Raw genomic sequence first — 238526 nt, 5'->3', positions numbered from 1 at the left:
AGATATATGATTGTTTTTGCATTGTGAAAGTGATGCTTTTGTGTTGTTCGTTTTTTAGACAATGCTCTGTATCTGTGCCCAACATGAAACTGCACAGTTTCCATATAGGGCTCTATGTTCGGCTGCCGCTATGGAGGCACAATTGTCCAACGCACGTTAGTTTGCAACTTTGTCATGTAAAAACTGTCACACTGGCATTTTCCCAGCCCTAACGCCAGATTCTTCAATTTACCTGTCAAAATCACCTCGCATGCGCTGAGGTGGGAGGGGTGGCTCTATTTGAGGTCTGTCCATTTTGCACTTGCTTTTAAGGACAATTTCATGCAGCAATAATAGGATATTTTAAGACTCTCAAAATGACATGGATTTTCAGAGCGGAAGCGCAGCCTAACCATCCATGGCACACAGTGCCCATGGAGGTTTTTGCCCTCGTGCCTTTTCATTATTCACAATTCACATACCTGCATTTTGCTTGTTCAAGCAAGCTATCCATCCCCATTTTCAAACAGTGCCCTTCATCTGATTACCAAAGACCTGCTCATCCAAACTATAATAAAATATAAATATAAACTACAGTCCTCTTATAATGCCGTATCAACATCAGATTATTATGAGAATCTGCCTTGCATATAGGCAACAATACAATTGACAGGAGCCTAGTATTTTGTATAGATGTGCAAATGTTATGTATAAATACATTTAGGCCATAGAATGAGAGGTGATTTATGATCTCATGCTTCAAACCCGATCCTACTTAGAAATATTGTTGTTAGTTTAAAAAACAGTAACTGTTTTTCATTTAATTTGATTAAAAAAGCCAATGTATTACAAAGATTCACCATCCATGGGTTTATGGTAAGAACGTACATGGCTCGAATGTAATTACATTTTGTCTGTTATTTCTGGAGAAGGGAAAATATGATCTGTAAGACGGTTCCATGATGTTTGTAAAACATTATATTTGCAAGCAGTATAATGGTGAGTGGACATTCCCCCTTTTTCTTTATATTGGATCTTTATCCAGTTCCTGTGAGAAGTTTGGACGTACGTAAAACCCTCCATTGTATACAGTTGAAGTCGGAAGTTTATATACACCTTAGCCAAATACATTTAAACTCAGTTTTTCACAATTCCTGACATTTCATCCTAGTAAAAATTCCCTGTCTTGGGTCAGTTAGGATCACCACTTTATTTTAAGAATGTGAAATCTCAGAATAATAGTAGGGAGAATGATTTATTTCAGTTTTTATTTCTTTCATCACATTCCCAGTGGGTCAGAAGTTTACATACACTCAATCAGTATTTGGTAGCATTGTTTAACTTGGGTCTAACATTTCGGGTAGCCTTCCACACGCTTCCCACAATAGGTTGTGTCAATTTTGGCCCATTCCTCCTGACAGAGCTGGTGTAACTGAGTCAGGTTTGTAGGCCTCCTTGCGCGCACACACTTTTTCAGTTCTGCTCACAAATGTTCTATGGGATTGAGGTCAGGGCTTTGTGATGGCCACTCCAATACCTTGACCTCGTTGTCCTTAAGCCATTTTGGTACAACAGCGGAAGTATGCTTGGGGTCATTGTCCATTTGGAAAACACATTTGTGACCAAGCTTTAACTTCCTGACTGATGTCTTCAGATATTGCTTCAATATATTCACATAACCTCATGATGCCATCTATTTTGTGAAGTGCACCAGTCCCTCCTGCAGCAAAGCACCCCCACAGCATGATGCTGCCATCCCAGTGCTTCACGGTTGGGATGGTGTTCTTTGGTATTTTCTTCCCCCTTTTTCCTCCAAACATAACGATGGTCATTACGGCCAAACAGTTCTATTTTTGTTTCATCAGACCAGAGGACATTTCTCCAAAAGTACGATTTTGGAGCAGTTGCAAACCGTAGTCTGTCTTTTTTATGGCGGTTTTGGAGCAGTGGCTTCTTCCTTGCTGAGCGGCTTTTCAGGGTATGTCAATATAGGACTCGTTTTACTTTTCTACCTGTTTCCTCCAGCATCTTCACAAGGTCCTTTGCTGATGTTCTGGGATTGATTTGTACTTTTCGCACCAAAGTTTGATCATCTCTAGGAGTCGGAAAGCGTCTCCTTCCTGAGCGGTATGACGAATGCGAAGTCCCATGGTGTTTATGCATGTGTACTATTGTTTGTACACATGAACGTGGTACCTTCAGGCTTTTGGAAATTGTTCCCAAGGATGAACCAGACTTGTGGCGGTCTACAATTTTTTTTTCTGAGGTCTTGGCTGATTTCAATTGATTTTCCCATGATGTCAAGCAAAGAGGCACTGAGTTTGAAGGTAGGCCATGAAAAACATACACAGGTACACCTCCAATTGACTCAAATGATGTCAATTAGCCTATCAGAAGCTTTTAAAGCCATGACATCATTTTCTGGAATTTTCAAACTGTTTAAAGGCACAGTCAACTTAGTGTATGTAAACTTCTGACCCCACTGGAATTGTGATACAGTGAGTTGTAAGTGAAATAATCTGTCTGTAAACAATTGTTGAAAACATGACTTGTGTCATGCATAAAGTAGATGTCCTAACCGACTTGCCAAAACTATAGTTTGTTAACAAGAATTGTGGAGTGGATGAAAAACAAGTTTTAATGAGTCCAACCTAAGTGTATGTAAACTTCTGACTTCAACTGTATGTTGCCCTACTTGTATTATACGGCCACTGGGAGCAATTATGGTGTCTGTCTGTAACTGTATTTAGACCTAGCCTATTTAAATCAAGTTGTTGTTTTGAACTAGGCTTTAACGGACTAACAATCAAAATGGAGTTGATGACAGCGGTATGCATAAAAGACCGTAAATACACAACTTGAAGCAACCACATATTTAGCAATGGAGCATGTTCTGATCGGCCAGTGAGGGGCCAAGTCTCGACACACCTACAACTTGTTTATAATTCCACATGCTGCTCCTACCAGGTGACAAGGATCTGTGTCTGCACCACGTGTCTTCACTACTGGTGTCCCCCAGTGCTCGGCTCTAGACTCTCTCCTCTTCTCTCTATACACCAAGTCACTCGACTCCGTCATATCCTCACATGGTCTCTCCTTGGTATGCGGATGACACTCAACTACTTTTCTCCTTCCCCCTTCTGACACCCAGATGGTGACACGCATCTCTGCGAGCCTGACTTGGATGTCGGCCCAGTAACTCAAGCTCACCTTCGACAAGACAGAGCTGCTCTTCCTCCTGGGAAAGGCCTGCCCGCTCAAAGACGTCTCCATCACGGCTGACAACTCCACAGTGTTGCCCTCCCAGAGTGCAAATTAATCTTGGGGTGACCCTGGACAACACCCTGTCATTCTCTGCAAACAACAAAGCAGTGACTAGCTCCTGCAGGTGCTGACCTTAATCCAGGCACTTGTCGTCTCCCATCTGGACTACTGCAACTCGCTGCAACCCGCTTGTGCCATCAAACCCCTGCAACTTATCTAGAATGCTGCAGCCTGCCTGGTTTCAACCTTACCAAGTTCTGCCATGTCACCCCGCTCCTCTGCACACTCCACTGGCTTCGGGTCGAAGCTTGCATCCACTACAAGACCATGGTGATTTTTCATTATGCTCCCCTACCTTCAGGCTATGCTCAAATCTACACCTCAACCTGGGCACTCCGCTCTGTCACTTCTGGTCTTTTGTCCCTCCCACCCCTACAGGAGGGCAGCTCCCGCTCATCCCAGTCCAAGCTCTTATTTGTCCTGGCACTTCAATGGTGGAACCAGCTTCCCCCTGAAGCTAGGACAGCAGAGTCCCTGCCTGTGTTCCGAAAGCACCTGAAACCCTACCTCTTCAAAGAGTATCTTTAACATGTAAATCAATAAATTAGCATAAGGGGGTGGAACAGGGCTGCAACCACCAAAAACTTGGTCTGTCTACCCTACCTGTACTCACCTGCACTGTCTACCCTACCTGTACTCACCTGCACTGTCTACCCTACCTGTACTCACCTGCACTTCTACCCTACCTGTACTCACCTGCACTTCTACCCTACCTGTACTCACCTGCACTTCTACCCTACCTGTACTCACCTGCACTGTCTAACCTACCTGTACTGTCTACCCTACCTGCACTCATCTGCACTGTCTACCCTACCTGTAATCTACCTGCTCTGTCTACCCTACCTGTACTCACCTGCACTGTCTACCCTACCTGTACTCACCTGCACTGTCTACCCTACCTGTACTCACCTGCACTGTCTACCCTACCTGTACTCGCCTGCACTGTCTAACCTACCTGTACTCACCTGCTCTGTCTACCCAACCTGTACTCACCTGCACTTCTACCCTACCTCTACTCACCTGCACTGTCTACCTACCTGTACTCACCTGCACTGTCTACCCTACCTCTACTCACCTGCACTGTCTAACCTACCTGTACTGTCTACCCTACCTGCACTCATCTGCACTGTCTACCCTACCTGTAATCTACCTGCTCTGTCTACCCTACCTGTACTCACCTGCACTGTCTACCCTACCTGTACTCACCTGCAATGTCTACCCTACCTGTACTCACCTGCACTGTCTAACCTACCTGTACTCACCTGCACTGTCTAACCTATCTGTACTCACCTGCACTTCTACCCTTCCTGCACTCACCTGCACTGTCTACCCTACCTGTACTCACCTGCACTGTCTACCCTACCTGTACTCACCTGCACTTCTACCCTACCTGCACTCATCTGTAATGTCTACCCTACCTGTACTCACCTGCACTGTCTAGACTGCCTCATTAATTACTGTTGTTGTCATGTTCTGTTGCATAATTCAACAAGTGTGTCAATAGCAGTATACCCCTGGATAAAAAATCAACACGTTTATCTACAGTAGATTACTCCTATCTTTACATACTTTACATTGTTTGCGAGGTCAGACATAATACCACTATAACCTGAATGTTAAGTTTCAGGAAGTTGCTTTTAGTCAGCGCATCTAATTTGTAAACATTTCAAACTGTATTAAATTTCAACTGTATGAAAAACAATGTATTCCACTGAGCCCATTTCAGCCATTACCGGGGTGTGTTTGACAGGTCATTACAAACATTTCCACGGTCGTAACGTCAACCCGGAAAAAACATAAGCCACAAGCAAGAGTATGAAAGAGTCGCAGGTAAAATGAAAGCAATCAATCTAGCGAGATTTAAGCAGAGGAAGAGGAAGAGGAAGAGAGAGGCCTAACTCTGGAAAATCTGTTTCCAGCAAGTGGCTTTTATTTTCTGTTTCGCCCACCAGCAGGGAGTTTTTGTCAAATTTGTCAAATAAAAACATTTATGGCATATTTGCTATGTGAGGTTTATTTGATCAAATATAAGTTTCGCAATGCTTAAGATGTTACGAGTGTACTGATGATATATGTAGGAGGTGACATCTCGGCAACTTTGAGAAAAAAACACTATATATCGGAGTTGTCTCAAGATGGCTATGCATATTCATGGCATGAGGCTAGTAGCATAGCATCTCCCTCCATTGAATACAGGCGGTTGACGTCAACAACCCTCATCGAATATTCATGAAAGGATTACAATAATGAGATGTATCCACCAATCAAAAGAAAGGATACGAGGGAGCTAGTCAGCCTGCCGTGCCGCTTTGTGGACAACGACTCCCATTGTTAGGGCGAAGAGACATATATCTTGTCAATATATCCATAATATTTTATTTAACTGACAAGTGGATTTTGCACCCCTTAAACACAGGAAATAGATGTCTGTAAAAGTCAGATCCTCATGTGGGCGGGGCATGCACATTGCTAGTGAAAATAACGAACTGCCGCTACTGTTCTACTATCTGTCACTTTATTCCTAGTTATATGTACATGCCTACCTCAATTACCTCGTACCCCTGCACATTGACTTGGTGCTGGTACCCCTTGTATATATGAGTTATCATTACTCATTACTACTTTTATTATTACGTGTTTTACTTTTCTATTATTTCTCTATTTTCTTTCTCCCTGCATTGTTGGGACGGGAGCACTTCACTGTTAGTCTACACCTGTTGTTTACGAAGCATGAGACAAATAACATTTTATTTGATTTGAATAGCAAACATATTTCTGACACACCCCCGAACCTATAATGATACTGACAGCACTAAGATTTACCATTGAGTTAGGTTTGTTCAAATTACAGCCTATAGTGTCTAATCAATGTTCTGTAATACTAGCTATCTTGCCACAGTCCCAAGTCCTCACATGTCCATTCTCCAGCCCGTCCAATTCCCTTCATTTTATGGTAATTTCTTTATGCAGAAATCTATTGGTCCATATGAGATGGTCTGGATGGAATATGGTTATTTCAAGGTTTTATGGCACACCTTACGATACACAAGTGGTTATTGGGATTCACCCTCAAATCTCACTGTCTTGGCCTAGAAGTTTGCTTTGAACTGACACTTCTCCTTCCTTTGCAGTGTAGACACTAGTGAAAGCCCATATTGTTTAACTAGTCTTTGGCTGCATTATTATACAGTGATCGACGGCAGGGGCTGTTAATTTTAACTGCCATGCATAGAGGGAGAGAGGTCAGCACTAATGAGACTGCCTCAATGAAGCAAAGCGACAAACCAGGCAGTTAAAGTGGAGACGGGTTAGAGACCCAGGATGTGAGATCACAGGGTAGGGTGAGAGGTGTGTGTGTGTGTGTGTGTGTGTGTGTGTGTGTGTGTGTGTGTGTGTGTGTGTGTGTGTGTGTGTGTGTGTGTGTGTGTGTGTGTGTGTGTGTGTGTGTGTGTGTGTGTGTGTATGTATGGTAAGGGAGGGTCACTGAGGTCTAGCCCGGACCTTCACACCACCATTAGCCTGATTGGCCAAAGAGGTCAACAGGGGTCAATCAAGGGGTCAACCACATTGTTGATTGGGTGATCCGCCCCATTGCAGTAGTGCACGGAAGGTCGGTCCTTTAGTTCCTTTAGCTCCCTTAGCCTGAGTTATTTGCCAAGACCGGGCTACATTAACACAGAAAAATCTATCAGGTCACTTATTGTGATTTACGCCTGGGCTACTGAGCCCCACAAGCCTCTTGACCAGCTCAAGTGAACGTTTTAAATGCATGCAGATTTATATCTTAGTTACTTGACTGTAGTTAGACATGGGGGAGTGTTTTGATATCTGAACAATGCATGTTTTTGATGATAGTTGACTGCCTCTAAAAAGAAGACTGAATGAAATGGTTGTTTGTCAAAAAATGATAAGTGGCAAGTAACAATTTATAACCTCTAACTTTGTCAAATCTGTCATTAGTTTTCTAAAATCGGCATAATGTTATGTTCTAATAGAATAAACCCAGTGAATGCTGTTGTGAATCTTCCTTACACCCTAACCAAGCTCAGAAGTTCACCCATGAATAATAAACTAATCAAACCCACATGAGATATGAACCTAAACATGACCTGGCTAGATATAGAAAGCATCGGTTTTTGAACAGAGCAACGAAATCCATCGCCCATGCTATGGGATCAATTTTCATCAGGGCCCATTAAAGTTACAGCAGGTACAAAAGTATCGCGGCTCGGATACCACTCTTCCTTTAACCCATTCAAACCGGATCTCCTACAGCCACCGGAAAAAAATAAACTCCACACTCCTCTATGACTAAGGGACATGAAGTCAGAGGTCAGCAGGTTAAGGGTGGGGAAACGGCCTAACGGGTGACCTAACCCTGTGGTTACATCATCCTGAATGGAAGGATGAAGGAATGAGGGGACAAATGAGTGGAAGTTGAGGGGAATGGGGACTGGTCTTTCTCTCTATTCCTTTCTTTCTCTCATTCTGTCTAATTCTCATTTCATGCTTTACTCATCTCTTTCTCCTTCACTCCTTATAAGACTAATCACTCTGCCTACAGTATGCCTCCTTTCCCTCCGTCTTCTCCCTTCCTCCCTAACTATCTTGCTCCCTTTCCAGCACCTGACTGAGATTTTACCACCTCTCCCACCTCCTTCTCTCCTCCTCCACCCTCCCTCGTTTCAGACGTCAGCGCGGAGCTCTAAGTATCTGATTGATCACTCTCTGTGGTCATATTTCTCCACTCCGTGGCAGGAGATTACCAACGGCAATTTGTGTTTATGGGATTCCCGAAATTCGCTTAACAACTGGCCTCTTATTAAAAGGTCAGGCTGCGAGGTGGGAGGGAGATGTTTTCCCCTCCTGTTTTCTCTCTGTTTCTCTCTGTTTCTCTATGTCTCTGTCTGCCATTCCAGTCTGCAGATAGATATGGCTCATAAATGGGAGGATTGGTTCTGTCTGACCTCCAGAGTTAGGGCAGGGAAGATACCAACCACAGGGGCAGTCTGTGAGTATAGGTCCTTCTGGAGGTGAACCACCTGTGAGTGTGTCTCATCACTGGCTTATTGGAGAGATTTTCTCAAGTCATAAATTCTTTAGGACTTTGACTGGAGCTAGCTGAAAAACTATAACCTCCAGAACCTGTAAATGGTACGCTGAAGCTATGCATGCTTCATGTTAATGTGCAGTAGCATCTGGAACACCTGTCTTGTGGTATAGTAATGCCACTCTGTATTAATACAGTAATCTAATCCCAGTAATTGGAGGAACTATTTCTAATGCATTCAGGTATATGAGAAAACAAATATTGTAAGTGTATACAAATAAAACCAAAATCAGGTTAAAGATATTATTCCTGTTTTTCGCTGTGTTTAAAATGGCTGCAGGTCTGGTTTCAGGCTTCACACGTGGTGCCCCCAGGTTGGCAGGTTTGCGGTTACCTCAGCTCTTCTAATATTAATCACCCCCTTATTATCTCCTTCTGGGCTCCCTTTACACAGGCAGGGGCGAGGTGCTCTTTAACACACACACACGCACGCACACACACACACACACACACACACACACACACACACACACACACACACACACACACACATACACACACACACCCTGTCCAGCCCCACAAGTGTGTGTGAACCTAGGAAGATGGACAGGCCGAAGATGAAATATTTATAAAAGCACAGATAAAGAAGAGTGAGTGGAGTTATACCCTGACATGCACAGTGAAACCCCTTGATGTGTGCGCTCAGTGTCAGTGTCGCTGATGCATGTACAGTGTTCAAATAAGCATTTCCTTGGTTTCTCCAATGTACAGTAGAGCTAAAACAGCATCTGCACGGTATGGCTGTGGGCTTGCAGCTGAGCTCCTGTGGCTTAGTGGGCCTGCAGCTAGTTATGTCCCAGTCAGCTTGATACAAAGAGCGTTTAGCCATTTCTGAATAGTCCAGACGGCCAGAGTGAGCCTGCCGGCCGGCAGATGGGGTTCTGGGATTGGTTGAAACAGGAGAGCAGAGGGACACCTGAGGAGGGACACAGGAGAGACTGGCTGGTCCTTGGGTGTGGTTGCCCAGCGTGTCACCTGATCCCATGCATCCCCCTTCTGCTTCCCCTGCCTTCCTCTCTTCCTCTCCCAGGACCACTGTAAGGAAGAGAGAGACAGAGGATCGTAACTGGGTTAAATGCACCCATCCACCTGGCTATGTGAACAGTGTCTGGTTGCAGTTGGTCGTCTTGGGATGCTTGTTGTGCCAACTGTGTGGTGGTGGTCTTTTACATGTGTATATGTGTTGAAGGCTTGGTGGTGTTTTTTGTGTTATTAAAATACCAAAAAGGTACTCAACATGTCTCAGGTATATTGTGTATTATGGTTTGTAACTTATTCTGAGGTGCATTACTTCTAATTTTTGGAAGAAAACTATTTTTGAGGACTATTGATGACAATGCAAGGTTGTTCTCTGCATCTTTTAAGGGTGCTTCCCACCAAACGGACCATGTGTTCTAAGCTGTCAAGCCATCACATTTACTGTATCCGCCATAGCCTGACTGCAACGACCCACCCGCGCTGAAGGCACAGCCCAGCTCAGTAACTTATCCCCATGTCCCTAACCTTTCTGTGCAGGAGGGGTATCCATCATCTTAAAGTGCGATCCATTCGAGCCCAACTTCAGCCGGTGGAAAGGCCTTAGCCAGCGTGTGTGTGGGTACAACTTATGAGCTGTCACTGCAAAGTGCAGAGCCTTGCTGGAAAATGACGACCAGCGAATGACTGACACTGACATTGCAGCTAGAATAAGTGTGTGCGTTTGTGCGTGCATGTGTGAAGGCCACGTGCTCGCTTTTCTCTCTTTCTCCTCTTTTACATTTCCCCCCTCTTCCCCCTCCCCTCTTCTCTCATCACTACTTGCAATGCTGTGCACAAAAGTCCCACTTATCACAGAGACTGCTTAATCAGTGTCACCTCCTGAACTCCCACTGAACTGGGGCTAGGGAGGGCAGCAACACACCCACTTCTACCAGCTTTCACGGTCTCACGTCAGAATTAGACTTTCATCCATGTTTCTCAAACGTCAAATTTCTAAGTTGTTCCAAATGTCAAGTGTTTAAGGGTAAGTTTAGATATTAACTTAAAATTCTTAAGGTTAGGCATTAATTGCAAATGGTTAAGGTTTGGGATAGTATGCCAAAACTATAAAAACAACTTTCTATCACTGGATTTGAACTTGCAACCTTTCAAATCAGAGGCAGATGCCCATCTCCCATCCCCCATCCACAACACCAGCAAAACTGAAACCTACTTGAGGGTAACAGCTCTCACTGTTACCGCTAGTGGCTGTTTTCCACGTCTTCTCCCGACGTCCTCAGACATGGATGGATGTTGAAAAATGACTTGTATCACTGGTGACCCGGCTGCCCACTGAACTGGGGCTAGTGAAGGCAGCAACGTTCACACTGAACTGGGGCTAGTGAGGGCAGCAATGTTCACACTGAACTGGGGCTAGTGAGGGCAACAACACTCCCACTGATCTAGTGCTTAGGAGGGCAACAACATTCTCACTGAACTAGTGCTTAGGAGGGCAACAACACTCCCACTGAACTAGTGCTTAGGAGGGCAACAACACTCCCACTGATCCAGTGCTTAGGAGGGCAACAACACTCCCGCTGAACTAGTGCTTAGGAGGGCAACAACACTCCCACTGAACTAGTGCTTAGGGGGGGCAGGAACACTCTCACTGAACTGGGGCTAGTGAGGGCAGGAACACTCTCACTGAACTGGGGCTAGTGAGGGCAGCAACATTCACACTGAACTGGGGCTAGTGAGGGCAGCAACATTCACACTGAACTGGGGCTAGTGAGGGCAGCAACATTCACAATGAACTGGTTCTAGTGAGGGCAGCAACACTCCCACTGAACTAGGGGCTAGGGCTCAAACTCCTCAACATTCATGTATCAGATAATGGGTGCGCTGTTGTTACCTTTCTTTTGTTTAGTTTCAGATAAATTAACAAATATACAGTTGAAGTCGGAAGTTTACATACACTTGTTGGAGTCATTAAAACTAGTTTTTCAACCACTCCACAAATTTCTTGTTACAAACTATAGTTTTGGCAAGTCGGTGCATGACACAAGTATTTTTTCCAACAATTGTTTACAGACAGATTATTTCACTTATAATTCACTGTATCACAATTCCAGTGGGTCAGAAGATTATATACACTAAGTTGACTGTGCCTTTAAACAGCTTGGAGAATTCCAGAAAACTATGTCATTGCTTTAGATGCTTCTGATAGGCTAATTGACATCATTTGAGTCATTTGGAGTTGTACCTGTGGATGTATTTCAAGGCCTACCTTCAAACTCAGTGCCTCTTCACTTGACATCATGGGAAAATCAATTGAAATCAGCCAAGACCTCAGAAAAAAAATTGTAGACCTCAACAAGTCTCGTTCATCCTTGGGAGCAATTTCCAAATGCCTGAAGGTACCCCGTTCATCTGTACAAACAATAGTATGCAAGTTTAAACACCATGGGACCACTCAGATGTCATACCGCTCAGAAAGGAGACGCGTTCTGTCTCCTAGGGATGAACGTACTTTGGTGAACAAAGTGCAAATCAATCCTAGAACAACAGCAAAGGACCTTGTGAAGAATCCGGTAGGAAACAGATAAGCACTGGGTTAGGGCACTGGGGTGGCAGCATCATGTTGTGGGGGTGCTTTGCTGCAGGAGGGACTGGTGCACTTCACAAAATAGACGGCATCATGAGGAACATGATGTGGATATATTGAAGCAACATCTCAAGACATCAGTCAGGAAGTTAAAGCTTAGTTGCAAATGGGTCTTCCAAATGGACAATGACCCCAAGCATACTTCCAAAGTTGTGCCAAAATGGCTTAAGGACAACAAAGTCAAGGTATTGGAATGGCCATCACAAAGCCCTGACCTTGTGGGCAGAAATTTGTGAGCAGAACTGAAAAAGGGTATGCGAGCAAGGAGGCCTGCAAACCTGACTCTGGCTCTGTCAGGAGGAATGGGCCAAAATTCACCCAACTTATTGTGGGAAGCTTGTGGGAGGCTACCCGAAACGTTTGACCCAAGTTAAACAATTTAAAGGCAATGCTACCAAATACCAATTGAGTGTATGTAAACTTGTCACCCAACGGGAATGTGATGAAAGAAATAAAAGCTGAAATCAATAATTCTCTGTACTTTTACTCTGAGATTTCACATTCTTAAAATAAAATGGCGATCCTAACTGACCTAAAACAGGGAATTTTTACTAGGATTAAATGTCAGGAATTGTGAAAAACTGAGTCTAAATGTAGTTGGCTAAGGTGTATGTAAACTTCCGACTTCAACTGTAATTCCTATCTTGTCTAACGTTTATCCTGCCATCACCTGTGGAAAGAGAGGAGAACCTCTTTAAGCTACTGATGCATCTATCTTTGCTTCTTAGTGCCTTCTTGTTCCGCCCTTTTCCTTTCTGCTTTTCTCTATTTTCTGCCTTTTCCCTGTTATTCCCCTGTTCATGATTCTGCCCGACTCAGCCCCCTCAGAATCACCCCCCAAACCACGTGATCCCCCCACGCCTCCTCTCCCCCTTCACCCCCTCCCCTTCACCCATCCCTCTTCCCATCAGCACCAGGGGCTGATGAATGCATGGCCTCCTATTGATCGCGATGGGTGATGGATGATGGGCCTGAGATGAGTGATGGGGTGCAGTGGAAGGTGCCGATAAGGGAGCTGTGAGGGGGTGGGGCCTCCCCCGCCGAGCTTAATGCCACGAGACTGGGGGCCACGACCGCTGTGGAAACCGCTCTGCCCCACCCCTTAACCCCCCACCCTCACACACATGCACACTCATCCGTTTGCGTTTCTTCCCACACATCAACCCTAATTTCTTCCTCCACTCTTTCCCTTTCAGCTCTGTGCTATCTGGATCTATTGGGGAGGGAAGGGTGCGAGGGGGAGGTGGGGAGAGGTGGAACATGGTGTGGGTGAGGGGGGATGAAGAGTAGGGGGGGAGTAGTGGAGTGGTGGGCTCACGAAAATATGATGGATGATGGGGCAGGGGGGGAAGACTGCTTCTCCGCTCCAAATTGATATCCAAGCAAATGTTTTTGTCTGCTGTGAAAAATGGTGCCGCAACTCTCATCTCTACTACCCCCTCCTCCTCCCTCTCTTCTCTCCTCTTACTCCTCTCTCCTCCCCCTCTCCTCACCTCCCTGCTCCCCCTTCCCTCTGTAGCCTTCCCTGACTGCAGTGAATCAAATGCAGCAATCCATTCCCGGCCTCTTGCGTTCCGATAGTGCCAGATCATTGCTCTGGCTTCCCGACTTTCTGCAGCTATTCCTCACCTGCTTTTATTTCCTTGTCGTCATGGAAACCTACCCGGATTATTGCCCAGCGCTCTTCGTTCCTCATCCTCTCCCCATGTAGCTGTCTTGATGTATCATTTACAGACAAATACCTTGCAAAGCATGCTATCAATTGTGGGAAGAGAGGTGGCTATTGAGGGCCAGACCAGAGTAATGCTAAAAGGCCACTTGGGGATAGAGTTGTTAATTTGCAATGTTTTCTATTTCCCTACTAATAGTGGCAGATGAACGGAAAGTTTGGTTAAACTTTTCAAAGCTTTATAAAGGTACATATTTAGAATACAGCCTTTTAGGTGATCAACATTTATTGTGGTTTGGAGGTTGCCTCATTAAAATCATGTAGTTCGTCAGTTGTTTGACTGTAGGTAGGTTTTGGGCTAGATTGGCATGGAGAGGCCTGATGCTCCCACCTCTTGACATCAGGGATCAGGGAAGAGAGGGGGAGGGAGAGAGAAAGCAAAAGAGGATAAAAATACAGTGAGCTCCAAAAGTATTGGGATATTGACACATTTTTTGTTGTTTTGTCTCTGTACTCTAGCACTTTGGATTTGAAATGATACAACTGAATGGTAAAATAATGTATTCTGTCCTTTTGGAGACACTTTTCTTTTAAGTAAGAATATGTTTCTAAACACTTCTACATTAATATGGATGCTACCATGATTACGGATAGTCCTGAATGAATCGTCCAATTCGCATACCGCCCCAACAGATCCACAGATGACGCAATCTCAGTCGCACTGCACACTGCCCTTTAACCTGGACATAATATGTGAGAATGCTGTTCATTGACTTTAACACCATAGTAGCCACAAAGCTCATCACTAAGCTAAGGACCCTGGGACTAAACACCTCCCTTTGCAACTGGATCCTGGACTTCCTGACGGGCTGCCCCCAGGTGGTAAGTGTAGGCAACAACACATCTCCCACGCTGATCCTCAACGCTGGGGCCTCTCAGGGTTGTGTACATAGTCCCCTCCTGTACTCCCTGTTCACCCACGACTGCGTGGCAAACACGACTCCAACATCATCATTACGTTTGCTGATGACCCAACAGTGGTAGGCCTGATTATCGACAATGATGAGACAGCCTATAGGAGGAGGTCTGAGACCTGGCAGTGTGGTGCCAGGACAACTACCTCTCCCTCAATGTGAGCAAGACAAAGGATATGATTGTGGACTACAGGAAAAGGCGGAACAGGCCCCCATTAACATCGACGGGGCTGTAGTGGAGTGGGTAGAGAGCTTCAAGTTCCTTGGTTTCCACATCAGCAACGAACTATCATGGTCCAAACACACCAAGACAGTTGTGAAGAGGGCACAACAAAACCTTTTCCATCTCAGGAGACTGAAAAGATTTAGCATGAGTCCCCAAGTCCTCAAAAAGTTCTATAGCTGCACCATTGAGAGCATCCTGACCGGTTGCATCACCGCCTGGTATGGCAACTGCTTGGCATCTGACTATAAGGTGCTACAGAGGGTAGTGCGTACAGTGCAGTACATCACTGGGGCCAAGCTTCCTGCCATCCAGGACCTATATAATAGGCGGTGTCAGAGGAAAGCCCACAAAATTGTCAGAGACCCCAGTCACTCCAGTCACCCAAGTCTTGGACCAAAAGGCTCCTTAGCTGCTTCTACCCCCAAGTCACAAGACTGCTGAACAATTAATCAAATGGCCACTGGACTATTTACATTGACCACCCCCACCATCCGTTTGTTTTGTACACTGTTGCTACTTGCTGTTTATTATCTATACATCGTCACGTCACCCCTACCTACATGTACAAATTACCTCAACTAACCTGTACCCACACTGACTCGGCACCGGTACCCCCTCAATATAGCCTCGTTATTATTATTTTATTGTGTAACTTTTTATCATTTTTTACTTTAGTTTATTTGGTAAATATTTTCTTAACTCTTCTTTATCTGCACTGTTGGTTAAGGGCTTGTAAGTAAGCATTTCACGGTATACACTTGTTGTATTCGGCTCATGTGACAAATAAAGTTTGATTCGAATAATAATGAGAGAGAAAGTATTAATATAACAGGGGAGGTTAGCATTTGTTTGGGGGGGGGGATATTTATGCCTCTGCAACTTTCTGACTCATCATTATATATATTATTAACAATACACAATACATTATTTACCATTCATTTCTATTGGGCACAAAATAATCTGAAACACAACCAAAACAAACAGCAAATGCATCCAACAAATTTGTAGAGTCACAAGCTTGATGTATTCATTGCATGCTATGAATATGAGACCAAATACAAAACTTTTGACTACTTTAATACTCATATAAGTGAATTTGTCCCTATAATTTGGGGAATTTGTACAATAAGTGCTGTAATTTCTAAACGGTTCACCCGATATGGATGAAAATACCCTAAAATTAAAGGTTACAGTCTGCACTTTAACCTCATAGTCATTGTATAATTTCAAATCAAAACATTTGTCACTGTCCCAACACTTTTGGAGCTCACTGTAGAGCGAGAGAGAGGTATGAGCTCAGTGCAGTGCTTCAGGAGGGAACCATCTGCAGGAGAGATTCAGGGTTAGATTAGGAGAGAGGCTCCAGCGCCAGGATTACGGGTGCGAGACAGCAACAACACGATTAGGAGACAATCCAGCTGCATGGAACAAGCTCTGCCACCCATCCACCCGGGAACACGTACACACGCATGCACACACACACTCTCACACACACATATACACACACACACACACACACACACACACACACACACACACACACACACACACACACACACACACACACACACAGATTGACTTCAATGGATTTGGCGAGCAGTGTGTGTCTGTGGCATCAGCAGCAGTGTGGCCATGGTCCAGGGGTCACATCTGGGTGATAAATATTTATTAATAAGCAGAGACGTCATAAAACAACCTCATAATGCCTCACCTTCATTATTATAAAACTGAGATGACGTGCTAATTGTTATTTATATCTTGGACTTTGCCCTTATAATAGGATTATCGAACGTTCATTGTTCTACATTATATATTAGTGTAAAGACTATCAGAGACAGGGTCAAATGAATGAACGTAGTAAAATCCACATTTATAATAATATTAAACAACTTGCAAATACAAATTGGTCGCCTTGTGAAATATGTCAAGTGTAAACGGTATAGTTTTATGCATCTTAATGCATGATCAGATATGGAGGCAGGGTACCAGTTGTGCCGGGGCACCAGATGTACTGTAACCATAATCTCAGTTCACCCACTGGGCAGCCCATTGAAGTAAGGGACCATACAGGAACAGGATGCCACCATGCTACTCTCATAAAACAAATCTTCCTGACATCTGGGCCTCAGCCTTTCTCCTGACTTCAGACAGATGTTAGCCTCTGATGCTGCATCCTTTTTAAGCTCAGCCTCTTAGGGTGCATAAAGACTTTACTGTTCTTTACCATGAGGTTTACCATGAGGTTTACCATGCTTTAAACTCCAGCAACCTATAGGGTCAAGGTCAAAAGGGTACAGGAGGGATTTAAAATAAACGGTGACATTTGGTGTCAGCGGTTGATCCCTTTTTACTGCTTCCAGAAGGTTCCTTAAAGACATGGGTGGATGCAAAGTACAGTAGGTGGATGTGTTCTAGGTCTTTGTGTTTTCTCTGCTATAGTTTAGTGTTTATATGCTGTGTGTATTATGTACAGGTATTATAGAGAATTAGGGCAGATGTAGCAGAGGTCGGATAGTCGTGGCTAGCTTAGCTTGGTGCAGTGACGTCACCATCCCCAAGTAACGGTTGCCCCAAAGTGAATAGTTTTCACGGTTTAAACTTTAGGGGTACTGTTGATTGACTTTGGAATATGCAGTGCTTGTATTGAATATAAGAAGGTTTGGTACATACATAGTACACAAAGTTGATTGTTTTAACCTATCACATATAAAATACCATAATGAAAACAGAATGACCTTTCCCAAAATCAAACATTTTAACATTGGTAAAAAAAAAAAGTATTAGATCCGTATCCCTCCCTTCAGCAACTATTTCAGCCCCAAGCTAGATTTACAGTTGGGGGTCAAATCCCTTGTTATACCCAGTCTCAGTGAATTTATAGAGTTTTGTCCAGTCTGTTTGGTTGGCCACCACAGTAAAAATTAAAGGGATGATTTGTTGAGCTGAACTTAGGGGTCAGTTATCACTATAAATCTTGCTTATGTAATTAATAATGAATGCAACCATCCAGGACACACACACACACACACACACAATACACACACATTCAGATGCAGTTTTTATCCATTTTGGCCATGCTGTGGTGCTCATTGCTATGAATTGCGGCAATGTGGGTGGAACTATCAATATATTTGTTTTGTGTGTGAAATAGTTAATTAAAGGGATACTTCAGGATACTTCGGGATTTTGGCAAACTCCTTCCCCAGAGTCCGATGAACTCATGGATTACATTTTTATGTCTCTGCATTCAGTATGAAGGAAGTTAGAGGTAGTTTCGGGAGCCAATGATAACTAGCGTTAGTGTAATGACTGGCAGTCTATGGTATATATTAGCATGCTAACAGTTACCATAGACTTCCAGTCTTTGTGCTAACGTTAGTTAGCAATTGAGCTACTGGTACTATAGTTAACCACTTCCTTCAAACTGCACACAGAGATATACAGCAGTGGAGGCTCCTATGAGGAGGAAGGGGAGGACCATCCTTCTCAGAGAATTTCATAAAAATATATATTTTTATACATTTCAAAAGTTATTATTTTTAGATAAAACTGTACTGAATATATTCACATCACCAAATCATTTATTAAAACACACTGTTTTGCAATGAAGGTCTTCAGTAGCCTCAACAGCACTCTGTAGGGTAGCACAAAGGTGTATCTGGAGGACAGCAAGCTTCCGTCCTCCTCTGCGCACATTGACTTCAATATAAAACCCAGGAAGCTCATGGTTCTCGCCCCATTCCATAGACTTACACAGGAATTATGACAACTTCCGGAGGATGTCCTCCAACATATCAGGGCTCTTGCAACATGAACTGACATGTTGCCCACCCAATCAAAGGATCAGATAATGGATCTAGTACTGAAAGCATAAGCTACAGATAGCTAGCACTGCAGTGCATAAAATGTGGTGAGTAGTTGACTCACAGAAAGACAATAGTTAAACCGTTTTGAACAAATTCATTTCTTCCAAAAACAAAGGAGACGCAAGAGAGAGAGATTGTCATTTGTTTCAGTCACTTAGCGTGCAAATACAGCCAGCTAGTTTAGCCTACACAAAAAGAGGGATGCTATGTTAGCTTGCTGGCTATGACTATCCAACACAACACTGGAGCTCTTCCAAGTCAAGGTAAGCATTTGGATTTACTAATTTATTGCCACCGGGGCCTGCCGGTAAGTGCTAAACTGCTTACACTGTACACTGTACCGTTACTGCATGATTGTTGCGGGTTTACTAATGCAGTAGTTCTATTAGCTATGATGTTACTTTAGCTAATATGGTGACAACGATGTAGGCTGTGTGTAGCGGTTATGATATGGTTTGGTTTGGAAAGGTTTAGCCGCCTGGTCACATACAGCTGATGTGTTGTGCATTGAAGTACACAAGTGAATGGAAAAGCCGAGAGGAGGAGAGCACATAGATTTGAGAAGGAATACAACGTGGCTGTTTTTGCAGTACATGTGATCAGGGATGTATTCTTTCCTCCAATTCTGTTAAAAACATTTCTTAAACGGAAGAAAATGAAACGAAACAGTGATAAACATACCTGAATTTGTCCAATAGAAACTCCCGTTTGCAAGTGTTGGACTAATGATTACACACTAGATCAGCTAGATGGAGGCAAGAGTGCGCAAAGCAGTATTGAAAGTGTCACTGTCTCTCCATCTGTCACTGTTTGTCACCTCAAATCTTTCTCTCGACTTGTGCACACACGTTATAAACTTGAATTCATTGGCTAGGTTGTAGAAACTTCATGATGTGTATGAAGAAAATCTGAGTATCATGTAGTAGCTTTAACCTATCGCTGTTACATTGAACTGGGTGAATGGAATATGAATGACAGTCATCCAATATGCTGTGATAAAGACAAGCTCATTAAAAAACGAAAAAACATTCTCCCTCATCTTAAACGGCACTGACCGCCACTGATATACAGTAAAAATGGTATTCACAAGTTCATCTGCCTCCGCGGAAGTAAATAAAGTGCTGAATTTACACATTATGAGGTTGGAATAATACTGTGAAATTGTGAAAATTATGATAATGCCTTTTCCAACAAGCTCTCACAGTCTCATGTCAGAATTAGATGTTCATCCATGTTTTTAAAACGTCAAATTTTAAAGTTGTTCCAAATGTCAAATTTCTAAGTAAGGTTACGTTTAGGCATTAACCATGAATGGTTAAGGTAAGGGTTAAGATTTGGGATAGGCTTAAAACTAAAATATCAAAAAACAACTTTCTATCGCTGGATTTGAACATACAACCTGACTCTTTGCCCCTTTGGAACCAGAGGCAGATGATAACGCTCATCCATCATCCCCACCACAATGCTTCAGCAAAATCTAAGCCTACTTGAAATTTCTGCCTGTTTTGGTGGGAAGGAGTTCAAATCAAATCAAATTTTATTGGTCACATACACATATCTAGTAAAAGTTGTTGCGGGTGTAGCGAAATGCTTGTGTTCCTAACGCCAACAGAGCAGTAGTATCTAACAAGTCACAACAATACACAAATCTAAAAGTAAAAGAATGGAATGAAGAAATATATAAAAATTAGGACGAACAGTGGCATTGACTAAATACAGTATATACATATGAGATGAGTAAAGCAGTATGGAAACATTATTAAAGTGACTAGTGCTCCATTGTTAAAGTGGCCAGTGTTTTGGCCAAATTGGTTAAATGGTGAATAGAGTTCCAAACCTCTCTGACAATAACAGCTAGTTTTCCGTTTCCCCCTCCACATTCAGACCACTCCCAGAAAGTCTTCTCAAAATTCTTGCTTGTGCAATTGCTGTCAACTAAGAAGCTATTTTTGTTTCTTTTTGAACAGTTTAATTGAAAACGATCTTAATGGTTTCCAAGAAATTATTTGATATTGAGATTTTTTTTTTGAAAGGCTGCATGGGACCTTTAAAGCCAGACTCAGTAAGTCCCAAATAAAATATATATTTTTTATTGTTTAATATATCTCAAAATGGATATATGAAAGCTTCATTTGCCATTTGGGTCACTTCAAAGTGATACAAAATACGTTTTCACGAGTTATAAATACAGCAGCTTTATTTACAAATTGCAGGTCCGATTTCTCTAGATTATTATGACGCATTTTTGTCACGTTCTATCTGTTGCTCTGATGCATCCAGTACTAAAGCAACACATCAACAATTCAAATAGGCCTCTCTATATCCCTCTCATTATAAACAAGACTCATTATAAATGATAGTTGAGTGGTACAGAATAAAAGTGTCATTTAGCTGACAAATTTAGCTAACGGTTTATTTATGGGCTCCTGGCTGTCAGTCCGTCTGTCTACACCTTTTTAGGATGTAGTATGCCATAAAACCCACAGAAGAAGAAGTCCGATGATGCATAGCAGAGGTTTTTTGAAAACACCGACCGGCGCATCTGTAACAAAGTTGCTCTGATGTTGCTAGCTTGATTTACTGAATAAAACTGGAAACTGGAATTGTGAGCGATTTACATTCAATAAGACAGGGATTCCTCACTCACGACTAGTGCCAGGGTCATGCTGCTGTGGACACTGCCAATAATAATCACGAAAGCCTGAGCTAGCTGGTAAGTGAAACTACAGTACAGTAGTTACACAGCAAATTAGCGAGATAATTTAGCTGGCTAGCAAACAGCTGTCGATATATTAAAGCATTTCTAAATGTGCAAATTGGTGGTGTAGCCTATAATAGTAAAACCAAACGTTTGTGCACTTACTTGCAAACTTTGCTGGAGTTGTTAGCTGGCTAATTGTTTTCCTCTTGGGTGTTTTGTTTACTATTGCAACCTTTTGATGGCTTATTTATTTTATAATTCAACATAGGCTACCTAGTTGCTAAGGGTCGACTTTTCCACGCAAGTTTTTGCACTGCAAGACTGAGATTGAGCAGATAACGGCACTACTGCATTATATTGTTGTCTAGCTATGCACATTTGAATTTCATTTGACTGCTATTACGTTCGTGGCTGACTTGTTATTTTATAATACAGCAGCCTTAGGCTTGTTGTAACTCGAAGAGGCCCGGTTGATATGGATCAAAGGGTGGCTGGCCCAGCAGCTGCTTAAAATAACTCTCAGGTAGCCTAGACTCTAGAGCATGTTATGACGTATTTGTTTTATTGACCTGACAAAACAAAATATAAAATGTAAACAAAATGAGGAAACTGACTTACCAATTCTGGCTTTAAGTGTTTCATACACACAGTAGACAAACACAAGTCAATTTTAGATACCTCACATCACATCAAAACATTTAGTCACTGTATACAAAGAGTACCTATTTTCAGCACTGGACAGCTCCTGTTGAAGTACAGCCTGATACAAAAACAGCATGCAGGGTGATAATATATTATCATATATTATGTGGAGTGGGTCATGTTATGAGAGTGAGATAATGGAGGCTACTGTAGATGAAATGGAAATGGATAGGTGTTATGCAATAAGAAAGGAGACACCATCAACCGGTGGTAAAATAATAGCTGGACGGGGTACTGCTTACCGTTACTCAAATCCTCCCTGACACACACTCCCGCACACAGTCTCTCTCTCTCTCTCTCTCTCTCTCTCTCTCTCCCTCTCTTACTCTCTCTCTCTCTCTCTCACACACACACACACACACACACACACACACCACACACAAATGTAGTGATCCACTCAATTCCCCTATTGTCCATCTGAAATCTACCACCAGCCTGGCAGACATTGCCTGCAGGGCATATCTCTCTTCACAATGACCAATCTCTCTGCCTGTAGCTAAAGAAAACCAGTTGATCTATCCATCCCCAGGGTCATCTAGGGTAGTCCCAGCCTCAGACACAATCTCCAAATCATCCGCTGCTGAAATCTATGCTGCTGTAAAGTAAGGGATTACACTGGTACTGGTTATAGGAGATCCCTCAGTACTTACTCCCTGCTCTTATATTCAGAGATGGAACAGAAATCTTTGGGAGGAGAAGATTCTTCAAAACACATGTTCATAGATGGGATTATGTGGCTAAGTTCTGTCATGTGTAGTTCTTTAAGTTTTCATCTTACACTGATCTCTGTATTGCTTTTCTGGATGTCATATCTTATCCTGGGCATATCTTCTTTGTAGACATAGGTACAATATAAATATGCCATTTAGCAGACGCTTTTATCAAAATGGACTTACAGTCATTCGTGTATACATTTTACATATGGTGGTCCCAGGAATTGAACCCACTATCCTGCTGTTGCAAGCACCATGCTCTACAAACTGAGCCAAATAGGACTACATGAGTACTCAAAAGTCAACTTCAGACTTGTCACTCACAGGAACCTATTGTGCCAACCCTTCTACAGATAATACAGATGATACAGTTTGATTGGCGAATTAAATGACAACTCCTCCTTCAAGTCCGCCTCATCGATTCCCTCCCACCGCCTACCTGACCCCCTTTTTAAAGGTGAGGTAGAAGCTCACTCTGATAAATGGCCTAGGATTGATTTGTATTTAATTAACAATTTGCCCGAGACGTTTGAAAACTCTCCCTCTCTCTCTGTGTTATTGGCCTGGTCTCTGAGGGTTGGCGAGGCACGGACAGGGAGGAGAGGGGATGCATGGGTAATTTATGGTGTGATCGATAAGTCCTGGTCTAACATCCAAGGGCTGGGATAAGAGGGCCGGGAGGACTGTCAGGGCTTACACACTGAAGGGAGTGTGAATGGAGAGATGAGAGAGGGAGAGGAAAAGGGATGGAGGGCATGTATATTTGGGATGAAGAAAGTGTACATTAAAATGGAACAGGAAGAGGGACAAAGGGGAACTAGGGGAAAGAGGAGAGATGGGAGAAAGAACGAATTGTGTGAATGGAGGATAGGGAGAGTTTGAGGAAGGTAAAGGGGGATGGAGAAAGTGAGGAATGAAGAAAACAGCCATTCTGATGATGTGAGAGGCAAGGAGAGGGATGAGTGGGAGACAGAGAAAGAGGGAATTTACATCAGAGGAAGCGGGAGATACCAGATGAGGATGGTGGGAAAGGAAATGAGAAGAGAAGAATAAATTATGAATGGGACTGGGAGAAAAAGAGAGTTGAGAGAATAATACTGTTGTAATCTAGGAAACCGTATGCTTACCAAATATCATGCTTATCAGCATACACAGCACAAGAGAGCCTCACTCACACTGCCATTGAAGACAAGTCAGGTGACTGCAAAGCATGTAGACCTGGCTATCTGATAACACTCTAAAATCAATGACTACTTGTGTATCCAGTCTAGCAAGTTAATCTCTGAGAGACTGAGAACCATTTGTGTTCAATCCAAATACAAAGATGTCAACAAGCTAGCGTAGTTGAAGCATGCATACATATTTATCTACTATATGATTTACCTGCCATCATCCCTCCTGTTATACAGTGTTATTCTGTGACGTCCCCAATAGGGGGCAATAGTGGGTTTGGGTACTAGTATCCCCATCCCCATTACTGCACTCCTCCAGAGAGCATCCTCTGTGCAAAGATGGATGGCACAACCGTCTCCCTCCAAATGGACAAACTAAACACCTTTAGGGGCCAACCTGTACAAACCTATATATTGCCTGCTGCGCGCTGTAAAATGAACGTCTCATTATGGTAAAATCTCCTTAAGAGAGAAGAGACGCCTGTAAAATTAATGCACTTCAAGACACAGACACACAGTGACATATCCTCCATCGAAGAGGCCCATAACAGGTTTACGCACACGCCGAGTAATAAGGCAAACCGTTTATGCGGCAGAACTTGGGCCAAGGTGAGAACAAAAACATTAGTCATAGGCAGCACTCACCCCGTAGATCGCCGGTCGCTGGTTCCTGACCCATTTTGCGGATGCGGCCTTCAAATGGGGCCCTGAGCAGGCACGGTTTGGGACGACACCGCACCTTTTACTACCAGCCCATAAAAGTGTTTTATATCATACCTTGTAATGTAGCACATTAAGGTTGCTGTTGTTCTTGCAAGGTCATTTTTCTTCCCTTCCTCCCTCCCTCGAACAAACCCCCCTCTCGTCTTGCTGGATGGGACATACTTAGAATGCTGTGACACTGTGATGTTATTACTTATAAAGAGATGAGCATGGAGAAAATATACACACGTATGAATAACTATGAGGACTATCTATAGTATCAGACGCAGATGTCCTGTGTTGAACAGCCACATAGTAGCCATTGGTTAGTGGATCTGTGTGTGTGTGCTTATGTCTTTGGTTTTACTTCTAGCTAACCTCCACCATTCGAGTTTAGTTAAAGATTAGCACTCTATCCACAGTAGACCTAGTTCTCCTACCTTTTTTTATTCATAGCTTTTCATAATTCATATTTCTGCTTTTCTCGTCTTCATACTTTTTTTTTTATTATTCCTCTCTTCAATATTAAATCCCAGGGTTTTTCTCCTAATCCCGTCAGTCAATCCAGCCCCCCACCCCACCGTTCTGCCGAGCAGTAATAAAAGAAATACATAATCCAGTGTTGAAAAATATGAGATTTGCTTGTTGGAATGCAGCGGCGCAGATTGGATTACGGGTGGCCTTGGCCTGGTCTGGTTTGTCTGGTGAGGCGGTGGGCAGGGGATTTACCGTTATTTATGACTGCCCGGATCTGAGATGATGGGACTGGAAAACCTGACGTTTTTTTTCTCCCTTTTTCCCCTCCTTTTTATTTTTACTGCGCCACACTCATTTCTTTAATACCTTCTAAAATGTAAATCCGTAGCAGACACATACATCCCGGACAATGCGGCCGATATGAATTTTATGTAAAACGTACCCATAACTCTAGCCCATGATGGAACATATGACTCCTTGAAATTTCATTAAGTAAAAGGGTTGCGTGTTTGTGGGAGAGAGTGGGAGGGGGGTGGGGGTTGTTGGGAAGACAGAGGGAGGTCTTATTAGCAAAGGTTTGTGTATGCATGCGTGTTTGTTGGGGGGAAGTCTGCATGCGACTGTGCATGTGCGTGTGTGTCTGTGTCAAGAATGAAGTAAGGAGGGGGATAGCATCAAGATCAGTGAAATACAAAGAGGACCATTATATTAACTAAAGGGGAGAGCCTTTTACCAACATTAGAATAATCCAAGCAAGGGTAGTAGCCTAGCATAGGGGGCTCGGCTTAGATTTAACATGCACTAATGCAGGTGACCAATCTGAATACAGGACTGAATAAATAAGGACAATCTCAATAATTATAATATTTTAAGAAAAGCAGAAAGGGGACTGAGTGACCTTGGTCTGATCCTCAATCAACCTTAATAATAAAACACACAGAGAGTGGATGGGTGGAATGTATACTCCTGTGTGTTAGGCTGTGGGCTGTACTGTATTTGTTGTTCATGTTCAGTGTCTTATTGATACCCACTACCCAGTCATGTGAATTCCCCATGTAAGGTTGAAAGCCATATGTTCCTCCATGAAGGTGTGTGTGCATATGTGTGTGTATAGCACTGTGCGTGTGTGTATCAATGTGAGAGAGTGTATACTGTGTGTTTTATACAGTATGTGTGTTGCTGTGAGCATGTGAACATGTGTGTATGTCTCTGTGTGTGTCTGACACCATGTTGGGGTGGTTGCCTCTCATTCTATTAGTAGACGAGTGGGACTGTGCCTCTCTGTCCCCTCCTCCCTCCAAGGCCCTGCATGCATTTGACTTAAAGCTGCTGTTTGATGATGTCCACTGAGCCGTCCATTGGGCCATCTGCCCATTGAACTTGGAAGTGGCCCAGAAGAATTAGTCTTTGAAAGGCTGCTTGGATTGGAAGATCAAATAGCCTCTCCAGTCCAGTGACAGACAGGTCCACTGTCATCACACAGAGTAGAACAAACACATGTAAGTCCTGAAATAGTTTAGTTCGATGTTCTGGCCAATACTATTTATATGTAGATTTCTGAACTGAGCATGAAACTTTTTTAATTACCTTTTGAAATGATCCCAATCCACTTTTGGAATTCACATTTTTGCTACATGTTATATGAATATTAGTGAGAGGTGTAAAAATGTCAAGATCATGAGACAATATGCAGCACGTAGGATTCAAGGATTTGTCTTGAATAAATACTGTAAATGTTGGAATGTGCACAGGATAATGGGCATAATTGAATGCAGAATATGAAGTAAAGATATGGGCGCACACACACACACACACACACACACACACACACACACACACACACACACACACACACACACACACACACACACACACACACACACACCTATTCTATTAATAAGGAGGCTGCCAATCCATAATGTGGAAATCATGCTCCAGTGGGCGAGGAGGGAGTGTGTATGTGTGATGGTGGTGGGGGAGGCAAGGAGCCCAGACACTCCAGTCTATTGGATTGAGATTCATTCGCTATTTAAGGGTCAGAGATCGGGCCATGGGCGCTGTGGAGCCTCTCTGATCAATACCAACGCCACACACCCTGCCTGATCTGGGCATTTCGTCACCGTAAATCCACTGCTTGCTTTTTCTCCTCCTCCTCCGCCTACTCTTTTTTTCTCTAAACTCAGTCATTTATAAGAAGAGATGGAGTCAACTGGGACCATTTTGTAAGATCTCAATACATTAAAAAAAATCAAATCAAATCAAATTGTATTAGTCACGTGCGCCGAATACAACAGGTGTAGACTTTAGAGTGAAATACTTACTTACGAGCCCCTAACCAACAATGCAGTTTTAAAAAATACGGATAAGAATAGGAAATAAAAGTAACAAGTAATTAAAGAGCAGCAGTAAAATAACAATAGCGAGACTATATACAGGGGGGTACCGGTACAGGATCAGTGTGCGGGGGCACCGGTTAGTTGATGGAATATGTACATGTGGGTAGAGTTATTAAAGTGACTATGCATAGATGATAACAACAGAGAGTAGCAGCAGTGTAAAAGAGGGGAAGGGGGTGCAGTGGAAATAGTCTGGGTAGCCATTTTATTAGGTTTTCAGGAGTTATGGCTTGGGGGTAGAAGCTGTTTAGAAGCTGCAGGGGCAGTATTGAGTAGCTTAGATGAAAGGTGCCCAGAGGTGCCCAGAGTAAACGGCCTGCTCCTCAGTCCCAGTTGCTAATATATGCATATTATTATTATTGGATAGAAAACACTGAAGTTTCTAAAACTGTTTGAATGATGTATGTGAGTATAACAGAACTCATATGGCAGGCAAAAACCTGAGAAGAAATCCAAACAGGAAGTGGGAAATCTGAGGTTGGTTGATTTTCAACCCAGCCCCTATTGAATACACAGTGGGAAATTGGTTATGCTGCACTTCCTAAGGCTTCCACTAGATGTCAACCGTCTTTAGAAACTTGTTTCAGGCTTCTACTGTGAAGTGGGACCGGATGAGAGAGGAATGAGTCAGGTGTCTGGCAGAGTGCCACAGGCTCTGAGGCGCGGTCACGAGAGAGTTAGCTCTCGTTCCATTGCTGTTCTACAGACATAGGAATTCTCCGGTTGGAACATTATTGATGTTTTATCCTAAAGATTGATTCCATACATCGTTTGACATGTGTCAACGGACAGGAACGGAACTTTTTGACATTTCGTCTGCAACTAGGGAACGCGCTTCATGACTTTGGATTTGTTTACCAAACGCCTAACAAAATTAGCTCTTTGGACATAGATGATGGACATTATCGAACTAAATCAAACATTTAATGTGAACTGGGATTCCTGGGAGTGCATTCTGATGAAGATCATCAAAGGTAAGTTAATATTTATAATGCTATTTCTGACTTCTGTTGACTACCCAATATGGCAGATATCTTTTTGGCTGCTTTGTTGTCTGAAAGCTGTACTCAGATGGTTTGCTTTTTTGCTTTTTTCGTAATTTAAAAAAAAAATCTGACACAGCGGTTGCATTAAGGAGAAGTGTATCTATATTTCCATGTCTAACAATTGTATTTTCACCTACATTTATAATGAATGTTTCTGTAAAATGATGTGGCTCTCTGCAATATCACTGGATGTTTTTGGAACTAGTGAACGTAACGCGCCAATGTATACTGAGATTTTCTTATATAAATATGCACTTTATCGAACAAAACATTTATGTATTGTGTAACATGAAGTCCTATGAGTGTCATCTGATGAAGATCATCAAAGGTTAGTGATTCATTTTATCTCTATTTGTGTTTTTTGTGACTCCTCTCTTTGGCTGGAAAAATGGCTGAATTTTTCTGTGACTTGGTGGTGACCTAACATAATCGTTTGTGGTGCTTTCGTTGTAAAGCCTATTTGAAATCGGACACTTTGGTGGGATTAACAACAAGATTACCTTTAAAATGGTTTGACATGTATGTTTGAGGAATTGTAATTATGAGATTTCTGTTGTTTGAATTTGGCACTCTGCACTTTCACTGGCTGTTGTCATATCAATCCCGTTAATGATATTGCAGCCGTAAGAAGTTTTAACATGCTGATAGAAATTTGGGAAAACGGATTTAAGTTTCCCTACATTAAAGTACCCGGCTACTAGGAGAGCCGCCTCTGGATGAGCGTTTTCTTGTTTACTTATGGCAGAATACAGCTCATTCAATGCTATCTTAGTGCCAGTCTCTGACTGTGGTGGTATGTAAAAAGTTAAGAAAAATACAGATGAAAACTCTCTATAGGTAGATAATGTGGTCTACAGCTTATAATGAGATACTCCTCCTCAGGCGAGCAATAATTAGAGACTTCCTTAGATATCGTGCACTTATTTACAAAAATACTTAGCCCGGCGCCCCTTGTCTTACCAGACGCCGTTGTTCTATCCTGCTGGTACAGCGTATAACCAGCCAGCTGTATGTTGATAGTGTCGTCATTCAGCCACGACTCCGTGAAGCATAAGATATTGCAGTTTTGAATGTCCCATCGGTAGTTTAATCTTGCGTCATCTATTTTCTTCTCCAAAGATTGCACCTTTGCTAGAAGAATGGAAGAAAGTGGGGGTTTATTCGATTGCCTATGAATTCTCAGAAGGCAGCCCGCCTGTTGGCCCCTTTTTCTCTGCCTCCTCTTCATGTAAATCACGGGGATCTGGGCCTGTTCCCGAGAAAGTAGTATATCGTTCGTATCAGGGGTTGTCAGACTCGTTAAAGGTGAATTTTTTTTTCTGCCAGTCTGTGGTGAGTAATCGCTGTCCTTATGTCCAGAGGTTCTTTTCGGTCATAAGAGACGATAGCTGCAACATTATGTACAAAAATAAGTCACAAAAAACGCAAATAAACGAACAAAAAAACACAATCCGTTGGGGACCCGTAAAATGTCTGCCTTCTTCCCCTGGCGTCATCTTTCACCCATTTAATATATCTGAGGACAGCTGTTGAATGTTGGATGGCCAGTGCTGGGCTTATCTTGGAGCAACAAGATCTCATAGTTTCCCTTCGAAATGTGAAGTATTAAGGATGAACGTCAATTTTTTGCGCATTCATTCTGCGTGGTTACAGGGTTAAAACAGAACCCACTCAAAGGTTAACAGTTTAAGCATTCATTCTGAGTGGTTAAGGTTAGGGCTATGGTTTGGGGAAAGCTTTGCAATACTACAGACCTCATACCATGAAGTACCATCAAGAATTCTCACGGCTTGCTAGAGCATTGTGAACTGCCGTAGTGCAGTGTTTTGAGCAGCGTCTTTCTATTTTTGTGTCGGCGCCGAGGAAGGCCTTCAGAAAGTATTCATACCCCTTGATTTATTCCACATTGTATTAAGATACAGCCTGACTAAAAATTGTATTCAATTGTTTTGTTTTTCTCTCACCCATCTCCACCCAATACCCCATAATGACAAAGTGAAAACATGTTTTAAAAAATCTTTCCAAATGTATTGAAAAAGAAATACAGAAATAGCTAATTTACTTAAGTATTCACACCCCTGCGTCAATGCTTTGTAGAAGCACCTTTGGCAGCACTTACAGCTGTGAGTCTTTCTGGGTAAGTCTCTAAGAGCTTTCCACACCTGAATTGTGCCACACTTGCACATTATTCTTTTAAAAATTCTTCAAGCTCTGTCAAAATGGTTGTTGATCATTGATAGACAACCATTTTCAGGTCTTGCCATAGATTTTCTAATAGATAGTATTTAATTTAAGTCAAAACATGGCCACTCAGAAACATTCACTGTCTTCTTGGTAAGGAACTCCTGTGTAGATTTGGCATTGTGTTTTAGGTTATTTTCCTGCTGAAAGGTGAATTCATCTCCCAGTGGAAAGCTGACAGAACCAGGTTTTCCTCTAGGATTTTGTCTGTGCTTTGCTCCACTCCGTTTATTCTTTTATCCTGGAAAACTCTCCAGTCCTTTTTTACCCATCCACCAATAGGTTCCTTTCTTTGCGAGGCATTGGAAAACTTCCCTGGTCTTTGTGGTTGAATCTGGGTTTGAAATTCAATACTCGACTGAGGGAGCTCACAGATAATTGTATGTGTGGGGTACAGAGATGAGGTAGTCATTAAAAAATCATTTAAAACCCTATTATTGCACACAGAGTGAGTCCCTGGAACTTGTTAAAGGGAAATGTCCAAATGTTCGACTTCAAAGTCATCATCTCCAGAAACCACCCCAACATCAATTTATGTAAAAATTGCACGTTTCTATGTTTTGTAGTAAAACATATTGAGGAAGATGAGTGCTTCCAATGACGACATCGGATTGCATCGTGTAATTTTAACCAATTATGAGTTGGCATGCTAATTGCCTACAAATTGATTGATGATGTCATTGGAAACACTTATCTTACTCTATATTATTTACTACAATACATAGCAACGTGCCATTTTGGCATATGTTGATGTTGGGGTGGTGCGGGAGATGACGAATTGGAACTTGAACATTTGAAACATTTGAAAAAGTTTTTACTCCTGAACTTATTTAGGCTTGCCGTAAAAAAGAAGTTGAATACTTATTGACTCGAGACATTTCAGCTTTTCATTTTTTATTCATTAGAAAAAATGAAGAAAAACATAATAACCCATATTGTCAAAGGGGAATTATGTGTGTAGGCCAGTGACAAAAAAATCAAAATGTAATCCGTTTAAAATTCAGGCTGTAACACAATAACATTTTGAAAAAGTCAACATGTGAGAATACTTTCTGAAGGCACTGTACTGTATAAAACTTAATTAGGACATTTTCACAAGTCTATTTCTTGTGATCAGGCTGCTTGGAGACCTTGCCTTGGAACGTTTGAGCATGAAGGAATATGTCATTTTATTCCTATTACATTTATTTATTTTTTATTCTTGACACCAGATATCATTGTATATTTTTTGACATGTGGATACATATGTATCCTCAAAGATATCTGACTGTGTGTTTTGAATTAGGAGATGTTGCTTGCTTCTCTCAAACCCTTCTCTTACTCTTAGGATCAGAGGTGTGTTTTTGTCCCCTTCACATGAATATATATCTCTATCTCTGTAGTGGCCTCCCCCTCACCCTCTCTTTGGCACGCACGCACGCACGCACACACCCACACACACACACACACACACACACACACACACACACACACACACACACACACACACACACACACACACACACCCACACACACACACACACACACACACACACACACACACACACACACACACACACACACACACACATACACACACACACACACACACCTTCCTCATTGTCCTTCACATACCCTTCAGCTCCTCCTCATTTCCATACGGAATGCAAACAAGGTGTCCCCGCCACCACGCTCCCCCCACCTCTCCTCCTCTACATGCTCCCTCCATCCCTCCTTCCCTCCCTCCTTCCTTCCCTTCATCCCCCCATCTTCAGCTTGACAGTGGCAGGCAACAGACAGCACAGGTTTCCTCTGACTGCTTGCCTGTCTGCCTGCCTGACCTGATATATTGTAGTAGGATGAGATTTCGATGAACACCAAGGTCTGGGACGACGCATTCATTCAATCCACTCACTTATTAGGGATATAAATTATTTGGATTGGGACTGAACCTTGAACCTTGAACCCTTACCCTGAAAGAGAATGTATATGTTTTCAATTTTTTTCTCTACTACCCCTCGATCTTCATCCCTTGCTCCCTGGCCTGGCGTGCATGCCGCTGATCCATTAGGCGGATGAGATGGACACCGTCACTCTGCATATGCAATATTCACAGACACAATTTCAATATGGCGAGAAAATAAAATATTTTCTTCTCCATGCACCGTTCCTGGACAAGTGGGTTAATATGGGACTATTTATGTTGCTGTGTTTATGGGGTGAATGACCTTTTCTAGAAGTCCCAAATATAGGAGAAGGGGGGGGGGGTTAAGTAACGTAACACCTCTAAAGGGGAACATTTATGGTCTGTGACAGGATGAACACAAACAATGGTGTCCCACTGCTCCCTATGTGTTAAGTTTCAAAGTGTCAAGTGAGAAGTTTTACTTGGGACTTGGGGCTTTACAGATATTAATTTCACCACAAGGATAACGGCCTGTTGAAATATGCATATGTCCTTAGAGATATAACATCCTATTGTTAAGAAAGGTCAGGCTCGTTTTTTACTTTCAGTATGTTGTATTATCAGAGGGGGGGGGGGGGGGGGGGTGATAGTCAATAGTTACACGTCATGTCCCGTAAGGCCACATAAACCTCTCTCTGTACCTTTTCAGATATTAATTTTGTTCCCTAAAGCTGAAAATCTTCCTCTTTGCCCACTGATCCTCCACGGAACAAAATGATAAAATCATAGAGAGCATGATGAGATTGCTGCTCTATTATTAATCTTCAATAAATACATCTTGACCCAGGGATTAACTCCGCCCCCTCCTCCTCCATCCTCCCCCCATTCCTCTGGAGATAACGCAATCTGATCATGCTGACATGAATTATGAAAAAACAATGGATTGGGGGAACAAATGTTCCAACCTGGATTGAGTGTTGGGACTAGTGGTGTCTTTGAAACCTTGGTGTGTCTAATATTTCTGCTCTGGAAAAAATGTCATCAAGGGAATACTAGTACTTTGGCGTCTTTGACTTGTGTGGGTGTTGATACAGTATTAATAGCACTTTTATTGCATACATTTTTTCCCACCAAAACCCCAAATATAAACAACAGTCAAGGATGCTAGTGAAATGGAATAAGACAACATTTTGCATGACGTAATTAACTCCAAGGTAAAAAAAAAAAAAAAAGGGAAATGGTTTACCAGATACGTTGTAGATACAGGTAGTTACAAAATCTACCAAACGTTTATTCATGTTTCTTACAATTCCGAAAATGTATACATACAGTATTACTCCTCCAGAAACGATTCAAATCTCAATGAATTCAAATAGCATTCGGAAATGATCAGTCACCTCGCCATGTCGCCTATGTATCCATCTAGCATGTTAATGATGTCCCCCTGTCTCCTCTAGCCTAATGAGAGAAGACCTGGGTCCTGCCTGCTGCCGCTGGCCTCATCGATTACCTGTCCCCCCGCCACAACATGCTACTAATGAATATGCTGCAAGTTGGAAACACAGACAATGGCTTTGCTGAAAAACTATTTGCTTATGTTCACTAGGCAAGCTCTGATGACTGTGATGGAATATACTGTAAATGGATTATGAACATGTATTTTGTTGCTCGGCTTGAGTATCTATACAAATGAAAGGACTTCCATAGTTTGGTTGGAGAGTTCAGTGGTGTGGTATTGCACTTACATTCCACTCTAGCCAAGATGTGTGGTTATAACTGCCAAAACTCATTGAATGGAAACTTGAAAATTAAATATAAAACAAAAATTCCTGTTTCTAGAACAAGCTGCTCAGAAATATTATTTGAGCTATTTAACTTCTAAAAATATATATATACAGTATGTGAAAAATTATGAAAAAAATCACACAAGAGAGGCCTGGGTGGTAGAGACCTAATCCTTCACAATGCATAAGGGATGGACAATAACCATTCTCAGAAAAAAAGATTCACGTAATCTTGTTTTCATTTCAATGCTGGCACCTATCCTCACTGTCTTCCAGGATAACACTGTGTTTATCACCTTCAACAGCCTGCGGTCAACAAGAAACTGGCCTCTAAGGAGAGGGAGGGTCGGGTTATGGTGGAATGGGGGGCTGAAAAATAAGAGTCTTAAACTGCTTTAACAGTCCCAAGCCCTGTAAAGCCATATTTAAATGAAATACTAACGAGCGTACACAGGGGTGTCAGCTGAGCCCATGCCCCTTGGGCCCCACCCCGGCACCCCAACTTGCTTTCTCTGCCTCGGAGGACACATGCGTGGGCAGGAGTGCTCAGACCTCCCCTTCCCTTCTCCCCTCCTCTTCTCCGGAACAACAATCCCACTAAGTGATTTATTACCTCCTTCAGTCAGATATCAGGCTGATACTAGGCTTGGAAGGCCTCTTTTGTTCCTGGACTGAGACACTCTACCACCCACCAAAGACATGCTGCTGCTCACTTATACCAAACAATGTGATTCCCCTGTTGTCAACATGTCGCTGCTTCAGTCCCTCTGCTACAGGAGGAATGTGTAATCTATGCAGATCAATATACTGTCAGCTGTGTGCTGGGCGACGTGCTCTCTTTTTCTCTTTCTCTCTCTCTTGTTCTCTTTCTCCCTCACCTCCTTTTTTTCTGCATATACTCTATCTCCCTTTTTCCTGCCCCCATTTTCCTCTCTCGTCTCTCTTCAACCATTCCTTTCCCTCCCCTCTCCCTCCCTGTACTGTCACAGAGTGGTGTCTGGTGAGGAATAGCCTCTGCCGGGGGGTGGTAATTGAAAAGTGTGGTGGATGGAGGGCGGCTGTTGGGCCCATCTGTGTCTGAGCTGTGGGGTCTGGGCCAGACAGGGCCCCCCTGGGAGCTGTTAACACCTCATAGATGCCAGGGGCCCCCAGGGACCCGAAGAGCAGCACTGGGGCCTTAATGAGAAAGCCGTTCTGGTGGCATGCATTGAAACACGTCCCCTTATCTTGGCTATCTTTTGAAAATTACTATGGATTAACAGACTTATTTCCTAAAACCTGTCAATACTAAATATCATATTAAGGTGCAGGGCATTATTAATTGTGTGACAAGAAATAACTAACAGGTCTATTTTGCTTCAGTGGACAGAATTTGTCCGTTCACAATTCAATTGTGGGAACATGGCGGCTCTCAACACTAGACAACAGAAAGAGCTGGCCAGTACTATATGAGAGGTTGTTCGTAAGATTTTTTTTTGTACATATTTTTGGGGCAAATTACCCTAAACATTGCACACCACACAGGTCAACTCCGCAACGGATCTCGCTGTATGATTGTAAGGATCCACAGCTTTGAAGTCAAGCTTGCAGTGAAATCCGGGGGTCAGACCTGCGTGCCGAACTGCTGAAGCAGGGAGACGAGACCCAGCTAGTCAAGCTAAACCTGAGATGCATCTTCATCCACCTGGTAAAACTCATCTTGACCTTCCAGAATTCAACACACACGTTTTCCACTACCAGGGAGGCTCAAGGCTTCCCGGAGAAGCACATCAAACCCAACACACAAGGGGACAAGCCGACAGATGGAACCCCATGACTAGCTCATTATTCAGGTATGCTATCCATGCACAATCAAACAGCCTAGCCTATGGCTATGATGTTACCCTCAGCATAAGACAATGATGAGGACATCCCCTCATGTTTGGGTACAAGCAACAATATGACTATTATTGCTGAGTATTGAACTTTTTATAATTATATTGCCTATGGTCCAAGACACTTACACAGTGATGACGCCGCACCAATAAATAAACGATGGACAATATATGGAGGTGTCATAAATACTGAGACTGCTTTCTAGTGTGGCTACAGCGCATTGAATCCATTTGGGCTAAATATGGCAATGTAAGTTGGTTGGTGGTGGTGGTGGTGGGGGGTGGGTTTCCCTCCAGGTCCTGCTTCTTATTTTACATACATGGGCTAATCAACATTAATAATCAACATTAAAGTCAACAATTACATTAAAGTCAACAATTACATTTTAGAAAAACGATGACAGCACAAGCTATTCTCTCATGGATTTGAAAGGCCTTAATAGTCCTATCAAATGTTCCAGCTATCTTGATATTCTAGCAAGAAGAACCATATTGATATAGCAATGCTCCAAGAAACACACCTCCAAAACTACGTACATAAAATAGAAAAACATTTGTGCAAACTGTACAAAGCTTGTTCATCAGCCCCAAACAAAACTAAGGGTGCAATCATAATGATACATAATAAACCACAACAATCACCATCCTTGGTAAAAGCAAAGGTAAAGACCAAGAAGGCACAATCACTTTCCTTAAATGTATCCATAATGGAAAAGAAATTGCCTTTGTTAATGTGTATACTTCAAATTCATATGATTCTAAGTTTTTAGTTCTCTGAACAGCATATTGTTAGTATTAACTGAATTCCATCTGGTTATTGGGACAGACATGAAGCCATTCTGGACATGTGGGACAAATCTAATTACACCAACTACTATCCATAGGCAACTAAGGCTCTCCAACATATACTCTCTGATTACAACCATATTGATGCCTGGCGAGCTCATAACCCTAAAGCAAAAGTGTACACTTTCTATTCAAAGAGGCACAAACATTCTCCCGAATCGATTTCCTACTATTCTCTACTCCTCTATTTTCTTGATTAAAGAACGAGAGGATAATAGTAGGAAATCAATTTGACATGTGAGACATCTGATCATCATGCCAGTTAAACATTCCATAATTTTCTAAAAGAGCCATAAGATGGAGCTTTAATATTTTCTTACTATAAAATCCTATTTTCTGTGAACAATTTTAAACTGAATTGAATTCATTCATAGGGATGAACAAACGTTCAGTTGATGACCCCCAGATTTTATGGGATGCCACCTACGTCTTTATAAAAAATAATGCAACTGCATTTGCATGGAAGAAGACATCAGAATTGGAAATGTTAACTGTGTTAGAGCGTTCTCAACAAATACTCTTTCAGACCAGGTATATTCAGACCGGGTAGCTATTACTCTTTCCAAAGTCAACACATAATTTATTGATAAGACAGAGAGCAGAATTTGCCATCCATCAAGTTAGACTCAACAATTACTTATTTGGCAATCGTCTTAGTTGGCCAACAAGCTATGCAGTAATGATCAATTAGCTGATATAACAATTATTGAATCTGAAACAAGGGAATTACTATCACAACCAACAATAATCAATCAAAGATTCTCCAGGTTCTATAAAGAACTGTACACCTCTGATTGTAAATCCATACCAAGGCAGACAAAGTCCTTTCTAGAAGAATTAAGAACTCCTCTTTCACAAGGAAGCCACCTCGCTGGCTTCCTTGTTGAAAGACACAGTTAACATTTCCAAGCTTAGAAGAAATCCCGCTATGCCCTGCGACGAACCATCAAACAGGCAAAGCATCAATACAGGACTAAGATTGAATCATACTACACCGGCTCCGACGCTCATCGGATGTGGCAGGGCTTGCAAACTATTACAGACAACCTGCCTAAATGACTACAGACCCGTAGCACTCGTGTCCGTAGCCATGAAGTGCTTTGAAAGGCTGGTAATGGCTCACATTAACACCATTATCCCAGAAACTCTAGACCCACTTCAATTTGCATACCGCCCAAACAGATCCACAGATGAGGCAATCGCTATTGCACTCCACACTGCCCTTTCCCACCTAGACAAAAGGAACACCTATGTGAGAATGCATTGACTACAGCTCAGCGTTCAACACTATAGTACCCTCAAAGCTCATCAATAAGCTAAGGACCGTGGGACTAAACACCTCCCTCTGCAACTGGATCCTGGACTTCCTGTCAGGCCGCCCCCAGGTGGTGAGGTAGCAACACATCTGCCATGCTGATCCCCAACACTGGAGCTCCCCAGGGGTGCGTGCTCAGTCCCCTCCTGTACTCCCTGTTCACCCACGACTGCATGTCCAGGTACGATTCCAACACCATCATTAAGTTTGCTGACGACACAACAGTGGTAGGCTTGATCACCGACAACGATGAGACAGCCTATAGGGAGGAGGTCAGAGACCTGGCCGGGTGGTGCCAGAATAACAACCTATCCCTCAACGTAATCAAGTCTAAGGAGATGATTGTGGACTACAGGAAAAGGAGCACTGAGCACGTCCCCATTCTCATCGATGGGGCTGTAGTGGAGCAGGTTGAGAGCTTCAAATTCCTTGGTGTCCACATCAACAACAAACTAGATTGGTCCAAACACACCATGATAGTCGTGAAGAGGGCACGACAAAGCCTATTCCCCCTCAGGAAACTAAAAAGATTTGGCATGGGTTCTGAGATCCTCAAAAGGTTCTACAACTGCAACATTGAGAGCATCCTGATCGGTTGCATCACTGCCTGGTGCAGCAATTGCTGGGCCTCCGATCGCAAGGCACTTCAGAGGGGAGTGCGTATGGCCCAGTACATCACTGGGGCAAAGCTGCCTGCCATCCAGGACCTCTACACCAGGCGGTGTCAGAGGAAGGCCCTAAAAATTGTCAAAGACCCCAGCCACCCCAGTCATAGACTGTTCTCTCTACTACCGCATGACAAGTGGTACCGGAGTGCCAAGTCTAGTACAAAAGGGCTTCTCAACAGTTTTTATCCCCTAGCCATAAGACTCCTGAACAGGTAACCAAATGGTTACCCGGACTATTTGCATTGTGTGCCCTCCCCTACCCCTCTTTTACGCTGCTGCTACTCTCTACTTCAATAAGCCTGAGTAACAGGTGTCTGTATATAACCTTTTCAAATGTCTTTTTACTTTTGTTTTATTTCTTTACTTACCTACACACACACATACCTTTTTTTTCTCGCACCATTGGTTAGAGCCTGCAAATAAGCATTTCACTGTAAGGTCTACAACTGTTGTATTCTGCGCATGTGACAAATAAACTTTGATTTGAGCCCACATCTCTCTCAAAAACTCAAAAAGGCATTGGCTAGCATTAATAAAGGCAAATCACCTGGATGGGATGGTATTCCTCCTGGTATTCCTCCTATTTAAAATATTGAATCCAATTAGGTCCACTATTGCTCGAAATTATTAACACAGTCGTTCACAATGGTTCATTTGGGAGAGATGTGAATACAGCACTAATTTCGCTTTTATAGAAAAAAGGTGAGGATGACACCCAGTGTTCTCACTATTAAACTGTTTTCCAAAATGTTGTCATACCGTCTCGAGACTTACACCAATTGGTCCATACAGACCAAAGCAGGTTTGTTAAAAATAATTTATCATCGGATAATCTCTGTCGACTATTGCATATGCTTCAACAGAAACAACAGTTACTTGGGCTGTATTATCTCGATGCATAAAAAGCTTTTGATAGACTAAAATGGTCATATGTCTGGTCTGCCTTGGAACATATAGGAATTGGCTCCAATTTCATTAATATGAATAAAATGCTATATGCCTATCCCTCAGCCATAGTTTATAAGAGGCAATATCTGCTCTATTCAGAATTTTTTAAACCTTTTTTTTAGCTAGGCAAGTCAGTTAAGAACAAATTCTTATTTACAATGACAACCTAGGAACAGTGGGTTAACTGCCTTGTTCAGGGGCAGAATGACAGATTTTTACCTTGTCAGCCCGGGGATTCGATCTAGCATTTGGTTACTGGCCCAATGCTCTAACCACAAGGCTACCTGCCGCCCCTTCTAGAATCACTAGAAGAAGCAGAAAAGGCGATCCAATTTTAACTTAGCTATTTTTGTTGTCTATGGAACCCCTGGCCCAGGCAATTCATCAATAGAAGGAAATAACATGAATATTCCTCAAATCTACTGAGCATTTTATCTCATTATAAGTAGACAATATTTTACTATATCTAGACAATATATCTCAATTTCTCTCAAATATATTGAAGATCATACTGTAGATAAATTCAGCTTCATCTCAAGTTATAAAATGTATCTAACCAAATCAGCCCTACTGCCTCTCAAGACCCTGATAGAGGACTCCATCTCTACTCATAAAATGTGAAATATCAGAATAATAGTAGAAAGATTTTTTTTATTTCATCACATTCCCAGTGGGTCAGAAGTTTACATTCACTCAGTTAGTATTTGGTTGCATTGCCTTTAAATTGTTTATCTTGGGTCAAACGTTTCAGGTAGCCTTCCACAAGCTTCCCACAATAATTTGGGTGAATTGTGGCCCATTCCTCCTGACAGAGCTGGTGTAACTGATTCAGGTTTGTAGGCCTCCTTGCTCGCACACGCCTTTTCAGTTGTGCCCACAGATTTTCTGTAGGATTGAGGTCAAGACTTTGTGATTGCCACTCCAATACCTTGACTTTGTTGTCCTTAAGCCATTTTGGCACAACTTTGGAAGTATGCTTGGGGTCATTGTCCATTTGGAAGACCCATTTGCAACTAAGCTTTAACTTCCTGACTGATGTCTTCAGATGTTGCTTCAATATTTCCACACAATTTTCCTCTCTCATGATGCTATCTATTTTGTGAAGTGCACCAGTCCTTCCTGCAGCAAAGAACCCTCACAACATGATGCTGCCACCCCCGTGCTTCACGGTTGGGATGGGGTTCTTAGGCTTGCAAGCCTCCCCCTTTTCCCTCCAAACATAACAATGGTCAAAATAGCCAAACAGTTTTATTTTTCTTTCATCAGACCAAAGGATATTTCTCCAAAAAGTACAATCTTTGTCCCCATGTGCAGTTGCAAACCGTAGCCTGGCTTTTTTTATGGTGGTTTTGGAGCAGTTGCTTAATCCTTGCTGAGCAGCCTTTCAGGTTATGTCGATATAGAACTCATTTTTACTGTGGATATAGATACTTTTGTACAGCAAAGAACCCCCACAACATGATGCTGCCACCCCCGTGCTTCACGGTTGGGATGGGGTTCTTCGGCTTGCAAGCCTCCCCCTTTTTCCTTCAAACATAACGATGGTCATTATGGCCAAACAGTTCTATTTTTGTTTCATCAGACCAGAGGACATTTCTCCAAAAAATACAATCTTTGTCCCCATGTGCAGTTTGGAGCAATGGCTTCTTCCTTCCTGAGCGGCCTTTCAGGCTATGTCGATATAGGACTCGTTTTACTGTGGATATAGATACTTTTGTACCTGTTTCCTCCAGCATCTTCACAAGGTCTTGGAAGGCTTGGAAACTAAACATATATAATTATATAATACAATTATAAATTGTGATGACAACTCCGAGGAGCTACTCTGTCAACTGCAGCATGCAGCCACAGGGTTATGAGCTGTGTGTTGTGGCAATAGGACCCATGTTGTAATGAGTGCACCAGTATGATACAAGTTCACTCCTGATAGATAGTTAGTAAATCTCAGTCAAATAATGATCAAATAAAAACATTATATTAACAGTTTACATTACACAAGCCTTATACCAGAGTCAAGACAAGAATAAACTGTTATCCTGTAACAAGCTGGTAAGTACATGGAATAATGCTCCACATTTTCTTGGAAAACCATTTTAACAATGGTAAGGGTTTTATTTTTTTTTATTTAACTAGGCAAGTCAATTAAGAACACATTTACAGTGACAGCATATCCTGGACGAATTTGGCACTGCGCTATGCGATTCCCAATCACAGTCAGATGTGCTTCAGCCTGGATTTGAATCAGGGACTGTAGTGACATCTCTTGCACTGCAAGACTTGGGAGCCCAAGTGTTACATACACACAGTCACTAACATACTTGTTGCATGTTAATTATTTACGTTGTTCACTTATAGTTGCCCTGGTATTATCCTGTGTAATATATGATGTGCTTCCCAGTGATCTGACATCAATGAAAAATGGCCGACATCTGAGTGCCAGCTTGAGGACAAGGGATCAGATGATACATAGATTACACATTTGCAATATGACTGGTCCTGAATGTATTTCAGTCAACCATTCTAGACAGATTAACAAATATTGCATTCCAGTAAAAGTATGAAATGAAGAGATAATTATGCTGAGAGCGGATGATTGAGAGGCACGCCCGTAATGGATTTGATTAAAGTCGTCAGTAAAAACATGCTAATGGTGGTGTTGATTAGTTGGATCACTCTAACGATGCTGTGAACATTCATCTGCAGTATAAACAAAAGTGTTGATGCTGTATTCACAGTTTTTACACGTTTGTGTGTGCACGTGTCTGTGTGTGTACGTGTGTATTTGGCATGAACTTGCCAGAATGTTCGAGCATGCATGAAAGATATTGTGCATACATGTAAGATACAAGATACTGTGCATGCATGTAAGATACAAGATACTGTGCATGTATGCAAGATACAAGATACTGTGCATGCATGTAAGATACAAGATACTGTGCATGTATGTAAGATACAAGATACTGTGCATGCATGTAAGATACAAGATACTGTGCATGTATGTAGGACACAAGATACTGTGCAAATTGTTTACATTTGCAATCATTTGATTATCATGATGAGGAACAAAACTTCATCCAAACATCCAAACTCGGCAAAACTGTATTTTCTAAAACTACAACATGCTTTAAAATGATGATGCCTGCAAAATTGTTAAGCAGCAACATTCCTGTCAAACTGTCAAACCACTTTCAAACCATTTCTAGAAACCAAAACTCATAACCCCAGTTCTCTGATAATATGAGTGAGATGTTTCACATATGAGGTATTCGATCCAGGCGGATCACTAACGAAGAACCAATCACACAATGTTTGTCGGAGACAGACAGGTAGAGTGGCAAATGAGGTGAGACCCTCCTTTTTTACAAGGTGCTACTCGCCCATCATCTGGTCATTCTCAAGCATGCCTCTTATTCCTTGCGCTCTTACGAGCTGGGAAATGTGGTGATACATCTCACTCAAATTATCACAGAACTGGGGTTTACGAAAGTAAGTAACTTGTGCTTAGCCGTGAGGCTTTTGTATTCGCTAGCTAGTGTTCACCCATAGGGCTTATAGCTTTGCTAGTGTTCACCCAGAGGGCTTATAGCCAGAGGGCTTATAGCCTTGGCCAGCAAACTAGCCAAGTTAGCTTAAGCCTTGCAGCGTGAGCTAACCAAGTCTTGATAGTTAGCCGTAAGCTAGCTAGTGTTCGCCTCATGGGCTAATAGCCTAGCTAGTAAGCACAAAGCTAGCCGGAGAAAGAGCGTGCTTTCTTGGTCTCTCAACTAACAAAATTGTTTATTTCGACCGTCGAGCTGTGAAGCTAGGGCAGTCGGTCAGTCTAGTCAACACAACACGAGAGAACGTGTGCTGAACTAAATGAGAGAGGAGAGCTTGCAAATCTACCTTTCCAGGTAGAACATTTAGCTAGTACAGTGCTAGCCAAAGGGAACCGTGTGGGGGCAGGGTTCGACTTCTGGTTAGTACCTCCCACAACTGTGGAGCCGTGAGGCTATACCAGTCTATCTAGTTAACACAAACGAGTGAACGCATGATAAACTAAACAAGAAAAGCTAGGAATGTGGTTTGCTTGCTTTCCAGCGAGCTAGCCAAGTTAGCTTAAGCCTTGCAGCGTGGGCTAACAAAGTCTCGATAGGTAGCCGTGTGAAGCTAGCTACCACAGGAGACTGAGAGGTAGAAAATAACTTCTACTCTAAGCAAAACTTTCCTTTTGGTCAGTACTCAACACTATTGTCAGGAGCAGATGTGCCGTAGTGATTATTCCGCAAGGAAGAGAAGCGAGAATGACTAGATGACGGGCGAGTTGCGCATTATGAAGAGGGAGGGGCTCACCTCATTAGCCACACGACCAGTCTGTCTCTGATAGACGTTGTGTGATTGGTTCTTTGTTAGTGATCCGCCTGCAGCGAATCCCCCATACAGTATGTGATACATTGAAACTAGTATTTGAAAGAGATATTCAGTATATCCTTGAAGCCTGTGATTACACCTCTACCATACGCCGGCACAGCACCATAACCTATCTCAGCAGTCTCCCCCTCCTCAACCAACCACTAAACCACTGCATCTGTGCTGCTACAGGACCACAGAGACACCACCACCACACCACAGGATCCTATTTTGGGTTAATTGATTGTTTAGTTATATCAGCGCCTGGGGTAATCCTCTGAGCCCCTCATTACCTCCTCCCTTTCCCTCCTCCCCATCTCCCTCCAACCTTCCTCCTCCCTACCCAATGCAACATGACTGGCTGGTGGCCCTCCCCCTTACGGTGCACACCCCCACCCACCACAGAGCTGCTCCATTAGGCCTGAATTGTTGTTGTGACGTGTGGGACCCAGGGGAGGTGTTACTGTCAGGCCTGATTTACTTCCAACCATCTGACACGAGGTGGCCGCTCGCTGGGGGCGTGGAGGGAAGGAGAGAGAGGAGAAAGCCAGCAGCCAGGCCTCAAGCTGCCTATGGCAGGGATAGCTCAATGCAACAGCCTGAATCAACAGTACAATGCAACAACCTATTATAGCAACACCAAAATGCAAGAGCCTAAAGCAACAGTCCAATATAATAGTAGGCTAAAGTGCAACAGCCTACAGCAAGAACCTCATGCAAAAAAACAATGTAACAGTCAACTAATGTAACAACCAAGAAACAGCTGACATCAAAGTCAAACTGACATTATATCCTTTAACCACTGACTGTGACTGCCCTTTTTGCTAATGATTATCTTGTCAAAAATATGTGGGGGTGAAATTAAGAATGACTATATAAGTGTGTGGGATGTCAGTTGTATTTAATTCATGTTTTTTACATAGTTAGTTTTTACTTATTTGTGCATATCTGCATTGTGGATTATATATCTTTACTCTACTTTATTACGTTTATTTTTACAGGGAAAGTGCACATTAATCAGCATTTCTGTTGCCGATTTTAGCCAGCCGACACGACAAATTTTCGTCCACGGTCCTTGGGCAGGTTATTAAAAACACTTAAAAGGACATACAGTTAGACAGTAAGCTCATAAAGAACAACATATGACAAGCAACACTAATCAGTGCAGACAGACAGAGCAATAACACAAAAAGCAAGCAAACAACATTTTTAAAACAAAATAGAAAAAAACTAAATGTCTGACAGGCAACATGGAAAACGGCTATACACAGCTAGAGAATGTGTTCACACACCTGATTTTTCTTATATGTCGCATATCTGGTTGAGTAGCCTTCAATCACAGGCTGCTACTGCCAACAGCAATTTAGACCTCCTGGGAAGTGGTCTACAGGATCCAGCTATTGTCTGCTGAAGAATATGTGCCAGTCACCTGTCATGTCAAACATGGAACACAGACACATACACATCGAGGCCTTGAACCATACAATTAATGATTATACCCTAAATACTTACAACGTACACCTGATATCATCACACATTCACTGTCCTCAAAAGATAACACACATTTGTCTAATTCCTTTCTCACCATTTCCTCCATCCACTTAAAACTACCCAGCTACATTCAAACCCCCACATTCACTTATACACACAAAGCCACTGGGGAAACTCAAATTAATCTGAAAGAGTGGAGGGGATAATCTCACTTGTTTACATTAAGAGTTCATCCCGAGGTCATCCTGATCGCACCTTTTGTTCTCTCAGGGTTCCTCACACCTGTCGTGGGAGAGGAGGGAAGGGAAGGGGCTGCGACATGTTAAACCAGGAAGCTGGTAGGATTTAGCGAGTCTGTTGTGGAGGCTTCAGACTTCCTGATGTGTTGTGTTCCTCTGTCTCATTGACAAATCCTCCTGGCTCAGCCCAAATGGAAACTGCCCAGTAAACTGACCATGGCAGGGATCGAGGGAGATTAGTGAGGCCTTTGACACTTCACTCTCACCCGCACTGACTTTGCAGGGCACCCTGGGATAGGGTTACGCACCTGTTGCCTTAGTACAGCAATACTGACAGCCGCCACTCAGGTGGAAGGATTCGATTTTAAGTCGAAGTGTTGTGTCCTTGTTCTGGCAACCTGAGAACAAGAGCCAGCAGTCCAACCCTAAAATGAAGAAGTAAAGAACCTGTATCAAAATTCTAAAATACCTGTGTGAAAAAATTCTATTATAAGGCCATTTTTATTTTCGAACTTATTGTATGTGTCTGTCAAAACACACACAATTCACAGTCTGAGAAACTTTCTTCAGCCAGTGTTTCTAAAAGCACCAATCTTCCAACCCCTGGATTTGTTTTTGGAGTAATTATAGTAAGTGCTTGGGTTAAATCTGACAATCCACAGTTATTCAAACACAGCGCCTATTGTTAATCAGTGGTCTTGGTATACTACTCTCATATCAGGGTGAGGGTGGGGTGGATCCTCCTGTTGTTTTGTTGCCATAGGCAGATCATTTTTATAAGACTAGGGAGGTGTCTTTTAGACAAACCTCTGTTTTTGCAGATTTTATTTTATTTTTTCACAAATTTTTAGGAGGTTATAAAACTATAGTTTAACTAGAGTCCAGAGTTGTTCATAGTCAGGTCTCCCGGTTCTATAGAATCCAGATTTTTCCAATTATGCCTGTTTATTTGCATTGTCAGTACTGTAGTTCCTGTTGGAACTACATATTGCTGGAAGATGGTGAAAGGATCCATCTATAAAGAATGTGCAGATTGATGGTCTTTGTCAGAGTGAGGATTGTTTTAAATGTACTGTATGTGATGCTATTCCCAGATGAAACTGCAATGCAAGTCTTTCTGTCACTGGTAGAAAAAAATGAAAGACATTGACGGTCACTTACACAGTCCGAGCACACACACACATGCGCGCACCAAGCACACACCAACGCACACACGCATGCACACACTACACACTGTTTAATCTATTTAATTGAACCTGACTTTGAATAAGTAAACAAATTAGGAAATTCACAAGAGGCATTCGATCCCTCATAAGCTAATGGATTGAAGATTTCTATCCCGTAGGGGCATTTGGGCAAACAAGGCACAGTTATCTCCAAATCGACATGTTGACTCTCAGTCTGCATCAAATTTCTGCACTAAAGAGCCGTTGAACTCTTGATACAGCTTTGGTAATTAGCCAGACGGCCAATCTGCAGATTCAGCCATGTCTCTGGATCGCTCCGGTTCCCCTCCATTATCTGTATTCTGATGTAAGATCAATGTGATTAATACTTCAGGAAAATAAGGGATGATATCGAAGATTAGCCACCACCCCAATTACCCTAGCTTCTGTCTGTGTTTTGAGAAATTAAGATGTGCATATACTGTATAGAAAAACTCCATTTTCTGTTATGTCTAACGTAGATAGTGTCCCACCCTGATCTGTTTCACCCACCAGGTGTCTCCCATTTTGTCCCCGTTATCTCCTGTGTATTTATACCTGCGTTTTCTGTTTGTCTGTTGCTAGTTCATCAAATCCTACCAGCATGTTCCCGTGTTTCCTGTGCTCTGGTTTTAGTTTTTCCTAGTCTTCCCAGTTCTGACCTTTCTGCCTGCCCTGACCCTGATCCTGCCTGCCGTCCTGCACCTGCCAGACTCTGATTTGTATTACGACTCTTTGCCTGCCTTGACTTACCTTTTGCCTGCCCCTTGTACTGTTTTTAACTCTGAGACTCGTACTATCTGCCTTCTGTGTCTGCATCTGGGTTTTAGCCTGAGCCTTGATAAATAGAAGAGAGCCCAAGACAATGTCTATAGTCAACATAATAAAGATCTGATACAAGAGTCAGTGGTCAGTTTGGATTTAGCTGACAAATTTATTAAAGACCTGTATCACTTAATCATAATCATCATCAGAGAGAATAAATAAGACATAAAACATCTTCCACATAAACAAACACGTACACCAGCCTGGGTTTCAGCATGCCCAGGAAATTTCAATAGAATGAAACAAACAAGATACATCTGAGAACACACAAATGCATAGAAGTAACTGGACCTCTACTTATCGGTGGGAGGCGACATCTACAACCTGTCTAGATCCCTAGCCGTCAATGTACAAAGTCCTAATATCTGTGGTATTCATGTTGTCGTAGGGGTTGTATAAAAATAAATTCTCCACAATGATAAACCTTAATATACACAGACATTTGGCAACAACCAGACACATAAAAACTCTGACTTGAACCACAACCTGCATCGGTACACTTTCTTTTTCTTTTTTTTAAACAGAGAGAAGAATAAGGTGGAAAGGATTGGAGTCTATTGAAATCCAATTGGGCAAAAGTCTGAATTTGCTAAGTTGTCACAACGATATCACAGCTGGAAATGGTGTGTATCTGTGAGCTTCCTCTGGTGTAATATTGATGACACCATAGGGATCGAAAGCATGATGGTGGAAAGTCGCTGTACACATAGTTCAATGGTGGAGGGCTGTTTGATGAGTGCTGTGAAGACTTCAGGCTGAGAGAGGGAGTATGTCTGTCTGACCGTTACAAGTTCAGATTGTAGAAGTGAGATTGCTTTCCTTTCAGACCCTACTCTTGACGATATTTGAGCAACGTATCAACACTTCGTCAGTAGCTAAATGATCATTCAGAACAGGCCAGCACTCCATTCTTCTCAGTCTTGTTATCTTTAAGGAATGGTGTGTGAGTTCCAAGTGCTACTATTCATATTTTTTGAGGCCCAATCCTTCCTTTCAGTTCACTCAGATCAGGAGAAATTAAAAATATTAATTGACAGTTCATTGACAGAGAGAGAGTGATCCAAGGAGGGTGAAAGACAGCAACCGTCTGACCCGGTCTCTCTGTTTTACAGGTCTTGCGTGACTGTCTCTTTCCAGTTTTTGACACCCGCAGGAGAAGACACAGAAAAAACACCTTTGAGTCCTTAGACAACGTTGACCAATCAACCCAGCTCATCAAAACTGTCCGTGGTCCACTTCATCCAACCAGGAAGCTGGACTCGCTGGGAAGTCTGGGTAGCCCCCACTGCTGCCAGTGGACAGATCTGAGCTAGGGCCGTTAGTGCCCCCCAACACTCCTCTCATGCCTGGGTTTAGCCCCGGGGCCCCACCTTGGGTCATGATTGACAGGCCGGAGTCAGGGTAGACCAGGCTGGAGATGAGGGGCTGGTGCCTGGGCAGTGCCTGAAGCGAACCTGGGGACTGGGGTAGGCCGTAGGGGCTGCTGGAGCGGATGTCACGGTACTGGTCCTGAGAGGGGAGGACTCCATGCTCCAGGGGGAAGGGGCCGTGGCTGCCCCCCATGGCTGGAGACGACTCGCTCAGGCCGCTGTAGATGCCATTGGAGTGACTGAGCTCCGACATGGGTGGCTCGTCTGGAACAAAAGGGAGGACACTTGGTCAGGGTGTGGCATTATAGAAGCCTTATGGAATATAGTGCTGATATTATTAGTTTGATTCTGGTCATTCATATAAAATTTGATTTATAAGATTTTCCCTCGTTGGAATTATTTGGGTTTCATTCACATTTGAGTGGGTATAAACCAAAATGTGTGGTTTACAAATGTGCTATGTCCATTTCCACTATGCACTTCACGGGCTAATAAATCATATAAAAAGAGTTGGTATTATAATTGTGATAACAACTCATTTTTTATCATCTCTCATAATTCCTCAAACAGGAACTTAAAGGCGCCCTCTGTATCCCATTCCCTTTAATTTGGTTATTGTGAATACATCATCTCAGATATGTCTGTTTGTTTTCTCATCCTACCTGTAAAGGAGACCTCAGCGTCGCTGTCCATGCCCTCCTCCTGGATGCTGTCCTTGTCTGATTTGGAACTACCTCGCGACCTCTTCATGTTGCGGAAGTACTGTCCCCACCTCTGTCTGCCTGCATCCTTCTTCAGCCTCTTCTCTTTTGCTCGCCTGTTCTGAAACCAGACCTGGAGGACAGAGGTGTTGTATGGTTCGTTACATATGTTTTGTTCTATTTATTTTAGGTATACAATTGGAGAGTTGGGAATTTCCTGTTGAAGGCAGCTCCTCCAATAAATATCCTATTTTTCTAAGTTGAAGCCTTTTTCTACAATCAAATCAAATCAAATGTATTTAAATAGCCCTTCTTACATCAGCTGATATCTCAAAGTGCTGTACAGAAACCCAGCCTAAAACCCCAAACAGCAAGCAATGCAGGTGTAGAAGCACGGTGGAATTATGAGTAAAGTGAAACTGATTTCTTCAAATGAGAAATCTATAATGTACTGTTACATTTGCAGAGGACACAAGTCGTCTGTTTTATAACATTATCAAATGTTTTATCTTTTGAACTGAATGTTTCATTCATAACCTATTGTCGGACATGCAAAATGGCTTTCCTAACCACTCCAGACATCATTTTTCTCTACTCTTTCTTCAGTGCCCCTGCTATGCTTTTAAGTGGTCAGGTACATTAAAATGAAAACAAAATCATTTTCAAGGACTGTCTGGGGACTGGGCCATGTCTTCTTTAACGCAAGTGGGAGATTGAAACAGTGGGACAGAACACTAATCTCAGGACCACCATGGCCTGTACAAGATTTATCACGCGCTTAATTAACTTCATGACAGCTATAAGTTGTCCTTAACCCTGAGAGCAGACAAGTTACCATGCATGTTACCCTCTCACTGGGATTTAATACCTGGAGTTGATGTTAATTATTTAAATCTCACTTTGTCCACGTTCTAAATTGTAGCTGTAAATTTGGTGATTAAATTGGAAACATTTGTATTTTTTTTTTAAGAGACAGTTATGATTGACATACCATTCACTTTGTTTAAATCTACATCATGCAAAGCATACTTGAATTAAAACAGGTAAAAATGTTCTCCTTTCTAACCCATATTTAGGAAAGGTCTACATTCATTAATGATATGGAGCCAAAGTGAACCCTCTTCACCCCCATTTCCCCTTCAGTGAATAGTGAATAATGAAGGATAGTGGCTTCCTGCCTACTTTAAGTGTCCTTGCAAATAAAACGATATATACAGAATGACTAATTGACCATATTCATCCACAGTAGGGCTCTTTCACAGACAATATGCGAGGCTCTCAGCGTTGTTAACGAGCTCTCTCTTACCATTCTGACTTTCAAGTGTGTAGACTTTTAAAAATTTTTTTTACTCCATTTCACTGTAAATTCTAACCATCAAACCCCAACTCTTCTGTACCTGGGAAGCCATTTCAAGCACTATTTCAAAAGGAAACCCATGCATGACCTTAGATAATAATACAATAAGGACGCTAATGAAATGGTATATAATGGAGGGGAATGGATAGTTACCTGAACAACCCGCATATCTAGGCCAGTTTCTGACGATAGCTGTTCTCGTACGTGTCGGGCCGGTTTGGGAGAGTTGTTGTAAGCGTTTTTCAGGGTCTCGAGCTGTTTCGCTGTGATGGTCGTTCGTGGCCTTTTCGCTGTTGAGTCAGCTTCTAAAAAGAAAATACAAGACACACAATGTAAGCCATAACGTAAACAAAAATTTACCCCAATACTTTATGATCATAGGCCTAATATTCGATTCAAAGTTGTATCCAAATATTGATAGATATTCAGTTAGATCCACCGAAAAATTGTAAGCCTGTTAAAAAATAGCTTTTGGCGTGCCCAAAAAATGTATCTATAAAGAAATATATATCTGGAAATATAATTTACAGTGCAATGCTTATTAAACAAATTATTGAATTATATTAATTTGATTATTCAGCATCCTTTGCGAGTTAGAGGTTGTAATTAAACTATTAATGAGTCGGATTACTCGTACATTTGATGATTTGTTATTATGTGCGTAATTGATCCCAAATATATGCTAACTCATAAGCAAATAAATAGTATACAGACAAAATAAAATGCGAGACCATTCTCCAATGCCCAAGTAATGGCGCCCATTCATTAACCAATAACGTGTGTTTGTCTATGAAAACTCACGTTAACTCAATATGTAAATCAGCAGTAGATACAGGCAGTAAATTCCGACAAACAGATGGGGCAGATAACACTTGAGTAATGTATTAACTATTCACAAAGAAAATACCCTGCGTGAATATCGTTTTGTTTATACAGAGCTTCTGTGAGAGGTCAGTTGTAATTCATTTTTCATGCAATAAATATGCATTTACATGAAATAAGTTATTTTAATCCGAGGCTTTAGGGTAGCCTATGAGTTACTTTAGCATAACATGGTAACCAGCGCTTTTAACACCCTTGAAACAAAACTAATATGTTGTGCAGATGAGGCTGAATTGAATCTTCTTAGTCACTGTCGGTCTGCTAATAAAATAAAACAAAATTAACTACGTTTTCTCTCTTCAATGCAATTGGACAGGCTTTCGGCCTATCTATACATAGGCTATTGCTATCTATTGGGACGCGGACTACGACGCAACTAGCGCAGATGGGGCAAGTGTTTATGGGTGACCTCAGTCTTGGAGATCAAGTTCACAGCTCCAAACAATACATAACGTATTGGGCGATGCGGTGATTGATAACATATTATAGGCATGCTCCTTTTTTTACGTTGTAGTTTAGCAGACAGAATGGAATGAAGATGTGGGCCTTGTAGGATTTCCACATTATTGGATATCGCTGAAATATCAACGACTGTGGAGGCATGCGCAATTAGGCGTTAGAATCTAGGAACTCTGATCTTGGGGACCCTAAATCGGTGTGATAAGGTATTTTTTAATGTTTTACTTAACCTTGATTTAACTAGTCAAGTCAGTTAAGAACAAATTATTATTAACAATGACGGCCTGCCCCGGACAAACCTGGACGACGCTGGGCCAATTGTACGCCACCCTATGGGACTCCCAATCACGGCCGGATGTGATACAGTCTGAATTCGAACCAGGGACTGTAGTGACGCCTCTTGCATTGAGATGCAGTGCCTTAGATCACTGCGCCATACAGTGATCTCTCACCTCGCTGTTTGGCGGTCTCGTAGTCAGCCTTGCACACGAGCCTGCTGTCCTCCATCAGGTAGTACTCGTCACCTGTCGCGAGCTGCCTCTTGCACACGATGCACGCGAAGCAGTGCAGGTGGTATACGAAATCCTGTGCCCTTCTCACCACCTGCGTTGGAGGAATACCTTGCTGACACGCGGCGCATTTGGTCCCAAATCTCCTTTTTGGAAATAAGAAGGTTATCATCAATAAATTGACAAGAGTTTAATCACGTTCACAACCTGTGATTCTATAAAAGATTTTCAATAATTCGTCGTTCATGAAAGAATAAGTATTTCATGAGACGGCCTATTTCTTGCACTCACTTAAAAAAGTCTTCTTTGCAGTAAACGCTATCTCCCCGGCTGAAGCACTTGTCTGCTAGTTGGGATTGGCAGTCGCTGCATTTCAGGCACTTGCTGTGCCAATGGCGGTCCAGCACTTTGAGGATGAAGCGGTCCACGATGTGTTGATTACAGCCAGCGCATACAGGAATTTCTGTAGAAGACAGGATAACCATGAAGCCATCGTGAATTGAAACACTGCTTAAGAAATGACGTTGCACCGAGACAAATTATACTGTGATCAAATTGTTTTACGACACAAAATAGCAATTCATACAATTGCAAAATGTAGACATTTGTTAATGCATTTGATTTAGAATAGGCTTATTTGGGATAATATCTAAATAAGGACACTAATTCGATACACATTATCAAAAAAATTGTGATAAATCATACTTCATATTCTGCATATTATAAATATGTATATTATATATACCTTAATCACATATTTATGCCATTTGTTTTTCAATTGATACTACTAAAACCTCAGATATATAAATTCGCATCGAAAGTGATGAGTAAATAGAAATGAATGGAAAATCCCCAAGGCAGTCTATTTCAGGGCAAATATGAGACAATTTTGTCACTGAGTTAGTATCTAGAATATTGTATTTTTTTTTTTCTTCGATGTATATTGATTGCCATGTAATTGAGAATTGCTATAATTCAATTAAAATGTTGTAGGCCTAATGAACAAATCTGGTTGAATGAAAAGTATAGTTGAAACTATCCCCAAAAGTCAGATTTCGAGGAGTGCATTTTGCATGGGCTGTATTTCTGTATTTGTAAAGTTATATACCTTGAAAACTTGATTTCTGACAAGTAAAACATTTTGGGACTATCAACAATGAGCGAATGAAACAAATAACAAAATACAGTTTTGTGTGGAATTTTCCATTAAGTTGACTAAGGTGTTGTGGACTCTTATCAATAAATGTAGGGGCATAATTATTTCAATAGTCTCAGATGTAAATACACTGCTGCCTGTAAATTACAGCCATTCATTCGTTTGTCAGCACCATCATCATCATCATTGTCGTCGTCATCATCACCATCGTCATTTTTTTCACAACCCATAAATTCGAGTAAAGGCCTGTTTTTTGTGTGATTATCGAAACCTGGCAACATCCGTTAACATTTTCCAAGTGTGGGTGCCAGATGCAATACAAAAGAACACAGCGAAAATCCAACTAATAGCATCAAATATTACAAAGACCACAGCCAACACATATTGACTGTTGGCTGATTGAGTTATCATGCTGGAACCATGACGTTTGATCTGCGGAATGAATGAAGAAGACATAGGCCTATAAAAAAAAAAAAAAAAACCTTCTACTATCACTCCTCGAAAAAGCGCATGCCATTAATTAAAACACTTACTTTGCATGGTAACCAAGTGATCCAAGTCCCCCAGACCATCTATAAACGTCAGTGGGTACCGAAAAACTCTCTCTCTAAGCCTTTCCCTCTCTATCTCTCCCCGTTTCCCTTACTGATTCAACATATACAGTATGTATGTATCTCTTCTCTCGTTCCTGCGACCATGCATTGGCTATCCTATCCTCATGTTTGAGGTTACCCACTGGGCACACACTGGTTGCATCAACGTTGTTTCCACCATATTTCAATAAAATGTACGTTGCACTAAAGTGGAATAGACGTTGAATTTACGTCTGTGCCCAGTGGGTACAACAGGCTCATGGGTCCCTCTCTCTTTAAGACACTGGTCCATTGTTTCCCATTTAATAATCACTAGTGATAATAAAAAGGGAAGAAAAAACAAGCCTTCTGTATCGACACAGCCAATCCCCATGTCCAAGCTCAGACGCAGTTTGAGGTTTTACTTTGCATCTGGTTTCCAAATCATGCAGAAGCAGACCCGCTTCGGAGTGTGGGCAAGGAGGGTTTCGTTCATGTAAACGAGACCACAGCAACATTTGATCGAAGGTTCGGACATTGAATGTGCTGCCAATGTTCCTGCAGTCAAATGGTCAAAACACCATCCAAGCCTTTCCCACTATAACGCATGAAATTACGCTAAAAAGTGCACACTAGAGTGCATGAGGTGAAATGTGTTTCGATGTCATCAAATGTAGCTTCAGTCACATAACTAATTGTTACACGTTGTGTGTTAACATGAGTTTATTGACAATTTAGATATGCTGATGATACCGTGCACATTAGGCTACTAGAAATTGTTTTGGTGTTGGGATGATGAACCCGACCGCCCATATGGCCAAATTTGCATAATTGTATCTTGACTAATTTACACGTGACATTTGACAATATCCCTCTGATACCCAATCGTTCCGACGTAGTTTACAGATAATAGTAAGCCAATGTCTTCATCAAGTTCAGGATTTGCTATAATTCATATAATTAACTGAACATCAATAGACATAATGTCACAATTTGCAGGCCATTGAACTTTTAGGAATAATCCACTCAAACATACCCGCATGGCCAATTTTTAAGCATGCCTTCATCAAGACAAGACAATACACGAAAACAAAATGGCCATCTTTCAGCAAACAAATAACTTTTCATTGCAAGTTATTATTAAACTATCAACAAACCCGTATCGAGTGAGCTGCATCACTGGCAACTTAAATGAGGCTTGAAATGTTAGCACTTTTACTTATTCAAGTCGAACCACGTTTCATTCGTCGAAGGAATCGCATTCCTATTGTTAATTTGTGGCAATTTATGAAAAATGTATGGAACATTGTTTTCTGGGACCAAGAGCAAGCAACGCACAACAGCGAGGGAGCCACGTCACCAACAGGTGCATCAAACTCATTATTAATTCAATAGGTTCAGTAAAAGTAGAATACAACGGTCTAGTCTCACGTCACAATCCAGCGATTTGATCACCTTATAAAAATATTACCAGTATAGATATACGCCCGTGAAAGCCAAATCAATCCCTAGAAATTGCAGTAATGTTGATAGAAACCTCGTTAAAACAAATACTTTTGTCCCATTTAGGGCAGGTTGTTACATAGTTGTTACAATCCACACCATCCTAAATAAAGAATTCACACTTATCTTATCACACTTAAGACAATAACGTCTACTGAATCCTTAACCCTCGAATGCAACGAATGGAAAAATTGCGACAAGATTAAAACTGCATAAAAGTGTAAAAAATTGCTTTGGAGCAAACAGATAAGACATATGTTATTTCGTAGATTCGCCGTCTTTAGCCTTAATCCTTCGCCATACAGATTTAGCCATAAGCCATTGTAATACAAGGGACAGGAGTGAAAAGTGGAAAAAACTGATAAGGTTAGTGTCCACTGTTTCGGCTAACCACTGACTAGTCTAAAACTGATGGTGTATGAGCGAATTATGCATGCAAGAATAGCGTTCATTTGTAACATATCCATGTAGGAAATATAAGCATTTCATTGCATTATAAAAATGTTCAGAAATACAAAAGATTATTATTCTATTCGAATAAAGTTATATGGTGTTCTTCATACAGCATGAGATACATGAAGGTGTTGGAATGAAATAAATCACTTATTCTGACAAGTATAAACAGCGACAACAAAGTACTGATTAAATATCTGACCATTGTAATGTGCGTAACCAATATCAAATTAGATTAAAACACAAATTGAATCATGCGTTGCGCTGTTGTATACCTTTACGTAATTCCTCGCTCTGGGCCAGCAAGGCAAACAGCATCTCCGTGTTATTCGGTGCTCCATTTGGAGAGTTCTGTTCATTATGTCCATCCATTGCTCATGTTTTCCTCACACGATAACGAAAAACGACTGTATTTCTGTGTTCTAGCTGCGCACCTATCACTCACAACGCCATATTATGCAGTATATCAAGGGAAGAATACCACAATTCCACGCACGGTGTGACTGCATACGCTTGAGTTTGCTGTGTCCCAGTGTGATGTGCACTGCGCAGGATTACAACGCGTGGTTACCCTAGCGACTGGCCTGTTAAAGCAGGGAGATAGATTATCATCAACGATCAGAAACTTGGAAACGGTGCGGGTACCAAGTGCTCTTCGGAGGGAGGAAAAATGGAACAAGATAACATTTGACTATGGTTTCGGCCATGTGTGTTTAGTTGATGCATAGGCTATGCTATTAAATGTAATTTTATTGCAAGAAGCTCCTATTTGACCTTTAGCTGGTTTATTTACACTAACATATTTTGCATGATGTTATGAAAATATATTTTCACAGCACGAAAAGTCGCCTAAGTTGTTTTAAATGGAACTTTGCATGCACGTTTCTCTAAAACAGTGTGTAGGCCTATTTCAAATCGAATCACGACCATAATATAGCCGAAGCTACACAAATAATCAAACGCAAACGAAAATGGAACCTGGCACATATTTTCTTAAATGAAGTGCTGAAACGGTCGAGTTCGAAAATTCAGTAAGTGAAATAAGTTCAAGTTAAGTTAAATAAAGTGACATTCCAAATATTTGCCGGTAATGGACAGTTTATGTTATGGATACGCAACACATGGCCTGATATCGAAGATTCAAATAGGCCTGTACATAATTTTATTTAGGTAGCTATTGTACAATTTATTCTGGCCTTGATTGTTGTATTTCTGTGGTTGATGTGCAGTTTACAAGGCAGAATGCAACTCTAATATTTGTAAAACATTCCACCATAACATAGGCCTAGGTACTTATTACAGTATAGTATAGTTTTAAATATGTTTAATTCGTTTTTTACCTTTTCGAAAATGCACAATAACAGAACGACGTGAGGTGACCCCTATTTACAAAAATATATATATATCGAATACTAGGAGGCATATGTCACAAGAACCATTAGCCTACATAGGATCATAATAGGATCCCCATTTAATAATAAATAGCTTGATGAAATTAACACATTTCTTTTGAAACATCTGGATCAGATGACAAATATTCCTTTACAAACGTTACTGTTATATTTGACAGGTATGATTTAATTACATGCACTATTCTATATTGGATATTTTGAATGTTTCACATATTATATCAGCCATAGTACTCATGGTATCTTATTAACTCAAAAGCTAAAGAGAACATCTCCTTAACTTGACGTTGTAACTTAACTTGTCGCTGTGTTCTTCTACCGGGTCACGGTAGATAACACTACATTCGTAATAAACCAAATCTACAATTTCCATCACGTAACGAGAACATATAAACCTGGCGTGCGATTGACGCACACGCGCACACGCACACGCACACGCACACACACACACACACACACACACACACACACACACACCATATTGTAGAACTATAGCCTATGCTGACTTCACAAAGACAACTGTTTACTTAGGGGAGAGATTGGCCGTTCAATAACATGTTGATCGAAGCAACACCACGATGAATTTTATCGACACTGATCTCAGGCGCAAAAGGGCGCCTTGGGAAATCACGAGTAGTGCCATGGCTGCGTGGACCCCTGATGAATCTAAAATCAATGCCCCATTTGCCAGTATTTTCTGAGTATATGAAATACATTTTGGTGAAAGGTGTGGGATGCTTCAGTGCTCCCTTTTACATTTCAGCTATATTTTTATGTCCTATTGATCGCTCCCTTTTGAGGGGCGAGGAGACAGTAATGGGGTAAGATGAGAAATGCTCTATGATCAACAAAACAGAAAAGTGATCCGTGAGAAAGAGGCGGACATGGGCTAGTGGTTTAGTAAAGAGATCGTTATTGCTTTTATTTCTAAAACCATTGCTAATCTATTGGTTTTTGATTTGGCCATGGAATAGCTTACAAGCCTTATTCATTTCCCCGATATGTAAGGCAACACAATATATTCTGTGTCATGGATATACTTTATTACATTCATAATTTAGAAAAATGAAGTAAGACTACTATTGCTACAAACATGCTGCACATTTTCGAACAATAATGTGTGCCTGGGATGAGAAGGCTATATTAATAACTCCTCACATAATGAATAGCCTATAGGCCTAGATGTAATGGAATAATTCACAAACCACATGCCTACTGGTCTACATGGTTTACAGTGTGTTCAAATAAGCAAAGTTATGCCAGGCCTTTTCAAACAGACATTTTCTGTTTGCAAACTTTTTACGCATAGGCCTATCATTTCAAGCGTTTTTGTGTGTAACAGACCTCAGGTGCCGCACCTGTCGAAGAGAACCTGACACTTGTTAAGCATTTTAGCACAGGCTGTTGACTAGAGAGGGCGGGGAGCGGCCTGTGTGCAGCCGAGCTGTTGCCTTGTTTCGTACACAAGTGGTTGGTGCAAAAGCGCTCTGGTGGTCTCGTGACTCGCGTGACAGCCAAGAGAGATTGCGTGAAATAACAGCACACGCATAACATCTGTTCATATAATTTCCAACAATGCAGCTCATTACGTATTCATAACGTCTCCCGCACGCAGGGAAACATAAATTCAAGCTTTAATGTCCCACCTCGAAACAGTATGAATACCCTGTTAAATTGTGTTAAACTGGACACACATTTAAGTGCTATTCGCCAATATCATGAAATCCATTCCATTCGATGTGTAGCCTATCAATGTTTCTCTTTTCACAACTTCTCCCGTCTTGAAAGGGAAAGCACAACTCACTGTAACTTCTTTCAGCTTATAATGGTGATATGTCAAACTCATATTTCAGAAGTCTAACTGATGATGATAGGGTGTGCTGTGAGATACAATGGGCTATTTCATGCATGTTGGATCCTGTCGGTAAAACTTTGAGCTGCAGGCGGAGCCCCCGCTGTGCTGATTTGCTCTATAGCTAGATATTTCATAGCTAATTATGAGCCATTAACAGATTACAGGGGACTAAACGGCGTCAAATAGACTCGATGGTAGGCTGGCTACATTTCCATATAAAGTTAATTTAAAATCTCGATTAGAAGTGCAAATGACTCCAAACAAACAAGAAAGCCGGCTTCTTACCTTGACCTGCACTGTATCGGGAGAAATTCACGGGATTTTGACAACTTGATCCAGGATGTTCAAGCAACATTCTGAGCAGTGATGCTTTTCAGCTCAGAAGAACATACAATCAATCGGAGGTTGAGATAGGCCTGCCTATACAGAGGAAATGAAAGCAAGATGCGCGCCTACTGAGCTTAGGCTAATGATAAGTGATTATTAGGAAAAAATAAAAACGCATGATCCTATTTCTTTATCCTTTGAGAGTCACAAAAACAACGTGTTTGTAAGAGGCTAAAGTACGCCTGTCGACCTGGTCTCTGCGTCGGTCACCCTGCAAGGAAACTTTGAGAATGCAGCGACTTGCTGTTTGAGTCCGTGTGTTGGTCCAGAGGAGGTAGAGAGGGGGGGGGGGGGGGATAATGCCTGACCATTACCAGCGTCAGCTGACCTCAGGATGGGAAGGGTGTTCGTTTTTAACGTAACAAAAGTAACAGCTGAAGTCGAGATGCCGGGTGTGGCGCGTGGAGGACTATGCCCTGTCCACCGTGCTGAAAAGGGGAGTTTCTGTATGTGCGCGAGGCCGGAGGCGTGTGTTGCGTGTAAACCCCCCCCCCCCCCCCCCCCCCCACCTCCACTCCACTGTCTTCAAACCTCCTCTCCTCCTCCCTTCCCTCCACTGTCTTCAACCCTCCCCTCCTCCTCCCTTTCCTCCTTATCCATTTAGAGGTACACGTGTCCATCTTTCATCGTACACAATAGGGTAATGGGCGATTCGTCCGGACATTGTTGTCATGCGTTTTTATTCTCGTGTCTGTCTTTTGTTCGGCCAAGAATAGACCAACAAAGACAAGTGGATGGAGCGTCATTGTTTGTCCCCCACGATGAAAACGGGAGGGGACTGTGGAACTGTCTCCTTCCGTTTGTTTGTACGTTAGTCACACGCGATATCTCAGTCTCAGACAGCACTGTGCCGATTTTAACGGAACTTGGGTGAATGACACGTCTTGCCAAAGAGATCCGGCATGTACAAAATTTAAGGCGGGAGCTATAGTAATTAACTGAAACGTGGTAAAGCTTCAGCCAGCATGCATCATTCGTGGGGGAGGACATGTTTACGGTTGGCTAGTTCCATTTTGCCGTTGTGTTTTTATTCAGACTGTCCATGCTATCTGTGGCGAGCTACCAGCATATATTCTCCTTATTATGCCCCGAAGAGGACGCCAATGGTATTCCAACACTAGTTAGCAAATTCTGACATTTCCATACAGATTTTTGACAAGGGCGTTTCGTTTGAATTTGATTGTAATAGCGTACAGGCCTACATACATTTTTTAGGAGTTCCACAGCATTGTTGAAAATTGCATTTTAATTCTAGCCTAATAGGAAATGTTTTATTCAAGCCTAATAGAATAGCAATTGTAACTCATTTCAATAATGACAAAAGCTTTGTTACAGGGAAACTTTTTTTTACAATCACTAAAACTTGTGTGATGACAGTTTCAGAATTTAAAAACATGTTTTACAAATGTGTAATAATTTGGAGATTCTTTGTCTTTCTTTCTTTCTTTCTTTCTTTCTTTCTTTCTTTCTTTCTTTCTTTCTTTCTTTCTTTCTTTCTTTCTTTCTTTCTCTCTGAAACTCGCTGCAATAGTTTAGTCTGACATAGTGGTGACGTTGTCCCACAGCTTTGATTTCAGCCGTGCAGCATGCTTACTCACCAGTGGGTCTAAGCCAATTACTTAATTACTTAATTCATTAGGCTATTCCTTACAGGGCAATTATAAACTTCAAAAAACATCACATAATATCATAAGCCTCCCCATTCATCCAAGGTCATTATCGATCTATCATCTCATCTCCTCGCCCATGAACTATCCACCCTCTAAGTCTGGCTGTAAATATAGCTTTTCTTACTGTATATACTTTTTCTATAGGATAAACGCGCTTGTTTTCATCGCTCCAGACGAGTTTTTGTGTTCCGCAGTATTCCCCAGTCAACAAGTCAGTCTAATGTCTTTATGGCGATTAAGAAGAAACGCCAGTAAATCTGGAAGGAGCCATATACTGTAACTAGGATCCGAATGCAATTACTGCCTCAAAGGAGCTCATAGGAAAACAACATAACAACAGAGAAGAACATTCATGCATTACTGTTTATCTTCTCTTTTTCTCTGCCTGACTTTTAGATAGCTGAATGTGTTTTTTGTTTTTATTCAATGATTTTTACAATAGGCCTGCTATGGAGTCACACTTCAAGTTAGATTGAAGCACTAGTCACCTGTCGGATAAAACCATGCCCTATGCCTGACACTGCTCATCAGAGGGCCATATCCGGACCAAGGTCTCGGTCTGCAATTCCTCTCTGTTAGACGAAAAATAAGCAGAAAACAGGACTACTGTGTAGCCTGCTGAATTATGCAGCGGATGATGATTGCAACAATGTAATAACAAAAATATCTATGATAGCAACAACAACTATAATAAGAATAATGAAGGTTTTAGTTTTCATAATAATCCTGAAATGATCTTTTTAATAGGGATGTTTTGTCTTTGTGCAGTGTGTACAGTATAGCTGTTATCTACTCTATCTCTGTAGGATCACATATACTGGAATGTTGGACCACTCTATACTTTTCTGTTGTAAAAGTAGAAAAACAGTGCCAGCGGCTTCCTTGGTCTTGGTCTTAGCCCCCACATAAGGCCCCAGACATGATTTCATTAAAGGGGCCACCTTAAAAGGATGATGCTCTTATTCCACCACTCTGTGCACTGGGGAGTATCATTACAGGAGATTGGTAAAGTGTTAATGCACCTGGGACCCACTTGAGAGAGCGCCCGCAATCAGGTTTTAATGGCCCTCCACCAAAGGCTCCAGCGTTTACACCCCTACATACACCTGCCCTCAAAGTCTAGAGGTCTGGCCTGGCTGACTGTCGGGGGATACATGGGAGATATGGAGACATGACACATGCCCGTCTTCTGAAAGCATGAGAGTCTCTCAAAGACTCTCTCATCTTCCATCTCAGTGTTTGGTATGTGATGTTTCCCAAACAGATCAGTCCTCTGTATCACCCTCAAGTACTGTTGAGCCAATTGGGTTTGGAGAGTTGGTTTTGGATGTACTTGGATTGAAGCATCCCCAAAAGCCAGAGTGTATTTGGATGAGTTTGTCTTATTATAAGAACACAGTGTCCCATTAAAACAACGCCCCTAGGGCCAATTGTAACATGTGGGTTCCTATTGTATCAGCAATGTGAATGGATTGATATTTGGAGTTAAAACAGATAGTAACATGCCTTTTGGATCTGTAACTCTCTAGTAGAGCAACCCACTTGTCATGAGAAATGTCAGTATGTCTTACAAGTCTGTCTCAGAATTTACAGTAAGAATTGTTCATGATGGCATATGTTTTCATGGAGGCAAATTCATTCCAAAACAAATACAAATAAAACAATTCTATAAATCAAGCATATGTGCGCACCCCCCCCCCCCCCCCCCCACACAAAAAATAAGAACGAAATTAAATACAGGTAGTACGTTTGGTTTATTCACATTTTGAATACCAATCTTCAAACTGCACCATTGTGAAGGTTTATTTTACCTCTAGGCCTGTCAGGATGGAATACGATGTAAAAATATAACAGCTCAAGCATGGCGCACTCACCACAAATCAGTTTAACAATCTGTAACGATGACTTGCAAGTATTGAAAGGTAAATATGAAATATGATGATTTCTCATTTCTTCTTGCACTAATGTATGTGTGTTGCTAAATATTGCTTGCATGATTAATTTGAGCGGGGAGAAAAGTTTTATACATTCCGTAAATCTTCCTCTCTCCCCCTGTCAATACCAAGCAGTGAACTTCTTTGCATATGCAACCGGCTTATTACGCCATGGTAATATTGATTGCGGAGTTATTCTGAATTTATGGCTCACTCAAACTTGATATATAAAGCAATACATAATAACAAAGTGTAAGTGGCGGGGAAAATGTCACATTCAGCCAACTGCACTTGGGAAGGCACAAACACAAAAATTGAAACACAAATGCTTTGTTTGTAAATTATGTCTGAGTGTTGGAGTGTGTCCCTGGCTATCTGCAAATAAAAAAAAAAAGCTTAATATAAGGAATTTGAAACGATGTACACTTGTACTTTTGATATTTAAGTATATTTAAAACCAAATACTTTTAGACTTTTACTCAAGTAGTATTTTACTGGGTGAATTTCACTTTTACTTGAGTCATTTTCTATTAAGGAATTTTTACTTTTACTCAAGTATGACAATTGGGTAGTATTTCCACCACTGCTAACCCTCGCCACATGACTCGGTGCTCCTATGCCACCCCTCTGACACCAGGTCTCGATTGTGTGCCTGTCATGATCAATCATGTCCTCCAATGACTGGCCTTGTGCGGGAGGGTGGGCACCAATCACACGCCTCATTACCCTGGCTGGTTACCCTGAGCCCTAGTGGTCACTCTAGTGGTCCTGGGACACTCAGCCTGTTGAGCCTGTTGCTGTCTGAGGCGTTTGGCCTTCACGGAGAGAGAATTTGTTTCATTAATTCATTGTTGATATAGACCCACAATTTGATTGCTGACATGCAAAACATTTAGGGCCTATATCAACAATGGACCATTGAAACAAATACCAAAAGATAGCTTTTGGGTGGAGGTTTCCTTTAACATAAGACCACATTTCTGTTCTTGACTTTGCAATGATTACTATTACCACAAGAGCTCCTAAGGTCAAGGTTATAGAAGCAGCCCGAGAGAAGAAATAAACTTGCTTCTATCAGCAGAAACAGCCCAAGTTTAGCTCTAAATGGGAGCAAAAACATTTTCAGATGCAGCAACTGTATTTTGTGGAGTCAGCTTAACTGGGCTATATTGGCAGCCGGGTCCACACACACACGGTGCCACTAAATGCCTGAAGTCAGACTATTGAGGGGTAGAGTGAATCATCTGTGGAAAAACTAGTCCATTTCACAGCTGCAACACTCTCTAGGGAAACACTGTAATGTAAAGAAAGCCATGTATCCTGCTTCCCCCATGGAAGAATATTGGCTTCTCTCCATGTTGCCAGGTTGGCACTTTTTAGCCAAGAAATTGTGTTTAATAATGTCACAGTATCACTTACCTACAGAGGCAGAACTTCTGAGGAGAAATGTGCCTGTCAGGAAGTCACATAAAACTCTGTAGAAATGTCAAGTCAGTGCAACTAAATTGGAAGGAAGGATGTTGTGCTTGTGTGTGTCAGTTTGTGTATTTGTAGGCCAGTGAGTGTTTGAGTATGGAATGTGGAAGAATTTTTGTCTTTGCATTTGCAAGCTTATGTGTTCTCTGCCCATGTGTGTGTCCATCCACACATGCTGTATTTACAAGTGTGTCCTCTCAAACATATTAGTGTATTTGAATATGTGTGCACACACAGGGTTTTCATACATATAACTGCTGAGTTTGGGGGAGCTCACCCCCAGTGGTGTAAAGTATTTAAGTAAAAATACTTAAAGTGCTACTTAAGTTGTTTTTTGGGGTCTCTGTACTTTAATTTCCTATTAATATTTTATTTGTACTTTAATTTCCCTACATTCCTTAAGAAAATTATGTATTTTTTACTCCATACATTTTCCCGGACACCCAAAAGTACTCGTTATATTTTTTAATACTTAGCATGACAGGAAAATGGTCCAATTCACGCACTAATCAAAAGAATATCCTTCGTAATCCCTACTGCCTCTGATCTGGAGGACTCACAAAACACAAATGCTTTGTTTGTAAATTATGTCTGAGTGTTGTAGTGTGTCCCTGGCTATCTGTACATTAAAAATATTTGCTTAATATAAGGAATTTGAAACAGTTTATACTTGTACTTTTGATACTTAAGTATATTTTAGCAATTACATTAGACTTTTGATACTTAAGTATATTTAAAATCAAATACTTTTAGACTTTTACTCAAGTAGTATTTTACTGGGCGATTTCACATTTACTTGAGTCATTTTCTATTAAGGGATTTTTACTTTTACTCAAGAATGACAATTGGGTAGTATTTCCACCACTGCTAACCCCGCCACATGACTCGGTGAGCCTATGCCACCCCTCTGACACCAGGTCTCGATTGTGTGCCTGTCATGATCAATCATGTCCTCCAATGACTGGCCTTGTGCGGGAGGGAGGGCACCAATCACACGCCTCGTTACCCTGGCTTGGTTACCCCGAGCCCTAGTGGTCACTCTAGTGGTCCCGAGACACTCAACCTGTTGAGCATGTTGCTGTCTGAGGCGTTTGGCCTTCACGGAGAGAGAAAGGCTAGAAAGATGACTGGGGCTCATAGCTGTATGTTGTGCTTTGGTCACATAGACACTGCTGAAAGGAGGAAGGAGAAACAACACTTGCATGTAATATATGATGGGCTCTAGTTTTTTTTGCAGCATTGGAGTGAATATATCAAAGAGTTGTTGGTGTGACATGGGGAGGATCACAAACAGCATTCAGACATTGACTTGTCTGAAACAGCTGCTGTTGTTTGTTAAGAGAGGTGACCTAGGGTAAGGGTGGGAAGTTTTTTTAAACTTAGGCTGGGAGGTGGTTAATTTAGGACAGAGGATCTTAGGCTTAAGGACACACTACCGTCCTAAGTAGCTGGACTTGCTAAACGAGTGTACAGCCAAAAACTATCACTGCTCAAATCTTAATGGTCTAGCAGTCAGTACGTACTGTATAACTAGCCAGATAATGATCATAACATATTCTATCACCATCTACTGTAAGTTAGCATAGTAGCATACATGTGCCAGAAACTCCTAGCTTTAACCAAAGCGAACATCTCTCATTGTTTTGAAGTGCCTCCATCTGGCAGGTTTCACTGGCCGGCAACAAGGCAAGGCTCCCCCAGCAGCTGGCGAAACTGCCCAACCGCTTTTCGGCTTGGCCTCAGTGTAACCGCCTTGCTCCCTCCGATCGGCCCACACCGCTACACTAACTGCCCCCAAGCCCAAGCACTTGGCTTGTCAGTCAGGGGGTCAGCCAGCCAGCCAGAGAAGGGGGAGGTGGATGGGAGAGGGATTGGAGGGGACGGGTGATACCATTGAGCCCTTTGTTACTCATCCCTGGGCAGGGAGTGGGTGAGGGCAGAGTGGGGGAGTGGAGGGACTAACTCCCTGGTTAATATTTTAGACTGAAGAAAGTTTTTTTCAACAATTTAATGACATGATGAGCAGAGATAGTAAAATATTTTCAATGTTGTTGAAGAGGTAGTTGGCATTGTAGAGATACAATAATATTGAACGTTCTATTGTAGCTAACTAAAACTTTTCACTCATATGACGATATACTGTGAATTCGGAAAGTATTCAGACCCCTTGAATTTTTCCACATTTTGTTATGTTACAGCCTTATTCTAAAATTAATTCAATTGTTTTTTCCACCTCATCAATCTACACACAATACCACATAATGACAAAGCAAGAACAGGTTTTTAGAAATGTTTGCAAAAGTATTTAAAGTAAAAAACCTAAATATCACATTTACATATAAATATTCAGAACCTTTACTCAGTACTTTGTTGAAGCACCTTTGGCAGCGATTACAGCCTCAAGTCATCTTGGGTATGACGCTACAAGCTTGGCACACCTGTATTTGGGAAGTTTCTCCCATTCTTCTCTTGAGATCCTCTCAATCTCTGTCAGGTTGGATCGGGTGCGTCACTGTACATCTATTTTCAGGTCTCTCCAGAGATGTTCGATCGGGTTCAACTCCGGGCTCTGGCTGCACCACTCAAGGATATTCAGAGACTTGTCACGAAGCCACTCCTGCGTTGTCTTGGCTGTGTGCTTAGGGTCGTTGTCCTGTTGGAAGGTGAACCTACGCCCCAGTCTGAGGTCCTGAGCGCTTTGGGGCAGCTTTTCATCAATGATCTCTCTGTACTTTGCTCTGTTCATCTTTCCCTCAGTATTGACTTGTCTCCCAGTCCCTGCCTCTGAAAAACATCACCACAGCATGATGCTGCCACTGTAAAGATGGTGCCAGGTTTCCTCCAGGCGTGACATTTGGCATTCAGGCCAAAGATTTCAATCTTGGTTTCATCAGACCAGAGAATCTTGTTTCTAATGGACTGAGAGTCCTTTAGGTGATTTTTGGCAAACTCCAAGTGGGCTGTCATGTGCCTTTTACAGAGGAGTGGCTTCTGTCTGGCCACTCTACCATAAAGGCCTGATTGGTGGAGTGCTGCAGAGATGGTTGGCCTTCTGGAAGATTCTCCCATCTTCACAGAGGAATTCTGGAGCTCTGTCAGTCACCATTGGGTTCTTGGTCACCTCCCTGACCAAGGCCTTCTCCCCCGATTGCTTAGTTTGGCTGGGCGGCCAGCTCTAGGAAGAGTCTTGGTGGTTCCAAACTTCTTCAATTTAAGAATGATGGAGGCCACTGTGTTCTTGGGGACCTTAAATGCTGCAGAAATGTTTTGGAAGCCTTCCCCATATTTGTGCCTCGACACAATCCTGTCTTGGAGTACTACGGACAATTCCTTCAACCTCTGCTGTGACATGCACTGTCAACTGTGGGACCTTATATAGACAGGTGTTGCCTTTCAAAATTGAATTTACCATAGGTGGACTCCAATCAACTTGTAGAAACATCTCAAGGATGATCAACGGAATAGGATGTACCTGAGCTCAATTTCGAATCTCAAAGCAAAGGGTCTGAATACTTATGTAAATAAGGTATTTGAAGCGGCGCTCCTAGTGGCCGGGCTATAATGCACGCAAACTTAAATCCATTTGACCTAATTTCTACCAGCATGAGGAACCAGAGAAAATAAAACCCTAGACCACCTTTACTCCACGCACAGAGGCGCATACAAAGCTCTCGTATCCCCCACAGTGACTGTGCATACATATCCAAACCAGAAGCCATGAATTACAGGCAACATCCGCAACGAGCTAAAGGCTAGAGCTGCCACTTTCAAAGAGTGGGACACTAATCCGGATGCATATAAGAAATCCCACTATGCCCTCAGATGAACCATCAAACTGGCAAAGCGTAAATACAGGACTAAGATTCAACCCGACTACATCTATCTATCTATCTATCTATCTATCTATCTATCTATCTATCTATCTATATATATATATATATATATATATATATATATATATATATATATATATGTAACATCCTGTCTTTATGAGTCCGCCATGGCCTCTTCCACAGTTGTGTCTTATCAATGATCTCCACAAGTGTTTAACTCAATAGCAGTTCCTCAGTGTCTGTGTGAGAGAGTGTGCTCAGCTCGGTCTAAAGAGGCTGCCACCTCTACCCGACATCAACCTCAAATGAATATTGAGATGCTAATGACGTACAACAGTGGACAAAGGCCCAACGCTACAGGGGACGAAGGCCCAATGCTACCACTGGACACCAATACAATGGTCCTTAACTCAGGCCCTGACACCTTTACAACCCAACATGTGTCACTTGTTTCAGGCTCAGACAATGAAGGGACCAACAACGGTTCATCCTTTGCAGAATCTTGCATGCTCACTTTTCCTTTTTTTGTCTCATTTATGTCGGCTCTCCATGGCTGGACGAGGCTAATTTAACCTTCTGTGGACTCTTGGGTTTTGTTGTGTTTTGCGTGGCTTTGTCTCGTGTGGAGTATCTGTCTCTTTAGTGCAACGTCAACCTACCCCAGGGCAGACATAATGCTGTGAGGTCAGGGTTCAAAACTCTTAGGCAGAGTTAAGGCTCTTCGCAGCTTTGGATTGGGGATGCTGACCGGTTGAGGATATGTCTGTCTGGTTTGTAGGTGGTTGTTGTGGGGTCTTCTGAGGGGCAACTAGGGACACAGGCAGACATACATACAGATGAACGGATGGACAGACAGCTAGACAGATGGACAAACAGACTGACAGACAGAAATAGGGTTTGTTTAGCTTTAAGTCAATTTAACAATTTAATGTGTTTAGATCAATTCATAATGGACATGGATCAGATTGTGAAAAACATGTCCCATAACCCCCATATTTCTGTGGCTAACTTAAATAGACCTAGAATTGCTAACCTTCATCCTAACCTGGGCAAAGATATTTGCAGATCAGGGTAGCCCATAATCTTTGGCCAATTATATTCCACGTTGTCCTACAAGAGCTTTGAGATTCTTTCTGTAATGAAAAGCACTATAGAAGTTGAATAACTTATTATTATTAATATTATATTACTCATGTATTACTCAATGATGACAGACTAAAATAATAAGAAAGGCCGATAGGAGACAGGGATGTTGGTCCTTGGTACCAAAAATATTTCAAAACACTCCAACCTCAACTATTGTACACAAAATAACAAACAACCCTTTATCATTCCATACAACAAGAGTTGAAAATACAGTGCATTCGGAAAGTATTCATACCCCTTCCCCTTTTCCACATTTTGTTACGTTACAGCCTTATTCTTAATGTATTAAATGTTTTTTTTCTCATCAGTCTACACACAATACCCCATAATGACAAAGCGGATATAGGTTTTTAGATATTTTAGAAAATTTATAAAAAAACAAAAACAGAAATACCTTATTTACATAAGAATTCAGGCCCTTTGCTATTAGACTCGAAATTGAGTTCAGGTGCATCCTGTTTCCATTGATCATCCTTGAGATGTTTCTAAAACTTCATTGGAGTCCACCTGTGGTAAATTAAATTGATTTGACATGATTTGGAACGGCACACACCTGGGACTGGGAGACTAGTCAGGATTGAGGAAAAGATAAGCGGAGCAAAGTACAAAGAGATCCTTGATGAAAACCTGCTTCGGAGTGCTCAGGACCTCACATTTAGGACAACAACCCTAAGCACACAGCCAAAACAACGCAGGAGTGGCTTCGAGGACAAGTCTCTGAATGTCCTTGAGTGGCTCAGCCAGAGCCCGGACTTGAACCCGATCGAACATCTCTGTAGAGACCTAAAAATAGCTGCGCAGCGACGCTCCCCATCCAACCTGACAGAGCATGAGAGGATCTGCAGAGAAGACTGGGAGAATCTCCCTAAATACAGGTGTGCCAAGCTTGTAGAGTCATACCCAAGAAGAATCGAGGCTGTAATCACTGCCCAAGGTGCTTCAACAAAGTTTTGAGTAAAGGCTGAATACTTATGTAAATATCATATTTCAGATTAAAAAAAATAAAAAAAAATGCAATAATTTCTAAAAACCTGTTTTTGCTTTGTCATTATGGGGTGGATTGACAAGGACGAAAAATATCAGTTGAATCAGCTTTAGAATAAGGATGTAATGTAACACAATGTGGAAAAAAATCAAGGAATCTGAATACACAATTTAACAGACACTTTTATCCAAAGCAACTTACAGTAATGCGTGTGTATATACATTTAACGAACAGTTGGTCCCCAGGAATCAAACCCACAACCCTGGCGCTGCAAGTGCCATGTTCTACCAACTGAGTTACAGAGGAACACATTTGTCCTTGACATTCTCGACCTAACCTGTTTTATGTTCCATTCTGAACATTCTGGTACCCTACATGTTCTAGGTTCCTATCTGGAAACACTGGAATTATACATGTTCTAGGTTCTGTACTGAACATTCTCAAACCGTACCGGTTCTAGGTTCATATTCCTGGACATTCTGGAGTTACACATGTTCTAGGTTCCTAACTGGACATTCCGGAACCAACCCTGTTCTAGGTTCTGTATTGAACATTCTGTTACTTGAACAATGAGTGTTCAAGATTTAACTTTTGTATAAACAATTATTGATCAAAGTCATCATTTGTCTTTTACAGGTGTTTATCACCCACCCATAACTCCTAAACAAACACCTGGATAACAGAGTTATAATGACTTTCCATTGTAATTGAGGAGAGACAGGAGAGGAGAGACACTCAAGGTTGTGAATCTGCTCAGGGACACTTCAGCAGCTCATCTGTGCCACTGGTGGCTCTTAATTGGATTCTAATTGAAATCTCTGTCCTGCCCCTCCCCCCCAGACTCCACACTCCCTTCTGCACACCCAAAGATGAGATGAGGGCAATGAGTTATAGCTCTCTGTCTACAGAATTACAGGGCTCCCATCCCCAAACACAAAGCCGCTCCATGTCCTCACACCTCTAGCCTTGCTCGTTTTCACCTTTCTCTCTCGCTCTCCGTCTGTTCTCTCTCTCTCCTTCCTGTTTTTAGAACCACTCTTTCTCCTTATTTTTTTCCTGTCTTTTTCCCAATCTGCTTGAATAGTCACTTTTATATTGTCTTCTTCACCTTCTTTTTTCCTTCTGTCACTTCCTCTCTCTTTCCATCTCTCCATCTCTCACCCTCTCCCTCTGACCATCAGCAGCGACATCGCTGCGCGGACACTCCTCTCCCCTTATGATGGATGTAATCATTCCGCTCCAAAATGAATGTATTTATTATTAGTAATTTATTTGCTGATTAATCATACTCAGTGTCAGAGCATGCTGGAAAAACGGCCTGCCGCAAGGATCAGAGGGGTCAGGTGTTTAAAAGCTCGAATTTATCATGGTGTCACTATTAGATGTCATTATTGCTGAGCTGTTCTTGATTCAGTAAATTAGAAACCGATTTATCGGAACACTGCAAATCACACACATCAGACCCTGGGCTTAAAAAGCAAGTTGCTTGTCTTAGTGTGGTTGACATTTATATTTGTTCCTCTTTCCTTGAACCTCCTCTAAATGGTTTCTTGTTGTTAATTGGGCTATGTTTATCCATTTTCCCTGCCATGACAGGCTAACCCAAACAGGGGGAAGTTAAGGTTGTGGAGGGAGGAGAGCGGGAAGGGGGCAGTTGTGGCAGTCTGGGGCATGCAATAGTGTGTGTTTGACTATGGGGGAGGCATGTTGTTTTTTCTTTCTTTTTCCTACGGCAGGGGATTTAAAAATCACGGATAAGAGACACCCGACGAACAACACACAACAGTAATCCCATAGTCTTAGACTCGTGACCCACTTTCTTGGAGGAGCGGGACGAAGCAGGCCCTTGCCCAGCCCAGGAGCCTCCAGAAGGCAGGGTGGAGGGGTTGGAGTAGTGGAGGGACCCCCAGACAAAGGGATGAACAGACTCCTGGTCCTTGGGGGCCTCTTGCGGCCACAGCCCTGTCCTAGTTCTTTTCCTAATCTCAAAGTTTGATATACGTACTATATGCTAGTTTTACGATAATTTTCAACATCCATCCATAAATGGACTTTTAGGAAGTTGTCCTTCCCTACAGGGACTTTTATCAAGGTGCTGAACAAGGAAGGCTACTGATGCTGCTTCTAGTTCACCACTAATTACTCCTTACATAGCTTTTGTCAGCTCTTACCCATCAAGGAAACAGATATTTGCAGGTGCTTCAGATTTTGTGATGCATAATGGACAAAGTATAGTGTTTAATCATTTGTAAAGCAGACTGACCGTGCTAGCTAGTCAAGAACAACCCTTAGAGGCTTGTGGCATCTGGTATTACCGTTACCATCTTACCAGACAGCTCAAGATGCATGTTTGGAAATGGCTGTTTTCACATTTTGAGCTTAAATATTTGAACATGTTTTCCATTTAGAATTCACATGTTAACACCACCCTTTCATGTGATTAGAATAACATGTTCACCTTACATGTGAATTACAGTTTCAGATGACAAAAAATGTCACGGGAAAATTGAAAATACAGTTTCACGTGAAAAATGTATGCGAAAAAGCCATGTGGAACTTCACGTGTCTGACTCAAACAAATTGAAAAAGTCACATTCGATTTCTTCGTACATGATTTTTTCACAAATTTGCATTCACACGTGTCCGAAAACCATTTTTTTTCACAGGATTTCTTTTTTATTGGAGAATGCCATATAGGAGAAACTCCCAGATCATGGGGAAAAGAAAATGGCGGCCAAATAGAAATCCAAGCCATTTCCTAATTAAACCAGTGAATTTATCACAGATCATCCACTCATACAAGACTAAAGAAAAGAACAGCTTTTCCTTTATTTTATCTTACCCATTGTTAACATAATGATTTAAGACATGACGCGTGCCTGATGTAAAACGGGTCAACAAAGCAGAGTCTAAGCATTAGATGTTACTCGCTGTATCTTGTTTTTTTGTTTTCCTTTTTCCCACTCCCCTGTCCATTTCTTTCAGAAAACATCTCCCTACGTGCAACACAACCCACACCGGTCTTATGTCTCTCTTTATCTTAATCTCTGGCAGACTTTAAGTGTTTGGCATCGGGGCAAAATCCCAAACTGGAGAGGAGCGCGTTTGGACTTAATCCCCTTACCCCTAGACTTGAGCTGCCCTCAATTCACCTCTCCCAAAGTAGGCCAAGAACCAGGATCCTCCACAGGGGAGGCAAGCAGCTTCACCACCACCAAGTTCTTAGGCTCAGCGTCAACATGATGCCAGCATGGACTCACGCATTCACACTCACGTACAAGCAGCTGAAACACACACACACACGCACACACACACACAGGGCTTGGCAAGCCTAGGCCCACATGGCTGCAAGTCGCTGGGCTGACTGACTGGCCCAGTAGGAGGCAAAGCTCTGCTCTGGCGCCTTTTCCAGGCTCAAGGCCTGCTCCCCCAGATTAGACAGGGCACTTTCTTTGAGTGCAGCGGGGCCTTAAAAAAGGGATAAGACCTACGGAGGTGTTGGTGAAGGAGTGAGAGGGAGTTATCTTAAAAATCAATCAATAATATCAGATTTAGGACCATTTGTTCATACTTTTATTTGGCAATTTCATTTGTGCTGATATTGTGAGGTAAGATTCTTTCATTTTCAATTGTGTGTGAATTATGTGCAGCACCCATTCCCTACTGGTTTTAATGAGAATGATTGTAAAAAGAGTATCCAAGAACCCATACTAGTACTAGCTTAATTTTACAGCGCAAACCAGTGCAAACAGTGCAAACTCATGAATAAATTCATTGATTATTTATTGTCATGAGGTGCCAACTTCACAGAGCTGTGAGCGGGCTACTATGGGCTTGTCACCAGGGAAACCAGTGTTTGTGATTGGCTGCCTTGACGACAGGTAACTAAAACCACGACAGGCCTGTGACAGTGTTCCCTCAGCATCTGGTCAGTGGTCAGGTCTCCCCTCTAAAAGGTAATGTAATACAAACTCTGGGGCTTGCATGATGCACTCAGGACACACACGCACGCACACACTCACGCACTCCCATATGCACACAAACACAAACACACTTCCTGATATATCCTCAATCAATTGGCAGCATGACAATGAAGGACAATGTGCACACACATGATCATTATGCTTACTCAGCTATAAATAGTCTCACGATAATGACATCAAAACTACAAAGACATCACTGCTACACAAATATCTATGAAAATATCAATAAACTCTTGAGTGAATTATCTAGAGTCTGTAACCTACCTGTAATCCTTAAAAAAACATTTGTGTAATTCAATTCAAGCATCCAATGACTTTAGTTGTAACGATCAGTATTTGGGTGGCAGGTAGCCTAGTGGTTGAGAGAGTTGGGCCAGTAACAGAACGGTCACTAGTTCGAATCCCCAAGCCAACTAGGGGAAAAAGCTGTCAATATGCCCTTGAGCAAGGTACTTAACCCAACTTGCTCCTGTAAGTCACTCTGGATAAGAGTTTCTGCTTAATGACTAAAATGTATTTGTGGGGTTCTGTGGCAGAAAAGGATGACTGAACAATACTGCCACACACTGGCAGCCAGGCCAAACTACATGAATGTTCTGAAAACATGATGAAATACATACCACAAAAATGGATCCCATTATATGTGCATTTGGAAAGTATTCAGACCCCTTCGTCCACATTTTGTTACATTACAGCCTTATTCTAAAATGGATTATTTATTTTTCTCATCAATCTACACACAATAGCCCATAATGACAAAGTGAAAACAGATTTTTAGAAATCTTTGTAAATGTATAAACAAATCTAAAACAGAAATACCTTATTTACATAACTATTCAGACTCTTGAGCTCAGGGGCATCCTGTTTCCATTGATTGCTGGCTTGCTTCTGAAGCTAAGCAGGGTTGGACCCAAGATGGGAGACCAGATGCTGCTGGAAGTGGTGTTGGAGGGCCAGTTGGAGGCACCCTTTCCTCTGGTCTAATAAAATATATATCCCAATGTCCCAGGGCAGTGATTGGGGACATTTTGCTATGTAGGGTGCTGTCTTTTGGATGGGATGTTAAACGGGTGTCCTCTGTGGTCACTAAAGATCACATGGCACTCATTGTAAGAGTAGGGGTGTTCAACCAGGACACTGGGGTTAATTCCCAATTTGGCCTTCATACCATCATGGCAACCTAATCATTCCCAGCTTACAATTGGCTCATTCATCCCACCTCTTCTCCCCTGTAACTATTTCCCAGGTCATTGCTGAAAATGAGAATGTGTTCTCAGTCAACTTACTGGTAAAAAAAATAAAAAATAAAATAATGTTTCTACAACTTGATTGTGGTCCACCTGTGGTGAAATCAATTTATTGGACATGAATTGGAAAAGCACACACCTGTCTTTTCAAGGTCCCCCCAGTTGACCAAGCTATGAGGTCAAAGGAATTGTCCGTAGTGCTCAGAGACAGGATTGTGTCGAGGAACAGATCTGGGGAAGGGTACCAAAAAATATCTGCAGCATTGACGGTCCCCAAGAACAGAGTGGCCTCTATCATTTTTAAATGGAAGAAGTTTGGAACCACCAAGTCTCTTCCTAGAGCTGTCTGCCCGGCCAAACTGAGCAATCAGGAGAGAAGGACCTTGGTCAGGGAGGTGACCAAGAACCTGATGGTTACTCTGACAGAGCTCCAGAGTTCCTCTGTGGAGATGGTTATCCTTCTAGAAGGTTGTCCCATCTCTGCAGCACTCCTCCAATCAGGCCTTTATGGTAGAGCGGACAGAGGGAAGCCACTCCTCAGTAAAAGGCACATGACAGCCCGCTTGGAGTTTGCCAAAGGGCACCTAAAGGACTCTCAGACCATGAGAAACAAGATTCTCTGGTCTGATTAAACCAATATTGAACTCTTTGGCCTGAATGCCAAGCGCCACATCTGGAGGAACCTGGCACCGTCATATGGTTATGCATTATGTTGTGGTGATGTTTATCAGCGGCAGGGACTTGGAGAATAGTCAGGATTGAGGGAAAGATGAACGGAGCAAAGTACAGAGAGATCATTGATGAAAACCTGCTCCAGTGCACTCAGGACCTCAGACTGGGGCGAAGGTTCACCTTCCAATAGGAGAACAACCCTAAGCATACAGCCAAGACAACGCAGGAGTGGGACAAGTCTCTGAATGTCCTTGACTGGCTTAGCCAAAGCCCAGAGTTGAACACGATCGAACATCTCTGGAGAGAGCTGAAAATAGCTGTGCAGCGACACTCCCGATCCAACCTGACGGAGCTTGAGAGGATCTGCAGAAAAGAATGGGAGACACTCCCCAAATACAGGTGTGCCAAGCTTGTAGCGTCATACCCAAGAAGACTTGAGGCTGTAATCGATGTCAAAGGTGCTTCAACAAAGTACTGAGTAAAGGGTCATAATACTTATGTAAATGTGATATCAGTTCTTTTTATTATTATTTTTAAATAAATTGACATTATGGGGTATTGTGTGTAGATTGAGGAGGGAAAACAACAGTTGAATCCATTTTAGAATAAGGCTGTAACGTAACAAAATGTGGAAAACGTCGAAGGGTCTGTATACTTTCCGAATGCACTGTACTGTAGATGACTAGAAGAATATGAATGGGGTCAACGAATAGTAGAAATACATTCTCAACACAAGAACTTTAACTGTTGTGCCTTAATACCTCAAATAGCAGCCATTTTAATTGCAACATTCTAAAAGTCTAATAACTACATTTCATTTATGTTACCAAAAATATCATTATTTGGTTGTGTTTATCAAGGTCTTTGGTAATATTAGAAAAAATACATATCAAAGATTAATGGCATTTTCATGTGTTTATTACAGTAGGCTAACTAAACCCCTTCACCCATTTTGAGGATACCACAGTGCCACAGACACGACCCGCTCCCAAGGACTGTGGGCTCTCGTTCTCTGTGGCCGACGTTAGTAAGACATTTAAGCGTGTTAACCCTTGCAAGGCTGCCATTCTTCTGTTCCCTACATGCTTCAAGATGTCCACCGTTGTTCTTGTACCCAAGACAGCAAAGGTAACTGAACTAAATGACTATCGCCCTGTAGCACTCACCTCTGTCATCATGAAGTGCTTTGAGAGGCTGGTTAAGGATCATATCACCTCCACCTTACCTGACACCCTAGACCCACTTCAATTTGCTTACCACCCCAATAGATCCACAGACGATGCAATCGCCATCGCATTGCACACTGCCCTATCCCATCTGGACAAGAGGAATAGCTATGTAAGAATGCTGTTCATTGACTACAGCTCAGCCTTCAACACCATAGTACCCTCCAAGCTCATAATTAACCTTGGGGCCCTGGGTCTGAACCCCGCCCTGTGCAACTGGGTCCTGGACTTCCTGACGGACACAACACATCAACTACGCTGATCCTCAAGGGTGCGTGTTCAGCCCCCTCCTGTACTCCCTGTTCACCCATTACTGCGTGGCCACGCACGTCTCCAACTCAATCAAGTTTGCAGACGACACAACAGTGGGCCTGATGACCAACAATGATGAGACAGCCTGCAGGGAGGAGGTGATGGCCCTGGCGTAGTGGTGCCAGGAAAATAACCTCTCCCTCAACGTCAAAAGAAACAAAGCATGGACTTCAGGAGACAGCAGAGGGAGCACTCCCCTATCCACATCGATGGGACAGCAGTGGAGAAGGTGAAAAGTTAAGTTCCTCTGCGTACACATCACTGATAATCTGAAATGGTCCACCCACACAGGCAGTGTGGTGAAGAAGGCGCAACAGTGGCTCTACAACCTCAGGAGGCTGAAGAAATTCAGCTTGGCCCTTAAGACCCTCGCAAACTTTTACAGATGCACCATCGAGAGCATCCTATCGGGCTGTATTCTACTGTATTTTAGTCAATGCCACTCTGACATTGCTCATCCTAATATTTATATGTTTCTTAATTCCATTATTTTACTTTTAGATTTGTGTGTATTGTTGTGAATTGTTAAATACTACTGCACTGTTGGAGCTAGGAACACACAGCATTTCGTCACACCCGCAATAACATCTGCTAAATATGTGTATGTGACCAATATACTGTATACATGATCAGTGCCTTAGACCGTCTTGCCACTCGGGAGGCCCGATCAAATCAAATTTGATTAGATTTTTGATGAGACAGGTGGAGCTCAAGGAACAGAGATTATTCTTGGATTTTTGTTATTAGCCTAGGTAAGTGCTTTGGAAACCTCGAAATCTGCTCGATCTGATACTATATAGAATATATGCCTGCATGTGACTCTGTAGGAGGATTTGAAGAAAAACACACTTTTTGGCACTCCCCCAAAAATCTTGTCCTCTTAAAACTGCTTATAACACTCATTATGTTCTTGATATAGAAAATATAACATACATGTGTTAAATTGACTTATTTAGGTAAATTCAAGGATGGAGTGCGACATTACTTAAAAATTGGCAGAGATATTTACATTCGAAATAAGTATGTTGTTTAAATGACTGCCTCTGTCAAGTTCGTCGTAATGATGAGACCAAGGCGCAGCGTGAACCGAAACGCACTGAACAAAAACAAACAACCAAACAAAATGTGAAGCTACTGTTGTGCACTCAGGCAACTAAATGTAGACAAGATCCCACACCAGAAGGTGGGAAAAAGGGCTGCCTAAATATGATCCCCAATCAGAGACAACAATAAACAGCTGTCTCTGATTGGGAACCATATCAGGCCAACATAGAAATACACAACATAGAATGCCCACCCCAAATCACACCCTGACCTAACCAAATAGAGAAATGACCCCTTCGCTTCAGTGGAACCGGACCGTGGATCGTCGCCAGAGGCTCCGGACCGTGGACCGTCGCCGGAGGCTCCGGACTGATGACACACCTCAGGGCGAGTGCGGAGAGGAGGCACAGGATGTACTGGACTGTGGAGGCACACTGGAGACCTGATGCGTGGGACCGGTACAGGTGGTACCGGGCTGATGACGCGCACCTCAGGGCGAGTGCGGAGAGAAGGCACAGGACGTACTGGACTGTGGAGGTGCACTGGAGGTCTAGAGCGTAGAGCTGGCACAAACCTTCCTGACTGGATGCTCACTCCAGCCCGGCAGGTGCGGGAAGCTAGCACAGGACGCACTGGGCTGTGAAGGCGCACGGAAGACCTGATGTGTGAGACCGGTACAGGTGGCACCGGGCTAATGACACGCACCTCAGCACGCCCGCTCTGCAGCGCTCTCAACGCCGGCACCTCTCTCCGGAATGTTGTGTCGAGCTCCTCACTCAACTCCCTGACTGGCTCTGGTTCACTCCTCGACTCTGCCGACTGCTCCATGTGCCCCCCCCAAAATTCTCTTGGGGTTTCTGTGGCCTTCCCCCCCGACATTGTTGCTGTCCTCTCATGCTCCTAGGCGACTCCCGCCAAGGAAGGCGATCCTGTCCTGCCAGGATTTCCTCCCAAGTCCAGGATCCCTTCCCATCCAGGATCTCTTCCCAAGTCCAGGATACTTCCTCCTACTGGGCACGCTGCTTGGTCCTTTGTTGGTGGGATCTTCTGCCACGTCCGTCATTAGAATGAGGCCAAGGCGTGGCGTGGTATGCATACATTCTCCTTTAATGAATGAACACCGAACAAACCAACAAAATGAACAAACGAACCGTGACACTATACAAAATAGAGCTGACAGGCAACTACACATAGTCAAGATCCTACAAACACAAATGAGGAAATGGCTACCTAAATATGATCCCCAATAAGAGACAACAATAAACAGCTGCCTCTGACATAGAAATACAAAAACACCCGCCCAGGTCCCGATCACACCCCAACCAACACAGAGAAAAAACAGCTTACTATGGTCAGGGCGTGACAGCCGCGGTGCCATAATCACATGATTTTGATGATTGATTTCAAAACATAAAGTCTGTGGTCAATCAGGTAGCAATAATGAACACATTGAAAATGGACTTTGATACTCAGTTAATGCTATCGCCTATAATTAATTTACATCCCATAAGTAGTATTTACCTGTGGATACAAATCATTGTGTGTGTCTTACAGTGTACAGTTATTTGATAGAGCCAAACACATTCTACACACAGATACAGAAAATATACGCATGTTTTTCTAAATTTCAATCAAAACATGACATTTGCCCAAATACAAACTTAAAAATCAGCTTTTTAGTACACTTTTTTTCTGAGAACATCAATTAAATTAATTTGAAAGTGCCCGTCACTAGGACAAATGGATAATGCTCTTAAGACTGCACTTCTTCAGATACAGAAATCCTACATTAACACCATTACATGCCATTTGCAAGAAAAAAACAAGACAATAGCAAAAAAAAAAAAGAATAGAGAAACAAACAATGAACTAAAAACAATATGGATTTGAGGGGAATTATACTAAGAGAACATCAAGCCGAGCTATTTGAAATTCATCCCACTATGTTTGAGCTCCTATGCTGTACGTGCCCTCCCTGTCCCGGACATGAGAGGGCCGGCAGGCCATGTCTTCAAATCCAAATGCTAAGCTGCCAGCGCCCTGACCAGCTTACCGAAGTGGGCGAAAAAGGCATTATGGGAAAGCTGAAGCAGACACAAGTCAAGGCAAAATGGCCATTAGAGTAAGGAGATTGGCCTGGGCTGAGGCATTGTCTTGGGGATTACGTTGCAGAGCGGGAGTTTTAAGAGGTTTTACAGGAGGGCTCTGGTTGGATCCCTGAGATACATTGGAGAGCAATGACAACAATGCTGTGGATTTAAAGGGCTCATCCCACTCTCTCTTTCTTTTCCCCTCCCTCTTCCCCTTCCTCTTTTCCCAGCCTTGCTCCCAGAGCCAGGCTTTGGGAAGATTTGCTCATACTTTTTCATTATGCAAATTGGTTTTCCCTGTCATGGCACTGTTTAGGTTCGCCAAAGAGATCACTTTCCTGTTAGGGCAATGCAGCACGGAATACGTAGCCAGATACTGGTGCATTACACTCTCTCACCCACTGCCCTGCTTTCAGCTCCTATCCCTGAACTGAGCTGATGCAGAGGCCCAGTAGTAAGCTGTCCATCTGGGCTGATTATGGCAGGAACCTGTCAATTTTGTGAAGGTGATTGTGCATGTAATTGGACAATAATAATGACCACCAGGTATTGCAGGGGTTGTGTCTTTGTTAAACTTTGTAGAAACTAGACATCACTGGGCAGATATAATGAACAACTAATAATGATATAATTAACATATCATTCATTCTAATGATCCCAGATTTTTTAAAAGAGATTGTGGTACTTTTGGATACTTTTTAGACAGTAGTTCTGAAAGTAGAGATCACGAGCCTAAAGTTGTCACCGAAAATTGCACACTACGTCACATATGTGCAGATATGTGCACCACGTCGTTGCTCTCTCTCTCGCTCTGCTGTGTGTACACTTGCTAAATGTCACTCTAATGGCGAGGGGCTGAGTCTCATTGGCTGGTACTTGAATTGCTGCGAGGCTGGCCCACGTGGGGGAAAATGTAAGGAAAACAGGCGGTTTCAAACTAGGGATTTCATGGTTAATTCTGCTCATAGATTATTAATGTATGAACTAAAGATTGACACATCCAGCCCAAAGCGGGAGAATGAAAAAATACTTAGTAGTTACCAAAGATCCGGAGCATGTCTTTAATCCTGCACCTCACACCATCTATGTGAGGTTTTTTAAGGTGAAAACGTACTTGAAAAAAGTCATAGTACCTGCTAATGTACTCAGTAAAGATCATAGTACAATTCAAGAAAATCCTACTTCAATTCAAGAATAGCCTACTGATAGCTATTGGTGACCCTTAGAGGATGCACATGTCAAGGCTCAAGAGAAGACCCAGATGCAGACAGTTTCGAAGTAACACAATTTTATTACAAAAACAGGGGGGCAGGTAAATGACAGGTCACGGGCAGGCAGAGGTCAGTAGTCCAGAGCAGAGTCCGAAAGGTACAGAACGGCAGGCAGGCTCAGGGTCAGGGCAGGCAGAGGTCAGTAATCCAGGGTGGTATGGCAAGGTACAGAAGGACAGGCAGGCTTAGGGCAGGCAGAATGATCAAAAGCTAGAAAACAGGAACTAAAGACAGACAGGAGCACGGGAAAAAACGCTGATAGGCTTGACAAAACAAAACAAACTGGCAACAGACAAACAGAGAACACAGGTATAAGTACACTGGGGATAATGGGGAAGATGGGTGACACCTGGAGGAGGGTGGAGACAAGCACAAAGACAGGTGAAACAGATCAGGGTGTGACACCATACTCACCTATTCTCTGCTGTTAGGGTCAAGTGGGGTGAATTAATAGAATAGAACATCAAGTGACAAGAACAATAACAAGGTAATGGAGACAGATGGTTTTGTTTTTGTCAAATAGACAGTTACCAAAATAAAATAAAAAAACATTTGAGTTGCCCATTTTAAACCTAAAATCAGCTTATTCCCAATTTCATTTTGTCTTGTTTTCTTCTTGCAGCCCTGTAACCTTTAGGAGTGACGGAAGAAAAGCCTCTGGCGTACAGCTAAGGGATTAAAGTAGAAAACCAAAACGTCCAAGGGCCCTCCTGGGGAAAAACAGCTGGTTTTTGGTGCATCTGTCACGCCCTGGTCGAGGTATTTTGTGTTTATCTTCATTAATTTGGTCAGGCCAGGGTGTGGCATGGGCTTTTGTATGTGGTGTGTTTTGTCCTGGGGTTTTGTTAGGTATTGGGTTTGTGGTTTAGTGGGGTTCTCTAGCAAGGTCTATGGCTGTCTGAATTGGTTCTCAATCGGAGGCAGGTGATTATCGTTGTCTCTGATCGGGAGCCATATTTAGTCAGCCATATTCTTTGAGTGTTTCGTGGGTGATTGTTCCTGTCTCTGTGTTTGTTGTCACAAGAGAGGCTGTTTAGGTTTTCGTGTTACGTTTGTTTTGTATTTTGTTCATTTGTTCTTCTTCATTAAAGAACATGAGTAACCACCACGCTGCATTTTGGTCCGCTCCTCTTTCAACAGACGAACGCCGTTACAGCATCTGAGAACACATTCTAGGACTAATGAAATAGGTGTCTTGAGGAGCTTACTGTCCCCCCTATTTTTACTTGTTTTTTCTGTCAATATACTGCAAGAAGAAAAATATGATTCTTGGCAGACACGTAAAATGATCAAAAACAAATATGGTTACTGACAAATGATACAATATCTAGATTGCAATATAGTCCGGCACAAAGGACCACGTAAAAAATGCTATAGAATTTGTAATGACTGTTGGTTAATTGGGTATGCCTAGTTCTGATTTGAATAAATGTAATAATAATTCTCTCTAGCTTGCAAAATGTGGAAGCCAACATTCCAAATTGGAAATATTGAGGAAACAGTACATCAAAATATAGATAACTATTTGAATAGCAACATTTGCAATCTTGTATAAAATATAGGCCTATCATGGCAATCAAATGATTCCTTACACTATGACAAGGATGACCTCTATGATAGTTTTGACTAGAGCATGGGTCTTGTAACACCAGGATAGTGGGTTCGATTCCTGGGATCACCCATTTGTAAAAAAATATACATAGAAAATGTATGCACGCCTGACTGTAAGTCACTTCAGATAAAAACATCTGCTAAATGGCATATATTATTATTTAAGTCAAATGCTTATAGGGAAAATCCTAGAGCGATAACAATAACAGTATGCTTAGTATCATGCGTCCATATCGGATTCATTTTTCATACAGTATACTATCTTAAATCAAAGAGAGGTCATAGGACTACTTAATCCACCCCAAAACATACTGTTCCTCTTCTACATGCTCTTTATGAAATTACAGAATTGAAGGAAGACCTGCATTTGACAGGCTCAATAAGGGATGATCCTTAAGCCTATGCTCCAGACATATATTGTGTATTTGACCTGTTTATTTGGGGGGAGGGTAATTTTATTTAAATGGGGGGCATTATCAGAACAGGCCCCATTACTTTATTGCATTGATGGTATTCCTGAAGATTTGTGCCTCATTAAATAGAGTTGCTGAAGCCTACATCCTCATTGCCCACTTTGACAGATGGACTGCTGGGAAGGGGGGGGGGGGGATTATGATATATAACTCACTGTAAATAATTCCTTATATGATAAGAGCATGGGGGTGATAAAGAGGGAGGGAGGGGGAGGTTGGGGAGGACGAGTGAGGCGGGGTCTTAGTGTCAAGACCTGACGCTGCAACCAGAACAATAGGCAGCACGCACACAACATTTGAAGCCCAATTGTGGTGCATGTTGATTTCTCAAAGTGACATCAAATCCCTCTAAAAAAGGCCCTGACTTAAGAATGCATTAAAGAAAATATCAATTCAACCAGTATGTGTATTACAGTAAGTTTGTGATGTGCGAACTGGGATCATCAAGTTAAGATCATCTTCACAGGCATCACAATATTTGTGATTATAGAGAGATTCATTATTTCTGTGGCGTGTCGTGTGTTGTTGTGGTGGGTCGGATTGGGTGGGAGACACGCACTACACAACGCCTAACTCCTTACGCCCCTGTCTCACTGGGACCAGTAATGCAACAAGTGCACGTGTGTGTGTGTGTGTGTTGGCGGGGGGGGCACAATGGAGAGTTAGTAGAAGAATAGATGCGTTGTCTTGGAAGTGAACCTACTCTATGCAGCAAATGCATAACTGCATGAGATTTATAATTATTCTGCCCATGCAATCTAAGCTGTGTGATGGTTCGTATAGCAATTTCTAAGTGAAAAGCTGTGTTCCTGGAAAGTGGTAAGACAAAGTGAAGCTTATCGTGGCAGTAGAAGTAGATTAGGCAGAGAAGAACATATGACAGAGCTCTATTGATTCTAATTCTGTTTCTTTAATAATCAGAAACATGTAGGAGCTAGTCAGGAATAACTCAACAACATCAAATACACAGATTAAGTCACACTGAGCTTCATAGCGTTTGTGAGGATTTGACTCAGTTTTAAAGTTACGGCCTTGAACTGTGTGGAATGTGAGAACAGCAAAATACATTTCTAAACTTTTATCCTCATTCTACGATTGGTAAGACACTGCTCTCCAATGGCAAGTCAGAGTACTGCAGAAGCCCTGGGTCTTGTCCCTGGGTTTGATGCACTTGATTCTTGTTTACCGCTTCAAGACCCAGGGCTTGAAGCGGTAAACAAGAATCAAGTGCATCAAACTACCTGCGGTCAAGTATGAGGACGTTTTTTACATTAACTTAGAGAACATTCTGACTATACACACTACTGTAAATATCATTGTTGAATAGATGTGAATGAGTAGCGAAAACTTAATCATAGACTTCAAAATAACACTTGACTCTCCTCTTTGTTCCTGACAACCTGGTTCTACTAGTGCTGCTCTGCTATCAGGATATAGATCTTGGGCACCTCCCTGTGGTATTACATAGTAACACAGGTTTTATTAATCCAGAAAATGAATTGGAATAACATTTCTGCCTGTTCTGTTTGTGGGCAAGATTCTCAAGTATTTGTTCAGATTAGATTGTTTCAGCTCACCAAAATTACCAGTGGCCATACTAACTAAAAGAAAAATGTATAATGTATTACACCCTTTATTGCTTGATTGTTACACTGAATTATTCCATGTGTACATATTGTAGTGTAATGTCTGTTTTACAGTGGTGGACAAAGTACCCAATTGTCATACTTGAGTAAAGGTAAAGATACCTTAATAGAAAATGACTGAAGTTAAAGTGAAAGTCACCCAGTAAAATCCTGCTTGAGTAAAAGTCTACAAATATTTAGTTTAAAATATACTTCAGGATCAAAAGTAAAAGTACATTTACAAATCATTTCAAATGTATTGTATTAAGCAAACCAGACAGCATGATTTTCTTGTTTTCTAAAGTTACGAATAGCCAGGGACACACTCAAACATAATTTACAAACAAAGTATTTGTGTTTAGTGAGTCCACCAGATCAGATGCAGTAGGGATGACCAGAGATTTTCTCTTTCAGTGCATGAATTAGACAATTTTCCTGTCCTGCTAAGCATTCAAAATGTAATGAGTACTTTTGGGTGTCAGGAAAAATGTATGGAGTAGAAAGTACATTATTTTCTTTAGGAATGTAGTGGAGTAAAAGTAAAAGTTGCCAAAAAATATAAATAGTAAAGTAAAGTACAGATACCCCAACAAATGACTTAAGTAATACTTTAAAGTATTTTTACACCACTGCTGTTTTAGTACAACTGACTTTAGGCTTGTTTGAACACTGTATGCTGCTATCCCATGAACTGATCAGGACTCATGATGCCATGTCTTTGTAACTCCCCCATTGTAAACAGAGATCGATGGAAGTAACTGAATGAAAAGTATGAAAAGTAGGAACCGGAGAAGAAAAGGGGGGAAGGAATGGGGAGAGATGAAAACAGGGAGGATGTATCGACAATGAGATGGAACTCCTGGTTGAATGTTATGCAAGTCACTTAAATTCCTCTGCCCAACAACAGCTCAGACTGTAAGCATGAGTCACACTGTATATGCCACACAACATCTCATCAAGAAAACCGAAATCTCCTGACCTCTAATCCATCCTCTGTAACAGTGATCTATTGATACCTGAGCCCTGACCCTTGACCCTGCATGGTGGCAGTGAGTGATGATGCAAGCATCCACCTGAAGAGGTCAACATCACATGGGTCAATGGGGGGGGGGGGGGGCATGGGATCAGGGATATATCACACAGATTGATATTACCAGCCCCGTAATGCTTACCCCTAACTCCCATTCTGACACAAGGAAGAAGGGGTTATCTACCAATAAGATGCTCCCTTGCCCCCACCACCATTAAGACACACAGCCCGCCTCCCAAACCAACAATTGAGTGATGAGCGAAATGAGAGGAAAAGTGGCATTGAAGCTTTAGAAAGCGTTTGCTCCGTGGTGATATCATTTGATTAAATTAATTTGATTCAGCATTTGTTATATAACTTCCTAAAAAGAGGGCACCAGCTTTTCCTACCACACAGGCCTAAGTCAGCAAACCATAATGAATGTTATTATGCATACATGCACACAATTTCAGCCCACTAAGTCTCAAGGGCTTATTTTGTGCCACAGCAGCATTTCTGACAATGGCCTCTATATCCTTATCCCATCATTTCAAAGCACTGTCACTAAGTAACTCTCATAAACACAAGGAAGTAACAGCTAAATACCTGGAATGGAGCCTGTCACCAAATGTATGTATGTAACTGGTTTACTATGGACCGAATACCTGTTTCTCTGGGGAAGAAAAAATGAAGAGCACATACTACAGTATATCTCAGATCCGTCAACAAGACAACCGCAAGTATGAAAGAGCTAATCACAGACATTCACAGAGGATCCAATATCAGATGCTTTGTGCAGTGTAGCTGTTAGCTAGCCCATGAGTCCTCTAAAATACAACCCTCCTGAAGCCTCCTGCTCGAGGGTTTACATGTGTCATTCAGAATGGAAATGAGGCAGACTAGGCTCTATGTTGAATGAACCAGAGGATTTTAATGCTCACCTCATGTTACCTTTGCCTAGCAGGCCTGGAATGAGTTTTAGATTACTTAGCTCTTGAAATAAAACTCAAATTCGGACAGTTTAGGAGGTACCGGAAATGTGGTCATCATTTATGCTAAATGGGAAATCCTTCAGATTCCCATCTTTCAATGAGAAACTAGCTCCTTTTAATTACATCAGATAAGTGTGTTGTAACTGTTGACAAATAATGACATGCATTGCTAAGATTATGAGGGTATGGTGACTCCCCTAGTGGGTCTCAAACCCAGGCAACCTTCACCAATAACAAATGCCCTAACCACTGTCCCAATAAGGGATATCCCTGAAGGCATTTGCTTATTAGGTAGTTAGGCCCTGTCCAGAAGCAAACCCTAACCCCTTCTCCCTAGGCACTTGTGTAGATCTCAAACAACTATATATGGATAAGCATAGGGTGACTGCACTTTGAAGTAAATCTCTGCTCTGTTAAAAAGTACACTCAAGAAAAACTATTTCAGTTCCGCGGCCCTGTAAAAATCTAATTAGAATAAATAAAAAATCCTCATATAAATCTGCCAGTTTAAACTAGCAATATCCATTTTTTTGTTGCATTGGATGCGTCGCACTTCCGTATCTGCGGTGAAAGATCTAAAGAGGTGTTTTTCAGACCATGGGACATCCCGAAAACTGGTCTTCTCACAAATTCTTCTGTAGCATCCAAACTGTTTGACCTAAAAAAGTATTTTGTAGGACCTGCTAACCCCTCATCATTAGAAAATACAGGTATGTACTGTACAGTGTAAATATAGACTGAGTGTACACTCACTGTACAAAACTGAAGTATTTAAGGTATATAGTGTAAATGTAGGCAGGGATTAGTGTCACGACTCCTACCGAAGGTGGCTCCCATTCCTGTTCGGGTGGCGCTCGGCGCTCGTCGTCACCGGCCTACTAGCTGCCACTGATCCTTTTTCCCCTTTCTGTTTATTGGTTTCACCTGTTTGTGTTTTAGGCTGATTAGTCAGGCTTTATTTACCACTAGGCCCGCCTGCTCTTTGTGCGGGATTGTTTTGTGTAACTTGTGTGCAAGTCTGTGGGTTACGTGTTTCCCATTTCGTGGGTTTTGCTGGACAGTTTAAGTCCACGTGTTTGGGGCATTTGTTTTGTTTGTTGTTTCGTGGGGTTGGCTTATGTTCACCGTTTTGTGCATTACATATGCATACACCTGAACTCTCTGCTTCCTGCGCCTGACTTCTCACCCACTCCACCCAGTACGTTACAATAAACAGGATGGCAGCGGGCGTGGCCAATGGCACAGTTTTACAGGAAAAAGTTAAATCTGTTTGGAGAGAAAAATGTTGCTGATTTAAAGTGAAATTCTACACATTTTGTCATGGGGGAAATACATTTTTTTTTACAGTTTTAATGCTAGTTTCTGCAATTATACAGATTTTGTCATGGGACTATGAGAAAAACTGCAGTTTACAAAACAAATTTCAGGCAATTCCACACATTTTGCCATGGGACCAAGAGAAAATGGTCAGTTTTAAAGCAAATTTCCTTCTATTATAGACATTTTGCCATGGCTAATGCATTGTTCTTAAACGTGACTCAAACATGACTCAAACATTACAGCAAAATCAATAGGGGGCTCATGCCATGACATTTGGGGATTTTAGATCGTCCCTGACCGTCTAGTCTGTATTTGAGGGATTGTTTGTTCTCAAAGATGATCTTATTTAAAAATATGTTGCTCTATTATCTTTGTCATTTTAGTTTAAACTGAAATTGTTGTCTCGGCCCTATCGTAAAATGTGTAGGATTGCAGGAAACTAACCTTAAAATTTAACATTTTCTCTCCGCTGTTAAGAAGTGAAAAAATGTTTTGTCGCAAGGTGGTGGGCCCTCAACCAAATCTTGATTTTTTTGTGCAGTGGCAGTCAAGATTCGACCATGAAGGCCTGATTCACACAGTCTCCTCTGTAGTGCAGTTAATTGCCGATTTCTGAGGTTGGTAACTCTAATGAACTTATCCTCTGGGTCTTCCTTTCCTGTGGTGGTCCTCATGAGAGCCAGTTTCATCAGAGCGCTTGATGGTTTTTGCGACTGCACTTGAAGAAACATGCAATTTTCCCCATCTTGAAAATTTCCGCATTGACTGACCTTCATGTCTTAAAGTAATGGACTGTCGTTTCTCTTTGCTTATTTGAGCTGTTCTTGTCATAATATGGACTTGTTCTTTTACCAAATAGGGCTATCTTCTGTATACCCCCCCACCTTTTTACAACTAAATAAATTCCACAAATTAACTTTTAACAAGGCACACCTGTTAATTGAAGTGCATTCCAGGTGACTACCTCATGAAGCTCGTTGAGAGAATGCCAGGAGTGAGCAAAGCTGTCATCAAGGCAAAGGGTGGCTACTTTATAGAATCTCACATGAAATATATTTATTTTTAACACTTTTGGTTACTACATGATTTCATGTGTTATTTCATAGTTTTGATGTCTTCACTATTATTCTACAATGTAAAAAATAGTTAAAAAAACAACAACCCTGGAATGAGTAGGTGTGTCCAAACTTTTGACCTGTACTGTATAAAAGAGGGTTAACCATGTTAGGATATATTGATAGCTGAAGTTAGTATTTATTGGGCCATTGTGTAACGATTGATTTAAATACATTTCATGAACTAACAAGTTGTATGTTTTAATGGATGTAGTTGATTTTGTGTCATGTATTTAATGTTTTGAGTCTTAATGCATTTTGCAAATTAAATGTCTAATTTTGTCCAAAGTGTTTCAGTTTGGGGCTGTGTGTTAATTTTTTTGAAAAAGTTTAATCTGTTTGGACAAATGTGCTCGAGCAAACGAGGAAAAATTGTTGTCAAAAATCTCTCTCAACCATGAGGAAAAGATAAGAATATGACTAAATCAAATCAAACTTAATTTATCGTGCATTTCAAGTTGTATTTGATTTAGTCCTATTCTTTGGTTTAGTTGAAGATGTGAATCCAACATATTATTGACTTGAAGATTAAATTTGAATCAACCAAAGCTTGAAACCCTAGGCCTTATTGTATATTTTTTGTTTAACCCTAGGTTGAATTGAAACAATAGCTGTTGATGACTTTGCAAATGCTATATAGACCTAAATAGTATCATTGAGGATATTTGAGTGATAAAGTATGGTTACCTTTCATTTTCCCTGTTAAGAGGCTCCTAACTTGTTATCAGTATAAATGACACCTGTCCACAACCTCAAACAGTCACACTCCAAACTCCCCTATGTCCAAGACCAAAGAGCTGTCAAAGGACACCAGAAACAAAATTGTAGACCTGCACAGGCTGGGAAGACAATCTGCAATAGGTAAGCAGCTTGGTTTGAAGAAATCAACTGTGGGAGCAATTATTAGGAAATGGAAGACATACAAGACCACTGATAATCTCCCTCGATCTGGGGCTCCATGCAAGATCTCACCCGTGATCAAAATGATCACAAGAACGGTGAGCAAAATCCCAGAACCACACAGGGGGACCTAGTCCAGATCTCAACCCCATAGAAAATCTTTGGAGGGAGTTGAAAGTCCGTGTTGCCCAGCAACTGCCCCAAAACATCACTGCTCTAGAGGAGATCTGCATGGAGGAATGGGCCAAAATACCAGCAAGTGTGTGAAAACCTTGTGAAGACTTACAGAAAACGTTTGACCTCTATCATTGCCAGCAAAGGGTATATAACAAAGTATTGAGATAAACTTTTGTTATTGACCAAATACTTATTTTCCACCATAATTTGCAAATAAATTCATTAAAAATGCTTCTGTGATTTTCTGGATTTCTTTTCTCATTTTGTCTGTCATAGTTGAAGTGTACCTATGATGAAAATTGCAGGCCTCTCTCATATTTTTAAGTGGGAGAACTTGCACAATTGGTGGCTGACTAAATACTTTTTTGGCCCACTGTATGTTTGATGTGACATTGATAGTAAAATGTTCTGATTGTACACAGGAATATTCTTGCAACGTCCTATGAAACATCCATAATTCACCAATAAATTGGTCCACATGCAAAATGAAAGGCATGGAAACCGTAAATTACTTGGTAATAGGAAATACTATTTTCAAATACATGCAACTTAAAAGTTTAATATCACAAAATGTTGATTTGAAATCTTTTGGACATCAGAACAATCTTGAGGCAATCCTACTTAAGTCAGAAAAGGAGATTCATACGACAGGTAAGAGATAATGAAAACCTTGCAGAGAGCCGATCCAACTGACAATCTGTTAGAAAAAAATATAAACTTTTTGAACCAACACTTAAAAATAAACTGATATTGGCACAAGATGGAGGGAATGTTGGAACATAAGTAACACAATTTCAGTTAACGAAAATGTAGGCTTAATCAATGGAGAGAAACAAAATGGTGGAGTTTGAGGCCATGTGGCGGAGAGTGATGCGGGCACTGGAGATGGGGGTGTGAGCAGGTGGGTCTGGGTAGGTGTGATGTCGTTGATGTTTGTGTGCATTTGTATGTTGCCCTATGTGTGTGTGTGTGTGTTTTGTATTGTTAGATTTAAAAAAGAAAAAAAAACGTGTCTAGAACATTCATGTCTTATACTCTGAGAACATGGAAACCATGTTCTGTGTATGTTTGTTGTGGCGTTGATGGAATATTCTACTAACCCACAGAAATGGACACAGTAATGTTCTTGCAACGTCTCATAAAACTTGTCTAGAACATTAATATCTTATATTCTGAGAACATGGCAAACGTACGTTTTGGTGTGATATTGATTGAAATTCTCAGAGAAAAATACACAAATGTAAGTCTGTTCTCAAACACATGCAAACCTGCACATGCTCCTTAGTTAATCTGTTTTCAGTTTTCCACATGCAAAGTTCTGACATGTTTGATAGTGTTTACTCAGAGAGACCAGGTAGCAGTACAGTGTGGCAAGAGACAAGGCTGGGCAGGGGTTCTGTAGAGCAGTGGTTCCCAAACTTTTGAATAGTCCCATACCCCTTCAAATATTCAACTTCCAGCTGCATACCCCCTCTAGCACTAGAGTCAGCGCACTCTCAAATGTTGTTTTTTTGCCATCATTGTAAGCCTGCCACACACTATACGATACATTTCTTAAACATAAGAATGAGTGTGAGTTTGTCACAACCTGGCTCGGGGGAAGTGACAAAGAGCTCATATAGGACCAGGGCACAAATAGTAATATAATAATCAATAATTTTGCTCTTACATCTTACATATAAATAATTGTGAATAACTCACTACAGGTTAATTGTGCTTGAAAGGATGCACAGAACTCTGTAATGTTTGGTTGTACTGGCGAGAGTCTCAGTTTCAAATCATTTTCCACACACAGTCTGTGCCTGTATTTAGTTCATGCTAGTAAGGGCTGAGAATCCACTCTCACATAGGTACGTGGTTGCAAAGGGCATCAGTGTCTTAACAGCACGATTTGTCAAGGCAAAAATACTGTGAGCGCAGCCCTATCCAGAAATCTGGCAGTTGCTTCTGATCAAAACCTCTCTAGGGTATGTGTCCCACTTGGCCAACATCCAGTGAGATTGCAGAGCGCCAAATTCAAATACAGAAATACTAATTATAAAAATTCAGAAAATATACAACTATTTTACATAATCTTTAAACCTAACTTCTTGTGAATCCAACCACAGTGTCAGATTTCAAAAATGCTTTCCGGCAAAAGCATACCTTACAATTATTTGAGAACATAGCCCAGCAGACAAATCATTACAAACAGTAACCAGCCAAGTAGAAGAGTTACACAAGTCAGAAATAGAGATAAAATGAATCACTTACCTTTGATGATCTTCATATGTTTGCACTCAGAAGACATTCATTTATTCAATAAATGTTCCTTTTGTTTGATAAAGTCTCTCTTTATATCCAAAAACCTCAGTTTTGTTTACACGTTTTCTTCAGTAATCCACAGGCTCAAACGCAGTCACAACAGGCCGACAAAAAAATCCAAATTGTATCCGTAAAGTTCATAGAAACATGTCAAACAATGTTTATATTCAATCCTCAGGTTGTTTTTAGCCTAAATAATCGATAATATTTCAACCGGACAACAACGTCGTCAATATAAAAGCTAAACAAGAAAGGCACTCTCTCGGTCACGCGCATGAAAAAGCTTGGACACGGCAGTGTCCACTCATTCAGACTGCTCTTACTCCCTCATTTTTCAGAATACAAGCCTAAAACAATTTCTAAAGACTGCTGACATCTAGTGGAAGGCATAGGAACTGCAATTGGAGTCCTAAGTCAATGGATACTGTAATGGCATTGAATAGAAAACTACAACAAAAAAGGTCCTACTTCCTGAATCGAGTTCTCAAGTTTTCGCCTGCCAAATCAGTTCTGTTATACTCACAGACATTATTGAGTTAAAGTTTTGGAAACTTTAGAGTGTTTTCTATCCAATCTACAAATGATATGCATATCCTATCTTCTGGGCCTGAGTAGAAGGCAGTTTAATTTGGGCATGCTTTTCATCCAAAATTCCAAATGCTGCCCCCTACCCTCGAGAAGTTAAATTCAGTTTTCACAGAACCGCTTGTTGCAATTTTAATGAGGCTCTCTTGTTCAGATATTGATGAGTTGACTGGAGGCAGGGCATGAAAGGGTTAACGAATCCAGTTGTTTGTGTCGTCCGTTTCGGGGGAGTACCAATTTCAAGTAATTGCGCACCCAGCTCACTCAGGTTCTTTGCTATATCACATTTGACATTGTTCCGTAAGCTGGAGATCTTTTGGGGCGGCAGGTAGCCTAGTGGTTAGAGCGTTGGGCTGACAGGTTGCTGGATCGAATCCCCGAGCTGACAAGGTAAAAAGCTGTTGTTCTGCCACTGAACAACCCACTGTTCCCTGGTAGGCTGTCATTGTAAATAAGAATTTGTTCCTAACTGACTTGCCTAATTAAATAAAAAATTGCCCACAAAAAAATCATACAATGATGGAAAAAAGACCTGTGTGTTGTCCTTGTTAATGCAGACAGAGAAGAGCTCCAACTTCTTAATCATACCCTCAATTATGTCCCGCTCATTGAATACAGTTGCGGAGAATCCCAGTAATCGTAGATTCAGGCATGTGAGAAACTCGTAAATGCAGTACTAGCTGGTAAACGCAGTACTAGCAGTAGAGCTGGCATGTCTCTTTTAACCATTCATCAATTTTAGCGCAAACAGAATGAGCAGCAGCTACGTTTGGCTACACACGGACCGTTAGTGGCATTCCTGTGAGATAGTAATGGTTCATGTGATTGGATGTTAATTATTTGACTAGGCTACCTGTATTTGACATCGTGTTGTTATTTTCGCTGAACACTAGATGGTTTAATTACATTTTTGGCAGTGAAACGAGGCTACTCTGTAAATGTATAGCCTCGTTGGAAAATATAAATGGACTTTGAAAATGCTAATCACATTTTTATTTGGTGTACCCCCTGACGGCATTAAGCATACCTCAGTTTGGGAATAGCAGCTGTAGAGGATTGTCTCCTCAGGGAAGTAGCGGAGGTGTCACACATTGGAACCTAGACCTATAGCTTCATATACTAACTGTACAGCTGTTATGTTTGTAATTAGCATTCGCAATATCCAATATTGTAATCACTGCTTAAATTGCTAAAGATCTTCTTTAATCATTCTCTTAAATGATACATGCAATTAGGGGGCTGCCATAAAGCATACTTGTTATCACCCTGCCATAAACACAGACCGAGCCTAGCTTATCTATTGATACCATCACTGCCATGTTTCTCAAGAGTTAAACAAAAAATAACCTGGAATTATTTTATATGATCTGGGGAAACGGTTAAATGTAACATGTGAAAGATGGTGAGAAATGGAAGTTGGAGGAGCTTAGAGGTAAGTCAGTTGGGGAAAAGGACCCTGTGGGAAAAAAAAACAGGTCTAGCTATGTGCTTTGAAAAGAGACCAGAAAAATGTCAGAGCTCAGCATACAGTAAGACAGAAGAAAAGAACAAAGAGAAGTGTGAGAAAAAGAGCCTATCTGTGTGTGCGACATGTGTCCAATCAAATTTTATTGGTCACATACAGTACATATGGTTAGCAGATGTTGTTGCGAGTGTAACGAAATTCTTATGCTTCTAGACCCGACAGTGCAGCAGTATATAACAGGCAATATCTAACAATTCCACAACAAAACCTAATACACACAATCTAGTAAAGGAATAATAATATTTAAGTATAAAATATATGGATGAGCAGTGACAGATCGGCTAAGATGCAATAGATACATTATATACTGTACATATGAGATGAGTAATGCGAGATATGTAAACATTCTTAAAGTGGCATTATTAAAGTGACCAGTGTTCCATTTATTAAAGTGGCCAGTGATATAAAGTCTGTAGGTAGGAAGCCGCCTCTCTGTGCTAGTGGTGGCTGTTTAACAATCTGATGGCCTTGAGATGGCTGTTTTTCAGTCTCTCGGTTCCAGCTTTGATGCATCTGTACTGACCTCGCCTTCTGGATGGGAGCGGGGTGAACAAGCAGTGGCTTGGGTGGTTATTGTCCTTGATCTTTTTTGCCTTACTGTGACATCGGGTGTTGTAGGTGTCCTGGAGGGCAGGTAGTTTGCCACTGGTGATGCGTTGTGCAGACCCCACCACCCTCTGGAGAGCCTTGCGATTGTGTGTGGTGCAGTTGCCGTAACAGGCGGTGGTGATACAGCCCGGCAGGATGTTTTGTTTTGAACACTGCAAGAGACAGTTGTAATTTACCCTTTAGTCAGCAGCCCTGTTTGTACACACACACACACAAAACTCTGTGATATCAGCAGCGGGGGAGGGGCTTGCCTTATATGGCTTTATTTGCACAATGCCTAACTTCCTCAGCATCTGCCATTGCTGTGCTGAGAGCGAGTGAGGGAGGGAGAGAGGCAGAGAGAGCTGCTAGGAAAGAGGTAGTAGCAGCACAGTGAAAGAGGTCTTGAGCAGCTTGAATAAATATTTGTGAAGGGCTAGCTACTGGAGGACACTGCCCATGGCTCAGTCTGCTAACGGTGTGGACCAGGATCTGGCCAGCAAGAGGCTCCACACGAGGTAGGACCCGAGCTGTAGGGGGGGGGGGGGTAGTGTGGTGTGGGACGCCTGGACGGTTGACAGACCCTGTTAGTGGGGAGGAGGAGAGTGGAAAGACGGGGAGAGATGAGGGAGCAGCAGGGCTGAGAGACAAGGGCTGCCGGCTCTCTGCCTGGCTGCCTGAGGAGGGCAAGACAGGGGAGCTAGCCTAGCCACAGCTCCCTGGAAGTAGGCTCCAGCCAAAGCCTCATTCCTGGCCTTGGTCCTGGATAGCTTAGCCTTTCCTCTCCCAGACTTTGATCTTGATGCTGCTCTGTGGGATCTTAAGTGAATGAGCAGACTGGAAGGGGCCATGAAGAACGTGGGATTCTGAGTGGAGTGTCTCAGCTGAGATTGGGCTCAATATTTGACACACACACGAACAAGCAGAGCACACAGCTGCTCAGTTAAGTCAGTATCTGTGGTAGGTGGATTTGTATATGCAACAGTCTGTCTAGGGGTGTATGAATCTTCCTGTGTCTTTGCACAGCCATGCCTTTCTCTGTCTCCTCTGTCTGTTCCCTTCCTGTGCTCTACTACTGACTGCACTATATCAAATGGTTTCACACTGCTTTAAGGTTAAACATTATGGACAGTTTAATTATAGACTGTATAGAAAGTATGAAAATAATGGTGTGTCAGTTTTATTCTAGATTTGAATGTCCTAAACTAGTAAGGGATACACAAAGTGTGTGTGGATTGTCTGAATCAGCAGTAAGACCATGTTGGATTCATTAGCTTTAAAAAAAATAAAAAAATGTCTGCTGGCAATGTTAATGACTGTTGTGAATGAACATTCACAGGGCCTGCGAGGTCATCACGCTACCCTCTCTCTCAAACACACATACACAGGTTAACCCTGTGTTTTTCGGTCACTTTATTTATATATACTTTATTTTATCCGTGTTTTCCATCTGCAGATGGTCATGCAGTACTATCTGTTGATAAGCAACTGCTTACTAAGGTTAGGTTTGGAATAAGGGTTAGGGTTTAGATGAGGGTTAGGGCTAGTAGATAGTTTGTAGACCGTCTACAGATGGACTATCCAAATATGTTACACACACACCCTAACAGAAAAATGGGTATGTAAATATGCACAACATGTGTTTAGGTTTGTTCCATTTGAATTCAGTTTTTAACTGCAACTCTTTTTGATTTGAACAAAACCTTCTACATATTTGCCCAACCATTCAGGAGACGGAGGTGCTCAAAGTTCACCCATTTTGCATTCACCACCCTACCATGAGACATCGGTCTTCATCACTGGAGAAAATAAACCATTGTTTGATATAATCATTTAAAAGCCATTGTATAAATTCTTTAAAAAAAAAATTGGGTCATCATTTTACCTTTGCCGTAAATGATCTAAACACATGTAAACTCAGTTTTTTTTCATGTTTGCATATGTTGTGGTTCAGACCCTATTTTACATAATCTCAGCTCTTTGTGTTGTGCCCGTCTTTGGTTGAGACACAACATGCTCTTGAATACAGGGTGGGTGTCATGTTTTCGCTGATAAATATACTCAAATGGGAATAAAATCGACATTTCAACTTAAATGGTAGCACAAAGATGGTTGGAGGTCCACACATCAGATAATACTGACTTGAAATAGAATATCAGTTGTTTTAAATGATACTGTCAATCTTCCATATGACTCCTATTGAAATATAGATACATGGGAATGTCTATTCTAAGTTGACATTTGAGGACATTAAAAGGTCAAAAAATGACATTGGTATTTAACTTATTTTTCAAGGAAATATTAAATAATGCGACTATCCTGTTTATAAACTTTCAAATTATAAAACTCAACCGTTTATCTTTTCCAGTGATGAAGACATGGATGTCTCATGTTCGGGTGTGCGAAATAAGCATTGAGCACACCTACCGTATCTCCTAAACATTTTGGCATTCAGGTTCATAAAGTAACTTGCTGACCACTTCTTCAATGGGCTAATACAGTATGTTTGGAAAGTTTGGTTCAAATCAAAAGGGTTGTGGTCAAAAAATGATTGAAATGAAATGGAACAACCCTATATGGTACTCTGTGTGTGTGTGTGCGTCCACGTGTGTGTTTGTGTCGTGAGTAAAGGGGAAAAAAACACAGATTAGTCAACAGCAGGGCATTGTCTGGGGCAATTTTTTCATCACAAGCTAAATAAAGTCTCTTTCATCTGTCTGTGTTTGATACACAACAATCCATTCATGGCTTTGTGGGCAGTGCAGACAACAATGCTGGAGTATGGAGAGGTTCAGCTCTGAAGAGGTGCTTCAGACCCTCTCTGTTTCCTAACCCAGTAGATGACTATCCATTAGTCGCAGAGCTAATGTCGGTGTTCCTGTACAGAACTGAAAGTGTCTGGCACTCCATCTGTCCGTGACCAATAGGTTTTCCTCTGTCAAAATAGTCAATGACAAGTTATTCCATGATCTATTGCATTCAATTGATGTAGCTAGACTATAAGAGCAATAAAGAAAATGATTCAGGAAAACTCTATGACATTGTAATATGAAGGCCTCATCATGACCTGAAGTTGCACACCCTGTTTGTGGTTGTGTGTTCATGCTTCTTGGAGAGATGAACACAGCTACCTGTGTATCAGGAATAACCTGCTCACATGCATACTGAGATCATTTGAGGTCCTTAAAATGGCATAAACCAAACCTTTCTCCTCAAGCAAAGTGCGCCATCGCTGTTAAATCAGTCTATTTTAAAAGGCATTGAATGTGGTATTAATATACATTTTTTTGGTTACATTCCTTCAAACTTTCTCCCAATTCCACAGACAGTAAAATATGTTGACACCATCTATTATAGTGTGTGTCTAGGAGAAAGAGAAAGATAGAGAAGGAAAAACAGAGAGGAGAGAAGGAGGGGAAGACAGGGATCAGCCAAAACTGAAAGGGACACTTACTGAGGAGAAAAAACATTCCTGGAGAGTTTCTTTGGTTTCCCCTGACAACCAGCCTTGCCTCGCTGTAATTATGGTCGGATTAGTACTCTGAGCACAGCGCTCCTGAGCCAAACAAGGACGCAGCCAAGAGAACAGTATCATAGCACCCAGAATCATAGTACCCAGAATCATATACACATTCAGCCAAGCATCACGACACATACTTTGGCCTTGCCAAATGTAACAGGACAGATCTGAACTGTGTCACCTTGACACTCATGCCCACAATCGGATTTGATTAACGTGGGTGGTTATAGAGCTATTTCAACTGAAACTGAAGGCAAACAACTGTCTTCAGGTCTCAGACCGAGCCCCGATCAATATAGTAGTAACCTTTATCAGAACCAGAGGAAACTCACCATAGTCCAACAATTGCTGGGCTTGTCATTATGGTGGATGGGAGAAACTGGAGAATTGGAAAGCTTGGTCAGAAAGCCGCAAGTCTGTGGTACAGATCTATATGTTTATCGAATAAAACGAGAAGCATTACTATCACATTGACATTGATATCAGTTTGTGCCAAATATCAAGGCAGAGAATGTTAGTCTGATTTTATTAGTGGTGTATTTCCTGGTATAAATTACATATTAGCTTTGAAATCAGAGATCTTGGTGGATGGGCATTCCACCACAAGTCATCAAATGTTTTACCATTTGGGACTGATCTCTCACTTTTTCACCCTAAACTGAGTACAGACTCATTTGCAGAGTTGGGGAGTAACATATTACATAGTATATTGTAATCAGATTACAGATATTTTTGAAAAAGTAGATTATTATTTCTTGGATTACTTTTCAATTCAGAAAGGATGTTTCAAAAAAATATTTACAAATTGTTGTTCTCTCAATAACATTCAATTCAGCATTGAAGTTAAGTTTGTTCCACGTGAGCGAGTCTGATCACAAGTCAGAGACCACTGATGACACATTAAATACATTTGATGGATCACTTGTCTTCTAATGCCTCTAAGGGGAAAGTAATCAAAGTAACTGAAAGTAATCAGATTACTATAATGAATGTGTGTAATCCAAAAGTTATGTTACTGATTCAGGGCCGGCGTTATGGGCAGGTTTTAGGGGGCCTGGTCCACCCTACCATACCTCCTTGCCTGTCCAAATAAAATATTATTTAATTATTTGACCGAGATGGCTCCGTGACAAAGACGCATCAATCTCAGGTAAAGCTTCCGAGCGAGCAAAACAGCGCCCCTATGTCTCAGTATGTGTAACCAATGTACAGTATCTGATGCTGTCTGAACAAAAACAGTATGACATGTCATACTCTTTTTGGCCAGACGGCATAAGATATATGGGCTATATATAGTAAGACAGAGGGGTACTGTTTCGCTTGAGTATAATTTTAAAATTGTTGGGACAAAAAGAAGTGGAGGGGTGTGTTGTGAAGAAATAGACCATCGCTCACCAGAATGCATACGCTCAGCTCTCCTGTCTCTCGCCAGTTCTTGCGCATTCATCGTGTGAATTGTTTGCCCTTTAATTTTTTGTTTTGTTAATAAATTCCCCATTTCAAATGCAGACACGGCGCCAGGATTCTCTCTCTCCCGGGGCCAAGGGGGGTGGGGGGGGGGGGGGGGGGGGGGGGGGGGGGGGGGGGGGTGGGGGGGGGGGGCTTGACGAATACGTGGGGGTGCTAAGAAAATAGTCGATTTTCATGACTTCAGAGTTAAGGAAGTTGACACAGCACATTCAATATAAATGTAGTTTAATTGAATTTGGCCAAAGAATATTCAACAAAATAGCTATAAGCCTAACACAAGTGGCCACAAGGCAATGACAAAAAATGTCTTTCACGTGCAAAGGTCTTTCAGCAATAACTTTCTTACATTTTTTGAAGTTAATTTCACCTTTATTTAACCAGGTAGGCCAGTTGAGAACAACTTCTCATTTACAACTGCGACATGGCCAAGATAAAGCAAAGGGGCGGCAGGGTAGCCTAGTGGTTAGAGCGTTGGACTAGTAACCGGAAGGTTGCGAGTTCAAACCCCCGAGCTGACAAGGTACAAATCTGTCGTTCTGCCCCTGAACAGGCAGTTAACCCACTGTTCCCAGGCCGTCATTGAAAATAAGAATTTGTTCTTAACTGACTTGCCTGGTTAAATAAAGGTAAAATAAAATAAAAAATAAAAAGCAGTGCGACACAAACACAGTTACACATGGAATAACCAACCATAGAGTCAATATCACAATAGAAAAAGTCTTATATAATAAATAGGCCATAGTGGCAAAATAATTACAATTTAGCAATTAAAACACTGGAGTGATAGATGTGCAGAAAATTAATATGCAAGTAGAGATACTGGGGTGCAAAGTAGCAAAATAAATAAATAACAGTATGGAGATGAGGTAGTTGGATGGGCTATGTACAGGTGCAGTGGTCTGTGAGCTGCTCTGACAGCTGATGCTTAAAGTTAGTAAGGGAGATTTTAGTCTCCAGCTTCAGTGATTTTTGCAATTTGTTCCAGTCATTGGCAGCAGAGAACTGGAAGGAAAGGCGGCCAAAGGAGGAATTGGCTTTGTGGGTGACCAGTGAAATATACCTGCTGGAGCGCGTGCTACGGGTGGGTGCATCATGACTGGTTGTGTTCATGCCACATTAAAAGGTAATACATTTTTACAGTTAAATTACATGTCTTCAATATAAAACCCATTTAAAAAAATGTGTGCAGGTGCACATGGAAAAAAAAAAAACTTTAAAAAATCAAATGCCCTTCAATCTGATTTGTTCTGGTGCCGGCCCTCTATTGATTACAATTTGACAGGTAACTAGTAACTGTAATGGATTACATTTAGAAAGTAACCTACCCAACCATGCTAATGTCTTCACTCAGTCAAATTCAACCAAAACCTTTTCTTCTCTCAGACAGATACATTTAAGTTCACCCATTCGTCTGATAAGTGTGACCGACCAATGACACAGCCACCTCTGATGAACTCACAAAACTCACTTCCTGTAAACTGACCAACGATGACGTGTAACCCGGGGGCTGCCATGATGAGTGTTGAGCTAGCATGCCGTCTCCCTCAGACCACAGGTGGGTTATTATGGGATGCTGGTCTCCAAACAGACCAAGTTGAACAGTAATCAGAGGAGAGCATGGCAGACTTTACCACACAGACACATTCTTAGAACAGCCACAGGGAAAATACAGTAATACAGTAGAGCCAGGTCTAAAAACCCTCCAATACATGACAATAATGTAAGATTTATGTCAGTGCATTTCTCTTGTTTTTTTTTACTACCTTCTTCTGTCTGCCGGGTCAATGTTACTCACACAGCTTCAGTTAGGACTTTGTCTGTCACTTGTTCAACTCAACTGTCCCCAATGACCCTCTTGCCTCCTTTCCAAGGGAAAGGTCATGTAAAAAATAACCCTTATTACGCAATCAGAACAACGACATCTTCCATTTTGTATTGGCACTATAATGCTTGACTACTGCTGGGGTCTTGAGTTCAGGCCACACAGATGAAGCTTGTGCCCATTTTTAATTGGAAATATATACTTTCCCAATATAACTTCCCTTCAGAGAAGAGAAAGCACACTCTACATATGTCTTTAAAAGTTCACAGCCAACATCTGGGAGCTTTATGCAAGAAACGTGATCCAAGTATCCATATCGTTTCTGGGAAAGAGGAAATCGTTTGACCTCGTTTGAATTTATAACTGTACTTTTAAGACTAAACAAAGTCTCTGTGGTCACACACACCACATTTTTATGCGACTACTTTGTGGCTCAGCGGCATGAGGGTGTTTTATGACATGCTGTGTAATTATTGTTTGTCTAGAAGGATTCCACATTCAGTGGTGTAAGCTTATTAAAGACCTCGCACTCTCGCTCATTGTAATTTCCTCATTGTCCTCAACTATAAAGTAATTAATGAAAACATCCAAGGTAAAAAGAAAACATCAAGAAGCATGCTACAATAACAAATATCCCTTTTCCAGACTAAACCATAATTCCACTCCACATTTTTGCTCACAGATTCCCAAATCTTCAATAAAACCACCACAGCCTTTTCTACTGGGATATTATGGAGACTTAGTGTTACTATGCAAAGACCAACTGTCACGGAAGGAAAATGTATTATTCCTTTTAGAGTACTACCCATCTTTGGCCCAGAGTAACCATGGCTCCCTTTTTGATTCCACTCTTTAGAGGTTTATCCTGGCTTCAAATCGGGCCGCGTCCTGTAGCCAAACTTTGTGGAACGTTGCAGATAGAAATGCATGAATAGAGCCGACGGGATTCCTTATTCTACATGTCAGAGAGGCATATTTGTGATACATAGCATATTTCTCTGAATTTAACAAAACGTTACGTCCTGCTGAATGTGCCCCTGGCTCCTTCAGTAACCTCACAGTCTGAATGAGAATTCGGATATCATATGCTTGGGTAAATATTCAAATAAACATTGCCTGTGTTAAATTAGCATATTTGTATTAGCTCCCGCTGAACACTCCTAACTCACTGATGATTTCTTTTCCCCCCTCAATGAATAAGTACAGGCCACACAGCAAAGCGCAAACAACGATAAAACTACCAATTTAGGGTTTAAGGTCGATGTCCGCGCCCCTGTGGAAATTTTATTAGCATAATATAAATAAAATCCCTATAAAAATATGTCCGTTTAAGCTACAGGTATACAGTTTATTTTGCATTGGTTGTGTCTCAATCCACCGCATCCGCCTATGTCGCACTTCCACATCTGCGGTGAAATGTGACAGAGCTAGACCAGTGTTCGTCTGACAATGAGACGTCCTGAAAAATAAATAAATAAATAAAATAAATAAATTCGCTCCTCACGAAATCATCTGTAGTGTCCGGAGGGTTTGGCCTACAAACTATTATGACCTTTCGATTGAAAGATGAGACCAGTGGTGGGAAAGTACAGAATTGTCATACTTTAGTAAAAGTAAAGATCCGTTAATAGAAAATTACTCAAGTAAAAAAGTTACTCACCCAGTAAAATACTACTTGAGTAAAAGTCTAAAAGTATTTGGCTTTAAATATACTTATGTATCAAAGTAAAAATAATTGTATGTTCCTTATATTAAGGAAACTAGACAGCACAATTTTATTTTATTTATTTACGGATAGCCAGGGGCACACACCAACACTCAGACATAATTTACAAACAAGGCATGTCTTTAGTGAGTCTGCCAGATCAAAGTCAGTAGGGATGACCAGGGATGTTCTTTTGATAAGTGTGTGAATTGGATCGTTTTCCTGTCCTGCTAAGCATTCGAAATTTAACGAATACTTTTGGGTGTCAGAGGAAATGTATGGAGTAAAAAGTACAGTAATGTAGGGGAGTAAAAGTAAAAGTTCTCAAATATAAATAGTAAAGAACAGATAACCCCAAAAAACTACTTAAGTAGTACTAGAAAGTATTTTTACTTAAGTACTTTATGCCACTGGATGGGACTCTCACGATGATGTTCTCCGTTTTGCTCTATAACCCATACAAGCATCTTGGGACTCGTCTGAAGTCGGTACAGCCGATCTGCCAACTTCTGTCTGTAGCATTCGAACAGTTTGGGATACACAATAATATGGGCTACACACCCCTCTGTGCAAAGGTGAGACTCACGAGCACGTACACGTCGATTGTTTTGCTCTAGGATGCCCACAGGCCTCACACAATATCTGAAGGTCGCATGGTACCAGTTCAAAAAGGAATGGAAGTACTGTATGGGGAAAGTATTCAGATGCCTTGACCTTTCCCACATTTTGTTGTGTTACAGCCTTATTCTAAAATGTATTAAATCTTTATTTCCCCCTCATCAATTTACACACAATAGCCAATAATGACAGAGCAAAAACTGTTTTTTTTAGAAATTTCTGCGCTCTGACGGAGCTCTAGAGTTCCTCTGTGGAGATGGGAGAACCTTCCATAAGGGCAACCATCTCTGCAGCACTCCACCAATCAGGAGTGCTGCAGAATGACAATGGTAGAGTGACAATGCAGGAGTGGCTTCAGGACAAGTCTCTGAATGTCCTTGAGTGGCCCAGCCAGAGCCCGGTCTTGAACCCAATAGAACATCTCGAGAGACCTGAAAATAGCTGTGAAGCAACGCTCCCCATCCAACCGGACAGAGCATGAGATCATCTGCAGAGAAGAATGTGACTAACTCCCCAATACAGGTGTGCCAAACTTGTAGCGTCATACCAAAGAAAACTTGAGGCTGTAATCACTGCCAAAAGGTGCAACAACAAAGTACTGAGTAAAGGGTCTGAATACTTATGTAAAATGTGATTTCAATGAATAAATTAGCTAAAACGTTTTTTTTTTTCTATGTCATTATGGTTTGTGTGTATAGACTGAGGGGGGAAAAACAATTTAATCAATTTTAGAAAAAGGCTGTAACGTAAAAAAAAAATTGAAAAAGTTGAGGGGTCTGAATACTTTCCGAAGGCAGATGAAGTCAGAAGTTTACATACTTAGGTTGGAGTCATTAAAAAAAAACTCATTTTCAACCACTCCACAAACTTTTCTTAACAAACTATAGTTTTGGCAAGTCGGTTAGGACATGTCAAGCTGTAGAACCTTCTGATAGGCCAATTGACATAATTTGAGTCAATTGGAGGTGTACCTGTGGATGTATTTCAAGGCCTACCTTCAAACTCAGTGCCTCTTTGCTTGACATCATGGGGAAATCAAAAGAAATCAGCCAAATTATAGAACTCCACAAGTCTGGTTCATCCTTGGGAGCAATTTTCAAAGGCCTGAAGGAACCACGTTCATCTGTACAAACAATAATATGCAAGTATAAACACCATGGGAACACGCAGCCGTCATACCGCTCAGGAAGGAGAGGCATTCTCTCTCCTAGAAATGAAAGTACTTTGATGCGAAAAGTGCAAATCAATCCCAGAACAACAGCAAAGGACCTTGTGAAGATGCTGGAGGAAACAGGTACAAATGTATCTATATCCACAGTAAAACGAGTCCTATAATCTACATAACCTGAAAGGCCACTCAGCAAGGAAGAAGCCACTGCTCCAAAACCGCCATAAAAAAGCCAGACTACGGTTTGCGCTGCACATGGGGACAAAGATTGTATTTTTTGGAGAAATGTCCTCTGGTCTGATGAAACACATATAGAACTGTTTGGCTATAATGACCATTGTTATGTTTGGAGGAAAAGAAGGGATGCTTGCAAGCTGAAGAACACCATCCCAACCGTGAAGCATGGGGGTGGCAGCATCATGTTGTGGGGGTGCTTTGCTGCAGGAGGGACTGGTGCACTTCACAAGATAGATGGCATCATGAGGGAGGAAAATTATGTGGATATATTGAAGCAACATCTCAAGACATCAGTCAGGAAGTTAAAGCATCATGTTGTGGGGGTGCTTTGCTGCAGGAGGGACTGGTGCATTTCACAAGATAGATGGCATCATGAGGAAGGAAAATTATGTGGATATATTGAAGCAACATCTCAAGACATCAGTCAGGAAGTTAAAGCTTGGTCACAAATGGGTTATCCAAATGGACAATGACCCCAAGCATACTTCCAAAGTTGTGGCAAAATGTCTTAAGGACAACAAAGTCACGGTATTGGAGTGGCCATTACAAAGCCTTGACCTCAATCCTATAGAAAATTTGTGGGCAGAACTGAAAAAGCATGTGCGAGCAAGGAGACCTGACTCTGTTACATCACCTCTGTCAGGAGGAATGGGCCACAATTTACCCAACTTATTGTAGGAAGCTTGTGGAAGGCTACCCAAAACATTTGAACCCAAGTTAAACAATTTCAAGGCAATGCTACCAAATACTAATTGAATGTATGCGTGTAAACTTCTGACCCACTGGGAATGAGATGAAAGAAATAAAAGCTGAAATAAATCATTCTCTACTATTATTCAGACATTTCACATTACTAAAATAAAGTGGTGACCTAAGACAGGGAATTTTTACTAGTCAGGATTTGTGAAAAACTGAGTTTAAATGTATTTGGCTAAGGTGTATGTAAAATTCCGACTTCAACTGTACATACGAAATATCACGTCACACATTTACATATATATGTACATTAACACCTCCCCCCTAGATATTCCTGTATTTTCTATAGATGTTATATCCGTGTATTCCTACTGCTGTATCATCAAATGTACTGTATAAGTGAGTATCAGAAATGGCTAATCTATTCATTTGATCTAAGATTAGCAAATTACTCATCTCATCAATTTTGTTTCTGAGGCTACATATAATTTATATGAGCTAACTTCAACTCTTTCCTGGGTAGCTTATTGAAAACTTAATTCATAATGTTAGTTTGTTTCTCAACAGTAATATTTATATTTCTGATAATAACAATGAGCAGATTATGTTCAGCAGTTGCCTTATCTGGTTTGGCCCGGCTGCAGCAGGCACTGCAGATATCAATCTAATGCAAAGGTTTAGTAAATCTGTCCCTCCGGGGGCTAAAGGATCCATCTAAGCCAAAAACCTCTTAGCCTTCTTACCCTACACTAGTCCAACCCAGTAACCATGGGAAACTGTCTCCAAGACCAACAGCCAATGTGTCCTATTTTCCCTTCCTGAGGCCTGTGCTTCACTCAAATGAGAACTGATGATATAAAACTCAGGCTCTTTAATCTATACATCAAAAGCACCCTGATTCAAGAAATAGACCAGCCAAAAATATAATGCCAAATATTCCATATTTAATGGAATCAAAATCAATTGTGTACTCACTGCAATTTGTCTTCGATTTGTAAACCTGCGTATTTGTATCGCTCACTCGTTTAATTTCTCTCTTCCTTCCTTTCTCTCTATTTTCGCTCTCGCTCTCTCTCACACCGGGGCACCGGTCCTGCTGAGAGACGCTTGTGTCACACTGTCGTCACCAGCAGTCACCCAGGACCTCGCTCCAAGATACTTCCCCTTCTCTCAGCTTGGCTCAGCGGGATCGACTACAGTACTCAGTGCTGGTTGAGAGAAGGACCACGCAATACTACTTAGGGAGGACAACACTATACAGTCATTTACCGACTCACCTGTTAACCTGCCTCATAGTGCTTCTGTGGAATTGGGGAGTTTTACATTTGTGGATATCCATTGAAGACATCTGCAGTGTTGGAAGGACTAACTTTGTTGATTTGTTAGAAGTTTGTGTTCTAATCTCAAGGGGTTTTGGGGATTCTTATCATTGTCCCGAATAGCTTCAGACATTCATCGTTGGTACTTTGGGCAGCATTTGAGGACACCTGAGGAACAGGGCTTTAAAGCGTGCATAGATGCTCCAATGGGATTCTGTCCAAATGGTTTGGATGCACTGTTGCCAACGTTGGCGTATTCAACTATGGAGTAATTAATCAAATCGGACATCTGCTTTCACATAGACTTATCAGGGTAATACAAAGCCCCAAATCCAAACCCGGCTGTGTGTATGTGTATCCTGGTGGCAGCATAGTATTGCTATGTTTTTCTCCTGGATTCTCTAGCAGAACACTTGAGTGTATTACATTAGCATACATTACATTTTGCATTCAAGTTCACCTCCACCCTAAAGTTCCACCTCATGCCACACATCCCTGCAGCTGAGGACTGCCTTTAGCTGACCTGGTATCCCAGGTCATCTAACTCTTGCCATCTCACTGGGGCACAGAGTGCGGTGTGCAGGCTGGTCCACCGGGGCTTCAGGCCCCTGGCCCTGCTGAGGCCCATAAGGCTGGAGCTGGGGGTGTACGTCGAGAAGATCCGCACCAAGCAGAAACACAGGTACTGGTTGAAGTTCTGCCAACAGCAGGCTCAGATGTAGCGCTTTATTTTACTGTACTATTAAGACATTTGCTCAACATATAGCCTAGATGCTGACTGCAAGGGTATTGGTTGGCTGCATATTTCAAGTAATTCCATTTCCAACCTATTTGGGACAAAATAGTGTCAGGTGCTGCATGAGTCATAAGTCTTACTGTATTTAAGATTTTTTGTTGTTGTTGTCAACCCCTTGGAAATTGGCATAAAGGAGTAATTGTTGTGTAATATTAAGTAATTTCTAAGTAAATACCAGTGTACCGTAAAATAATGTGCTACTAATCATATATATACATATGGATTACACTGTGGGGCTAATCTACACTGAACTCTACACTGAGCTTGCTGAAGAACAAGTGGCATTATCTTTTGCTCTTCAAACGATAACATAACCAAATCCACGTTGGCTGGTTACTTTCATCGCATCAATGGTTCTCAGATGACTGTGGGGAAGGTCTTAGAATGGTCTCAAGAATGAGGCTAGCTGATATTACAAATATTTTGGACAGTTTTGAGTGACAGAAACTGTTGTGAAGTCCAGAAAGAGGTTAGGCATGCATGGTATTATGTAACCATGGTAACTGAGGCATTCTGGAGGGCGAGAGGGACCTGGCTCTACAGCAGTTATTTCTGGCATATGAGCCCTATATTCTCTTCAGATTTATAATGAACAGTTATTTTATTGACTAAACCCAGAGACTTGATAATTGTACTCTTGGGCTATACGTTGGAGGCCCTACAGTATACTGAAAAATATTTAGCTTGGACAACACTGACAAAAATACAGTGCTTGAGGGGGCAAGGAGATGCTCCACAGAGCATGTTCATTGGGCTTGAGGATTTGTGTGTAGTCATATGAATTCTTTCTCCTTCCTTATTGTCAGTGTGGAGATGTGTTTTCCCATTTTTTCCACTGTCTCCAAATGCAGCATTTAAGACCTGCAGCGCATCAACACCAGCCTGGTTAAACCAGACTGAACTAGAGTGTGTGGGCTGGACAGCTCTGGGAGGATGATACACTGATTCTCAATGCAGGGAAGAAAATAAGTCTCAGTTATCTTCACTATATAAACTGGACTTTTAAACAGTAGTGTTATGGAGAGATAGAGATTAGATCAAGGAGCTGAAAAGACTACATCTCCAAGGTACTTATGTCAAGGCAAGTGTTTCTTCTGACACTGTTGCTGTGGTAACCACACAGTGATATTGATTCAGACACTGTTGCCATGGAGACATTTAGGAATAAACTTTTCATTGTTAATGACAGTTTTCGGACACCATTGCCATGGTACCTTCATAGACGCACTGTTTCGCACCCTGATGCTGTAATACTGACATTCTCTTTTTCTCTGTCCCTGTGTGTGTGTCCGTGTGTGTGTGTCCGTCCGTGTGTGTTCAGGATGGAGGCCTCATGTCTGGAGTTGGCCCTGGAGGGAGAGAGGCTGTGTAAGGCAGGGGACTTTAAAGGGGGGACAGCGTTTTTCGAGGCAGCTGTGCAGGTGGGAACAGAAGACCTGAAGACCCTCAGTGCCATCTACAGCCAACTGGGCAACGCCTACTTTTACCTGAAGGAATACGGCAAGGCCCTGGAGTACCACAGACATGACCTCACTCTGGCCAGGTGAGGCCATGGAATACCAGACCACATCATGTCTGATTATGGATTCAAATTGTAGTTAAAGTATTTCAACCTATGGTATGAATATGTTTTATACAGTGCAATGGATGTATATGTCATTTAGACTAAAGTCATTCATAAAGCACAAGAGAGTATGTAAACAGTTATCCTTAGCTATGGGTTGCATACTATACAGAGTAGGGTTGGGAATTTCCAGGGACCTCACAACATATCACGATACTTTGGTGCTGATATGTATTCCGATTCTCACAATTCTATATGCATTGTGATTCGATAATTAGATTTAATTGCAATTCAACGTTTCAAACATATTGCTTAGCATATGTCTGCTGCAGAGGGACAAGAGAGAGGCACGAGAAAATAGGTTTTGATCCGTCACAGAAATAAAAAAAGTGCTGAAAACAAATTGGCTCCCTACTTAAAAAGAGAACAAAACAACATAATGTCACAAATAATATTCCGATAATGAACTGTATCGACCCCCCCATTACTTGTATGCCTGATGCCCTCCTAGAAGAAAGATGCAGGTTTTGATAGTGTTCATTTTGATGAGACCCCCTTGGTATTTAGCTCTGATGACTAAGTCAGTCTCCTGTGGAGAGTTGTGCAGTTGGTAGCCTGGTGACTACAAACCCAGAGGGCTGGTACTGAGTTTTGGTACCTTACAATAACAGCACGACAACTGGAACCCTGTCCTAAGAAGGTAGGGACCACTTAAACAGTTGGATTTGATGACCTAAGCGCTAAGTCTAAGCAGTAGCATGTGTGTTATTGTATTGACAATGAGCAATGGATTTGGCAAGCCATCACAAACAGATCTGGGACTCAGGCTATGTACGCAGTGATTATTACTTCAAAACCATGACTGATAATGAGATACGGTCTCTATTTACAGGACAATAGGGGACAGGATAGGGGAGGGAAAAGCCAGCGGTAACCTTGGAAACACACTGAAGGTTTTGGGGCGCTTCGACGAGGCAACGGTGTGCTGTCAGAGACACCTGGACATCTCTCAAGAGCAGGGGGACAAGGTAGCACACACAAACACACACCACCACATTGGATTGGAGGATTGCAACTGTTAAGTACCATTTATCAGATTTTGGGGAACGGGGCATTGTATTGAAAATACATTTCAGTGTGGTCCGTGCTATTTCAGTTGAAAAATACCCTAATACCCTCTTCCAATGTCGCTATTTGCCTTCTTTTTCCCTTTGCGTCTGACTAGGTGGGAGAGGCCAGGGCTCTGTATAATATAGGGAATGTGTTCCATGCCAAAGGAAAGCAACAGCTATGGGGCTGTACCCAGGACCCTGGGGACCTCCCACCAGTCGTCAGAGATACACTGCAAAGGGCTACTAGCTTCTATGAGTGAGTGTTAAGCTGTATACACATGCTTGTACATGTGCACATGAACACCTACGTAGTCTACATGCAAGAACACAAGCAGGCACGCACCCATGCATGCACACAGCACAGACACCATGCATATGATTGAAATATCCCACTGGGCTATTAGCTCCTTCAAAATCTCTGCAGGCAATGAACACTACCTGAATCAGTCTGTGGAGGAGTGGGATAAAAGTGAATTGCCTTTACAGTTAAGTCAAAACTGTAGTACACACTGAGAGGCTTGCTCAGGCCTTCGGTTTTGTATGACAACACACTGACAAGCCAGTTTCCTACATCAAAGCTTTCATAACTACTGAAGTACTGTACTGTTTACTTAAAAAATAAAAAATAAAAATATATTATTTTTAGTTCAAGACAACAAAAATTAGACTTTTGTATAATTTGTGTAAAACACAATTGGTACACAATACTTTAACTCAAGTCCTCCTCTCTCCTACAGGATGAATCTGTGTCTGGTCAAAGAGCTGGGCGACCGAGCTGCTCAGGGCAGGGCCTTTGGTAACCTAGGCAACACCCACTACTTGCTGGGAAATTTTGTGGAGGCCATCAAATTCCACAGACAGGTGATATACATATTTCTGGGACAGTAGTCAACACCATCATGTGTACAAGTAAAGAGACACACTATTGTGTGTGTGACATACTGTAACATAATTAATGGTAAGAAAAGGTCTTCTCACGCTCGACCATTTTGCACCTGGATGAAAACACATCAACTTGCCTGTTTGAATGAGCTCAATGCAAAGTGTATGACGTACTTACAAGACGTAAAAGTATCCGTTTTGCAACGCTATTGTTCCATCAATGGGGTAAAGACTGGTCAAAGTGAGCAATACACACATACATTCAAGAAAATGTATCAACTTTCTTTTGTTCAGAGGCTGTCCATCGCCAAGGAGTTTGGTGACAAAGCAGCTGAACGTAGAGCCTATAGTAACCTAGGCAACGCTCTGATTTTCCTGGGACAGTTCAACACTGCCACCGAGTACTACAGGTAAAACAAAGACTACACGCTGACACCTAGTGGACTTGATGTGTATCAACCAATGGATCTCAGAGCGCTACGCCATGTTATGTACTTGATTACCTGCATGTATTCAAGTCTATTAATGTTTTAAGATCAATATAATGTATGAGATTAATTTATAATAAGAATGTTTCATTTTAAATAAATACTTTGAATTTTGTGTGTAACAAACAAATGTTTTCCTTTAAATACCTCTTTATCCATTCACCACCCTCTTACTACACCTATGTAGAAATCTCATTCCTTCTTCCTCTCTCCCTCTCAATTACCCTGTCTTCCTGTTCCATCTAGAAAAACTCTGCAACTGTCTCGTCAGTTGAAGGACAAGGTGATGGAGGCACAGGCATGTTACAGCCTGGGGAACACCTACACTTTGATGCAACAGTACGAGAGAGCCATAGACTACCACCTCAAACACCTCCTCATAGCCCAGGAGCTCACGGACAGGTATGCACACTCACACACTCACTTAATAGTCACACACCGAGAAATCTGACTGCCGATAGTTAGCACAGAAGAAGGCCGTTCCTTCTCTTGCTAAAACAATGACAAACCACTGTGTATCGACCCGGTACCAGCAAACTACTAGTAGAATCACACTTCATCAATGGACAACATCTTGACTTTGATCCAATCAGAGTGCACAAACCTCCACATGGGGGAGCCGACAGGAATGACAAGGTCATTTAAAAAAAATAGGGACATTTCACCGTGTAATTAGAATTGTGACCAAAAACAAAAGCTGCATAACACTTTTTTTTTCTCGAGCAACTCTTTACGTCTTTAAAACTTCTTCAGGATTGGTGAGATAACGTAGGCTAATGTGATTAGCATGAGGTTGTAAGTAACAAGAAGATTTCCCAGGACATAGACATATCTGATATTGGCAGAAAGATTAACAATAATTTAAGCTAACTGCACTGTCCAATTTACCGTAGCTATTACAGTGAAATAATACCATGCTATTGTTTGAGGAGAGTGCACAGTTTTGAACATGAAAAGTTATTAATGAACAAATTAGGCACATTTGGGAAGTCTTGATTCAACATTTTGAACAGAAATACAATGGTTCATTGGATCAGTCTAAAGCTTTTCACATATACTGCTTTCATCTAGTGGCCAAAGTCTAAAAGGCACCTGGTCTGGAATAATACAATATGGCCTTTCTCTTGCATTTCAAATGTGGTACAAGAAAAATATAAAAATACGGTTGTTTTTTTCTTTGTATTATCTTTTACCAGATCTAATGTGTTATAATCGCCTACATTCCTTTCACATTTCAAAAAACATAAGAGTGTTTCCGTTCAAATGGTACCAAGAATATGCATATCCTTGCTTCAGGGCCTGAGCTACAGGCAATTAGATATGGCCATGTCATTTTAGGCAAAAATTTAATAAAAAAAAGGGTCCGTTCCTTAATTAAGAGTTTCTAGATAAGGAGTTTTGTGCTTGGGGATTTTTGTCAGGAATGATAATGTGCATTTGCTCGTTAGTTAGCTAGATAGCTAACATTAGCTTGCCAGGCAGTTACACATGAAATTAATGGGGTGGCAATTTTATTTTATTTATTTTTGTATTTCTAATTTTATTTGTCACATGCTTCGTAGACAACAGACTTATACTAGCAGTGAAATGATTACTTACTGGTATTTTTCCAACAATGCAGAGTTAAAGATAAATATAAATAGTGACACAAGAACAAATACAGTGAATAACGAGTAAAAATAACATGGCTATATATATATATATATATATATATATATATATATATATATGGAGTAGAAAAGGTGTACGAGGTAATTGAGGTAGCTATGTACTGTACTTATATAGTGCCTTCAGAAAGTATTCATATTAATATTCTACATTGTTTTATTACAGCCTGTATTCAAAATGGATTAAGTAGACTTGCCTCACCCATCTACAAAAAAGACCAATGACCCATTTTTTGAAAATGTGTTAGAAAAGAAACACAGACAACTCTCATTTACATAAGTATTCACACCCCTGAGTGAATACTTTGTAGAGAAGCACCTTTGGTGGCGATAACAGCTTTGAGTCATATTGGGTATGTCTGCATTTGTTTTGCACATCTGGATTTCTGCCACATTTTTTGGAGGGCAATCTTCCAGTCTTTCCACAGATTTTCAATGCGATTCAAGTCCGGGCTTTGGCTGGACCACTCAAGAGGCTCTATTTTTGGCTGGAGTTAAGGCCGTCCTAGTTTCAAAATGCACAGTTAGTTTGCAATTTCGTAATAAAATAAAACTGGTTAACTGTCATTTTCCAGCCCTAACGCCCGGTTCGGAAATGTATCTGTTTTATATCAGCTCCTTGCGCTCAGATGGGCGGGGTGGAAAAATTGGAGGTGTGTCCTTGTCATGATCCAAAGTGCTAATTTCAGGCAGTGCTGATAGAGCCATTTAAGACCAATCAAAAGCTGGTTTTAGCAGTTGGTTATGGCTTGAATTTTGACAGCAGAAATGCAGCCTGTCCAGCTGTGACACACACTGCCCATAGAACAAGAGTAGCCTAATATGCTTTTGGTGCCTGTATACTTCGTATTTAGAAACAAACTAAATGTCTCTTCACCCCCCCCCCCCCCCCCCCCCGCAATTTAGTTTTATTTGATTAAAAACAAGCATAGCCTCCCCTCTAAATGAATTATTTTTTTGTCTGTCCAATGCAATCACGAAGTAGGCAAGAAGACTGTCGATAAAGGGTTAGGCTCTAGAGACCGCTTGGAAATACATCTTAAAATCACCAAAGCTTTACTAAAGTATCAAGTTTGAGAGGAGTAAAACAGTGAGCTGACACTCACCTTTATCAATGCATTGTAGGCAGGCCCGCATTATTTTAGCCATGCATGTTCCGTTTTTGGATTTGCGTAAAACCCTCTCTAGTCTGCGTTGTTTAATATGCCCACTGGGAGAAATGTTGGTGCCTGTAAGTGCGAAATAGGCTATTTAAAACAGGTTGTTGCTTAGTTTTGTTTAGAATTATTCATTATCTTTTTAGGCCTTATCAATAATGAATTTAATCTTCCTTATTGCTTGGCATGTCCATGCTCAGTCATAATGCAATTTACAGTAGGCCTAGCCCCCATATCAGTGTGAACGCTATTGAAGTCATTCAATTACTTAGAACAATGTGGACTGCAATTTGGTTTAAGTTAACCGATTTAGCAAAGATGAGATAGGTCTACAATTTGTTATTTCATTTCTGTAAGCTATTTAACTATAAAAACAGTCTAACATTGGAATTGGAGTTGATTCCAAGGCAATACATAGGACCGTAAAAACAACTTGAAGCAACCACATATTTCTCCATGGAGCAGGTTCTGATTGGCCAGTAAGGGGCGAAGCCTCGACATACCCACAACTTGTTTATTCATCACAACCCAGCACTATCGCACTCACACCAGCAAGTGCGCCGATTATTGTGATAGTGAAAATTGCAAAAATATTTGCCACACCCCGGAACCTATAGTGTTACCGCCTGCGCTTAGATTTACCAATGCGTTAGGTTTGTTAAAAATAGAGCACAAGGACTTTCACATTCTTGTTCTGAAGCCATTCCAGTGTTGCTTTGGCTGCATGCTTGAGGTCATTGTCCTGTTGGGATGCAAATCGTCACCCCACCGTCTAAGACTGTTTGCACTCTGAAGCAAGTTCAAGGATTTTCCTGTATTTAGCTACATTCATGTTCCCTCTATCCTTACCAGTGTCCTAGGCCCTGCCGCTGAAAAGCCCCTCTATACAGTGCCTTGCGAAAGTATTCGGCCCCCTTGAACTTTGCGACCTTTTGCCACATTTCAGGCTTCAAACATAAAGATATAAAACTGTATTTTTTTGTGAAGAATCAACAACAAGTGGGACACAATCATGAAGTGGAACGACATTTATTGGATATTTCAAACTTTTTTAACAAATCAAAAACTGAAAAATTGGGCGTGCAAAATTATTCAGCCCCCTTAAGTTAATACTTTGTAGCCACCTTTTGCTGCGATTACAGCTGTAAGTCGCTTGGGGTATGTCTCTATCAGTTTTGCACATTGAGAGACTGAAATTTTTTCCCATTCCTCCTTGCAAAACAGCTCGAGCTCAGTGAGGTTGGATGGAGAGCATTAGTGAACAGCAGTTTTCAGTTCTTTCCACAGATTCTCGATTGGATTCAGGTCTGGACTTTGACTTGGCCATTCTAACACCTGGATATGTTTATTTTTGAACCATTCCATTGTAGATTTTGCTTTATGTTTTGGATCATTGTCTTGTTGGAAGACAAATCTCCGTCCCAGTCTCAGGTCTTTTGCAGACTCCATCAGGTTTTCTTCCAGAATGGTCCTGTATTTGGCTCCATCCATCTTCCCATCAATTTTAACCATCTTCCCTGTCCCTGCTGAAGAAAAGCAGGACCAAACCATGATGCTGCCACCACCATGTTTGACAGTGGGGATGGTGTGTTGCTTTTACACCAAACATAACATCTTGCATTGTTGTCAAAAAGTTCAATTTTGGTTTCATCTGACCAGAGCACTTTCTTCCACATGTTTGGTGTGTCTCCCAGGTGGCTTGTGGCAAACTTTAAACAACACTTTTTATGGATATCTTTAAGAAATGGCTTTCTTCTTGCCACTCTTCCATAAAGGCCAGATTTTTGCAATATACGACTGATTGTTGTCCTATGGACAGAGTCTCCCACCTCAGCTGTAGATCTTTGCAGTTCATCCAGAGTGATCATGGGCCTCTTGGCTGCATCTCTGATTAGTCTTCTCCTTGTATGAGCTGAAAGTTTAGAGGGACGGCCAGGTCTTGGTAGATTTGCAGTGGTCTGATACTCCTTCCATTTCAATATTATCGCTTGCACAGTGCTCCTTGGGATGTTTAAAGCTTGGGAAATATTTTTGTATCCAAATCCGGCTTTAAACTTCTTCACAACAGTATATCGGACCTGCCTGGTGTGTTCCTTGTTCTTCATGATGCTCTCTGCGCTTTTAACGGACCTCTGAGACTATCATAGTGCAGGTGCATTTATACGGAGACTTGATTACACACAGGTGGATTGTATTTATCATCATTAGTCATTTAGGTCAACATTGGATCATTCAGAGATCCTCACTGAACTTCTGGAGAGAGTTTGCTGCACTGAAAGTAAAGGGGCTGAATAATTTTGCACGCCCAATTTTTCAGTTTTTGATTTGTTAAAAAAGTTTGAAATATCCAATAAATGTCGTTCCACTTCATGATTGTGTCCCACTTGTTGTTGATTCTTCACAAAAAAATACAGTTTTATATCTTTATGTTTGAAGCCTGAAATGTGGCAAAAGGTCGCAAAGTTCAAGGGGGCCGAATACTTTCGCAAGGCACTGTATGCCTCATCATAGTCATATCTCGGCGATCTAAGGACAGTTGACTTCATGGTATAGTTTCTGCTCTAACATGCACTGTTAACTGTGGGATCTTATATAGACAGGTGTGTTTCTTTCTAAATAATGTCCGAATTGGACATATATCTAATAAATATTGAATTTAAGCTGTGACACACCAACATATGGAATGAGTCAAGTGGTATGAATACTTTCTGAAGGCACTGTAGGTGGGGGTAAAGTGACTAGGCAACAGGATAGATAATAGACAGTGCCAGCATCATATGTGGTGAGTGTGAACGTGTGTGTATGTGTGTGTCTGTTGGGGAGTCAGTGTAAGTATGTGAGTGTGTGGGTAGAGTCCAGTGTGTGTGCAAGAGAGTTAGTGCAGCACAATGCACACAAAACTAAATGCTTTATCAAGCTAGCTATCTAGCAAGATGATGAAGAAAAAAATTCACTCTCCACTCTCCACTATCCCATACTGCCAGTAACAGCTCGCTTGCTAGCTAACGTAAGCTGAACAGTTAGGACAACATAGCTAGCTAGCTACTACACTGACTCTCGGCAGCTAATAGGCAGCTGCTTCATTCAGAAACAAGTCCTTTGTAGCTCAGTTTGTAGAGCGTGGCACTTCTAATGCCAGGGTAGTGGGTTTGATTCCTGGGACTACATAAAATATATGAATAAGTCACTTTAGAAAAAATAATCTGCTAAATGGCATGTGTTATTATATTAAATGCATTCTGATGTAATTATAATGTTGGTAGGTACGCTAGTTTTCCAGTTGTAGGCATCTGGCTAGTATTGACAAGGGCTTACTACAAATTCTGGCTACAACATTAGCGCAGCTTGCTAGTTCTGATCTACAGCAGGCACAAGCCAAACATACCTGTAGCTTAATTAAGCTATTGCCACTGGAGTCTGGAGTATTTTAACTAGGCTGATCGGTTGGGAATCTGTGCTATGTGAACATAAAAAAGTTCTGCCGGGCAGATGTGTACCTCTCAGTAGTCTGTATCCTTGGAGTGTCTGAGCCTTTACATGCATACACACTTTAAAACCTTTACTTAAAATGCTTATCATTATGGTGTTTGATTTGTTCCTTCTCTAACTGTGCTTTTGTTGATAGGGTTGGTGAGGGCCGTGCCTGCTGGAGTCTGGGAAATGCCTATGTGTCTTTACAGAACCATCGCCAGGCCCTGCACTACGCCCGCAAATACCTAGACATTTCCAGAGAGGTAACTAGTGACCACTGCATCTACACAATTTTTATGAGGAGGTATATTACTGTGAAGACAGTTTATTTTCAACACCAATATATTTGCAGTCGCTTTTTGAAAACTGAAATCCCATACACCTTTAGTCAATACGATGTCTCTCTCTCTCTTTCTCTCTCTCTCTCTCTGTGTCTATCTCTCTCTCTCTCTCTCTCTCTCTCGGTGTCTCTCTTTCACTCTCTCTCTGTGTCTCTCTTTCTCTCTGTGTCTCTCTCTCACTCTCTCTCTCTCTGTCTCTCTCTCGCTTAACCTACTCTAAGATTGGGGACAGGAATGGCGAGTTGACTGCCAGGATGAATGTGGAGCAGATGATGGAGGCTCTGGGGGTCAACGAGAGTGACCTTTCATCATGTGGGTCAGAGTTCGAGGTGCAAGGTAACAGAGAGATTTCTTTCTATGGTTCTTCCTTGAACTTGTATTTTCAGTGTGAGAGGAAATTATGACCATGTGCCAGAGTCTGGTGTAACAGTCAAAGCACCCAACTCCGGACCACACAAGGCCCCTCGCGACCATGCTGTTTGTGCCCCTCTCTGCCACAGGGTTCTGCTTAAATACATCCATTATGACCACTGGAGTTGTTGAAAGGGATGAAGTTTCCCATGTAGACACTGGTTTGAGTCTAGATGTGTTTGTCCTCTTGGTGGTTCAGTGTGGGATTTGAGGAGTGTAAAGATGATTCTATAATTCTAGATAATTCTACCTGGAGCGCCAAAATCATAACATGCTGAACTAACAGTCCAAATTATTTAATCTACTTTTGTTGTTTATAAAGAGTAGATTTTCAATTTGACCCATGTCTGCACTTTTTGTTCTGAGTAATGACAGTATTAATACATATGGAAAGTCCTGTACAGTAAGTTTTGTCTCTGACCAGCCTTAGTCCACGTGCACTGCCCATCTCTCTCTCTCTCTCTCTCTCTCTCTCTCTCTCTTTCTCCTTACCACACCCCACGCACAACCCTGAGCACAGACTCGCTCTCACACTCGCTCAGAAGGAGAACATTTCACTTCTCCATCAAACTTTGAGTTGAGAGAGGCGTCCGTCCTGTGATTAGTTCCTCCAGGATACTTACTGGACACCGCAAATGGAATACAACTATAGACTAATAACAATTATAGCAACATTTGACTTAAATTTAATGGGATTGACAACAATAACTGTACCATAGCTCTCTGAGTCCGGAGTATGAGGTAAGCAAGGTCGAGGCTTAATTATAGCCTTTTAATTCTTTCAAAATACTGTACATGGAATTGGAAGCTTTACTTTCTAGTTGCCATGAATCTGTAAAGAATACTTGAGAGGTTTGGATGCACACTTTAAAAGGCTTTTGTAAAATGCTATAGCCCATTTTCCATTCAATCGGTTGAGGGAGATGTATGTACAGTATATGTCAGAGGTGGAGTGATGTTAGCAAAGCTCAGAATAAGCTCTAGAGAATACATACATTTGTCCTTGTGCAAATATCTCAAAGCCCCAGGCTTAGATAGATGATGTGTCACTGTGCTTCTGTCAACAGAATCTTCCTCTGCTGATCATTCATCTCTAGGGCCATAGTCTTAGTGAATACATTATGTATGACCCTCTAAAAGGATTTCTGTACAAGTAAAAAGTATTCTATAGAGTCATCATTTCAGCTCTATTGTTCTGAGGTTGGATTCAATCAATCATGGATCAGACGATGGATATGTGTACTTTGTAAAGGAAAATGTATTCTGCCAAACAGACATGCACTTCATCTGTCAATTGTGTGTTAATTATTCATGTACAGTTGTACAAATTATGTACAGTTGTACATTCTCTACAATTCTACATGCACAGTGCTGAGAGTTAAGAGGAATTCAATGTATTGTTCTTATCTTAATAACCCTTTAAGTCATTGTGACAGCTTGTAAACCAATATCCAGGCAATATACTCTGTCTTCCTACAACAATGTTCTAAGGCTATGACAGGAGAAAGATAAAGGGGCCATGTGAGACATTGTCTGATGAAGATAGACTGATCAACAGGTCAATGTTTGACAGTTCAATGTTTGAGGTCACTTGAGGTCATTCTGGGCCATTGCATCTTCCATTGCGTCCGGGTCTAGGAGGAAAGGATGAGTCAGGTGGACACAGCCCTTTTCTGTGTACGGAGAGGACGTGCTGGATGTTTATTTAAAACAGGGAGCGTCTGTTTGGAGCAGCAGGCCCACACTGTATAGACTGTGGTTAGGTGGGACCTGAGGTCAGGCCGCCCTGGCACTGCCACCTCACAGAATAGAAATACAACAAGTAGAACAGACACTCCGACTGGTGATGGTGATTAAGATTGTGTTGGTGATTTATTGGTGTTTTCTTTTCTCTATGCAGGAATAAGGCGTTCTGCCTTATTGGTTAGGTGATGTATGATAAAATTTGTCCTGTCCATACATTTTATGTCTGTCTGTGACAGCTCTTCAGTGTGTCAGTACACTGGAACACGTGCGAGCCAAAGGGAAAGAGTGTAGATAGATTTGGGGTGGCCAAATCCAGCGTGAAACCCACATACCTTTGTAGATACCTAAAAACATTTTTTCCCTCTAAATAAATAGACAGGTGGGTTCTCTGACGCACATAACATAAACACACTGTAAATAAAGAGACATTTGCGTCCCATTTTGAATAAATAGGTCCCAGATACAGTGGGGCAAAAAAGTATTTAGTCAGCCACCAATTGTGCAAGTTCTCCCACTTAAAAAAATGAGAGAGACCTGTAATCTTCATCATAGGTAAACTTCAACCATGACAGACAAACTGAGAAAAAAAATCCTGAAAATCACATTGTATGATTTTTAATGAATTTATTTGCAAATTATGGTGGAAAATTAGTATTTGGTCACCTACAAACAAGCAAGATTTCTGGCTCTCACAGACCTGTAACTTCTTCTTTAAGAGGCTCCTCTGTCCTCCACTCGTTACCTGTATTAATTAATTTGAACTTGTTATCAGTATAAAAGACACCTGTCCACAACCTCAAACAGTCACACTCCAAACTCCACTATGGCCAAGACCAAAGAGCTGTCAAAGGACACCAGAAACAAAATTGTAGACCTGCACCAGGCTGGGAAGACTGAATCTGCAATAGGTAAGCAGCGTGGTTTGAAGAAATCAACTGTGGGAGCAATTATTAGGAAATGGAAGACATACAAGACCACTGATAGTCTCCCTCGATCTGGGGCTCCACGCAAGATCTCACCCCGTGGGGTCAAAATGATCACAAGAACGGTGAGCAAAAATCCCAGAACCACACGGGGGGACCTAGTGAATGACCTGCAGAGAGCTGGGACCAAAGTAACAAAGCCTACCATCAGTAACACACTACACTGCCAGGGACTCAAATCCTGCAGTGCCAGACGTGTCCCCCTGCTTAAGCCAGTACATGTCCAGGCCCGTCTGAAGTTTGCTAGAGAGCATTTGGATGATCCAGAAGAAGATTGGGAGAATGTCATATTGTCAGATGAAACCAAAATATAACTTTTTGGTAAAAACTCAACTCGTCGTGTTTGGAGGACAAAGAATGCTGAGTTGCATCCAAAGAACACCATACCTACTGTGAAGCAAAGGGACCATGACGACTGATCCTTGTAAAGGAAAGAATGAATGGGGCCATGTATCGTGAGATTTTGAGTGAAAATCTCCTTCCATCAGCAAGGGCATTGAAGATGAAACGTGGCTGGGTCTTTCAGCATGACAATGATCCCAAACACACCGCCCGGGCAACGAAGGAGTGGCTTCGTATGAAGCACTTCAAGGTCCTGGAGTGGCCTAGCCAGTCTCCAGATCTCAACCCCATAGAACATCTTTGGAGGGAGTTGAAAGTCCGCGTTGCCCAGCAACAGCCCCAAAACATCACTGCTCTAGAGGAGATCTGCATGGAGGAATGGGCCAAAATACCAGCAACAGTGTGTGAAAACCTTGTGAAGACTTACAGAAAACGTTTGACCTCTGTCATTGCCAACAAAGGGTATATAACAAAGTATTGAGAAACTTTTGTTAGTTGAACGTTTAGTCCATAACGTTGCTTGACCGTTGGTTAGGCTATTAGCTGAAACAAAAGTAGGCTGCATGAAAAGTCCAATACTGTTAATATAACCGTGTGTTACTGCAGGTTATCAGTGAATTTATGTAAATTATTAAGCATACCTGCATTTCCTGCAGTGTAGGAAAATTCTCTGCAACAAGAGTGATCACATTAAGGTCCTACATCTGTAGATCTACACAGATAGTAGAAGTGTGAGAAGTGGACTGCAGAAATGGACATGCAGTCCCGTCCCTCACAGAGCTGTTCTGGGTCTCTGTGAAGGTCCTCCAGGTCACACACTGGCCCAACATTTGCTATGGGCGCATAACTCGTAAAGGGCCCCTTATTCATAGTTTGTTTGCCTGGCTGTCTGACTGAACCTCGTCCTCACTGCACATCATAAGACCACAGCACACACATGGGAAACCATGCACGCCGCGTTGAGCTCCCATAGAGTTCATGGGAATCAACTGTTCGCTCTGTATGTGTGAAAAACTGTTGATTTTCTGTTTACAAGATTTATCTCACGGTTGCGCACTGTAGTTTTGAATGGTCAACATACAGAACTTTCTGTAATACATCAATGTTAGTGTCATTAGTAAAACAGAACGTCAACTCTCTACAAGGGGTTTGTAAACTGTTGATACACTGAACAAAAATATAAACGCAACATGCAACAATTTCAACGATTTTACTGAGTTACAGTTCATATAAGGAAGTAAGTTAATATAAATAAATTCTTTAGGCCCTAATCTATGGATTTTACATGACTGGGCAGGGGCGCAGCCATGGATGGGCCTGGGAGGGCATAGGCCCACCTACTGGGGAGCCAGGGCCCAGCCAATCAGAATGTGTTTTTCCCCACAAAAGGGCTTTATTACAGACAGTAATAGTCCTCAGCAGCCCCCTTGGGAGGTCCTGGTTTGGCGTGGTTACACGTGGTCTGCTTTTATAAGGCCGGTTGGACGTACTGCCAAATTCAAAACGACGTTGGAGGCGACTTGTGGTAGAGAAATTAACATTAAATTATCTGGCAACAGCTTTGATGGACATTCTGCAGTCAGCATGCCAATTGCACACTCCATCAAAACTTCTGGGGCATTGTGTTGTGTGACAAAACTGCACATTTTACAATCACATTTTAGAATTGTCCACAGGACAATAAAAGGCCATTGATCAGGCTGTTCAATCAGCTTTTTGATATGCCACACCTGTCAGGTGGATCGATTATCATGGCAAAGGAGAAATACTCACTAACCGGGATGTAAACAAATTTGTGCACAAAATTTGAGAGAAATAAACTTTTTGTGTGCATGGAAAATTTCTGGGATCATGTATTTCAGCTTTTTTTATAGTTTATGATGATCGCACAGATTCAATCATGAACTGATAATTATTGATCAAATATTTGTATTCACTGTAACAATCCTAGCCTTGATGAGTTACTGTGTCTCTGACGTGGGATTGTGGATAGGATGTTTGTCTTTAAAGCCCCACTCAGGGCAATAATGGCCCTCCATTCATTACATTACTAAAGGGCACACTTAATCTTCCATTGACAACTTTACAAAGGGTATCTGCTTTAATGTCCTCTTTTGCGCTCTTCTCTGTTCTAGGAGCCAGACCAAAACACACCAAGAGAAACAGCATGGACAGTGTCGAACTGTGGAAGTACTCGTCAGATAAGGTAAAACAAAGTCATTTTGTTTACTCCATTTTCGTTTTCTCACACCATTTCTCTGACAGTTTTCTGTAACACAACTTACATGCTACATTTCACATTTCTATAAAATGACAGCACACAAATGTAAAATAAATGAGAATCCATTGGTATACGTTACTTTCCCTGCAGATTGGAGACAGCCAGGATGTGGACAGTATATCCCGGAGAACCAAGAGTCAGCAGTCTCAGCCAGGCAGAGGGAAGGGCTACCCCGACAGCCTGTCCTCAGATGACAGGCAGTGGTTGGAATCCCCTGTGGACACCGATGACATAACTGTCCAAGTCCCGCCTCCAGTGAGTCTTAATTTTCAATTTCAACTAATGCTCTGAAAAGCTCAGTTAACCATGAAAGATGATTTTCCATCCACTCAACTGATTTTAATCTGAGTAGATTTATTTTTTTAAACTTTCTTTTTAAATTGCCTACCAGCCCTCTCGATGGCATATAACTTCACTTTCTGAGTATCTCTCTGCTTAACAATAACATGCACCTGGTTTTTACTAGTCGAGTTGATTTAGATTAGTCAAATTCATCCCTGTCTCATCAGCTCCCCTAAAAGGCATCAATTACAAAGACTATTGTTTTCAATGTGTAGTGTAGCACTATAATGGACTCAGACACAATGACTTTGAACTGTGTTAGTTTTAGCTAACAGTAGCGATTGCTCCTCTGAGTATCTTGTTTCTCCTTAAAGCCCTAATTAAATCTCACACTTTCCACCTAGTATGAAAGTGTTCTACTGAAAGGCATTATCTACTGACTCCAGGTTCAGTTTCCCCTCTGCATTTAAGGATCGTCAGCCTTTTAAACAATCAATGAAAGCTAACCTGACAGCTAAAGCGGCATAAATGTGGTTAGCGAGCCAATGCTGTTGGTCAGGAAGAGGCTTCTGAAGTCTGTAGGGTCCTTGCATCCAGATTTACGTCATATGATGATAGTGGCAAGGGAAAGTGCTGTAGGTGAAACATGATGTGATTTAATGAGGGTTAATGGCCATACTAGGTCTCTAGGTTACTTCCTGGTAGAGAGGAGTGCTATGTCTGATGGCGCTTCCAGGAATAACACTAAGTAAACTTGCTGGCCTTTCTGACTGCTCTAGATTGTTCATAACAATACACCTTTGTGCTGTCCTTATCCCTAGAACATCATCGGCCAGCTTCAGCCAATGGGGTTGTGTAATTCAGCGCCTGACTCAACCAACCATGCATCTCGGTTCTGTGATGCTGTTGATTGTTGTAATCAGTGGACTGCTGTTGAAAAGAGTGAGGAAGCCATTGTGTGAAGGATGCCTGTTATTTATTGGCTGACTAAAATAGCTGTTGTACCATTGTGGGGTGGTATGGAGACAAGGTGCACTTCCTCTGTTGCTCATCTCTCTCTTTATTCCAGAACTAGACTCAATAATATATTGAACTGACAATAAAAAGGGTACTTGGTCCAAAAAAATTCACACTAGGTCATAAGTCACTCTGATCACAAAATGCGAGGGGAAGGGGTCGGCCATTGGGAAGTGGTGAAATGTCAATGGTTACCATTGTGTGCCTCTCTGTGTGTCTATTAAGGATAGCGGCGCAACTTTGAGTTCTGGTTTCCTTAGCAACACTGATTTAATTTAGGGAGAGTCCTTTCCCCTCTCACTTCCACCTTTCTCTCTCTCCCAACTCACACACTCTCTCCTTCCACCTCCCTCTCTCGCTCCCCTTCACCATAATTGAGTAATTGAACAATACATAGGCAGAGGAAAGATCCAGACAGAGAGGCAAGGGGAGAACAGACAGAATCCAGGAAGTCACAGCTCATTATGCTCGGAGGGGGAGAAAATTACAATCACGCGGAGATCAGCTGAGGCACAGGAAGACGCACAGAATGTTTCTTCTTTTGCTGGTCAATTTGGGAATTGATCACAGAATAGCATTTTAATGAACTTATAGTATTCACGGATACTTATAGTATCCATATTAATTTATTCCTGCTATAGATACAATTATTAAATAGATGGCTTGATTGAACCCAATGAGATGTTCCATTGTGCTTGCCGGAACTGTCTCTTGGCAGTGCTCAGAGTTTGTTTTTCCCGTGATTTGTTAGTGGGCACTCTCTGCCCATCCCCCTGCCTCGGCTGACAATGTGACCTTCATCAGAGGACCCCCCTCTCCTCATAATGAGTTATTTTCCCACAGTGGGAGAGAGAGCTGCAGCTAGGACAAAGATGTCCTGCAGAAGAGAGAGAGGGAGGGGGAAGATGGATTTATAATTATATGAATGAATGAAGGAATGAATGAGTGGTAGAGAGAGAAAGAGAGAGGAGGAGATGGGAGAGAGGGGAAGGATGAGAGAGGGAGATATAGGAGAGAGGGGGAGCGATGAGAGAGGGGGGAGAGGAGAGAGGGGGAGCGATGAGAGATGAGGGAGCGATGACAGAGGGGGAGAGATGAGAGGGGGATATAGGAGAGGGGGGAGCGATGAGAGAATGGGGGGATATAGGAGAGGGGGGAGCGATGAAAGATGGGGGATATAGGAGAGAGGGGGAGCAATGAGAGAGGGGGACATAGGAGAGAGGGGGATATAGGAAAGAGGGGGAGCGATGAGAGAGGGTGAGAGATGAGAGAGGGGGATATAGGAGAGAGGAGGATATAGGAAAGAGAGGGGGAGCGATGAGAGGGGGATATAGGAAAGAGGGGGGAGCAATGAGAGAGGGGGGACTGATGAGAGAGGGGATATAGGACAGAGGGGGATATAGGAAAAAGGGGGAGCGATGAGAGAGGGAGAGAAGGGGGAGCGATGAGAGAGGGGGACATAGAAGTGATTGGGAGCAATGAGAGAGGTGGATTTAGGAGAGAGGGGGATTTAGGAGAGAGGGAGAGATGAGGGGGGGTGATGAGAGAGGGGAACGATGAGAGAGGGGGGAGCAATGAGAGAGGGGGGAGCGATGAGAGATGGGAGAAGGGGAAGAGGGGAGGGTGTAATGAGGAGGACAGGCGTCAGTGGGGACGGATGGGGGAAAGAGAGCACCGAGAGGGAAGGGTGGAAAGGAGGAGAGTGGTGAGGGAAGGGGGGAAGGCAGGGGAGTGTGAGTCCGGCGTGTGGAGAGTGAGGGAAAGAGGAGAGCGCTCGGAGAGAGAGAAAGAGTGAAGAAAGGGAAAGAGAGGTGCTTGTGTGGTAAGACACTTCACTGTACTCTTTATCTGTATGATAATTTGATGGATGATGGTGTTGCTTGAACTAGTCTCTCTAATTTCTTTACTTTGTTAGCCTAAATGTCTGTTTCTTGCTCTGCCAGAGAGGCAGGCACATTTTGTGGCAATTAATTATTTTACGATGCCCAGTAAAGCAAACGTTTGAAGTGTAGCCTAATTTTGGTCCAAAGTTTTCACACGAAAAGTCTCTGCTGAAAATGTGACCGCCTACAGCAACAGCACTGTTGTATCGTACTACTGAACATTGTAGCCTCTGACCAGATTCTGGTGAGCTTATTCACTGATAGTTGCCTTTGTACAAATCACACTGCACCGAGTTGAGACTTAAAGGTTCTTAATTATCAACGTAAATTAAAAAATATCTAAAATTTGCTTCCAGACAAAATTGCCTTGTACAGTACGTGTATCCAGTCCTATTTTTGTGGAGATAATGTTTGGTGTTGATTGGGACATTATGGTGTGTGTGCCTGCGAGGCGTGGTGGGGAAAGGGTGAGGAGGATAAGGACACCATCCGCCATTATTGATCCATGATGTGTCCTGTGGCTCACTGCCTTTAATGCCTGCCATTAACCTGCCCAGGGTTTTATCATCAACATGGAGGCAGGATCACACACTGACCAATACAGAGAATCATGTTGATATTGTAGATGGCCACAGTACTGGATGTTGATACTCAGAGGAGGCTTTATATGTGTACTATATTTTATACCTTTATTTAACTTGGCAAGTCAGTTAAGAACAAATTCTTATTTTAAATGACAGCCTAGAAACAGTGGGCCTTGTTCAGGGGCAGGACAGCAGATTTTTACCTTGTCAGCTCAGGGATTTGATCTTGTAACAAGTCCAATGCTCTAACACTAGGCTGGCTACCCGTTGCCCCAAACTCAATACTATATTGAGAGGTTGTGCTATGTTTGATGACCAAACAGCAATTTATGAAGGCATCCTAGTTGGCCAGATAGTGAGAACACTCTTATGTGCTATTCCAGTTAGTATCGAAGCCATTTTTTGTCCAAAGTGCTATGAAAAGGTTGAGAACAACTCAAACAACAGCAACTCAATATATAATGGTACAGGTCACCATAATGGCAGAGAGCCAATAATTGTACTGCCACTGATTGCATTGGTCAACAATTGGACAATCTAATAGCCAATAGTCAATGGAGACAAACAGACAGACTGTGTATCTATTTGGCCATGTGACTCATTAGACACTCTAATACCAGGACATACTGCATGGTCATTTCGCAGCAGTTCAATAGTACTTGATATGCGAAGCAAATGTTCTCCTCTATCTGGAACACCAACTGCCCCAAACCAGGGATCCTGTTAAACAAGCCAAACAGAAACCACATAAACAGGATACAAGAGACAAGTGGGTCAGTGTATGTGGAAATACAGTGCATTCAGAAAGTATTCAGACCCCTTCCCGTTTTCCACATTTTGTTACGTTACAGCCTAATTCTAAAATCGATTACATTTATTTTTGTCCTTATCAATTTGCACACAATACCCCATAATGACAAAGCAAAAACAGGTTTTCTGAAATTTTTGCAAATGTATATACAGTACCAGTCAAAAGTTTGGACACACCTATTCTTTCAATGGTTTTTATTTATTTTTACTATTTCCTACATTGTAGAATAATAGTGAAGACATCAGAACTATGAAATAACACATATGGAATCATGTAGAAACCAATAAAGTGTTAAACAAATCGAAATATATTTTATATTTGAGATTCTTCAAAGTAGCCACCCTTGGCCTTGATGACAGCTTTGCACACTCTTGGCATCCATCTAACGTAACGAAATGGGGAAAACGCCAAGGGCTCTGAATACTTTCCCAATGCACTTTGTGCGCCTGTTACATCACTTAACAACAATGTCCCTCTGTTTCAGAAGCTAGGTCGTGACCCCTCCGATGAGGACTGCTTCTTCGACCTTCTCAGCAAGTTCCAGAGCAGCCGCATGGACGACCAGCGCTGCCACCTAGACGACCTGAACGAAGAGAATGGAGAAAATGGCGAGAACGGAGGGGCCGTCTCTCTCAATGAAATGCTAGGTAGGTTAATGACTGTGACGGCGGTCTAAAGCTAGAGCATCACTAATACTACTATGGACCGTCATTACTTCCAGCGACTTGATTTGACGTCAATGCATGATTCACTCAAAGCAATGGTCTCTAGTCAGGTATGTGTGGCTTGGAATATCTTCTGTCAATGACAGTACAATATAGTTCTCCTCCTCTTGTGCTTCTCAGACCCTACACTCATCACGTCACCCCAGACAGAGGAGCTATTTGACCTGATCGTCAGTTCCCAGAGCCGTCGCCTGGACGACCAGCGGGTCAGCATCAGCAACTTACCCGGCCTCAGGATCACCCATAACAACCTGGGCCACCTGTGTGTCGATGCAGACCCCCAGGAGCCAAGCGATGACTTCTTCAACATGCTCATGAAGTGCCAGGTAGGGCCATGTCTCACTGCTTCAGCATCTCTATGGGTTGAATCTTAACCTAAGATCTGCGCAAATAACTAAAATGTTTGTGTTGAGTCTCTGGTACCATCAATCAATGCATGATTTAGGTAAAATACTCAAATGTTTGTGCATACTGTATCTCAGGCTATGCAGGATTCATAACTGCAGGACTTGCTATTTTAGATGTCTGTCTCTCCCTCTCTCTCACTCTCTGTGTCTGCTTCCAGTCCTCCAGGATCGATGACCAACGGTGTTCCCCACCAGAAGGGGGGCCCCGGGCCCCCACGGTGCCTGACGAGGACTTCTTTAGTCTGATCCAGAGGGTACAGGCCAAGCGCATGGACGAGCAGCGGGTCCACCTCCCATCAGATGAACAGGATGGGCCCGACTCCGACCCAGAACCACCCTCCGGAGACTCCAGCTAGGGACCCAAGCACACATCCCTCGGGGAGTCTGCCTCATAGAAGGTGGAGAGAAAGAGGAGAAATGGGCCACCACCTGAGGAGATCTGTGAAGGGGTGAAAGTAAATTAGGTTGATGTGTGATGCAAGATCTGAACCCTATGTGCAATATGTGGCCCCCTTTCAGCTGTTGTGAATCTGTTTAGGTTTGAAATGTGTGTAAATCCGATAATGATGAAATGGAATGTATATGATACATTTATGTGAATTATGGTTTGGGGTGTTTCGCTAGGGATTGAGACGCCAACAAGAAATAACAGATATTCATATTTACCCCATTTACTGCCTTAATCAGTTTTTCTCTGACTCAGATTGTATTCCCAAGTGTCAGGGGTCTGTGGGTTCAAAGTGCATGATAGAATAGTATTATTGCTGCTGGTATTATTGGTGTAGCAAACAGTATTGGCTACAGTTTTCGGTGGCAACAACATGGTTAGTTAAGGTCTCTTCATCATTGAGTTAATGTCCTCTGGAGCACAACCAAACAGGTTTTCAAACAATATATCAATTTATCAAAATAGTAAAAGATACAGTGAAAATACATTTTATGGATAATAGTATACAAAATCAAGAAAAGCACATTTTAGGGAGAAATTCAAGGGAGAAATTGAGTAGATGGATCAGGGGACTTTTTAGGACAGGAAGGGAGTAGATGCACAGCCTATGCACACAGAATCCTGTTTTGCAGGGAACTCCTGCTAAAATGCCACAGCTGTTGGTCTTCAATTTCCAATCATCTTCAACAGATGTCTCATATTCTGCTGGTTTACTGCCCCATTGTGGTGAAACTTGTATACTACAACTGTCCTGTGTACCCCATTGGAAATTATTTGTAATTCCTGCGGAAGATTGAGGATGTAATCTTCTGCGCAAGTATATTGATTTTAAGCACTTTTTATTATTTTAGTGACAAGCTATACTTAAACTGTACAGTATGTACATTGCATATTTTTTGCTGATCATTTTTTAAAGGTTAGTGTATTTGCAACAAAAATGTCCTGTGTGTATTTTATTCAGTTGTGGATATCAGAGTTATTCTGTTACAGACCCAGCAGACCAAAGACGGGTGCAAACTGAGGAAAGTAAACAAAAACGGCTTATAGTAAGATCTAACGTACTGTACATATATGTTGCCTAACTGATGTTCCACAATGGACATTTTAGTTGCTCTTCTTCTTAGGGACTCCATTTGTAAACATATTAATATTAGCGTGTAGCTCTTCTTTGTACCTCAAGGGGTTGTGAACCTAACCCAGGATGGGTCGTGGTCCAAATGATTCATCTCCATCTCTGTAGTAAGAGGGTAACAAGGTCCCCACTGTTCTCCAAAAATAGTTGATTTCCTCTATTTTCTCATACCTTATGAGGATAAACTTGGTCCAGACCTATCCGCTATGCTTCTATTTGTCTCTGCCATATGTACATATTTTTTGTATTTATGTTCCATTTGAGGACATGAAGATGTCCCCTCTGCTTTTAATAAAATGTTGATTCAAATGTTTCATGTGCCTCTGTAGTCATCAACAGTGTTGTTTTAAAGATTACCATAAGAATGTCTGCTTTCAAATTAGGGGCTATGCTTAAACTTAAACACATTGTACGTAGGTGGTGTTGAGACTGCCTTTTTTTAATTACACCCCATTCTACAGTATTCTACAGTATTTTGCTAAACTATTCTTATGGCTTATGGCTTATGATTCAATTTCCCCCCAGTCCAAAGACATGGACATTCTTTAGATATCAGATGTGGAACATTTTACAATATATTCACAGTCTCCTCGCCCTGATAAGAATGACTCCTTATAACAGCAACTGAAAACACGGCCATAAAAAAAGATGGAGAGTGTCGTTGACTTGCCCTTGGTTGGGCAAGGCACAGTGGGCTGACCAAACATGTTGGTTTGCTTTTCTCTGTTTTCTAGAGGAGATTATCCCAGAAACCCTAGACCTACTCCAATTTGCATACCACCCAAACAGATCCATAGACGACGCAATCTCAATTGCACTCCATGCTGCCCTGACCTACCTAGATAAGAGGAATACTTCCGGCGCCGACAGAGATGGCCGCCTCGCTTCTCGTTCCTATTTTTCATGTGTTATTTATTTGTTACCCCAGGAAATCGTCGGATTTATTACATACAGTCGGGAGGAACTATTGGATAAAAGAGCAACGTCAACTCACCAACATTACGACCAGGAATACGACTTTCCCGAAGCGGATTCTCTGTTTGGCCCACCACCCAAGGACAATGGATCGGATCCCAGCCGGCGACCCAAAACAACGGCGCCGCAGAAGGGTCAGACAGAGCGGTCTTCTGGTCAGGCTCCGTAGACGGGCACATCGGGCACCGCTCCCGAGTATACTACTCGCCAATGTCCAGTCTCTTGACAACAAGGTAGACGAAATCCGAGCAAGGGTTGCCTTCCAGAGAGACATCAGAGACTAGCGTTCTTTGTTTCACGGAAACATGGCTCACTCGAGACACGCTATCGGAGTCGATACAGCCACCAGGCTTCTTCACGCAGAAACAAGCATCTCTCTGGTAAGAAGAAGGGCGGGGGTGTATGCCTTATGATTAACGAGACGTGATGTGATCATAACAACATACAGGAACTCAAGTTCTTTTGTTCACCTGACTTAGAATTCCTCACAATCAAATGCCGACCGCATTATCTACCAAGAGGATTCTCTTCGATCATAATCACAGTCGTGTATATTCCCCCCAAGCAGACACATCGACGGCCCAGAAAGAACTTCATTCGACTCTATGTAAACTGGAAACCACATATCCCGAGGCTGCATTTATTGAAGCTGGGGATTGTAACAAGGCTAATCTAAAAACAAGGCTCCCTAAATTCTATCAGCATATCGATTGCGCGACCCGGACTGGCAAAACCCTGGATCGTTGTTATTCTAACTTCCGCAAGGTGTATTAGGCCCTCCCCCGCCCTCCTTTCAGAAAAGCTGACCACGACTCCATTTTGTTGCTCCCAGCCTATAGACAGAAACTAAAACAGGAAGCACCCACGCTCAGGTCTGTTCAACGCTGGTCGACCAATCGGATTCCATGTATCAAGATTGCTTTGATCATGTGGACTGGGATATGTTCCGCATAGCGTCGAACAACAAAATTGATGAATACGCTGATTCGGTGAGCGAGTTTATTAGCAAGTGCATTGGCAAGTGATGTTGTACCCACAGTGTCTATTAAAACATTCCCCAACCAGAAACCGTGGATTGATGGCAGCATTCGTACAAAACTGAAAGTGCGAACCACAGCTTTTAATCAGGGCAAGGTAACTGGAAACATGACCGAATACAAACAGTGTAGTTATTCCCGCCGTAAGGCAATCAAACAAGCTAAGCGTAAGTATAGAGACAAAGTAGAGTCGCAATTCAACGGCTCAGACACGAGAGGCATGTGGCAGGGTCTACAGTCAATCACGGACTACAAAAGGATCACGGACTCCCAGACAGATTAAACAACTACTTTGCTCGCTTTGAGGACAATATAGTGCCACTGACATGGCCCACTACCAAAACCTGCGGGCTCAGCCAACGTGAGTAAAACATTTAAATGTGTTAATCCTCGCAAGGCTGCAGGCCCAGACGGCATCCCCAGCTACGTCCTCAGAGCATGCGCAGACCAGCTGGCTGGTGTGTTTACGGACATATTCAATCAATCCTTATCCCAGTCTGCTGTTCCCACATGCTTCAAGAGGGCCACCATTGTTCCTGTTCCCAAGAAAGCTAAGGTAACTGAGCTAAATGACTATCACTCCGTAGCACTCACTTCCGTCATCATGAAGTGCTTTGAGAGACTATCACCTCCACCCTACCTGACACCCTAGACCCACTCCAATATGCTTACCGCCCCAATAGGTCCACAGATGACGCAATCGCAATCACACTGCACACTGCCCTAACCCATCTGGAGAAGAGGAATACTTATGTAAGAATTCTGATCATCAACTATAGCTCAGCATTTAACACCATAGTACCCTCCAAACTCGTCATCAAGCTCGAGACCCTGGGTCTCGACCCCGCCCTGTGCAACTGGGTCCTGGACTTCCTGACGGGCCGCCCTCAGGTGGTGAGGGTAGGTAACAACATCTCCACCCCGCTGATCCTCAACACTGGGGCCCCACAAGGGTGCATTCTCCTGTACTCCCTGTTCACCCACGACTGCGTCAAGTTTACAGACGACACTACAGTGGTAGGCTTGATTACCAAAAACAACGAGACGGCCTACAGGGAGGAGGTGAGGGCCCTTGGAGTGTGGTGTCAGGAAAATAACCTCACACTCAATGTCAACAAAACAAAGGAGATGACCGATCACTTTAGGAAACAGCAGAGGGAGCAGCCCCCTATCCACATAGACGGGACAGTAGTTGTATCAGGGGGCAAACTACCTGCCCTCCAGGACACCTACACCACCCGATGTCACAGGAAGGCCAAACAGATCATGAAGGACAACAACCACCCGAGCCACTGCCTGTTCACCCCACTATCATCCAGAAGGCGAGGTCAGTACAGGTGCATCAAAGTGGGGACCGAGAGACGGATAAACAGCTTCTATCTCAAGGCCATCAGACTGTTAAACAGCCATCACTAACATTGAGTGGCTGCTGCCAACATACTGACTCAACTCTAGCCACTTTAATAATGGAAAAATTGATGTAATAAATGTATCAGTAGGCACTTTAAACAATGCCACTTTATATAATGTTTACATACCCTACATTACTCATCTTATATGTATATACTGTACTCTATACCATCAACTGCATCTTGCCTATGCTGTTCGGCCATCACCTATTCATATATTTTTATGTACATATTCTTATTCCTTTACTCATTCCTTTACACTTGTGTGTATTAGGTACAGTGCCTTGCGAAAGTATTCGGCCCCCTTGAACTTTGCAACCTTTTGCCACATTTCAGGCTTCAAACATAAAGATATAAAACTGTATTTTTTTGTGAAGAATCAACAACAAGTGGGACACAATCATGAAGTGGAACGACATTTATTGGATATTTCAAACTTTTTTAACAAATCAAAAACTGAAAAATTGGGCGTGCAAAATTATTCAGCCCCCTTAAGTTAATACTTTGTAGCGCCACCTTTTGCTGTGATTACAGCTGTAAGTCGCTTGGGGTATGTCTCTATCAGTTTTGCACATCGAGAGACTGACATTTTTTCCCATTCCGCCTTGCAAAACAGCTCGAGCTCAGTGAGGTTGGATGGAGAGCATTTGTGAACAGCAGTTTTCAGTTCTTTCCACAGATTCTCGATTGGATTCAGGTCTGGACTTTGACTTGGCCATTCTAACACCTGGATATGTTTATTTTTGAACCATTCCATTGTAGATTTTGCTTTATGTTTTGGATCATTGTCTTGTTGGAAGACAAATCTCCGTCCCAGTCACAGGTCTTTTGCAGACTCCATCAGGTTTTCTTCCAGAATGGTCCTGTATTTGGCTCCATCCATCTTCCCATCAATTTTAACCATCTTCCCTGTCCCTGCTGAAGAAAAGCAGGCCCAAACCATAATGCTGCCACCACCATGTTTGACAGTGGGTATGGTGTGTTCAGCTGTGTTGCTTTTATGCCAAACATCCTGGTTTCATCTGACCAGAGCACCTTCTTCCACATGTTTGGTGTGTCTCCCAGGTGGCTTGTGGCAAACTTTAAACAACACTTTTTATGGATATCTTTAAGAAATGGCTTTCTTCTTGCCACTCTTCCATAAAGGCCAGATTTGTGCAATATACGACTGATTGTTGTCCTATGGACAGAGTCTCCCACCTCAGCTGTAGATCTCTGCAGTTCATCCAGAGTGATCATGGGCCTCTTGGCTGCATCTCTGATCAGTCTTCTCCTTGTATCAGCTGAAAGTTTAGAGGGACGGCCAGGTCTTGGTAGATTTGCAGTGGTCTGATACTCCTTCCATTTCAATATTATCGCTTGCACAGTGCTCCTTGGGATATTTAAAGTTTGGGAAATCTTTTTGTATCCAAATCCGGCTTTAAACTTCTTCACAACAGTATCTCGGACCTGCCTGGTGTGTTCCTTGTTCTTCATGATGCTCTCTGCGCTTTTAACGGACCTCTGAGTCTATCACAGTGCAGGTGCATTTATACGGAGACTTGATTACACACAGGTGGATTGTATTTATCATCATTAGTCATTTAGGTCAACATTGGATCATTCAGAGATCCTCACTGAACTTCTGGAGAGAGTTTGCTGCACTGAAAGTAAAGGGGGCTGAATAATTTTGCACGCCCAATTTTTCAGTTTTTGATTTGTTAAAAAAGTTTGAAATATCCAATAAATGTTGTTCCACTTCATGATTGTGTCCCACTTGTTGTTGATTCTTCACAAAAAAATACAGTTTTATATCTTTATGTTTGAAGCCTGAAATGTGGCAAAAGGTCGCAAAGTTCAAGGGGGCCGAATACTTTCGCAAGGCACTGTAGTTGTTGTGGAATTGTTAGATGACTTGTTAGATATTACTGCATGGCCGGACTTAGAATCACAAGCATTTCGCTACACTCACATTAACATCTGCTAACCATGTGCATGTGACAAATACATTTTGATTTGATTTGATTTGAATAACTATGTGAGAATGCTGTTCATTGACTTCAGCTCAGTGCTCAAAACTATTGTCCCCTCCAAGCTCGTAACAAAGCTTAGGACTCTGCAACTGGATCCTGGACTTCCTGACGGGCTGAACCCAGGTGGTGAGGGTAGAAAACATCACCTCCGCCATGCTGACCCTCAACACAGGGGCTCCATAGGGGTGTGTGCTTTGTCCCCTAATGTACTCCCTGTTCTTCCATGACTTCAACACCATCATCAAGTTTGCTGATGAAACAATGGTGGTAGGCCAGATGAGACAGCCGACAGGGAGGATGACAGTGACCTGACAGTGTGGCTCCGGAACAACAACCTCTCCCTTAACGTCAGTAAGACCAAAGAGCTAATTGTGGACTACAGAAAACAGGGGGTAAGCATGCCCCCATCCACATCAATGGGCTGCAATGGAGCAGGTCGAGATCTTCAAGTTCCTCAGTATCCAAATCTCTAAAAACTTAAAATGGTCCACACACGTGCTCACAGTTGTGAATAAGGTGGAAAATGTTTGGCCTAGGCCCTAAAATCCTTAAAACGTTCTACAGCTATACCAGTGAGAGCATCTTGACTGGCAGCATCACTGCTTGGTATGGAAATAGCACCGCCCTTGATTGCATGGCACTACAGAGGGTGGTAATGACAGCCCAGTACATCACTGGGGCTGAGCTCCTTGACATTCAGAACCTCTATATCAGTCAGAGTGAAAGGAAGGCCCGGAAAATCGTGAAAGGCTCCAACCACCCAAGCCATTGTTGTTAGGCAGGGCGGAGCAGGTGAACCCAGGTGAAGACTCAGACAAGGAGACAGGGATAAGGTAACTAAGGTGTTTATTGAAAAGCAGGGGGAGATGGGGTGCCAGGGGAAGCAGGCCAGGGGAAGAGTATTTGTAGAGGTCTTGATTATGGAACAGGTTGCAGCAGGTGGGGATCTGCTCCACCTCCAGCACACCTGTCTCTACTCACACAACCACATACACCCACACAGGGAGAGGGGGAGAGAGCACTGGAGGAGTGGCGGCAGGTTAGGGAGACACAGGATGAGAAGTAGAGGGCGTGGCAGGAGCAGATGTAACAATTGTCCTCTCTGCTTATGCATGGCAAGCGGTACTGATGCATCAAGTCTGACACCAACAGGCTCCGGAACAGCTTCTATCCCATGCCATAAGACTACTAACTACTATACACCGAGCAAAAAAAGAAATGCAACGCGTTGGTCCCATGTTTGGAATGCTCTTGATCGATGTTCCAGTTATTTCCAACATCCATCAACTTCGCACAGCAATTGGAAGAGGAGTGGGACAACATTCCACAGGCCACAATCAACAGCCTGATCAACTCTATGGGATGGAGATGTGTTGCGCTGCATGAGGCAAATGGTGGTCACACCAGATACTGACTGGTTTTCTGATCCACACGCCTGATATCAGTATTCCCAGTCATGTGAAATCCATAGATTGGGGCCTAATATATTTATTTCAACTGACTGATTTCCTTAAATCAACTGCAACGCAGTAAAATCTTTGAAATTGTTGCATGTTGCGTTTCTCACGTTTCAGGGAAGACCCAGATGCAGCCAATGTTGAAGTAACAAAAGTGCATTACTAGAACAGGGGGCAGGAAAAACGATAGGTCAAGGGCAGGCAGAGGTCAGTAAACCAGGGTGGTGTGACAAGATACAGAAACGGCAGGCAGGCTCAGGGTCAGGGCAGGCAGAATGGTCAAAACCATGAAAACAGGAACTAGAAACAGACAGGAGCAAGGAGAAAAACGCTTGTAGGCTTGACAAACAAAATGAACTGGCAACAGACAAACAGAGAACACAGGTAAACTCAGCAAAAAACGAAACGTCCCTTTTTCAGGACCCTGTCTTTCAAAGATAATTGGTAAAAATCCAAATAACTTCACAGATCTTCATTGTAAAGTGTTTAAATACTGTTTACCATGCTTGTTCAATGAACCATAAACAATTAATGAACATGCACCTGTGTAATGGTTGTTAAGACACTAACAGCTTACAGACGGTAGGCAATTAGGTCACAGTTATGAAAACTTAGAACACTAAAGAGGCCTTTCTACTAAACACCAAAAGAAAGATGCCCAGGGTCCCTCCTCATCTGCGTGAACGTGCCTTAGGCATACTGAAAGGAGGCATGAGGACTGCAGATGTGGCCAGGGCAATAAATTGCACTGTGAGACAGCGCTACAGGAAGACAGGATGGACAGCTGATCGTCCTCGCAGTGGCAGACCATGTGTAACAACACCTGAACAGGATCGGTACATCCGAACATCACACATGCGGGACAGGTGCAGGATGGCAACAACAACTGCCCGAGTTACACCAGGAAAGCACAATCAGTGCTCAGACTGTTCGCAATAGACTGAGAGAGGCTGGACTGAGGGCTTGTGGTCCTGTTGTAAGCTAGGTCCTCACCAGACATCACCGGCAACAACGTTGCCTATGGGCACAAACCCACTATTGCTGGGACAGACAGGACTGGCAAAAAGTGCTCTTCACTGATGAGTCGCGGTTTTGTCTCACCAGGGGTGATGGTCGGTTTCGCTTTTATCGTCGAAGAAATGAGCATTACACTGAGGCCTGCACTCTGGAGCGAGATCGATTTGGAGGTGGATGGTCCGTCATGGTCTGGGGCAGTGTGTTACAGCATCATCGGACTGAGCTTGTTGTCATTGCAGGCAATCTCAACGTTGTGCATTACGGGGAAAACATCCTCCTCCCTCATGTGGTACCCTTCATGCAGGCTCATCCTGACGTGACCCTCCAGCATGACAATGCCACCAGCCATACTGCTCGTTCTGTGTGTGATTCCAGCTATGAGACTGGATCTCAATCCTATTGAGCACATCTGAGACCTGTTGGATCAGAGGGTGAGGGCTAGGGCCATTCCCCCCAGAAATTCCTGGGAACTTGCAGGTGAAGTTAAACTATTTAAAGTTCATTTAAAGTTTGATTGCATTTAGTCCTAGTCTTTAAACTTAGATGTTTGTTTGTAGACAAACTGGAATTAAAACCAGACTAAGTCAGTGGCACAGATAGAACTATTTAAGCAGAAGATATTGTAAATCTTCTTCAAATGTTGATATTTGGTTGCATTAACAACCAAACACAAATTCAATATGCAGTTCGTCTTCCTGTAGTAATTGGATTCACGTCTCCATCTCAACCTAAAGTCAAAGTAAAAAAATAGGACAACATTTAATCTAACATTTAATGCACTTTAGATAAAGTTGGATTTAACTTAGATTTTTGAAATGGCGACATGAATCCAACATAGAGTCTTAATGATTAACTTGAAGAATACTTTTGAAATCAACCAAAGCTTGAAACCATAGGCCTATATGTATTGTTTATTTTTCAGTTGAACCCTGTGTTGAATTGAAATAATCACTGTTGATGACTTTGCAAATGCTTATATAGGCCTAAATTGTATCATTCATGATATATGATGTGTAAAGTATGGTTAGATTTAATTTGTTCGGTTAAACTTAGCCTTTGGAACGACTTCGATAGCAACAGCTAATATATTTACTTATCAAGGGGTCTCTCAATAATCATTCTCATGATAGCACATTGGTAGTAGTCTGTGTTCTGTTCAATGTTCTCTACCTATAAATTACTCTAAATACCCCAGTTCATGTTGTTAAATTCAAAAGATTACAAGATAAAAAATTGCTCACACCATTCAAATCAACGAAGGGCAGTTCTGAACAATTTAAACTGGATTTGAAAGAGATTATTGATTCTCTGTTTAAATGCGGAAGACACATTTCAGTTGAATGAATTCAGTTGTACAGGTTGTATAGGTCTCCCCCAATCATATCTGGCTCTGTGCCCTCTCTGATTCATGGCATTGAATGCTTTAGCAGGATTCTTTCTCTTCACAACTGGCTACGTGATTATTGCATCTCAAAGAGTATAACTTTTTTTGACAATTTCGATACCTTTAGGAAACAAAACACGTTTTATTAAGGAGGATGGGATTCAGCACGCTTATAGGGAAGGACATTCAACAAGCAAAGCACTTACACAAATGACTGATGATTGGCTGAGAGAAATTGATGATAAAAAGTTTGTGCGGCTTTTGACATTATCAATCATAGTCTGCTGCTGGAAAAACACAAGTGTTATGGCTTTACACCCCCTGCTATATTGTGGATAAAGAGTTACCTGTCTAACAGAACACAGAGGGTGTTCTTTAATGGAAGCCTCTCCAACATAATCCAGGTCAAATCAAGAATTCCCCAGGGCAGTTGTCAAGGCCCCTTACCTTTTTTCAATCTCTACTAACGACATGCCACCGGCTTTGAGTAAAGCCAATTTGTTTATGTGTGTAGATGACTCAACACTATACACGTCAGCTACTACAGTGATTAAAATGACTGCAAAACTTAACAAAGAGCTGCTGTTAGTTTCAGAATGGGTGGCAAGGAATAAGTTAGTCCTAAATATTTCAAAAACTAAAAGCATTGTATTTGGGACAAATCATTCACTAAACCCTAAACCTCAACCAAATCTTGTACTTAATAATGTGGAAATTGATCAAGTTGAGGTGACTAAACTGCTTGAAGTAACCCTGGAATGTAAACTGTCATGGTCAAAACTGTTGATACAATAGTAGCTAAGATGGGGCAAAGTCTGTCCGTAATAAAGCGCTGCTCTGCCTTCTTAACAACACTATCAACAAGGCAGGTCCTGCAGGCCCTAGTTTTGTCACATCTGGACTACTGTTCAGTTGTGTGGTCAGGTGCCACAAATAGGGAATTAGGAAAACTACAATTGCCTCAGAACAGGGCAGCACGGCTGGCCCTTAAATGTACATGGAGAGCTAATATTAATGATAGGGTTGGCAGGTAGCCAAGTGGTTAGAGCATTGGACTTGTAATCGAAAGGTTGCAAGATTGAATCCCCGAGCTGATTAGGTAAAAATCTGTTGTTCTGCCCCTGAACAAGGCAGTTAACCCACTGTTTCTAGTCCGTCATTGAAAATAATATTTTTTTCTTAACTGACTTGCCTAGTAACATAAATAAATATGCATGTTAATCTCAAAGTGGAGGAGAGATTGATGTCATCACTACTTGTTTTTGTAAGAAGTGTTGCCAAGCTGAACGCACCGAGCTGTCTGTTTAAACTACTAGCCCACATCTCGGATACCCATGCATACCCCACATGACATGCCACCAGAGGTCTCTTCACAATCCCCAAGTCCAGAACAGACTATGGAAGGTGTACAGTACTACATAGAGTCATGAGTACATGGAACTCTATTCCACATCACGTAACTGATGCAAACAGTAGAATCAGATCACAAAACGGATAAAAATACACCTTATGGAACAGCGGGGACTGTGAAGAAACACACACACAGGTACAGACACATGCATACACACATGGGTGCTAGCACACACTCTACACGCATGTACATTGTTGTATTCTTGTATGGTGGTATCATGTATTTTATGTTGTGGATATGTAGTGGTGTAGCGATGTTGTACGATGTACTATTTTATCTTTTTTTTGTGTAATGTAAGTGTCTTGATGTGTTTGGACCCAAGGAAGAGTAGCTGTTGCTTAAGCACCAGCTAATGGGGATCACCAATAAAATGCTAAAAAATACAAATGAGGGATTGTAACTTTAAAGACAATTATATCAGAATAATATTTTGCGGATAGAACAATATACACCCAAGCTCTCAAAATATAATAGCTGAGCTGTTATGGGCTTGGTTAAAACCCTGAATGGGAGACTAAATGATCAGCTGTAGATCAAATCTCCAGTAGGAGGTGGTGCCCAGCTGTCACGTTCTGACCATAGTTCTGTTATTTTATTCTTTGTTTTAGTATGGTCAGGGCGTTAGTTGGGGTGGGCAGTCTATGTTTGTTTTTCTATGTTGGTTTTTGTGTTCGGTCTAGTATGGTTCTCAATCAGAGGCAGGTGTCGTTAGTTGTCTCTGATTGAGAATCATACTTAGGTAGCCTGGGTTTCACTTTTGGTTTGTGGGTGTTTGTCTTCCGTGTCAGTGTTTGTCGCCACACGGGACTGTTTCGTTCATTTCACGTTTATTGTTTTGTATTTCGTAGTGTTCAGTTTATGTTTTAAAATAAACATTATGGACACTTACGACGCTTCGTTTTGGTCCTCCGATCCTTCTCGCTTCTCCTCCTCAGAAGAGGATATATATATATATATATATATATATATATATTGAATATAATGTTGAATTAAGGACATTGTTTCAAAAGTACAAATTCAACACATTTTATACAAGGTTTGTCTATGCTGAAAATTGGTTACAATGATGACATAATCCTGAGGTTGAAATTTTACCCCCAAAACAACAATTGATTACTTTTTTCAAATCCAATGTATTTTCCATGTAGATTCCACGTCAGAATACATTGACAAATTACATTGAAACAACTTTGATTCAACCAGTTTGTGCTCAGTGGGGTCCTTTGTACAGTAGCTGTGTGTTTCCCTCCTGACCTCCCCAGCAGTTGGTTCAGTCCATATTAAAGGAACTACATCTCAATCTGCAGTAGGTTGATAATCCCCCCCTTAACTGACTTCCTCATTAGCTTGGTGTCTCCCTAGCACTCTCTCTCTTCCCCTCGATTACACAACCTCTCCTTAATGAAGCAGGGCGTAAAATTTAAATGCAAAGGGAGCAGCCGCGGATCGAACACACAACACAACAATAATTAATCCTTAGAGCAGCACACTGCCTGCAAACCCTCCCCCTCCCTCTCCTCCTGTCTCTCGCCCTCCCTCACTCTCCCTCTTTTCCCAGAATGCACTGGTGTCTGAGCAGGCTGAGCTGCGCTATAAAAAGAAGGAGGAAGGAGAGGGAGGGCCACCGTGCATCAGGGACACTGCTCAGACACACACAGGATACAGGGACAGTGACACTGGTGGACAGATCTGCACCGTTACAGAGAGGTCAGTACAGTACAGACACACAATGGCAGCAGTTCAGAAGAAGAGAGAGTGCAGGAAGTATGGCTTGGGGGCTTGTTGTGCTGCAGGAACACAGAGAGAGGCTTGTGAGGGAATAGTGAGCAGGGCTGCTTGACTGGCTGGAGAGAGAGAGAGAGAGAGAGAGAGAGAGAGAGAGAGAAGCATTTGCAGTGGCGCCTGACCTTAGCTGTAACTGCTTCTCTGATGCAATTCATTTAGAGGCTATGGAAAGCTGACAGCCAAAGGAAGCGTGTGTCATTCTATGTGTCATCCACCATGGCTGTGAATGGACTAGACCATCGCACAGTATTTATAAATCCCAGTGACTGACAAGAGCATGCCTAGGCTGCATGCACAGAAGGAGATAAAAAGAACAGGCTTGGCTGGATTTTGACTCGCTCATCTTTTATTGAGCTGTCATGAAGTTCAACTGGAATTTCCTACATGTTCCTGTGCCTGTCCTGTTGCTTCTCCCCTCATGTTATTTTTACATTCAGACATCGGCCTACCTGCTTTGCAATATGGCTCTATTTACAGCATTTTGCATTCTGATTCTATTGATTCTTCTCAGTTAATGGTGCAGCTCCAAAACAGTGAAGCCCTACAGCCTGGAACACACACACACACACACACACACACACACACACACACACACACACACACACACACACACACACACACACAACAAGCTACAGTAGACCTCTCTCGCTCTCTCTCTCTCTCTCTCTCGCCCTCTCAGACTACAGAATATCATAACTCAGACTGGGCTGATGATGTCAAAGAGTTTCACTGCTTTCCCTTAAAGGCATATCACCACTATTAAAGTAGCAGTACCACAGGAGGACCACATACAATACAGTACACCACCTGCTTTGCACAACAGCGAGCAGGGAACACTGCAGTTGTAATGACGGATTATGTGCTTATTGCGAAATACTCCATGCTACACTTTCATTGGCTTTCCCAGCTGCAAGTGCAATGCAGCATTCCATGTGCTTTCTGTAGTTGACATGGTATCTGGAAACAACTGCACGGGGGACTGACAGGGTATTTTTATAGCTGGGGAAAGAGAGGTGCACAAAAAATGTACAGTCAACGTAAAGGTCAATGTATGTGGTCAACATTGTGCAGCGTAACACAATATAACACACATGTTACACCTCATGTCAAATCAATCATACTTCATAACGGTAACCCCAGCTGCCTGGGACATGTCTGGTCCTCCCCTGACTGGAGGCTGTGAGTGTTTGGCATTCCAAGCAGGCTGGAGACCCTGATGAGAGCACCATAATAGGCCAGGAAGGGAGTCCCAAAAGGGCACAGCACAGACTCAGATGCCTGGGTGACATTTACAAAGACCACAGGGTCAACAGCCCCTACATAAAACCCTGGACCTGGACTACTGAGCATTCAGAAAAAGGAAGATAGAGTAGGGTAGATCCTCTCAGCTCTGTCAGGTTGGATGGGTGTTGCTGCACAGCTATTTTCAGGTCTCTCCAGAGATGTTAGATCGGGTTCAAATCCAGGTTCTGGCTGGGCCACTCAAGGACATTCAGAAACTTGTCCCGAAGCCACTCCTGCTTTGTCTTGGCTGTGTGCTTCAGGTCACTGTCCTGTTGGAAGGTGAATCTTCGTACCAGTCTGAGGTCCTGAGCGCTCTGGAGCAGGTTTTCATCAATGATCTCTGTACTTTGCTCCGTTCATCTTTTCCTTGATCCTGACTAGTCTCCCAGTCCCTGCTGCTGAAAAACATCCCCACAGCAGGATGCTGCCACCACCATGCTTCACCGTAGGGATTCTGCCAGGTTTTCTCCAGATGTGATGCTTGGCATTCAGGCCAAAGAGTTCAATCTTGGTTTCATCAGACCAGAGAATCTTATTTCTAATGGTCTGAGAGTCTTTTAGGTGCCTTTGGCAAACTTCAAGCGGGCTGTCATGTGCCTTTTACTGAGGAGTGGCTTCCGTCTGAAGGCCTGATTAGTCGAGTGCTGCAGAGATGGTTGTTCTTCTGGAAGGTTCTCCCTTCTCCACAGAGGAGCTCTGGAGCTCTGTCATAGTGACCATCGGGTTCTTGGTCACCTCCCTGACCAAGGTCCTTCTCTCACGATTGCTCAGTTTGGCCGGGTGACAAGCTCTAGGAAGAGTCTAGGTGGTTCCAAACTTCTTCCATTTAAGAATGATGGAGGCCACTGTGTTCTTGGGGACCTTCAATGCTGCAGACATTTTTTGGTACCCTTCCCCAGATCTGTGCCTCGACACAATCCTGTCTCGGAACTCTACAGACAATTCCTTCGGCCTCATGGCTCGGTTTTTGCTCTGACATGTACTGTCAACTGTGGGACCTTATATAGATAGGTGTGTGCCATTCCAAATCTTGTCCAGTTGATTTAATTTACCACAGGTGGAATCCAATCAAGTTGTAGAAATATCTCAAGGAGGATCTATGTAAACAGGATGAACCTGAGCTTAATTTCGAGTCTCATAGAAAAGGGTCTAAATACTTATGTAACTAAGGTATTTCTGTTTTTAATTTGTAATACATTTGCAAATATTTCCAAAAACCTGTTTTCGCTTTGTCATTATGGTGTGTTGTGTGTAGCTTGATGAGGAAAAACATGTGTTTAATACATTTTAGAATAAGGCTGTAATGTAACAAAATGTGGAAAAGTCAAGGGGTCTGAATACTTTCCGAATGGACTGTACATTATAAGAAAGTAGCAATTTCAGGCGTAAGTGGTTATTCTCACTTACACATTTTCTCTTTTGCTTGAAAGAGTATAGGCTTTACTACAATATAATGAATATGAATGTTTTCAGATTAGATTATGTAATTTGCAGTAATTAACTTTTGACAGAGATTCGTAAGTATACTAAGATAAACTACTGACCAAAATTACCGTCTTTAGTTCTCTTTGAAATGATATGGGTGACTATTTTAAATAAGAAAGTGAGATTGTTTTTCCAAAATATTTGCATAGTTGCAGTTGAAATGTGATACTAGCTCTGAATGTACAAACTAACATCTGTATGCTCTGTCTTCTATTTCAGTTAAGAGGAACAACCCTTACATAACAGATCAAGATGGCAGGTAATTATGAGAAATCATTTTATGTTGGTCAGCCTTTTACATAAGACTGTTTTCATGGTGGAAGTGCATCCTTAGGCTATGGTGATCTTTGCTAGTTATTTTTGATATTGCAACAGCTGAAAGGAACATACTGTACATTCACAGTTAACACAACACTCACATGGGAAAAAAGTTTCTAGGAGTTCTATTGTTGTTGATTAATCGATGAGGCAACATGGATTTTTTAGCAATTTCTTATAGCTACTACTTATCAGTGACTGATACGTTTTTTTCCATTGAGAGATATATTTGCACTGCTTGTGGGTCATCTTCTATGTGGTCACAAAGCATTGTGGTTGGTTGTAGTTGCCAAGGTAACTCCATTGTAGTCTAATTAGGCAGAGTAGAGCATGGCACGCTAGCTCCAGTGCAGTGCAGTGAGGTTCCGTGTCAAGATGGGTTGCTCAGCCAGCTGCTCTGGACGAATTGTCAATTCTGATGATGGTTTATTACACTGTCACGTTTAAAACATTTGTATTACTTGGTTTACTCTTAGCAAGCTGCAGTGTTAATGAGTAACCTAAACGTCTAAAGTTGTTTCTAGAACTACCAAGACTCACATGTTGCTCTGTTGTCTCTGTTCCTTCTAGACAAAATCAAGGACGCCAAGATCATCTTTGTTGTGGGTGAGTGAAATAGATTTTTCCTCTAATTTTGTGAAACTCCACACAAAATCAGAATCAACACCATCAGAACATCAACACAATACAACATGTGTACACGTTCTATGTTCTATGTGTACAAGTTCTAAATGCTAAATGATATTCGTAGGCCATCACTGTAAATACGAATTTGTTCTTAACTGACTTGCCTAGTTAAATAAATGTAAAATAAAATAAAACATTAGATGTGTAGATAACACTTCTCTTGAAGGAATGCACTAAAGTATACAGTAAATACATACAACAGCCCTGTGTCATACACTTCCAACCATCACTAAGGTTATGGCTTGATGAAATTTACCAACCATCACTAAGGTTATGGCACGATGGAATTCACCAACCACCAGTAAGGTTATGGCTAGATGGGATTCCCCAACCACCAGTAAGGTTATGGCTAGATGGGATTCCCCAACTACCATTAAGGTTATGGCTAGATGGGATTCACCAACCGACCAAACACCACTAACCCCTCGCCTGTCCTTTTTGTATGTGTCCCCAAGGCGGGCCTGGCTCTGGCAAGGGCACCCAGTGTGAGAAGGTGGTGGCCAAGTATGGCTACACCCACCTGTCCTCCGGGGACCTGCTGCGTGCTGAGGTGGCCTCCGGCTCTGAGAGGGGCAAGACCCTCCAGGCCATCATGCAGAAGGGAGAGCTCGTACCCCTGGTGAGTGGCTGCATTGGACAGCTTTTAGAACCATATCCACAAAGCACTTACTGCGTAACAGCACGTCAATTAATTTCTGCTGAACTTCTTGCAATAAGCCCCAATAAATCAGGTAAATACCAATTGTTATAGGGGTGTTATTGTGTTCATAGTTATTTATCAACACAGAAGTAAAACTGTTCAAACATCTTTCTATGAGGGTGAGTGTGTTTCATGTCAATAAATAGTACACATGCTTTCCTCCTATAGGACACAGTCTTGGACATGATCAAGGATGCCATGATCGCTAAGGTTGATGTGTCCAAGGGCTTCCTTATTGATGGCTACCCCCGTGAGGTCAAACAGGGCGAGGAGTTCGAGAAGAAGGTAAGAGGAGACAGGAACATGGATTCACATTTCGAAAATCCTTACTGTTCCCATGGGCGGACTTTGTGATTTGGAGGTCCCAGGCAGAGGCCAGTCTGAGGCCACCCCTCCTCCCCGTCCCTTCTCAAAAAGGTGTTATGGGATTTATAGTAAAGACATGTAATTTATCTGTAAAAATGTATTACCTTTTAATGTGCCATGAACACAACCAGTCATGATGTTTTCATCTGATTGTCCAAAAAAATCCCTTTTAAAAAATTGGTTACCTTAGTATGTTCATCCAAAATAATTCCAGCATGCGAACAGTGCACTGTGCACCTGCCAACTTTCCTTCAATTCGCAAGTGGCTCACCAGAGAAAGCATTCGATCGAGCGAAATAGTGCCCCTCTGCCTTACAATATGTAGCCCATGTATCTGATACTGTCTGGCCAAAAAGAGTATGACATGCCTTAATATTTTTGTCCAGACACCATCTGATACATGAGCTACACATGCACATACATGTCGTCTGCATCGACGACGATGGCAGTATTATCAGCAGCACCTGTCTTTTTTTTTTACCAAAGAAATGCGTATTGTATCTCCCTAAGCTAACACAGAATTGTTTTAGGATGGTCATACTAAGGATAATTTAGCTATTTGATTTAGAATTTTAAGAAAATATATTACAAAATGATTTGATGAAACATTGAATTTGGCTTTACTGCTATTAGCCCACAAAAAAAGTGTTTAATCACAGATTAATACATGGAAAAAACCTGCCAAAAATCAATCAAAAGGAAGTATGTTTTGAAGTGCCTGTCCTATATCTTAGAGAAATAAGCTACAAACATACTAAGAATTTATCATGGAATTACTTGTATACCTTTGATGTGGAAATGCTGTGTAAAATTCACTCAAATAAAATGTTCAGCCAAGTACCCGGTTACTGTCACGACAGTCGATGAATCTCCTTGTTCGGGCGGTGCTCGGCGGTCGATGTCACCGGTCTTCTAGCCATCATTGATCTATGTTTCATTTTCCATTATTGGGATGTCTCCTGGTCTGACAAACAACTCTGTAGCCAGGGCCACCTTCCACCGCTGATGTTGAAGGCAAACATTGGCGGATGTGGTGGATGAGACGTAGCCCATGCAAAACAGATATCTCTATCTTAAACAGACGGATTTAGATTTTTTCAATTGTTTATTTATTATGCCTCAAGCACAGTAAATGATGTGAACCATGCCTCGAACAAAAGAGATCTCAGAAGACCTAAGATTAAGAATTGTTGACTCGCATAAAGCTGGAAAGGGTTACAAAAGTATCTCTAAAAGCCTTGATGTTCATCAGTCCACAGTAGGACAAATTGTCTATAAATGGAAAAAGTTCAGCACTGTTGCTACTCTTCCTAGGAGTGGCTGTCCTGCAAAGATCAATGCAAGAGCACAGCACAGAATGCTCAATGAGGTTAAGAAGAATCCTAGAGTGTCAGTTAAAGACTAACAGAAATCTCTGGAACATGCTAACATCTCTGTTGAAGAATCTACGATACATAAAACATTAAACTAGAATTGTGTTCATGGGAGGACATTGTGTTCAAGAAGCCACTGCTGTCCAAAAAAACATTGCTGCACCTGGATGTTCCACAGCGCTACTGGAAAAATATTCTGTGGACAGATTCAACTACAGTTGAGTGGTTTATAAGGAACACACAACACTATGTGTGGAGAAAAAAGGCACAGCACACCAATATCAAAACCTCATTCCAACTGTAAAGTATGGTGGAGGGAGCAACATGGTTTGGGGCTGCTTGCTACCTCAGGGCCTGGACAGCTTTCTGTCGACGGAAAAATGAATTCCCAAGTTTATCAAGACATTTTGCAGGAGAATGTTAGGCTATCTGTCCGCCAATTTAAGCTGAACAGAAATTGGGGGTTGCAACAGGGCAACGACCCAAAACATAGAAGTAAATCAACAACAGAATGGCTTTAACAGAAGAAAATACATCTTCTGGAGTGGCCCAGTCAGACTCCTGACCTCAAGCTGATTTGAGATGCTGTGGCATGACCTCAAGAGGGCAGTTCACACCAGACATCCCAAGAATATTGCTGAACTGAAACAGTTTTCTAAAGAGGAATGGTCCGAAATTACTCCTGACCGCAGGTCTGATCTGCAAATACAGAAAACATTTGGTTGAGGTTAATGCTGCCAATGGTCAACCAGTTATTAAATCCAAGGGTTCACGTATTTTTCCCTCCCTGCACTGTGAATGTTTACATGGTGTGTTCAATAAAGACATGAAAATGTATAATTGTTTGTGTTTTTAGTTTAAGCAGACTGTGCTTGTCTATTGTTGTGACCAAGATGGATATCAGATCAAATTGTATGACCAATTTATGCAGAAATCCTGGTATTTCCAAAGGGTTCACATACTTTTCTTTGCCACTGTATTTGTTCTATTTGGAGGTGGCTGTCCCAAACCCTGATTCCTAAACTTCATGTTTGAAAATAAAGCAATTCATGATTTGTGTATATATATTTTTTACACTTATTTAAATAGAACATCTTGAGTTGTTGTATTATTACATTCAAAGATACTGATCTAATTATTAGTTGTGTTTATTTAAAAAAAATATCTTTCTCTGAAAAATGCTGTCCCCACTTTTGACCTTAACTGGAGTTCTACATAAAGGGTGTGACCATTGAGAGAGTTTAAAAAGTTAAACTGCTAGGTATAACATTGGATGGTCAATTATCATGGTCAAGTCATATTGACAAAGTTGTTGTGAAGATGGGGAGAGGCATATCTGTTATAAAAAGATGTTCTGTGTTTTTGACACAAACATCAATTGTACGAGTTGTTCAGGCTCTAATCTAGTCCCATCTTGACTACTGTCCGGTAATATGGTCAAGTGCAGCAAAGAAAGACATAGCAAAGCTGCAGCTGTCTCAAAACAGAGCAACACGCCTTGACCTTAATTGCACATACAGAACTAACATCAACAACATGCATGCCAGTCTTTCCTAGTTGAGGATGGATGAAATATGAACCGCTTCTCTTCTAGTTTTTATGAGAAGTATTACTGTGATGAGAATTCCAGATTGTCTGCAGAATCAAATAACTTTCAGCTCAGACACCAATACATACCCCACAAGGCATCCCAACGGGGGTCTCTTCACAGTCCCCAAGTCCAAAACGAATTCACAGCAACGGACAGTTTTATATAGAGCCTTGATCTCATGGAACTCCCTTCCAGCTTCAATCACTCAGGCAAACAGCAAAATTACCTTTAAAAAACTGATTAAAAGACAACTCATGGAATGGTGGGGACTGTAAGGGGACACACACAAACACACCCACACACAGACACTCTAACACACACATTATTTTTTAGTTGTAATGTTTGTATAATTTTTGTTGTTGCGTTGGTTGTATATCATTGTATTTTAAATGTGTGTTTTGTTACTTGTCATGTTTTGTGTTTTTTTCATGGACCCCAGGAAGAGTAGCTGCTGCTTCTGCAAAAGTTAATGGGGATCCAAATAAACAAACTACCAAATCACACACTTTAAAAGACTGTAGAATGAATGTGCCTTAAGCCCCACCCCTACAAATATCACCTCTCCACTATGGCCACATTTTGAGTAGTCTGTCTGCAAATCTTAATGTATTTTGGAGAAGTGTCACTACCGAACATCCGAATACATCAAGAAATATGTAAACTTATGGTTTTGGGACTAAAATATATGTTTGCTTGGATGCCCACATGAAAGACAGCCAGCCATATGTTAGCAATGGTGATTTTTTAAAGAACAAAATTTGTCAAAATTGTCACAACTGAAACAATAGAGGTCTCATCTTTGTATCTGTGCCAGCATGGAGTCTGTGACAGCACCAGCAGCATCTCCAATCTAAAGTTGCATGCGCCATGCTCTACCAACTGAGCTACAGAGGACCACCATGTGGGTAGTGGACAAGTGCAAACTTCAGGAAAAAGTGTAGAGTATTGAAATGCATAGCCAGCAGGGGGGGCTCCAATTCTCCAAGATCCCAAACATTGACATCTATTTGGCCAAAACATAGACGTCTATAATGTGCTTTACTTTACTTTACTGTACTAAACTATACTCTGTGCTCTATTATACTGTGCTGTACTGTAACCTACTCTGCTGTACTGTACTCTACTGTGCTCTGCTAAACTGTACTGTACCCTACTTAAGTTTACTTTACTTGAGTTTCTAACAATTGAAGAAAGGGCCCTTGGACTCTTGATCTAGTGGTCTTGGTCTTGAGACCACTCAAGACCACATAAAGACCTACCTATGACTAACACTTGACAGTAAAAGTAAAAACTAAAAAGTCAAAATAAGTCAAAATAAGTCAAAATTAACAAAAAGTAAGTTTGAATGACACTGAGGGGCAGTGTTGTTACAGTTAATGCTGGTTTGCCTGAGGCTGATGAGGTGCAGGTGTTTGTACACATGCAATATACACACACTCTCATTCAAATGCACCCTGGGGCGGCAGGGTAGCCTCTTGGTTAGAGTGTTGGACTAGTAACCGGAAGGTTGCAAGTTCAAATACCCGAGCTGACAAGGTACACATCTGTCATTCTGCCCCTGAACAGGCTGTCATTGAAAATAAGAATTTGTTCTTAACTGACTGGTTAAATAAAGGTAAAATAAAAAATGCACTCATTTTTGATTGGCCTTGCTGTTATGGTTTTTTGTTGTCCTTGATGTCTTTTGTTTTTTGCATTGTTTTCTGTTTTCCTTTGTCTTTTTTCTCTTTTGTTCATTTTGTTGGTTGTTGGTGCATTGGGGGGGGGGGGGGGGGGGGGGGGGGGGGATGGTTGAGGGTCCGCTCTTGGGGAACTGTGGGGGGGGGATCTTGGAGGGCTGGTGGGAGATCTGTTGACGTGCCCTTGAGCAGGTCGTTGACCCTGGTTGCTTTTGTGTGTCACACTGGATGGGAGGCTGTTAGATGACAAATGTGAAGTAGTTGTTGAGCGGCTTCATTACAAGTATATTGTTTGTTTAATTAATTGTTCAATATTCAACAATAAAGTAATAATAAACACTTGACACTGAAATGCCTGGTATTTGACCAAAATAAAGATAAAGTGATCATTTAAACATCTAACAACATAAAAATATTTTATGCATAAGTAATTCAATCAACATTGAACATTTTACAGGGAACAATAGAGCTGATATTTCTCTAAATAAAATGTAAAGGTTTTGAAAATCAGGCAAAAAAATCATGTTTTTACTATTTTGTTAATTTAGTATGCGAATCGAAGATTAATCTGTAATAGAATGTTCATCAAAAGGATCCCTGCTGTGCATGGTTCTCCCTTTATAGCAACTTTTCCCACTATGTTTCAGCAGTGACACATTTAGTGGGGTGGTAAGGAATTCAGGTACATATTTCAGATGTGCAATACTAACAAAGTGTGTGAGTAGTATATATGTCTACCTGACATGTGTGCTAAAAGTTTGGAGAAATATGATTTAAATTGAAATTTTTACACTACTTCTGTAGAACGATCCATACATGAACTTATGAGGTCCTGTCCATTCATAAATCACCAATAGCTCAATATTCCTCTATTTCCCATAGATCTTCTCTCAATAAATATTTAGATTTTTCCCATCACCTCCCACCTTTGTGTTCACCATTTTGTTTGTCTTCTCACAGATCGGAGCCCCCTGCCTGCTGCTGTACATTGACGCCAAGGGTGAGACCATGGTCAAGAGACTGATGAAGCGCGGTGAGACCAGCGGCCGAGCTGACGACAATGAGGAGACCATTAAGAAGCGCCTGGACCTGTACTACAAAGCCACCGAGCCAGTCATCGCCTTCTACTCCAGCCGCGGCATTGTCAGGAAGGTGAGGCTGGAACTAATAGCTATAGGCTACTGTCATGAGATAAAAGACAGAGGAAGTTTGTCATGTATAGCACAGTGGAATCATTTTATTTGTATTTTTAAACGGCACGTAAAAAAAATTATACAATGTGACAGTACACCCAAGTGTCTCATCTCACATCTCTCTGAAAAGTCTAACACTCTCTCGCTCATAAAATACTCTTCACTTTGCAATGACGATGCCACCCCCTTTGTAATCTAATTTCATGCCTTTCTTTCTCTTGTTCTCCTCAGATCGACTCTGAACTGCCTGTGGATGAAGTCTTCGGACACGTTGCCAAAGCTATCGACGGCCTGAAGTAAAAAGCAAACATGACTGGATCTACATTTATTTTTGGTTATTTTTTTCTAAATGTCCATCTTATGCCGAAAAAAAGCAACAATCTGCTGAGTCACCTTGGTTATAATGAAAGGCCATTAAAGAACAGCGATGCCTTAATTCAACACTGTACTTCTCCTCCAGCAATAATCTATTGTTACAGTTCACCAACCACAACCGACACCCATATACGGCCATATTTACAAGAATGTCACAACTTCCTGAGAGTCTACTGTTCACTTCCTGTTTGCCTGCCATGTCTTGTCCACACTTACAGTACTGTAGGTCTATGTGTGTGTGTGTGTGTAGGTATGTATGTGTGTATGTGTGTGTCTGTGTGTGTGTGGTTTTCTAAAAACCTTACCTGTTCCTCTGTCTCATTAAAACATCACCTTCAAACCCTAACCAAACAACTGCATATTTATTTAATATCTGACAGAAGAGACCTTCTCAATTGGATAAATAATAGGTTGATACAATCTCACAGAATAGCACACACACACATTTACACACACACACCCTTACCATTAGTGCTGATCTCAGCTCTATGTAATTAAAAGAGGGGGCTGTCAACACTTCGCCTGACCTTACATGTACAATGCCTTCCTGGGTTGGGCTCGGCAGCACTCTCTACGCTCATGTGTCGCCATATGGGCACTGGAGTATATGGGAAAGCATGGAGATTAGACTCCTTTATGCTTGGTGCTAAATGTCATGCATTGACAGACATGGCAGCAGGCCATATCGATCATTCAGACATTCAGGATATAGTATAGTTCTCCCACAGCAGGAAAAGTACAATAGTAACCAAGAGTTGTAAAAGCAAATAGAGTATGTTCATATCTTATTCCACTCTCTAACACCTCATTATATGTCTCATTACATCACATAACAGATCTGCTGTGTCTTGAAGGAATCCTATTTGAGTCAGAAAAGGATATTCATATGATAGGTAAGATATACAAAACCTTGCAGAGGGCCTATCCAACAGACAATCTCTTAGAAAAAAAATTAACTATTGGAATCAAGACTAAAAAAGAACTGATATCAGCACAAGATGGAGGAATGTTGGAACATAACTAACACATTTACAGCTAACATTGTACTTTTAATCCAGTATAAACAAATGCACAGAATATATTATACAAAACAAAATTCACAAATTCTACAGCACAACGGCAGTGTAAGTGTAAAACTAACAACGACTCAATAATCCATGCCTTCTGGGAATGCTATAAAGTCCAGAAGCTATGGGCGGAGTTATAAAGTTGGCTGTCAGAAGTATTATACTCTAAAAAGAAAAGGCTCCTTTAGGGGTTCTTCAAACTGAAACTGGGGGAACCTCTAAGTTCTTAAAAAAAAACTTTAATGGTTCCTTGAATAACCTTTTGGGGTTTCCCCCTATTATTTGTATTATTAATCAGCATAACAATAATACAATAGTTTAGTAGTCAATGTTTATTATGATTTTAGTGGCAAAGCAGAATTCAAATAGATAAATATAAGGTCAACTCCCAGCTCCAAGTTCAGTCGATATTTTCTCTGGCGTGTTAATATGTTGATATCCTTCGTATCCATAGCAAGAATGATTTTGCAGTGCATGGTGATCGAACAGGTTTCCAGTTATATTCATCAGCGGTGTAGGGAGGATGAAGTCTGTGAATACAAAAATAATAATCATACAGATGATTAACAAAGCGTGCACAAGGCAGTATTCATACCTTGGTTTTTGTGGTAAATGTGAATGAAAAAACGGTTCACATTTGACAACGGTTTTCATACACATACCTTGTCCATAATGTAGAGACCTCTGGAATCTACATTGAAGGGCTCAGGAAGGAAGAAGATGGCTGCTGTGACTGAGTGCTATAAGGTTTTAAATCAAATCAAATTTTATTTGTCACATACACATGGTTAGCAGATGTTAATGCGAGTGTAGCGAAATGCTTGTGCTTCTAGTTCCAACAATGCAGCAATAACAAGTAATCTAACTAACAATTCCAAAACTACTGTCTTGTACACAGTGTAAGGGGATAAAGAATATGTACATAAGGATATATGAATGAGTGATGGTACAGAGCAGCATAGGCAAGATACAGTAGATGGTATCGAGTACAGTATGTACAAATGAGATGAGTATGTAAACAAAGTGGCATAGTATAAAGTGGCTAGTGATACATGTATTACATAAGGATACCGTCGATGATATAGAGTACAGTATATACGTATGCATATGAGATGAATAATGTAGGGTAAGTAACATTTATATAAGGTAGCATTGTTTAAAGTGGCTAGTGATATATTTACATCATTTCCCATCAATTCCCATTATTAAAGTGGCTGGAGTTGAGTCAGTGTCAGTGTGTTGGCAGCAGCCACTCAGTGTTAGTGGTGGCTGTTTAACAGTCTGATGGCCTTGAGATAGAAGCTGTTTTTCAGTCTCTCGGTCCCAGCTTTGATGCACCTGTACTGACCTCGCCTTCTGGATGATAGCGGGGTGAACAGGCAGTGGCTCGGGTGGTTGATGTCCTTGATGATCTTTATGGCCTTCCTGTGACATCGGGTGGTATAGGTGTCCTGGAGGGCAGGTAGTTTGCTCCCGGTGATGCGTTGTGCGGACCTCACTACCCTCTGGAGAGCCTTACGGTTGAGGGCGGTGCAGTTGCCATACCAGGCGGTGATACAGCCCGCCAGGATGCTCTCGATTGTGCATCTGTAGAAGTTTGTGAGTGCTTTTGGTGACAAGCCGAATTTCTTCAGCCTCCTGAGGTTGAAGAGGCGCTGCTGCGCCTTCTTCACGATGCTGTCTGTATGAGTGGACCAATTCAGTTTGTCTGTGATGTGTATGCCGAGGAACTTAAAACTTGCTACCCTCTCCACTACTGTTCCATCGATGTGGATAGGGGGGTGTTCCCTCTGCTGTTTCCTGAAGTCCACAATCATCTCCTTAGTTTTGTTGACGTTGAGTGTTATTTTCCTGACACCACACTCCGAGGGCCCTCACCTCCTCCCTGTAGGCCGTCTCGTCGTTGTTGGTAATCAAGCCTACCACTGTTGTGTCGTCCGCAAACTTGATGATTGAGTTGGAGGCGTGCGTGGCCATGCAGTCGTGGGTGAACAGGGAGTACAGGAGAGGGCTCAGAACGCACCCTTGTGGGGCCCCAGTGTTGAGGATCAGCGGGGAGGAGATGTTGTTGCCTACCCTCACCACCTGGGGGCGGCCCGTCAGGAAGTCCAGTACCCAGTTGCACAGGGCGGGGTCGAGACCCAGGGTCTCGAGCTTGATGACGAGCTTGGAGGGTACTATGGTGTTGAATGCCGAGCTGTAGTCGATGAACAGGATTCTCACATAGGTATTCCTCTTGTCCAGATGGGTTAGGGCAGTGTGCAGTGTGGTTGAGATTGCATCGTCTGTGGACCTATTTGGGCGGTAAGCAAATTGGAGTGGGTCTAGGGTGTCAGGTAGGGTGGAGGTGATATGGTCTTTGACTAGTCTCTCAAAGCACTTCATGATGACGGATGTGAGTGCTACGGGGCGGTAGTCGTTTAGCTCAGTTACCTTAGCTTTCTTGGGAACAGGAACAATGGTGGCCCTCTTGAAGCATGTGGGAACAGCAGACTGGTATAGGGATTGATTGAATATGTCCGTAAACACACCGGCCAGCTGGTCTGCGCATGCTCTGAGGGCGCGGCTGGGGATGCCGTCTGGGCCTGCAGCCTTGCGAGGGTTAACACGTTTAAATGTCTTACTCACCTCGGCTGCAGTGAAGGAAAGACCGCATGTTTTCGTGGCAGGCCGTGTCAGTGGCACTGTATTGTCCTCAAAGCGGGCAAAAAAGTTATTTAGTCTGCCTGGGAGCAAGACATCCTGGTCCGTGACTGGGCTGGATTTCTTCCTGTAGTCCGTGATTGACTGTAGACCCTGCCACATGCCTCTTGTGTCTGAGCCGTTGAATTGAGATTCTACTTTGTCTCTGTACTGGCGCTTAGCTTGTTTGATAGCCTTGCGGAGGGAATAGCTGCACTGTTTGTATTCGGTCATGTTATCAGACACCTTGCCCTGATTAAAAGCAGTGGTTCGCGCTTTCAGTTTCACACGAATGCTGCCATCAATCCACGGTTTCTGGTTATGGAATGTTTTAATCGTTGCTATGGGAACAACATCTTCAACACACGTTCTAATGAACTCACACACCGAATCAGCGTATTCGTCAATGTTGTTATCTGACGCAATACGAAACATCTCCCAGTCCACGTGATGGAAGCAGTCTTGGAGTGTGGAGTCAGCTTGGTCGGACCAGCGTTGGACAGACCTCAGCGTGGGAGCCTCTTGTTTTAGTTTCTGTCTGTAGGCAGGGATCAACAAAATGGAGTCGTGGTCAGCTTTTCCGAAAGGGGGGCGGGGCAGGGCCTTATATGCGTCGCGGAAGTTAGAGTAACAATGATCCAAGGTCTTTCCTCCCCTGGTTGCGCAATCGATATGCTGATAAAATTTGGGGAGTCTTGTTTTCAGATTAGCCTTGTTAAAATCCCCAGCTACAATGAATGCAGCCTCCGGATAAATCGTTTCCAGTTTGCAGAGAGTTAAATAAAGTTTGTTCAGAGCCATCGATGTGTCTGCTTGGGGGGGGATATATACGGCTGTGATTATAATCGAAGAGAATTCTCTTGGTAGATAATGCGGTCTACATTTGATTGTGAGGAATTCTAAATCAGGTGAACAGAAGGATTTGAGTTCCTGTATGTTTCTTTCATCACACCATGTCACGTTGGCCATGAGGCATACGCCCCCGCCCCTCTTCTTACCAGAAAGATGTTTGTTTCTGTCAGCGCGATGTGTGGAGAAACCCGTTGGCTGCACCGCTTCGGATAGAGTCTCTCCAGTGAGCCATGTTTCAGTGAAGCAAAGGACGTTACAGTCTCTGATGTCCCTCTGGAATGCTACCCGTGCTCGGATTTCATCAACCTTGTTGTCAAGAGACTGGACATTGGCAAGAAGAATGCTAGGGAGTGGTGCGCGATGTGCCCGTCTCCGGAGTCTGACCAGAAGACCGCCTCGTTTCCCTCTCTTTCGGAGTCGTTTTTTTGGGTCGCTGCATAGGATCCACTCCGTTGTCCTGTTTGTAAGGCAGAACACAGGGTCCGCGTCGCGAAAAACATATTCTTGGTCGTACTGATGGTGAGTTGACGTTGCTCTTATATTCAGTAGTTCTTCTCGACTGTATGTAATGAAACCTAAGATGACCTGGGGTACTAATGTAAGAAATAACACGTAAAAAAACAAAAAACTGCATTGTTTCCTAGGAACGCGAAGCGAGGCGGCCATCTCTGTCGGCGCCGGAAGTAGTATAAATGCGACTGATTGTTGTCCTATGGACAGAGTCTCCCACCTCAGCTGTAGATCTCTGCAGTTCATCCAGAGTGATCATGGGCCTCTTGGCTGCATCTCTGATCAGTCTTCTCCTTGTATGAGCTGAAAGTTTAGAGGGACGGCCAGGTCTTGGTAGATTTGCAGTGGTCTGATACTCCTTCCATTTCAATATTATCGCTTGCACAGTGCTCCTTGGGATGTTTAAAGCTTGGGAAATCTTTTTGTATCCAAATCCGGCTTTAAACTTCTTCACAACAGTATCTCGGACCTGCCTGGTGTGTTCCTTGTTCTTCATGATGCTCTCTGCGCTTTTAACGGACCTCTGAGACTATCACAGTGCAGGTGCATTTATACGGAGACTTGATTACACACAGGTGGATTGTATTTATCATCATTAGTCATTTAGGTCAACATTGGATCATTCAGAGATCCTCACTGAACTTCTGGAGAGAGTTTGCTGCACTGAAAGTAAAGGGGCTGAATAATTTTGCACGCCCAATTTTTCAGTTTTTGATTTGTTAAAAAACGTTTGAAATATCCAATAAATGTCGTTCCACTTCATGATTGTGTCCCACTTGTTGTTGATTCTTCACAAAAAATACAGTTTTATATCTTTATGTTTGAAGCCTGAAATGTGGCAAAAGGTCGCAAAGTTCAAGGGGGCCGAATACTTTCGCAAGGCACTGTATATACAAATACTAATCAGTGGGACTCAAGTAAAAGTGAAAATCAGCCAGTAAAATACTACTTGAGTAAAAGTCTAAAAGTGTTTGGTTCTAAATAAACTTAAGTATCAAAAGTAAATGTAATTGCTAAAATATACTTAAGTATCAAAAGTAAACATATAAATAATTTAGAATTCCTTATATTAAGCAAAGCAGATGGCACCATTTTCCTGTTTTTACATTTTTCGGATAGCCAGGGTCACACTCCAACACTCAGACATTATTTACAAAAGATGAATTTGTGTTTAGTGAGTCTGCCAGAACAGAGGCAGTAGGGATGATGACATGTTCTATTGATAAGTGGTGAATTTGGCTATTTTCCTGTCCTGCTGTGCATTCAAAATGTAATGAGTACTTTTGGTTGTCAGGGAAAATGTATGGAGTAAGAAATACAATATTTTCTTTTGGAATGTACAAAAGGAAAAGTAAAAGTAGTCAAAAATATAAATATTCAAGTAAAGTACAGATACCCCAAAAAGCTACTGTAGTAGTTTAAAGTATTTTTACTTCAGTACTTTACACCACTGATTGTACATACCTTGTTTGCCTCCCTGTCAGTATACCTGCAGACACAGAGACACACAAATAAGTGGGTAGTTCAGTCATCTGTGCCAAATGCAGATAACGCCTTCAACATATTATTTGTACATTTTTGTTGATTGACATCCACTGAATTGTGTACATTTTCTGTTTTAGAAAGAATTTTAAAAGAGAGAAATTTCGAAACACAGCCATTTGCACAAATATGAAAAAATACATGGTATCATCATACAACAATATCAATTGAGATCATACAAGGGAGAAATATTACCTTAAATAAAGGAGATCTTAAAATGTTTAAGAATGTCAAGACCGTACCTAGCTTGAAGGTAGGACAAATAAGGGAAACAACTTGTGTGTACCATCATGTATTAGGATACCAAAATTGGCCAGTTCAATCAGCCTTTCACATTGTAGCCTACATCACATAAAACATTTAAGAGTAAAAATGTCAGATTGAGCCGTTATTGACATGGGGACTTTACAATGCATTCCATTCACCAGCCATCATACAACTCCGTGGAGGCTAGTGGAGGGAGAAATGGGGAGTATCGACAAACGCTTGATAGGCCAACATGTACACCTACAACCTTAGGCCAACACGATATAACAAATGCACGGTATGACCTCCAGATCCCGTCTTGTCCATCTCCCACGTCATGCACCAAAGCTATTTGCTAACACACGGCCTTGCCCTAGTATCCAAAAGGAAACCTGTGAGCTGGCGCATGGACACTTTCACAAATTTCCCCCTCCGACTGACGTGCTGCTGACTGGCGACATGGAAACCAGTGGCACCGTGCTGAAAACCTGCGTCAAACCGCTGAACTGGCGATAGAAGAGGATGACACATAGCGCCGGATTGTTTCCTGTTATTCTCCCCCCCCACAAGTTTATAGAGGAGACGCACCTTGAACGCCGATGTGTACGTGCAGTCTGTTTGTATCGTCTGGGACGCTGCTATGCTAGGCATGTGGGTGTTTGTCTACCTAGCCGTCTTTGATGAATGGCCAATGTACTGTAGTCCGCCTCCTGTGTCTACTTACATGTAGAGGGGAGTCTACAACGAGCTGAGAGTTTGTGCTTGTTTTATTGAACAGGATCTGAGTTATGTGATTCTTACAAGTGGCCTGTGTTTGTTCTTCCATGGAGTTTTGGAGGAAAGAATGTTATCTAGGGTATCTCCTCTCTAAGTCTGGTGTCAACAAGCTGAAATTGTATACATTTTCCTAATGCAGGACATGAGTCTGGAGTCATGAGTCAAGTGTTTTTGTAGGCTTCCTACCATACACCAAATCCTATAGTCAAGTTCTTACACAGGACTGGTAATATAGCACATGTATAGGTTACAGAACATATTGAGCAATAATTATATATTCCAAACAAACACAAACTGCCTCTATTTTTGTAGATTTTCATAAAAAAATCCACAATCTATTTGAAAAAGTTTCTTCCAACACTTTCACAAACATATTAACCTGCTTGTAGGCCAACAGTAGGCAATGTAATACCACATACATTTCAAGCCGTATTCCTGTTCTGTTCTTAGCAACAACAACATTCAAATATCTGCCGTTGGTCCATATACGGCACAGGGTTATAAACATTGAGGCACCACCAATGACTTAGCCTATTCTTGACCAGAATACGGCGAAAAATATATATATTCAAAGTTCAAACACACGACAATGATAGTCTTGTACTGTGATATGTTATTTTAAATGAAAAGCCTATCGTGTGTCTCCATGAAGGCTGCAGCCATTGTTACAGTATGAAATTATGAATGTGTAATTTATCCTTCACTGTAGTCACCTGTTATGCCCTCTCTGTTTCTCTGTTCCCAAATATACAATTTATTAATTTGTCTATCAAATAAGAGATTTGACAAGGGGACAATTGCCGGATATCATCATCATCACAACATCATAATATTCTATATTTGTCACGTTCGTCATAACGATGAGACCAAGGCCCAGCGTGAGATGAATACATACTTATTTTATTAAAACAAAGAACACTAAACAAACTAACAAAACAACCAAACGAACATGACGCTATAAGACACGAGTGCTGACATACAACTACACATAGACAATAACCCACAAAACCAAAATGGAAAATGGCATCCTAAATAGGATCCCCAATCAGAGACAAAGATAAACAGCTGTCTCTGACTGGAAACCAATTCAGGCCACCATAGACCTACATATACCTAGACATACCAAAACCCCATAGAAATACAAAAAACCCTAGACAAGGCAAAACACACATACCACCCTCGTCACAGCCTGACCTAACCAAAATAATAAAGAAAACAAAGATAACTAAGGTCAGCGCGTGACAATATTAGTAATATGTTTATACATTAGAATGTCGTATTTTAACTCTGGAATTACATTCCTGGTTACAAGATCTAAATGTGTTATAAACAAAACAGTCTCGAGGATTGAGAATGAGTGCACAAGTTACAACACCACAATAGAGGAATAAATAATGATTGTTGTAGCAATATTTTCCTCAAGAGGGCGGTGTGATACACAGTTGGTTGTGAAAACTGAAGTGAGATTCTTCCAAAACCCAGGGATCATCATCATCATCATTCCATCTGAGATTATAAGGACACAAGCCCTTTACTTATGATAAATAGCTACGTAACATTGTGGGTTTCTACAATGATATTACGATGGAATAATGCTGAATGGATTATGGAAAGAACAAACTCATTCATACTTGTCTTTTTTAGACTTTCTTTTCATTCATTGGGTTGATACCTGTCGACCATACATGATTGCTGTCGATTCACCTGAGTTGCAAAATCTCAAAGAAATCCCTGGGTTGTCTTTTACAATGTACTGTGCTGTCTTTCACAATGTACTGTGCTGACCAGAAGTCCGGGCATTGACGTGAGTGAAGCGAGGCTCTGATCAGTGGGAGTGGTCCTAAAGTAAATCTGTGCTCGCCCGCCTGGCCACACTAGACATTTTCAGAAAGTTTACATGACTGACCGCTTCTCACGCGCTCGTGGATTAGCCTACACCCGGCCATTCTCCATTCATATGTGAGTTGTATCAATGATTTGTTGTCAGCTTTAGTTGTTGTCACTGATACAATGTATTCCCTTGTTGTGTTGTTTATTTAAAGCCAATGGTAGGTGACAATTACGTAAAATAACGTGTTAACAAGTGTTACAAAGTTGTCAACTGTGAGCTATTGTCAGGAAAAACGTATATTAGCCTGTAGCTGTATATGCAACCAAATATTAACGATGAGTTTCACTTTTTCATCCTATTTATATCAGTCAAATGAAAAAGTAACGTTTTTTTATTTTGTTTCATTTCAATAGCCTGTCTTCAGCTTGCCAGGAATATTGAACTACTTTCTAATGTCCATTTTCTATAGTTCTAGTGATTTGTTTATTTAAAAAAATGTATGGACCACTATGGTTCTGATGTTCAACACAATGTCAGCGTTATTAGGCATCAATAATTCGGGTCTGTCTGGCTAAGGAAGTATCCAAAGTTACATTTGTTTTGCTTTGGTTGCATATAAACAGTTTAAAGTATTTTCCCCTCGCAGTATCTGAATAGCAAGAGAGCAGTCTCTCCCGTTTATCAGATCTCAGCATTGTAATATTATTTAAAGAAAGCGACGCCGTACCATTTCCTGACAGACTGGGCCAGCAGTTACTGACAACTGGATTACCCATAGAGCTCTGCGCCTTAATGTGAATAAAACTGGGCTGTGCAAGAACAGATAGTCAGTCCCATTGTAAGTATAAACTTAATACGTTTGTAACCCATCATTACAATGTTTTTACATGATTAATAATCAAGAAGTTCCATGCTTGATACTGTACAAGCTTATTCTAGCATGCATTGTTAACACAATACATTCCCTGTGTTTTACTTCAAATGGCAACACATAATAGTGGAGAAACAATACTTTTTGTTGTGTGAAACTGTAAAAGTAAAAGTTATTTCAACTAATTTTGTGCTGCATCCTTATAAATAGAGCAGTCTCTCCCCTCTGTATTCACATGCTGATTTAATATATAGTTATTCCATACCCTTAAAATGATAAACCACCCACTGCTTGTTGCACGTGCTGTAGTTGGTCATATTTGTCAAGAATTAAGTGATTATCATATTTTGAATCTTGATTAGGTATCATAGCAACAGTTGTAATCAAGCACTTTACTAGAAAATGGGGGGTAGCTGAGTAGAGAGCAGCACAGTAGAGAGCAATACATTTATTAGAAATGGCCTTGTTAATCATCACTTTTAAAGATGTTAATCAGCGTGCTGCATCTCATCCTTCCCGTTTAGGAACAGGCCCTCAGGAGAGAAAATTAAATCCTATAATAAGCTCACATAGCATAGCACTGTCCTAGATAAAATACAGAAAAATAGAGAAAAGATAAAGTGATGCAGTTTATCTTGGCAACACCATCTCACCATTTCATTTTCAATGGCAAAGGTTCCTTGAGGGGATTTGTAAAGCTTGCCAGCATTGACTGTAGAGAATGAGTATCACATTGATTAATTTGTATTTTTTAATTATGGCAAAGAAAAAGTATGTGCATTGAAATTATATTAATTATACTGTGATGTGGTAATATACATGTTCAACATCCGTTATATTCTACTGTTATGTGATGATATAAATGTTCAACATCAGTTATATCAGAGGTATGCACTACTTCTTATTGGTTGTACCGTGTCAGTATTATTTGAATCACCTCATCTATGGTAGAATCTCAATTGCATACTCCTCGCATCCTCTCTCCTCTCGCCTCTTTCTCAAAAGCCATTGGAGGAGAAGGTCAGAGGGGAGGGACCTCGCTTTTTTATCCAATGGGTTTTGAGAAGGAGGCGGGAGGAGAGTGGAGAAAGGACGCGAGGAGTATGCAATTGAGATTCTCCCTATGACTTTGCTTGGCAGTCGGCTATCTCCAACTGACACCCTGTCTCTTTTCTCTTAGCTAACCTTTGACCTATCAAGGCTGGATTTGTGTAGTCACCCTTCTGGAGCAGAACCACTGTCACCACAGTCACAGCCGTGCTGCCATTGGACACTGCTTTCACTGCCCAAGCACCTAGACACCGGCCAGTGCTTCTTTGAGACTCCCGCAGATAGCTGACTTTGAGATGGAGAGCAGCAACATGTCGCGTTTACCTCTACTTCTACTCTGCCTTGCCATCGCCACTTCAGGTAAGACCAATGTTTGGTTGAACCTGCAACTTCCATCTCTTTTAAATTGTTGTGTTAGTGAAAATGTGCTTGGTTGACAGCTAGTGTGCTAGACTTGAATTGGATACTGATATTGAATTGAAGCCTAGAGGTTCTTTCCTTCAGAGTAAGCAATGTAAAAAGGAAAAATGCCATTCATCTTCAATTTGACCTGTCAAGACTTTGTTATTCTAAACTCTTTTTGAAAAACCAACCGAGAGTTTTATTCTCTCTCTGTAAACCATTAGGATTTCCAGTTGATTGGATGAGTCTGTATAATAGGATATCGTTTAGGTACAGCGATTTTGTTTATTTTTGGGCCTAACTGACAAGAATTCCTGAAGCCTAATTTATTTTAAACTTGTAAAGGATAAGGACTAAATGATACATGTGTGCATCCATTTATTATTGTACTGGTACATGCTATAGGCAGGGTAGACTTTTTTTTGCGTTGCATGTATATTTTTAGGTATGATAAATGGCTGTAGTTGCTAGTTGGCAGCTAGCTGGAGTGTCATGTAGGCAATGGAAAAGTATCTGCATGCTCTGACAGGTCTTGTATTATGCTTAGCCTGCTAACAGTTGTGGTGGATCGTTTGGGTGATGCTTATTGTCAGTTGGTTAAGTAGTCAGATGAAGCAGATGTGGTGCAGGCCATTCCAGAAGACAATCAGGTTCATACACTTACAGTATATCCTCCCTGTGCTCAAGTGGTACGTTGTACTTAGTATGCACATTTGATGTATTTGGCTCACAATGAAAAAAGAAAGCAGCCAAAAACATAACCAAAAAATAACTTTATTCATGCCAAAACATTTATTGGAGTATTTTATGAGCCTTTCAAGACTTCAACATGGGAATTCTATGTAGTAATGCTGCTGAACACAGCATTTTGTTGACTCCAATCACTTGTGAGAGGCTGAGGTTGCGACTGTACTGTCTGTTGACAGTGTAGCCCTCTGTAGTGGATCCTGGTTGGGGATCTGTGTCCTGTCTGGGTCTCACTGGTTTAAATCCCTGTTGAGGACCTCCATTTGCGCTCCAGTCCAGACGGTAGTTGGGCTCCAGACTTCTGTTCTGTAGTTCCATGGGGGCTGTCAGCTTTACAGTCTCTCTCTGGGGGTGTCCCAACGGGGGGCTGTGTCGACTGTAGAACTCATTGCAGGCCAGTCATTTCCAACGGGGGGCTGTGTTGACTCCTGCCTTCTTCTGTGCAGTAGCTCCATAGGAGACTCTTAATTGTTCTTCCCCTAAAGCGGCAATGTATTGATTATTGTCCCCTTCTGCTGTAGTTCTCCATAGGAGCCTGCCACAGTTCCTCCTTCCTTCTTCCAGGGGGGGCTGTAGTGACTATATCGGCTCCCAGCTGCAATTAGTTCGCTGTGGGAGCCTGACGTGACGGTTGTCGACTCCTAGCCGGGTCCCTCTCCACAGACTGAAGGAAAAGTACAAAAGCGATTAGTCAACCGCCTGAAAGGGAGGGGAGCCTGAAGGGGACCTTGGGGGAAGCAGACATATGGAGGGAGATGGAAGAGAGGGAGGGCGAGTAGCAGAACAGCAGGCAGGGGAGCCACTGGGACCACATCCTCAGGAAGCCATGCTGGAGGCTGAAGGGTGGGGAGGGTTGCAGATGATGGTGGTGGTGGTGGGAGGGGGTTATGTAACTCTCCAAGAGCATATCAGTGGCACAGTGGGGGGCGAATCGGGAAAGGGGTGCAGTGAAAGAGAGGGGGATGAAAGGAGAGGGATGGAGAGAGAGAGAAAGAGGATGCATTGAGGGATGAGGCAGAGAGATGGAGAGACTGAGATAGGAGATGATGCAAAGGAGAGGTAGATGCAGAAAGAGGGAGGGGACTAAAGAGAGTGAGAGAGATAGAGAAATACAATATGGCAAGATGCAGAGAGAAAGCGAAAACAGGAAGAGATGGATAGAGATGACAGACAGCTCCTTAGTAGGGCCTTATAGAGGGTAATGACGAACCGAAAGAAAGCCCCGGCTGACTCTGTTAAAAATGGCGCTGGGAGTCTAAATAGCTCACTTCCCCACACTACAGCAGAGCCAGCCCTGTAGACTGCAGCCAGACTGGGTGGCAGGACCAGGGAGACGTAGTGACGCGACTCCAGACCGATTTCTATCTCACTGTTGCAATTAGCAATTCATTTCTGACTGCCTCTCTTTTATTCTCTTTGACTCTAGCAGCGCTGAGTGGGACTAGCTATGCTACAGTATTTTGCTCTTCTCTTCTCTCTCGCTCTCTCTCTCCCAGTCATCCCTGGAAGGAAGAGAAAGCGTTTGATGAGTTATGATAATGTTTGCAGGTGGATAACTTTTCCTGTTTGTAGATTTTGATGTAATCTCTGGAGTAAATCATGGCAGTGTCATGTAAAACTATTAGAGAGCCAAAGGATTCTTTCCAGCTTGCAAGTTATGTTGTTCTTGAAGTAAGTTGTTAACAAGGCACTCCCCTCATGTGACAAGACATACAGCATTTCAAAGCACTGTTAAACACATCTAGCTCAGTCTAATATAGGCTATGCATAACCTAATGTTGATGTAGGCACACTTTCATCTAGGAAACCATTTAACTTAAACCTATTTAATATTTAATATCTAGGAAACATATTTTGCGGCTAACATTTACAAAAGTTTGTTTCTCATCTGCAAGGAGATGCTTCAAATCACGAATGTATTCATCACATACACAGTTTACAGCAGGTACAAAAAGTTACAGCAAATGCTTATGTGCTAGCTCCCTCAACAATGCAGTACATTAGTCAATAATCAATAAAAACAATGAAAAGAGTCAAGTAAAAAATAACAAGTAGTATAAGTAATAGAAGAGGTAATGGACTGTATTTACACTGTATTTACAAATATAAAATGGGTACTGGAATCAATAGTATATAATAGAACAGTAGCCCTGTGTGTGTGTGTGTGTGTGTGTGTGTGTGTGTGTGTGTGTGTGTGTGTGTGTGTGTGTGTGTGTGTGTGTGTGTGTGTGTGTGTGTAAGGGTTGGATGTGTGGTTAGTCAGTGCAAATAATTTATATGGTCCATATCACTAACAAATAGCTGTAAATCTACAGCAAAACATTTACAGTTAGCTACTGTAATTCTATATTACAGTATGGTACTGTAAAGAGCAATGCATTATGAGGGATCAATGGCATTCTGCTACACTGCTGTGAAATTACAGCGATTACTGTAATTTTACAATAAAATGTTACATAAAAGTACTGTGTTATCAGTTTGGCTGTGTATTTACAGCAGCATATTGTGAATTATGATGCATTGTGGAATAATGTTGTGCTCAGGGAAGGAGTCTCTGGCTCATTAACATATTTTGAGGGTTGCCTTCTAAGAGGCTTTATTACTTTTTTTCTGTTTTGCCTTGTAATCACAGACAGTTTGGAAGCCTTTGTTTAGGCCTCTCGAAGAGCAAGTGATATAAAACACCAAATATGAGTAAATATGCTGTAATATACAAATACCTAACAGCAAACCTGCTTGCATCAATCCCATGTAATTACTGTAGCATTTTCTTTCTTACAGTCTAGTAGGCTAATTTTACAGTATTCTACTGTATCGTTACTCTGATATTACAGTAACGTACAGGAAGCTGGTGGCAAGTAAAATGTTTACGTTGCCGTTACCGAGAATATTGCTGTAGTTAAGCGGGCTACTTGCAAGTTTATTTTTGTATTAGAAAATTAAAAACACATGTATTCTAATTAAACTGTTACAAAATACATAAATTGCACTTCAGGCTAGTGAATACTGCCCATCGTTGGCACTAGGTGGCTGCACTGTGAATCTGCAACACTTTACTAACCATTGTGCTTCCAGTAATGCACTGTAAATTCTAGAAATACAGAATGTTGCTGTAGTCAGGTGTTACAGCAATATGCTGTCAATTTGTAATGCAAGTAAATCTACAGTAATTTACTGGCTTCTGTGCTGACAGTATTTTACTGTACATTTACAGTAACCTACTGGCTACTGTGCTCCTGGGTCCCCCAGGTCAGGCTGGTCAGTGGCTGTGGTGTGAGCCTTGAATGGCTCATAAGTAGCGGACGCTGATATAAACTCTTCATCAAAATGGTGATCTTCTTGTGCCAATGCCAGCAGCGGGCGTCTGCACACTATGGACATATAAGGCATGGCATTGTGCAGCTCTTATCTCTGGCCAGTCTGCCCTTGCTCAGCCAAATGTCTGCCCAATCAGAAGTGTTGAAGGGGGACTTGTACCTGTCCCTTAAAAAAAAAAAAAACTCAAGCAAAGTGCTTGTTTGACTGTAAGTTTTTTGTATTTTCCCCAAATCCCAGAGAGAGTAGTACTGGGTTGGTTGTTTGGTACCTATTCTGCATTTCTCACTATGCAAATTCAAGTATTTAGTATGCTCTGTTGGTGTGCTGCTTCAAAGCAGTATGCATAAAGAGTTGTCAGCTAAACATTTAAAAAACAGGAAATGATTAATGAACAGTTGATGCTTTGAAGCTTTGATGGGTGTCATAGGTTTTAATTGAAACTTGTTCTGCTTTCTCTGGATTCATGTGGTAAAGTGCGGAAATTTCTCTTTGATTTATGACAAACTTGGTGTGTTCAGGGGCTTGTGTGTGTGTGGGTGCCTGTTGTTGTGTTTGTGTAGGGGCCATTTTTAGAGTTCTAGAGAGTACCTCTGAATATGAACGTATGCTTTTGATTAGTTCTCCAGTAAGGCGGCCCCGAAGTGACTCTTATAAACTCCATGCAAAAGGTTTTATTGTCTCCTGCTCTGTGTTGCTCTCCAAATCCCCCATTCTGTCACACCTCTATGAAGCAGTAGGTTGACTTTACATTCTGTAGGTTGCATATCTGATTGGAGGTTAATTCAATGGTATTGTGATTGGTCAACAACTCAGATTTGAAATCCAAAAAACTCAGATGTCATTAAAGAGACTTAGATTAATTGTCTCTTGCTCTTTGTTCCTGACCTGCCGTGGTGAGATGCTCTCTCTGTGTTGCATGGTGTACTGAAACTTATTGGATACTTGAACATGAAAAATGGTTCGGTACTAGAATTGTTGTTATTTTAGGTTCTTCTGTCAAATGTGTCTCACGTCATAAAGTCTGTTTATCAGCGCAGCCGATGTCCCCTTATAGCGCGAGCGCACCGTTCATGCCTCTTGCCTGCTCCACTTACTCATTGCGAGAGCACTGGGAGTCTGGGCTGCAAACATGTTAGCACCCCACCAGAGGAAGCTGGTGGGGGGAGCTATAGGAGGACAGGCTCATTGTAATGGCTCGAATGGAATAAATGGAACTGTATCAAACACATTAAACATATGGAAACCACATATTTGAGTCCGTTCCATAGATTCCATTCCAGTCATTACAATGAGCCGTCCTTCTATGGCTCATCCCACCAGCCTCCACTGCTCCCCACTCATGCTGCACAGAAGTTAACACACTTGAATAATGCAACATGGCATGTAGAAATATTCAAACGTAGTTACTGTTCACAAAACAATGTCATTACAGGCTAGAGCAAGAAGATACCGGTAGCTTCCAATTTTGTAGTCTAACTTTCCTTGCTAGCTTACATCAATTCACTGCAAATCAAATCAAATGTTATTTGTCACATGCGCCAAATACAACAGGTGTAGACCACACAGTGAAATGCTTACTTACAAGCCCTTAACCTACAATGCAGTTTTAAGAAAATACCAAAAAAAGTAAGAGAAAATACGAACAAATAATAAAAAATCTGCAGTAAATAACAATAGTGGGGCTATATACAGGGGGTACCGGTACAGAGTCAATGTACAGGGCAACGATGTTGAGGTAATTGTGGTAATATGTACATGTAGGTAGAGTTATTAAAGTGACTATACATATATAATAACAGAGCGTAGCAGCAGTAATGCAAATAGTCTGTGTAGCCATTTTAGTAGCTGTTCAGGAGTCTTAAGGCTTGGGGGTAGAAGCTGTTTAGAAGCCTCTTGGATCTAGACTTGGCGCTCCAGTACCGCTTGCCGTGCGGTAGCAGAGAGAACAGTCTATGACTAGGGTGGCTGGAGTCGTTGACAATTTTTAGGGCCTTCCTCTGACACCTCCGGGTTTAGAAGTCCTGGATGGCAGGAAGCTTGGCCCTGGTGATGTACTGGCTCGCACGCACTACCCTCTGTAGTGCCTTGCTCTCAACCTGCTCCACTACAGCCCGTAGATGAGAAAGAGGGCGTGCTCAGTCCTCCTTTTCCTGTAGTCCACAATCAATTCCTTTGTCTTGATCACGTTGAGGGAGAGGTTGTTGTCCTTGCACTACACGGTCAGGTCTCTGACCTCCTTCTTATAGGCTGTCTCATCATTGTCGGTGATCAGGCCTACCACTGTTTGTCATCAGCAAACTTAATGATGGTAACCCATCATTAACCCTCGGTAGAGGCTCTGGACTGGGAACCCTTGCAGGAGGCTCTGGACTGTGGACCGTCGCAGGAGGTTCCGGACCGTGGACCATCTCAGGAGGTTCCGGACTATGGACCGTCTCAGGAGGTTCCAGACTGTGACTCGTCGCCGGAAGCTCTGGACTGGGACTCGTCGCCGGAAGCTCTGGAATGGGACTCGTCACCGGAAGCTCTGGACTGGAGACACGCACTTCAGGGCGAGTGCGGGGAGCAGGCACAGGACGTACCTGACTGGGGACACGCACTTCAGGGAGGGTGCGAGGAGCAGGCACAGGACGTACCTGACTGGGAAGGTGCACTTGAGGGAGAGTGCGAGGAGCAGGCACAGGATGTACTGGGCTGTGGAGGCGTACTGGAGACCTGGTGCGTAGAACCGGCCCACGTGGTACTGGACAAATTATATGCTCCTCAGGATGAGAATGGGGAGCTGGCACAGGTGGCATCGGACGGCTAACACGCTCTTCAGGGTGAATGCCGTGCATACTACGTCAAACCAATAGCTCTCTCACTTCACTCTCCTCCAATTTGTCCAACAACTCCTCGAAGGTCTCTAACTCTCCCCTCCGTTCACTCTCCTCCAATTTGTTCAATAACTCCTCGACAGTCTTTGACTCAAAACTCAACTTTGCCCACCACCCTGTGTGCCTCCCCCCAAATGTTTTTTGAGGCTGCTTCCTGGGCTTCCGTCGTGGCCGTGTTGTCGCTGTCCTTCCCTCACCGCTTGCATCTGCTTCCACGGAAGGCTTTCGTCTCCAGCCGTAATTTCCTCCCAAGTCCAGCATGTCTTCTCCTCCTGGGCACGCTGCTTGGTCCTGTTTTCATGGGATATTCTGTCACGTTGTTCGTAATGAATGTCGGACCAAGTCGTTGTCCTTCCTTCACCGCTTGCGTCTGCTTCCATGGAAGGCTTTCGTCTCCTGCCATTATCTCCTCCCAAGTCCAGGATGTCTTTACCTCCTGGATATCCTCCCAGGCCCAGGATACCCTCTCCTCCTGTGCACGCTGCTTGGTCCGTGAGTGGTGAGATCTTCTGTCACTGTCGTTTGTAGAATTAACGGACCAAGGCACAGCGTGCGTAGAGTTCCACATGTTTAATCAAAGAAACTCACCAAAACAATACAGAACAAAAACGAAACGTGAAGTCAAATGCAGTGCACACTGGCAACTACACACAAACAAACAAGATCCCACAAAAACCCAGTGGAAAAGGCTGCCTTAATATGATCCCCAATCAGAGACAACGATAAACAGCTGCCTCTGATTGGGAACCATACCACGCCAACAAAGACAATTAATAACCTAGGTAACCCACCCTAGTCACACCCTGACCTAACCAACATAGAGAATTAAAGGATCTCTCTGGTCAGGGCGTGACATACACACAACATACTGAAAACCAAACACACTCTAGCGTTTTTCATAGCGAAGAGAGATAGCAGTTGAGCCAGTGAGGGAGAGCGGGGATCGGGGCAGGCAGACATACAGTCGGATTAATGCACATAGGCTATATCTTGCTAATCTTTCAGTGTTTTGTCTTACAATGCCTCGTAAATTCACAGAAATTATATAAAAGTATGTATAAGGATATCAATGAGTATGGCTGAGCTTTTCTTCATAGTGCCAGTGAATTGAAGTTGAACATCGCCAAATGCATCAGTTTAATTAGGCCTAAAAGTATTGTGCCTATAGTTTATTTAATGAAACCCTGGTGGGCTGTTGATGACCTAGGTCAGGGCTCTCCAACCATGTTACTGGAGAGCTACCTTCCTGTAGGTTTTCACTCCAACCCTAGTTGTAACTAATCTGATCTCACTGAATCAATTTAAATGTTATGGGGACACCTACAGTATACGCCACTATCAGTGTAGCTTATTATCGTCTAGACATGATGTTGAAATATCTTCATGCCTAGAATAAAAACCTCCAGGCTTCCTTCATAAGAGTTAATTTAATGTGAAAAAATTAAGAATTACTGGGAGCAATTTGGAAAAACAAATCCTGTGTGAATCGCGCTCTAGAATAACGCACATGCTTGGATAATAATCAAATCAAGCTTTATTTATACTTCATATTTCAGTCTTGGAATGCAAAGCATTGTCCTTCACAGGGAAAAAAATAAAATAATGAAACTTAAAGCTGAAATATTTACTACACAACAAACACAAGATAAAAAACTAAAGAATGACAAATGGAATGACGGAATATCTAAATGGAATGACTAAAAAGGAAAAGCAAAGCTAAAAATATGTGTTCTAAGGTTCTCTGACAGGCTATTCCAGAGGCTGAGGGTATAATATCTAAAGGCTGCCTCTCCATGCCTCTTGGTCCTCGGCTTTGGGATAGTTAAAAGGCCAGTGTCAGAGGACCTAAGGGACCTACTGGGTACATCATTTAAAAGCATTTCTGACATGTATTGGGGTGCACAATCGTGGATTGCTTTAAAAATCAATAGAATAATCTTAAAAGAATTACATAACCAACGTCTCTAGTGATACTCATCAGAATAGGGCTATAACATGGCAAATAGTCAAGTGTGCTGCATCATCCCACCACAGAAATATTACTGAAATATTCTAGTTCCTACACATCACCTTCCACTTTCAAACCAAATAGGCCTTTTATAGGCTAAGTTGATGAGCAAATGGGCAGCATCATGCTCATGTCAGTCTTCTAGAATGCAAATCGTGTCTTCCTAGTAGGACTTTGCAATAATTACATGTTGTGTACGTGTGTGCGTATCCGTTTCAGTGAGTTTTGGAAGTCGAGCAACAATCCCGGAGTCGTGCACCACAAGTGGGCGTGTGCCTCGTCGTGAATGACGTCATTACAATGTTTAAAGAGACAGCACGCAATTTTATAAAAGAAGCGATTGCTACTTCTATGCAAATGTTATTGATCACTATAATAAAATAAATCCCAAATTAGTCCCAGATTGTTTGTCATCTGTAGCCACATGAAATCATTGAAAATAAGCTCAATAACTCAATGTATGCACACAATCATATTGCATATGAATTCACCTGTATTGTGGATAGGCCTAGGCTACATCTTGATTTACCCAGTTTATCAACAGAGATTTACCATTCAAATAAATTATTACCTTGATGTTGTTATGTATTGTAGTTAGATTGCTAAAAATAATGTTAAATTAATTGCATGATTGTATAATTGATTAATGTATTCATATATGGCTGTCTCTGAAAAATGTTGGCATCAAATTTCTAATGTAATGATATTGAACTCAAAAGATGCCCAATGACTGAACAGAGCAATAGCTGAGCTTATATGTCTGGCTCAAGTGCCATGCTGTGACTTTGGCTAATACACCTTTTTTACACCTGTTTTGGCACACCTGTTACACCTGTTTTGGTATGATTTTGGTATTGAGTATCGTGATACTGAACCTGGTATCAGTATCAAAGTAAAAATTCTGGTATTGTGACAACACTACTCTCTTTCTCTCTCCCTGGTTTCTTTGTCTATCTCTCTCGCTTTCTGATCATACTTAGATACTTAATGTTTTGTTAATGTTAGTATTGTCTTGTAACTTAACCTTTATGCCTTGTATGGGAATAATTCATTAATAATGTTTTTTTTCATAGTTTTGATGTCTTCACTAATTTAAAAAAATGTAGAAAATAGTACAAATAAAGAAAACCTTTGACCCGTAGTGTATTAGAATAACAGTGAAGACATCAAAACTATGAAATAACATACAGTGGGGAGAACAAGTATTTGATACACTTTTCCTACTTACAAAGCATGTAGAGGTCTGTAATTTTTATCATAGGTATACTTCAACTGTTAGAGACGGAATATAAAACAAAAATCCAGAAAATCACATTGTATGATTTTTAAGTAATTAATTTGCATTTTATTGCATGACATAAGTATTTGATCACCTACCAACCAGCCGGCTCTCCACTCATTACCTGTATCAACTGCACCTGTTTGAACTCGTTACCTGTATAAAAGACACCTGTCCACACACTCAACTAAACAGACTCCAACCTCTCCACAATGGCCAAGACCAGAGAGCTGTGTAAGGACATCAGGGATAAAATTATAGACCTGCACAAGGCTGGGATGGGCTACAGGACAATAGGCAAGCAGCTTGGTGAGAAGGCAACAACTGTTGGCGCAATTATTAGAAAATAGAAGAAGTTCAAGATGACGGTCAATCACCCTCGGTCTGGGGCTCCATGCAAGATCTCACCTCGTGGGGCATCAATGATCATGAAGAAGGTGAGGGATCAGCCCAGAACTACACGGCAGGACCTGGTCAATGACCTGAAGAGAGCTGGGACCACAGTCTCAAAGAAAACCATTAGTAACACACTACGCCGTCATGGATTAAAATCCTGCAGCGCACGCAAGGTCCCCCAGCTCAAGCCAGCACATGTCCAGGCCCGACTGAAGTTTGCCAATGACCATCTGGATGATCCAGTGGAGGAATGGGAGAAGGTCATGTGGTCTGATGAGACTAAAATAGAGCTTTTTGGTCTAAACTCCAAAATATTTAATAGGGAACAGACATAGAACAGCGTCAGCACACAAGGACATAGGACAAGGACATATGACAAACATCAATCCTGAATCAGGGAACAGAGCAATATGTTTAAATTTTTCTAGGCAAGTCAGTTAAGAACAAATGACTTATTCTTCGGTTGCTAGTCCAATGCTCTAGGCTATCCTGCCGCCCCAGGAAGGGAAGGCAATAGGGAAGGCAATAACACAAGTAATAGAGTTCAACTGAGTCTAATGAGCGCAGATACGCATTATGGGGAAAGGCAGGTGTGCGTACTGATGGTGGCTTGATTGCATAATCCTGGAGAGCCTGGCGCCCTCGTGTGCAAGGGGGAGGAAGAGCGGGAACAGGCGTGACAGTACCCCCTCCCTCTAGGAGCGCCACCCAGCGTCCCACCGGTTGAGCAGGCCGATGCATGGGCGATGCATGGGCGCTGGGCAAGCAGGCTTGGAGAGGGGGAGGAAAAGCGGGATCAGGCGTGACATGTGCAGATGATGATGTGCAAGTAGAGATACTGGGGTGCAAAAGAGCAAGAAGATAAATAACATTATGGGCATGAGGTAGTTGGGTGTGCGATTTACAGATTGGATGTGTACAGGTACAGTGATCGGTAAAATGCTCTGACAGCTGATGCTTAACGTTAGAGAGGGAGAAATAAGACTCCAGCTTCAGTGATTTTTGCAATTTGTTCCAGTAATTGGCAGCAGAGAACTGGAAGGAAAGGCTGCCAAAGAAGAGTTGGCTTTGGAGGAGACCAGTGAAATATACCTGCTGGAGCGCGTGCTATGGGTGGGTGGTGCTATGGTGACCAGTGAGCTGCGATAAGGCGCGGCTTTACCTAGCAAAGACTTATAGATGACATGGAGCCAGTGGGTTTGGCTACAAATATGTAGCGAGGGCAAGCCAACGAGAGCATACAGGTTGCAGTGCTGGGTAGTATATGGGGCTTTGGTGACAAAACGGATGGCACTGTGATAGACTACATCCAGTTTGCTGAGTAGAGTGTTGGAGGCTATTTTGTAAATGACATTGCCGACGTCAAGGATCGGTAGGATAAGTAAGTTTTACAAGGGTATATTGGGCAGCATGAGTGAAGGATGCTGTGAAATAGGATGCCGATTCTAGATACATGTTTTTATTGGAGATGCTTAATGTGAGTCTGGAAGGAGATTTTACAGTCTAACCAGACACCTAGGTATTTGTAGTTGTTCACATATTCTAAGTCAGAACCGTCCAGTGTAGGGATGCTAGTCGGGTGGTCGGGTGCGGGCAGCAATCAGTTGAAGAGCATGCATTTAGTTTTACTTGTATTTAAGAGCATTTGGAGGCCACGGAAGAAGTGTTGTATAGCATTGACACTCGTTTGGAGGTTTTAAGTGCCAGAAGTATACAGAAGGGTGTCGTCTGCGTAGAGGTGGATCAGAGAATCACTAGCAGTAAAAGCGACATCATTGAAGTATACAGAGAAAAGAGTCGGCCCGAGAATTGAACCCTGTGGCACCCCCATAGAGACTACCAGAGATACGGACAACAGGCCCTCCGATTTGACACACTGAACTCTATCTGGGAAGTAGTTGGTGAACCAGGCAGTATTTGAGAAACCAAGGCAATTGAGTCTGCCGATAAAAATGTGGTGATTGACAGAGTCGAAAGCCTTGGCCAGGTCAATGAATGGCTTCACAGTACTGTCTTTTATCGATGGCGGTTGTGATCTTGTTTAGGACCTTGACCGTGTCTGAGGTGCACCCATGACCAGCTCGGAAACCAGATTGCATAACGGAGAAGGTACTGTGGGATCCTAAATGGTTGGTGATCTGTTTATTAACTTGGCTTTCGAAGATTTTGGAAAGGCAGTGCAGGATGGATATAGGTCTATAACAGTTTGAGTCTAGAGTGTCTACCCCTTTGAAGAGGGGGATGACCGCGGCAGCTTTCCAATCTTTAGGGATCTCAGACGATACGAAAGAGAGGTTGAACAGGCTAGTAATAGGGGTTGCAACAATTTTGGCGGATCATTTTAGGAAGAGAGGGTCCAGATTGTCTTGCCCAGCTGATGTGTAGGGATCCAGATTTTGCAGCTCTTTCAGAACATCAGCTGTCTGGATTTGGGGAGCTTGGGCAAGTTGCTGCAGAGCTGTTGGACGGGGCAGGAGTAGCCATGTGGAAAGCATGGCCAGCCGTAGAATAATGCTTATTGAAATGATCGATTATCGTAGATTTATTGGTGTTGACAGTGTTTCCTAGCCTTAGTGCAGTGGGCAGGTGGGAGGAGGTGCTCTTATTCTCCATGGACTTTACAGTGTCACAAAACTTTTTGTAATTAGTGCTACAGGATGCAAATTTCTGTTTGAAAAAGCTATCCTGAGCTTTTCTAACTGACTGTGTATATTGGTTCCTGACTTCTCTGAAAAGTTGCATAACGCGGGGGATATTCTATGCTAATGCAGAACGCCACAGGATGTTTTTGTGTGCTTGTCATGGGCAGTCAGGTCTGGAGTGAACCAAGGGCTATATCTGTTTGTCACGCCCTGACCTTAATGAGCCTTTTTAAATCTCTTTTTGGTTTGGTCAGGGTGTGATTTGGGTGGGCATTCTATGTCCTTTATTTCTATGATTTGTGTTTCTATCTGTTGGCCGGGTATGGTTCTCAATCAGGGACAGCTGTCTATCGTTGTCTCTGATTGGGAATCATCATTTGGTAGCCCTCGTTAACTTTGTTTGTGGCACTTAGCCCTGTTAAGCTTCCCGGTTGTTTTGTTTGTTCTTGTTTTGTTGGTGACATTTTATATAAATATAAGAAAATGTACGCTGACGACGCTGCACCTTGGTCCACTTCTTTTGACGGCCGTGACACTGTTCTTAGTTCTACATTTTTTGAATGGGGCATGCTTATTTAAGATGGAGAGAAAAGCAGTTTTAAAGAGCAACCAGGTATCCTCTACTGACGGGCTGAGGTCAATATCCTTCCAGGATACCCGGGCCAGGTCGATTAGAAAGGCCTGCTCGCTGTAGTGTTTTAGGGAGCGTTTGACAGTAATGAGGGGTGGTCGTTTGACTGCGCACCCATTACGGACTCAGGCAATGAGGCAGTGATTGCTGAGATCCTGGTTGAAGACGGCAGAGGTGTATTTAGAGGGCAAATTGGTCAGGATGATATCTAAGAGGGTGCCCATGGTTACGTATTTAGGGTTGTACCTGGTAGGTTCCTTGATAATTTGTGTGAGATTGAGGGCATCTAGCTTAGATTGTAGGACGGCCGGGATGTTAAGCATATCTCAGTTTAGGTCACCTAACAGTACAGACTCTGAAGATAGATGGGGGGCAATCAATTCACATATGGTGTCTAGGGCACAGCTGTGGGCTGAGGGGGGTCTATAACAAGTGGCAATGGTGAGAGACTTGTTTCTGGAAAGGTGGATTTTTAAAAGTAGAAGCTTGAATTGTTTGGGCACAGACCTGGATAGTATGGCAGAACTCAGGATATCTTTGCAGTAGATTGCAACTTCACCCCCTTTGGCAGTTCTATCTTGTCAGAAAATGTTGTAGTTGGGGATGGACATTTCTGGATATTTGGTGGCCTTCCTAAGCCAGGATTCAGACATGGCTAGGACATCAGGGTTGGCGGAGTGTGCTAAAGCAGCAAATAAAACAAACTTATGGAAGAGGCTTCTGATGTTAACATGCATGAAACCAAGGCTTTTACGGTTACAGAAGTCAACAAATGAGAGCGCCTGGGGAATGGGAGTTGTGCTGGGGGCTGCAGGGCCTGGGTTAACCTCTACATCACCAGAGGAACAGAGGAGGAGTAGGATAAGGGTACGGCTAAAGGCTATAAGAACTGGTCATCTAGTGCATTCAGAACAGAGAGTAAAAGGAGCACATTTCTGTGCATGGAAGAATAGATTCCAGGCATACTGTACAGACAAGGTATGGTAGGATGTGAGTACAGTGGAGGTTAACCAAGGCTTTGAGTGACGATGAGAGAGGTTTTGTCTCTAGAGGCACCAGTTAAGCCAGGCGAGGTCACCGCATGTGTGGGGGTGGGACAAATGGTCTATCTAAGGCATATTTGGCAGGGCTGGGGGCTCTATAGTGAAATAAGACAATAATCACTAACCAAAACAGCAATAGACAAGGCATATTGACATTAGGGAGAGGCATGTGTAGCCAAGTGATCATAGGGTCCAATGAGTAGCAATAGGTGAGTCAGGGAGACGATTCAGTAGTAGCTACTACACTAGGCGACTTGGAGACACGGCGATTCAGACAGCTAGCGGGCCGGGCCTAGTAGATGGGCCTTCGGCGATGTCGCAATGGAAGAGCCTGTTGAAACCACCTCGGACGATTACGTCGGCAGACCAGTCGTGATGGATTGGCAGGGCTCTGTGTCGGCAGTAAAGGGTCCAGGCCAATTGGCAAAAGAGGTATTGTAGCTCAAGAATTAGCTGGTGGACCTCTTCGGCAAGCCTGGGAGATGGGCCTAGCTCGAGGCTAGCTCAAGGCTAACTGGTGCTTGCTTCCGGACATAGACGTTAGCCAGGAGTAGCCACTCGGATTGCACTTAGCTAGCTGCGATGATCTGGTGTAAAGCTTCAGAACTTGCAGTAGGAATCCGGAGATGTGGCAGAGAAAAAGCAGTCCTATATGCTCTGGGTTGATATCGTGCTGTGCAGGCTGGCAGGTATTGACCTAGCTGAGGCTGGCTGTTGTCCGAGTTAACGGTGAAGACCGATAGCAGTGGCTAACTGACTACTAGCTAGTAGCTAGTTAGCTGGCTAGCTTCTGATGGGGGGTCTGGTTCTAAAGTATAAAAATAGCAGATCCGTACCACATTGGTTCAGGCGGGTTGCAGAAGAGTATATTCAGTCCGTGATATTAAAATATATACGAATATATACGGGAAAAACAAGGAAAACGATATGTAAACCGATATTTATTCGGGACAGGACGGAACAAGACAAAACACACGTCCGACTGCTACGCCATCTTGGAATCAGAATGCATTTCAATTAACAGGTGTGCCTTGTTAATTTGTTGAATTTCTTTCCTTCTTAATGTGTTTGAGCCAATCAGTTATGTTGTGACAAGGTAAGGGTGGCATACAGAAGAAACCCCTATTTGGTAAAAGAGCAAATCCATATTATGGCAAGAACAGATCAAATTAGCAAAGAGAAATGACAGTCCATCATTACTTTAAGACATGACGCTCAGTCAATATGGAACATTTCAAAATCTTTGAAAGATTCTTCAAGTGCAGTCGCAACAACCATCAAGCACTATGAGGAAATGCATGATTGTGAGAATGCCAAGAGTGTGCAAAGCTGTCATCAAGGCAAAGTGTGGCTACTTTGAAGAATCTCAAATATAAAAATTGGTTACTACATGATTCCATATGTGTTATTGCATAGTTTTGATGTCTTCACTATTATTTTACAATGTATAAAATAGTACAAATTAAGAAAAACCTTGGAATGAGTAGGTGTGACCAAACTTCTGACTGGCACTGTACATACATGATTAATATTACCCCACTACACCTCCATTATGAATGAATTGAAAAGCAGAAAGTAATCCAGGGATAGGCCTATTTAGGGGACTTTTAGCGGTTCTGGACTGGTTCCGACCAACATTTTTGTGTACAGAACGCTTTGTGAATGGCGCAACATCAATTAGACAGATATAGAGACAGAGTGGAGGAGCAATTCAGCAGGTCTGACGAAGGCATATGTGGCAGGGGCTCCTAACGATCACAGATTACAAAAAGAAAGCCAACCACCTCACGGTCACTAATGCCACCCTACCAGAAGAGCTAAATATTTTAATCAAGATTAGAGCATAATGACCATGGCCTGCCGAGAAGAGCCCCCGATGACAATGTGGGCTACACACTCACAGTCTCCACTGAGGACGTATGTAAGTCATTCAAACATGTTAACCCTCGCAAGGCTGCTGGCCCAGATGGTATTTCTAGCCGTCCCTCAGAGCATGTGCAGATCAGCTGGCTGCTGTGTTCTTTGACATTTTTAATCTCTCCCTAGCTCAGGCCTCTATACCCTCCTCCCTCTCCGACACACTCAACCCTCTCCAATTCGCATAGCGCCCTGACAAATCCATAGACGATGCAATCGCCATTGCACTGCACATCCCTTACCCTCCAGGAACAAAAGGAATGCATATATGAGGATGCTGTTCATTGACTACAGCGCGGCCTTCAGTACCATAGTGTCCTCCCTATAATCGCATTACAAAGCTCACAGCCCTGGGTCAGAACTCCTCCTTATGCAACTGGGTCCTGGACTTCCTGACGGGCCGCCCCCAGGTGGTGAAGGTAGGCAACATTACCCCCTCGACACTGATCCTCAACACGGCAGCCCCACAAGAGTGCGTCCTCAGTCCCTCTTGTATTCTCTGTATACCCACGACTGCATGGCCTCACACAGTTCCAAAACCATCATCAAGTTTGCTGATGACACAAAAATAGTAGGCCTGATCACCAGTAACGACGAGAAGGCCTACAGGGAGGAGCTAGGCACTCTGACGGCATGGTGCTGGGTAAACAACCTCTCCCTCAGCATTAACAAAACAATGGAGCTAATTGTGGACTTCAAGAGGAACCAGGCTGGATACGCCCCCATCCTCATCAATGGGGCCACTGTGGAGATGGTAAATAACTTCAAACTCCTTGGCGTACACATCTCAGAGAAGCTGAAATGGTCTAACCACACAGACACCGTAGTGGAGAAGGCACGACAGCAACTCTTCAACCTCAGGGTGCTGAACACTCTCACAGTGTTCTACAGGAGCACCATTGAGAGCATACTGGCGGGCTGCTTCACAGCCTGGTATGGCAACTCCACCGCCACGGGTCGCAAGGCTCTTCAGAGCCATTCGGTATACACTGCCTGCCTTACAGGACACCAACAACACCAGATGTCGCAGAAAGGCCAAGAAGATCATCAGTGACCCCAGCCACCCAAACCATGCCCTGTTCTCCCTGCTTCAATCACTCAGACGCGAGCATCATGGTAAAAACTGAGAGGCAGGCTGCTGAATATCCACCACTAGTCAGCTACCGGCTCCCCTTCCCACCTGCTACTCCCCCCTATGGACATTCCCCCCACACACCCTCAACTCTCACTTACCTTACCTTCTACTTCCCCTATGGACATTCTTTCTCCTGCTGACCCCCCCCCCCCCCCCCCCCCTTCTACTCCCTCTATTGTTTTCCCTTTAATCTAAATCTGAATTACTGTGCACCCTGGGAAAACTTTGGTTGTCCTGCTTCACATGCCGCTCTCCACTATGATGCAGGGTGAGTTTCTTATGCTTAGACGTTGCTGACACCTGACAGATCTTACAATGCCTGGATAAGTGTTTTAAGTATCAGCTAACCATATCATATGTTATAGCAATTTGTCAGTCGATGACACAGTCTATGACATGGCACACCACCATTGGTTGTTGCGTCGACTCGCCTTAGCTGTGAAACGCGCCCTCAGGATTGTGAAATCTGACACCTCCTTTGCATTTTCTGGCCTATCCAGACAAAGGATCGATTTCTCAACATGAAAAAGGCACATTTAAACACAGAGGGACGACGTTGTGAGATGTAATGAGTCAGCAGGTATTTAATGGTGTCTCTGTGTCGCTCAGAGGATGCTGGGCAGAACATTCAGCTAATAAAATGGTGCCAATGTTGTACTGTCACTAAGTATGATCATATTTCTTTTACAGTTATAAGAAAGGTGAAATCTTATCATAAGTCATTTATAATAATTAGATTGTTGCTATATTTAGAAAGCATTTCAATCATTTCAAGCCTTATTCCCCCACTTTTGTTGAATAGGAAAAAAATAATCTATGATTTTTCATATTTTCATTTAAAAAAATCATATTCTCACTGTGTGCTTGAGCTTGTGTCCTCAAAAGTGATTACACCTCAGAATTGTATAACTATTAAACCATTTTTTTTTTTTATTTTAATATTTCTGTCAGTATAATCATTAGGTCACTAGGTATTGTTAATGGCCCTCTCATGATAAAGAATTACTTTTGGGTATGTCTATTTAGGCGGAAATCTACATCGACATTACATTTAACAGGTTAATAGTCTGTACATCCCTTTCTAAAGGAATATAGTCTAGCTTGTTGACAACTCTCCGCACTCAGACAATGTCATTACTCTTAGAGGAAGATAAATAATTGTATTATTGACTGTATGTTTGTTTATTCCATGTGTAACTCTGTGTTGTTGTTTGTCGCACTGCTTTGCTTTATATTGGCCATGTCGCAGTTGTAAATGAGAACTTGTTCTCACCTAGCCTACCTGGTTAAATAAAGGTGAAATAAAAATAAAACTCAACACTGCAAATATGCGGAATCTCTTCATCTTTGGTTCTGACTCCACTTCTTCAACTTCTCAAACGTGTCAAAAGTATCAAAATCTTAATTGCTATGCTATCCCCGATGTGACCAACCAAAAGTGGGCTCGTTAATATTTTCTGGGAAATCAGTGGAGAAAAACGGGTTAATGTCTGTTGGTCTATGAGAAACATATGCTGCGCAAAGCGATATCAATCTTGAATGATTGGAAGCACCCAGTATGCAATGCGTCGCTGCTGCTTCCATCTGCTCGGCGGAACAGTGTAAGCACAGTAACCGCTAAATTAGTCTTTCCCTCCAAAAGCCACGTTTGCTAATTAACTCCTGGAAGATTAATAGACTATCGCTATAGTGCAAATTCAAAATGTCTCGTCGTTTTACAATGAATTAATTTCTTCACACTGGGACCAACCTGAGGACTGAGAGCGAATAAAGTGTTTATGGAACACCTTGTCAATTTGACAGAAGAGGCAACTGAACCAACAAAACAAAAAACATCGCCCTCTCTGATGCTGCCTCGAAAATTACAGATAGATGTTTCTGTATGTGTGTGTGTGAAAGGGAGAAACAGAGAGAGATATGGAGAAAGTGGGAGAGCATATATCAACAGGGAACGGCAATGTACTTAACATTCACCATATCGAAAGTTTCTTGCATCACCATTCTAGGAAAGAACTGCTAGTGTAGTGAATGACAACAGACAGTTTGTCTACATCAAAGCGTCATATTGCTTTAGGAACAGCAGCACACAGACAGGCCATGAAGACTAACTGGGAGACAACTCTCAAGCCACTAAGAGATAGGCGTCTGTTGTGTGTGTGAGTGAGCCATAGGCCCTCCATGCGTCATTGGATTTGTTGTTGCGTCTACTGTACTTCCGACAAAAGGAGACATCTGACAAACGGCTCCCAGAGGTATAAACAGAGCTAATGTATATGAAGAAAAGCTGTCTCCAGACCAGCTTTCACATCACCAATGTCCGTGCCACATAACATCCCCAAATAACACGCACACACCACACACAAAATACCCATCCCCCGTACTACTACATACAGTTGAAGTCGGAAGTTTACATACACCTTAGCCAAATACATTTAAAATAAGTTTTTCACAATTCCTGACATTTAATCCTAGTAAAAAATTCCCTGTCTTAGGTCAGTTAGGATCACCACTTTATTTTAAGAATGTGAAATATCGGAAAAATAGTAGAGAGAATGATTTATTTCAGCTTTTATTTCTTTCATCACATTTCCAGTGGATCAGAAGTTTACATACACTCAATTAGTATTTGGTAGCATTGCCTCTAAATTGTTTAGCTTGGGTCAAACGTTTTGGGTAGCCTTCCAAAAGCTTCCCACAATAAGTTGGGTGAATTTTGGCCCATTCCTCCAGACAGAGCTGGTGTAACTGAGTCAGGTTTGTTGACCTCCTAGCTCGCACATGCTTTTTCAGTTCTGCCCTCAAATATTTTATTGGATTGTGATGGGCACTCCAATACCTTGACTTTGTTGTCCTTAAGCCATTTTGGCACTACTTTGGAAATATGTTTGGGGTCAATGTCCATTTGGAAGACCCATTTGCAACCAAGCTTTAACTTCCTAACTGATGTCTTGAGATGTTGCTTCAATATATCCTCATAATTGTCCTTCCTCAATAAGAAATCTATTTTGTGAAGTGCACCTGTCCCTTCTGCAGAAAAGCACCCCCACAACATGATGCTGCCACTGCAGTGCTTCATGGTTGGGATGGTGTTCTTCAGCTTGCAAGCCTCCCCATTTTTCCTCCAAACATAACGATGGTCATTATGGCCAAACTCTTCTATTTTTGTTTCATCAGACCAGAGGACATTTCTCCAAAAAGTACGATCTTTGTCCTCATGTGCAGTGGCAAACTGTAGTCTGGCTTTTTTATGGCGGTTTTGGAGCAGTGGCTTCTTCCTGGCTGAGCAGCCTTCCAGGTTATGTCGATATAGGACTTGTTTTACTGTGGATATAGATACTTTTGTACCTGTTTCTTCCAGCATCTTCACAAGGTCCTTTGCTGTTGTTCTGGGATTGATTTGCACTTTTCACACCAAAGTACATTCATCTCTAGGAGACAGAACGCGTCTCATTCCTGAGCGGTATGACAACTGCGTGGTCCCATGGTGTTTGTACTTGCATGCTATTGTTTGTACAGATGAACGTGGTACCTTCAGGCGTTTGGAAATTGCTCCCAAGGATGAACCAGACTTGTGGAGGTCTACATTTGTCTGTTTTCTTTTGATTTTCCTATTATGTCAAGCAAAGAGGCACTGAGTTTGAAGGTAGGCCTTAAAATACATCCACAGGTACACCTCCAATTTACTCAAATTATGTCAATTATCCTATCAGAAGCTTCTAAAGCCATGACATACTTTTCTGGAATTTCTAAGCTGTTTAAAGGCACAATCAATTTAGTGTATGTAAACTTCTGATCCACTGAAATTGTGATACACTGAATTATAAGTGAAATAATCTGTTTGTCAACAATTGTTGGAAAAAATCCTTGTGTCATGCACAAAGTAGATGTCCTAACCGACTTGCCAAAACTGTAGTTTGTTAACAAGACATTTGTGGAGTGGTTGAAAAACGAGTTTTAATGACTCCAACCTAAAGTGTATGTAAACTTCCGACTTCAATTGTACATACACAGTAGCAGTGAAAGTGACAGTGATAATCAGGGACTTATTGATAGACTGTGGAGATTTGTATGGCCTGAGGATATAAGGAGAGAGTTAAGGCACTGTGCAGTGCAGTATAGGGGTGAGAGGCCTGGGGACATTGTGGGCCCTTGCAGAGCGCTGATAAGAGCTTGTTTACTAACCTGTAGATGGTCAGGCCTCAGTCTGTAGCCGCGGAAACAGCGGGACAATAGGTGTGTAGAGCTGGAGATGCGGGAGCAGGCCATTTTTATTTAGTTAATTTAGCAGATGCTCACACCATAGTGTCATCAGACTTTTGATACCAATGCATGGTGAAAGGGGGGCACAAAATGGTGAACCACTATAAAAAATGGCATAGAAAAGTATTTTTTATTTAGAAAATACAAATTACAGCTCTACAAAGTATGTTGTTACAAAATACATTTGATTGTCATTCAGCCCAGTGTAATCCAAATGACAAAATACTGAAAAGTACTTTAAATACATATTTCAAGTACATGTAACATAAATACTGCCCATGCCTGAAATACATTTTATACAGCAAAATAACAGATTATTATTTTGTACTTTTTAACGTAGTAATGGAATACTACTGCTAGACTAAAATAGAAGAAGTTTTCATCAATGTGTAAGATTTATTGTTCGGGTCCTGTAGTAAGGGGGCTACAAGTCTGTGGCTTTTGGCAGACTACTGTATTCATGAATAACAAAAAATAACAAAAAATAACAAAAAATACTCTTCCCCAGACTATATTTTTAAATACAATTCTTAGGTCTTGATGTATAATAATGAATATCCTATCTCAAATAAAGGGTGAATGTAGAATAGTACAAGTCAAAACTGCCACATCTGCATTTTGCTCTTCCTCTCTGTCAAAGTGAATAGTGGTTTGATCCTTTGACTCTGTGAAGAGACTCAATAAAGGAAGTTACTGATTCCAGGATGTGGCTTGTTGCTGGCAGGGTCACAATGCCTCTCTTGAATATATTACCCTTAATGTCAGAGTTGTGTGGGTTTTTATTTCCAGCCAAGGTCCTCTTTCTGCTGAGTCGGGAGATCCATTCCACAGAATACTGACGTTGGACCTTTCACCTTTCAAACAAGAACTGATAGTCCGATCCAAGTCAGATTAGCCTGATGATAAAGTAATCGGTTTAATATTTCTGCTTTTTGACAGTTTTTTAGAGGAAAGAGCCACACTGGCTTTATCCGCTACGTGATGTCATTGTTCTCAATACACCTACAGATGTAGGATCTTAATTTGAGCCAGTTTGCTACAGCAACAACAAGAAATATTAATAATTAAGTAACTTTATGAAAAAATGCACACTGTTCAATCACCCTATTACGGGCAAGGCCATTAAGATTAATGGCATCATTATGTGTTCCACCAAAAATGTGGTATATCTGATCAAGTGTATAAGTGGTCTATGCTATGTAGTAAACACAAAACGAGCTCTGAAAACAAGGATAGCAGAACACATGAGTAATACCAGTATCTCCAAGGACTCTTAACATGTTCGATACCAATGTATCTCGGAGAGCTGATATTGTGACGAGCCTCCATGAAATGCGCCACAGGGCTTCTCTGGTCAAGAAGCCCTGTGGCGCATTTCATGGAGGCTCGTCACAATATCAGCTCTCCGAGATACATTGGTATCGAACATGTTAAGAGTCCTTGGAGATACTGATAGTGTATTACTGAGAAGAGAATTGTATTGGATTCACCGTTTGTCTGTCATGTCTCCAAAAGGTCTTAACCAAGAGTTTGATATCAGACCATTTCTTACTTGAATATGTCACATTGATTTGTCCTGCCATCCAGGTCTCCACTTGGTCATTTTGTACATACAGTATATTATATTTTCTGTAATTATTCGTTGATGTACAATTATTAGAGGTACACAAGTTGTTTTTGAAATAGGTCACTGTAATTATATCTACGGCCACTGCCAATGGTCATATGGGTGGGTATTGCATGTAATCCTTTATGAAATGTTTGGGGTCACTTCGAAATGTCCTTGTTTTTGAACGAAAAGTGATTTTTTTGTCCATTAAAATAACATAAAATTGATCAGAAATACAGTGCAGACATTGTTAATGTTGTAAATGACTATTGTAGCTGGAAAACGCAGATTTTTTATGAAATATCAACATAGGCCATTATCAGCAATCATCACTCCTGTGTTCCAATGGCATGTTGTGTTAGCTAATCCAAGTTTATCATTTTAAAAGGCTAATTGATCATTAGAAAACCCTTTTGAAATTATGTTAGTACAGCTGAAAACTGTGGTTCTGATTAAATAATCAATAAGACTAGTTGTGTATCTGGAGCATCAGCATTTGTGGGTTCGATTACAGGCTCAAAATGTCCAGAAACAAAGAACTTTCTTATGAAACTCAGAATATTCTTGTTCTGAGAAATGAAGGCTATTCTATGCGAGAAATTGCCGAGAAACGGAAGATCTCGTACAACACTGTGTTCTACTACCTTCACAGAACAGCGCAAACTGGCCCTAACCAGAATAGAAAGAGGAGTGGGAGGCCCCGGTGCACAACTGAGCAAGAGGAGAAGTACATTAAAGTGTCTAGTTTGAGAAACAGATGCCTCACAAGTCCTCAACTGACAGCTACATTAAATAGTACCCGCAAAACACCAGTCTCAACGTCAACAGTGAAGAGGCGACTCCGGGATGCTGGCCTTCTAGGCAGAGTTGCAAAAAAAAGCCATATCTCAGACTGGCTTATAAAAAGAAAAGATTAAGATGGGCAAAAGAACACAGGCACTGGACAGAGGAAGATTGGAAAAAAAGTGTTACGTACAGACAAATCTAAGTTGAGGTGTTCGGATCACAAAGAACATTCGTGAGATGCAGAAAATATCATGACACAAGGTGAGACCCATATGCACACACAGGAGGCAGATGGTTGGAGTCTTAAAATGTTTATTAATCCAAAGGGATAGGCAAGAGAATGGTTGTGGACAGGCAAAAAGGTCAAAACCAGTCCAGGAGGTACAGGCTCGTGGTCAAGTGGCAGACAGGCTCGTGGTCAAGGCAGGCAGAATGGTCATGCAGGTGGGTACAAAGTCCAGAAACAGGCAAGGGTCAAAATCGTGAGGACTAGAAAAAAGAGAATGCATAAAGCAGGAGAACAGGAAAACCGCTGGTTGACTTGTAAACATACAAGACGAAGTGGCACAGCGAAACAGGAAATACAGGGATAAATACACTGGGGAAAATCAGCGACACCTAGAGGGGGTGGAGAGAATCACAAGGACAGGTGAGACAGATCAGGCCGTGACAGAAAAAATGAAAAGATGCTAGAGTAGTGCTTGATGCCATCTGTCAAGCATGGTGGAGGCAATGTGATGGTCTGGGAGTGCTTTGGCGGTGGTAAAGTGGGAGATTTGTACAGGGTAAAGGGGATCTTGAAGAAGGAAGGCTATCACTCCGTTTTGCAATGCAATGCCATACCCTGTGGACAATGCTTAATTGGAGCCAATTTCCTCCTACAACAGGTCAATGACCCAAAGCACAGCTCCAACCCTAATGAGCTATTATGAGAACAGCTCGACCGTATGGTACGTAAGAAGTGCCCATCAAGCCAATCCAATTTATGGGAGGTGCTTCAGGAAGCATGGGGTGAAATCTCTTCAGATTACCTCAACAAATTGACAACTAGGATGCCAAAGGTCTGCAAGGCTGTAATAGCTGCAAATGGAGGATTATTTGACGAAAGCAAAGTTTGAAGGACACAATTATTTCAATTAAAAATCATTATTTATAACCTTGTCAACGTCTTGACTATGTTTCCTATTCATTTTGCAACTCATTTAATGTATTTCTAAGTGAGCCCGAACTTTTGGATGGTAGTGTATAGCCTCTGTGATTAATTATGATTGACTATGCGCTTAAGTGAATCTAATTGCTTCCACACCCACCATGCCTAGTGGACATATGAAGTGAAATATGTATATTTTGGGATTTAAGCACTCAGACTGTTTGACCTGATGAAGATCTGTTTCGGATTGAAACGTTGTCATTAAAGCTGTGAATTGGGATCATAAACAGTGTGCGGGCCTTTCTGCTCTTTTACATTGATAATTGATGTACATTTTTGTAGGAGTTGATCAAAGTCTGACATTTCTAAGTAGGAAGTTCAGAAGCCTTTTTAAACCTCACATATACTACAAGTTAAACATTTATCCTGCAATAGGATGGTCAAATTAAGATCGGTACAGTATGCCTTGAAGAGATGGGCAAGTTGCAAAAAAAGATTACAAGATTGGAAATAATAATTTAAATGATTTTTGCTGTTTAGTTGTGTAATACGTCAGGGTTATCTGTAGATATTAAACATTTCCCACAATGTTAGGAATAAACTTTAATATTAAACAAACTATTTATGTACAAAAAAACCCAAGAAGGCACAGATAGTAGACTTGGAATGTACCAGGCTGTGTCAGAGGGCTAACTTTGTGTACTTTACAGTATTGAGAAATCCCCCCTCCCCATACCTCGGCCCCACTGTAGTTAGCTCCTCAGACAGGAGACACATGCCTATTTGGGCATTTTCTTTGGCTCAGCATCAGGTCTGGGAGTTGACCAGAACAATGAGACTAGAAGGGGCAGTCAAGAGACAGATACAAGCAGGCAGAAAAAGATAAGGGAGGAGGAGAGGTATTAATGGCAGATTCAGCAAGATTGCCAGACGCGATACAAGCCAAAGACCTAAATACTCAGATGAACACTGTGACACATCATCATTTCCTAAACATCCTCTACTATCCTATCATCCTATATCACATCATACATCTCATACACTGTAGGCTACATCCTCTGGCATCTAAAATCATGATGCATTCATTCAACCCTGACTCCGCCTCACATCTAACTCACATCTAAATGGGAATCACCACCATCATTCCTAAACATCTCTTCTTCCAATGGAAAATAAAATGTAAGGCGCTGCTGATAAAAATAGATAAAGACAGAGGAGAAATGGAACAGCACTTCTCTATAGCTCATTTACCAGCAAACCGCTTAGTGAGGCCGTTGGCATTTCCGGGTCAGGCAGAGGGGTTAGTGTGACTATGGTTTATATTTTTAGTGACTGGTAAATAGGATAAGGAGAGGATCTTGTGTGTGTGTTGTGTGTGTGTGTGTGTGTGTGTGTGTGTGTGTGTGTGTCTGTGTCTGTGTGTGTGTGTGTGTGTCATGTGTGTGTGTGTTTGTGTGTGTGTATGTGTATGTGTATATGTGTGGTGTGTGTGTGCTTTGCCCGGTGGTGGCAGACACCAGGGGTTGATTTACGTAAAGCAGTCCGGCGCAGTCACAGGCTGTTGACTCTGTCACGAGACAGCGTTTCTTTATGGCAGGTAATCTGGCTGTTAAGTGGACATTATGAAGGCACGGGCAGAATAACAGGAAGCCAGGCCTTGACTAGGGCAGGAGAAGAGGGATGATGAGAAAAGAGAGGGAGGAGCTCGCTTGTGGAGCAGTGGGGAAAGAAAGAAAGTCACAGTTCATTAACGAAAAGATGAGAGGCTGGAAAGAATGAGCTGTTTGTGTGGTGGGCATTGGCTTGACTCATGCCCCTTCTCTCTCTCCCTTCTCTCCCTCCACCCCCCCCCCCCCCCCCCCCCCCCTCATAGTGATGAAAATGTCCTCTGCCCGGGCTCTCTGTCATCATCAGGCCAGATGTCTAAACCGGGGCATTTCCTGTTGCCCTCATGACTATTGTTGTTTCCTGTTCAACCCCCCCCTCTCTCTCCCTCCATCCTTCCATGGCGCTGATCAACCATAAACCCCCTCCCCCATAGGCCTTGCACCTTGTAGTTATAGTAAGGAAGGCCTTGGTCTGCAGGAGCGCTGATATAGGATCAGTTTAGCCTTTTAGATCATAATGAATAAGGTTATATGGACAGGGGTTACCTGATCCTAGATCAGCACTGGTACTCTCATATGCTTTGTGAATATGAACAGGCCAAGAAACTGAGAAGCTATGATTGTCTCTTAGAAGTTCATAGCAGTTTTGAACGCTCGTAATAAGTTATCAGAATAAATCATTATATGTGTCTAAATCCGGTCATTTAATTCTGCCACTGTGAAACACATCAGCTGAATGATAACTGATCTTTCTAGAAAATGGCGAGGTTTTCGATTCATCTTTACCACCGACTCATTCCAATTTAAAAAAAAGATCCATCACATAGAACAAGCTGAAAATCCTCATACATTTTTCAATGGAGCATTGTCCTCTGTGCTCAATAATATAATCCCTTTCCATAATGGGTGTCAGTGGTATCCGGTTTAGATGCGTGTCTACTGATTGGGACTCAGAGACTCAGACCAGGGTCGTCTCTGTTGTATTTGTCCTGTGATCATATCTGGGTCAGGAGACAGACCAGGGCCCAGCCCAGGCCCCAGCACAGCCAATCCAGATCTGAACGTGCCGCAACCGTGACGCCTGCCACCCAATGACCCCGCAAGGTGCAGATAAAGCCCTAATCAGATCTCACTGTGATGGGCGGGACTTGGTCCTAGTGCTGACTGTTGATTGGGTAGGAAGCGACACCTGACCCTGCTCATCCTGAGGAAGGAGGCGGTTTAATGGTGGGGAATATTTATAAAGCACCAAAAGGACACTCCAACCAGGGGACAAAGTATTAGGAACAGATAAAGCAAATACATACTTTAAAAAAAAGTAAATCAGCTGCCCTGTGTCTGTGTGACAGAGAGCAGAGGTTGGGGAGGAAACTCCCTGTGGTGCGGCATGGTAGTCAGGGAGTGAGGAATAGCAGAGGAATGGACTTGATTTAATGTTACCCATATGGCCGTGAGGTCCCAGATAAACTCGACTTATCAGCCGTGCCAGTCAGACCGGCAGCCCCTCCCACACATTTAGCATCAATACTCCTTACTTTATCTCCTGATTACAACACACGGCAGTGCTGCTTCCTAATGACCCACCATGCAACCCTTGTCCCCTCCTTCCCTTCCATAGACAGTCACTGAGTCACGAGTGATGGAGTGCATGTGGAGGAATCAGAGATGAATAGAACAGGAAAACAACACCCTCCATAGGCTAGGCTAATCTGTAACCAAGAGGGTGATTGAATATGTGTTTCAGATCATATATTATAGTGCTAGTCTACCGAGCTCTTTGCATGTTGCCTAACATATCTATTAATATATCTTGCTAATGATACTGTATCTTGGGCTTTACTGTATTAATGGTTTATGCATAAAACATTATGAGGAAATGCATAATGCATTATTCATATGGTCATAATAGAGGGTGTTAGCTCAATCAGCTCTCCATGTTTTTCTCTTCTTATTGTACCTCTCCTCTTGTACACTCTTAGAAAAAAAGGTGTTATCTAGAACCTAAAATGGGTTATTCTGCTGTCCCCATAGGAGAACCCTTTGAATAACTATTTTTGGTTTCAGGTAGAACCCTTTTCGGTTCCATGCAGAACCCATTCCACATTATTGGCCATCATTGTAATAAAGAATTTGCTCTAGACTCGTTAAATAAAGGTTCAATAAAATGTATGGTCCTAGAAAATGTGAACTCTCTACTTTGTTTAACCGGGTTTCCCTCTGTCTCTCCCCCAGCATCCCAGCAGACCTGTGAGCCAGTGGCGGTCCCTGAAAACCAGAATGCCTGGATCAGGTTGAGAGAGATGCGTCCAGGCTGCTGGACCAACTACACCACTCAGGACGGCAAAGAAGTTCACATCCTCAGCCTGCACTACACTATTGAGGTAAGGCAATCTACTGTATACGGTTTGCATGTCCTAAACTACTGTGGAAGGCTTCCACTGCATTTCAATCGACCAGTATGTCCAGTGTAAAAATGTCCAAGATTAAGACACAGGTTCCAATATGTAGTACACTGATATGTGAGGTAATATGATTTTACTGTAGTCATATTTGTTCAAATGACTGTAGTTTTTCAAATAATAGCATTAACTTTTCAAAATGTTCTGCATTGTTAGATTCAATTCAGTTTGTATAGCCCACATCATATCTGGAGTCCATATAGTAGATACAGTGCCTTGCGAAAGTATTCGGCCCCCTTGAACTTTGCGACCTTTTGCCACATTTCAGGCTTCAAACATAAAGATATAAAACTGTATTTTTTTGTGAAGAATCAACAACAAGTGGGACACAATCATGAAGTGGAACGACGTTTATTGGATATTTCAAACTTTTTTAACAAATCAAAAACTGAAAAATTGGGCGTGCAAAATTATTCAGCCCCCTTAAGTTAATACTTTGTAGCGCCACCTTTTGCTGCGATTACAGCTGTAAGTCGCTTGGGGTATGTCTCTATCAGTTTTGCACATCGAGAGACTGACATTTTTTCCCATTCCTCCTTGCAAAACAGCTCGAGCTCAGTGAGGTTGGATGGAGAGCATTTGTGAACAGCAGTTTTCAGTTCTTTCCACAGATTCTCGATTGGATTCAGGTCTGGACTTTGACTTGGCCATTCTAACACCTGGATATGTTTATTTTTGAACCATTCCATTGTAGATTTTGCTTTATGTTTTGGATCATTGTCTTGTTGGAAGACAAATCTCCGTCCCAGTCTCAGGTCTTTTGCAGACTCCATCAGGTTTTCTTCCAGAATGGTCCTGTATTTGGCTCCATCCATCTTCCCACCAATTTTAACCATCTTCCCTGTCCCTGCTGAAGAAAAGCAGGCCCAAACCATGATGCTGCCACCACCATGTTTGACAGTGGGGTTGGTGTGTTCAGGGTGATGAGCTGTGTTGCTTTTACGCCAAACATAACATTTTGCATTGTTGCCAAAAAGTTCAATTTTGGTTTCATCTGACCAGAGCACCTTCTTCCACATGTTTGGTGTGTCTCCCAGGTGGCTTGTGGCAAACTTTAAACAACACTTTTTATGGATATCCTTAAGAAATGGCTTTCTTCTTGCCACTCTTCCATAAAGGCCAGATTTGTGCAATATACGACTGATTGTTGTCCTATGGACAGAGTCTCCCACCTCAGCTGTAGATCTCGGCAGTTCATCCAGTGTGATCATGGGCCTCTTGGCTGCATCTCTGATCAGTCTTCTCCTTGTATGAGCTGAAAGTTTAGAGGGACGGCCAGGTCTTGGTAGATTTGCAGTGGTCTGATACTCCTTCCATTTCAATATTATCACTTGCACAGTGCTCCTTGGGATGTTTAAAGCTTGGGAAATCTTTTTGTATCCAAATCCGGCTTTAAACTTCTTCACAACAGTATCTCGGACCTGCCTGGTGTGTTCCTTGTTCTTCATGATGCTCTCTGCGCTTTTAACGGACCTCTGAGACAATCACAGTGCAGGTGCATTTATACGGAGACTTGATTACACACAGGTGGATTGTAATTATCATCATTAGTCATTTAGGTCAACATTGGATCATTCAGAGATCCTCACTGAACTTCTGGAGAGCGTTTGCTGCACTGAAAGTAAAGGGGCTGAATAATTTTGCACGCCCAATTTTTCAGTTTTTGATTTGTTAAAAAAGTTTGAAATATCCAATAAATGTCGTTCCACTTCATGATTGTGTCCCACTTGTTGTTGATTCTTCACAAAAAATTACAGTTTTATATCTTTATGTTTGAAGCCTGAAATGTGGCAAAAGGTCGCAAAGTTCAAAGGGGCCGAATACTTTCGTAAGGCACTGTAGCTACGGTAGCTCCATATAGCTGGAATATTTGTCCCGTTCCTGGGGGAAAATGTTGTTCTGGGAGAGTGTCTGTGTGAAATTGATACCAGATGAGCGTCAGCACACCAGGCTAGCTTTCTCATGAGATTGATGCCAGATGACAGTTAGCACACTAGGTTAGCTTTCTCATGAGTTTGATGCCAGATGAGTGTTAGCGTGCTAGGTTAGCTAGCTTTCCCATGTGGCTGAGAGTCAACATTAGGGACACCTCCTCTGGTTAGCCTGATAAGTGCAAACACATGCCAAACATAACATGGAGCTGGGGTCACCCCTTACAGGCTTGCACTACATACACAGTAGTGTGAAAACACACTACCGCATCCAACAGCCTGCATGGGGAATGGGGCTGTGTGTGTGGATGTCAAAAAGTTGTACCGTAAATTGCAGTAGGACCAATTGGAAATCAATTGAGGAAATTGACCCTAGATCAGTGCTTAGGAGGACAAATGTAATCCTACACTGCTTTTTCCTTCGCAGACTTCCTTTTTCATTTTCTGACAGTGTCTGGTCAGCACATATTAGTAATTTCTTTATCAGTGCTGTGCTCTCTCTCCCTCGTCCTTCACTCTCTGTTTCTCTCTCTCTCTCTGACACACGCAAGCATGCACAGGCACACACACACACACTGACTTTATCTCTCTCATTCCCTCTTTAATATTAATTAAAGGGGGCTCACCCAGGAGTGGGTCTGTGTGGTACCCATTAGTGTGTGGTTGTGATTCGGATGAGACGCCATCACAGGATAATACAGTATCTGAGGATGGCTGCCTGGATTCCTCACCTTTAATGAAGGCTAAAGGAGTCCCTCGGCCTGCCTGCACTAAATGAAAAAATACTGGAAAATCTCTTCCTGTCTTCCTCTGCTTCTCCCTCTGGCGTCATAGAAAACAACTATAACATGTTAAATTGTTCTTAACTCGTGTTTTTATGTACACAGCTAAACAAAGACAGATTTCTTCCAAGAATGGTCCTAGAGTGGTCCAAGAAAGAGAAATGTGGTGTAGAAGAAATGTTAGCTCTTTACTGCCAGGTTTTTATGAAACACGAAAGATTGAAGAGGAGGAGGAACACAAAGGCTGTAGTTTGTCCGGAACTGGAGCCAGCCGTGTGATCCCGTGGACATTCCACAGAGCAAGCGTATCCTGTTCTCCTGTGGGACCAGGCTAAATGTTTGGAATTGGAGAGTGAGGGTTCATGCTATTTCTCAACACACACAGCCTTATCACTCTATTTACTGCATCAGTTTGGGGCAGTGCTGAAAATGTACGATTTGGAAGGCTTGGAGGCTTTGCTTATCCTCAGACACAAAGCAGGGAGGGTTATGTCCTTGGCTGAAGGCAAAATGACCAGTGGATGGAGAGAAGATATTTTTTCTCTGTCTGTCTGTCTGTCTGTCTGTCTGTCTGTCTGTCTGTCTGTCTGTCTGTCTGTCTGTCTGTCATATTGAAAGTGTGGCTGCCTGGCGGTCTGTTCAATATGGCAGGGGGATGGAGGGACAAGAGGGAGAGAAGGGAGGAGAGAAGGCAGAAGGGGAGGGGCTTGTCCAGACTCCAATGATGTCACATTCTGGCACTGGACTTGGCTCACAGCCGAGACTGGACCGTCGGAGCCAGCTTAGGTTAGGGGAGAGAGACAAAGAATAACGGGAAGCTGTTATGCACCAGTAAAAGCCCTAGAGAAAAAAAAAGTCTGAGGAGGAAAACAATTGTATCTTGAAAGCACAGGAACAAAAATAGCAAGGGCGAGCGACCAGGGACGACAACGTGCATTGTTCCAACTTCTAGAGTAAATTGGAGATAGTGATGGAGAAAGTAAGAAGAAGAATTGAGGACAGTTCTTTTATAAAGACCTTTTGAGTTTTGGTTAACCGTGAAAGTATTGTTATTTCCCAACTGATTTGCATGCGTAAATCCTTTCGACTCATATAGTATATTAGTCACAGACACATCCTTGACTCTATTGACTCAAACTGAGTGAATAGTGAATAAGTTGTCCATACCAGACTGGTACACTGTCAGATAACAGGAAAAATGAGTCATACATTTACTGTATATTGTGTGATTTGCTAGAACACTCATGGAATAACAATAGGATTCTCAACCCAAAACTATTTCCAACCATCTAAGACCCTACTGTGTTTCATTGAAAGGGAAGTGTAAAGTCTAGTTGTCAGCAAAGCATAAAGTCTAAACTATTTCCCCTTCACTTGTTGAGGCCAATTTATATCATGAACGGCAGAAGAAGAAAACATGCATCTCTCAGCTGACTGGTAATTGAGTAATCCTGCTCCTTCAGGGTATTTCAAGAGGCATTCTCTGAGTTTCGATGATAAACATATACTGACAGTACTTAAAAGACTAGGCAAGCGACGTACTTTAATGCTCTGTGATGATAGACAGTGGCAAGGGACACGGATAATGTAATCAGTTAGACTGTTTGCCTGCAGCTCGGTCTGTCTCCTTGTCTGTAATTCACGCACGTGAACACACACACACACACATACTCCCCCACCATCCTTGCACACACACACACACACACACACACACACACACACTCTCCCCCACCATCCTTGCAAACACACACAGCACTTAAGTATTCTCTTTGTTCACTAATCCACGTGCCCCAGACTGCTCACCTCTGAAAATGTTCTTAAGTCTGCGCTAAAAATTAACGCCGGGACACAACAGGGATGCCTTTTATTTTGGACTTCCTGCCAATGGGCCCTGACAACTTCCCTCCTGCGAGACTCATTAGACGAAGGCAGAGAGGAAGAGAAAGAGAGAGGCCCAACTCGGCTGAAAATTTGTCTCCCTCCAGCAGGTGGCGTTTTTTTGTATTGTTTCCCCCACTAAGCAATGAGATTTTGTATGGAGTTTAATGAGAGAGTGCCGAATTTGGTCAACATAAAAACGTATGGCTTATTTGCTATGTGAGGTCTATTTGAGCAAATATAAGTTTCGCAATGCTTAGGTTTTTACGAGTGTCCTGATATAAGTAGGACATGTGACATCCCGGCAACTTTGAGAAAAAAGTATATCCATAATCTTTGACGAAGGTTTGTCTGTGGATTGGAGACGATCACAGGTGTGTTCTGTGAAGATGACTGATAGAAAAGAGGAGTGATTCAATTAAGGTGGACAGAGGGGAGATGATATCAAACTGCCTATTGGGCACACTAAATGAGTGTGTGTGTTCATGGACACAGCATCTGTTGCTCTCTTACATCCACAACACACTGGCCTGTTGACAGCAGCTATCGTGGTGTGTTGTCTGTCTGTTTGTGTGTGTGTGTGTGTTGAACTTGGCCCTTGCAGAGGCCTTGTGTATTAGCCCTGCAGTAGGCCTCAGACAATACATTGGGGGTCTCCTCCCACCAGCGTCAAACATTAGGGGTCCACATTTTCCACTTTGGCCCCTCGCCTCAGCTCAGCATGGCCCTCTCAGATTCACGCTGTCAACAGCAGGCAGCAGACGATCAATTTAATAAGAGTGAGCATAGACGAACAGAAAGACACCGTGTTCCTCAACCCCCTCGCACAGTACTCTCCACACAAAGGCCAGCAGCCAAGAGAATCCAGCTCCAAAACAAGCAAGAGTTTAGAGGCTTTAAGTCTGGATAAAAGTGGCTTTTTGTTAATGTTAATAGTTAATTCCCCAAAAGCCCCTCTTCAGAACTGTATTTTGGAGGTATTTAAGTACTGTCGTCCACTTCAGTATTTTAACAACAAAATTGATTAATTTAAGGTAATTCATTGGCACGTTCAAAACATAATATAAAAATCCTTTCTTCCTCTTTTTTTGTTGCTCTTTGTAAACATCACTATCTTACAACGCATTCTTGACTTACCAGGTATATATTGTAAGAGCATATTTGACTTACCTAAAGCTGAAGTCCAACACTGTTTACCTGTTGTCTACTGTGGTACAAACTGTGAACTAGAATATGCTTCTCTGACCCTCTGTACATTTTGCTACCAGCCTGCTGAATCCTGATGCAGCCTAGTGGAGCTGTGCTTTGTGAGCTAAGCATGTGTCGGGGCCACTGCCACTCAGATAGAGGCTGTCTAATCTCCTCCAGGACCACTGAGGCAGATAGTGTACAGGAGGGCATTGATGCACATCCAGTCCTCTCTCTGTCAGGGGTGGAAGTCAACTGCAGGGGCTGGCAAGGTGGACATGTTGACTCTGCTGTCACTGGAGAGGGGAGAAGAGATTAGTGGAGAGGATATGGCTAAGCCTCTCACCTCTGTTCCTACTGGTACTCCAAGCCTCTCACATCTGTTCCTATTGGTACTCCAAGCCTCTCACCTCTGTTCCTATTGGTACTCCAAGCCTCTCACCTCTGTTCCTATTGGTACTCCAAGCCTCTCACATCTGAGTACTGGTACTCCAAGCCTCTCACATTTGTTCCTACTGGTACTTCAAGCCTCTTACCTCTGTTCCCATTGGTACTCCAAGCCTCTCACCTCTGTTCCTATTGGTACTCCAAGCCTCTCACATCTGTTCCTACTGGTACTCCAAGCCTCTCACCTCCACTCCAAGAATGCAGAATGCCGATAAATGCCTTGGTGAGGAAAATTATGTCACAAATGTAATCATGTAATATTAGGCATACTAGTGTGTGCCCAGTGGGTATCTACTTGCTCATTGACAGCCCGCGAGCTACTGGGCCTGCAGTTTTCTGCTAAGGTGCAACCTTTGGTAGGCTGATGGAAGCCGACTCAGAGCCATTGGACCAACACCATTGGACATGAAACAACAATACAAATGTAGATAAACTATTTTATTTTGCAGGTGCCTTTTCACTTTAAACACCAGTGGTGCAACTAGTGCTTTCTAACGCCAATGAAACAAAACAGTGGCGCGCAGGAGAAAATAAATACTTTAGGTGACGGGGTGCAAAATGCAATATGTTAATTATTCTTATATAGCCTACTCAACCTCTCTTTTGTATCGTCTGAGATCCCTAAAGATTGGAAAGCTGCCATGGTCATCCCCCTCTTCAAAGGGGGTGACACTCTAGACCCAAACTGTTACAGACCTATATCTATCCTACCCTGCCTTTCTAAAGTATTCGAAAGCCAAGTTAACATACAGATCACCAACCATTTAGAATCCCACCGTACCTTCTCCGCTATGCAATCTGGTTTCCGAGCTGGTCATGGGTGCACCTCAGCCACACTCAAGGTCCTAAACGATATCATAACCGCCATTGATAAAAGACAATACTGTGCAGCTGTATTTATCGACCTGGCCAAGGCTTTCGACTCTATAAATCACTGCATTCTTATCGGCACTCAACAGCTTTGGTTTCTCAAATGACTGCCTCGCCTGGTTCACCAACTACTTCTCAGATAGAGTTCAATGTGTCAAATCGGAGGGCCTGTTGTCTGGACCTCTGGAAGTCTCTATGGGGGTGCCACAGGGTTCAATTCTTGGGCCGACTCTTTTCTCTGTATACTTCAATAATGTCACTTTTGCTACGGGTGATTCTCTGATCCACCACTATGCAGACGACACCATTCTGTATACATCTGGCCCTTCTTTGGACACTGTGTTAACAAACCTCCAGACGAGCTTCAATGCCATACAACACTCCTTCCGTGGCCTCCAACTGCTCATTAATGCAAGCGAAACTAAATGCATGCTCTTCAACCGATCGCTGCCTGCACCCGCCCGCCCGTCTAGCAACACTACTCTGGATGGTTCTGACTTAGAATGTGTGGACAACTACAAATACCTAGGTGTCTGGTTAGACTGTAAACTCTCCTTCCAGACTCACATTAAGCATCTCCAATCCAAAATGAAATCTAGAATCAACTTCCTATTTCACAACAAAGCATCTTTCACTCATGGTGCCAAACATACCCTCGTAAAACTGACTTATCCTACCGATCCTTGACTTCGGCGATGTCACTTACGAAATAGCCTCCAACACTCTACTCAGCAAACTGGATGCAGTCTATAACAGTGCCATCCGTTTTGTCACCAAAGCCCCATATACTACCCACCACTGCGACCTGTATGCTCTCGTTGGCTGACCCTCGCTTCATATTCGTCGCCAAACTCACTGGCTTCAGGTCATCTAATTCTTTTCTAGGTAAAGCCCCACCTTATCTCAGCTCACTGGTCACCATATCAGCACCCACCCGTTACACGCGCTCCAGCAGGTATATTTCACTGGTCACCCCCAAAGCCGACTCTTTCTTTGGCCGCCTTTCCTTCCAGTTCTCTGCTGCCAATGACTGTAACAAATTGCAAAAATCACTGAAGCTGGAGACTTATATCTCCCTCACTAACTTTAAGCATCGGCTGTCAGAGTAGCTTACCGATCATTGCACCTGTACATAGCCAATCTGTAAATAGCCCACCAAACTACCTCATCCCCATATTGTTATTTATTTTTATGCTCCTTTGCACCCCAGTATCTCTACTTGCACATTCATCTTCTGCACATGTATCACTCCAGTGTTTAATTGCTAAATTGTAATTATTTCACCACTATGGCCTATTTATTGCCTTACCTCCCTAATCTTACTACATTTGCAAACACTGTATATAGACCTTTCTATTGTGTTATTGACTGTACATTTGTTTATTGACTGTACGTTTGTTTATTCCATGTATAACTCTGTGTTGTTTGTGTCACACTGCTTTGCTCTATCTTTGCCAGGTCGCAGTTGTAAATTAGAACTTGTTCTCAACTGGCCTACCTGGTTAAATAAAGGTGAAATAAAAATAAAATAAAAAGTATCATTAAAAAAATTGACATATCTATTTAAATACAAAAACAAGCGTTTGCACCCCTATTTTCAAATTGGGGATGCAGCAGCTCCGTTTGCTCCATTGCTCAGGCGCCTATGCTGGTACCCTAAGCCTTTCAACCCACCTCCTCCTGGTACCCCAAGCCTCTCACCCCACCTCCTCCTGGTACCCCAAGCCTCTCAGCCCACCTCCTCCTGGTGCCCCAAGCCTCTCACCCCACCTCCTCCTGGTACCCAAAGCCTCTCACCCACCTCCTCCTGGTACCACAAGCCTCTCACCCCACCTCCTCCTGGTACCCCAAGCCTCTCACCTCACCTCCTCCCTCTACCCCAAGCCTCTCACCCACCTCCTCCTGGTACCCCAAGCCTCTCACCCCACCTCCTCCTGGTACCCCAAGCCTCTCATCCCACCTCCTCCTGGTGCCCCAAACCTCTCACCCCACCTCCTCCTGGTACCCCAAGCCTCTCAGCCCACCTCCTCCTGGTGCCCCAAGCCTCTCACCCCACCTCCTCCTGGTACCCCAAGCCTCTCAGCCCACCTCCTCCTGGTACCCCAAGCCTCTCAGCCCACCTCCTCCTGGTACCCCAAGCCTCTCAGCCCACCTCCTCCTGGTACCCCAAGCCTCACAGCCCTCCTCCTCCTGGTACCCCAATCCTCACAGCAGGAACTGGTGCTGGACTTGGATCACTGCTGCTGGATTGGATTAATGAGCTGGTCCTGCTAGTGTTGTGCTGGTTTGACTGTAGCATTGGACAGGTTTTGCTGTAGCCTGTTCCTCTACTGTAGCCTGTTCCTCAGCCCTAGCCATTAAAACAGTCAGCCAACACCTGCCACTGGGGATGAATGTCATATTTCCACATTACACAGTGATTTATAGTAGCTAACTTTGCCATTACTAGAGAGACTACATGATGTCTTGTTTCTCATATCAGCTGACGCTATCAAATCACACAAATTACATCTACCATCAACGGAATCTTTCTCATCTTGTCTTCTCTGGAATTGAAGAAGTGAAGAAAGCGGTACATAATTTAGCATGCGGGCCATCCTTGTATTTTTCACATGTACTGTCCTGATGTGATGGCTCTGGAAGGAAACAGAAATGGGAATCTCTCAATGAATCTCTCAATGATCTCTCTGTGGGAGTGAAAACACAGTAGAAACCCTTGTGTTGAGCTGTCAGACAACATTCCAAACCCAAGCTCGGTCCTTTCAAAATAAATTAAGGTGTTGTGTTGGATTAAATTTGTGTCGCGAGAACAACATGTGTTACCCCACCATATGATCATTACATTGTAGTGTGCAGTCATTGTATTTTGAATGATGCCATGCGCTGACTCGAAATGAAATGGAATAACACTGTTGAAAGGGAAATAGATTTTTAATTTTTAACATGGAGGTTTGGAGTCAATATATGAGTGAGGGGAATAGATTTGGAACCTGGTTGTGTGCGTGTGTGTGTGTGTGTGTGTGTGTGTGTGTGTGTGTGTGTGTGTGTGTGTGTGTGTGTGTGTGTGTGTGTGTGTGTGTGTGTGTGTGTGTGTGTGTGCAGTATATTCTAGTCAGTCAGAAAAACAAAATAATTGCAAAGTGCCTCTTATGTAGGGTGACCGAAATGAGAACAGATTAGGTCTCAGAATCCTAGAGTAAACATTGCCCTCTGTTTCACCCACCCCAGTGTGACCCTGTCCCAAAAGCGGCAGAGGACAAAACACATGTTTATGCCGCTTTATTTAATTTCTTCCTGATCACAGCAAAGTTCCTGTGGGAATTTACACCACAACCACCAACTCCCCTGGCAACCATATGTGTTGTTTATGCTACAGCAACTGTACATATTATGCAGGCCACTGTTTTGAATGTACAGCCATTGTTGATGTGGTGATGATATTGATGTGTACTGTACACTCAGATGGTGGAGGGGGTCAAACGTATTTTTCTGAAGCTAACAAACTCGAATTGTGAATTATGACATTAAAAAAATTGTGTTACAGTCATCACCACATTTTTCCTGAAGTTTAACTTGCTTCTTCTGTCCTTTTCTCTAGGCTCCCAACATGTTTACACTGAATATGACCGCTGCCCAGCCAATGCACCTCATAATCACCACAGACTCAAAGCAGATCATATACACTGAGGCCCATGCTAACACGGATGTCAGCATTTACGTAAGTACCACCTCTCCTTATGTAAGTGTTGCCTTTTGCCTCCTACTTGTTTCCTTAGGGGTTTGCATCTGTTAGTATAACAGCATCACATTAAGTATAGTATGAAGACTATCTATGCAAATTATTATTCCAGAAATATTACACTAGCTGGGAGGAAAGTAGGTGCTAACTTCAACGTCTTAGGCTATTAGACTTACATCTAAATGCCCAATAGCCTCTGTTGCAATAGAGAAGGATCTCGGGAGGTATGACTGCATTGAAACTGATAGCTGGCTAATGGGAGCTTGGCGAGGGCTTGGAGTCTTGCCTGGCATTTCTCCTGTTCCTGCCAGCTGAGCTGCTCTGCTCTGTTTAGCGCTAGTGTTTGGAGCCTGGGGAGGGGGGGTAGAGCCTCACTGCCAGGCCTCCCTACTTCCATCGTTAACCAGGAGAGAAATGCTTTCCTGCAGGGCCAGATGGACCAGCTGTATGACATAGCAACCAGCCGCAGCTGTACAACCCCCCGGGCCAGTTTGGAGAAGCAATTACCCTTGTTAGTTTAGTTTTGTGGTCCCTAAGGACCTGTATGTATTTTATATATGGTTAACATCCTAAAAAGGGTCTCAGAGTGTGTTGGAGTAGGGAGCGATCAGAACAAGCTAATACCCACTGGGAACAAACGTGGTTTCAAAATAATTTGTCAATGTATTGGGACATGGAAAATTCATTGGATTTGAAAAAAGTCATCAAGGTAAATTGTTGTTTTGAGGTGAAATTACAGGAGTCTGTCACCATGGTAACACACTTTCAACATAGACAAACCTTGTGTAAAATATGTTGAATTTGTACCTTTGAAACAATGTCAGATCTTCAACATTGCATCCACTATCATAAAAAAACAATAAGCTGGGCAGCACCTTCTACTGGAGTCTATCTACAACTATTAATTTGGTCTCTCACCCAAGGTTTTAGCTCAGCCGTGCTTAGCTTCGACCAAACATTGTCACTGACTCCTACCAATGTGCTATTGTGAGAATGATTATTGATAGAGCTCTTAATACCTAATATATTCACTGTTGCTATCAAAAGACATGCCAAAGGGTAGGTTTAACAGAACAAATTAAATGTGACCAAACTTTATAAGTCATATGTCCTCAATGATGCTATTTAGGTCTATATAGCATTTGCAAAGTCAACAACAGCTATTGTTTCAATTTAATCCAGGGTTCAACAAATTAATAATCTGATATGTTGGATTCAAGTCTCCATCTAAGGCAAATCAAACTTTAAATACACTTTAAATAATATATTATTTAACTTCAATTTTTGGTTGAGATGTAGACGTGAGTCCAACATATCAATGATTAATTTGTGGTAAAACTGGAATTAAAACCAGACTAAATATACATCTCATTCAAATGTTGATATATTGTTGCGTTGTCAACCAAACACAATTCAATAATACTTTTGTAGTATAGTAAATAGCCTGAGGCTATCTTAGAATCTAATGTAACAGTATTTATTCAACCTTAAAATCAGTAACACATCCATGGCCACATATTGAGGTTAGCCTACTGTAACTATAAATGTCTTCTTATGTCATCATAGAATGTGTGCATGTTCAAGATGATAGTATGCAAAGGTTGCAGGTCTGTGGAGAGCTTCACAATTGCTATAATAGTCAGAATAGTCAGAATCTCGAACAGCATTGACCACTTGCAATATGTACTTTTAATATAATCTCAACTGCAATCCAGGTCATCTGGTCATTAGATGAAGAACAGTGATAACACATTCAATTGTATAAATCCAAAATATCTGACATTGTACACCCATTTCAAGTTTGTTGTGCTTTTAAATGGTTGAAAGCATAGTGATAACACATTGGGAATTCAACAACCTTCTGCCTGTCATTTTGAGTAGGTGAATAAATATCTCAACAAACTATTACTCACATTTCCACGTTAATGTGACATAGTTTGCCCAGTGGGTCGTCTCAGTCATACTGTGGATGTATAGTGTTATGGTGGAGACATTAACTTGAGTATTGTGTTGTTTCAATCATCCCAGAAAGAGATGACTCCAGAAGAGAGATTGTGCATCTCAAAGGGTTTCGTCTTGTCAATAGAATATTGGAAATGAAGCAGAAGGGAAAGTGTGCATCTCTAGGACCGATAGGATGTTTTGTTTGGAAGTTTGAGTAAATGATAGTGTTAGTGATTTGGGATCCCTGCCTGGGAATTGAACCAACCCTTGTCTGCAGCATACAGAACTCTTGCTTTTCATCACAATGAAAGCTGAGAGTTCAGACAAAGTCCACAGCACAGCACATCCTCCTCTTGAGCTCTGCTTCTCACACAAGGGGTAAAATAACTAACTTTATCTTTTATCTATTTCAACCCTCTAGTCTCTGTTTAAGTTGGCCATATCAACTTCTCAATAACCTTCCACGATAAATAGGACTATTCAATGTTTACAACACTGTCAGCAGTATATCCTTGAATGTCCTGCAGATAGGGGGAACATTGCACATGAAGAGGGGATGTTTTTGTGGGATGGAAGGACGGGATAGTGGGTAGTGGATCACTGGGGAGTGTTACCATTTTAAGGAAGAAGGAAACAGCATCTGGTGTGTGTCTGAGGAAGTGCGTCACGTGGCTGACAGATCTGCTGGTTACTTGCCTAGTGTTCTATCCAGCTGTGACTGGGACAGGGACAAGTCACCGCACACACTCAGATGGGACTGAGTACATTTGCTTACATTCACAAAAAGCCACCAACCTGTTGGTTCAACATCAAGGTTCAAGGTCTCTCAACCTCAATTGTCCCTCAAATCCTAACTGTTTTAGAAGTTGACGGTTGTTCCCATCTAATATGGGGTAGTTTACCATTACACCAAGTCATAATACACTGTGGTCTCTCTCCCTACTACTGTATGTTACGTAAGAGTTAATTATCCCTCTGGAATTGTCCCCTGAACGCCCTCGTGGAGACAGTTCAGGATGCGTCTTCGGAGCCAAATGGACAGAGACAGAGACGGATAGACAGGCGAGTGGCCTTGTCCCGAACCTAATCTCTGTTGGATGGGTGCCTGTTCTAAACAGCCCATCAGATAGCTCTCTCTGACAGAGACTTATATCCCCCCGACTCCAGGCTCATTCAGCCCCTCTGGATCAGGCAAAGGGAAAAGTTTTTGGAAGCGCCACTCCTTGCTCGGACTACTTCCTGTCATGCAATATATCCCCGGGCTGTGCCATGTCGAACTCTGACCCCAAGGAGACAAATTCCTGTCTATATTGTTCCTTCTCTCATTCATTGATCGCTCTCACTCTTTTTCTCTCTTTCTGACTTACTCCTTTCTCCGCCTCTCCTCCTCTCCCTCCATTGTGATGTGTTTTATTTTTTTGTCCTCGTAGTTTCTTGTCTTTTTATTTCGATCCAATCTAAACCAAATATACACGCATGAGAAGGACCAATCAATCACACAGGTTTTCTTGGCTTTCAGCAGAGCCTTCTGGCTGCAGCCGGCAGGGCTTCACACACACACACACACACAAACACACACACACACACACACACACACACACACACACACACACACACACACACACACACACACACACACACACACACACACACACACACACACACGCACACAACCAGGTTCCAAATCTATTCCCCTCACTCATATATTGACTCCAAACCTCCATGTTAAAAATCTACTTCCCTTTCAACAGTGTTACACACACACACCGCTAACATGAAGGTCCAGAAAGAAAACAATCAGTGGTCTTTTTTCCAGACCTCAGTTTTCAGCCTAACATCTGGATCACCAGGAAATACATGGACTTTGTTCCTCCAACTCCAAACACAACGACTGCTGCTCTCTCCCCCTTCCCTGGCCTCTTCTTGGCAAAACACTGAGCACATACCTCCTGTGAGTTTGTGCAATGCAGCATAGCTAATTGTGTTTGTTGTGGTTTTCATGATATCCATTATCATGAAATTAATTGTAGTAACACAGCAGACCTATTTAAGTCCCCCCATTCCAGAACAAGATGTCCATCTGTGTGCTACAGTAGCTGGAATGCAACGGTAATAGCTATGAGAACATTGATTGGGGAGAAAATGAAGCCATTGTTGAGACAGGATCCAAAGGGAAATAGATATCTGCTGAATGCCATCCATCTGTTCTGTATAGTATATACATTGACTAGTCTAAACCACTTGGACTAATGATGGCATGTTTTTTTTATATATACTTTTAGAAGTATAGCTGTCTTTTACAGCTATGAGTTTCCGAATGTCTTTTTTAAATTCCAATTCAATTCTTGAATTTGAATTTAATTTGAATTTGCCACACACCACAGGAAGCAGCATTTGAATTGAATTGGAATTAAAGAAAGTATCATTTAATTCAATAAAATTCTAATGGCTAATTTAGTACTATACATGTGTTTATTTTTGACATATGGAGACCAATTTCTGTGGCCTCCAATTGCTCTTAAATACAAGTAAAACTAAATGCATGCTCTTCAACCGATCGCTACCTGTACCTACCCGCCTGTCCAACATTACTACTCTGGACGGCTCTGACTTAGAATACGTGGACAACTACAAATACTTAGGTGTCTGGTTAGACTGTAAACTCTCCTTCCAGACCCATATCAAACATCTCCAATCCAAAGTTAAATCTAGAATTGGCTTCCTATTTCGCAACAAAGCATCCTTCACTCATGCTGCCAAACATACCCTTGTAAAACTGACCATCCTACCAATCCTCGACTTTGGCGATGTCATTTACAAAATAGCCTCCAATACCCTACTCAACAAATTGGATGCAGTCTATCACAGTGCAATCTCTTTTGTCACCAAAGCCCCATACACTACCCACCATTGCGACCTGTACGCTCTCGTTGGCTGGCCCTCGCTTCATACTCGTCGCCAAACCCACTGGCTCCATGTCATCTACAAGACCCTGCTAGGTAAAGTCCCCCCTTATCTCAGCTCGCTGGTCACCATTGCATCTCCCACCTGTAGCACACGCTCCAGCAGGTATATCTCTCTAGTCACCCCCAAAACCAATTCTTTCTTTGGCCGCCTCTCCTTCCAGTTCTCTGCTGCCAATGACTGGAACGAACTACAAAAATCTCTGAAACTGGAAACACTTATCTCCCTCACTAGCTTTAAGCACCAACTGTCAGAGCAGCTCACAGATTACTGCACTTGTACATAGCCCACCTATAATTTAGCCCAAACAACTACCTCTTTCCCTACTGTATTTTATTTATTTATTTATTTTGCTCCTTTGCACCCCATTATTTTTATTTCTACTTTGCACATTCTCCCATTGCAAATCTACCATTCCAGTGTTTTATTTGCTATATTGTATTTACTTTGCCACCATGGCCTTTTTGCCTTTACCTCCCGTATCTCACCTCATTTGCTCACATCGTATATAGACTTGTTTATATTGTATTATTGACTGTATGTTTGTTTTACTCCATGTGTAACTCTGTGTCGTTGTATGTGTCGAACTTCTTTGCTTTATCTTGGCCAGGTCGCAATTGTAAATGAGAACTTGTTCTCAACTTGCCTACCTGGTTAAATAAAGGTGAAAAAAAAAAGAAAAAAAAAAAAAAAACTATCTAAAACATATGGATGGAACAGATTGTTTAAGACTCATTCTCCTTACATGTATTTAAAATAATTACAGTAGTCTGGAAATATTCTAAGATCCTTTTGTAGGTTTAGAATAATTCATAACTCACTTACATATCATACAAAATTCCCAGAATGCAAAAAAAAAACGACAGAATGGAAGGGATCAACCTAATCTAATGAGAAAAATACAAAAAAAGACAATAATATTTGAAATGGTATCCGTATTCTTTGCAGTAATAAGTGGAAGATGTTTTTGATAAAAGATTTGTCAAAGGAATAAGACTTTCATGCTTAATGTCTCAGTTGAATTTAATGTCTCAGTTGAAATTATACTTCTTTTCATTCAAATTCTGCTTCCTGTGGGGTGTGTTCAATTAAAATGTAAATTTCAATGAATGGGTTGAATTGAATTAAGAAATTCAGAATTGATCCTAACCCTGGCACGACTCTTAGGTTACACTGAAACGTCACTTAACCGCCCCATTACAGTAGACCCCCTACTTGAGTGATTCATCTACAATCCATTATTCCTCTAGCCTGGCGGGGGAACAGGGGAATGTGTGTTGTGGTGTGTATGCGCTAGGCTGGATGTATATATGTATACCCGTATGGAGCCAGATTCCAGCCGACTCCACTGACGCACATAGTTAAAAAGGTCCCATTTCCCTGCCCCACTCAGGAAGCAAAGGAAAGACCTTGGCTCCAACTGGGTTGTGCAAACAGGCTTGTGGACACTTTACCATAATAAACATTCCTTTTCAAATGGCCCTGCTCTGCTCAGAAAATAAAGAGAGAGAGAGAGAAAAAGAGAGAGATCAATAGACAGGCAGAAAGAGGGCGATAGGGAGGAGGGTGAGGGGGTGCATGCTTTAATGTGGCTGTTGGGCAAACATGAGTTAGCAGGCTCTAAATAAGGCTCTGACAAGCAGAGCTGTCTGGCCCTCCTAGAGGTAGTGTCTTAATGACTTAGGGCTGTATATAAAAAATAATCCCTCCATGTACATAAAGGAAACAAAAAAGAATGTAGTGGATCATGTTAACAGACATATTCAGTCATATTCAATTGCCTTGTACATGTAGTGTATTTATTGATAAACTACTGCCTAGGCACACACGTCTTCTCTAAGAAAACTGGACAAATATACTTGTGAGAATAACCTGAGAATAGTAGGAAATTAGTAGTTTGTACATTTTTATAGCAGCCTCCTCAATACTCTTCTATGATTTAGTTTGACCAGGGGTCAAAGAGATACTGGGTATCATTATTGCAATACAGGTTCAATTGATTTGAACCTATAGAATCATAACTTGACATGCAATAATAGATAGATGGTCAAAGTCTTGAAATTAAATGTTGAATGTATTTTCCTTTACTCACCAGGTGGCAAATGATTCCAATATGCAAATCATGGGGACAATTGTGAACGTCCAGAAAAAAGCCTTTCCCACAGACAATAAAGATATAGTGAGGTGGGCCGCCGAGAAGTTTGGTGGGGTGACGTCCTTCACCACCATCCAGAACCCAATGAGCATCGCTTCCACAGGGAGAGAGGGTGAGACAGATACATACAACGTCCCTCAAACTTACACAATTCTCAAGTCCTTTTTTTGCTTTGTTTGTTAAGATAAACTGTGGCGGTATATTGGCAGATAATGTAACACATCTGAATAATACATGTTAATGATTTTACAGGAACAAGACTTCCAACTGGCTCCAACAACTGTACTCTTGAAAATGAATGGCATGCGCTCAAGCACTATCTGAAGTTAGAATCAAACATGCGTTTGCTCAAATCCTGCTCGAACCAGCCTCCCCACAGCCACACTGAGAAAGAACTGTACATCGTCAACATCCCGGAGGATGTCAGCATTCGGTACGACACCGAAGAGTCTCTTGGCTGAAAACATTAGCAACAAATTCCATGATAGTGGCATTATATAGGTGATTGTAATGTGTGTTGGTGCTCTTGAACTGTAAAGTAACATACTATTTTGTTCTTCCAGCCTTGTCTCTGTGCACGTCATCAGTGAGAGGCAGATCAGTCTGTTCCTAAGAGGACCTCAGGGTACCGTGTGGAGCATCCATGACCCAAAGCACACCAGCTTCAGTGTAAGCACTGGACAACATCTACTGCTGGCTAAATTGTAGTATCAATGTCTGAAACTGAATCACCAATGACTCATATGTTACCTGCATTTTTCTGGTGTTAATTTCATGCCCAGTTATGCATAACTTGAATTATTATATGTGACTGACAAAGTTGTCCTATAGAAATGGAAAAATACTCTCTACTATATATGGTTCATTTGATCTCTCTTTCCCTCTCTCTCTTTCTCGCTCAGTCCAACAACGTGATCCTGCTTGCTGCCACCAGCATGATGCATAAGATCCCTCCCACTATCACCATCTCCACAGACAGTGCTGATGCTGTACAGAAGACGGCCTTGGACCATTTCAGAGCCAGTACCATCACCAGCTACTCTGAGATCCGAACCGAGGGCACCATGGTCACACTGGTCCTAGGGAATAAGGAACACATTTCAGGTAAGATACAGCTAGAGACACAGTGAGCATACAGTGCCTTGCAAAAGTATTCATCCACTTTGGCGTTTTTCCTATTTTGTTGCATTACAACCTGTAATTTAAACAGATTTTTAGTTGATTTCATGTAATGGACATACACAAAATCATCCAAATTGGTGAAGTGAAATGAAAATAATAACTTGTACATATGTACAGTATTCACCCCATTTGCTACAAAGCCCCTAAATAAGATCTGGTGCAACCAATTACCTTCAGAAGTCACATAATTAGTTAAATAAAATCCATTTGTGTGCAATCTAAGTGTCACATGATCTGTCACATGATGTCAGTGTATACACCTGTTCTGAAAGGCCCCAGAGTCTGCAACACCACTAAGCAAGGGGCACCACCAAGAAAGGGACACCATGAAGACCAAGGAGCTCTCCAAACAGGTCAGGGACAACGTTGTGGACAAGTACAGATCAGGGTTGGGTTACAAAAAAATATAAGAAACTTTGAACATCCCATGGAGCACCACTAAATTCATTATTTAAAAAAATGAAAGAATATGGCACCACAACAAACCTGCCAAGAGAGGGCGCCCACCAAAACTTACGGACCAGGCAAGGAGGGCATTAATCAGAGAGGCAACAAAGAGACCAAATATAACCCTGAAGGAGCTGCAAAGCTCCACAGCAGATATTTGAGTATCTGTCCATGGGACCACTTTAAGCCGTACACTCCACAGAGCTGGGCTTTACAGAAGAGTGGCCAGAAAAAAGCCATTGCTTAAAGAAAAAAATAAGCAAACACTCGCCAAAAGGCATATGGGAGACTCCCAAATATGGAAGAAGGTCAAATTGAGCTTTTTGGTCATCAAGGAAAACTCTATATCTGCCGCAAACCCAACACCTCTCATCACCCGAGAACACCATCCGGCAGGGACTGGGAAACTGGTCAGAATTGAAGGAATGATGGATGGCGCTCAATACGGGAAAATTCTTGATGGAAACCTGTCTCAGTCTTTCAGAGATTTGAGACTGGGACAGAGGTTCACCTTCCAACAGGACAATGACCCTAAGCGTGCACTTGAGTGGTTTAAGGGGAAACATTTAAATGTCTTGGAATTGCCTAGTCAAAGCCCAGACCTCAATCCAATTGAAAATCTGTGGTATGACTTAAAGATTGCTGTACACCAGCAGAACCCATCCAACTTGAAGGAGCTGGAGCAGTTTTACCCTGAAGAATAGGCAAAAATCCCAGTGGCTAGATGTGCCAAGCTTACAGAGACATACCCCAAGAGACTTGCAGCTGTAATTGCTGCAAAAGATGGCTCTGCAAAGTATTTTTGTTGTCTTATTCCTTGTTTGTTTCACAATAAAAAATATTTTGCATATTCAAAGTGATAGGCATGCTGTGTAAATCAGATGATACAAACCCCCATAAAATCTATTTTAATTCCAGGTTGTAAATAGGAAGAATGTCAAGGGGGTGAATACTTTCAGAAGCCACTGTAGTACTATTAGCCTCTAGCAAGGGTAGAATGACTAGGGAGTTGTGTTATGACACCGTTCCTGTCAATTGTCTGTAAACTTGCCCAAACAGTAAATCCAAATTCAGAGTGACCAGTTCAACAAGAACATAAATGCTCATATTGTTGTTTGGTATAATGGTGCAAAACTGCAGTAAAAAATATGCTTTAGTAAGCTCTCAGTAATTGGTAGCTAACAGTATGACATTGTTGCCAGCTAGCTCCTGTAGTAGACTAGCTCCTGTAGTAGACTGGCTCCTGTAGTAGACTAGCTCCTGTACTAGACTGGCTCCTGTAGTAGACTAGCTCCTGTACTAGACTGGCTCCTGTAGTAGACTAGCTCTGTACTAGACTAGCTCAGTACCAGAGTGGCTCCTGTAGTAGACTGGCTCCTGTACTAGACTAGCCCTGTACTAGACTAGCTCCTGTACTAGACTAGCTCCTGTACTAGACTTGCTCTGTACTAGACTGGCTCCTGTTCTAGACTAGCTCCTGTAGTAGACTAGCTCCTGTACTAGACTAGCTCTGTACTAGACTGGCTCCTGTAGTAGACTGGCTCCTGTACTAGACTAGCTCTGTACTAGACTAGCTCTGTACTAGACTGGCTCCTGTTCTAGACTAGCTCCTGTAGTAGACTAGCTCCTGTACTAGACTAGCTCTGTACTAGACTGGCTCCTGTAGTAGACTGGCTCCTGTACTAGACTAGCTCTGTACTAGACTAGCTTTGTACTAGACTGGCTCTGTACTAGACTAGCTCTGTACTAGACTAGCTCTGTACTAGACTGGCTCTGTACTAGACTAGCTCTGTACTAGACTTGCTCCTGTAGTAGACTAGCTCCTGTACTAGACTAGCTCTGTACTAGACTAGCTCTGTACTAGACTGGCTCTGTACTAGACTGGCTCCTGTACTAGACTAGCTCTGTACTAGACTATCTCTGTACTAGACTGGTTCCTGTAGTAGACTGGCTCCTGTAGTAGACTAGTTTCTGTAGTAGACTAGCTCCTGTAGTAGACTGGCTCTGTACTAGACTAGCTCCTGTAATAGACTAGCTCTGTACTAGACTAGCTCTGTACTAGACTAGCTCTGTACTAGACTAGCTCCTGTACTAGACTAGCTCTGTACTAGACTAGCCCTGTAGTAGACTAGCCCTGTAGTAGACTAGCTCCTGTACTAGACTAGCTCTGTACTAGACTAACCCTGTACTAGACTAGCTCCTGTACTAGACGGGCTCCTGTACTAGACTAGCTCCTGTACTAGACTAGCCCTGTACTAGACTAGCTCCTGTACTAGACTAGCTCTGTACTAGACTAGCTCCTGTACTAGACTAGCTCTGTACTAGACTAGCTCTGTACTAGACTAGCCCTGTACTAGACTGGCTTGCTTAGTCAACATTATTATTATTATTATTTAGGGTTAGGGTGTTTATTAACTAATCAGTTCAACTAATCTATATGGTGCACCAATCCTGTAGTATCCTGGACAAATGGATTATTACTGTCGGGTGATTTTTGTGTCTTGCTGTCTCAGTCACAGAGGCTGTACCAACCGAGACAACCCCATCGCCCCCCAGCCCCCCTCAGATGCCTCTACTCATGCAACTGTACACCTCTCCAGACTACCGCTCCCCTCTGGACCCCAACACCAAGGTGCAAAGCGACAAGAGGATCTACGCAGAGGTGAGAGCCCTTTTATTTATTTCACTCCAGCACCCTCCCGCTCTTAGTAATCCACTCCCAGTTCCTCAGCCGTGCCCACATTCTCACCCCCTAAGCCCTGCACACCTTCACAACTGCACGCTCCGAACACAGAGAGCAAACATCTCTTCCATAGTATGGCAAGCTAGACAGGTATTCATGTTTGAGAGAGAACTTGTTTGAGAATAATTTTGATAGTATCGTACTATTTATGTACAGTATATAACAACATGCATGATAGAGCGTGACCATATACAGTTATGAGAGCAAATACATCCACCAGCAAATACATCCACCAACATCTCCCACCAGGCCTGCTCTACGCTACAAAATAACACCCATACTGTAGTGTATGCAAACATTTCCAGGACTCCAATCATTCCTGTCCTCACTTTACATCCCTCTCCTCTCCAGATCTCAGGGCGGACACTGGGGGAGATTGTCCTGACCATCAAGGTGATCAACTGCTCGGTGCGCTCCAAGGGTTCTTGCCCGGTGGTGAGGGACATGCCCTTCAGGCCAGAGGTATGCTCCTCCACCGTGTGCCCCAACAGTACCAGGGTTAGCTTCTCCTTAGAGCTGCTCCAAGACCTGGCCTCCACTAGCTGGGACCTGGAGTGCTCCGTCAAACTCTGCTTCAGCGAGGTATGTAGGTGGAGGAGATATGGGTGGTGGGGGGAAAGAGGGGTATTGCTTTATTGACTTATAGGACACAATATTTTGCTGTAATTTATTTTTGTATCTTTTCTTTAATAAAAAAATTGGTGTGCCGAAACATCCAAATAGATGTTTCCATTGAGCATTTATTCATTAAATCTGAAGTTTTTCTCTGACACATTTATTTCAACATCATAACAGTAGCTATGCTTCTAGTACGTGTACTTTTAGAGTTAGACTGAAATATCATAAGCAGAGTAGATTCTTAAAGTAATAGTGTGTGCCAGCATGTTTAACTAAACTATGTTAATTCTAAGCTGTGGCTTAGTCAACAAGCCAAATCTCCAGTGAACTTTCACTTCATCATCAAGGCATTTTTGGTGTTTCGAGTTTACTTTAGTAATTTTTAGTATCTTTGTCAACAAAGTACACTTAATGATTGGTTTGTATCACTCTCTCTTTTGGTAATGTCTTGTAGAAATGTGGAGATGGAGGAAGAGTGAAGAGGAACTTGGAGGTCACCCAGACATACATCCCGCCACCAAGTGAGTTCAGTTTTAACTGCAAAGTTTTAAAGCCTTCCAGCTCTGTTGTTGTACTGTAGTTTGTCCTTCTGGCAACCCTGTCCTTCATTTTTCTCTGATCAGTTTTGGCATCAGGTAACATTTACAGTACACATGATAATCCCATTGTTAGTCCTAATCAAGATTCATAAATTCATATTTGGGTGTATTTTAAAACACGACTCTTCTCTGTCGTTGGGATGACCCTACCTTCCCCTATTCTGCGCAATAGTTTTTTCCTTTAAAAAAAAAGAAAGAAAGATAGTCAAATGAAATCACCACTAACACTGCTGTCAAATGCAACAGTAGGAGAGACACCACATTGTCCTCCTCAACCCTCAATAATTCCTCTATTGGAACATTCCATCATCCATTTCATTCTGGCCACAGCAGAGGCTGGCTGGCTTGTCTGTCCATCTCGGTTGTACTGCCTACCATCGAGCTCCACTCCAACGTTGGGCCAGTCATCATGCCGATGATGAGGTCAGAGAGAGACGGGTCATGGAGGGGATGTGAGGTGGGGCCTCCTCCTTAGGAAGGCCTGCAGCCTGACCTTGTGGCCACAATCAGCCAGTAATGACCCTCGGAGGTGATCCATTGTGTCCGAGGTCTGGCTGCTGGGCCGTCTATCCAAACATGGGCCCCGGGCCTGGCGCTATTGTCAGAGACAGAGGCCCTGAACACAAAAGGGGGAAGGTGTTACTCTTCAAAGGGGAGGACAATCTCCGGGCAGATGAGTCAGGAACAAATATCGCATTCCTCAACCGCTGTAAGCCCAGAAGGGAAACCCATCATTTTTTTGCAAAAAGGAAAAGAAAAGACGACAAACTTCAGATTCATGTTTTGGCTTACCACACAGCTCCCCAAATTTGGCCAACAACTTATTTTTTCCTGCAATTTCCTCACACAGAAGAAGAGGATACAGGTTGGTTTATCAGCTGATGTTGGTGTTTTAGGCTGATGCTGCCAGGCCCTCACTGCTCATTTTTGTTATTGTGTCCCTGTTTTGTCAGCCAACCCATTATGGTCCCTATGTCAAGGAAAGGTCATGTGAGTGCGTGGAGGGACTCAGGATGAAAGGGAATCCGTGGCAAGGGATCAACGTTTTTTCCCGTTAAACTTCAGGCAACTCCTCATTGACCTCAACGCTCCTTGCATCCATGCCTGCCCACACAGTGCACACACCAAACAACTGGAGCCAACCAACTCTATGGGCTCTCCGAATTGGTCGCCTACGGTCATGTAGTCAGTTCCACTCAGTTCTTCTTCAGAATTCTGGCCAGAGAATTGGAGCTCAGTTGAGGCCGACTGACTGCTGCTGGCTGCTGCTGGGAGCCTCGCCTGTTTTGATTGGCCAGGATATGGCTTCCCCTCGGCTGTCCTTCCTGTTTGGTAGCTATCCCCCAGAGGACTCTTGGGAGTCATAGTGTTGTAGTGCAGGCCTGCAGCTGTCCGTCCCCACCACCCCACCTGCGACGCAGCTTCTACTTCCTGTCCCTGTTTGCTTTCCGGCCCATTCTGGAAAACAAATGTAAAAAATACTTTAAAACATTCTTCTGTTTAGACATGGACTGGGACAGGGCCTTTGAGTCGGTAATACTGGTAGTAGATAATTCCCCTCCTATAAAGATTACTTTAATCACTTACAATCTAATTCATGAGATTTAATTGAAGGATGTATCCCACATTAGATTCATTATGATGGTACACAAGCATTTCATTATGTTGTGACAGCAGAGCAGAGATGGATTTTAATAGGGTGAGGGGATGAATTATCTTAATTATTCTTATAGATTAATCCATGGAAACCATCAATAGCAATATTAACAGTCTTGAAGGATGATGGCAAGCGGTGCAGCCAAACAAACAGAATACAGACCCTCATCCTTCCTGCATCCTGTCTTTCCTGTCCTTCAAGAAAAGAGAGAGCCTAGTGTAATGCTGGGCCTAGTGTAAAGCACAGGGGAGAATGACTGTCATTGAAGCCATGGAAGTTCAAGGCTGACAGCGGTACTGCAGGCATTGTTAGAAAACAGGATCCCCCACTATAGTGAATGGAAAAATGGCAATCTGGTCAATCTTCGTGTAAATAAAATAGAAATTCAAGACAACCAATAATTGCTTCAAATACACCAAATGTATGTCCGCAAATACACCAAATGTATGTCCGCACGCAGAAGAACTTAAGGATAATTGAGTTGCTAATGGCAGCCTGCAGTACCCCAGTCGGCATTCAACTTGAGTTACTCAATGAGAGGGGGCAGCACTGAGCCAGCCTGCAAAGTCACATCCTGGAGGGTCAGTGCTATCGGGGATCCTTGTGACGTCCCTACCCTCCTAACCCTTACACTAACCCTAACCTTAACTATAACGTAATCTTAACCCTTAACCATTTTAAATGTCAACTTCAATGGGTTAAGGACATCCCAAGGAAACTGGATTGGAGTAGCTCAAACTGCGCATGTTATGTGAACATTTCATTATACTTAATTTGGCTTCAATTAGCTATTGAGTTTTCACATAGGAATGTATGGTGTCACGTGATTGATGGCTTTGTCCATTCATATATTCAGTCATTGTTAAGACACAGGATGGCTCCTGCCCAGAGGACGGATGATTAGCTTCCTCCCAAATTCTCAGGATCCATGTTGGAGATTTCCATTAGGGAAGTAGCAGAAGCTGGGGAACTTGTCTGTGTGTCTTCGTGTGTATACATTTGTGCACGTATGCTTGCGTGCTTGGATGCACACGTGTTTGTGTGTGTGTGTGTGTGTGTGTGTGTGTGTGTGTGTGTGTGTGTAAGTGTGTGTGTGTGTAAGTGTCAGTGCCAGAGCTAGCAGCACATGGCCAGAGCCTGTTTTCAGCTAAGCTGATTTGAGAGCTCCGTCGAGGGAGAGCAATTTTGCCTCAGCCATTGGCTTAAGAGTTGTTTTGTTTGCTCCTACGTCTGTAATTGCTGGAACAGCTTGTATGGGACAATGCCACACACAGGCTGCCCAGGGGGCACTGCCAGGGCCAAGCAGTGTGACCACAAACTTAAATTCACATGATGACAGAGCCAAAACTTCATCACATCAGTGATAACCATTTGTTTCCACAAACAGATTTGGCCTCAATTGTGCAATGTGCAATGTGCAATGTGCTTGAGACAAAGAAAAATGCATGAGCTTGTAATGTTAACTGGTTGTGTGCTGGAAATGAGGAAATCATAGGAGGAATAATCTCTCAGTGATTCCACTGATATCCATGGATATCCAACAATTCTACTAAACACCTCAATGTGAGACATTAATTCATGTGTTTCTCCTGTGTGTTCTAGTGGCGTGTATTGACTTTGGTCTGTCAGCCGTGCTGGGCATTGCCTTTGGAGGTTTCCTAATCGGAGTTCTGCTCATTGGAGCTCTGTGGGTCATCAAGATCCGCACAGGTGAGTCGGAGTCTACCTATCTCTTTTGTGGTGTTACATTTACATACCATACAAAAGGGTTTTTTGAGGTCTATTTCCCTTTTCATTCAAACTTAATTTAAAACAGTATTATTTTGTTTTATGGGATCTAGGATACCCCACCGGACTGGATGTAGGATCGACTACTGCAAACCTCTCGAGTAAGATGCTAGTCACTGTTTCTGGTTGATGCCAGTCCCAGTTAAACGTATAGAGTTCTATTTTCCCTGAAGGGGGAATAGTAGAGTAGGCAAACCATATCGATGAGGTAAACCTGTCTCCTCCTCCTTTTCTGATCTTTCTCATGATCACTATCCCTCAAACAACCAACCAACCAGTCAATCAGTCTTTATTATCCCAGAAGCAGTTGGTTTGCAAGCTGAAATTGAGTTTGACAAATTGGTTAACATCAATAAAAAAATTGTCCTTTCTCTCCAGAATGTCCTTGCTCTCTGACCAGCAAACGGCAACCTGTCTCCAACAACCCCTCCCCCTCTGAGAACAGTAGTGCCAACGCCAGCATTGGCAGCACTCAGAGCACGCCAACAAGCAGCATGGCATGACACCATCACCACCACCGTCTCCCCTCTCCGTCACACTGAGGGGGCTCCATGCTATTTGGTCGGTCTTTCACAATGCTTAAGAAAGCATTACCCCCTCTCTTTAGTCACACCACATCACACATCCTTTCTCACCAACCTGAGGGGGGTTAGGTTGGGGGGGGGGGGGCAGCTGTAGTCTAGTCTAGGCTCCTAACACCCTCCTCTCCGGCCTCCCAGCAAACGTTCCAGACTGGAAGTCAGAGAGGATGGAAAAAAAGGCCCTGGCTCCCAGCAACAGGAAAAACAAAGCATATCCCCAAGAACTAACAGGAAATTCACTGCATTCTTTTCAATGAATTGTGCCTCTCTGATGGCGGCACAATAAGAATCAGTCAGGGGGGCAAAAAAGACAAAAGATTGACTTTAAAAACATTATTAGATAAACTGTTTTGGCTCTCAACATCCACAATTGTTGTGATAGGAAATGTCAAGGCCCCTTTTTCCAGGCAATTTAGAGATAGATTCTGGACTGACATCCGTTCTTTGACGTTGACTGTAGTTTGAATTAAAATTTGTATTACTGTATATGGGTGGCTGGAAGACACCATATCAGATTTAAAGATTTCAGACAGTAAAAAGCTAGAATATCCCATGTTCTCTTCCAACAACAAGGGGAATCTGTCTTCATGGGATTTAGGAAAGATTGGGAAAAGGCTACCTCTTAATTTATGTAGATATCGGATTGTTAAGCATAAGCTTGACAATGGCTTCTTCTGGTGAGCTAGTGAGATAAATAAAAACTATTTTCTCTTTCATTCCATTTCACTTGAGTTACATCATATTGTTTTGCTCAGAGCCATCTCTTACATACAAGCAGAATTTATAGCAAAACATTTCTTGCAAGTCAAATGTTGCACGATGTATACAAAAGTATGTGGACACCTTTTCAAATTAGTGGATTCAGCCATTTCTGGTGTATAAAATTGAGCACACAGCCATGCAATCTCCATAGACAAACATTGGCAGTAGAATAGCCTTACTGAAGAGCTCAGTGACTTTCAACATGGTACCGTCATAGGATGCCACCTTTCCAACAAGTCAGCTTGTCAAATTTCTGCCCTGGTCAACTAAGTGCTGTTATTGTGAAGTGAAAACGTCAAGGACCAACAACTGCTCAGCCGCAAAGTAGTACACCACACAAGCTCACAGAACCGGATGTCTGTCCTCGGTTGCAACACTCACTACAGAGTTCCAAACTGCCTCTGGAAGTAACGTCAGCACAATAACTGTTTGTCTGGAGCTTCATGAATTGTTTGTTGGGAGCTTCATGAAATGTCCGAGCAACCGCACACAAGCCTAAACTCACCATGCGCCATGTCAAGCGTCGGATTGAGTGGTGTACAGCTCGCCTCCATAGGACTCTGGAGCAGTGGAAATGCTCAGTGGAAACGATCAATTGGAACACCGACTGCGAGCCAGGCCTAAATCGCCCAACATCAATGTCCGACCTCACGAATGCTTTTGTGGCTGAATGTTCCTACATCTAGTGAAAAGGCTTCCCAGAAGAGTGGATTATGTTATAGCAGCAAAGGGGGGACCAACTCCATGTTAATGCCCATAAATTTGGAATGAGATGTTAAACGAGCAGTTGTCCACATACTTTTGGTCATGTAGTGTGCATGAGCCTTAGCAAATGAGTTGGTTTTATAGTAATTGTTAAAAATATAATATTTATCTGAAATTGTATGTCTGATTAACATTTCACTTTCCTCAATGCAAACCAAAGTCATCACCAAAGCAAAAGTTGTTACCAAATAAATTGCGCTACATTATTAAAGATGGAAAAAAAGATTCAAAATCAAAATGATTGAACTCAGGAAAAACTGTGGCATTATTGTAATTTAGCGTGAAATTATTTATGTCAAGTGCCAAGGAAAATGGAAATCAGATTGAATTGTAAGTGCAAACCCGTTCTATGTGTAAGTGTACAAATGTAAATGTATTTTGATTGTATTGCCTTTTTTTTAACCTATTTTAAATTGCTCTCACAATACAAAGTAAAGCCTTGTGGTTATGACCTGCTGGGTATAAAGACATTCCTTTCAAACATTCCATTCAGCCGTATCTCCTAAAGAAACAGCAATACTGTACCATAAGTATACAGTATATCATTTAAAATGTTATTGTAATGATTGTACTAGTTATTTTATAGTTCAGTATGCCAATCTACAGGGACACAGATTCTAATCTATATTTGTTAAGCAGTTAATAATTCATTCGTAATTAATTTGTTTTGATACCATCACCAAAAGCAGCGATCTTAAAACCAAGTGAGCTTCCTCAACCCAGCACTGTGTTTTTAATGCCCCAACGTGTTTTTTACATTTTATTTTTAAAATGATGTAGCTAATAATGCGTTGTGTGTGTGTTTCTGTGAGTGAGTGCATGCATGCAAGGGTGTGTGTGTGTTAGTGCATACAGGTGTGTGTGTGTGTGTGTGTGTGTGTGTGTGTGTGTGTGTGTGTGTGTGTGTGTGTGTGTGTGTGTGTGTGTGTGTGTGTGTGTGTGTGTGTGTGTGTGTGTGTGTGAATGTACTCTAAGATGTGTACACTCAGAGGCAAACATTATAAATTGCCACTTGAGTATTTACGTAATATGAGGAGTTAATTCTATATGTAATGTCCATGCAGTTTATTTTGTAGGAGTGTTGTTTCTTATATTCTTATTTGATAAATTCCATAGCTTCTGTGTTATTCTCCATATGTTCCAAAGAACTTGGACTATTCCCTATTACAAAATGCAGTTTTTTTTTTTACTTGTAGTCATTTGTAACCAGATGGCCGTAGATTTATACTTTCTATATTCCAGTTTAAATCGTATGATTTGTTTTGTTATTCATTTCTATAAACATCATTAAAACAACCATCAAGTCGCTAAAGCCAAACTCCAGAGCCCACATTACTGGTGTTATGTAAACAGTTATTGTTGCTCTAACTTACTCCATTCAACTTTAATCTCACCCTAAACCCCCTGCCATACAATAACAAAAGCTAATCTTCTCTGATTCAAGATACTCTGTACTGGTGTGATAGGCTGATGCATTCCATTTGTAATACTGTGGACCAGCAGCACTTAATTTTTTTTGTTTGGGGGTACGGAAACGAACCTCATCCACCACCGAAATGCAGCACCCACCTGATGCACAGCAGCCATTGTGTGCCAAAGACTTTAACACATGACAGTCAGTGTATGAGTGGCATCCCCTTGAGCTGAACCTCCAAACAGGCAAGCAACAGTGGATTGAGGGAGAGTTGTAGTATCAGACAGTCAGTGACAGCTAGGCTCTTTGTGAATACTGACAGAACACAGGGTAAATCAGATGAGCCGTCAGTTAATCCAGTCGTTAACCCAGCAGATTCCTGCACGACCTCTGGCTCTGACTACTTCTGCTCAGAGATGCACACGCACCAAGCAATCTTCCACACTCTGCACGTTTCCCTGTACTCACAATGATAGACAGATGGTGTATGTGTGTTTAAGACCGTGTACGTGCATTTGAGAGTGTGTGTCTATTGGGAAGGTGTCTTTATTTCAATCCAGAAAGGAGAGGGAATCTTTGTTATTGAGTGATCAACTCAACGCAGCTCTCAAGATGGGACGCTCCCAAATAAGCAAGGTCTACGTGGTGGAGCAAAATGTCATCCAGTATTTCTGTGATCACATGCAATGGTAGTCACTCAAACAAGCTGATTATTTTTGTAGTTTTATGACATAATATGCTACTGCTCTCCACAGCATTTCTGCCCTGAATTTAGCAAGCACTATCGACAAAGATCCGTGGAAAAAAGTTGTGATACACTACTTTCTGCAAATGGTCAGTGTGAGCCGGAGTGACTTGACACAACGCAAGCCAAACAAGCTGTACAAACAAAACGTAAATAAAGGGGTTTTAGTCTGCCATGAAGCGTTCATCCATGTGTACGGTTAAGAGTCTAGCTACATTTTCAGCTATTATACATTTCAAATTTAGTCCGAAATTTGTTTTCATTGCAAGTTAAAGCGTACTGTTAGCTAGCTAGTGAACGTTAGCTTGCTGGCAAACGTTGCATGTGTGAACTGTGAAGTAATATTATTCCTATCTCAGAAACCATTTGCATTGCTAGTTATAGTCTAAAGTTAGCTAGCTAGCTAACATTGAACCTAGTTGGTTAGCTTTAGCTACCTGCAGATTCAGACTACAGCATTTCATGCATGGTTGCTGGCTATGACAATCAGTTTGTATTGCTAGTAGATAAAGTTTATTTTTACCTGGAGTGTTTTAGTTTAGGCTACTACCTTACTCACTCTGTTTAGCACATGGCCTTACATGTGAATCCTTAAATAATGGCTGGGTCTAAGGCTTAAGAGGGTGTGAATGATGCTAAATATAGGGGTAATCAAAGAAGAGCTCTCCTGTAGGGTTATCAAAACATTCAAGAGCCATTTTATCAAAAGTGTGGTTACTAGTTTATCAACTTGCAAATAATTACTTTCCCATTGTTCCTCAAAAATTGATTTTCAATTTTGTACATCTGAGTCTCTGCTTTTATCCAATGTAAAAAACACAATTTCAAATGTTGCTACAAAAGATTGAATCGATTGGTCACATATTTTGTAACTAAAAGAATACATACAACCTGAATACATTAAAACTCCCCTGGAGAGAGAGGAAGAATAAAGTGGTCAAGTACTATATCTAAACCCTAGTTAACCATTAAGTCACCCCACACACAACACAGCTCCCGCCACAGGAATTTTATTCACAGGAATACCTTTTTATGTTGTCTATTTTTTTCTGAAATGAAAGCAACAACATAAAATCCTTTTCCTCATAGTGATCTGTACTGGGCTGCTGTGTTAGAAATTAGGCCTTAGATAACGAAGCTTGGATGCACCTGTGTTTAATGTGTCTCTCTACACAGAATGTCTTTGTTAGAGTCTGTCATCTTAACAAAATGGCTGCTCCAATTTTTTTTTTTTTTTTATGCGTTGTTCTCATGACACAGGGAATTCCATCTTTCCTTTCATGGCACATTGACCAAACTAAAATTATACCATATGTATTTGTATGTTGTCTTTTGAAAAATGTATATTTTATTTGTGTATCAAACGTCTTAATAAAATGAATAAACCAAAGGAATTGTTTGTGACTCTTATTGTGATATCTTCAGATCTACAGTATTATGATTCCCTTGCTGCATTACATGTAAGAGCAGGGTTAAAGACATAACATAGCTGCTGTGCGACTCAAGCCACTGCTATATATTGGGTCTCCAACAATGTTAGACACACAGTATCAGAGAGCAATTATAATATAGGCTTGCAAGCTGGGCCGTGCACTTTCACAGGCAAGGCAGGGAGTATCACACATGAAGCCAGCCAGCAGCAGCATGCTTTTAGTCTTCAATTAATCACTTCCGATCATGGGAAGAAAGGAACAATGTGTTTTTAAACTAGAGCTGTTGGATTTTGTGTGTTCTTAAGTACCACACAATGATTCATTTGGTTTTCAAGGATTCGTGCTGTCTGTATGTAAATTGCAAAGTTGACTTTTCCACCCCCGTGCTGTTGAAGGTCAGCATTACATGAGATATAGCACACCCTTATTACTGTATGTCAAAGTATACATTCATGCTGCTTGTTTGAGCACTTCTATGGACGGATTAATTGCCTACAATATGCAGTGCATTCGGAAAGTATGCAGACCCCTTCCCTCTTTCCACATTTTGTTACGTTACAGCCTTATTCTAAAATGTATTAAATAAAATAAATCTACACACAATACCCCATAATGACAAAGAGAAAACAGGTTTTTAGAAATATTTGCAAATGTTTTTGAGAAACAGAAATACCATATAAGCAAATTTTTTTTTAGACAGAGTGCATCCTACTGGCCCTCCAACACCACTTCCATCAGCATCTGGTCTCCCATCCAGGGACTGACCAGGACCAACCCTGATTAGCTTCAGAAGCAAGCCAGCAGTGGTATGCAAGGTGATTTGCGTCAATTGGAGGTGTACCTGTGGATGTATTTCAAGGCCTACCTTCAAACTCAGTGCCTCTTTACTTGACATCAAAATAAATCAGCCAAGACGTCAGAATTTTTTTTTGTAGACCTCCACAAGTCCTTGGGAGCAATTTCCAAACACCTGAAGGTACCGCGTTCATCTGTACAAACGATAGTACGCAACTATAAACACCATGGGAACACGCAGACGTCATAGCGCTCAGGAAGGAGATGCGTTCTGTCTCCTAGAGATGAACGTACTGCAAATCAATCCCAGAACAACAGCAAAGGACCTTGTGAAGATACTGGAGGAAACGGGTACAAAAGTATATATATCCACTGTAAAACGAGTCCTATATCGACATAACCTGAAAGGCCGCTCAGCAAGGAAGAAGCCACTGCTCCAAAACCGCCATAAAAAAGCCAGACTATGGTTTACAACTACACATGGGGAGAAAGATCATACTTTTTGGAGAAATGTCCTCTGGTCTGATGAAACAAAAATAGAACTATTTGGCCATAATGACCATCATTATGTTTGGAGGACAAAGGGGGAGGCTTGCAAGCCGAAGAACACCATCCCAACCGTGAAGCACGGGGGTGGCAGCATCATGTTTTGGGGGTGCTTTGCTGCAGGAGGGACTGGTGCACTTCACAAAATAGATGGCTTTGTGAGGAAGGAAAATTATGAGGATATATTGAAGCAACATCTCAAGACATCAGTCAGGAAGTTAAAGCTTGGTCGCAAATGGGTCTTCCAAATGGACATTGACCCCAAGCATACATCCAAAGTTGTGCCAAAATGTGTTAAGGACAACAAAGGCAAGGTAGTGGAGTGGCCATCACAAAGCCCTGACCTCAATCCCAAAGCAAATGTGTGGGCAGAACTGAAAAACTGTGCGCGAGCAAGGAGGCCAAAAACCTGACTCAGTTACCCCAGCTCTGTCAGGAGGAATGGGCTAAAATTCACCCAACTTATTGTGGGAAGCTTGTGGAAGGCTACCTGAAACATTTGAACCAAGTTAATCAATTTAAAGGCAATGCTGCCAAATGCTGATAAAATCTTCATACCCACTGGGAATCTGATGAAAGAAATTAAAGCTGACATAAATCATTCTCTCTACTTTTATTCTGACATTTCACATTCTTAAAATAAAGTGGTGATCCTAACTGACCTACAGCAGGACATTTTACTAGGATTAAATGTCAGGAATTGTGAAAAACTGATTTTAAATGTATTTGGCTAAGGTGTATGTAAACCTCCGACTTCAACTGTATATCATATCCAATAGTTGACAGTCCAAGTCTGAGCAAAAACCAAGCCATGAGGTTGAAGGAATTGTCCGTATAGCTCAGAGACAGGATTGTGTCGCGGTATAGATCTGTGAAAGGGTACCAAAACATTTCTGCAGCACTGAAGGTCCCCAAGAACACAGTGGCCTCCATCATTCTTAAATGGAAGAAGCTTAGAACCATCAAGAGTCTTTCGAGAACTGGCTGCCCAGCCAAACTGAACAATCGGGGGAGAAAGGCCTTGGTCAGGGAGGTGACCAAGAAACTGATGGTCACTCTGACAGAGCTCCAGAGTTCTTCTGTGGAGAAAGGAGATCCTTTGAGAAGGACAACCATCTCTGCAGCACCCCACCAACCAAGGCCTTTAATGTAGAGTGGCCAGACGGAAGCCATTTCTCAGTAAAAGGCACATGACAGCCCACTTGGAGTTTGCCAAAAGGCACCTAAAGGATTCTCAGACCATGAGAAACAAGATTCTCTGGTCTGATGAAACCAATATTTAACTCTTTGGCCTGAATGCTAAGTGTCATGTCTGGAGGAAACATGGCACCATCCCTATGGTGAAGCATGGTGGTGGCAGCATCATGCTGTGGGGATGTTTTTCAGCGGCAAGGACTGAGAGATGAGTCAGGATTGAGGGGCGGATGAACGGAGCAAAGTACAGAGAGATCCTTGATGAAAACCTGCTCCAGAGCGCTCAGGACCTCAGACTGGGGCAAAGTTTCACCTTCCAACAGGACAATGACCCTAATCACACAGCCAAAGACAACACAGGAGGGGTTCAGGACAAGTCTCTGAATGTACTTGAGTGGCCCAGTCAGAGTCCGGACTTGAACCTGATCAAACATTTCTGGAGAGACCTGAAAACAGCTGTGCAACAACTCTCTCCATCCAACCTCACATAGCTTGTACTAAGTAAAGGGTCTGAATACTAATGAATGTTGACAAACATGTAGTTAATGATCTAAACATCTGCCTTAAATTATTTTAAATGAATTGGTTTTATTTCAAATTGGGCACCTCCACTCAATGGTGAAAATGGTCTGTTAAGTTCATATGAGCCCATCGGGTATGAAATGTTTTAGGTCATATATCTGCGGTAACACTGTTTCAGTGCTTGCATGGAGTGCTTCAACAGGGCAAACCATATTAGAGGTTGCGTTATAACTGAGCCCATCTAATTCATGAATTTAAATGAATTACATAAAAATAAGTTTGTTGAATTTTTGTGTAAATGACAACATAATTGCAGTTGGTACATTGAGTCACGTAGTAGTCCAAACTCAAAGAATAGAAATGTTTGGTTCTTGAAACAGAAGTTGTCGAGTGTTTAAGGTTCATCATTGTCACTCCTGGGATGTTTCTCTGGACTCCAATGTGTTTCTCAGTACTTTCACTGAAACATACAGTACCACTTACATTACAGTACATATCAACTAAAGACAGCTACTGTACTCTATTACTGGAAAATACTGACTGGTTCTAGCCCCAGGGAACATGCAGCAACCTACAGTCTAGTTCACGATTAGCCCATGGCAGTAGACCATAGAGAAACCCTTGGCTTTTCTAGAACGATGTTGAGCTTAATGTATGTTCAGTCCCAGGAGACAGTTAATGCTCATTTAAAATGTACCACAAGGCTTGGTATTTCTTTTGACTTGAAACTAGGAAATCTATATGAAATGTGCTGGAAATCTAATTTTCCCAGTTGCCTTTTGGAGCCTACTACCACAATAGCATCATTCCAGGTATTTTCACAACCCTGTTCCAATCCTTTGTTAGAGGGTTCCATAGCAATAGTCATTTTCTGCCGCTCTATATATTACAGTCTTTCCATTATAATATTATTTCCAAGTCCATATGACATGGTTGAAGCTATTCAATTTGAGTAGGGCAGACAAAGCAGGAAATTATATCAGAACGTAATGTTGACCCTGTCCTTTATGGAAAAGGCCTGAGTACGTTCACTGTGTCTACTGACCTGTCATTTGTCTGAGTGCACCTGAATTATATGAAGATTGGCCCCGTCTGTCCTATGCTCTTAAATGGATAGGCCTACTTCATGGTTTACAGTTCCTTGTATGAATGCAGTTTCCCCTGACAACCACCAGATGCTGCCAGATTGTCCAATATGCCAGTATCTTCCAGTGGGTCTCTGAAGACGACAACATGGAGAGGATCGCATGAGAAAACAGAGTACAGGATGTTCCATCAATGGATGTTGTTGTCAGAGGTTATCAGTGTTGGTCAGATGACTTTCTAAATGTAACAGTTGCTAGTTACCTGTCCAAAATGGTAATCAGTAACACAATTTTGGATGAATGATTAATCTGATTAATTACTTTCAGTTACTTTTGGAATACTTCCCCCCGAAGAAGAAGACAAAAAGGATCTATCAAATACATTTGGTGTGTCATCACAGTTGTTATAGACTTGTGGTCGCTCGCTTGGTTGGAACAAACCAAAGCCTTTTGTGTCTTTTATCAATGCTGAATTGAATGTCATTTAGAAAACAAAGGTTTCTTAATGTATTTTTTCACAAACAACCTTTCTGAATTTAAAAGTAATCTAAGAAGTAATCATCTAGTTTTTCGAAAGTATTTCTAACTTTGTTACAATATTTTTGCTGCTAACATAACTGATTAAAGTTAGTTTTTTTGTAATCAGATTACATCTAACTGACCGCCTACTGTTTAGTGAGAAAAACATGTACAGTTGACAAAGCCGTGTATAAAGGTTGGAAATTTCTCTTGAAATTCTCTGTTACCAATATCATATTGAGAAGATGCGAGGTTACAAGACTGTGTTGTTAGTACAGACTGGGATATATTCCGGGATTCATCTGATAGCATTTAGGAGTTTACCACATCAGTCACAAGCTTCATCAATGAGTACATAGACAACGTCATCCCCACAGTGACCATACAAATGTATCCAAACCAAAAACCATTAAAGGCAGTATCCATACTTGGCTAAAAGCCAGAGTTACCTCTTACGAGAACGGATAGACTCATACAAGAAAGGCTGCCATGACCTCCGACGAGCCATCAAACATGAAAAAGGACAATATAGGAGGAAGGTGGAATCCTATTACACCAGCTCCGACGCTCGTCGGATGTGTCATGGATTGCAGACGATAACGAATGACAAAGGGAAACACAGCCATGAGATTCCCAGTGACGCAGAACTCCCAAACGAGCTAAATGCCTTTTATGCTCGCTTCAAAGGAAAACACTGAGTGTTGCATGACAACCCCTGTTGTTCCAGATGACTGTGTGTTCCGTGGCCGATGTGAGTAATACTTTTCAACAGGTTAACACTTGCAAGGCCGCAGTACCAGAT

At 42.1% G+C, this 238526-nt stretch overlaps 4 protein-coding genes and 1 long non-coding RNA gene across 14 annotated transcripts; 3 read left to right on the top strand and 2 right to left on the bottom strand.

Annotated features, from left to right (window-relative positions):
* Positions 1–48474: 48474 nt before the first annotated feature.
* lhx3 (LIM homeobox 3) lies at positions 48475–61329 on the bottom strand. 3 transcript variants are annotated; one of them, XM_021602468.2, is made up of 6 exons: positions 60901–61329; positions 53959–54130; positions 53611–53813; positions 51971–52122; positions 50422–50593; positions 48475–50023 (listed from the first exon to the last, which is right to left on the bottom strand). In XM_021602468.2, the coding sequence occupies exons 1-6, from the start codon at positions 60968–60970 to the stop codon at positions 49605–49607; spliced, it is 1188 nt and encodes a 395-aa protein (XP_021458143.1). In that variant the 5' UTR covers positions 60971–61329; the 3' UTR covers positions 48475–49604. The 3 variants fall into 3 exon arrangements, with proteins under 3 accessions (XP_021458143.1, XP_021458142.1, XP_021458141.1); XM_021602467.2 differs by lacking the exon at positions 60901–61329 and adding an exon at positions 57627–58609 and having other exon boundaries at positions 53611–53810; XM_021602466.2 differs by lacking the exon at positions 60901–61329 and adding an exon at positions 57627–58607.
* A 22932-nt stretch (positions 61330–84261) lies between these two features.
* LOC110523609 (G-protein-signaling modulator 1) lies at positions 84262–135513 on the top strand. Of its 6 annotated transcripts, XM_036977281.1 has the most exons (15): positions 84262–84378; positions 84514–84650; positions 112788–113009; positions 113923–114058; positions 114256–114398; positions 114880–115003; positions 115319–115434; positions 115759–115914; positions 121962–122070; positions 122370–122484; positions 127766–127836; positions 128002–128166; positions 132973–133135; positions 133334–133539; positions 133779–135513. In XM_036977281.1, exons 3-15 carry the CDS (start codon positions 112789–112791, stop codon positions 133974–133976), a joined length of 1923 nt encoding a protein of 640 aa, XP_036833176.1. In that variant the 5' UTR covers positions 84262–84378; positions 84514–84650; position 112788; the 3' UTR covers positions 133977–135513. The 6 variants fall into 6 exon arrangements, with proteins under 6 accessions (XP_036833176.1, XP_036833173.1, XP_036833172.1 ...); XM_036977278.1 differs by lacking the exons at positions 84262–84378; positions 84514–84650 and adding an exon at positions 98433–98633 and having other exon boundaries at positions 132976–133135; XM_036977277.1 differs by lacking the exons at positions 84262–84378; positions 84514–84650 and adding an exon at positions 98433–98633.
* Positions 135514–147456: 11943 nt separating this feature from the next.
* On the top strand, positions 147457–159084 carry LOC110523607 (adenylate kinase isoenzyme 1). The gene is made up of 7 exons (XM_021602464.2): positions 147457–147609; positions 150676–150715; positions 151345–151380; positions 151917–152080; positions 152330–152446; positions 158131–158322; positions 158595–159084. Exons 2-7 carry the CDS (start codon positions 150709–150711, stop codon positions 158661–158663), a joined length of 585 nt encoding a protein of 194 aa, XP_021458139.1. The 5' UTR covers positions 147457–147609; positions 150676–150708; the 3' UTR covers positions 158664–159084.
* LOC110523608 lies at positions 158840–166349 on the bottom strand. The gene is made up of 4 exons (XR_002473470.2): positions 166226–166349; positions 165314–165338; positions 160468–160545; positions 158840–160335 (listed from the first exon to the last, which is right to left on the bottom strand). It is a non-coding gene; the product is annotated as an uncharacterized LOC110523608 (long non-coding RNA).
* Positions 166350–168225: 1876 nt separating this feature from the next.
* On the top strand, positions 168226–233020 carry LOC110523606 (endoglin). 3 transcript variants are annotated; one of them, XM_036977275.1, is made up of 15 exons: positions 168248–168373; positions 168986–169083; positions 170297–170526; positions 200205–200353; positions 211126–211245; positions 218270–218441; positions 218582–218762; positions 218893–218998; positions 219232–219433; positions 222472–222620; positions 223053–223283; positions 223774–223840; positions 227178–227285; positions 227417–227464; positions 227742–233020. In XM_036977275.1, the coding sequence occupies exons 3-15, from the start codon at positions 170463–170465 to the stop codon at positions 227864–227866; spliced, it is 1722 nt and encodes a 573-aa protein (XP_036833170.1). In that variant the 5' UTR covers positions 168248–168373; positions 168986–169083; positions 170297–170462; the 3' UTR covers positions 227867–233020. The 3 variants fall into 3 exon arrangements, with proteins under 3 accessions (XP_021458138.2, XP_036833170.1, XP_036833171.1); XM_036977276.1 differs by having other exon boundaries at positions 168295–168373; positions 168958–169083; XM_021602463.2 differs by lacking the exon at positions 168986–169083 and having other exon boundaries at positions 168226–168373.
* Positions 233021–238526: the final 5506 nt, after the last annotated feature.

The sequence above is a fragment of the Oncorhynchus mykiss genome, chromosome 5 (assembly GCF_013265735.2).
Source record: "Oncorhynchus mykiss isolate Arlee chromosome 5, USDA_OmykA_1.1, whole genome shotgun sequence".
Lineage (NCBI taxonomy): Eukaryota > Metazoa > Chordata > Actinopteri > Salmoniformes > Salmonidae > Oncorhynchus > Oncorhynchus mykiss.
This window is presented reverse-complemented; position numbering and strand designations above follow the sequence as displayed.

What these genes read in the sequence shown, in the direction of transcription:
- lhx3 (XM_021602466.2), bottom strand. Translation starts at nt 57,723, where the DNA reads ATGGATGGACATAATGAACAGAACTCTCCAAATGGAGCACCGAATAAC. An exon ending in TGCAAAGAAGACTTTTTTAA is followed by an intron (nt 53,814 to 53,958) that starts GTGAGTGCAAGA and finishes ATTTCCAAAAAG; the next exon opens with GAGATTTGGGACCAAATGCG. An exon ending in CGCTGAGGTCTCCTTTACAG is followed by an intron (nt 50,024 to 50,421) that starts GTAGGATGAGAA and finishes CTTTTGTTCCAG; the next exon opens with ACGAGCCACCCATGTCGGAG.
- LOC110523609 (XM_036977277.1), top strand. Translation starts at nt 98,575, where the DNA reads ATGGCTCAGTCTGCTAACGGTGTGGACCAGGATCTGGCCAGCAAGAGG. An exon ending in AGCAAGAGGCTCCACACGAG is followed by an intron (nt 98,634 to 112,787) that starts GTAGGACCCGAG and finishes GTGTGTGTTCAG; the next exon opens with GATGGAGGCCTCATGTCTGG. An exon ending in GGAAGTACTCGTCAGATAAG is followed by an intron (nt 127,837 to 128,001) that starts GTAAAACAAAGT and finishes CTTTCCCTGCAG; the next exon opens with ATTGGAGACAGCCAGGATGT.
- LOC110523606 (XM_021602463.2), top strand. Translation starts at nt 170,463, where the DNA reads ATGGAGAGCAGCAACATGTCGCGTTTACCTCTACTTCTACTCTGCCTT. An exon ending in CCGGAGGATGTCAGCATTCG is followed by an intron (nt 218,763 to 218,892) that starts GTACGACACCGA and finishes TTGTTCTTCCAG; the next exon opens with CCTTGTCTCTGTGCACGTCA. An exon ending in GACTACTGCAAACCTCTCGA is followed by an intron (nt 227,465 to 227,741) that starts GTAAGATGCTAG and finishes CTTTCTCTCCAG; the next exon opens with AATGTCCTTGCTCTCTGACC.
- LOC110523607 (XM_021602464.2), top strand. An exon ending in AGGGAGAGCTCGTACCCCTG is followed by an intron (nt 152,081 to 152,329) that starts GTGAGTGGCTGC and finishes TTCCTCCTATAG; the next exon opens with GACACAGTCTTGGACATGAT. An exon ending in GCGAGGAGTTCGAGAAGAAG is followed by an intron (nt 152,447 to 158,130) that starts GTAAGAGGAGAC and finishes GTCTTCTCACAG; the next exon opens with ATCGGAGCCCCCTGCCTGCT.